General features: G+C 44.2%; 8 protein-coding genes and 1 non-coding gene across 16 annotated transcripts in view; 1 reads left to right on the top strand and 8 right to left on the bottom strand.

The window, feature by feature from the left end:
- Positions 1-2,770: 2,770 nt before the first annotated feature.
- Positions 2,771-33,815, bottom strand: Cpn1 (carboxypeptidase N subunit 1). 2 transcript variants are annotated; one of them, XM_085834228.1, is made up of 9 exons: positions 33,350-33,815; positions 28,022-28,236; positions 20,670-20,825; positions 16,805-16,987; positions 15,209-15,320; positions 12,876-13,015; positions 10,371-10,470; positions 6,633-6,751; positions 2,771-3,100 (listed from the first exon to the last, which is right to left on the bottom strand). In XM_085834228.1, the coding sequence occupies exons 1-9, from the start codon at positions 33,570-33,572 to the stop codon at positions 2,957-2,959; spliced, it is 1,392 nt and encodes a 463-aa protein (XP_085690354.1). In that variant the 5' UTR covers positions 33,573-33,815; the 3' UTR covers positions 2,771-2,956. The 2 variants fall into 2 exon arrangements, with proteins under 2 accessions (XP_085690354.1, XP_021007379.1); XM_021151720.3 differs by having other exon boundaries at positions 28,040-28,236; positions 33,350-33,814.
- A 19,038-nt stretch (positions 33,816-52,853) lies between these two features.
- LOC110285299 (cytochrome P450 2C44) lies at positions 52,854-75,021 on the bottom strand. The gene is made up of 9 exons (XM_021151363.3): positions 74,785-75,021; positions 67,982-68,144; positions 64,122-64,271; positions 63,050-63,210; positions 62,327-62,503; positions 61,027-61,168; positions 59,721-59,908; positions 54,178-54,319; positions 52,854-53,458 (listed from the first exon to the last, which is right to left on the bottom strand). The coding sequence occupies exons 1-9, from the start codon at positions 74,962-74,964 to the stop codon at positions 53,277-53,279; spliced, it is 1,485 nt and encodes a 494-aa protein (XP_021007022.1). The 5' UTR covers positions 74,965-75,021; the 3' UTR covers positions 52,854-53,276.
- A 3,975-nt stretch (positions 75,022-78,996) lies between these two features.
- Positions 78,997-115,242, bottom strand: Erlin1 (ER lipid raft associated 1). 2 transcript variants are annotated; one of them, XM_021152011.2, is made up of 12 exons: positions 115,167-115,242; positions 114,752-114,875; positions 113,081-113,162; positions 108,716-108,762; positions 107,529-107,590; positions 104,464-104,589; positions 101,421-101,494; positions 93,190-93,248; positions 91,578-91,669; positions 84,816-84,905; positions 83,217-83,296; positions 78,997-81,215 (listed from the first exon to the last, which is right to left on the bottom strand). In XM_021152011.2, the coding sequence occupies exons 2-12, from the start codon at positions 114,862-114,864 to the stop codon at positions 80,994-80,996; spliced, it is 1,047 nt and encodes a 348-aa protein (XP_021007670.1). In that variant the 5' UTR covers positions 114,865-114,875; positions 115,167-115,242; the 3' UTR covers positions 78,997-80,993. The 2 variants fall into 2 exon arrangements, with proteins under 2 accessions (XP_021007670.1, XP_021007671.1); XM_021152012.2 differs by having other exon boundaries at positions 115,065-115,238.
- Positions 115,243-118,743: 3,501 nt separating this feature from the next.
- Chuk (component of inhibitor of nuclear factor kappa B kinase complex) lies at positions 118,744-152,711 on the bottom strand. 2 transcript variants are annotated; one of them, XM_021151339.2, is made up of 21 exons: positions 152,527-152,711; positions 148,836-148,930; positions 147,175-147,289; positions 146,085-146,154; positions 144,527-144,615; positions 143,371-143,460; positions 143,132-143,256; positions 142,838-142,945; positions 142,157-142,292; positions 136,968-137,162; positions 134,811-134,913; positions 134,038-134,161; positions 133,006-133,157; positions 130,538-130,599; positions 128,660-128,769; positions 128,020-128,069; positions 124,767-124,863; positions 124,190-124,337; positions 123,131-123,264; positions 121,036-121,135; positions 118,744-119,942 (listed from the first exon to the last, which is right to left on the bottom strand). In XM_021151339.2, exons 1-21 carry the CDS (start codon positions 152,629-152,631, stop codon positions 119,913-119,915), a joined length of 2,238 nt encoding a protein of 745 aa, XP_021006998.1. In that variant the 5' UTR covers positions 152,632-152,711; the 3' UTR covers positions 118,744-119,912. The 2 variants fall into 2 exon arrangements, with proteins under 2 accessions (XP_021006998.1, XP_021006999.1); XM_021151340.2 differs by having other exon boundaries at positions 123,148-123,264.
- A 2,557-nt stretch (positions 152,712-155,268) lies between these two features.
- On the bottom strand, positions 155,269-180,711 carry Cwf19l1 (CWF19 like cell cycle control factor 1). 4 transcript variants are annotated; one of them, XM_021151341.2, is made up of 14 exons: positions 180,615-180,711; positions 178,185-178,269; positions 177,243-177,321; positions 176,489-176,590; positions 174,239-174,453; positions 172,410-172,528; positions 169,792-169,876; positions 168,080-168,220; positions 166,749-166,860; positions 165,750-165,829; positions 159,800-160,009; positions 158,954-159,073; positions 158,230-158,327; positions 155,269-155,901 (listed from the first exon to the last, which is right to left on the bottom strand). In XM_021151341.2, exons 1-14 carry the CDS (start codon positions 180,635-180,637, stop codon positions 155,757-155,759), a joined length of 1,614 nt encoding a protein of 537 aa, XP_021007000.1. In that variant the 5' UTR covers positions 180,638-180,711; the 3' UTR covers positions 155,269-155,756. The 4 variants fall into 4 exon arrangements, with proteins under 4 accessions (XP_021007000.1, XP_029328388.1, XP_021007001.1 ...); XM_029472528.2 differs by having other exon boundaries at positions 172,461-172,528; XM_021151342.3 differs by lacking the exon at positions 180,615-180,711 and having other exon boundaries at positions 177,243-177,305.
- LOC115030010 (small nucleolar RNA SNORA12) lies at positions 159,259-159,404 on the bottom strand. Its single transcript, XR_003835605.1, has one exon. It is a non-coding gene; the product is annotated as a small nucleolar RNA SNORA12 (small nucleolar RNA).
- A 3,630-nt stretch (positions 180,712-184,341) lies between the features above and the next one.
- Positions 184,342-191,372, bottom strand: Bloc1s2 (biogenesis of lysosomal organelles complex 1 subunit 2). 2 transcript variants are annotated; one of them, XM_021152086.2, is made up of 5 exons: positions 191,287-191,372; positions 190,869-190,985; positions 187,855-187,974; positions 186,949-187,053; positions 184,342-184,797 (listed from the first exon to the last, which is right to left on the bottom strand). In XM_021152086.2, the coding sequence occupies exons 1-5, from the start codon at positions 191,342-191,344 to the stop codon at positions 184,766-184,768; spliced, it is 432 nt and encodes a 143-aa protein (XP_021007745.1). In that variant the 5' UTR covers positions 191,345-191,372; the 3' UTR covers positions 184,342-184,765. The 2 variants fall into 2 exon arrangements, with proteins under 2 accessions (XP_021007745.1, XP_029328169.1); XM_029472309.2 differs by having other exon boundaries at positions 191,142-191,321.
- Positions 191,373-193,066: 1,694 nt separating this feature from the next.
- Pkd2l1 (polycystin 2 like 1, transient receptor potential cation channel) lies at positions 193,067-232,569 on the bottom strand. The gene is made up of 15 exons (XM_021151980.2): positions 232,335-232,569; positions 231,714-231,827; positions 202,103-202,230; positions 201,499-201,752; positions 200,290-200,514; positions 199,897-200,125; positions 198,830-199,000; positions 198,484-198,665; positions 198,079-198,199; positions 196,777-196,875; positions 196,446-196,567; positions 195,003-195,120; positions 194,315-194,433; positions 193,939-194,062; positions 193,067-193,332 (listed from the first exon to the last, which is right to left on the bottom strand). The coding sequence occupies exons 1-15, from the start codon at positions 232,567-232,569 to the stop codon at positions 193,291-193,293; spliced, it is 2,283 nt and encodes a 760-aa protein (XP_021007639.1). The 3' UTR covers positions 193,067-193,290.
- A 34,510-nt stretch (positions 232,570-267,079) lies between these two features.
- LOC110285787 (acyl-CoA desaturase 3) overlaps positions 267,080-287,099 on the top strand; it is a 21,385-nt gene continuing 1,365 nt past the window's right edge. The window contains exons 1-4 of the mRNA XM_085833865.1: positions 267,080-267,389; positions 280,625-280,755; positions 282,146-282,351; positions 284,947-285,179. Coding sequence (XP_085689991.1) covers positions 267,080-267,389; positions 280,625-280,755; positions 282,146-282,351; positions 284,947-285,179 — 880 coding nt within the window. The remainder of the gene's footprint in view (positions 267,390-280,624; positions 280,756-282,145; positions 282,352-284,946; positions 285,180-287,099) is intronic.

Below are 287,099 nucleotides of genomic sequence, written 5' to 3'. Positions count from 1 at the left end.
AAACTTAATTTTACACCAGACTTGTATAGCTGATAGCTGATATCTCGTGCGGGGGGCAGGAGGGGGGATGCCTCAGCATAGGTCCGCTAAGGTACCATCTCCCACTCATCATACCTCACCCCCTCCCACCACATCTTACCTCGTGGCACTGGGACGCTATCCAGTCTGAAAAGTGGGTGTCCTCCCACATCAAGTACGAAGAGGAGTCTCTTAGTCATAAAGCATTCAGATCAGGAGGGAAAGTGACACAAAGACCAAGAGATCCATTGAGGCTCTCTAGCACATGGGGTTGACAACTGTTTTAGAAGCAGGGTGGTCTCAGCGCAGCCTGTGAGGAAGCAGCCACTTCCAGGCTCACCAGCACACTCAAAAGTCCAGGCGCTTATGCTGATACAGTGCCTGGCATTTGGCCACCCCGAAGAGTGACAGTCCTCTGAGGAAGGACTGGCAGGGGTTGCTCTCCTTTCTTGACGTTTTATGAGACTCACCTTTAGTCTCCAAAGACTCTAGGCTAGGCAGATAACATGACCAGTGTTTTTTGTTGTGTTCTTGTTGTTTGGATGAGGAACTATGACTCGCAGAAGAAATGGTGGGGTTTTTTTTTTGGGGGGGGTTGTTTTTTTTTTTAACTTATGGGCACACAGAAAATAAAAAAACAGAGCTACAATTAAAACTCATTTCTGTCATGAAAGAGTTCAAAACCCATGCCATTCACTATGATGTCCTATAGTACCTGGCGGCAGTGGTGGCCATTCAGGCTGGCATCCTAGATAGATTTCCTCTCAGAGGATCTTCTTTCTTGTTGTGTCAACTCAGCCCAGCACTCCTACCCTAATGACTTCACATCAGCCTTCTCTGTCTCACGTTGTTGTTGTAGTAACACAATCCCTGGGGCCAGATAACCTATAAAGTAAAGAGGTTTGACCTAGGATTCCAGTGACTGGAGAGTCCCAACAACGTGGCCCCTGAATCCTGGCAAAGGCCTGATGTCTGTTCCTATCGTAGAGAAGTGGAAAGGAATAAGCAGATGTAGAAGGGGCTAGACCATAGGGTGGCTTTGCTTAGCAGTGGCTCACTCAAGGCTACTTACTCCAGGACACCAGCACGGAGTTATTTGGATGGCAAGGGCTCATGACCTAACTTTCTTGCATTAGGCCCTACCCCCTACGGTTTCCATTGCCCCAACGCCACCAGCTTCCAGTGCACGAACCTGCAGGGGAATACATTCGACTGTATACAAACCCATGCTTTCTTTCAGGATGCACGAGCCTGGGTATTCAGTTTAATCTCACTGCTTTGGACTCACTCAGTTAGGATGGGCCTTTTGGTTGGGGTGGAACCCCAATACTCTTAGTGTTTCTGCCTCAGGGTGGCAAGCAGAGGAGATCTAGAGAGGAGATGAAAGTCTCCAGGAAAGTGGCAAAGTCCCAAGGAGCTGCTGGCAACTGCTCTGAACTTGCATGTCTTTGCTACACCACCCCTCCAAGGTGGAGGCCACCTTCCCAGCTGGCTCCCTGTGACCTCCTGTCTGGCCAGTTCTTTGGCAGCAGCTATGACCAACAGCCAATCATGTTCTGCCCAGCCTTCGGTGGGCTCCCCAACCCTACCTCAGAATTCCGGGGTCACAGTAATTATGACAATGTATTGGCAGTATTCATGGGTCTTCCCTGTTACACGGCTGCACTGAGACCATGGGCCATGTTTCCTTCCTCTTTGTATTCTCTGCATTCTAGTGACCAGAGATGCAATAAAGATCCCTAGCACAAAAGAAGGGAAGTCTATAGCCCTGCCTGCAAGCACTCTGAGTCCCCATTTTGTAGACATCAGTTTGTCAAATGGCTTAGTACATGACAGTCACATAATCTAGAAATATGTGGCACACGTGAAAGGTGCAGGCATCATGTGTCACTGGACTGAGCTGTGCCCTCTCAAAGCTGCGTCACTTGAAGATGGGACCCAAGGAGTTCAACCTGGGAAACTGCAAAGAAAGCATTAACCTTTGAGCCTGAGGAGAGACAGCTCTTAGTGGGGGAAAGGATACATCTTTGATTCTTTTCCTTCTGGTCACAGAAACTCACCAAAGATCCCACATCCTCACAGATGCGGGTGTCTGTGAGGCTCTGTCCTGAGGCATGAGAGGGAATCTGCTCATCTGTAGGAAAAAAGCTGGGGCTCTTAGTGGAACAGCTGAGAAAACTCAGACTGATCCTTAACTGCCAGCACTGGGGACAGAGGACTTGGGACAGCAGCCTGATGATGCTGTATGCTCTAGGCACGAGACAGAAGAGGACACAGTGAATTCAGAAACATCTCATTTGCTCAAGGATGCCTTCAGAACCAGTGGTTTCAGCTGGGACTCTTGAGAGGTCCCGAACACTGTCCCACAGGACATGTTCCTAGTACATGCCAGGCTACGGGTGTGGGGGTGTGGGGGGGTGGCCGTGTCTCCTACATACCCAGAAAACATTTCGAAAGGTGTAAATTGTTGGCAGTGGTCACACGTGAGGGATGGGAAACTGGGCCCTGTGGGTCACATCCCCTCCTTACTAGAAACCACTGGCCCACTGTGGAAATGGTCCCAGGGAATTCTGGATGGCCTCAGCAGTCATTTTGACAGCCTCTTGCAGCACCACATGGTCACCAGCTCCATGCCAGACTCTGGAGACAGACAGACAACCAGCAGGAACCTGTCTCAGCCTGCAGTGACCCCAACCAGACTCCCAGAAAAAAGATGTCCTGAACCCTGCTGCAGGCATGCAAGTGGCACCAGTTTCTAGAAGGTTCGGACTCCTTTAATGCTGGCCTAAGGAAGGCTGGATCCCAGGGCAGACAGAGACACTGGGAACTGTTCTGTATGTGTCTGTGTCTAAATCTGTCCCAGATAATAAAAGAGAAGTGTCGCCAAGGGGTTTGAGAGCAGGGATGGCCTCGCTGTGTGTGGTCCTGAGTGCTGGCTTCATGCAGGGCCCCTATGCCGCTTCGTTGCTGGGTCTTTCTTTCTGGATGTCCGGGGCTGCTTTGCCCTGCCTCCCTGTCCTCGGCCGGGAGCTCTCTGCCCAGGGTACACTTGAGACGAGCTTCGCTTGAGTTGGAAGTCAACCTGCAAAGGCAAGGCAGAAGCTAAGCGTCTGTTCAGAGTTTCCCACATTGCCCCAGGTTCTAATGGTGCTGCAGACTTGGCTATTGTTCCCCAGAACAGTGGTACGGAGTTCATCACTGGTGACAAGAAGTGTGTGGCAGCTGGAGGGACTAAATATATGGTGTTGTGTTGGTTTTTTTTAACGTTTTAAAAACACAGTTATTGTATTATATAAGCACACTGTCTTCATGCATATCAGGAAAGACATCCGATCCCATTACAGATGGCTGTGAGCCACCATGTGGTTGCTGGGAATTAAACTCAGGACCTCAAAAGAGCAGCCATTGCTCTTAACCACTGAGCCATCTCTCCAGTCCCATGTATGTTTTAAAATAAATGTATTAGCATAAAATTCTATTTACATCTCCAATCGCACATCTACTTATACCCTGCTTAGGGCAAGAGTGCTGACTGAAAGTGTAAAGGAGACTTAATCTTTCCCCTCCTGCTGGCTCTGTGAGTCACCATACATGCCAATGAGCATCTCAACCTTCTGCCACACGGCATGGCAACAGAGGTGACAGAGACTGTCTGGTTCCATTTTTTCTTTTCTTTTTCTGAGACAGGGTCTCACTACATAGCTCTGGCTACTTTGAGGTTGCTTTGTAGATCAGGCTGGCCTTGGACTCACAGAGATCCACCTGCCTCGGTATCTAGAGTTTTAGGATTAAAGGTGTTGTGCCACCACATCCCCCTAGATTTCAGGAGCATCCGTGTGATCTTCCAAGGGCTGTGCACAACTGTCCTCTAGTCATGGAAGGCAAGTGGAAAGATGTTGTGAATTGGGCGTGGGACACTGGGTGTGGAGCCGTCATAAACAGCAAACGAGGAGGGAGTGACACCAAGTCCTAAGTACACTCCCCTGGGGCTTCCCTGGCAACCCCTCCCTGGAACCACAGAAGCTCTGGAGTTGAAAACACACCACTGAGTTTCCTGCCTCTTCCAGAAAAATCCAGAGCCAGATTTTCTGCTAGTTCTGTAAAGGGGAGGGGAGTCAGAGCCAGCTGTGGGAGACCACTTTCCACTTCCCAGTCAGTAACACCTAAGAGGAACCAAAGAGAAGAGATGAGCAAGAAGAGGGGCAAAGGGCAGAGGAGAGAGAAGGGCCTCAACCTCAGGAGGGAGGTGGGGACAGCAGAGAACGCTGGAAGACATTTTAATCCTCTTAACTGTAACAACAACAACATCAAAGGCCCTTTAGTGAACATCTTTTTTTTTCTTCCCTCAAGCAAGTAGCTAACTGCTCTAAAATTAAATAGAAGGGAAGTAGATGGTTGGTACTGCAATCAATAAACAGACTGGTAGCTGTTACTGTCTCCCAGAATACTACATCCAAATGACAGATTGTGCCTCTGGGTGGCACAATGAGTGGTTATGCTGGTTTATTTAAAGGACATGTGTGTGTATGTGGGGGGGGGGTTGAGCTACTTCAAAATAGGCATAACTCAGTAAGCTGTGGAGCTGTCTGCATTTGGCAGCGAATGGACTTGCCTACAGTACACTAGTTATGTATGTGGTGGCTGCTGAGCACTTGATTTTAGGGTGGGATAGGGAAGAAAGAGGATTGGCTGGCTGGGAAATAGGGTTCTGCGTAATGGAGGGCTCGGTCATACAAGTGTGAAGACCTGAGTCTGAAAACCCGAAACGCCTTAAAGCAATGCACCACAGGGTGTTTCTGGAATCCCAGTGACCCTCTGTGGAGACTGGAGGCAGAGGTGGAGAATCCCTGGCAGTGCCCAGGCCAGGTGGCCTAGAGCACACACAGGGTACAGAAGCAGACAACAAGGTGACACTGCCTCAAACTAGGTGACAGGCAAAGACTGACACCTGAAAATGCCCTTGGACCTCCATCATGGCATGCCCATGCCCCATTCTCCCACAACTCACGTTCACACATCTCAACACACACAGAGAGAGAGAGACAGACAGACAGAGAGGCAGAAGACAGAGAGAGAGAGAGAGAGACAGACAGACAGACAGACAGACAGAGAGAGGTAGGAGTGGGTGAGGCATCAGTGATCTCTAAGCTTCCAAGAAATTTTTTTTTTTTTTTTTTGGTTTTTCGAGACAGGGTTTCTCTGTGTAGCCCTGGCTGTCCTAGAACTCACTCTGTAGACCAGGCTGGCCTCGAACTCAGAAATCCACCTGCCTCTGCCTCCCGAGTGCTGGGATTAAAGGCGTGCGCCACCACGCCTGGCTCCCAAGAATTTTTTTTTTTTTTTTGGTTTTTCGAGACAGGGTTTCTCTGTGTAGCCCTGGCTGTCCTGGAACTCACTTTGTAGACCAGGCTGGCCTCGAACTCAGAAATCCGCCTGCCTCTGCCTCCCGAGTGCTGGGATTAAAGGCATGCGCCACCACGCCCGGCAAGAAATTTTTAAAAGACCGGAAGCTCTCTGTGCCGTTGGCTTTACAGGGTTCTGTGTACCGGCCAAGAGCACGGTGAGCATCCCTGCCACACATTAGGTGGTGAGTCCCACTCCCACCATCCACTCATCTGTGATACCTACAGGTGGTTGTGAAGGTTAAAATGAGTAATTCTGGAAAGCTCTCCTGCAGTATCCGATGCCCGGCAGCTACTCAAAGTGTGCTGAGATCTGCACGCCAAAAGACACCCTGTTTGAGCCCCTGTGGGGCTGATATCCATGTCCCGCTACACTCTGAGGTTTAACCTAATATGATCTAAAGTGGAAAGTTCCGGGCTGTAAATCAATGGTTCTCTGCTCTTTATCCTATCTATAAAGAAGAGTTGTGGAGAATTGAGGACTGGAGGTGGCTGGCTGGTCCTTGGTGCCAGCCATGGAAAGTGAGCCTGAGACAACAGGGCACAGTGGGTGTGCAGAGCGCCACCTAGTGGTAGTTCCTGTCTATGGCTTTGAATAACACAACCAGTGCTGTCTGGGGACTCTCCAAGGCTTACTAACTGGCCTGTGACACACCTCTATGGACCTGTGCTTTGTCTTTGCAATCCTTTAGGAGGAAGTGTGTACTGGCAGGCTTTGTGTGTCAACTTGACACACGTTAGAGTCATCAGAGAGGAAGGAGCCTCAGTTGAGGAAATGCCTCCATGAGATCCAGCTGTAAGGCATTTTCTCCATTAGTGATCAAGGGGGTGGACCTAGCCCATGGCACGTGGTGCCATCCCTGGGCTGGTGGTCCTGGGTTCTGTAAGAAAGCAGGCTGAGCAGGCCAGTAAGCAGCACCCCTTCATGGCCTCTGCATCTGCTCCTGCCTCCAGGATCCTGCCCTGTTGTGCTCTTGTCCTGACTTCCTTCAGTTCTGAACCTATTTCTCCCCCAACTTTCTTTATGATCATGGTGTTTCATCACAGCAATAGAAACCCTGACTAAAGACAAAGTGTTAGCACCAATTTACAGAGGGAAGAAGCAGGATTAGAAAGACATATAGTGTCACAGAGATGGACATGTCAAGAGGGAACAACCCAGTAACGGGCCATTTAAGACGAAGCTCGACAGTCAGGTTAAGGCTTACTTACCACTGTTGGTCCTGCAGGCCCCACCGTCACAGTCACTGTTTTGGGGTCGTACCCTGGTGCCTTCGCAGTGACAGAGTAAGTACCCGGGAGTAGCAGCCGGAAATAATCTCCGTATTCACCTAAACACCAGAAAGACGGAACTCAGTCAGCTGACTAACATCAGAAGGCTGTAACTCGGTCAGCTGACTTCAAGCACACGTCAGACAGAAACTGTCCGCAAAAGTCTGAGCTGACCACAAGCCTGGTGTTTGCTCGCAGTGTGACAGCTCAGGAGGAGTCACTCCTGGGAAGGCTTCACTGTGCTGTGCCTCACACTACACTCCGCTCTAGATCCCGAGTCTAGCACAGACTCACGTCCCGTAAAAAGTCACTAGGAAAGAGAAAAGGTGGAGGGAGGTGTCTGTTAATATTTTGCCTGATAAGGAAACAGTGAGCCCTCTGACATTCGAAAAGCCATTTTTCTTCTAAGAAAAGAATGTTTGAAGGAATAAAGATGAGTGCCCTAGTCTCAAGTTGTATTGAGGCAGATTTTGTTCGAGAGAAGCAGAAATTACTCTGATATACAGCTTTCGATGGAAGAAAACGAACAATTCTATAGATGAAGGAGAGTACTCAGAAGCTGACTCAAGACCCTGGGAAAGCTACCTGGCTGAGCAGTGTACAGTCTATACTAACAGCCCCCGGCATCCGGGTTGGACACCCACCATCCAAGTGTGTTATACATGAAGAGTCAGACCACATGATCACTAACCGTCTGGCTTGAAAATCTTACTTTTCTCACCCCACCCCCATCTTCCCTCTTTTGAGACAACAGGGTCTTGTGTGACCCAAGCTAGTGTCAAAGTCATTATGCAGGCTGGCCCCTCAAGTTCACGACCTTCCTACCTCAGCCTTCTGAGGGATTACAGGGTGGGCTATCATGCCAGCCAGAGAGTATTTTAATATATTTTTTTTAAGACAGGGTCTTTTATAGCCCCAAACTAGTTATTTTGCCTGAAGATGGCCTCAAATGTACCACTATTGGTATTGGTTAACCTCCCCAGTTTGGGGGATTATACTGATTACAAGTCTAATTTCTCTGGTGTTGGGACTGAGCCCGGGGCTCCCTAGGCACACCAGGCAAGCCCACTCTCAACAGTCACATTTCCAGCCCTTGTTGATTATAATTTCTTCCACCACCTTCAGAACAAAATTAAAGAGAAAATAAAACATGAAAAGAAGCCTATTATTTTAGGGCAGGGTTGTAGAATTTTGGCCAGTAAGCCTTAATCCCTCAAGAATCAATTGTGAGGGTGTCTGGAGAGATGGCTCAGCAATTAAGAGCACTGGCTGCCCTTGCAGAGGACCTGGGTTTGGTTTCCAGTGCTCACATGGTGGTTCACAACTGTAACTCCAGTTCTAGGGGTTCAGATGCCCCCTTCTGGCCTCCTTGGGTACTGCATGGGCACGGTGCAATTACATACATGCAGGTGAGCTACCCCATACACACAAGACCAAAATATAAATAAAATCTTTAAAAATAGGCACGTAAAAGCTGAGCGTGTTGGACCCATCAGGAGAATCAGGAGTTCAAGGACAGCCTCAGTCAGACCCTGCCTCAGAAAACAAACGAACAACAAAAGGCAGTCTGGTTGGCTCAGTGGATAAAGGCACTTACTTGCCACGAAAACTGAGGCTCTGAGCAGGATTCCTGGAATTCACACTCACTGTGGCACAGGTGTGCCCATCAGATCCAGGCCCCAAATAAATACGTTAATGAAGAAGTAATGAATACTAGAAATAAATAGGATTTGTTTATTTATTTCTAAGGAATAATAAGGAATGATACTGGCAACCAGGTGTGACAGTGCGTACCTTTGATGCCAATACTTCACTTCTGAGACTAAGGCTAGGATCTCTGTGAGGTCCAGGCCAGCCAGGACTACATGAAACAAAACAAAGAATGACAGAAGTCTTGAATGCTAGTCGTGAGGACATTTTTTCCCCCTGATATTACTAAATGTCTGAAATTTCTCTCTCACCTCCTTCCTTTCTTGTTCTTTCTTACTTTTTTTGGTTGATAGGATCTCATGTGTTCCCGTCGGGTCTCAACCTTACCATGTAGCCACTTGCCAGTCTTAGGAGTTTCAAGTTATGACCTTGAGGCTCTGGAATGCTAGGGTGATAGGTGTAAGCCACCACCCCTAGCTGATTCAGTGCTAGAATGGAGCTCAGAGCTTCCTGCACGTTAGGCAAGTGCTTACCAAGCTACACCCCCAGCCCTGTAATTTACTTTAAAATACTTTAACAATGCAGGGTGTAATTATGTACATATTGGGCAGTTTAGGTTATATCCAGAAACTGTTATTGTCTTAATTGGGGGCTCTCGATCAGGGGCAATTAGCAATTTCGTGACAAAAGCTCCATTTCTGGATGCTTCCTGAAAGAGGGCTTTGGCTGTCTCCACCTGTAACCAACACCAGGTGCTTCGCTAAGCAGCACAGCCTATGTCACTATCGTCTAATCCTTGTAATGGATCCTGAAAAAACGGAACCTAACTGTGGTATCCATTCTTAGTGGCTCTGACATTTCAGAGACCTTCCCCACCCTTGCTCAAATGAGGAAGAACCAAGACCAGCAGTCAGTGTTCTAAGAGATGGTGCTGAAGTTTGATCCCTCCACACTCCTGTGTGCAGCCTCAGGGCTGGAAGATTCCCCATTCTGCCAGACTGAGGTGACAGAATTCTTTTGGAACACTGCCTTTCCCAAGCCTGTCTCTGAAGGGCTCTGGGACCACCTCTAAGGACATGAAGAAGAGATTTCTTCCAGCCTGAACAGACAGCATGAGTTGTTAGATGGCTGCTTGGTAGCGAACAAGGTTGTTTTGGGAGGCGTGTAGCCACTGGCATCCACAAAAAATCAACACAGAGAAACTCCTAAGACTGGCAGGTGGTCAATTCGGCTGGGGCAGTCAGGAAGGAGACAGGCCAGGCTGGGACAGTCAGCAAGGAGACAGGCCAGGCATGCCTGTGAGGTGTCCTGACCGTGTTAGCTGAGGTGAGAGTGCCTACACATTGTTGGGTGACCACCCCCAGCTGGCATCCTGGTCTATGTAAGTGGAGAAAAGGCTCTGGGTCATAGCTCTGTCTCCTGACTATGATGTGAGTTCGCTAGAAGCTTCAAGCTCCTGCCACCCTGACCCCCAACTATGGACTAGACCCTGGAGCTAGGAGCCACATCTGGCCGTTTTTCCCCTAAGTTGCTTTTTTTTCCAGAGTACTTTATCATAGCAACAGCAGAAGAAACCCAGCCAGTGCCTGTCTGGCATGTTCTAGGTAGCTCCAAGATTACCTACCCTCCACTGCTAGCCTTGCCTCAGATCCAGCCTATAGGAGGAATCTATTAGCTTTGCCTGAATGGACACGCGGGAAATGCCTGAGCGGAGGGGAGAAAAACATGAGAGTCATAGTCCTTCTTGGCTGTTCCACTCCATTGTTATTAATGGTGTCTAGCCCAGAAGTCCTCCCAACCAGGCTGCCTCCACAGCCATCAGGGGCTCTGACCAGGGGCTCCATTCACTTCAAGGCTACTCGCTCCCTGCTCTCAGAGCCTGCTCCCTCTAGCCGGTGAAGAATCTCCTTATCCGAATCTTAGCTGCTTGATGCAGCGCGTCTTTTCTGCTCCCATACCCGGCACGCACCCTCCTCTCAGTGTCCTTGATGGCTGGTCTTTCTGGCTTACCAACTGGTCCCCTCCTACCTGAAGTGACATCGTGGTTGATGCCGGTGACGGAAATGACAGCCCCTGTGAGGTTGTTAGCGTTCTCATCCAACACCATTCCCTTGATGCCCTGGTGGACCTGCGGGAAAGAGTGGCCACCGAGAGTCAGAATCACACAGTGGGTGGACAGTGGGAAAGGCTTTGGCCTTTCTTTTTTCTCATGGGTCCTCTCAGTCCATGTTCATTAACACCATGACGGCACCCTGTAAACTAGCTCTTCACTGCTCCTCCAATCCCATAATCCCTCCTTAGTAGGCAGAGTGATCCTGTCACTCAGTCACAGTACACTGCCTTTCTTCTCAAAGCTCCTGTGTGGGCGCGCTTGTGAGGCCACAGTCCCCATTAGTAGCCCAGCCTCAAGTGTATGTGTGTTGAGTATTTTGCCTTCACATGTGTCTTTGTACCCTGTGCCTACCTGTTGCTGGGAGAGGCCAGCAGAGGGTCGCAGAGCTCCTGGGACTAATGTCACCAATGTTTGTGAGCCACCATGAGGATGCTGGAAACAAACTCAAGTCTGCTGAGATGAGCCAGTGCTCTCAATCAATCGCCAAGCCATCTCTCCAGCTCCTGCTGGTCTAACCTTGAATTTTGTTACAATTAAGAAACTTTAGGGGAGGGCTGGTGAGATGGATTAGCGAGTAAGAGCACTGACTGCTCTTCCAAAGGTCCTGAGTTCAAATCCCAGCAACCACGTGGTGGCTCACAACCATCTGTAGTGAGATCTGATGCCCTCTTCTGGAGTGTCTGAAGACAGCTACAGTGTACTTACATATAGTAATAAATAAAATCTTAAAAAAAAGAAAAGAAAAGAAAAGAAACTTAGAAGCTTTAGGGGCTGGAGAGCTAGCTCAGCAGTTAAGAGCACTGACTGCTCTGCCAGAGGTCCTGAGTTCAATTCCCAGCAACCACATAGAGGCTCACAACCATCTATAAGAAATCTGATGCCCTCTTCTGGTGTGTATGATGACAGAGACAGTATATTCACATTCATTAAATAAATAAATAAATAAATAAATAAAATCAATCTTTAAAAAAAAAAGAAAGAAAGAGAGAGAGAGAGAGAAAGAGAGAGAGAGACCTTAGATTGTGGTCTATTGAGATGGCTCAGTGGTTAAAGGCATTTGCTGCTAAGCCTGACTGAGTTTGAACTTGGTACCCAAATGCTGGAAGAAGAGAACAGACTCCCTTCCACAACTTGCTTTCTGATGTCCACACAAACATCATGGCATGAATACACACACACACACACACGAGAGAGACAGAGAGAGAGAGAGAGAGAGAGAGAGAGAGAGAGAGAGAGAGAGAGGAGAAAAAGATAATTTGAAATAAATTGTGGTAAAACATTCACTCTGTGAATTGTACAGCCCAGTTTATCACACACGTTTGTAATATGTGCCTAGCACAACAACTCACTTTTAGAACTCTCTTCATCTGCTGACACTGAAACTGCTCTCCTTAAGTTGAAAGTCTCCATCCCTCCCATTCTCTACCCAACCTCCTGCTCTTCCAGCCCCAGACACCATTCTGCATTCTGTCTGTGCGACTGTATGAACTCTATCTAAACAGAGTCACGGCTTATTGCCATACGACTGGCGTATTGCTTATTGCATAATATCCTCCAGATCCAGTCATGCTAAGGTGTGTATCAGAGCTTACCTGGTTTTGAAGGCCCTTTCTCTCTCTCTCTCTCTCTCTCTCTCTCTCTCTGCCTGTCTTCACTTCTTTGAGATTTAACCATGCTGAATAATATAACAATTTTATTCTAATTGTGGTTGCTTTTGTGGGTCTGGAAACACAATTTTGGGCCTCTCATGTGCTAAGCAAGAGCTTTACCACTGAGCTAAACTTCAGCCCGATTTCTAATTTTCCGGAAGCTCTGTCACACTGCTTGGCTTCGAAGCAACATCACTTTCTGCTCACAGTGCCTAAAAGAGTCCAGTTTCTCCCCCTCCTCCAAAGCCTTGTCATCTGTTTCTGACAGCAGCTGTTGCGGTGCTTTTGAGGCAGCAGCTTGCTGTGGTTGCTGCTGCCGGGCACCTTTCAGGTGTGGACTTGGCTTGTTTTAGTTGGACCTATTCTGGAGGGCCCACCCCTGTTCTAGATAACCTGGCTTGCCTGAGCCCCTCCAATCCTTAGGCTCCTCAGACTCTATTTGAGAGTGGCTTTCTCCGGGAGACTTTCTTCACAGCACTTCTCTTTTTAATGAGTCACAGAATTTACTTCCGTATTTTGTTTAATGTCTGTCCCAGTTAGAACATCAGTTCCATAGAGACAAGGATATAGGCTTGTTTACCCAGAGTCCCCAGCTTACAGTAAAGTTTTGGACAGACAGCTATGCTCCAGGACATTGAAAGAAAACCAGCCGCAGGAGTAGAGGGCTGGTTGAGTGGAGTCAGCTCTGGGGACAGCCTGAGCCTGTGGCAACCCCAGCTGCCATTGGAAGACCTCTCTTGCAACCAGAAGAGTCAAACAGCAGGATCTTACCTGTTCCAAGAACTGGATTAAGGCTTCCCGGTTACCCAGCCACTCCCTCTGCAGCTCCTCTTGCCGGGGAAACTTGTCACAACTCAGCTCGATCGTGATCTCAAAGCAGTTAGTGTGGAGATAATTGAAGTCCTGCATTCCTAGGGAAAGAGACAGCGGTGGATCTTTGTGTCGAGGGACCCACCATTGCCACCTTTCTCGTTAGTCACAATTTCTCCACCACATCTTTATCAGCTTCTCTTCTACCTCTTGACATCGACTAACTTACTCTCCATAGAGCTGTTCCTGAGTCTCAGGCTGAAGGTTAGCCTGGTCTACATAGCAAGTTCCAGGCCTGCCTGGGCTACATAGCGAGGCTTTGTCTCAAAATAGACACAGAGTCCAGCAACCATAACTAAACAACTGGTTACCTACCAGGTACTAAAGCCCCTAGAAGGTGAGCCATATAGCTTAACACAGATCACTGGGCCTTAACTCAGGGTTTAACTCAGGAGGCGCAGGGCACAGGGCGAGGGCCCCGAGTTTCTGTGTCGGACAGCTTCCCAGGATACTGTGGTCAGAGACCTCATTGCTGAGACAACCACTAGGATTGACCTAATGAACTATTGTTAATCTTGGGATTGTGTTGGTTTGGTTTATGGTGGAGATTCTCTGAGGAGGCACGGGCCATGCTTTCTGAGAGGATAGGGAGGGTGGGGAGGGAGAGAGGGAGAGAAAGAGAGAGAGAGAGAGAGAGAGAGAATGATTTGAAAAAGCGTAGTGGCACACGCCTTTAATCCCAGCACTCGGGAGGCAGAGGCAGGCGGATTTCTGAGTTCGAGGCCAGCCTGGTCTACAAAGTGAGTTTCAGGACAGCCAGGGCTATACAAAGAAACCCTGTCTGGGAAAAAAAAAAGAAAGAAAGAAAAAGCAATTATCTGGGGCTGGAGAGACGGCTCAGTGGTTAAGAGCACTGACTGCTCTGCCAGAGGTCCTGAATTCAATTCCCAGCAACCACATGGTGGCTCACAACCATCTGTAATGGGATCCCATGCCTTCTTCTAGTGTGTGTCTGAGGACAGCTGCAGTGTACTCATATAAATAAAAAATCAAGAAATCAAGAAAGAAAGAAAGAAAGGAAGAAAGGAAGAAAGGAAGAAAGGAAGAAAGGAAGAAAGGAAGAAAGAAGAAAAGAAAAGAAAAGAAAAGAAAAGAAAAGAAAAGAAAAGAAAAGAAAAGAAAAGAAAAAGCGTCTCTGATGCTTCCAATCTGGGGGGTGAGGAGGTTGGCTTCCTAGCACAAAGTTAGAGAAAGAAGAATCTACCAGAATCTCCTTGTGTGTTCAAGTAGGTTTGGTGCACAAGCCTAACTTCTGAGTACACATGACTCCCCGGCTTCTCGCCTCTCCACTCTCCCCAGGACCACACATCAACTCAGCCCTCATCGATACGGGTGGCTCTGATGCAAGAGTGTGAAAAAGGACAGACAAGAACAGCGCCTGAAAGAGCCGGGTTCCCTGCTCTAGTCCCTTCCGATGCTTACAGCAGGAGGTTCACAGCAGACGTGTGTCCTGAGCAAGACCCAGTGTGTGTGTGTGTGTGTGTGTGTGTGTGTGTGTGTGTGTGTGGTGTAGTCAGGGTACGGAGCCAGTCGGGACCTGCCCCTCTGCTCACCTGCAGTTGCCTGAAGCCCACCTCTGTGCTACTTTAGAAGACAGCATTTAGAAGCCAGATGTATCTAACTGCTTTACTTAAAGTATCAAAATTGAGGCCAGTGTGCTATCAGGCTTAGTTAGAGACAGGGAAACCAGAACATAGAGAGGCCATGCAATTAGCCTGAAGCCACACAGCTAGTACCCCAGTAAGATGAATCCCAAACCAACTTAATCTCAGAGACCACACCCTTCACTGGGCCTCATTATTTTTCTCCTATGCTCCAGCAGATTAGGGCATAAAACGCTAGTTTTATAAAACCACATACTATGCCCTCCCTGGTCTTTCGGGATGATGAACAGGATATTAAAAAGACAGCGTGGGGGCTGGTGAGATGGCTCAGTGGGTAAGAGCACCCGACTGCTCTTCCGAAGGTCCAGAGTTCAAATCCCAGCAACCACATGGTGGCTCACAACCATCCGTAACGAGATCTGGCGCCCTCTTCTGGAGTGTCTGAAGACAGCTACAGTGTACTTACATATAATAAATAAATAAATCTTTAAAAAAAAAAAAAAAAAAAAGACAGCGTGGAAGCTCTCTATTTCTCTAATCCCCACCCCAAGTGCAAAATTCTAGATATTCCCCATCGTGCCCCTGAGAAGCAGTCTCCCCCTCAGCCGGGCCATCCCCAGGACTGCTCACCCTTGCTGAGAGAATACCAGGACGCCCCGTTGGTGATGCCATCTGGAAAGTAGTCCCCACAGTTCCAACCTTGGTGCATCCATCCGTGGGCGTAGGAGTAGACCTTGGCCAGCTAGAGGAAAAGCAGAAAACGCCTGAGAGCAGTCCTGGCCCCCAGCAGGGGCTCAGGGGCCCAACCAGGGGAAACATAAGAGGCCACAATGGCACACACAGCACATTCTATGCTTCAATGCAAGGAAGTGTCAGAGATGGAGGAGGAGGAGGAGGAGAGGAGGTGACCTCGTCGTTGGTGGTATAGGTGGTGGTGGTGGTAGTAATGGTGTGTGTGTGTGTGTGTGTGTGTGTGTGTGTGTGTGTGCGTGCGTGTGTACATGAGTGCACATCCATGTCAGTGAGCATGATTCAGACTACAGGGGGACGTTCTGGATCATTCTTGAACTTCCCTCCCTCCCTCCCTCCCCCCTCCCTCCCTCCCTTCCTCTCTCCCTCTCTCCCTTGGCTATTTTGAGACAGGGTCTCAGTCTGTAGTCCAGGCTAGTTTTGAACTCAATCCTCCTGCCTCAGCTTTCCAGATGCTAAAGTTGTTCCTGGGAGCCCTGTATTCTGGTGTTTCCACTTTCTCGGGATAAATCTGTCATGGAGGGATGACAGCAGACTGTCACTCGGCGGGTCTCGTTCAGTTGGGCCATTTCCTAGCTGAGTTTAATAAACAAAATCAAAGATTGCATAAAGTCCAAAACGTGTGTGTTCTGGCAGACGGAAGGTGTGTGTTGGAAAGAGAGGCACATGCTTAGACTCTATAACTATAGCCCCTATTACTTTTTAATAATTTTTAAAGTTTTGTGTTTTTGTTTGTTTGTTTTGAGACATCTTGCCCTGGCTATCCGGAACTCACTCTGCAGACTGGGCTGGCCTTGAACTCACAGAGAACCACCTGCCTCTGCCTCCCAAGTGCTGAGATTAAAAGTGTGCATCACCACCACCTAGCTTTATATTCATCTTTTAAAATAGGATTTATATGTCTGTTTCTGTGTGTCTGTTGTGTGGGTATGTATATGTGGGTGCAGCTGTCAGATCCCCTGGAGCTGTCATTGTAGATGGTTTTGCACTGACAAACATGAGTGCTGGGGACAGAACTGGGGTCCTCAGCAAGAGCAGCAAGAACTCTTAGCTGCTGAGCCATCTCTCCAGCCCCTGCTCCACTGCTTGGTATTATTATCTAGATCTTAATTTGCCTGGTCTATTTCTCATTAAAATAGACATGCCATCATAAAACTGCAAATTAGATTCAAATTTCACATTCCCCTGCTCTGACTCACGGACAGCGTGATTAGCTTCCAGAGCTATCCTCATGTGTCACCAGCTTTAGAGTTCTCGTCCTCACAGCAATTATAATATGTTTTGATGTAATCATTCCTGGCTTTATGGCTCATCACCAGAAATAAAATGTAACTTGCTAGACAGCCCCTCCCAAGCAGACCCAGCCTTCTGTAACTGTCTGCGGACTTGTTGCTATGGGGTCCTGTGTGTCTCTGACATGAATTTCATCTCTGAGCCATGCCTCCCACCCCCGCTGGGGGGAGCCATTCTACCTACCGTCTGGAAGAGCTCGTCATCGGGTGTCGGGGAATTGGAGGTGCGATGGGGACCTCGAAACCTATGCTCAAGTGACTTGTCATATGGGTAATTGGCTACCACAGCCCCGCCATGCATATTGGCCGAGAGAACGAAGTTCAAGGAGCGAATCCACTGGATCACTGCCCGGGTCTCTGGTTCCACCTGTGAAGAGACAATGAAGAGAGGGTGGCAGCCAAGGTGTGGCTGAGCTGTCACATGGCCCCTTGGAGAATCCTGTCAGGAAGGGGCCTGTGGGGCCAGGGTATGCCAATAAAACAGTCTCCCAGACATGAGACCTGAACCAACTCTGACCTCTGTGATGATGATTTCAAAATTAAGTATATGGAACCCCCTTCCAAAGTGAAATACGTGGATTACAATGTACAGAACAGATATGAGACGCTTCAGTACCATCCGACAATAGTGGGCACTTCCAGCAGGTCTACCCACACCCGTAGATGCTATAACACCAAGAGCTCTCATGAGTGGAATTGTAGACTTTAAAGTTTGGGGTCAGGTCATGGTAGGCATATAGATTGTAATTAATGTAATGTTCTAGGGTACAGCATTGAAGGCGGGGTCCGTGTGGGAACAGGAAGTATGCAGGAACTCTTTCTATTTCAATTTTGGTGAGAAGGAGGGGGAGGGCAGAGGGGGGAGCCATAGGGGAAGGAGAGAGGGAGGGAGGAGACACACACACACAGAGACAGACAGACAAGTTTCCCAGATTACCCATTGTAGTGTGGCTAGGCTTCTAAGACAGCTCTGCACAAACTTAGGGTTCTAATAAAATGAACCACTTTCTGGACGTGGCAGTCCTCTCCCTCACTCATCTCCTGCACGATTTTAATGAGGCGCAGCTCATGTCTACGGTCCATAGATTAGACGCACTAATTTCTACTGACTATTACTGCCAGTGAGTGGCAGTTTTGTAAAGGAAACTTTGAACCCCCTGGACTTGAGCACAAATAATCCAGTTTCCAGGGCTTTCCACCTCCCATGGGGTCCTGTTTGGTGATCTCACTGTGGTCCATGAGCTAATTAATGGCTCTTCCTGGATCAAGGGTCAGTTTTAAAGGTCCTGTCTTTCCATCTCAAAGGGGACTTTCTGAAGACAGTTGGGGCCCACACAACCAGAATAGACACATTGTGTGTGAATGGGCCGGTTCTGAGAAATGTCTGGCAATTCTGTTGTAGTGCAGAGTCAGAGAGAGCACTGACTAAGCTGGCTGCATGAGGAGAAAATCAGTGCTGCACACGGAATGTATGTTGGAGAAACTGTCATCTCATGGCATGTGGCTGTAGGACCATGAGCTCAGGCCCTCTGAAACAAGCCCTTTTCTCCACATCCCAAAAGGCCAGCTTCTGCTCACCATCCCTTTCCCTGACGGAGTTTTCATCGTCATTTTTCCTCTTCCGGGTTAGGCAGAGGATTGAGTGGGAGGCTCAGTAATTTGCTTTACACAGGGAAACAAGTTTAACACTCAAACCATGGAGCTGGAGAGACGGCTCAGCAGTCAAGAGCACACACAGGACCCAAGTTTGGTTCTCAGCCTCCATGTCAGGTGACTCAAAACCACCGTAACTCCAGCTCCAGGGGATCTGACACCCTTTTCTGGACTGAGAGCACCCGCAATTAATGTCTACACACTCCACACAGACACACTAAGAGCCACCTTCCCCCCATAAAAAAACACAAATAGAATGAATCTTTTAAAATTTCAGAGCATGGCTCATGACTGTAATGTCAGCACGCTGGAGTAAGAGTTCAAGACCATTCTGAGCAAGTGAGTTTGAGGCCGGCCTAGGCGCCATGACACCTTGTGCCTCACGAAATGAAAAACAACTCATGACGTTCTTCTGGCTAGATACACCGAGTAGACCCACGATCTTGGTTTTGTTTTGTTATTAGCTTACTTAGTTGAGCTCAAAGGTCAGTGATAACCAGACATCCAACATGTCAACATGATTTTTACGTCATTTTCTAAAAAAGATTTTGTTTTATCTGTATTTGTGTGTGGGTATGTGCTATCTGCGTGGGGGTGTGTTCACAAAGAGGCAGGGCATTAGGTATTCCAGGAACTGGAGTTACTGGCAATTGTGAGCTGTCCAGTGTGGAGTCTCTATAAGAATGGTAGGCAGTCTATAAAGCACTGAGCCATCTCTCCAGCCCTGTTATTTTCAAGGGGACAATACTGAACCTACCCACATAAGAATGTCCACGGAAAGGCTTTCCCCTGCTTTAATGTCCACGGAAAAGCTTTCCTCTGCTTTGTGTTCCTCGCCCCAGCCTCTACTCTTAGATATTCACGAGGATCTCAAACCATCCCACAGGAGAAAAGCCAGGACTGCCAAGGGTGTTCTGAAGATGGCGGTAGTTACTCCCTCCCTGCAGCAGGTCCACAGCAGGATGGAGTCACTCAGATTACCCAGGGCTTCCCAAATGCTGCCTCCCATTGAGACAGCACAGGACACAAGGCAAGCTTTTTTTTTTTTTTTAAACGCAAAGGGTCACATGGAAGAAGAGAGGAGAAGCCAGGACTCAGACACCAGGAACCTCAGTGGGTAGCAAATATTGTTGAATATCTAGCTCATCACTAGTAGGACAAAACTTGTCTGTAAAATACTGGAGCTTTCTGCCAGCAGTCTACCGTAGTGGTTCTCAACCTGTGGGTTTCAACCCCTTCATGGCTGAACAGCCCTTTCACAATGGTCGCCTAAGAGCACCAAAACACACAAATATTTACATTATGACTCATAACAGCAATACATTAGATTTATGAAGTAGCAATGAAAATGAGTTTATGGTTGGAGGTCACCACGAGGAACTGTATTAAAGGGCCACAATATTAAGAAGGTTGAGAACCACTGATCTAGTATCAGCAGAAACAATTTTGGAATATGAGTCAGAAGGTCTATGTGTGTTCATGCACATGAGTGTGTACAAGCTGGTGTGTGCGTATTCACACACACACACACACACACACACACACACACACACCACCACCACCACCAACAACAACAACAACCTGCTACGAAGGTCAGAGGACAACTTGCAGGAGTTGGTTCTCTTCTTCCACCATGTGGATTCTGGGAATCGAACTCAGGTTTTCAGGCTTAGCAGCAAGCACCTTTACCCCCTGGGCCAGCTTGCTGGCCCTGCACCTAGCTTTTTGGCACGGGTCCTAGGGTTCAAGCTCAGGTCCCCGTGCTTATAGAATAAGGACTTTCCCAAATGAGCCATCTCCCAGTCCATGTCTGGGTTTAAATCTTAGCTATATGAGTCTAATTTGACCTGTGGATGTAGTAACTGTCAGACAGGGCTAACGTTGGCTTCTGTTGCTTGCCACATTCACAGCCCAGTACTACGGTGACAACAGAAACAGGTGTGGAAAGAGCTTTGTGAAATCGCCAATTATCTGCTCTCTCCTCCTTTGCCACCATGGCTACCAACTTAATGGTCATCGAGGACTTGCTGCTGGAGTTGAGGGTGGTGGCTCTATGCTGCCGAGATAGAATGCAGAGAAGCCATTTATTCCTCTAGGTAAATTAACAAGGAGTGCTGCGTGCTTAATTCTTTTTTTTTTTTTTTTTTGGTTTTTCGAGACAGGGCTTCTCTGTATAGCCTTGGCTGTCCTGGAACTCACTTTGTAGACCAGGCTGGCCTCGAACTCAGAAATCCACCTGCCTCTGCCTCCCGAGTGCTGGGATTAAAGGCGTGCGCCACCACGCCCGGCTGCGTGCTTAATTCTTGACGGTTCTGTGGATATGAAGAATGCTTAGCGTGCTGCAAGCAGCTCCAGATGACGATTTATCGGCTGCTGTTACCGTTTTCACTTCCTACCTGACTTTTCCAGTTGTCGGGGAGGGGCAGGTGGTGGTTGGGGCCGCCGTACTTGGAGTTGTAATAGAAGTAGGTGTTGAGATCCGGGAAGTTGCGGTTCAGGTCCACCCCATTTGCGTTGTTCCTACCAACCAGATACCCAGACGTGTTTGGGCCCTAGGAGAAACAGAGAAAGGAGAGATGAGTGTTTAAAACAGAGTCCTGTATTTCAAGAGCATGGTGTAACTTTTAAAAAATACTAGCTACGCTAGTTACTTTTCTATTTCTGTGATAAAATAGCATTACCAAAATCAGCTTAAGAAAAAATGGCTCCGAAGTGGGAGGGAGGGAAGGACAGACAGATGGACAGAGGAAAGAGTGAGTTTATAATGGCCCAGAAGGCAGGGCATGGTAACAGATGCAGGAGGCTAACTGATCACATTTAATACACACAGGAAGCAGTGAGAGAGAACAGAAAATAGAACGAGGCTGTACATGCTCAAGGCACACCCACAGCAATGCACTTCCTCCAGCAAGCTCCTAAAGAAGGCTCCATAACCTCCCCCCACCATCAACGGAGAGACCAAGTGTTCACAGACACGAGCCTACGGGGGAGATTTCTCATTCAAACCAACACACTAGCTTTTCTATGAAATGGTGAGGCATTATTGTCACCTTCCGGCTTCCAGTGTCCCAGTTTGCAGGGGGCGGGGATTCAAAGTTCTAGGGGCTCCCATGAGAAGCTCTAGCGGGAGCAACCCCTAGATTTGTAAAGAGAGCTGCACAGAATTGCTTGCTTAAAGAAGACAATTCAATGAGTTTTAGTGTGCCCATAGAGCGAGACCAACACCATCACCCTCACGATTATTCTGAAATCACAAAACTATAATTGTAGAGCCTCTCTGTCCCCCTAAAAATGAAGCCCATTCCCATTTGCTTATTTATTTTTATTTTTCATTTATTTACTTGTTTATTTTTTAGTTTTTCAAGACAGAGTTTCTCTCTATAGTTCTGGCTGTCCTGGAACTCACTCTGTAGACCACGCTGGTGTTGAACTCAGAAATTCGCCTGCCTCTGCCTCCCGAGTGCTGGGATTAAAGATGTGCACCACCACCGCCTGATTCACAGTTGCTTATTTTTACCCCGACGCTGTGACCATATTCTGTCTTCTCTGTGCGTGTTATGTGTAAGTGGGATCATACATCATGTGTTCTGCATGTGAGATTCACCCATGTAACATGTCCCGGTACCTCCCCTTTTCATTTCTGTGTGGTGAGGACACACCACCATCCATCCATCCACCAGCTGACAGTGTATGTCAGGTTCTTAGGGCTGCTGTAACTAGTTAGAAGCTAAGAGGCTGCATGATTTCTCTCTCACACCTGAAGAGTTAAACTTAAAACCCAGGCATCATGGTCATGCTCTCTGATGACTTTGTGGGTTTTAGTTTCTGGTGGTCCTAGGCAATCCTTGACATTATGTTTTATTTAGTATTGGGGGGGCATGCATGGCCCAGAGCACAGGTGGAGGTCAGAGGACAGCTTTGTGGAGTTGGTTCTTGCCTCCCACCTCATGCTGGCTCCAAGGTTTGAACTCAGGTCCCACTCTTTCAGGGCAAGTGGCTTTACCTGCTGAACCAATTTGCTGTCCCTGTCCATAGTTTTTAGATGCACAGTGTATACCGTGACGTTTTGTTTCCAGCTGTCTTAGGGTTTCATCACTACGAAGAGACATCATGACCAAGGTAACTCTTTGAAAGTCAAACATTTAATTGGGGTTGCCTTACAGTTTCAGAGGTTCAGTCAGTTATCAGGGTGGGAAGCAAGGCAGCGTGCCAGGTAGACATGGTGCTGGAGGAACCGAGAGTTCTACATCTTGATCCGAAGGCAGGCAGGAGGAGACTGGGTTTCACACTGGGTGTAGCTTGAGCATTTAGGACTTCAAAGCCCCGTCTCCACAGTGACACACTTCCTCTAAGAAGGCCACACCTCCTAACAGTACTACTCCCATGGTCACGAATTCAAACACAAGAATGCCCTGGGGCCATTCCTATTCAAACCACCACACCAGCTTTCCTGGCCTCCCTAATGTGCCTGTGTCTCTGTGTGTTTTTCTTCTCTTCTCTCTTCTCTCTGTGGCAGTCCCCCTAAGTCTCTGGTACTTGAATACTTGGTCCCTAGGTGGTGGCCCTTTGGGGGAGTTTGTGGAGATGTGGCCTTGAGGGAGAAAGTATGTCACTGGGGGTGGGGTCTCAGGTTTCAAAAGACTCATGCCATTCCCAGGGTGCTGTCTGCCTTCTGCTCTCAGACCAAGATGTGAGCTTGCAGCTACTCCTGCTACTATGTCTTTACTCTATCGCAGCGGGCTCTAAGGCTCTGAAACCATACACTCAAATGAAGGTTTCCTTCTGCATGTTGCCTTAGTCTTGGTGTTTGGTCACAGAAAAAGTGTTACTAACCACAACTAATATAGCTATCTCGCATCCTGCCTTCTCTCCCTCCCTCCCTCTCCCTCTCTCCCTACCTCCCTTCTTCCTTCCTTCTTTCCCTCCATCCCTTCCTCCCTTATGAGATAAGGTCTCCGATGACTATGAGCTTTTGATCCTCCTGCCTCTGCTTCCTAAATGTTGGGGTCACAGGTGTGCACTGCTATGCCTGGCTTTGTTCTTATAAGGACATCACTAACACTGGTTTTTGACTATGATTGTCTACAGATTCATGATTTGGTCGGCGAAGTGTCTTTTTACCGGGGGTAGCTATTACCACAGAAGCTCATGACTTCAAAGTGCTAAGAATGATGGACTGTTGACTGCTTAGCCTTTAGTAGGATAATTACGTCACCCTCTGAAGCTCCAGGGACACCTGGAAGGGAAGAAGGATGGGGGTGGAATGTAGGAGTGCTGTGGAGTCTCCAGGACACAGCAGGGCTGCTGAATTACTGAGCTCACAGCAGCTGTGGTTATCTGGGTAAGACCTGAACAAGGCTGGGCTCCTCAAAATTCCTTAGACCCCGCCCCTCTGGGAGGATTTACAGGAAGGTAATAGTTGCTAGGGAGGAGGGGCTTACAAGGCTTCACCCCTCCCTAAAGAGCTCTTGGCAGTTAACAGTTACGGGTGGAGAGGACTTTCTTCAGTGGTGTAGCCACAAGTAAACAGTCCATGCTCCGATAACTGTCCCTTCATCCACGCTCACGTAAGCAACCTTAGTCACACTCACTGGGTCACATACACACAAGCAAGAGGCACGAAAGTCGAGGGGTGGGTGACTAGATTCGAGAGGACAAGGACCAGCACGAGTTAGAGAGGACAATACTTTATATTCACATACAAAACTACATCAAGAAACCCTAATGTATAATTAACGTATGCTGATAAAACCAAATTACAAAACATTAGGAGCCTTATCTTCTGAGTACTCCATAACCTCTGGATGCCTTGCTCTTTGTGTTTATGATTCAGATTTTATCTCCTTTTGTTCAAGAATCCACTCACAGACTCGTTCACCCATCCAGTCAAAAACCACTCACTCAGCCGGGCGTGGTGGCGCACGCCTTTAATCCCAGCACTCGGGAGGCAGAGGCAGGTGGATTTCTGAGTTCGAGGCCAGCCTGGTCTGCAGAGTGAGTTCCAGGACAGCCAGGGCTATACAGAGAAACCCTGTCTCGAAAAACCAAAAACAAACAAACAAACAAACAAACAAAAAAACCACTCACTCACGCATTGTCTATCCAAAGCCCTCAGACACTGGGGAAAGAGTGAAATGAGATATTCCTCTAGCCCCATAGGAATTCATGGTACACACGGGGAGCTAGACACATCCAGGAATAAATACAAAATGTATTACAGATCTGTGAGGAGTCCCATTAGGGCAGGGGCTTAGCTCAGTTGTTAAAAGTCCTTGCCTGGCATGCACTGAGCCCTCTCTCGGTTCAGTCCGCAGCATGGCAGAAAACCAGCATGCTGGCATATGGTTCAGAAGTTCAAGGTCATGCTTTGCCACATAGCAAGTTCAAGACCAGCCTGGGCTACAAGAGATCCTGTTTCCGAGTGGAGTGTATGTTTGTGGGGAGGGGTCATTAGAATTACTTTGTGTGTCACTGGAGAAGGGGATAAGTGTCCCACTACAGTCCTATGGACTGAGTGGGTGCAGCTCAAATTGTTGGCTATTCCCGGAAGCAATGGAAATCAATCTCATTTCCTATTGGAAGGTCAGAGATGGACTGCCATCAGACTTTCCCTAAGAATCTTTCTCACTCTCAGTTTCCCTTTTCACACGGCATCCCACTCATTTTTTTCTCCTTAGATTGCACAGGGAACACGACATTTTAAAAAGTGCTCTTAAGTTACCTACATAGTTTCTGCTCCAGTGCAAGCATTTAGCGGACTTTTGTGTTGGGTGTGCCCCTCCATGGCAGGGCTTTCTCTAGGCTTCTCGTTCTTAGCAGTGTAGCTCTTAACTGTCAGTCTTTTTTGTTTGTTTGTTTGTTTGTTTGTTTTTTGAGACAGGGTTTCTCTGTATAGCCCTGGCCGGTCTTTTTTTTTTTTTTTTAATTCGATATTTTCTTTATTTACATTTCAAATGTTATCCCTTTTCTTAGTTTCCCCCCTCCCGGAAACCCTCTATCCCATCCTCCCTCCCCTGCTTCTATGAATGTTGGGCCCCATTTTGGCCCTGGTTTGCTCCTTGAGGACAAACCCTAGCCTGGTTAGAGCTTCTGCAGCCTTGTGGGAGAGCCTAAGCCTGGCTTGAGTTTTGAGACCTGTCTTGGTCACTTCCGTATCGGGGTGACTCAATAAGACCTGTTTGGCCCTGTCTCTTGCTGAGATAGAGCTTTGCCATTGGCCCTGTCAGTCACCCCATACCTTCTGTCACCCTTCTCCACCTCCTACGTCATCTTACCCCACCAAAAATCCCCCTCCCTATGTTCTGAACTTTTTTTTTTGTGGTTTTTCAAGACAGGATTTCTCTGTAGCCCTGGCTGTCCTGGAACTCACTTTGTAGACTGTGGCCTCTCTTCCCCCAGCCTGGAACCTGCTTGCTCAAGGGTGGAGCTACCGGCTCATTCGTCCTGTCACGCCTACCCACTGCTGGAACCTGCCTTTGCTGCCTGGAGGCACACACGTGTTCGTCCTGCTACTGGACCCTGAGTTACTTGGCGGGATATTGGGTTCCCTCCCCCTTCCTTTATAACTGAGTGTCTGGAATTAGTAAAATTGAGCCTTGATCAGAACTTGTTGTCTTGGCTCCATTGTTTCTTCCGCCCCGTCTAGATTCCTCTCTTTTCAGCCTGAACTGCCATTCTCAGTTGAACCGTTCGTGTTGTGGACTGCGGGCAGGCCGCAACAGTAGACCAGGCTGGCCTCGAATTCAGAAATCCGCCTGCCTCTGCTTCCCAAGTGCTGGGATTAAAGGCATGCGCCACCACTGCCCGGCTTGTTCTGAACTTATATAAGCGAGAGGCTGATGCCATAAAGTTGAATTCCTGCTTCGACAAGACTCACAGCTCGGTGTGTTTCTTTTGATCTGCCATCCCACTCAGTCCCAGAGAGACCCCTGTGTGACTGGGACCTCTCTTCTCTCGCCTGGACCTGCTGGCAAGGAGCCACATATGAGGGCGTTCCTCCGCTCACGCACCCACTCCCACCTCCCCGACCTCAATTCCCCTACACTGGGCATCTATCGAGGCTTCACAGGACCAAGGACCTCTCTTCCCATTGATGTGGGACAAGGCCATCCTGCTACATATGCAGCTGGAGCCACGTGTGCTCCTTGGTTGGTGGCTTAGTCCCTGGGAACTCTGGGAGGTCTGGTTGGTTGATATTATTGTTCTTCCTATAGGGTTGCAAACCCCTTCAACTCCTTCAGTCCTTTCTCTAACTCTTCTATTGGGGACCCCACACTCAGTCCAATGGTTGGCTGTGAGCATCCATCTCTGTATTTGTCAGGCTCTGGCAGGGCCTCTCAGGAGACAACCACCATATCAGGCTCCTGTCAGCACGCACTTCTTGGTATCCACAATAGTATCTGGGTTTGGTAGCTGTATATGGGATGAATCCCCAGGTGAGACAGTCTCTGGATGGCCTTTCCTTCAGTTTCTTCTCCACGATCTACTCTCCATTTAACTGTCAGTCTTAACGGCAACAGGCTTTACCCGTTGATTTTGTACACAGCTGACCGTTAGGCTGGTAAGGAAGGGCTCTCTGGGACAGGGGCTGTGGCTTGGGGTCACAGGGCTGGCTTAAAATGAGTGAGGCAGAGGAAGGAGAAGAAAAAGAAGGCGGAGCGGGGAGACAACAGGAGGAGAGAAGGAGAAAGAGGATGAAGAGGAGGGAGGGGAGGAGGGAGAGGATGAAGAGGGGAGAGGAGGAGGAGGGAGAGGAGGAGGAAGAACATCACTTAAACGAGTTCCCAGGTTCCCAGAAACAGAGCAAACGGTGTAACAGATCCCTACTGCTGCAGCAGCAAATGACCTCAAACTTGTCTGTTTAAAACAATGGCAGTTTTTTATCTGGAGTTTGGAGGACTGAGATGGGTGACACAGTGAGGTGGCAGCAAGACTTAGGGAGTCTTTCCCTGACTTCCGTGGCTTCTAGGAACCATCCACACTCCTAGGTTCACAATTCTTTCATGCTAGGCACAGTGGGCGCCGCTATGAACCCAGCCACCCGGAAGCGTGAGTCAGGAGGGCTCTAAGCTTAAGACCTGCTTCGTGAGTTCTAGACGAGGCACGGTCCTGTCTTAGAATAACAACAACAAAAAGAAGGCTGGGGAATAAAGGCCAGTGGTGGAGTACTGACTGGCATGTTTAAAGCTCAAAAGCACAGCCCCCCCAATCATCTAGAATTAATTCTTCACCCTAAAATTTGGGGAAAGTTTGTGCTCTTTGGAAACAAGTACAGGAAGGTGGGTATATTTCCCCATTTTCAAGGTGTTGTCAAGGAATTTCCACATCTGTTCTCATAACAAGATCTTGAGGTTAGCTGGACTGGTGTAGGAACCAGAGGTTCAAACTGTGCCTACTTACCGCTGCCTGCGCAATTACACCCTGCGGAGCTAGCGCACTTCAGGATTCTCCAGTCTTTTGTTTGTTTGTTTTTGTTTTTTGCTTTTTCGAGACAGGGTTTCTCTATATAGTCCTGGCTGTCCTGGAACTCACTCTGTAGATCAGGCTGGCCTCGAACTCAGAAATCTGCCTGTCTCTGCCTCCCGAGTGCTGGGATTACCAGTCTTAACCCTTTGCCTCTGCCCCTTCCTTCCTGCACACCAACTGTTTTACCTTCCCCTCCCCTCCAAACTGATATTTACAATGGAACATAGGACACACTGTATGCTGGCACTCATTTCATAAGATGGCCTTAGCTTTTTGCACAAACCTTCCTCGGACTGTGTACCTGGGCAGCAGCCACCTCGTAGCCGTCGGGGTTCATGGAAGGCAGGATGTGAATGCGCGTGTCCTGAATGAGGCGCAGGATACGCTGGTTTCGGTTCCGGAACTCCTCGCAGAGGAATTCCGACAGCTGCAGAAGCAGCTCGCGGCCCAGCACCTCGTTCCCGTGCATGTTCCCCACATACTTGACTTCTGGTTCCACTGGAAACAGAAACGGAAACCCTTTTGAAGGGGCAGGCAGGAGGATCATGGGTTCAAGGCTAGCTTTGTCTACATAGTGAGTCCCAGACTAACCTGGGACTCACAAGATCTTGTCTCACCCCATTCCACTCCCCCCACCCAGTCTCACCCCATTCCAACCCCCCCCCAGCCGCCTGCCCCCCATACTAACCCCTCCCCCTGTCCAACGATCCCTGATCCAAAAAGGAAAGAAAATCTCAGGCTTTTATTAGGTCTTTCCTAGCAATCCCCAAGCCCCTTCTTAATAAAGTGTAGTTGGAAAAAATCTATATAAATCCATGACTAGGATAACAATGACCACTATTTATTGAACCCCCAAGTGTACTAGCTGTTCAGATTCGTTATTGCTAATCTTTTTTGTTTGTTTGTTTTTTGTTTTGTTTTGTTTTTCGAGACAGGGTTTCTCTGTGTAGCCCTGGCTGTCCTGGAACTCACTTTGTAGACCAGGCTGGCCTCGAACTCAGAAATCCGCCTGCTTCTGCTTCCCGAGTGCTAGGATTAAAGGCGTGCGCCACCACGCCTGGCTCATTATTGATAATCTTAACAGGAAACGGGAGTAGGTCCCATAGCCTCCTAGTCAAGAGGCGAGGGGTGGATGCGAAGTAACTTGTCTGAGGCTGCCCGACAATGTATCTAACAGTGATCAAAGTCCAGAGAGCACTCAGTAGCATCCAGAAGAGCACACCCATAAAGACACACCCACCACACCAATCTTTCTGAACGATGGCTTTCCCCCAAAACCTCTCTCATAAAGTGCCCTTGGTCCTGGTAAAATCTTTCCAGCTGGAGATGTAAGTGGTTTGGCATCTGGGGGTCTGGCATCTCTCCTTCACGGTCTGACAGGCATTGTCTTGAGGCACAAGAGAGGAAGGAAGCTACTTCTGCTTGGGTCTTTACTCTCCCTTTGGCCACATTAAGTGTTAGTGGAAGTCAGAATGGGGCTCTGTAAAAGCCTAGAGGCTCAGTGGTTCTCAGCCTTTGTAACGCCTTAACCCTGTAATACAGTTCCTCAGTACCCACAACCATAAAATTATTTCATTGCTCCTACACAGCTGTAACTTTACTACTGTTATGAATTGTAATGCAGATATCTGATATGCAGAATGTCAGCTATGCAGGATGTCTGATATGCAGAATGTCTGATATGCAGGATGTATGATATGCAGATATCTGATCTGCAGAATGTCTGATATGTAGGATGTCTGATATGCAGGATGTCTGATATGCAGGATGTCTGATATGAAGAATGTCTGATATGCAGGATGTCTGATATGCGACCCCAAAGGGGTCCAGCCCACCAGAACTGCTGCTCTCACCGTGCAGTGGTGGCTCATGCCTTTAATCCCAGCACTTGGGAGGTAGAGTGCCTTTAATCCCAGCACTTGGGAGCCAGAGGCAGGTGGATTTCTGAGTTCGAGGCCAGCCTGATCTACAGAGCGAGTTCCAGGACAGCCAGGGCTACACAGAGAAACCCTGTCTTGAAAAACCAAAAAACCAACCAACCAAACAAACAAAAAAGAACTGCTGCTCTCCGGTCACTAAACATGAGACAGCTGTGCTCCTCTTTAACCTAAAGCTCTTCCAGTGCTGCCCTCTTTCCTACACAGCATACGTCTGCTTATCTGGTTGTTGATTCTCTTCCTCTTCATCTCCCTATTTCCTTGCTGTCCTCATGGGTCCAGTTCAAATGCTGGTAAGTCCCTGTCGCCAGCTTGAGTTCCTCTTGTTAGCAGTGAGTCCTGTGTAGCTTTCCTTTTGTGATCCTTACTGTTTTGGGCTCTCCCTAGGGATGCTCATGGCTTTCTTCCTCTACAGGACCTAGCAGTAGCCAAGTAGATGACCTTAGCATATCTTTATTTAAAAACCCATCTCATCGTGATTTATCTTAGTAGTCCCATAACAACCTCTCCAATGAATGCTTTCAGCCCGTGAGGGTCAGGTTTTAGAAAATATCATGCAGGCCTGGCATAGTGCACTTGCCTTTAATCTCAAAACTTGACTGTCAGATACGCAGTGAGTTTGAGGAGGCCAGCCTGGTCTACATAACAAGTTCTGGGCCAACCAGGGCTACATACAGAGACCTGCCTCAAAAAAAAAAAAAAAAAAAAAAAAAAAGGTATCATGTAGTACATATTTTATTTTTTGTTTTGCTTTGCTTGAGATAGGGTCTCTCTAAGTAGCCCCAGACTGTTCTGGAACGTGTACATATAGACCAGGGAGGCCTCACAGAGAGCCTTCTGCTTCTGCTTGCTGGGCACTGAGAATAAAGGCATGCAGCGCACCTTCAGACCATTTCTCAGCTTTCTTCTTAAGGAAATGTTGGTGATAGTAACTAGGTATTTGTCTTTGGTAAAATAAAATTTGGACTAAATCTGTTTAGTCCCCTCTATTCTCTTGTCTGTCCAATGTGATGGTGATGCTGTGAGACTCCGGCGTAGGCATTGCTGGTCTATTTCATCTGCCTTGCACTGTGTGTTCAATGAGCATTCACTAGCAACCCCTCTGCTTCGAAGGTCAGTAGAGACAGAAGACAGCTGTCTTGTAATAAGCATTGCTGGAGGTTCTTTTGGCTCAAGCTCCCACACCCTCACACCTACCTCTTTAAACACATCTCCCACGCAGGCTCCCTGCATCTGAGTGGATCATTAGCATCCATGTGCCCCAGTAGGGAGCTGGTAAAACTTTCCTGTAAAGAGCCTGGCATGGAATCTTTAGGCTTTGTGGACAGTGTTATATCTCTGCCCCAGCTCTTCAATTCTTTCAGTAGAAGCCAGCACAGATAATTCAAAAAGGAATGTGATAGTGGTTCCATAAAACTCCATTCACCAGAGCAGCTGGGTGGAGCTCTGTTGTTGTCCTGCATCCTGAGCATCCTTAAAACTTTCCAGAGGCCAGAGTCTCACTTTGCTCATAGTAAAGGTCAAGGTGGGTCCACCTGCTTGTAACTCCCCAAAGAGCTCCCAGTGCCTAGTGCTGGCTCTGATCTCATTGCCTCTGCTGGAACTGTATGCAACCGCCCTCTGCCTCCTAGGGAACTGCATTCCCCCTTTTCCTTAGCCTGTCATGCCCCACCCCCACCCCAGACCCTTCAGATCTCGGCTCAGCACCACCTCAGGCAGAGGATCCTTGGGGGGATACGAGTGGCCTCCTCTGCTTCCGTCTGGATTGCTGCACAGGATGTCCAGTCCTGTTTAAGCTCTTGCTATAGCGCTTGCTCCAGCTGACCTACTGCCCCACTTATTACTGGTCTCAGTCTGCGATAATTCAGCTCTATTAGGGCGAAGTTTGTATTATCCTTTGTTGCCCTCCCAAAGCCTATTGAGTGTCAGCACGTCTTGCCTGAAAATTCTTTCTTTATAAGGATCTTTTTCTCTCTTTCTCCCCTTCTGGTTTATTATTTAATTATAGGTACATGTGTCTGTGTGGTCCAGAGAGCCCTGAAGAGGGTAGCAGATCCACTTGAACTGGGCTTTCAGATGTCTGTGAGCTGCCGGGTGCTGGGAACCAAACTTGGGGCCTCTATAAGAACAGCCAGTGCTCTCTTAACTGCTGAGCCATCTCCACTGCCCCATCAAAAGTTCTAGTCGGCGATGGGTAAATATTTGAAGAATGAAGGAATGTAGGGAGCAAATGAAAGACCTGCTAACTCAGGGGAAAAGAGGAATCTGTGAGAGCCTGCCCTGTCTGCCACAGCCTCAAGGAAGACCCTGAGTGCTGGAAGTATACAGGGGCACCAAGAAGAGGTGTGGACTAAAGAGTCTAACCTCACAAAGTCCATCAACAGCCTTAAGCTTCCACAGAGCGCATGCAAGCCGAAAAAAAGCAGGTACTTGCGATGCAAGGCTCTATCTAACCCCAGGGGAACTACTACTCTTCTTGAGCCTTCTCTATTAAATTTGGAAGCTCTCATGGTCAAATCCCCATTGGACCTTTAAAGTAAGAGAGCAAGAAGACCATATTAGTAGCGAGAGAAATGATTTTGGCCTCTCCTGGGCAAGTTGGGACTAGATGGGTTTAGACAGTGGCAACTTTAGCATGGGAGCTTCAGTGCATTGATTTAAGGCAGAGTATAATGGGAAATGGAGTGGAGTTGGGATACGGGAGGGAAAGAGATTTGCTGTTGACCCTCTGAAGGAGAAACTGAAACAAGTCAAGTGACTTAACTGAGATGTCACTGCTGTAAACAAAACAACAAGAGTGTTAGTGTTCATCGAAATGTAAACAGCTAACGAAACCAAGGGACTAGCTAGCACACTACACAACCAAGAATGGTACCATCAAGCTGTGTTGACGACACAGATGAAGAACTGAGAAAAGCAGGGACATTTTCCCATTTTGTATTTGAGATGTAGGATTGCATCATGTGTCTGAGAAGAGAGATGCCAGTCTATGTAAATACTAGGTATCGGTGAGTGCTGGGGTCCCTCTTCGTTTTCTTAGTTTTGCCTCTTCTGGTTTCTAGTTTTTTTTTTTTTTTTCAGCTGGTGAGTTGTTTTGGCTTTTTTTGTTTTCTTTTTTAAAATGTTTCCAGGCTGGTCATGGACTAATTTTTGAAGCAAACACAGATTGCTTTGATAACAGAAGCAGACTAACAATAAAGCAGCAAGCTAATATCCCAACCCCCAAACTCTCTCTAGCACATCACGTTGGATCACTGTGGTTCCTGGAAAGGACCCACCTGATCTCTCAGGAGAGCCTAGGAGGACAACCATTTCTGCCCTGTTCCCAAGTCTTTGGATCTTGGTAAAAGGGAGTGAGAGAAAAAGACCAGGGTGGGAGGGAAAGGAGGGGAGGGGAGCGGGAACAGGTGAAAGACAGGCTTTACCCATGGAGTTCTGAGCAAACAGAACTCAGAAAAGAGGAATGTTTTGGAGCCTGAACTGGGGTCGCAGCTCCCCCGGGGGGCCTAGGGGAGCTTGAGAACCAAGTGGGGCCACCTGCCTTCTTCTTGGGTGGAGGAAGAGGTAAATACATTGTATATGGAGTTCTCCACTGGGGCAGTGACCACTCTATCTGGATTTGTAGAGGAAGGGAGTTCTTTGCCCAACACGCCCCAAAACCACTCAAGACTTACAGGGTTCATGGATCCCAGGGAAGTCGCTAAACTCCAGCACGTAGAGGTACCTCCCCTTCACACTGCGCCCGATGTTGTAGAGCCGCGTGATGTCCGGGCATTGGTTGTGCACCTTGTACAGCGTCCGCACGAGGTCGTCGTAGCGGTGGTGACGAAAGGTCACCGGGGTAACAAACTTGGAGAGGAGGAGGAGGGGCAGGAAGGCTGAGGGCAGGTCTGGCATCTCGCGGAGCTTCTAAGGGGCTCTGAAATGTGCCCTCCCGCTCTCTAAGCAATCCTTTGCCAGTCTGGATCCAGAGCACAGAGTAACCAGCCTTGCGCTCGCCACACCTGCAGGAGACTGGGGACCCGCCTCTGCTATGCTGGGAATTATTTCTGTGGCCCCAGGATAGCCACAATACCCTCCGGGCTCATTTCTCTTCCTCCTCCTAAATCTGGAAGCTCTTTTGGAAGGATTCTGCGCATCCCCACTTTGAGAGGCTCATTGATTCTGGCTTACTGATTAACTGGACGGTAAACAGGCCTCAAGAAACAGCTGCTTCTAACCCTTTGATTCCCAGGGGCTTTAAAGAGAGTTGGCATGTGCTTGTTACAACTTACAAAAGGATCTGCCCGCTCCCTTTAACCCGTCCCCCACCTCGTTCTGAAGCACTGAAGCACGGCTCTGTCTTGTCTTCCTGGCTCAAAGATCTTAATGGTAAAGCAAACAAATTGAGGAAATGAGGCACCTGCTTGGAGCAAACAATTAGAAATCACACAGTTGATAATGTATCTGTCAATGATAAATACTTTGTAACAAATGGTAGGAAGATGATCCTATTTCAGCACCGGCATAAGAAAATGGCTTTCTGAGTAGCACTCCGCTAGCTCAGGAAATTAGAATGAGATTCTGCAGTTGTGACTGTAAAAATGTTTTAGTTTCTGCAGAGCAGAGCCTACAGAGCTGGAGAAAATGCCTGCCAGATATGCATCCAATAGAGAATTAATACCCAGAATTTAAAGAGCTCGAAAAATTAAATCCCAGGTGGAATGCACTGGCACCCAATTATAATTCTAGCACAAAGAGGCTGGAGGATTGTTGTAAGTTTGAAGCCAGCCTGGTCTTCCAGGCCAGCCAGGGCTATCTGATTAGACCTTGTCTCAAAACACAAACAAACAAACAAACAAACAAAACTAAATAGGAGCTAGAGAGATGGTTTAGCAGTTAAAAGCAAAGGCTGCTTTCCAGAGGACCCAGTTCTACACTCACATGGCAGCTTCACAACTGCCTGTAACTCCAGTTCCAGGGGACCTGACAGCCTCCACAGGCACCAATCACACACACACGGTAAACAGGCAAACATGGGCCCAAAATACCTGTACACATTGCATTTAAACAACAGCAACAGCAAAACAAAGCAAAAGATTAAACAATCCAACCAACGAGTAAAGGAGCCGAATCGCTGCCTTTTAAATCCAGATGGATAACATCTTTAATAGACAGGAAAATAGAAATGAAAACAAGATTGGAAGTCAGTCTCACACCAGCCAGAATGACTAACGTCAGCAAATGCTGGTGATGACACAGAGAAATGTAAATTAATCCCCAGCCTTTATGGACGCAAGGACGTGTTGTTGCTGTTTTAATTAAAAATAGGACTGCCATATGACCCAGATATCACACTCTTAGATGTATGCCCAAAGAGTTTCAGCACAGCTCAGTGAAACCTTTATACCTATGTTTGTGGCTCTGTTCACCATAGGCATGTCCTGGAGTTAGCCTAGGCTCTCAGCAATGGGTGGGTGGATAAAATGGTGATAAACATACACACAGTGGAATATTATTCAGTCATAAAGAATAAAACACTGTTGCTTTTAAGAAAAGAATAGAACTGGAAAGGATGCAATGTTTAAGTGAGAAAGTCATATATAATATACATATATATATATATACACACTATATATATACACAAACACATACACACACATATGGAATCTTTTAAAAAGGCATTAAGTAGAAGGAGGTTATTAGAGGACAGGAAAGAAACTAGCTGGAGTTGGGAGGTAGGTGAGTGTGGCCAGTGGGCAGTTAAATACAATATTGTATGTATGAAAGTTTCATACAGCCCCCCCCATTGCTTCATACAATAATTACACACTAGTAAAAATAGTCAAAAATTCGGATTAGACATTTTACCAAGGTACAACTGTTCAGCTCTTCAAAATGCTCAGTATTAGTTATTAAAATCCATGTTAAGACCAAGTGAGATACCACTTCATCTGCCTTAGCATGACCACAACATAGAGGACCATTCAGGGAAACTGGCGGAGAGGGAAGAGCTGGGCTCTCACACAGTGCTCATGGGAAAATCAGAAAACAGTTCAACAGTCTCTTGTAGATTAAATATTCACTTTCCATTTAACCCAACAGTTCTACTCCTGGTTCTTTACCCAAGAGAAATGAGACCTTCGTGAAAGTAAAGAGCAGCCCTGCTCAGCAGAAACACGGCTCCTCCCTCCACACTAAAGGATGTTGTTGGACAACAGAAGGAACAAAGTGCTGGCACCTGGTGTGTGGTGGGTGCGCGTTAAATGCTGTGTCTCAGGAGAGAGACAGGAGGAGAAACTCTCCCTTTTGTGTGACTCCTTTCACCTGAGCTGTTTACAAAAGGCTAACATCAATGGAGAGAGATTGGTGGTCAATTGGAGATTGCCCATGGCTAGTCGTGGGAGGGAGGAACAATTGTAACTAGACACAAGGTTGTTTTTTAGGATCAAAAGAAGTTCTAAAACCAGGTATAGCAATGGTGGTAGTTGTACAACCAGAAATGTTATAATATACATCTTTAAACATGTAGATGTTCTCCCCAGCAATTGCTTCCTACTTGATCCAGAGGGACCTGGAGACCCCTAGTTGGAGGTCACTGGGTCATTCTGAAGTGTGGGGGGGTGTGGGGCCCAGGGGCTGTCGCTGCTGTGGGCAGTCCTTATCCTGGTAGATACAGCCTTAATGTCTGACATCCCAGGAAGCACAGATCCTGCACAAAGTGGGTATCAGAGCGATACTGTGAGGAGTAAGTAAGGAGCATAGGTTTACCAAAGGGAATGAGATAGCACATCACGTCTGCCTGTTACACTGATCTGAGTGCACCCTTAGAAAACTAAATGTACCACAGACCCAGGACAGTTATGGAACTTTGTGTGCTCTCTAGCAACTTTGTGTGAATTTTTATACAAGCACTGTTTTTTTTGTTTTGTTTTGTTTTGTTTTTTTAAGATTTATTTATTATATGTAAGTACACTGTAGCTGTCCTCAGACACTCCAGAAGAGGACGCCAGATCTTGTTGTGGATGGTTGTGAGCCACCATGTGGTTGCTGGGATTTGAACTCTGGACCTTCGGAAGAGCAGTCGGGTGCTCTTACCCACTGAGCCATCTCACCAGCCCCCAAGCACTGTTTTATATATTTGATAAAATATAAAAATAGAAAAAAAACCGTGTAGATGTAATTATCTATTTAGTAGGGGTCAGATGCTTGCGTGTCATGGCTCACATGAGGTCACAAGACAGCAGGAAAGGAGTCAGTTCTTTTCTTGCACCATTTAGATTTCAGCATCAAACTCAAATCACCAGTCTTGGCAGTGAGCATCCTCACCCACTGAGCCATCTCACTGACCCTGCCCCGACCCCACACTCACCCATGCACAGGCACACACAAGCACTCAGGCATGTACACACACCACACACACACACACACACACACACGAGATGAGGTCTCACTGTGTAGTCCTGGCTCCCCTCAAGTGCACAGACATCCCGCTGCCTCTCCACCTCCTGGAGGTTGGAATTAAAGTCAGGCAACTCCATGCCTGGTTGCGCTAATAATATTTTTGAATTAGCCACTTAAACCAGGTGAATTTTTTTGGCATGGAAATTATATCTAGTACAGCTACTTTTACAAAGAAAATATAAAAATAGTTAAGTAAACCCCCCTCCCCCATAGAAGTAGCTACAGCTTACTTACAAATCAGGGTATCTACTCAGGAGTGTAAAAACTTGCACTCAAGACTGTGTGTGCTAGAATTACTCATAATAACTCCAAAATGAAAACGACCCAAATGTCTATTAAGAGGAGAGTAGACATGTAAAGGGTTTGCTAGACATGGTGGCACACACTCTCAGCACTTAGGAAGCTAAGACAGGGGGATCTTAGAGTTCGAGGCCAGCCTGGGTCACATAGCAAGAACCCATCAGACAAGGGCTGGGGATGTGGGGAAGCATGACATGAAAGGAAGGGAAGAAAGAATAAAGAAGGAAAGGAAAGGAAAAGGAACAAGTGGGATAGAAGTGCAATTGAATTCTAGCCATGAATAAAAAGGAATAAAATCCTTGGTCCAGTGTGGCGGGACTCTGAAACTATGATGCAACAGGAGAAGTGTGCCTGCCACATTGTACTGTTTTACTTATATGAATCTTCTCGCAAAGCTGCCCTGGAGTAGAAATCTACAATGTTTACTAGAGGCTGGAGATGGGAATGGGGGATGGGCAGGAGATCCTACTGGAGCTATGGAGTGCCACAAAACAGGTTGACAGGCTTGGCTGCCAAACTTGTTAAATCTACTGAAGTTATTGATGTGCATCTTGAAATCCTCTTCTAGGGTCTCCCACCACAAAACTTCTTCCTTCCAAGCAGCCATCATAGCCTGAATGCTGCTTCCTCGCAGAGCTTAACCCCTGCTCCAGATTCCGCTGCATCGGTCTCCTACCCGCACTGCGCATGCCTGAGCCTGGTGTCCTCACTATGCAGCTGGGAGGTGTTAGGACCTAGCACAGGCTTGACTGGCCCAATGTTTCTGCCCGTGGCACTGTTTCCAGCTCCCCACAGGAGTCTGTTGTACACGTTAGTTGAGTGAATGCACAAATAGGTTCACTCACTGATTTGCCCTACATCCTGATACTCTGCTCTTAGCTAACACTCAAGAGCAGCATCCCTGGCTCTATCACCCGCCCATAAAGGTAACCCTTCCCTCTTAGATGGGTTGTGTGAACCGCACATAGCCTGACCAGTGTAGCTCAGAGATGACCCCCCAGGGTGGGCTCAAGGTGCACCACTGAATGTTGTCTTCCACCTGCTGATAAAATGTCACAATTTCCTGGTGTGATCTTGTCATCCTACATGGTAAAGGCAAGGATCTAGAGAGAAGGCTGAGAGGATCTCAGGGATCGCTAACCCTGTCATACACTAGCTCTTGCTATATGACAGTATCTACTGTCATCAGTGAGGGTGTGGCCTAGTGGCCCACTGATAACGCAAATTCTTCCTCTAGGAAGAATCTCATGTCCCTGGAAAATGTGTTGGTAGTTCTTTATGTAGACTTCACTTGTGTTAAGTAGATGATGCTCCTGTCTATAGGAGAGGGAGACCCCGACTTTCTGTCGGAAATATTCCTCGATACCGGATTATTAGGGTTGAAGTTGGGATACGTCCCACTGAATCTCACAGTATTAGAGTGTGTGTTTTGAAGCTTCTGGGCCCACAATATATATCGCAAATCCACTAGAAGAGAAACATGAACTTTGAGGGCCAAAGGTTAGATTTCAAATCTAACTTTAATTCCTTTCTCGGATCATTTGACCTTGGGTAAAACTCCGTCTCTAAATTTCAGTTTCCTTCTGCATGGCACAGGGAGATACAGCCCCTCCCTCCTGGATTGTTCTGTCAATCATAAGACGATGGGTGTAGTAAGGTTCTTTGCAGAGTCTGGTATGTACCAAGCGCTCAGTAAACAGCAAATGGCAGCCAGAGAGATGGCTGGCGACAGCAGCAACATCGTTAAGCATTTGATCTATTCTGGATCCCATACTAGGTGATGGAGTAGTTCACTATGCATGCCACAGCTGTACGTGGAGTCTGTACTGCTGAGCCAAAGGCTACGTGTGGTACCATTTTCCACTGAGAACATACCAACGGCGAGCCCTGCATGTGTGGTATTTATAAACCATAGATACAGGCACAGTCAAGTGTGGAAAAAGCAGTCTCTAGCTCCCCAGATGAATGAGAGGGTTCACATCATCCAGAGGTTTTTTTTTGGGGGGGGGGGGGGGGGCTTAAGGAAGGATTGCAGAAGGTGTGCAGGGGTTGTTATATTTAGAGTTCTATCCCTTTTGTAGAGGGCATAGGGCATAATAAAGGTGTCTATGACCTAATTCCTGACCTGTGAGCATGACAGGGTAATGAAGTTTGCAGAAAACAAGGTTGCTAATCAGTTAGCTAGAGATGAAGAAACTGTACTGGGTCAGCCGAATGAGGGCCTGTGTAATTGTAAGTGTCCTTAAAAGTAGGACAGAGGACCACTTTGTTTGTAGTTCTTTTAAAACCATAGCAATAGGAGATGACTATTTTCCCCCAAATACCATAAGCCTGAGCTAGAATTCAAGCTCTTAAAGAAGAGATTAGGTAGAGAGCTCAGTTATCTAACATCTTGGGACCTTGGCTCAAACCTCCGAAACAAGCTTTTAAAACCAAATAGCATTTTTCAGAGTTCTCCCTTCTCTTCACCCTAAGTCTAGACATATCCTGCTTTCCAGGTTCTGCATGTCCTCCAGTCTGTCCTTATCTAGATCACTGAATCTCCAGCCAACCTTAGACACACTTCACCCATTGCCATACAGGCTACTAAACCTTTCAGGTATATTCCTCACAATAGCCCAGCAAAGAAGACATTGCATTCTCCACTTCAGAGAAAGAACTTGCCCAGAGTTACATAGTAGCAAATGCTGGAGGCAGAGACCCCAGGCCCTCTAGCATAGTTAGAAGAATATCTCCTAACTCAGTTGATCCCACCAGCAGCTGTGTGAAACAATCAGCCGGCCTCCAGACCAAGCAAAGCAGGGGAGGATGTTCAAACTGCAGAAAGTAGAGGGAACACCAACCCTCAAGGGGAGAGGCCAGGGAGTTAGCTTCCTTGGTTAGCCTTCCTAGAGTCTAGGGAAGAGATGGGAGGTGGGGGAGGGAGCCGTCTAGGCAACTGTGTGAACCAGCTGTCCTAGTTTCTTTTCTGTTATGATAAATACCATGACCAAAAGCAACCTGGTCAAGGGGTGGTTTATTTAGCTTAGGGTTGACAGTCCGTCATCAAAGGAAGCCAAGGAAGGAACTGAAGGGACTCATCCTCCCCTGAGGGGCTGGCAGCGCTCTGAGTGTATGGATAACGCGAAGTAGACTTGTCTCCCTCTCCCCCTCCCCCTCTCTCCTCCCCCTCCCCCTTCCCTTCCCTTCTCCCCCCTCCCCCTCCCCCTCTCCCCTCCCTTCCCCTTCCCCTTCGTCCTCTTCCTTCTTCTTCTTCTTTTTTTTTTTTTTTTGGTTTTTCGAGACAGGGTTTCTCTGTGTAGCCCTGGCTGTCCTGGAACTCACTTTGTAGACCAGGCTGGCCTCGAACTCAGAAATCCGCCTGCCTCTGCCTCCCGAGTGCTGGGATTAAAGGCGTGCGCCACCACGCCCGGCTTTCCTTCTTCTTTTTGCGGGGGGCTGGGAGGGGGGAAGAGATAGTCATGGGGGAAGGGACCAGGCATGGGAAGACTGGGAGATGAGTTTAATCAGAGTGCATGATGTGGCCGGGCGTGGTGGCGCACGCCTTTAATCCCAGCACTCGGGAGGCAGAGGCAGGTGGATTTCTGAGTTCGAGGCCAGCCTGGTCTACAAAGTGAGCTCCAGGACAGCCAGGGCTATATAGAGAAACCCTGTCTCGAAAAACAAAAACAAACAAACAAACAGAGTGCATGATGTGAGAGTCCCAAATAAGCAAAAAAACAAAACAAAAGAATCCACAAAATAACCCCCAAACCCAAAACCCCCTATTCCACACTGGCACAACATACAGGCTGAATTATCGCATACCTTCTTGAGTACACGGAGTCATAAGAGCATTGGCTGCTGTGGTTAATAAAAGATTCTCCCCCTCCCAGGAGTTTCACTCTAGCTAATTCCTCATTCACTCTCTTGAGAAATATTTGGGGTTTGAGTGTGTGCGGTGAGAGTGCAGAGTCGAGGTCCCTGATCAGTCTTGGAGATGGATCAAACCCTTCCAAGTCACACCCTCTGAGACATCCATCTTTAACTGTATTTCCCGCTTCTGATGTTAATGCCATGGCCAGAGTGGGCTTCATCCTCTCTAAGAAAGCCTCCCCTAGATGTTTCTGTCAGCATTTGATATGTAGTCTGTAAATATCTAGCTCATCAGATTCCTTATTTACATGTCTGTTGGCTGTCTTTTCCAGGAGAAGATAAGTTTAATAAAGGACAGAACCAACTTATTAGTTTATTGGAGTTTATTATTTAGTCCTGGTACAATGTGCTAGATATATTTATAAACATGTGAAATGCAGCACAGATAGAATAAATAAAGTCATATGCTACTGGTACCGCAGGGGGATGGGTGGATGCTAACCAGACGGAAGAAATGGACATTGCGGTGGGCTTGTAAGTGGGAGGGGATTATTGGTTCTTCATTATCACCTTGACCTCTTGGAATCAGTCCTTGAACTCTCTCTCTCTCTCATAGTCTGGCAAGTGCTGATTTTTCTTGTTTACTTCTACTTCTCTGCACTCAGAGTTCCACTTCCAACTGCCTGCTCATCTCCACCAGGACTTGCAAATGGCGCCATGCCTAATTGACACTCTGACTCCGGTCCCCAGACACAAAGTGGAACCTTACGGCACAAGCTGTGCCAGCGCCTCTTAGGGGATCATTACAGCCCATTCCTCCCTGTGTGCGATGCTGCCTTAGCTTCAGTTGTCAGCTTGGCACGATCCAGAATCACCTGGAAAGAGTCTCCGTGAGAGATGCCTAGGTTAGCTTGGCCTGTGGATATGGCTGTGTGGGTCGTGGGGATGGGTAGGGAGTGTTGTCTTGATTATGTTAATTAATGTGAGAAGGTCCATCCCCAAACGGGATGGTACTGCTCCCTGCTTTTGAGCTCTGAGCTATATAAAAGCGAAAGTGAACTGAGCATGGTGAACAGTCCTGCGGTCTCACCTCTCTGCTCTTGACGGTGGCTGTGATGGCAGTTGCTGTCTGCAGTTCCTGCTGCCTTGGTTTCCCTGTTGTGACACACTGTAACTTGACATTGTAGTCCAACTATACCTTTCCCTCTCCAAGTTGTTTTTTGTTGAGGCATTTTACTACAGCAGTGTGTGTGTGTGTGTGTGTGTGTGTGTGTGTTTGTGTGTGTAGATCAGAAGACGTGTGAGTTGTTTCTCTCCTATCATGTGGGCTCCCAGGACTGAAGTCAGGTTATCAAGCTTGGTGGCAAGCGCTTTTACCCCATGAGTCCTCTCACTGGCCCCACCACTGAAGTTTAAATGACTTACCTAGATCATATGATTTTATTTGGCAAGTCTGGAAATCATTGGCTTTAGGACTCCAAGTCTGGGAACTTCCTATTGTTTTCCCAGGATACTAACTCAAACATCACACCCTGCCTATAAATAAATGTATAGAAGTATTACTTGTCAATGAGAGATTTATCTGCATGAAATCCATTCCCTCCTGGTGCCTCAAAGGCTGGCTTGCATTCTATGTAATGGTTTTATTTTTCTCTACTTTCTGGCTAAGCAATTCTGATTCAACCTCATCTCCTTTGGATGCTATTTGAACTCCTCTGTGTTGTCTGGGATAGTTTCTCTTGGGCTGTATGCTTCTCTGATAATCCCCACATGCACCCCCTTCTAGTTATTGCTCACATTTCAACACGCTGGGCTATTTGAAGACCGGGCATCGAGGATTAGGGAGAGTGAGAATGTATGGTGCCGACATCAGTTCACAGATATGTCAAACACGCCTCCATGAGCTGCTGCATCTTTTCTTGGTGCTCAGATGACAGTGTGGCTCAGGGTGACACAGTTTCCTCTCCACTCTGTATTGTAACCTGATGACCCCACAGTTCCTTCTCACCCAGCTCCACAAAGACAGCTCACTTAGAAAGATAAGGATGCTATCTGAGACAGGATGGATGACCCTAGAGTGTAGGCCTAGCCCACATCCACTCTGTCTCGTCCTCTGACAGCCTCTCCATTGCTTCTCTCTTCCTGAGTGGCTGTCTCTACATTCTTCGGTTCTGTAGAGATGTCACCAAAACCCACAACAACTGTATACCTTAGAGTTAGATTCAGTTGCGAGTGACAGGAGACTTGTGACCTTTGGAGCCTCTGTTGCCCTGGCTCCAGCTGTCTTACTGTTCCTCCAGGCTAAATGTGCATCTCCCTTCTTGCTCAAGACAGTTGGAGACCTGTCTTGTGTTCGCATAAGTCAAGTCTTATGTTCTGACACCACGAAGGCGGATGTGCTCTCTCTTTAAGAAGGAAATCCTTGCTCTTGCACAGTTAGTGCTTGGGAAGAAATGGAACAGAAGGTGTGGAGCGTAGTTCTGAGAACCCCTAAGACCTCACCACAGAACCATATCATAACCCATCAACTAGCTGTTCTCTTCCGCGGTATCTACCCAAGACTCATGGGGATGTGTTCACCCAAGGACTTGCACGTGAACAAATCAGAATTATTCAAATCACTACCCAAGTACAGTTAAGATAAATGTCCAGGGCTGGTGAGATGGCTCAGTGGGTAAGAACACCCGACTGCTCTTCTGAAGGTCCGAAGTTCAAATCCCAGCAACCACATGGTGGCTCACAACCACCTGTAATGAGATCTGATGCCCTCTTCTGGTGTGTCTGAAGACAGTTACAGTGTACTTACATATAATAAATAAATAAATAAAAATTAAAAAAAAAAGATAAATGTCCATCCACTAATGCATGAATAAATAGAATGTTTCCTATGCAAACTGAGTTTGTGTGTCAACTTGACACAAGCTAGTGTCATCAGAGAGGAGAGGAGCCTCAGTTGAGGAAATGTCTCCATGAGATCCAGCTGTAAGGCATTTACTCTATTAGTGATCGATGGGGGAGGGCCCAGCCCATGGTGTGTGGTGCCATCCCTGAGTTTTGGTGGTCCTGAGTTCTATAAGAAAGGCTGAGAAAACCATGAGAAGCAAGCCAGTAAGCAGCACCCACCATGGACTCAGCATCAGCTCCTGCCTCTAGGCTCTTGCCCTGTTTGAGTTCCTGTCCTGACTTCCTTCAGTGATGAACAGCAATATGGAGGGGTAAGCCAAGTAAACCCCTTAGTCCCCAACTTGCTCTTTGGTCATTGTGCTTTGTCACAACAATGGGAACCCCGGGTAAGACAATTAGTAACAACAAACATTAACTGTCAGCCACAACATGGGTGAACCTCAAAAACAGGGTGAGTGAAGGAGTCAGATAGAGGGGACAACTAGTGCATGGCTTTATTTACCAGAAGTGTTCAACATAAGCAAGTCTGTAAAGCCAGAATGCTGACGAGTGGTTATCTAGGACTTGTGGCATTGGGGGGCGGGGGGGGGGGCTGAAGTAAGACAGCTATGGGGTTCAGCACTTCTTCTGTAGGTAATAGAAATGGTCGAAGATTATGCTGATAGTTATTTAACATTGTGAATCTAATAAAAAGCATAATTTGTTTGTTTGGAGACATTCTCTGGGAACCTGTAATCCTCCTGCCTCATCTTCCCAAAGGCTAGGATTTTAGGCAGATGATACCACACCTGGGATGCCTCTCTCCAATCCTGCTTGTTTAAGTGGCTGAGTGGTATGGGGATTCTATTTCAATGAATTTTTTAAAAGAATAAACCTCACAGTTTGCACTGACATCCTGTGGGCTTGAGTTGGGTCCTATGGCCATGCCTACATGCAAGGGAAGCAGATAAATAAAGTCATGGTACCCTACGGTACAGGCAACCGAGTTCCCAGCTAAACGTGAGGGATTCTATCATGAGGGAGGGAGCAGATATTGTAGAACATTTGCTATCTCCTTCCATCCTTGGTCAGATCTGACACTATGTCCATATATACTCCCACCCACAAAGGACCACTCCATGAAATTGTCAGGAACGAGACACTTGATATTAGGGAAGATGACCAGTTCCCCAGCATCTTGGAGGAGTTGGCTCTGTACCCCCGTGTATTTGGGATCAAATCCACTTCATTTGGAAGTCATTTTCTTGTTTTTGTTTAATTACATGCTTTCTTTCTTTCTTTCTTTCTTTCTTTCTTTCTTTCTTTCTTTCTTTCTTCCTTCCTTCCTTCCTTCCTTTCTTCTTTCTTTTTTTGTTTTTTGTTTGTTTGTTTTGTTTTGTTTTGTTTGTTTTTTCGAGACAGGGTTTCTCTGTGTAGCTCTGGCTGTCCTGGAACTCACTTTGTAGACCAGGCTGGCCTCAAACTCAGAAATCCGCCTGCCTCTGCCTCCCGAGTGCTGGGATTAAAGGCATGCGCCACCACTGCCTGGCCACTTTTTTTGTTTTATAGAAGGCAGAAACTTTTTTTTTTTTTTGCTTCAATTTTCCTTTCAGTTGGTTTCAAGAACTGAAGGTGGATCTAAAATGCTTGTCACAGACTGACCTCTGCTGTCACCACTGGCTTGTTTGTGTTCCTCAGTTATGATAAGGGGCCTCGGGACTTACTTTCTGGATTCCTAGCTCCCAGCCTGAACCTGGCATGTTATAAATACATTGAAAGCAGTAAAAAACAAACAGACAAACAAACCAATGAACATACTAGATTATATATATGTGTGTGTATGTATGTATACATATACATACACACACATATGTATATGTGTATATATATATATATATATATATATATATATATATATATAAAATCCTTAACACGAATTCCCTAAGGTATTCTTAAACACCTTGTCCTCTAGATGCTCGGTGTTCACTAGTCCCAGTGTGTGACATCCTGAGTTTTTGTTTGGTTGTTTTTTTCATCCAGCTCAGACTCCATGCTGGGGTTTCCAAGGCTCTCTCTAAAGGGCTTGCTTCTCCCCGACACTCCGCCCCCACACCGCCTGTGTCAGCCCGTCTGTTCCCACAGTGGTTTTGTATAAACTGTGCAATGCTGTGTGTGTCGGTTCTGCGTCTTAATGTGGGGGCAAGATATTTCCTCTTTCACTCGTTCTTCCGGCGGGACATCAGTTGGGATCTGCTGAAATTTGAAGGTTCCATCTTTCCCTCTGTAGCTGCTCTTCCAGGAAAATGGCACCACCTGTTGCCAGTCAAGAACTCTGGCACCGTTCCAGTCCCTAAACCCTCTGTGGATTCTGTCTGGAAGTATTCGCTGGTGTCCCTTACCCTCCCCACCAAGACTATTGACTTGTTCTGATTCAGCCTTGCCTGGTGGATCGTGGTGACAACCTCCCACCTATTTTGTGTCCAGGGTTCGGTCCCACCCACTACACTGGGCTCCCTGAACATCTGTCTACTGTGCAGACCCCTAACTCTTCACTCTCCCGAGTCCAGAATCCGCTACCTGACTGAAGCCTTCCAGGACCTGAACTGTGCCGCCTTTCCACCATCAGACCTGACTCCCCCGCAATAGCCTACATCCTGAAAGCCTTTAAAATCCTTGTGTGAGTTTGGATTGCTCTCTTTCCACTTGGAAGCTGGCAGACACCTATATGTGTAAAACAAAATTAAACTCAAGTATTATTTTCTGAAAACTTGCCCTGTTGCTTCCCTGGTCACTGTCCCTGCCTGTCACATCCACCGCACTCTGCCTCCTTCACAGATCCCAGCCTCTTGCTGTTGCTGTTGGCTTGCTCGTCCCCCTCAACTATGATATAAGGCGCTACAAGACTTTGTTTCTGGGTTCCTAGCTCCCAGCTAGGCATGTTACGAATGCTCGTGTTGAAAAGCAATAGAAAGCAAAGGGTTTCTCCTGGCCTTTCTTTACAGCAGGATAGAAAATGACCACGTAGGATTTATAGAATCCGAGGTTGTTCCACGAACCCTCCTTCCGAGATTGTGATCATGGGTTTGGTGGCGTGTGGCCTCAGACTGCTCTCTAGCCAATAGAAGGCTTGTATGGTGTGGACTCTGAATCTGTCTGTGTACCCGGCTTGCCTAATCGGTAAATAGTCTGTATCGCAGTGATCTTCTCTACCAGGAGTAAAGTGCTTCTTTCTGACTTTGGGATAACGAGTGTGATATATGTTTGCTGAGTTGACTCAGGGACGTTCTCCGGGTATCAGGCCAAAGGTTAATTGGAAACCAGGCCCATGGCTCTAAAGGATCTGACCGTGCCAGACTTATTAACTAAAGCAGACAAACAGATCTCGTTAGTTCTAAGATGCCGTTCATCTGGGATTTTAATGTTTCTAGAGCAGAGATGTCTCTTTAAATCGTTGCCTCCCTGTGCTCAAAGAAATACAGTTTTCTAATAAGAAAGTATAAAACAGAGATCAAAATTGTTTACAAGCTTCCATGACTAAGGAATGGATTAAAGAGCCACATAGGTCATTGATATAGACCATTAGCAATTTCTAAAGAGTCCTGGCATCTAAGGCAGGGCGTCCTCCACAAGCCACATTGGATTTGGTTGATAAGCTTAGATTGAAAGTATTTGGATACCAAGGAAATAAAGGGTTCAGGAGCAGCTTGCTGCAGTGCCAAAGGAGAGCTGGAGGGGACATGTCCCTTCCATCTGACTGGACACAGCAGAGCCTGGTTCAGGCCTCATATTGATATTCAGACCTTTAAAATTAGAGAACTAATGTCAGCCAAATGTGGTGGCATGCATCTTTAATCCCAACACCCTGAAAGCTGAGGCAGGAGAATCACATATTTGGGATAAGTCTGGACTTTATGTTAACACACACACACACACACACACACACATACACTGAGGGGTGGGGCAGAGAGACCCACGTGACACTGTGTGACTCTGCCCCCGAGTTATTTTTGACTGGTAAATAAAGATACCGACAGCCAATAGCTGGGTGGATGATACATAGACAGGGTTTAGGGTTTCCAGTCTTGGGAGTTGGAAGAGAACCAGAAGGGAGGGAAAAGAAGGTGAAGGCGGAAGAAGAATCCACCATGGGGTAGGTGAGTCATGAAAATGTGGTCCTGAGGGCTGGCCAATTGGAGTAAAGAGCAGTCCAGATAAAATATAGTAAGTAATAATTTGGGATTATTGATAGGAAAGTAGATTCTAATAACATAGAGGGTAGATATCTGCCCAGCGGTAGTGCTGATTAAGGCTTATTGTAAATAGGAAGGGTGCGTATGTCTTTTATCTGGGAACAGAATGGTCAAGGTGGGGTAGAAACCCCGGATTTGGGATTAAAATTTTCTACAACAGAGAAGACCCATGTTTCCTGACTTGATTGAGAAGATCTGTGGAATGGATCTCTCATAGTTCATTCAGTGGATTAGGACCACAGTCCTCTTGGCTGTATGGATGAAATGGTTTTCTTTCTAGTGGGCTGGGTGGCAGAGTGGGAAGCCCACTTTCTTGTGGAGGTTGTCACAGAGGTTGGGTTTCTTGTCAGAGGTTGGGTTTAAGCCTGAGATCTGAGTAAATGGGATCAACTCCTTCTGCTTTGAGCATCAGGGTTTTCACCTGCTCTATCACACAGCGTTGGAGGTAAAGGAGGGAGACCGTGACCTGCTCAGCGAGTGGAAGATGCTATTTGTGACAGACCCACGCCTCCCTGTGGGAGATGCTTTCAGAATCTCTTGAAGATGTCATGCTGTGTCACAGGATGTTCTTTGGAACTGAGAGATGCTGTAAATTTATATAATAAAAGTAACTATATATAACTTCATAATTATCCCTGAGTCATAGTTAGAGAGCCCATTGTTTGAACTGTTTTGCCATTCCTTCTTCATTCTGCTGTGATGTTTTTCATGAGCAAGTAGGAGAGATAGAAACTAAGAAGCCAAAGCACCTGAACTAAAGGAGAAGAAAGAGAGGGGAAGGGAGAGAAGAAGAGAGTCAGCTTGGAAACGGGGGTGGGGTGAGAGGGAACGTGCTCAGGAGGGAATTCAAGTCAGAGAAAGAAGAGAGTTTGAGGCTGGAGGGAGACGAAGTTCTGGGCCGAGAGATGTCCACAGATAATTTTACAGTTTAGTTTTGCAAGACTGATGGTTGTTCTTCCCTTCCATACGCTTAAGGAATCTTCAGTGAAAGTCTCTACTATGTTCACACACCTACACACCCACACACCCACACACCCACACACCACACATGCTTGCCCAAGGAAGGCTAGAGGTCTCCCTTAGGTATATTTCTTGGGTGTTCAGAGATCTGCCTGCCTCTGCCTCCTGAGTGCTGGGATTAAAGGTCTGTGCCACCACCCCTGGATGAAACAGTATTTTGTTTGCCTACCAATGCTGAGGTCTAGTTAGAGCGAATGAAGGACTAGGTCGCAGGGAACTCAGTGGGCTTGTTCCAAATGTCCAAGTGCATGGGAAGAGAGGAACCTGCGTGAAAAGTGGCAAAATTCTCCGGAACTGCAACAAACAAATAAACAAACAAAGGAGGAGGGGAGGAGGAAGGTAAGGAATGTTTATGTCAGTTACAATAAAAGCCTGGCATGGTGCACTTGGGATAATTCCAAGTCCCACCATTCACAGGGGAGTAGGGTAGGGATGGTGGGGACAGGGGGGACAGGAGTTCAAGGTCACTGTTTGCCACTTCACTCACCATTTTGAAATCTAGCTGAGCTGTGTGAGATCTTATCACAACAAACACACAAAACAAATACATGCAAAGCCACAGCTCTAGAGAGAGCTGTTCCGAAATCCTCACCTCTAAAGCTAAAAGTGCCTCAGGTACACACTTCACACCTAAGGCAGCATTTACCTTCGTCACCACTGGGAAGCACCATTTCCGGGACATTTGTGGACGTTGGCATTATGGTGCATCTGTCATGTATCACATCCAGTTAGAACCTTTTTGTCCTCCTCAGTGAAACTTGATACCCAGTAAAGACCTGCTCCGTCTCCGCTTCCCACCTGGTAACCACTAGCCTAGTCTGTCTCCTGCCTTAAGTACCTCGTGTCAGTGTAATCATGATTGTCCTTTTGCAGCTGGCTTGTCCTTTGATGTCCTCGAGGTTCTTCTGTGCTGTAGTATATATCAGAATCTATGTCCTTTTAAAGACAAAGTAACCAATTACATGTACGTGATACATTGTATTTATCTGTGTATATCAGAATCTATTTCCTTTTAAAGACAGAAGGAACCAATTACATGTAATGTGATACATTGTATCTATCTGTGTTTCTGCTGATGAACCTTCCTGCTGCTTCCACCTTTTGCTACTGGGAATAAAGCTGCAGTGAGTGTGAGCATGTTAGTGTCTCTCTGCACCCTCAGGTTTAATTCCTTTGGTTATATGCCTACAGACTCAACTTTACTTTTAAAAATAAGCTGCAAGAGAGAGCCTAATATCTCTATCTTTTTACATAGTTGATTCCTATTTTAGATTTTATGCATACATATGAGTGCTTGCATGCATGTCTGTGTGCCACGTGTATACCCACTGCCCAAGGAGGCATGTGTCCATGCAGTGTGAGTTACAGGCAGCTTTGATTTGCCATGAGGGAACTGGGAACTGGGCGTGGATTCTCTGAAGGGCAGCAAGCGTTCTCAACCACTGGGCCATCTCATCAGCCCCAGATTTTGTTTTTTCACAGGGGGCTCTCAGGTTCACAGCAAACTTGAGCAGAAGGTACAGCAATTTTCTGTATTCTATACATGTTCCTGTACTATATTTCTGCTATACTATATTTCTGCTTCTATAAACACATAGTCTCTCACCCTGATACCCCCCCTCCAACATTACTCACAGAGCAGCACATTTGATGGTCCTTCACCGAAAAAAGGATAATCAATCGCCCAGAGCCTGTAGTTTTCATTAGGGCTCACTGTGGCTGTGGCACATCCCGTGGTTCTGGGTTGACCCCATCACTATGTACCACACAGAACATTCTCACTATCATAAAAGTTCCCTGTGTTCCCTCTATCCACAGCCATCTCCAAGGCATTGCTATTTCATTTCTTGTCCACACCAAATAGTATCCTGTTGCTGGGGTGTACCAAAGCTGACTCGTCCACTCCTGTGCTAAAGAGCAGCTTGCATGATTTTACGTTTTCACAGTGATAGAGTTGCTATAAGTCTACACATGTCAGTATTTACTCATTTATAATTATGTTGTATGTCTGTTGGGGGGGGGGGCCGCAAGTATGCCCACGGAAGCCTGAGAAGGCATCGGATTTCCTGCAGTTGGAGTTACAGCTATTGGGTGCTGGGAACAGAACTGAGGTTCTCTGCAAGAGCTTTGTGTGCCTGGTACACCAAGTCATCCTCTGGCCCTGCGGATGTGGTATAGGGTAAAGGCGAGGACAGCAGTTCTGGGTTGTATGAGGGAGATATGCTTAGAAGCAAGAGTTAAGCTGTCTCCCAGGGTGGCCGTATAATTCTGCATGCTAACCTGCAGGGTCCTGTTACCCCAGCTTTGTATCCCCCTTGCTGTGTGCTCCACATTTCTGCATTTCTAACCTTTTCTGCATTTCTAACCTCTGTGAGCTGGCACTCACCTCATCCTAGTTCCTGTTTCTTTGATGGGGAATACCTGTTTGGCCACTGTGTGTCTTTGGGGATGAGGCATCTGTTTGTTTGTTTTGGTTTTGCAAGACAGGATTTCTCTGTGTAGCCCTGGCTGTCCTGGAACTCACTTTGTAGACCAGGCTGACCTTGAACTCAGACATCCACCTGCCTCTGCCTCCCGAGTGCTGGGATTAAAGGTATGCGCCACCACTGCCCGGCTCCGTTTCAATTTCAAATCGAGTTTCTAGTGTTGAATATCTGAGGTGATCTTCCTTTCTGAGACGTGTCCTTGGAGAACATTTTCTCCAACCAGTGGCTTGTCTTTTCATTCTCCTGCCTCAGCTCTGTCTTTACAGTCCTCTCATTTCCAGTGCTGCCAGAGTGGTCAGGTCTTTGACCCAAAGTGTTGGCTTTTGACCCAGTTGGTGGCAGCTGCTGCTCACTGAACTCAGCTCAGACATTTCTAGGGCAGCTATCATTGCTGTTTTCCTGTGTAGCCACTGTTCCCTTGGCAAGGTGTAGGTGTTTTGTCTCCTGCCCTCTTGCTCTTTGCCCCTGGTTCCACCCCTGTGTCTGTCAGGAGGGCCCAGTCATGAATGTCTGTGCCTTAGTCCTAGATGTAGTTTCTCCTCCTCCTCCTCCTCCTCCTTCTTCTTCATTTATTTCATGTATATGAGTACACTATAGCTATCTTCAGACACACCAGAAGAGGGCATCAGCTACCATGTGGTGTGGTTGCTGGGAACTGAACTCAGGACCTCCAGATGAGCAGCCAGTGCTCTTAACCACTGAGCCACCTCTCCAGCCCCTGTAGTTTCACTTCTTAAGGATGTTCTTTGGGCCACATGCAAACCAATGGCTGCCAATAGATGGGGGAGCAGGGAGAGCTCTGGAAATTACCATTGTATTCTATTTATCTTCTTGTAGATTACAGGCCAAGGAAAGAGTCTGGTTTTTTTTTGCTTGTTTGTTTGTTTTGTTTGTTTGGGGTTTTTTTGAGACTTGAGATAAAATCAAACATACAAAGAAACTATTATTGGGGTGAGAATTTATTTCATGAAGGTGACACAAACCACATAAATGCTTTTACGTGAGAATAGGAAAATGTGTGTGGGCTGGTACATTAATTTCTCTATTGAAACAGTGACAGAATATGATTCTATTTCTGAAGCCACAGAAGAGCACGCAGCTGCTTGCAGGTGGCGTCTGATGAGGGCCTTGTGGATCTGGTGTCAGTTGTGCTTAGGGCCTAGTTTATTGACAGCTGAGGAACTGAGACACCCTGCCTGTGTGTCCTGGGAGCTTTCAGGACCCAGGTTTTTAGATGGAAACAAATGCCCACGTGCTGTTAGTGAGTGATGTTTCTGGCCAAGGTAGCACTTAGCATAATAGACTGTTTATAGAAAAAAAAAGGGAACAATAACTTTGATTCAAATGATTAAAAGGAGAAACTCTTATCTTGGAACAAGGCACAGCTTATAAGGCGGCGGCAAGTTGAAAAGCCCAGTAGTAATAGGCTTGGTATCAATGTCCCTTGGCTCCACCAGAGCCTTTAGGGAAAACTTTTGCAGGATAGTGGTGAAGAACAGGAACAGCTCCATGCGGGCCAAACCCTCGCCAACACAAGATCGCTTCCCTGGAAGGAGAAAACACCCCGTTAGCTCTCTTCATGGTCAAAGGAGACCTGAAAGCCACTGAAGATGCCCATCAGAACCCTCAGGAGGACAGTAACCGAGCACTTATCCCAATGCTCTAGGGGCCAGAGATGGCCCAGGGATTATGATCCCTGGTTGCTCTTCTAGAGGACCCAGGTTCCTGGCACCAACTTGGTGGCTCACAAACAGCTCTAACTTCAGTTAGAGTGGATCTGACACTCTCTTCTGGCCCCTGAAAGCTCACGTGCACCCATATACATCAAATGAAAAAATTAAAAACTTTTAGAAACAGGCCAAATTTGGAGAAGAAAGATGATGAAGGTTCTCTGATGGACTCTGGCTCTGAGAATCAGAAAATTAATATTAATAATTAATAACAGTTAAATGAAGACATATCTTGGAGTGTTTTGGAAAAGTTGATATTACAAAGGAAAATCAGCAGACAAAATTTGCAACAGTTTCTTCATTGCCAAGCAATAGGTGACATCTGAATTTAATGTTTGTTTTCTTTAAGAATGTGCAATTACCAGCCACACAATAGTTCCTGGATGACTAAGCTGATGTGACTGGTATAGAGACTTGAATGTCTCTAGCGAGACTTGGGACGTTAGAACAGTTCGATCAATTGACTTTGCATCAGTGGGTCACGGTAAAACGTGATTCAGTGACGCTAAGAGTTGCCCAAAACGTGTATATTTACCAAGGGAGAAAGGGACAAAGTAGTCTGTTTTCTTGAAGCAGCCATTTTTATCCAGAAAGTGTCCTGGATCAAACTTCTCTGGGTTGGGAAACTCCTTTTGATCCAACAAGATGGAAGACAGAAACGGGAACACAGCGGTGCCCTGGAACCAAGAGACGAGACCACTGAGGTGCTTGCCACAGTTAGCCTAGAGCTCCCAAGCCACTCAAATGCTCTGAGTAACAGTGGATTTAACAGGGAAATACTCACATATTCCCTGACTGTCTCGGGCTACTGCTGCTACACGCGCACCTACCGGCCTGGCAGTTCTTTGTGGTAAGAGTGACAGTAAGCATTCAAGAATTAGTTGCTGAAAATCTGAGGCTGCAGCTCACCGTGCCCACACACGCGCTTTTTTTGGAGCTTCAGCCTCAAGCTGAAAGACTTAACTTTGGCATGCTTACTTTTTTGTTATTTTTCCTCCTTTCTGGATTCTGATGTAAGTGGAAGGAAATGAGCCGCTGAGCCTCGGGTCTGTACAATGGAACCTCGTTCCCCCCACTTGTAAAATGGCGTAATAAAAAGATCCTCAACTGAGAAAACACAAGCCCGTATATAGGGCATTTTCTTGACTAAGGATTGATTGATGTGGGGGGCCCAGCCCTCTATGGAAGCTCCGCCCTCAGGCAGGTGGTCCTGGGGCAGGTAAGAAAGTCAACTGGATCAGCCAGGAGGAGCAAGCCAGTAGGCAACACTGCTTCGTGGCTTCCGTTTCTGCCTTGAGTTCCTGCCTTAGTTTCCCTCAGTGGACTGTGACCTGGGATATGTAAGCTAACTGTAAATAAACTCTTTCCTCCCAAATTGTTTTTGGTCACAGCGTTATCGAAGCAAGATAAAACAAGCTATCAGAGTGGGAACTGTATGCAAGCTAGCCACAGTAACACGTTTCTCAACACACAAGGACCAAAAATGTCATCCAAATTCAACATGTAAGGAATCGGGCATTTCCCACCGTCCTTACAGGGGTGACGTCCTGTGGCTTCACTGCCGTCTTATCCAGACACAGCGTGTGCCCTGTACTGAGCATGCTGTCAGACCACACAACTCCAGAGAACGTGGCCCGAAACAGCTCAGCTGAGATGCAAGACTACTGCATGCTCTGGACTGCAGTCTTCCTCCTCAGGTTTTCTGCGCTCATAGAAACAATGGTTTAACTATAGAAAGCAAAGACTTTCAGGCTTCCCGCTTCTGTCTTCCTTCAGCCTGCAAGTCTACAGTTAATGTGTCTTTAAATTGTGTTAGAAAGGATGCTTGGGGGCTGCAGAGGTAGCTCGGCAGTTAAGAGCACTGACTGCTCTTCCGGAGGTCCTGAGTTCAAATCCCAGCAACCACCTGGTTGCTCACAACCATCTGTAATGGGATTGGATGCCCTCTTCTGGTGTGTCTGAAGACAGCTATGGTGTGCTTACATATAATAAATAAATACATCTTTTAAAAAAAATCTAAAAAAAAAAAGGTTGGTTTTAAAACTTGCTGTTTGAGTCACCAACTTGAGTGCCATTATGAAATTGTTTAAAGCAGTTTTGGTAGGGTAGGGGTTTTTAATAACTTCTGAAATAGCAGTAAATCTCCTCCTGCTTTTTTGTGCTGAACATTTATGCAAAATGGTGCTCTCAGCATTGACAATTATAAAATCAAAATACCTGTTAACTCTGAAAAACACCAGAGACGCTCTTCCTACCTACAGGACCAAATATCAACTCATATTTCATCCTTCATATAAAACTGAAAACACACCGAGCTCATTAGGATGCAAATTTGGCTGTCTTTAATACAGTGTAAAATTATACGTGTAGCAAAAATTGTTTTAAGTACTTTTATGGATTTATCACCAGAAAATGTTTAATGTATATATATCTATTTGGTAGGCCTAGATGCAAAGGTCAGAGGTTCCCTGGTAGAGAAGGGCTGTGAGTGGGGAGTGATCAAGAAGCTGTAGTCCCGATGATGACATGCTAATGGCATGCTAACGGCATGCTAACAGCGGCCACTGTTTATACAGGAAGCCTTGCATCTGCCCGACCCTGTGAGGAGCTGTTTATAAACCTTGTTTAACTCTCATGCCAATGGAACACAGAGGATGCTTTTTTGGCTCACGTTATATAAACAGGGAAGCTGAGGATCAGAAAGGAGAAATGCTTGCTTGTGGCAAGCAGCACAACTGGAGCCTGGATCAAGCTCTATATGGTCTTGGAGCACCCAGCTTAGCCAAAAGTTTTTCTGCTTTTACTTCGGGTTTCTTTAAACGTTTGTGCAAGAATTGGAAATGACAGTGCGGTGCAAAACTGTACTGTGCAGAAGACGATAAAGCAAAAATGTTTCTCTCTTGTTCTCTTAAATTATTTTTGACATTTACTATAAAAATAACCTGTATTTGCATGATGTAATTGTCATCTCGGAGGCTTACTGCTGAATAAGCTCACCTTTTCTAGCTCTTTCTGAGCTTTGGCTGGCAGGTTCAATTCAACTGTCCTGGCTCAAACTCCTCTCCAAACTGACTGATTCAATTAGGCTTCTCTCAGCTTCTCACTGAATTACTCTGCACAGCTTCAAACTAACTCTGGTGGCAATTTGTTCTAATCTTCTGGCTCCTTCTTATTCTCTGGCTTCAACTGCCTCTGCTGACCTGCACTGAACGCACGAACTCAAGTCCACGACATTCACTACACTGACTCCACAGACCCTACTCCCACTCACTGACATTTGGACTGACCCCCCTTTATCCTCCCAGGGCTGACCTTAAATAGCCTTTCTTCTGAGAGTTGGGTGTATCCTACCTCTGACCCATTCTGTCAAATCTTTCTCTGATTGGTCACTTTGTCTGCCCCTTAATTAGACTCATATTCGGGGGCTGCAGGTGTGTTCTAAAGGCCTGTCTACATTCCAGCCAGATCCCAGACCTAGGTCTTTGGATGCAATCAGAGCAACCATGTTGCTGGATTAAAATTCCTCTACATTTTATCTGTTGGTTTATCCTCCTGCAGCGGTGTGCACGTGGAGGTCAGAGGGCAGTTCTTTCCTTCCACCACGTGGGTTCCAGGATTGAACTCAGGTCACTAATTGGCAGCAAGCACCTTTACCTGCTCAGCCATCCCACTGGCTCCTCCCTCCTTCTTCACAGGCTTCTAGCTTGATATAATCACTGTTACCAGATTATAATTGTCCCCTGGAAGATACTTTATGAAATGAAAACAAGACATGCACAGCCTGGCCCACTGTTTCCACATAGAACCTGTGGTATTAGGTAGCTTGCACAGTATTCTAGTTTATAGGAATAGCAGAATTTTAAATGTCCGTGACTAGTGAGCATCTTTTAAAACAGAACATTTCTAACCCTCAGATATAAATTACGTTCTTTTAGTTTGTGCTTTGAGTCAGAGTCTCAAACTCATTATGTAACTGAGGCTGGCCTTGAACTCCTAATTCTCTTGTCTCCATCTGCCAAAAACTGGGGTTATAAGTGCATGCTTCAACATCTAGCTTTTAAGTATATATGTGTGTGTGTGTGTGTATATATATATTATCTATTATATATAATATAATTATTAATAATTCATTCCATGTCAAAATTGGAATCTATTAGTTTGTTCCAGAAAATATAGTGTTATGTATTACTATCAATACATTTTATATATGTAATACAAACATGTTATTTTATTTGTAGATAAATTTTCCCAGCCTAATACAGAATAAGTCTTTTGATTTATTAAAAATTATAATATATAAGAAATTCTTATTTTGAGGAAAATCTGCACAAAATAAAAGTTCTTAGCAGTGGGGATGCTCTTCTGGAGCTGTGGATGTCTGCAGCTGTGGTCACACAGCCTCCTGCAGAGGTTACCTTTGGTGCTGCTACCAGCAAGAATGCCTGCCATCCCTCAGGCAGGGCTCTGCCAGCTCCACCACAATCTGGACTACACAGTGAGTTCTAGGCCAGCCAAGGCTACATGGTGAAACCCTGTCTTAAGAGTTCTCTTAAACATCCAGTCTATATAGTGTGATAAGTTAAAACATGAATCCTTATAATTTTTATTTTCAGTCTATTCCATTCTGTGGGTTTATTTTATATATTCACTAACCATTCATAACATTCATAAGAACTATACATAAAAATAAATAAAATGTATAACACATTTTTAAAAACCTGTGGATTTGTATTTTACTTACTTATTAGTTACTTATTGCTGAAACAGGGTTTCTCTGTGTAGCCTTGGCTATCCTGGAACTCACTCTGTAGACCAGGCTGGCCTCAAACTCAGAGATCCACCTGCCTCTGCCTCCTAAGTGCTGGGACTAAAGGCATGTGCCACCACTGCCCAGCTCCTATAATTTATTTTAAATATTTTAAAAATTCCATATCAAAATTGGAATCTGGTTCATTTGGTTCCAGAAAAAATATGGTTATTAATATTAATTTATATATTCATAGAAATACATCTTTTACCTATAATATAAACATGTAATTTTATTTGTAGATAACTTATTTTCCTAGCCTAAGACAGAACGTCTTTTGATTTAAAAATTGTATAAGTTAGCATTCTAAACTTGAAAATATCTTTAAAATCTTTCACACTTCCTGCTTACTCCTGAGTTCTTTTACCTTGTAATTTTTTTTTTAATTAATGAAAGGTTTTCTTAGCTGGAATACAGGTGGTGAACACACCTGTATTCTCAGCACACCAGGGATTAAGGTGAAAGAATTGAAAGATGGGGGTCAGTTGAGGCAGTGTAGTGAGGACTTGTTCTATTACAAAGAAAGGAAAGGCCCAGTGACCCTCCTGCCTTTGCACACCACAGTGCAGGGTTACGTGTGGCTTTATATACCCGTGCTGGGATCTGAACTCAGGTCCTTGCGCTTGCATACCAAGTGTTCTCCCTCACCCACCGAGCCCTTGGTTTTTTTTTCTTATGATGTATATCCTGGTTTTAGACGGCTGACCTCAAGGTCCAGTTCCATGTCAGCTGTGTAGACTCACACTTTAGCAGACTAGACAGGCAGGGTGGTTTGAGTTTGGCAGTGTTTATGGCCACATTTGGAATCTTTTCTACACCTTAGGAGCAATGGAACCCCTTAAATGTAAATGCTGAAGGCTCCCTGCAACCCTGGCATGCACAGATTGACTCTGAGGGCAGCAATAACCTAACTGAGTAACCGAACATTGGGATTAAAGGCAACATTTGGCTCAACATCAGAACTGCTGCACCTTCACAGTGAGGCCCTTTTTAAAACCCACCATGAAAAATCAGGTGGGCTTCTTCTAGATTGAAGGCACTGCTCATTTAGTGCATGTGACATGAGGGGTCTGGGAAACTTCAGGTCAGCGTGCCATGTTCTACAAAGTCGAAGACAAGGCCCAGAGGTAACATGAGGTCTGTGGCTCTGCGTTCTCTTGATGACTCTAACCTGTTTCTCTTCCAGCCCCAGAACTGAGAGCCATTGCCTAACCCCAGCAGGTACCATGGTAACCCCTCCCTTCCCAGTCATCTTTGCAAACACATCTAACCTTGGGGATGACGTAGTGTCTGAATTTTGTGTCCTGGACCACAGCATGGGGCAGACTAGAAGGAAGGAGAGTGATGTATCTTTGAATCTCATGCAGCACAGCATCTGTATAGGGCAGCTTCATCTTGTCCTTCATGCTGGGGGGTTGGTGGCGTCCAATCACACGATCAAGTTCTTCATGAACTTTGGCTGCAGAGACACAGTGAGGGTTCCTCACTCAGGCCTATATTCCCAGGAGACCTGGAAATACTTGCAAATAGTGATAGAAAGTGACCTAGAGAAGGCTTTGGTAGGGGGTGAGCGAGGCTGGGGGTGGATGGGTTCAAAGTCCCTTTTTGCTGCAAATCCCAAAGATGTGGCTGTTAGAAACAAAGGTTGGGGCAGGAATGTACAGGACTGCCATTGTGGTTAGGACAAGACCCAGGCAGGCCCAACTGATCATGTGATTCCCGGCAAATCAACCATAGAGGGAAAAATGTTAGATCCTTATTCTGCCGGGCGCATCTTTATCAGCTTCTAGCACTTTCCCATATCTCCCGTGAGAACTGCGTTTTGTTGAGCAGTAAATCCTGACTTCCTACAGCTTGTGCTCTGAGAAATGGCTCGAGATTATCCTTGGAATTTCCATTTAACTTCATGATTAAGACCCACTTGGTGATCCATAAGCAGTTAGTGGCTGCGGTAGGAGGAAGAATTGCCTTCAGTGGTGTAGCTTCTGGTAGGCCACCCATTCTCCTGTTAGAAACCCCTCACCTAGTTCCCTTCAGTAATCCTTCCCCTGTTCCCGGATCAACAGGAGTGGGAAGTGGGAGAAGTGGATAGGATCTATATACATGATATACTTGCATGTAAAATGAATAGGAGCTGTATACATTGTTTACATGCATGTAAAGGCATAACTAAATCCATCACTGTATGTAATTAGTATATGCTAAGAAAAAGAAAAATTCTGTCAGAGCTAAGAATCCCCCGGGAGGGGTTTGGTGCATTTTTAAGGCGTGAAAAAGAAGCCCACAAGATGAAAGAACTCATGTGCAGTCACCCAGCCCGGTGTTGGCAGGTCCTCGAGTGGTTTCAGTATGGAATCCGTTAACATCTTCTGCTCAGTGGCAGCTAAATTTTTGACTCTTTTTCTAACATATGAGGTTTGAGAGCCATACGTTCTACTTTTGAATCTAAATCACAGTCTTTTAGTTCCTAAATGCCTCTCTTCCTTAGCAGCACCACGGGACATAATTCTGTCCCTCAAAGACGAGGCCCTTCCCACAAAGCACAGCAGCCCCCACCTCCTTCTTCACTCAGGGTACCTTGCACCTCTGGATGCTTGACAAGGAGCAGAAGCCCGAATCTCAAGGTGGTGCTGGTTGTCTCCGTGCCTGCTGTAAACAAGTTAGACCCACAGATGGCCAAGTTCTCCAGATTAAAATCAGATTTCAGGTTGTGTTTCTCCTGCAGGTGGGAGAGTTATGGGCTCTGTGAGCTAAAGAGGAGGCAACCATCTCTTCAAATCCCACCATGGATGATCCACTCCTTCCAAGGTCCCTTTAGTGTCCTGTCCTATTGGAATAGAGCCATTAAGTCATGAAGCTGAATTGTCTGGGCTTGAATCTCAGGTTAGCCAGGACACAGAACGGGCAGGAAGCTCTCAGAGCAACACCCCACATACACAAACACTTGGCGAATGATAAGCTCTCGGGCAGTATTTAATGAAAGAGACGAGTTTGATAAGCTCTGTTTGAGCCCGGTGTAGGAAGGTCACTGCATGACTGGCCAGCTTCCTTTTTTTTTCTACCCAGCTGTGTGGCTCTTCTGTAACACCATTGTTAGTAGCCCTTGTTTGCTCTGTAGACCAGACTGGCCTCAAACTCAGATTTAACTGCCTTTCCCTTGTGAGTGCTGAGATTAAAGGTGTGTACCACCACACCTTGATAGTTTTCTTTTGCCCAGAGATTACAGTCCCCTGACATTCATCGGAATGACTAGGCCCTTGTGGTGGACCTCTTTGAAAGGCCTCATTAACTCAGAGAACTCGCTCGGGGCAGTGGCATGCACAGCATTCTCTTCTCAGACATCTCCTTAAGGGAACCTGGCTATACATGCCAGAGCTTATTATTGGGGAAATAATGTGCACTTAGGATAGGGTCAACTGGTGTTTTCTTCTCATTTATGTAGCTGGCTGGTGCACTCTTTTTGTTTTTGTTTTGGCATCCAGGTTTCTCTGTATAGTCTTAGCTGCCCTGGAACTCACAGTATAGGCCAGGCTTGGCCTCTAACTCAGAGATCCACCTGCTTCTGCCTCCCAAGTGCTGGGCTTAAAGGTGTGCACCACCACTGCTCGCTCGGCTTAGCTGGGGGACTCTAAACGTGCACAGTGCTAAGTTCCAGAGTTTGGAGCTCTGTTCAGTAGCGTTACAAGTACCAGTGCTGCGCACCAGCCATTACTGGTATGCCTAACGTTACTTACAGTTTATTTACAGTGTATGTGTGTCAGATCCTTTATCCAGCAATCCATACAGTACCAGGATTATAACAACTACCTTCATATGTGACCACTCTCCTGCATCTTCACGGGGCGGGCGGGGGGGGGGGGGGGGCTAAGTCCTGTACCTCCTCGATCTTGCTGAGGAAACAGTCGATGTAATCCCGAGGGTTGGCAGGGTCCAGAGACTCCTGGTGTTCCTTCACTTTTTCTAGGATGAAGTTTTTAACACCATTAAGCCTTTTTGAGAATTCTCTATGCTTTCCGGGTATGTACTTCATGATCGTCGGCCATAGGTTGTACATCTACAAATGAAAGCGAGCAAACACAGGAAGTGTGGGCAATGCCCTTGTGAGGAGTGGTGTGGCTGGCAGGGAGGGGAGGGGAAGCGGCATGCAAAGAGGGGTGTCCCTCCCATCTATGGTTTGTCCTACCACTGCTCAACCCCAGAGTCAGGGAGTGGAGATGTACTGAGTGGCTGTCAATGGAAGTGACTGGGAAAGCCCTTCTTGGGTCCCTCCCTCCCTTCCCCCTCCCTCCATCCCCCCTTCCTCCTCCCTCCCTCCGTCCCTCCTGTCTTTAGTTTGCAGTGCAGGGCATCAAATCCATGGCCTCACAAACATTAGGCAAGTCTCTATGACTGAGCCACATTCCCAACAGAGCAGTTGTTGGGCCAAGCAGAGGACAAACTTCCCCAGTCGCTGCGCTAAATGTTATTCATATACTCTGCACGCACAAAGGGAAGGATGCTAAGCTCATAGGTCAAGGGAACCCAGAGCCTTTTACTGTGCCCTAGGTTTCTAGGAGGCCAGTGAGGACCGTGCCATACACAGGAAGAACCCAGGTCTTACCTGGATCCATATAGAGTTCAGTTGGTAAAAATTTTTATTTAAAAGATCCATGAGGTTGAGGAATGTCTTGTCATTGTATGGGAATCGTTCGTTGAAAAGGATGGAGCAGATCACATTGCAGGGAGCACAGGCCAGGATGAAGGTGGGGTCGAAGGGCTGAGCTGGGGGTTTGGGGGGAAGAATTTCAACACTGAGATCTGTTGTCTGCAGTGCTAAGGATTGAACGCAGGGCCTTGCCCATGCCAGGCAAGTCTCTTTCACTGAGCTATAGTTTCAGCGCCTTAATGATGGACATTCTAGTCATCCTAAATTAGGATTTCAAGAACTGGCCTCTTTTCATATATATACATCTTGCTTATTCCTCCAAACTTCCTTTATTAGAATGTAAGCATCTTCTAGTCATCTTAATTAACACACATATATTAGCATATACAGTACATATCCTGTTAGTATATTCCATTAATCTTGTAATAGCATGAGGTGCTACTATATGGTCTATATAGAAGTATACTATAATTATAACCCATTCTTAATTGTATGTGTATTATAAGAATGGGAACAATCAATATTATGAGGCATTTATAATATATTGGATACCATACAAATGTTTTTCCTGTATTATTAAAATCTATCTATTGGTTTTGATTTGCAGCCTGTTTATTTATTTATTTATGTTTGTTTTTGCTTTTTTCGAGACAGGGTTTCTCTGTGTAGCCCTGGCTGTCCTGGAACTCACTCTGTAGACCAGGCTGGCCTCAAACTCAGAAATGTGCCTGCTTCTGCCTCCCAAGTGCTGGGATTAAAGGCGTGTGCCACCATGCCCGGCTCCTGATTGTTTTTTTTTTAAATAATGAAAATGCATCTTAGAAAAATGCAGTAATTTGTCCAGACATACATCTAGTCAAGTGCCATGGTTAGAACGCGAAGCCATCTGAGGCGCTGCGGAGCCCTAAGTAACAGCTTTGGGGCTGATGTTCCTGTTCTGCCTGATGTCTTCATAGACTGGGTAGACATTGGGCTAAGGGACCCCTCAGAGGAGGAGCAAGGATTAGGGACAGGCGGTAGGTTTCACCTTCTGTTTTATGTAACTCCTCCACGAGGCACCGGGCTTCCTCCTGCACCCTCTCCTCTAGGCTTCTCTTCCCCATTCCGAAGTTCTTCAGTGTCATGAGGGAGAAGCGTCGCAGGAGTTTCCACCTCTCTCCTTCACTGAAAACAATTCCTGGGCAAAGCGAGAGAACAGCAAGGGTCTTGTATCACAGAGGCCAACTTCCCTATGGCTCCTCTCTTGCCTGGCCTGACTGTGTCTGCCACTGAGGCTACACTGTTACCAATGGCCTCTCCAGGCCTCTCACAGTGCTAAGCATCAGCTGCTCTCCACGACCCCTCCCTCATCCCATTTCTCCTCCCCCTTGCTTCCAAGAGAGTGCCCCCCACCAAGGACTCCCCCTTCCCTGGTGCCTCTGAGTTCCCAGGCCAGGCAGTTCTCTTCTATATATGTGCTGAGGGCTTCAGAACAGCCTCTACATCACAGCTAATTTCTTAGCTCCAGTTAACCGGCATCAAATGTCCCAGGAGCACAAAGGTTTCACTTTAGAAGCTCTGGTACCTTGTCAATCACAGCTGATGCTCCAGCCCACTAATGGCATCTAATTCTGGTGAGCAAATGAATAAACTAAAGATTTGAACGATTGCCACTAACCATGATATACATGTTTAAAGATCAAAGAGGTAGGGAAAATATTGAGTTGATAACTACCAGGAAATATTTCAACAATTAGATTAGTTACATACACATCGTAGCCATCTGTAGCAGTCGTTGTTCACAGGCAACAGAAAGCCAGTTAGAATTTTAGCAGATATTCCATTGAACAAAAATATTATTCACTGAATTGCTACCCTCCGCAAAAATACTTTGGTAAGTTAACCCCCTGTATCAGTGAATGTGACCTGACTTGGACAGGGTCTTTACAGAGATAATCAAGTTAAAATGAGGTCATTGAGCCAGGTAGTAGTGGTGCATGCCTTTAATCCCAGCACTCGGAAGGCAGAGGCAGGCGGATTTCTGAGTTTGAGGCCAGCCTGGTCTACAGAGTGAGTTCCAGGACAGCCAGGGCTATACAGAGAAACCCTGTCTCAAAAAACAAACAAACAAACAAACAAACCAACAACAACAAAAATGAGGTCATTGGATAGTCCCTAACCCAATGTGATTATCCTTATAAAATGGGGACATTTGCATGAGCGCACGCGTGGAAGAAGATCTATTCAGCAAGAGTGAAATCATGCTTGCTACTAGAAAGCTATCCCACTCCTCAGGGCTAGAGAGATCATGGATGCTGGCAGAGAACCTACAACTGGCATTTTCCTCAGTCAACATCATCCCTAACAACAATGTAAACATTTGTGCTTATCCCACAGACAAGTGTAGTCCTCACCCTCATCAAGGAGACTTCTTTGCACCAGACAGAGACCATCCCAGAAAGCCACAACCGATGAAGTACAGAGTTGTGGAGCCCAGTCCCAACTGAGATGCCTACAACACACTCTGAACCTGAAGCTCAGCAATGATTTTGAAAGAGAGGGGGTGAGAGAGTTTTCCGTGAAATTTTTATCTCCAGGAATGTCAGAAAGTTACACCCACAAATTCAGCAACATGGCTAATAAACACAACCATGATGCTAACACGGATGGGGGGCGGGATAGGGGATGGGAGGGGGAGGGGGTATGGGGATCAGGAGGCATTGAGCCTACATAAAGAACTACAGGCAACTAAGGGATGAAAGAACAGAAGAGATATAGAGTCTTCCCCAAAGAAAAAACTCTGGGTTATCCGATATCAAATGGTCAGCCCGGAAAATATATATAAACAAGCAACATTATTCAGACTGAGCAGGTTGTATTTATATGTTTAGGCACACACACACATGCACACACATACACACACACACACATGCACAAACACACACCACAAATGAATGTAACAACAATTAATGAGAAAAGAGCCCATGAATTTGAAAGAGAGTAACGAGAAGTATATGGGAGGCTTTGGAGGGCCGAAGGGAAGGGAGAAATAATGTAATTATGTTATAGTCTCAAAGAAAATGAAAAGACGAATGAACAGAGCCAATGCAAACAACTTGCTTGTCCAAAGGGAGGCTTGGCTGCTGCTTCATTTGGACGAATGTCCTTTGATCTCGAGACAGGATGGATGTCCCAAGGCCCAGTCCCCTTGTACAACCAGCATCCTGTCTGTATTATAGATGTAGTTAGGGATCCGTAATACACTTGGAAAAGAATTTATCTGGGATTCAAAGTTTATAATTTTAAATGACTCGAGAGAGACTCTTAGCTTTTTTTTATTATATAACATTTGATACCTATAAAGCATTGTGTATGTGATGTGTAATACAATAAGATGAATTCTCTGTGACTCTGTACTCAGCTGAGAATGGGAATATGACTGGGATTGTCATGGCTACTCACAGGCTGCTCCCCTCATCCTCCCTTCTCCTTCACCGTCCAGGCTGTTGCTTAGCTCACGGTACCTGCCCATTGTTAGACCTTGTTAGCTGCCTCCACCACTCCCCGCCCAACCCCCACTGTGGGAAGCTACACTCCAAGTACTGCTGCTCTCTAGTCCCAGACCTCTGAGTAAGGGCTCCTGTTTTAAAAGCGTCTCATATTGGCTCTAGCTCAGTCATGTTCACAGAACGAATTAACTTAACCTGACTTGATGTTCGTTCGTCTCAAAGGTGCTGTACGATCTGTTTGTATGATAGAAATCATGTTCTGGTCTTCGTCCTTGTTTTTTGCTTTTTGGAGTTTCTAAATCCCATGGGTTTTCTACGTAGAAGAAGCCTTTCTTTTATTCTAAATATTCTAGATGATGCTCAAGTTTATACTAGTGAACTGATTCATAGTGAGTGAGCCCTGAATAATTCCAAGATGAGGGCTAGCTATGCTGGAAGATCAGTCAAGTAAGTTGAAAAGGTTGGATCACTTGATATTACCCTGAACTTCGGACCTCAAGATGCTGTAAGAGGCTCTGGTTAAGACACATGACCAAAGATTCATGAGCTGGAGCCAGCTCAGTTGGAAACTGCTTACCCCACAAACACATGCAAATACACACACACAAACATACACACACACACAAACACATGCAAACACACACACAAACACATGCAAACACACACACACAAACACATGCAAACACACACACACAAACATACACACACACAAACACATGCAAACACACACACAAACACATGCAAACACACACACACAAACACATGCAAACATACACACAAACACATGCAAACACACACACAAACACACACACAAACACCTGCAAACACATACACACACAAATTCATGCGCACACACACACACAAACACATGCAAACACACACACATATGCATGCGCACACAGCTCCATCAAGCATGCTCCTGTAATGAAATCTCAGGCTACACTTCTGGACATCAAGACTAAAGACTAACGTGAGCCTCCCAGATGTGCTTCACTCTGCATTTGGAATCCTCTAAGATCCTTTGGATATGTCTTCTCAGGATGAAACCCTGCCTAGCACCTTCCTCAATTCTATGAATTACTGTACAAATAATTGAACCTGAAGCAGACATGGGAGCCCCCTAAGTTTTAGCCAGTTGATAAGAGTGCTAGTGATCCGGCACCTCTCAGGGTCTGTTTGGCACTAGTAGTGAGGCCAGTCTTGTTGGGAACGATGCCTGTCACCTATGGCATCTGTAATGACTCTGGGTCACTTGCATTGGAATCCCAACATGGCATTGCAAGCATGTGGTTAGTTGCAATGTACAAACCAGGCATGCAATAAGTTAGTAATCAGATGTCTTTCCCTTAGATACCCAGGTGTCAAGGGAAGTTCACCTGCATTTTGGCTTGAAACATACCATGTCCCTTCTGGCTATCTTCGATGATAGGCAGAGGTCCTCTCCCAAGGAAATCATCACCTTGATTGAGTAGCGCTTCCTTCACCACATCATAGCCATGTAGGACCACGGTAGGCCAGGATCCAAAGTACAGAGTGTAAACAGGCCCATACTCTTTGGCCAGCTGGCAGGAGACAGAAGCAGTTGCGCAAATGATGTTGTGAAATCTCTTTATTGGAAGCTAGTAAGTGAGTTCTGCACAGGGGTTGGCCTTTGCTCCATGAGTCTCATTTTAGGAATTTAACCCTAGGTATCCAGTCTACTTTACTCCTTCATTTGTACATGCAACCTTAGTTAGCAAATTTTCACTAAGCATCTGGACTGCCGCAGACACCGCGGACCCTAGGAGCCATTGTAGAATTTAACATCTACTGTAAGGGAGAAGAAAGAAACAGCCACATTTGGGGCGGGCTATATCCAACATGCATTCTATCCATGGATGAAAATGTCCGTATGTAGCACAGTACATATAGACATGGTGACTGTACAATGACTATACATGGTTGAAAATTTAAAAAACAAAACAGCCAAATAAATATCATCCATCAGCCAAATGATGCACAGTTGGTTCTATGGCAGTGTTAAAGAATGTGGTACTGGGCGATAAAGAAGAGCTTAATAGGACAACACGGGGAAAGATCTAAAAGATAATACCACTTATATTAAATGAAAGATGTATATACACACAGGATGGATTTTTTTTCTCAGTTATAAAGAAGACTGGAGCTACATCATTGCAGGAAAACCAGTGCAACTGGAAATAATATAGTAAGTAAGTTAATTGAGTCAGGGGAAGTTGGGAACCACAACTGTGGCCCTGCCCTACATTTCTATCCCCCCCCAAATTTATAGAAAACTTGTGTGTGTTTATACACACACACACACACACACATATATAAAATATTATATATGTATGATGTGTGTACAAATCTGTGGGGGACCACATATTCCATAGCATATGTGTGGAGGTCAGAGGACAGTCTTGGGTGTCAGTCTTTTGCCTAATCCCTTGTTTGAAGCAGAGTCTCTTTGTTGTTTGCCCCAGTACTGTATCTGCCAGGTTATCTAAACCACAAACTTCTGGGGAGTGTCCTGTCTCCACCTTCCATCTTCTGTAGGAACATGGTAGTTACAGTACACATACCAACTCTGCTCAGCCTTAAATGGTTGCAAGGATCTGAATTCTGGTCCTCACCTTTGTTTGGCGAGAACTTTATCACTAAAACATTCCCTCAGCCCCAACAAACATATAAATGCAAATTTGTGTTTCAATACTTCGTTTAAAGCTTGAGCATGTTTTCTTTCATTGGTGGGTTCTGTATTTTATACAGATACACAAAATCATCTGTATACAGATGACACTAAAGTAAAAGTTAAAACTGTCCAGGGATACAAGGGGGATTAGTGGGTGTGGAGATGGGGGAGAAAGAGGATTGTGAAGTATGGGAGGAGAGTGTTCAAAGCATATTATATCCTTGCATAAACGTGGCCTTCTAGGACCCAGTATAATAAAATTTTTGTTTTATTTGTTTGTTTAGTTCGTTTGGTTTTTGTGGTGGCTTGAATGTGCTTGGCCCATGGGAAGTGGCACTATTAGGAGGTGTGGCCTTGTTGGAATAGGTGTGTCCTTATTGGAGGAAGTGTGTCCCTATGTAGTCAGGCTTTGAAGTCTCCTATGCTTAGGCTCTGTCCAATCCTGAAGCGCGCCCCCTCGTGGCTGCCTGTGGGAGACAGTCTCCTTCTGGCTGCCTTTGGGTTAAGATGGTCATGGTGCCGGAGGAGCACTCTTGGCTCCTCCGGCACCATGACTGCCTGCACGCTGCCATGCTTCTTGCTATGATGATAATAGACTGAACCTCTGAAACTGTAAGCCAGCCCCAATTCAATGTTCACCTTTATAAGAGCTGCCTTGGTCATGGTATCTCTTCAGAGCAATAAAACCCTAATAAGACAGTTTCATTGTTGTTTGTGGTTCTTGTTTCTAAGAGGCTCAAAGGAGTCCCAACTCCTTCACTGTTTTCCGCTGACTCCCTGGGGTTTCTCTTTCCTTCACTCACCACCCCCCCACCCCACCCCACCCCCCGGCTTCCTCTCAAATGGTGAACCATTCCGACATCTTCTATTAGTCCTTTGTATACCCAAAGATGAAATTTGCCCGACCTAGAGAGTACTTCTGTACTTTGGCATCCAGCCTGCCTGGCCTTCCTCTCCTAACCCCTCTTTGAGGTGATGACTCTTCTTTGTAGCTTCCAGAGATAATGGAAGGGATGGAAAGTCTTCATCTGCATTCACCACAGCAGCCCCTCACTCACTTGAACCTGCGCCTGTGTGCACAGCTTTCTGTTTCTGTAAATGACTCTTTATGCCGAGGGCGGGCAATTTCCCAATGTGTGCGCTGGGTTCTAATTTATTCGAGCTATGGTGCAAAGCACAGTCTCTCACGGCAAAGCTCTGAAACGTTGTCAAATCTGCTCTCTTTAGTTTCTTTCCCCCATTCCTTCCTGTAACCTCAACACAAACCCTTAACACTACCACGGGACTGAAAACTTCTTTCCTGAGGCTCCCTTGAATGTTTCACTTCACTGTCCCATTTTATTGGGTGAGCCACTGGTGTTGACATGGTTGAAGCAGTTCATCGAATGTATCCTTCCCTTGGGCTCCAGGACACCCCACTCCTTGGTGGTTACTCTTACCTCGTGGCTCCTCCTGCTCAGTTCTCCTTGAGACGTCTATCTGGCTGACCCCTTTATTGGGGGTGACCTTGAGATTATGCCTCAGTCTACCCATTCCCATATGATCTCATCCAGTTTCATGGCTGTTAGTACACTCCGTCTCCCGAATTTTCAAAATGTAAATCTGGGCTCAGCCCCCAACATTTAAGTTTCATATGTTACACTGCCTGCTCACATACTGACACCAAGCATCAGTAGGTCTTTGAAGCAGCAGCTCTAAGACCGAGCTTTTCGTACACCCTACCCTAATATCAAATAAACAAAAAAGCCTGATCCCATAGTCTCTCCCATCTTATTCTGTAGCAACTGCTCAGCTGGAACTTAGCAACCATTCTTAATTCTTCTTCTTGAACCTATCAACAAGCCTGTGAACAGACCCTGTGGACTCGGACTCCCAGATACAGTCAGATCTAACCACCCCTCCGAACCTCCTCTGTTTTTACACTAACCCAAGACACCACCATCTCCCCTGGATTATTGCTACATGAGTAGCCTGCCTCATTTTAAGCCTGCCTCAATTGACATTTACAATCTACCCCTAACTGCAAGTCCACTGAGCCAAGTGGTTAAAGCATAAGATGTATTATGCCAGACCATCTGAAATCTCTGCTGTCCTGTCTTTTGGAATAGAAGCCAACATTCTTCAGCCCTCAACATATCAGGAGACCCACTCTTCTGAACTTAGCACTTACTGCCCATTCTCTTATTTTATCTCCGCTCACCTCATTGATATGCCTTGACTCTGCTAAGCGCCCTTTGCTACCGAGTATTGGACTTTGTTCATTTTATGTAGAACACACTTTTCTCGTGTTAACTTTATGGCTGTAACTGTCATCTTATTTGGCAGCTTCTTACAAAACTAAGCATGTGACCCAGCAACCACGTGTCCTTGCTATCTCCAAAGAGCAGATAACTTAGGACTACACAAAAACCTACACATGGATGTTTATAGCCATTTCGTATAGTTGCCAAAGGTGAATGAATACACGGGGTGTAATGGTTCAGTCAGAAATGACTGCGAAGCCATGACAGACAAGGAGGGCTGCTTAGATGCTTATTATTAAGAAGAAAACAACGGGGAAAGGATTCGTGTGTGACTCATCTACATGACATTTTAGAAAATGTACAACTATGGGAGACAGTAGAAGAGCCGTGGTTGCCAAGGCAACACAGGGAGTTCTAGGACAGTGAAACTGTTCTGACATTTTAAGGGCAGATACATACCGTTATACATGTGTCCAAGTCCAGAGAATGCACTCGGGCAGCACTCTAATGTAAACTTTTTTTAAAATATTTTTTTATTAGATATTTTCTTTATATACATTTCAAATGGTATCCCGAAAGTCCCCTATACCCTCCCTCCACCCTGCTCCCCTACCCACCCACTCCCGCTTCTTGGCCCTGGCATTCCCCTGTACTGGGGCATATAAAGTTTGCAATACCAAGGGGCCTCTCTTCCCTGTGATGGCCGACTGGGCCATATTCTGCTACATATGCAGCTAGAGATATGAGCTCTGGAGGTACTGGCTAGTTCATATTGTTGTTCCACCTATAGGGTTGCAGACCCCTTCAGCTCCTGGGGTACTTTCTCTAGCTTCTCCATTGGGGGCCCTGTGTTCCATCTTATAGATGACTGTGAGCATCCACTTTTGTATTTGCCAGGTGTAGCCTCCCCCAGTCTGAAGTGGGCTGATGCAGAACTTGTTGCCACTGAGGTGGGGCTATCTGAGGTGCAGCTTTCCGACCTGGCTGCCTTCTTTTGAAGTGTCAACTGCCCTGAGATTCTGCTACCTGCCAAGAGGCTGAACCTGTCTTCCTGAATAAGCAACAGCCTGGCGACCAAGTGCTGACAGCATGGTGACAAAGCACCAAGGATGGACTGGTGGGGGGGATGGGCCTTCCCCCTTTTAAGCCCAGTCTCTTAGTAAACTCACAGGCCTTGATCAGAGAAAATTTTGTCTTGGCTTCATTCTTTTCTCGCTGTCTAGTCTCTCTCTCTCTCTTTCAGCCCCAGCCTGCCTTCCAAGAATACCCGGTTCATGTAGGCTGCAGGCCAGCTTACTACAACTACAGCCAGACACTGGCATAGCCTCATACTAGATAGCGATAACAGGGTCCCTTCAGCAAAATCTTTCTGGCATATGCAATAGTGTCTGGGTTTGGTGGCTGATTATGGGATGGATCCCCGGGTGGGGTAGTCTCTAGATAGTCTAGTCCATCCCTTCGTCTTAGCTCCAAACTCAAGTGTAAACTTTGAGCTCTGCATGATAATGATGCATTGATGCAGTTCCTCAATTATAAAACAACAACAACAACAACAAACAATGTTCCACTGGTGTGGGATGAAAGCAGGTGATTCTGTGCACGGGTAGGCGCAGGGGCAGTCTTTGTATCTAGGGCTCAGTCACACCATAAAACTCACTGATGGAGTAGGCCTAAGAGCATCTTCTACTGAGACGAGACATGGCAGTCCAATTAAGGCAAAGCAATCCAAAGGGCAGGTAACAGAGTCAGAAATAGGCCCTGCTCCTGCTGTTAGGGGTCCCACATGAAGAACAAGCTTTATGTCTGTTATATATGTGTAGGGGACCTAGGTCTGTCCCATGCAGTCTCAATGAGCCCCTAGGGGCCCTGGTTAATTGATTTTGTTAAGTTTTTGTTTTCTTTCTTTCTTTTTTTTTGTTTGTTTTTGTGGTGTTCTTGACCTCTCTGGCTCCTTCAATCCTTCCTCCCGCTCTTTCACAAGATTCTCCAAGCTCTACCTAACGTTTGGCTGTGGGTCTCTGCATGTGTTTCTGTCAGCTGCTGGGTGAAGCCCCTCAAGGTGACAGTTATGTTAGGCTCCTGTCTGCAAGCATAGCAGAATAGTGTTGACAGTGTCAGGGGTTGGCTCTCTCTTATGGTACAGGTCCTACCATAACTTGATATACCAAGGCAGCTTGATATGCCTGGGTGGCCTCCCCTTCTCTGAGGAGAAAGAGAAGAGAGGGTGGAGGGAGGGTAGGGAAGAGGGAGGGACTGGGAGAAGAGGAGGGAGGGAAAGTTGTCATTGGAATGTGAAGTAAAGTAATTAATTAATGAAAAAAATCATCTGCCAATCTCTGGGCGGGGGGTGGGGGGGTGGGGAAGTAAAGTTGGACCAATTTGATCACTCAGCAGGAAAAGGGACCTGACACCAAGTTTGATGACCTGTGTTAGATCCTTGGTGGAAAGAAAGTATCAATGCCTACTAGCTGCCACGTGTGTCTATGGCATGTACTCCCAAGCACATACACATATACATATGCCCACAGACTAAATACATGTAATAAAATAGAGTTTTAAAAGTAAAGTGTAGGGCTGGTGAGATGGCTCAGCAGGTAAGTGCACCCGACTGCTCTTCCAAAGGTCCTTAGTTCAAATCCCAGCAACCACATGGTGGCTCACAACCATCCGTAACGAAATCTGATGCCCTCTTCTGGAGTGTCTGAAGACAGCTACAGTGTACTTACATGTAATAAATAAATAAATCTTAAAAAAAAAAAAAAAAAAAAAGTAAAGTGTAGCTGGGCGGTGGTGGCTCACGCCTTTAAGCCCAACACTCGGGGAGGCAGAGGCAGGCAGATTTCTGAGTTCAAGGCCAGCCTGGTCTACAGAGTGAGTTCCAGGACAGCCAGGGCTATAAAGAGAAACCCTGCCTCGAAAAACAAAACAAAACAAAAAAACAAACAAAACAAAAAAACAAACAAACAAAAACCCAAACAATAACAACAACAACAAAAAACCTACAAACATTCTGATCCCAGAACCTTCTTATTTAGGAGCCAAACTAACATCCCCCGGTAGGCCGAGGCCTCTCACTATCTGCTCTGAAGTGATCCAGCTCTCAAAGGGTGAGAATTATTTACATTTCTGCAATTCCAAAAAGGGCCTACAATGTAAACAGATCTAAGCAGGCAGTGGGATAGCCAGCACCCTGTGTGGTCTGAGCAGGACCAAGAGATGAGTGTCTAACCTGGAAGCAACACCCCCACAAGGATGAGAGCCCCTTACCTTGGAAAGCGATGCAGGGATGTCCTTGAGATCCAATTGCAGTATATTCCCAATAATGGGAAGTGGAGTGGGGCCAGGGGGCAGTCTCCCCCCAGTGCGCATTTTTGTCCACACTGAAAGGAGGCTGAGGCATGTCACCAAAACCAGGAGAGCAAGTGTAGGGAGACCCAGCAGCTCCATGTCAGCCCCGGGATGTTAACTGAAGCTGCCTGTTGTGAGCAAAGCTTAAGCCCCAGTGAGCGGTAGGTGGGCGGTCCCTGCCTGGGCAAAGGCTGCTCAGAGTTTTGGACTTGGGGAAAAAAAACAAAACAGAATGGGGTTGAGTTTGTTTGCTGGAGCCTGAGATCAAGAAGGGCTGCTGCTTTTCCTTGTACTCAGAAAAACCCATAACTTTCTTCTTTTTTTCTGTATGTATATGATGTGTGTGCACACGCTCACAGACGCATGCGCACATTATTATGTAGGTCAAAGGACAATCTTGGATGTTGGTTCTCGCTCCCCACCTTGAGATACATTCTTTACTGTGTGCCTTTGTATTGCTAAGCGATCTGGCAGTCGAACTTGTGATTCTTCTGCCCCCCACCTCCCATCTTGCCACCCGAGCACCAGGATCACAGATGCACGCCGCCACACCCAGTTTTATATAGATGTAGGGATTCGAACTCAGGTCACGCTTGCGCAGGGAATGCTTCCGCCTTGAGTCATCTCCCTAGCTCTTGTATTCTCTCTCTACTGCACGACCTTCTCAGCACTGCGAGCTCACTTACGTACAAAGCTGCGCTTGGTATTTCATAGGTTTCTAAGGTCATTGAAATAATTACATTTACAGACTAGAAATAAGAAGCTAGGTTGCGTGCTCTGAGCTTTGGGAGAGTTTTCCTTGGAGAACCAGGTACCTCGTCAGTTCAATCTTTTGTGTCCATCAACAAGTAATTGAACGAAACATGGTATATAGCGTTCATCCTTAAGAAAGGATGGAATTCTGACATGCACTACAAGGTAGAGGAAGCATGAAAACTCTATGCCAAGTGAAAACTCTTGTGTGATTCCACTCGTATGGGGTATCTCGAATTGGCAAATTAATATGCTCAGGGAGTGGATAAGAGAGGTTACTATGGGTTGGGAGGAGGAGGGGAGGGGAGGCTATTGTATCATAGGTACAGAGTTTCTGTTTGAGAAATTGGAAAGCTTCTGAAAATGTTGATAACGTTAGTGGTCATACAGCACAGTGCGGTATCTAATGCCACTGAGTTAAACACGGCTGTTTGAACTTGCAGTGATTCTCCTGCCTTAGACTCCTGAACACTGAGACCACACACAGGTCCATGCCATCACACCAGGCTAAAATGGTAAAATTTATGCTCTGGTAAATTTTACAACACTATATGTTCTTGGGTGTCAATGGTTAAAAAGTTATCTTGTTTTTATTTGTATCTAAAATGATCAATCCCTGTTGAGGTCAGGTTGGCCTTGAAGTCACCCTCGATTGTAGGGTCTGGAGCATTGAGATTACAAGAATGTACCACCCTTATGGTAGTACAGTAGTAGGCTGCTTAAAATGACAATAGGAAATGATGGCAAGAAATTGGAATCCTTGTGCATTGCTGGCAGGTTGTGATTTGTTTTGGAATACTTTTTGACCGATCCTCAAAATGTTAAACAGTTATCATATGACCCAGTGATTCTGAAGAAGTATTAAAAAAGTATAGCAAAGTAAAAACAAAATTCGAGGCTTTTGGGCCCAGGCTTGGGAGTGTAGCCTTTGTGGCTTAGTGCTCCAGGTACTGGTCATAAAACAGATAGCGACATTCCTCCACCTACCCGCTTCCTGGGATCAATTCAAAGAATGGCACCCTGACCATTACTGGAACCTGCAATGCAAATGTGCTATCTTTAGGGGCTCTTAGATTGTTAGGGGCTCTTAGAAACTGTCTTGAGAGATAACCTGACACTTGTGACTTTATGCTTCCTTGTGACTCTTAACTGGTATTTTTGGTATTTTCCAACAACACCCTCCCCACCTCCATGAATTGTGGTTTCTTCCTTTAAATACCCCCTTACTCAGCTACTCGGGGCGCCATGGTCCTCTACCCCTGCATGGTGTATGACCATGGGCCCGAGAACGCTCTCGAATAAAAATCCTCTTGCAGTTGCAGCAAGATCGTTTCTTGTGGGTGATTTTGGGGTGTCGCCTCTCCTGAGTCAGAACGTGAGGGAGTCCTCACGTTGTGGGTCTTTCAATTCCACTTCCGAATATCTACCCAAGAACACTGAAGCATTCCCTACAAGCTGATGACTGGACAGACCATCGTCATGTCATGAAAAGGAATGGGGCCGTGACATGCTACAACATGGATGGACCTTGAAAGTCTGCTGAGTGACAGCAGATGCGGAAGGCAGGATACTGTTTCCTAGGCCCCGGGAAAGAGGACTTTTTCAGCCAACATAACTTTATTCTACTGGAGCAGGAAGGCTTCCTACCTGAGCACAGTATCCACAAGGACCATTTTTATGCTATTGAGTTCCATTTGGTTCATTTCATGGAAGAGTACTGTTTGTCCAGGCTCCAAAGGGCTCATGTTTCTGCAGTCAGCTGCTATTTTGACCAGCTCCTCTAGAGAGTACTTCCTAGGCCTACAGAGGGCAGAGAAAGCCAACCCACGAGTCACTACTTAACATAACCAATCAGTCATCCTTTTTCCTGGTCTTCATTTAGACTATACATCCCCTGGAATCTTTCTAAATTCAATGCCTTCAGTGTCCTACTTGCTTCTGTGAGCAAGGTTAAGGTTAAAGACCCTGGGTCTATGGTATAGCTCAAAGCTTTACTTTGCACCTTGTTATTTATTTGGTTTTTGGGTCACATGATCTTTCTAAACCCCAGCTATGACAGCAGAACCTCTTGTTGTGAGGATTCAAAAAGAGAATGCCTGCGGAATGCTTACATGTGCTAGTAAGCAGAAACAGTTATTAATAGGGGCTTGCAATGAGAAGGCTCATATGTCTCCTGGCACTGTGAGGGAATCCAGGAAATTGCATTTTCAGTGTAATGTGACTTTCCCATCACCTCAAACATATTGTATCATCATCATTTTCAGCTGGCTGCCTTCTGCTCATCCTTTGAAAGTTGTCTCAGGTCACATGTTACTTCCTAGAAACCACTAGATTCTGTTATTCACTGAACCTGCTGTGTGACTCACCATTATATGTGTACTTGTTTACTTAAACTGTGCCACCCCACCTCCAAGGATATATGCCTTTTTTGTTGCTTTAGCAACATACTGGGTAAATGGAAAACGCCAACTCTGAGCACAGCTCAGGGTAAACTCTCAGAAATGAAGAAGAATCCTTAGGAGTTGGCAAGGGAGAGCTGGTGCCACAAGAGAGGAAAAGTAGGCCAGGACAGACATCACAGAGGGAGGACAGACATCACAGAGGGGGACAGAGGGAAAGCACACTCACAGACTGTAGAGAACGGCTGCAAAGGACAGCAGAGTCAGACTATAAAGCTCCGGGGCCACACACTGCACTTCATCATCTTAAAGCAAGTAGGAGTCACAACTGCTAAATCACACTTGCTTACAGGAGTGGGCAGAACTCATCTCAATACCAAAGCCTATAGGATAACGAGTTCAAATTAGCCACAGCTTCCTGGTCTGTGGCAGCTACTGTGGGATAGTATGGTGGAGTCCACAAAGCCAAATAAAGGGACTCCCCACTACTATCCCCTGCTAGCCCACTATCACTGTTGCAACTGTCTCCCCAAGAGAGATGTTCCCCAGGTGAGAACCTAGGTCCAATCCTGACTCTGCTAACCTCTGAATTAATGAAATTAGTCATGCCACAACACTTACAATGTACACAAGCTGCCTCATGCCTTCTTGATGCATATCTGTTTTCTTCCCAAGAAGACTCTAAGGGGCACAATGCCCATCTTCCTTCTTCAATCCATTGCTCCTGATTTATCCCACAAACAATAACAAAATCTAAGAGTTAGGAAAAAGTGGAAGTGTTACTTTAAGAAATGTATAACTAGTAGTTGTTATTTTGGGGAAAGTACAAATCTCTACAGTTAAGTTCACTCAGCAAACACCCTGGCCCTCTAGTTGAAATGGGCAAGACAGCCTTAGAGCCCACTACAGACAGCCTTGGAACACGTTATAGCAACAGAAATGTATGAAGACATGGAGAAAACAGAACACACACAATCACTGATAGGAAAATAATTTTATTTAGGTTTTTTAAAAAAGTTAACTTTCACATATAAATTTAGACTTAAAGATTACAGTGTATATTTACCAAAAGGAACGTCCCTGAAGGATGGTCAGACTTAGTTCACTGAGTGGGCACAGGGAAGCTCACTCCATAAGGAGCTCAAGTGGAAGTGCTTTCTTTAATCTTTCACAATGGTGCTTCCCTGTTCCTCACCGGGGCCTATGACCGGTAAGAAATCCTACAACCATCACTTTGGGGCAACAGCATTTCACTAAATGGGAATGAGAAACATCTCTAGGAATGAAAGCACAGAGCTCAGTGATCCAGATATCCCACGACAATCATTATTTATCTGCGGCAACAATGTAACACGAGTATTTGTTATCCTTTAAAAATTCTTGTAAGAAGGGCCAAAGAACACAAAATCTGTTTAAAGGTAATTTCTATAATTAAATGAGAAAAATTATTTTCTCCATATTACAAATGCCTCTATACAATAAGGCCTAGGGAAAACCCCCATTCAACTCTGGGCTTTACTTTCTTAATAAAATGTTTGGCACAACCCTTTAGCTGCTGTGAGAGCAACAGCTGAGAGGTTTCAGAAGTGGCCCCATTACTTTTCTGTCTCGCTTCAACACAGTATACACAAGAGCTGTCAACAAGCTGGGCAGACTCAGGTCTACCTGTGCAGCACAATATTCCAGGAAAGTTAATGTGATGGGCAAAAAGGTCTGGATGACGTGATCTCCTAGAGCCACAGGCTAACTCTGCCATCTTCTCATGGAAAATGAATTCAATGGCTGCCCAGGAAGTCACAGGAATTTTCTGATCTCCTAGCGAAGGTGAAAGTTGGAAAAGCAACTTCCGTATCTGCATCCCAGGGAAGGAGACAAAGATGACCGAGGATGCTGTCTGGGTCACTTTGTTCCACACTTTGTGAATTACTTTAAGGAGAATCAGTGTGTTGGTGACCATGGCAGCCCTAGAACCTTGGCCTTTAGATAGAAGTGTTGGGGTGAATGTGCCCCAAATCCAGTTTTAAAAACAAAAAATGATTCCTGCAATTATGACATAATACTGTGCAGTGAATTAGGGATTGCACACTGCTCCTATGTCTGGTTAAAGCCCTGTCCCAGCTTTGGTCAGCCAAGAGGTGACATCTGAGCAGTTGTCTGTGGCTAAAACCGGGCACTTTAGTCACACATGGGCTGGGACAGTAAGGTTGATGCCATCACCGAACAGAGGAAACACAGGGACCCATAGCTTTGGTGCAGTGCAGGCTTTATCTCCCTTAAATTTCAGCTGCTTTCTCTATCTCCGAGTCTCCTAATGCAATAAGCTAGTGATTGGGAATATCTTCGAGGAACCTCTGGTTGGGTGGCAAAGTACGTGTCCCTGCAGGCCACCAACCTGACTAGAAAAACAGAAAGGTACAATTTGTATCAAGTAAATGGTTGTTCAACTGGAAGATAATTTCCTGGGAACCCAGAGGTCTGGCTGTTAATCCATGGAGGAATGCCGGGACTAGACTTTAAAGAGAGCCCGGGTCCCAAGTGTCTGATGACACTTGTCTTCTTTAACTTACCGTTTTCTGAAGGTCTTCTCTCTGGCCTCCTAGCTCTTGAATGTCTGAGCACACATGTCCTCAGGGACCAATGTAAACATTATTCAATAGCTTTTAAAAACCACAGCTTGTTATATAGTGTTCGACATTCCAGTGCAGGCAGTATCTTAGCATCAGACTTTCCCTCACTCATGAGTACCGGTTTACAAAGGAACACATACAGGATACTTGATAAAACTGTGGTTGCAGAGACCATTTGAGTGCCAGACAGCTGGGTCTATCCTGTAGTCAGCTGGCAAACCAGGACTATGACAAGAGAATCACAACAGAGCACAAATTCTCTGTAAATCTTAAGAGTCCACATAACCACTGTTCCCACTTAGCCCCTTGGGTCGCATCTTGATATGGGAGAACATTTCCACCTCTTGCATCAACCTGCGTTCTCCTTGTTTTGGATGGGGCTCTCTCCAGAGGGCTCAAGAGCCTCCTTAGGGGGAAGGGAGTCTTCTCTCCCAGTCCTACCATCAGAGTATTTCAGAGCACAAGAGGAGTCCACAAACATGCTAGGGATGTTGCTGCCAAAGTAGATCTTACTGTTCGAGGCAATGGCCTGGTATTTCTTGAGCTCCAGATATTCTGGGGTCAGTTTGTGCTGTGTGGGGGAAACAAGAGCAGAAGAGTTAGAACAGTTTGGTGCAGTAGTCATCTCTTTTCCTTGAAGACTATTTCTCCAGTTGCTCTCCTGAGTAACATGACTCGACTTAGAGTGTTTTCCAGTGACCCTATTTCATTTTGGAGTGTGGCTAGCCTATGAACAGCTAACCCTTTAACAAACTCCCGTCTTAATGTAGGATAAACCTTATCCTTTTAAAAATAGATTGGGGATCAAATAACACAGTATTTCTTTTATAGCTTATAGAGAGTTTTCATGCATTTTCTGTTTCATGTAGCTCAACTCAACCAGGAAATGACACAGAATTTCAGATTCTCTTGAGAGAGGTACACAATTCAACAGATGAGTGTTAGGGTTTCCAAGGAAAAGCCTAGGTTCACAACTGTTTAACCAGGTGTCTTAGTGACTCAACCTTTTCAACCAAATTTGAGAATTGGAGTATGTCTAGAAACTACCTAAGCTGGCATCTGCCTTACCCAGAAGTTGGCTCTTTCAATCATTTGGGGTAAGATGGATGTTTGCCAACCACCAGAACTGCTTCTACCAACAGTTAATGTTTGAAAAAGAACCTCACATATTTCAGGCTAGCCTCAAACTTGCTCTGAGGCATAGAATGACCTTGAACTTTTAATTCTCCTGTTTTTACCACAGATTACTGGGATCCTAGACACCTGTCACCACACCCAGATTTGTGTGGTATTAGAAACCACATTGAGGACCAGCCATGCTAGCTAAGCACTCTATCAACTGAGCTACATCATCTGCCTCACTACTAGTATTTTGTGTCGATATTTTCAACCAAACTTGCTTTTGGTTTAGAACCCATTTCTATTGTTTCTTAATTTCCTCAGATTACTCTAGCTGTCTTGAGTCTGTCCTGTCCTTTGCAGTGCTGATCAGTTCCTCTCTGTACTTCAGCATCTTTAGTCACTGCATCTCTACCCTCTCCAGCGGATTCTAATCATCTGCCAAAACAGTGCAGTTAAGTCTGATCAAACAGTCCAACTAAATGACTTTCTAAAGCCTTTAATACACACTGATATGAATAGCAGTTCTCAAGATGATATCAAATGACTACTCATGTCAGAATAAGTTTGATCTTCATAATAATGTCTTTTATTTTAAAAATGACACTTTATTTTTGTTTATATGTATGTTTGTGTGTGCACATGTGTACATGGCTGTGAAGGGGCGGAGATAGAATCTAACCCCTTAGAGTTGGAGTTGTGAGTCACCCAGTGTAGGAGTTAGATATTGAACTCTGTCCCCCTGAAAGTGCAACAAGCACCCTTAACCATCTCTTCAGTCCCAATGGTGAGATCCTGACGCTTCCACCTGGCCAGATCTCCAACCACCAGTTTGTACTGGCGGATGTGTAAAGTCCCCATCCTGCTTTCATCTGTCAACATTCCATTCTGTTTCATCTGAAGTCAAGTTTGTTTCTAAATTTACACTGTGGAAATGTATGTGAGAGAAGTGTTAAGACAAGTACTACAGGTGTGCAGCAGGAAGGGACAGGTACACGAATGTACCATAGCACATGGACAGCCTTCAGTGGTGGAAAACTGTCTCACCCCAGAAGCTGCAAGGATGTCCCTGAGAGCAGGCAGTACGTAAGTTCAGCTTTTATCCTGAAAAGCTAACTTATCTGGAAAGCTATTCTAACTTAGTTTCCCCCTTTTCTCTCATTTTCTCAAAAGACCTTCAACTTCTCAGAGCCCCTCCTTACAGGAGAGGTGGATGGTTTCATGGCATTTGACCTGTGCTCATGAATCCGCTGGTCTTTACTCCTTACGTTTAGAAAAACAGACAATGCTCCCTCCCTAACAATGGGTATCAATGTCTTGCTATGTATGTGGTCAATGATGGGTTGGCCACTGCCCTTTTCTGATACCGAATACAACTACTTCTACCACACTAGAGCCCATGAAACTGAATGCACACCAGAAGCAGTTACTAGGGAAGGGCATGAGCAGGCACCTTGTTTGAGGTGGCATATTTGTGTGCAGCGTAATACTCGGCATCGGCTTTCGCCTTCTCTCGGGCCAGGAACGCAGCGTCTAGCAAATAAAACAGTAACAGCATGTTTGCAATGAAGGAAAATTGCCACTCTATGCCCTCATCTGGGTAAGAGTATCTTCTTTACTGCTTAACATTTCAATTGTTTGCCTCACTGTAAGTTATAAATTTAACAATTTAAAGACTCTCAATCCTCAGAACAGCTCTTTTTTAAAGGGAATTAAAGTTCATCACTGTTAACCAACAGCTCCTTTCTAAGTTAACGCATTTTCTGTTCTAAGTAGTTCCCTTGTCCTCCACCTCCCATCACTTAGAACCTTACCCTCCACCCAGGAAAGGGCCAGGCAAAACAACTACAGGCAGAATCCAGAGCCAACACAGAGAGATAAGAAAAAGCTATATATAAGCATAGACTGTGGTCTAAGAACATCCACATTAGCTAGCATATGCAAGGCCCTGGGTTCAATAATGAACAGATCTATGTGATTACAGAGTTTTAGATTTCTCACTACAACTGGACTGTATCTTTTTCCCAGCTAATTTTTTTTTTTTTTTCAAGACAGGGTTTCTCTGTGTAGCCCTGGCTGTCCTGGAACTCACTGTGTAGACCAGGCTGGCCTTGAACTAAGAAATCTGCCTGCCTCTGCCTCCCAAGTGCTGGGATTAAAGGCGTGCGGCCCCAGCTAATTTGTTATTATTGCTGTTGACATGTGACAAACTGGTGGTGGTTCAGTTCATTATTTTGAACATCAAAAAATTATTTGTGTGTTTAATTTATGTGTTTAAATTATGTGTGTGTATGAGAGTAAAAGAAGAAAGACACACAGAGGGGGAGGGAGGGAGAGAAGGGGAGAGAGGGAGGGAGAGAGAGAGAGAGAGAGAGAGAGAGAGAGAGAGATTGATTGATTGATTGAGAGAGAGATTGTACCTAAGAGACCATCTGGAGCTGTAGTTAGAGGCAGCTGAGGACTGCCTAACCTAGGTTCTTAGAACTGAACTCAGATTCTCTCCGAGAGCAGTACGTGTTCTTAAGTACTGAGCTATCTCCCCTGCCCTTACTGAGCACATGCCTAAAAGCTTTTCATTTTGTTTCATTTTTTTTATGTATGTGGGTATTTTACCGGCCATGTATCTCTGAGCATGATATGTATACAAAAGGGTGTTAGATCCCCCGGGGACTGGAATTAAAGATAGTTATGAACTATCACATGGGTCTGCGGATTGAACCTGGTCCTCTGGAAGAGTAGCCAGTGTTTTTAACCACTGAGCCATCTCTCTAGACACTTATTTTAACAAAAGATTTTAAGGAATTCTTATACTTCATCAGAAAATATAGTAAGAGCTAAAAAAAGCCTCATTGTAGGAAAGGAAATGAAAGTCACAGACTAAAGTGAGAACTAAATTACATAGGTTTTGTTGTTGCTTCTCTAGAGCATTAGGGTAGCTACTTCCTCCAGACCAGCACGTCCTATGTTTTTCCCCCACAAGACAATCAAGAACTGGTCCTGAGGCAGAGAGGCAGTTCAGGACACTCAGAACTTCAGCCTTTCACTGTTGTACCTTCAATTTCAGAAATGCGTTTTTCAGTTTCTTTCTCCATCACTTTCTGTTGAAATCGAATTTTTGCTACTTGTGCAATCTTCTCTGCTTCTACAATAACACAACAAAGAGAAACACACTTAGAATCAGCAGTACAAGGTAACATTAATTACGTGTGGCTTTATGTCTAACTGCTTCCAAGGTTTTATCTGTTCTGAAACAACTTGACTGGGAGGAAGGGAATTCCCTTCTTTCTTTGCTCCTGTTCTTCTTTGTGGGAGGAAGGTTATAAAAGGTTAGCAGTTTCAGTCTTTCATGAGACTAGAAAACAACGGTTCACAGGCTAGAGGTAAAGACCGGTACAAAAGTGAAGCGGTACAAACTCATGGCGACAAAGGACAATGGCATATAGTGGCAAGGGAAAGACAGAATTAGGGTAATTAAACAAGAGGACATGTTGTAGGAAATAATGGACATGACCTGGTAGGGATATGCCACGAAGCATAAAAGAAATTACATAGGAATAAAGGAAAAAACAAAACAAAACCCTACATAGAGAGTATACAGCCAGACAACAAAAGAAGGCAACAGAAAGCCTGTGTTTTGAGTGACAGGACCACCAAGAAGATGACATAAGGAAAAGAAGGACGTGAGTTCCCAATGGAAACAGATGTTCACAGCGAGCACAGAAGCTGCCATATCCAAGTGCACACAGGGAAACTAACCACGGTTAGTGAACATCTGTCCTGACCAAAGCTCCCCAGACCAAACAGGAAAGGTTCTAATTACACCTGAAAGTCTAGCGACATAATTCTTAAAATAACATCTCAATTTTCCTTTTCAGATGAAGATTATGACAGCTATGGTCTTCTATGGTCACAGGTTTCTCATCTGAAGATTCAACCAAATACAGATGGAAAACACTCAGAAATTAAAAAAAAAAGTGTGTGCTGAACATAAAGATTTTTCTTGTCATCACTCCCTGAATGGTGCAGTATAACAACTGTTACAGGCATAAGTAAAGTATATGAGAGAATGCACCTAAGTCAGACGAAACACATTCCATTTTCTATAAGGGGCTAAAATACCTGACTATGGCCCCAAAAGATACTTTAGCATATCTTGTCTCTGGCTTCTGGGGGAAACATAAAATAAGAAAGAAATTTTCCAAATACTTTTATTTTTTTCCAGAAGACAGTACCCTTTATAAATTACCCCAGGACTTAATAGAGTGAAATTAATGTGTATTATTCTAGTTTAAAGATAAACTGTGATATACCACTCTCCATTTCATGGGAAGAAACCAATGAACAGCAAGATTTGGACTCCAGACAGGTAAGAGTAGACAAAGGAGAAAATTCCTTTCAGGTATACCCGAAACTGTCATGATAAACAATCGGTCTGCCTTAGAATGCACAGCAAGTTCATAGCAGGAACGAAACCCTCAAGGGCACAGAGAGAGAGCTGAGGATTGGTATGGTGGCAGCTACAGGGTGGCTATTTCACAAGAAAGAGCCGCATGTAAGCAATGCTCCAAACAGGACCAGAAAGGCCTTGTACATATGAACTGACTTCCAAATAAAACCAAGATCTCCAGAGGCTGCAACTCTAAGAGCCTGGACTAAAGAACTCTGCCTGCTAGCCTAGTGAGAGCTGGAGAACCACTAGATATTTTAAAAGCAGAAGAACGAGTACCCAAAAGAACAACCAGTGCAGTTGCACGCTTATAATCACACACAGGAGGCCAGACAACAATGTAAACTTAGTGTGGTGCAGAGCTGTGAGCTGAAGTACCATCTGAGGATGAAATGACAGCACTTTTGACCAAGGAAGACTGAACAAGCTTTGCCTATACTAGAAAAACAAAACAAGAAAACAACCAAATAGCAGAAAAAAGTCAACTGTCTGAAGCAGAGGGGTGATTACTTACCACCTAAATGAGAGCAAATGTTCACCACGGGAGTCCTTAGCAACGATGAGAGTAAGCAGAGGGAAGAGAAAGCAACATGGAGACAGGGACAGAGCAACCATGGCATGTGCGACTGGAGAAGACGGTGAGCGGCAAAGCATTTCAACAGTAGATTACTCAAGAAGAGGACAGAGAAAACGACTAACTTTAGATTTTACTGAGTCAGATACACACCAGTTTACAAGTAGTGACTAGTTGTGTATTCCAGACACAGAATGTAAAACTTCCAGTTAAGTAAAAGAAATAAAATGAATAGAGGCAATTCACAATGAAAAAAGAAGTAGAGAAAAAATATACATGGTAAATAGCACATAATTGAGTAATAACAGATCTAAATACAGTAGCAACTACAATAAATATAAAAAGACTAAAACTCACCAGTTAAAAGACAGATTCTCACATTGGATAAGATAACAAAATCCAGCTATATGCTGTTTATAAGAGACACACCTAAAACATAATGACATAGAAAAGTTGAAAGTAAAAGAATGAGAAGATACACCAAGCAAACAGCCAAGAGAGCATAGCTATGTTATGAGGCATAACCATATAGCTATCACTAGACAGCATTGATTCTCATGCCACAAAATATGTTTAGGGATAAAGAATGTTATAAACCAGTAACAAAGTGTTCTGAGGAATTAAGAATCCCAAATGTAAACGCCCTTCAGGATACAGGCTCAAAATAGAGAAAAAACTAAGTCAACAATGGGCATAGCAGAACGTTTTAACACAATGTTCTCAGTAAACTGACAGGACCAGAAGACAAAAATGAGAAGAACAGAGAAGATGCGGTCAATCAGCACAGAAACCTGCATCCAACACACGGAGGTGATATATACACATGGGGCATTTACAGACAAGGCTTACAGAACAAATTTCAACAAGCAACATACAGCAAATGTTATCTTCTGACTGTACCTGACACTAAAAATCAATAATAAAAAAGGTAGACTCTCAAAACTCACTCAACCAAAAACTAAAAAAATATATCTGTAACTCATGGGTTAATGATGAAATTATAATGGAAAAAAGAACACTGAACACATATAAGCAAAAGAAGAGCCACTAGACACATCCTGCAAGACCAAAGCAGTCCTCAGAAGAAAATGTATACTCCTACGTGCTTCACTACAAAACAAAGCAAAACAAAACAAAAGAACCTAAAACCGAAGAGAAAGAAAGAAAGAAAAAAGGAGACACTGGAAGCCAATGGTTAAAGCATCTAATTCTAGAATCTGTTTCTTAAAGAACCGATGAGCAAATTCACAGTGAAGAAGGAAAAAAACTCATAGAAATACCACGGGAAAGCAAGCAATCAATGAAGCAAGCAAAACCAAACACAGCTCTCCAAAAAATAATCAATAAGATCAAACCTGCTCCAACAGAAAGGGCAGGGAGGGGATGGTAGAGGCTTCAAAGCCACAGGGAAGGTTAGTTACAAGTCCATATCCCCACCCCATTTGAAGTAGTATATAAAATAGACAGTTTTCAACAAAAATAAAATGTCTAAACCTTAAAAAGAAATGAGTAATAGAGTAAACTTATATACAACAGAGAAATGAAATCAGGTTAGAGATTACCAAAGTACACGTAAACAAACCAGCACAAGCCATAGTAAAGCAGTGTTCTATGGGTCCCATGAATCCCACGAAAAGGAAACAGTACACACCATACACAGAATGTTCTGGGAAATAAATGCTCTTCAATTTATCCTGCACTTGGAAGAAACATGGCACACAACAAACAGCAAATCTCAACACCAAACAAAACACAAATACACACAACATGGTAAGAATCTGTAAGAAAACTGTAAGCAGGTCTCATAGGAAACAAAAGGAAAAATTCTCAAAATTCTTCGTAAGCCTCACAAGAGGTTGTTAGGGTGAACCTTCCCCACATGACCGAGTGGGTTTAATAGAGTAACAAAGAAAACCCAGTAATATAACATCTAACAATACAATCCACCGCATTATATTAGCAGCTTAAAAATCAACGCCACATATAGAAAAAATAACTTAGTTTCAGTAATTCTTAATAAGGGCCCTTGGCAAGCAAAGGACGAAAGAAACTTCATTAAATAGCAAATGTTAGGACAGCAATTGTTATTGGAACTGTAGCAGCAGAACGCCTGCTACTGCTCCTTTCGGAGGCCGAAGCTTAAAGCAGTGAGACAAGAAGAAATGGTAGTGGTGATGTTTCTCTGCAGAAGAAAGCAGACTTACTGATATCTCAAAACAATGCGATTGCTCACAGGAAACCAAGGATACCGTTATGGACACCAGCATCTTCAGCACTGTTGCTAATTAAAAACCAATCGATAGCTACACAAAAGCAATGATAGCCAGGAAAAGTTCCTCTGTAGAAGAGTGTACTTATTACAGAAACAAACAAACAAAGAAAATTAAAGGGTTACACAGGGATGGAATGCTTTCATTTTTTGCTGTTTTTCTGTACATTTGTCTGTTCTGGAACTTACTTTGTAGAGCAGGCTGGCCTTCCCACCCCAGTACAAGGACTAGAGATGTGCGTCCCCACACCAGGTACTAACGAAGTGAATTTCTAGCAAATATCAGGGACTTTACGAATACTATACTTTTTCCAGTTTTCATGTGCGTGTGAGCACACACATGTAGAACCCATGCATGTGGGTGCACAGCACGTGGACAATGAGGTTGATACCAGGAGTCACCTCTGACTCTTCCCTTTTATTTAAGGTGGGGTCTTCTCAATGAAACTAGAACTTATCTATAAAGTCTTGCTGCCAGTTTGCTCTGGGGAACCCTGATAAGGCTGAAATTACAGTGGGTCACCCAGTCCTCTCCATGTTTTTATGTGTTTCTGGTTTTCACAATTGCTTACACTTTACACCCTGAGTCATCTCCTTAATCTTTAATTTTGATACTCCTTAAAGTACATTTCTCATGAATAGTATCATAAATATTTCCATTCTCTCCAAATCAGTCTACATCCAATGTAGTTCCAACAAAACTCCTGACAGTATTTTACAGAAGTAAGCTGGTCCTTATAGTCTCCTGGCTGAATACAGGGCCTAGCTAGTCCAGGCTAATTTCAGAATAATTAAGAATAGTTAACAATTATAGCTAAGAGGAACAGCTAAGGTAAAACTCTAGTAGCAAGAAGTAACAGGGAAGACAGAGCAAAGAGTTAAAACAAAACAGAGATCTTTGACATATAATATCTTACTATACGACATGAATGACATTCAAAAAGAGGAAGTACTGAAGTGCTCAACAGCCTGCGGTAACTGGGTTAAAGCCAAATCTGTCACATTAACATTAACCCAAAGCCCTGGTGAATGGAGGCCCATACACAAGAAGCAAAACCTGAAACGTTCAGAATAAATGGGATTGGTGGAGGCAAAAAAACTCATAAACAAAATAAGACACAAACCACCAGATTTGAGATGAACTAGACTATGTGGAAATCGAATATCTGTATCTCAAAGATACCTCAATTCAAAGATAAGCCACTAATCAAGAAAAGATCATTTGCAAAGCATAAATCTGGAGAAGGGTCAGTACTCAACAAACATGAAGAACACCATAATCAGTTCAAAAAAGCCATCCGAGGACTGGCATAGAATACTCAAAGGCAGTAAACCTTAAAACGTTTATTTTAACCCTTAAGTCCAATAAAGAATTACTAAGTATCTGGGATATTAAAGTTGAAATTATGTGACCCTCTGTCCATCAATGAATTGGCATGCACATATGAAGTCTGGCCACCCCAAGGGGTAAGGAGCACACAGAGAAAGGAGAACTCAGCATAGCAGTACAGAACCCAGAATTCAAACTCTGCTCAGGACAGCTGAGTTGAAGAACCAGGGAGGGAGCAGTTTGGCAGCAAGAGGAACCTGAACGCCCCACACACTGGACTCAGCAATTGTGCCCTGAGAGATGTTTTTTACAACAGTGCTTCTCCACCACCTACCCCAAAGTACCTTTTCCTTAAATTTCAATCTATTAGAAACCAACAGATTACAAACTATAATAAAAATGAATTATTAGAACTGGACCACTCAGAGTCCTCAGGGACTAAGCCACCAACCAACCATACATGGGCTGGCCCATGGCTCCCTCTACATATATAGCAGAGGACTGCCTTATCTGGCCTCAGTGGTAGGGGATGTGCTTGGCCCCATGGAGACTTGATGCTTCAGAGAAATGGGATGCTAGAGAGGTGAGGTGGGAGTGGGTAGGTGGGTGGGTGAGCACCCTCTCAGAGGCAAAGGGGAGGGAAAAGGAGGTGCAGGGGGGATGGGCAGGAGGACAACATTTGAAAGGTAAATAAATAATTAATAAAAAAGTAAAACTCACAAAAAATTAACTGTGTGAAAATGCTTTAAGAATTTCTTAAATTCTCTCAGGAGTAGGACAGTTTCATTATGGCTTAGGAAAGAGTTGGCACAGGCCTGTCCCATAGCCTCTGCTGAGTCACACTGCTAAGAAGCTCCTGCGTGCACAGAGGCACTGAAAAGGCAGTCAGCACACAGCAGTGGTGCATAAAGAACACACTACAAAGTGTGAACTCTTCAGCAGGAGTTCCCGAATGGATTCCTGCTCACAGAGAGAAATTATACCGTAAACTGAAAACGAGCTAGGCGACTTTACTACCTACTGGCTTCACTTACTTTAAAGGTTTAAGGACATCTGAATGTACAATGAAGGTTGCAGAATTCTCCACTACACATAATGCTGTCTTATGTCCCCTCACTGTCCAACATGAAATTGATAAAGCACAGGACAAAGTCACAATACAGAGTCATTCATTTCACAAATAGATCCAAGTACCTATAACAGCCCTTTTCCTCTCCGTCTCAGCTTCTTTCTCCACCACCTTTTGTTTCTGTGCAGCTATGAGAAGTTTTGTCTTCTCTGCCTCCCTGTGAAGTAAAACATACAAATCAGAAAAGGCTCTGCCTTTCCCTTCTTCCCAGCACCTTGCCTCCTTTGTGGTCCTGGGGATACAGTACAGTAACATGCAGGTTTGAGAGTGTAACTCAAGCGTATCCTGCATATGACCCTTCTGAATAAGGAGAGAGAGGGGACGGGCAGCGAGAGATGGAGGGAGGAAGGAGAGAACCCATAGGATTCATCTATTAGCGGAAGCAATTGTATGTAAAGTTTAAGATACCTTCCTTATCCTTCAAAAATTATTTCTAATAGCAGCTCAGATTCATAATCTACCTCTCAGCTTGACACTTCATAACTCTACAATCAAACAGAGGAAATAAAACTGCACAACAAAAGATAGACTAGAAACAAAAAGGACTCAGGGTTATTACACTACAGAGCAGTATTAATTCCCTTGGACCCTGAATCAATACACTTGCTATATTCATTTCTCCCACCCCGTGTGTGTGTGTGTGTGTGTGTGTGTGTGTGTGTGTGTGTGTGTGAACTCAGCCCTGTGCATGTCAGGTAAGCACTCTGCCATGAGCCACATCCCCAGTCCTCATCTACTGTAGTCCTGATTTTTGTAGTTATTTTTCATTTAGCATCTCTTATTTTCCTCTCAACAGCCAAAAATTTTAAATGTATTTATTCTTTCATATGTAATCTATGAGAATATTACTATTTCAAATATTTTAAATATTATCATAAAGAGATCCTCTATAATACTTGGAAACTAACCCCACGTCAGGCAGATAACCTCTTTCTTCCCAGTTCTGTACACATTAAAAAGACAAAGAAGTCAACTCAAACTCAGGCAAAAACTCCCTACAACTATCCCAAAAGAATGAAAAAAACATCCCTAAGCTTTATACTAACTAAGTATCTACTCATTAAAAAAAGATCCCCCCCCCCCCAATATGTATGGGTGTTTTGCCTGCCTGCCTCTCTGTGCAGTGTGTGTGTGTGTGTGTGTGTGTGTGCAGTGGCATGGAGGCCAGCCTGTCTGTGCAGTGTGTGTGTGTGTGTGTGTGTGTGTGTGTGTGTGTGTGTGCAGTGGCATGGAGGCCAGCCTGTCTGTGCAGTGTGTGTGTGTGTGCAGTGGCATGGAGGCCAGCAGAAGGTACTGAATTCCCTGGGACTTATCTATTCTTATCATAATAATAAGGTAACAAAAGGGGCATTCTTTTCCACATTAACAGGCTTCTCTGCTTTATTAATATTTCATCCAAGGCTCTATTTATATATAGATTATAGCTCTTTGTATCTCCAACAATCATTTCCCAGCAAGCTGCATCTTTGAGTGCTGCTTTGAAAATGCCCATACATAAAGAGAAACCCAGTAAGACTTTACTGGGAATTAAGATACAGAAGGTAATATCACTAAAGTACAGAAAACAGCTATTTATCCAATCCCAAATTAAGCATTTTCTATCTTTTCCCTAGACTGTTATATTAATATACAAACAGTTTTAAATGGAAATATTAGGACCCCATGAGTGTTACTCACATTAATTCAAAATTTCTTCTTATGGCTTCTGGGATTTTGGGTTTTGTAACACGCACAGCCTAAAAAAAAAAGTGAAAAGCCAAAATATACATGAAAAATAAGTATTCAAACCAGTCATGGTAGCATACACATATATAATCTAATCCCATAGAAAATGACAGCAGAGGGTCAGATGGGAGTTCAAGGTCACTTTGGGCTACACAGACAGATCTAGGGAAGAAGGACAGAACTCCTAACAGAAGGCAGCAACAATGCAAGTCCTTTGACCAAGCCTTCTCCAGGCGAGCTCCTCCTACGGCTCTCATTTAAATAACAATTGTAACACAGTTCTCCACAAACTTACACAAGGATCCCACTAGCAAATCTACAAACTGTTGGCACAGAGTCAACGATGAACTACCAGTTTACTTCAAAGGTGCCAGACCTCAAGAGAAAACCGCCTTACTCCTGAAAGAAATTAAACTGGGAAGTTCCCCTTAGAAAATAATTTACAAACCTCTGTAGTAGTTGGAGAGTTTTATTTGCCATTTCAAATTTGCAAACCAAAGAAGAGAAGTCAGTCAATGGAACAAGGTTGAGAGGTAAATTATGTTAAAAGCAAATGAAAATTCCAGGCTGGTGTGTGCAACTAAATTCCGGTGTCCAGTTAGCCAAAGGTCACTTCCTAAAGTTACAATCCGTTGCTTGTATGTATAAAGCAGCCCAAAGCCTTAGGAAGTGGTTCTCAACCTATGGGTCACAACTACTTTGGGGGTCACCTATCAGATACCCTTGGGGTATCACAGGAGTCATATGTCAGACAGTTTTTTACATTATGATTCATAACATAGCAAAGTTACAGTTCTGATGTAGCAATGAAATAATTTTATGGTGGGTGTCACTACAGCATGAGGAACTGTATTCACATGTTAGGAAGGTTGAGAACCACTCACTGCTTTAGGAAACTAAACAACTCTGCTGGGCGTGGTGGCGCACACCTTTAGTCCCAGCATTCGGGAGACAGAGGCAGGTGGATTTCTGAGTTTGAGGCCAGCCTGGTCTACAGAGTTGAGTTCCAGGACAGCCATGGCTACACAGAGAAACCCTGTCTCGACCCCACCCCACCTCAAAAGGAAACTCGCACCTCAGAGCTTGCACTCTCCTTTCCTTTCCCTTCCCCTTTTTCCCTTTTCCTTCTTTCCTTCCTCTTCTTTCTTTCTTCCTTTCCTTTTCCTTTTCCTTTTCCTTTTCCTCTTTCTTTCTTTCTTTCTTTCTTTCTTTCTTTCTTTCTTTCTTTCTTTCTTTCTTTCTTTCTTTCTTTCTTTCTTTCTTTCTCCATTTAGAACCAGGCTAACCTGTATTTGCAGACATTCCTCACTGATACGTTGTTGTTGTTCTAATCACAGTGGACTTCGGCATAATTAGGGTATCAATTTGGAATCTTGCTTCTGCGGGCTGACTTGCCCACACTAAGGACTTATCTCCGGAAGCTTTTGCATTTGCTAACCAAACATCCTGCACCTACCACTGATACTGCACACACATAACTCATGATTTGATCTCTCTTTGAGAACTGGCTAAATGTTTAAGTAACAAAGCCTTTAAGCACATGAACCTTATTTTTTTTAACTTTCAAAACTTCCAATTTTTTAAAAGACATTTTTACACTTGTTTTTGTGTGTACATGTATGCAGAAGTCAGAGGAAAACTTGTACTGTACTAGGTGGGCTCCAGGCAATAGTGTGTTTCAACAATAAATAGTTGCCGAGCTATTTATTTCATCAGCCCATAATTTTCAACAATCCTTTCTTTCTCAGTTCACTCATGGTTAATTTTTTAACCCTGTATTTAGTGAAAATAATATCTCCATCAGTAGCTAAGCTGATAGTACAGATGTAAAGACTGTTTAATTTAAAAGACTAGAAAAAAATGCATATGCATTTGCTTAAGTTTTTCTAAAATGAAGGAATTCTCTAGCATTGTAGAAAAAAATCACAAGGGGATTTTAGACCCTAAGAATCAGCATCATGCGTTAGATTCCCAAGTATAAACACACAAGCAAGCATTTGTCAAGCTTCTGACGACCTAAGAATCTCAACCTCTGAGGGCTGGAGAAATGGTTCAATGGTTAAAGAGATTCAGAGAACCAGGGTGGATTCCTAGCACCACGTGATGGCTCAGAACTGTAACCAGTCCCAAGGTATCTGACGTCCTTCCTGGCACCAGGCATGCATGTGGTGTACAGACATACTTGAAGGCAAAACCCCCAAATACAGAAATGCTGCCTGCCATTGTACAATTCTAAAAAACCACTCACTTCCTCATTTACAAACAAAAGTCAAGACCAAACAAACAAACAAATAAACCCAAAAAACAAAAAGCCATCTCTGTTCTTTGCTTAATTTCTAGCCCTTACTGGAGAAATCACCTAGAAATGAACAGGATGAAGGTAAGCGGTTTCTTCAGGCTATCTGTGAAAATGGATACAAGTTCCCTACTACTACAGCTGGGAACGAGATCACCAATTTCTGAGGCATATTTCCAGACACTGGTAAAATATCCTCAAGTTTCCCCCAGGGAGGGGCCACTGCTTCAAGTTGGTGGTGGCTTTGAAAGCACAATCATAGAATACTTCGTAACCTGTAAGTTTCTAATTCAACATATAAAACCAGTGGTAAACATCCAAACTATTGGCTAGACAGAAGGCTGGTGAATTTATCCTCTCTAACCCAAAGACAGAGGTGGAGAAAATCAAGTATTTGACTGATCTTTCTTTGAGTTAAGCCATGTTTGCCTTGGTTGGGTTCCTGGGAGACAGAAATTATAAAGTAGCAAAGAAATAATTTTATGGCTGGGGGTCACCACAACATGAGGAACTGTATTAAAGGATCGCAGCATTAGAAAGGTTGAGAAGGTCTAAGGGCCTCCAAACTTTCTGCCTAAAAAGGGCAGCTTGGGAAAAAAAAAAGGGCAGCTTGTTCTTGGTTTTATTTTACCAGAGCGCACTCTCCTTATACAATGTACTTAAGAATAGGGAAATTTTCAATGACTTCATAATTGTCAAACACTTTACTAATAGCTCCTCAAAACTGCCCCTAGAGTCCAGTGCCCCTCAGAGCCCTCACAGGTCCTAGCAAATGAGCTTCTTGCCTAACTTCTACAGCGACTCACTTGCTGTAGAAAAACGTACACACCCAAAGAAGATGAGCAGTATGTATGACATAATGCTACTTGGATGACATTGTCCTTCTGAGAGTAAGAGCCTCAGATGCGACTATTCTGACTCATATTCATACAGGAAATAATGCATGGTGAACTACTCCCAAGTCTTCTCATTATCCGAACTGGCTTGACGCGCCTGAACAGCATGAACAGTGGAGGAGGACATCGTGTCTGGCTCATCTAGACAAGTCTCCATGGCCAGAAGGAACCAAACCATTTAATGTCTGTAGAATCAAAATGTTTTCCAGACCAGGCAAAGGTGGAGCCAGTCTCTGGATGCTAAAGCAGAGCTCATAAGCTTGACTGAGTCCATCATACAGATCCTGACAGAATGGCACTCACATCATGGTTAAAATCTCTCACATCACGGTTTAATCATGAGAAGATCTGATGCAGAGATGGGTAATGCTGTGTAATAGTTCCTTTCTTTTACAATAAAATAGCTTTCCAAAATATAGTTTCTCGAACTTTCCAGTGAGATAATTCTTCTACCTCTCACCTAAGGTCCACAGGCACATTAACCACTGTGATCTTATTCCTCTTTATGTAGGTCAGCTGCCCCGTGGCTTAGTGGAGATGAAGGTGGCATGCTAGGCCCCTCTTTAAATTGCCTGGGTCCTCTTGACCCTACAAGGGGTAGGTGTGGAGGGGAACAATCAACAGCAGAAGTTCTTTTTGAGGTACCCATTGGTCACCCAAACCCTTGGCAAATATGGCTGTGCCCAGTCTAGAGATTAACAAGGTACACAAACTAAGGTGGCTGAGATGCTGCCCTAATGCATCCTGGGAGGAGTTAATGGATTGGAGTACCTAGACCATAACACCCCACGACTCAGAGGGCCAAGCACAAGGATTTTAAGAGCAAGCATTCAAAACATCTTTAAGTGGACAAGATGCTTGTTTAGTATCAGGAGTCCTTGGGTTGGGGCCTCAGAACCACAAACAAAAACAAAACTTTTAAGCAGCACAGCATTTCCCATGTGAAAGAGAACAATCAAATCTGTAGGTAATACTGAGGGCTGTCATACAAGTCTGAGGATCACATGGGATAGAGTAAGGCTCTGTGGGACAACGTCAACCAGGTGAGGTCATAAAGACAATTCAGTGGCAAATTCAGAAGTCAAAAATTTAGAACCAGAATTTATGAGATAACAGGTTTCCCGGTGTGAACAGCAGACATGAGGGTGACTTCCACTCTGGATGGCTGTGATTCAGAGGAACACAGACAGGCTATATTTAAAGACTTGCCAACTATCTTTTCAGCCTTATAAAAAGAAGCATAAAATAAGAATACCTTGTGTGTGTGTGTGTGTATGCGCGCACGTGTGAAGTAATTGTACAAATAATTGGTTTCATTCTGAGACTTTCATAGTGGACCTTTTAAAGAATTTGATGTTTGAGGCAGAACATGCTACAAGCTTGCCAATCTTGGGAGACATCCTATTCAGTATAGCAGATACCATGAGTTGATTGAATCATGAGATATTTAAGGAAAACAAAAAGACAATGTTTCAAAAAACAAAGACTAACACATACACAAGGGTGCACATGTGTATGCATGCATGTACACACAGTGGCAGGAATGGTGAAGATGCTGATGAAGTGAGTTTACCTGATTTCAACTCAGTGTCGGCATATAACAACTTACTCTGTTAAGTAACACAGAAAACAAGTATAATCATTTTCACTATTCTCGTTGCCACCATAATTTTTCCAGAAGGAAAATGGGTGGAATGACAGGAAAGGAAACAAGGACAAGCTGTCACAGCCAGAGCTACTTGACAACAGAAATATTCAGCAGGCATTTACTCCGTACCAACGGCTCTTTTCTCTAGACACTGGATATATAGTGAACAACAAAGTGAGATTGCTCTCACGGAATTAAAATTTTTAAAGAGACAGGAAACAAACAAACAAAAAAAAGGAAATGAGGGTGCTCCCGTGGGGAAGGGAGACAACATTTGAAATATAAATAACCAATAAAAAAAGGAATGAATGAGAAATTTTCAAGTAATTATGAGTACTACAAAGAGAACTTAACTAGGATGACCTGAAGACCAGGAAATCACTAAGTCTAGAGGGAAAAAAAAAAATCAAGACTTTGACATAACTATATTAACTTAAAAAAATCTAATGCAAAACGTATTAGAGACAGTAAATTCCACAAGGTAGATATTTTAAGTTTCATTTGGGATATGAATTTCTCCCCTGCATCAAAAATTCTAAAAGAAACAAAAAATGGTGAGATCAAGTAAAACCGTAACTATATTAAACACCAATTTAGGTAACTGATAGTTTAAAAACATCAATAAAAATGGCAGAAATATTAAAGGCCATTATTTCTGCATACATAATTTACCTTACCAAATTTTAAAATTCAATAAAAAGCTAAGTGAGCACAACCAATAAACCTGAAGGTCTAAAGCTGCATTCCAACTCTTATAAGAAAAAAGTATTTTGATAAAAAGACAAAATTAATAAAAACAACATATTTCAAGGCTACAGTAATTTTTATATGATTTTTTTAAATAAAAAATAAATATAAATAAATTCAAAAGATCTTTGCTACTGGCAGAAGAGCAAGTAGAAAAGCGGGTAGGGACCCAAAAAAACAGAAGATCACTGTCACCAAGTTAGGATAGGGAGGAATCGAAGTCCCACCTCATAATTAATGCTAAAACAAATCACATGATTTCACATGAATCAAAGCCTTCCATCTTAAGAATATGAACGTAAAGTAATGGTTTCTTAATGTTATCTAAATTAGCCTTACACACTGTGAGAAGCCACTAAAATGATGAAAGCCTTATCTTTGCGGCAGGCAATTACAGAGAGCTACAGCTGGTCAAAGGGCAAAGAGAAACATCATGGGGTGTCCAGGGCCGATGGAGACATTCACAGAGTAATCCCTACACCTGAGGCTCAGGGAACATTGCAGAAGAGGGGGCAGAAAGACTGTAGGAGCCAGAGGACCACGAAGTCTGCTGAGAGAATACAACAGGGAATCCAACTTCTTCACTTTGGTAAGAGAAGAGACAGAAATAAATGGTATGCCACCAGGGATGGCAGCCACCCACATAGCAGCTAACATTCATCTAACTCCAGCCTCTGAGGGAACCAGGCACAGACAAGGTGTAGACACACATGCAGACAAAACACCCATACACATTAAAACAAAACAAGAAAAGCCAAGCACAGCAAATCAGCTGATCAGCAACTGGGCTAATGAACTGAGAGAGTTCTCGGACATCCACCCAACAAAAAAGAGAAAATATACCGAGACAAGGGGACCCACTCTCCGCCCGTACTCAGTATAGTGCTCCTAGTCACAACTGTGTTAGGACTCCTTTATTAATGTGTTATCATTAATAAACAGGTATCAACAAGAAAAGAAGTCAAATATTCTGCCTAAATTTGAAAGATTTTAAAGACTCTCAGAAACTCTTAGGCCGTATAAACATTTTAGCAAAGTAGCTGGATACAAAATTGATATACAAAAATCATTATGTTTTCTATATACCAATAATGAACTTCTCAAGAAAGAAATTTGGGGAGGAGCATAGAATAACATTCATTTATAACAGGATAAAACAAAAACAAACAAACAAACAAACAAACAAGCCAAAGTTAGGGACAGATCTAACAAGGAAGCGAAAACTTACGACACTAAAGAAAGTAACTAAAGAGCATTAGAAGGTGGAGAGACCACCCCTGCTCATGGACTGGGAGAATTAACATTGTGGAAATGGCTGTGGCACTAAATCAATCCACAGATTGAAATCAGTGCCTAAATTTCATATGGAAGAAATATCTCCCATCCTGCCACCAACAGTCAAAGGAATTAGTAGTAGAAACAACAATGTTCAGTCTGTGTATAAAAATAACATAACCAGAACTTATGTTGAACCACTACACATCAGTAGGTTGGAAAGAAATCTTCCAGAAAATGGGCAAAGGATACCATTTGTACAAAGCAACCACTAGTAAAAGATGAGCATTAAAAAATATCAAAAGACGTCTGTCTTCAATAATAACCAAAGAGATGCAGATCAAAGAGAAGACTCCGCATCGATCTCCACGGAGAAAGCGGCATATATTTCACTGAGTCAATGCTAGTGATGTCATAGCGGCATTGCTAATAAGTGTGCATGTGTGCAGTCTCTTTAAAAGACAATTTGTATATCAGGAGATTATGTCATGGTTCATAATACTAGTGATGATTAATAAATGGCTGGGAGCAGAGAAATGGTGAAGTAATATGAAGAAGGGAATTCTAAGTAGCTACTGAGATCTCAGCTAAATCTGATTAACATATGCTTGGCATGAAATACTTTTCTCCTTTTTTTCATAAAATTTAATGAAAATTTCCAAAATCTCAATTGGATCAGTCATTATGCATGCTCTCTTGAAATAGCCTCTCACTCTTACAACACTCTTAGAGCATTACTGCCCAATGGGTTTCCTGTGAACTAACACCCTGTGACACCTATTTTGTTTAGAACTGTTGTTTAATTCTTTTTTTTTTTAAGATTTATTTATTATTATATGTAAGTACACTGTAGCTGTCTTCAGACATACCAGAAGAGAGAATCAGATCTCGTTACGGATGGTTGTGAGCCACCATGTGGTTGCTGGGATTTGAACTCAGGACCTTCAGAAGAGCGGTCAGATGGCTCTTACTCACTGAGCCATCTCTCCAGCCATTGTTTAATTCTTATATCTAAACTCCTTTTTCACAATGTTATTGAAGGCTTGGTATACTTTTATATTGATTAATAACCATTACTGTTTAAAAATAACTCATAGTTGTTAGAAATATGAACTTAGTTCCTCTCCTCATAAGAGCCTTAAATTATCTTCCTAAAAATTTATAAGAAAATACCACTTAGCACGCTTCCCATTTCTGAAGGAGGTGAAGCCAAATTCCCACAGTGAAGTTAACCAGAGTTAAGCAACTGCATAACCAGTCACGGAAAAGCATTCAACTGGAAGCTCTGGAAGCTTCCCCAAAAGCTTAGGAAGTAGCTTACCTGGATAGTGAGACCTGGGGCCATGGTGTTCAAATCTTTTTGCAGGGCCTGCTTCAGGTTTTCATCTATTTGATCTGTTTTTGAAGCCAAGAACAACAAATCTCATGATATTTGGTTATTTTTAATTAACACCAAACCAAAACCAGTCAGGAGAGACCCTGATTCCACTCTTGCTCTGTCATAGAGCTTAAGCAACTTGATAAACAATGTTTATATCATGTTTAAATGAGATGAATACAAAGCATTTTTTGAGAAATTACATACTAAGAAAGATGACAAACAGCCATTCTAAGTCTACCCTGGAAATATTTACCTAGTGAGTTCAATTTAACTTTGGGTCAATGTTTATTGAATAACTTAACTAACACGTTTACTAGATTAGTAATGTCTGACTAAGGCAGTTTTTTGAATAAATGAAGGAGGTGAGTCTTTAGTTTCCTAATGCCTTATTCCTCTTACAGCTCAGATTGGTCTAAACTTACAATCGTCCTGCCTTAGCTTTCTAGGTGCTCGGATTATAGGTGTACCACCACATCTAGCCTATGTATTATTGATTTTCATAATTTTTTAAATTAATCTTTACACAAATAATTAGATGTCATTTCTGTTGGTTACCACCTTACTATCACTTTGAACTTAAAATCAGAATTTAAGTACAGGTAGTGTGGCACATGCCTTTAATCCCAGGTCTTGGAAGGCAGAGGCAGGTGGATCTCTGGGTTCAAGGCCAGCCTGGTCCACAGAGCAAGTGCCAGGTCAGCCAAGCCTAAAGAAAGAAACCCTGTCTCAAAAGACAAAAATACAAGCAAACGAGAGAGGCAAGTCTTTGAAGAACAGATCAATTAAACCATAAGAAGCGATTACTTTACTCGATCTCCCAATGGATGAATTTTTAATCACCTCAAGGGTGGTTTCACTATTACCAAAGAAAGCAACCAGTGGTGTGACAAGTCAGGCACTGCAGTAGCTGTCAGTCATCAAAAGCTAGCAACTGTTTTAATTACATTTTGTTTATTTGTGTGTTATTGGTTCTCCGTCCTCTGTGTGGAGTCCAGGGATTGAACTGTGGCCATCAGGCTTGCTGGCAAGCACCATTACTCCCAAAGCAATCTTACCAATCCCTTGCTGGGTAAACTTTAAATTGATTAACCATTCCTTTACCTCACTCTGAGAAATAAACTAAAACCCCAAGTAGAAATGAACACCAAAGGCAATAAACGTGATTCCTTGGTTAGAACTTACATAATCTCAACTGCAAACTTTTACAGAAGAAAAGCAACATAGCAGTCCCGGGACTGTGGCCCTTTGTACTTGCAAGTGTGGGTCTGGAGAGGACTCTCATTCTATGACAGAGCTGGTAAAGTGGTTTATACAAAGGAGTTTGTGCTGAACACTCTTTCCTTAGAGGCTTAGAAGTTTGTCATGTGGTTGGTAGAGGGCGTCTATACGATCAACCCCCCAGGGAAATTTCGAGGTGCTGAGTGGCTAAGGAGCTTGCCCAGCAGTCAGCATTTCACATGTGCTCACACGCTGTTACTAAGGAATCAGGCACAGCCTGTGACTCCACAATGACATGATTCCTAGAAGCCACATGCAGTTTCTTTTTTAATTCACACTATGCTGTTTACTTTTGCTGGTTTTTATCCTTATCTTTTGTGTAATAATCTTAGCTGTGACTACAACTTACATGCCAGGTCCTGGCTGTCTGAACAAATCCTGAATCCAAATTGCCTGGAAGTGGATCTTAAGGAACGCCTGTGTCTTAGTTTCTATTGCTGTGAGAAAACGCCATGACCGAAAGCCATGAGGAGGAAGGGGTTGTTTCATCTCACAGAATACAGTCCATCATGAAGGAAATCAAAGCAGGGCAAGTAATAGAAGCAGAAGCCACAGGGGCACACTGCTTAGGGCTTGCTCACCTTGCTTTTATATAGCATCCAGGACCACAGTTAGCTATGCCCTCCCACATCAATCATCAAGCAAGAAAAGACTCCATATGCTTGCTCATAGCCCAATCTGCTGGGGGGTATTTTAATTATTGAGGCTCTCTTTCCAAAATGACTTTAAACTATATAACTAGCCAGCATGCTCCCGAATATATCGTTAATAAGCTAGCACAGTAAAAATAGAATATAGCATGTGAATAGTCATCTTTCTTTTTGTTTCTTCCTTCCTTCCTCTCTCTCTCTCTCTCTCTCTCTCTCTCTCTCTCTCTCTCTCTCTCTCTCTCTTCTCTCCTTCCTTCCTTCTTTCCTTTCCTTTCCTTTCCTTTTCTTTTCTTTTCTTTTCTTTTCTTTTCTTTTCTTTTCTTTTCTTTTCTTTTCGGTTTTTTGAGACAGGGTTTCTTTGTCTGGAACTCACTCTGTAGACCAGGCTGGCCTCAAACTCAAGAAATCTGCCTGCCTCTGCCTCCCAAGTGCTGGGATTAAAGGCGTGCACCACCACTGCCTGGCAAATAGTCTTTTTCTAATTCCTACCAAACTATATAAGTATTGCTTTAGTGGGGGCATGGTGGTACATGTGTTTAATCCCAGCACTTGGGAGGTAGAAGCAGGCTGATCCCTGTAAGTTTGAGGTCTGTGCTATATAGCAAGATAGGAAGGAGGGGGGGGAGGGGGAGGGAGGGAGGGAGGGAAGGAGGGAGGGAGGGAGAGAGAGAGAGAGAGAGAGAGAGAGAGAGAGAGATACCTGATCTAGGTCTAGGTCTGGAGAGATGGCTCAGTGGTTAAGGGCACTGACTGCTCTTCCAGAGGTCCTAAGTTCAATTCCCAGCAACCACATGGTGACTCACAACCATCTATAATGCGATCTGATGCCCTCTTCGGATATCTCTGAAGATAGCTACAGTGTACTCACATACATAAAAAAAATAAACAAATCTTAAAAAACAAAACAAAACAAGAAAACCCTTGATCTATTAAAAATTCAGACAAAATGCCCAAATGGCCCAAGGCTTACTAACATTACAGCATCAATACTTACGTTAATAAGATTTCTAATTGCTAACTGGCTATTTATATATTTAAAACAAATTAATACTTACCAAACAATTCTATGTAAACTTCTTGAAGTGTGTGGGCACTGCAAAACTGGTTCAGCTCATGGTGGATTTTATTGAAGATTAAAGTCTTGTCGTAGTCTGCAGTATAGTTCCTCACAATGTCAAACACTGAAGGAGAATAAAATTCATGTTTGTTTCACCCAACAATGACCCAACTATCTTCAGGCTCAGCAATGAAAGACTGGTATATTATCCACGAGGAAAAGTCTCATGGGTACCATGGGTCAGATGTGTACTCATGCAGCAGTGTGAAGATGAACTGAGACATGGGAAAGCATAACAATTGAAAAGCCAAGCTCCAGTCAAGAGATAAAGACAACTGAACATCAAGAGTAAAGGGAAGCTGTTGCAAATACAGACATGTACAGCTTAATGTAAAAATATACATGTGCATAGTGAATTTTAAAAGGTGGTTTTTACTTGAACAGACATTATAGAGATCAGTGTGGAGACTTTGAACTATCACAGAACTCAGCCATGCCGCTCCTCAAGTATATTCCTGAAGGACTCTACTTCAACATCCATGCTTATTGATGTACCTTTCACAGCAGTCAGAAAATGGATCTAGCCTAGGTGTTCATCAACAGATATGTGGATTTTTTTTAAGTGTAGTAGATATACATAATGGAATTTTATGTAGCTGTAAATTAAAATGAAATCATGACATTTTCATGATGAATGGAGCTGGAAACATTGTGTTAAAAGAAATAAGCCAAATTCAGAAAGAAAAACACGACAATTTTTCTCTCATATAGAACCTAGATTAATATTGTGCATATGTGTGTGTGGATATCATGCAACTAGAAAGAGGCTCACGAAAGGCGAAGGAGAGGTTGAAGGAAGGAAGAAAGGTAAGAGCAATGAAATACACATGACATGAAAGCAGGGGGCATTATCTAGGAGGGAACCAGCTGGAGGAGACAGGACACAGGGGAGGAGATCCTCGGGGGATGGGAGTTGACGAAAATAAAGAATAATGACATGTATGAAAATGACATAATAAAATCCATTACTCTATATGCTAACTTAAAAATTCTTAAGCAGTTTTTAAAGGCTTATATTTTTAAAAGACTCTGGGAGCCGGGCGGTGGTGGCGCACGCCTTTAATCCCAGCACTTGGGAGGCAGAGGCAGGTGGATTTCTGAGTTCGAGGCCAGCCTGGTCTACAAAGTGAGTTCCAGGACAGCCAGAGCTATACAGAGAAACCCTGTCTCGAAAAACCAAAAAAAAAAAAAAAGACTCTGGGATAGCAGGGAAGGAGGTAACATTTACTAGGGTGGACTTTAGGCAATTTACATACATTGGTGTTTAATTACCCCTCCTCCTAATTTTCTATCTCAGGAAACTAAGAACCAGAAACTTTCAGAAATATCCCCAAAGGTAACATACCAGTCTGTGTTAGAACCTGTGTTCTTACTATAAAACATGCTTTCTACATTCCTTTTCATATCCAAACATTTGCTCCACTGGCCTTCCTACTTAGGATATTAGATACAACTGGACTCTAAGTCATAGTTGATGAAACATTTGTTGATAAATAACTGCTAAATATATGATCTCATCATCTTCCAAATAAGCCAGTGAGCTAAAACTCTCCTGCCTATCTCTAGGGAGATTCATCAGCTCTTCTCTTTGTCAGTTCTGAATCATATCCAGTCCAGTGGTTTGTGATCAGAGAACACAGTCAGTCGCTTGCTGCTCTCTGTGGGAGCACTGCTTCCAAGATCCTCTGGAGAGCCTGCAGCTTACAAAGGCCTAAGCCTCTTCTATTAAACTAAGTAGTATCTGCACATAAACTGTATATACTCCTGTATACTTTACCATGTCTAGGTGATTATACGGTATCTAATATAATTACCATGTGAATAGTTACTACACTGAACAGTTTGGGGAATAATGATGGGGGGGGGGAGTCCACATATGTTTAGTTAGAATCAGCTTTTCCCCTCAATGTTTGATATGTGCTCGGTTGGACCTGTGGAGGTACAATTCACAGATATGGAAGGCTGACTGTAGATGAGAAACCACGAGAAAAATAACAGTCAAAAATATCATTCAAAGCCACTTGCCAATAATATACTTGCAACTCTTAACTCTGAAATCTTTTTCCATCTGTGTCTGAACAAGTGATATGAACTTTAACATGACCCTGTATTTCAATGTATGTTTTCCCCTTTCTACCATGTCTTCTCAAGTACAATGAAAACACCCTGAAGGCGGAGGCTACCATCTTCACTTTTTCGACGCTCTTTCATCGCATGCCAATTTGTTGACAAGAATGAAGACCAGCTATCTTCAAAATTTGCAATTAAGTTCTTATATGTTCACATGCCACACACACACACACTTGAGGACCACAAATCAGTCTCAGGTGTCATCTGTAGGTCTCTCACTAGTTAGGGTAGAGTGGCTGGCCTCTGCACCTCAGGGATCTCCCTGACTCTGCCTCAGCACTGGGATATCAAGTGCACGCCAGTATACTAAGCTCATGGGCACTCAGGACTGAATTCTGGTCTTCAAGCTTACACAACAAATGTTTTACAGACTGAGCCATCTCTCTCCACAGCCAAACTTTTTTTTAAATAACATGTATCCACTTTATCTTAGGTGTTCATCTTTTATTAAGAAAATGCTTCCGTGCAGTACCAATTTTCAGACTGCTTTGCAAGTTATGGCAAATCACAACCAGAAAATGGCAAATGAATGTGACCCAAGAAAATTGATCAATTATAGGTCTTCAGGATACAAAGAAATTCTTCCCCAACAAGATGGATACAGTGCCATTTTCTTTTTCTAGAAACATTTACTTTCAGAAATAGTAAATTCAGGGAGGACTGGCTCACTGGTTCCTGAAAACTAATTCTGTCCAGAACTTGTGACCTGCTTGTACCTCTACTTCCTGCAAATGAAAATCCTCGCATGATCCTTCTTGTATAGTCATCAGTACTCACTGAGGGCGTAAAACTTTAAAAAGTGGCTCCCTCTCCTTCCTCAGTTGTAAACGCCCTGGTTATAATGATAGGAACACGGCAGATAGTTAACATTACCTGCATAAGGAGCCAACATATTCACCACTTCTATTCGGTCAATATAGATCATGACTCCACCACTAAAAACAAACAAAAATGGAAAGTGTGAGTCAGAGCCACAATAAAAATAATAAAGTACAATAAAGAAGTTACAGACAGACCTAGGGTGAACTTGACAGTCTAACTTAAAACCTAGGGAGAACTTGACAGAGTAGCTTAGAACATAAGAGAGCTTGGTCCCTTTTCAAATGCATCTGTCCTTCTATAGATGTCAAAGGTGCCTTAGTAGGTTTGTAAAAGCAATACTTTACATCATTTAAACTAGGTAATGAATTAAGGCCTGCCTCATCTCTCACAGTCCTCACTTGATACAATTAATACAGTAAGTATATTTTAGTGCTATACCAGCCTTGTTTCCTTTCTTGGCCTCAACCTTTTTAGGACAACAATTCTTAGAGGCCTCTAGACTGACAGTGTAATCAGGAACTTCATTAGAAACATAAATTCTATTAAAGACCTACTTATTGACTCAGAAACTCTCAGATGTCATTTAACATTATAAAGAGAAGAAGTGAAATGATTTTGTTTTAAGTAATCTTTTGTCGAACATCAATTCAGATCCAAGTTCTGGGCCATATACACAAATTCTAATCCTTACAATAATTCTAACATAGGTCTTATTCCCAGACTTAAGAGAATTAAGCGTAGAGAAGCTAACCAAGGTATCAGAGGAGGGCAAAGGCTATGTGGAACCTATACTCTCTGCTTCATTTTCCTGTCAATTAAAATAGCAACTCGGGTGTGATAATGCTAATATATAATTAGTCTGCTAGCTCTGAAACTCCATTTCAATAATACCTTCAGCTGGAATGCTCTCACTTGCAGCCTCATGAAAAGAACTCATGGCACAGAGGTTTCTGTTGCTGTCATGTCTATATAGTAGTGTCATAGTCAGGCATGGTGACATTTACCTATAAGTTTAGGGTTTCAGGAAGCAGAGGCAGTAGGGTTATTCCAAGTTTGAAGCTAGCCTAGTCTACAAACTAAGTCTTAGGCCAGCCAGGGCCACATAATAAGAGTCTGTGTGATTCAAAAACAAAACAAAACAAAATGCAAACCAAGGTTTCTCAAGTGACTCCAGCTCTAAAAACTTCCTCGGTACAGTAGAAAGAAAAGGGCGATGGGCCACAAAGGAGGGAGCTTACCTTGTTCCACAAGGCACATTTTTAACTTCATCTGTTTGTAGTGTTGTCTGGAAAAAAAAAATAGCTCATCAAAATTTATTTTTAAAAACAAAACAAAAAATAAAGCCTGTTGATCTGGCACCATGTTGAATGACCTTAATCCCAGCACCCTGGAGGGCAGACAGGTGGATCTCTGTGAATTTAAGGCGAGTCTGGTCTACACAGTGAGCTCCAAAACTACATAGAGAGACCTTGTCTCAAAAGCAAACAAAACAAATGAGCAAACAAACAAAACACACACACACACTGCTGTTCCCAGAGAATAATCTCAGGAGAGCTGGTGCCAGTAAGTACAAGAGAGTCCTGCCATGATTTTAGCCTCCAAAGATCAGCTACTAAGTTAGCCACTTCTCAGGCTGGAGAGATGGCTCAGAGGTTAAGAGCACTGACTGCTCTTCCGGAGGTCCTGAGCTCAATTGCCAGCAACCACATGGTGACTTACAATCACCTGAAATGGGTTCTGATGCCCTCTTCTGGTGTGTCTGAAGACAATGTTATTTTATAAAATAAACCTTTTTTTAAAAATAGTAGCCATTTCTCTATATATCTAGAAAGACTTGAGTACTACATGTCTTATAACTAAGGCTGGAAAGTTTTTCTTATGCATCTTATTTATTTAGAGCTGACTTGACCCGAGATCACAAGCTACACACCTCACTTTCAGCAGACACTGTGACCAAGTCTGTGCTCTGCACTTTGACTCCTGGCTGTTACTGTTTACAGTGATGATGAATGACTCCCTTCCCACTCAAGTTCTGGATGAACCAAAGCTACCCTTGAACTCAGCAGCACAGCTCATCGCTGTTTTGCTTCAGGACCTAGTGCACTCACAGGTTTGGTTCGTTTTGCCTTTAATATGAGTGCCAATGCCACCACTGCTTCTTCCTTCTCGTGAACCAATAATCTGGTTTTAAGTGCTTTGCCATATCTCACCCTTCTTTGTAACCTGAGGTTTCATATAGGTTAGTAGTGTATTCTGGGACACATTACACCTTGTTAGGACCAAATATATGGCCCCTATTATCTAAACATCACAATCTAGCACAAAATCTTTTTTTTTCCCCCAAAACCAGGGTTTCTCTGTGTAGCCTTGGCTGGCCTTGAACTCAGAAATCTGCCTGCCTCTGCCTCCTAAGTGCTGGGATTAAAGGCATGTGCCACCACTGCCTGGCTAGGAAATAAAATTCTTACAAAGAGACCTATCAGTAGGTACAAAAATAACAATATAAATTGAGCTCTTAGGTATTAAGCTACAAGAAATAAAGTACTAGTCTCAAAATCTCTTGATAGTTCATCAATTAAAAGTATTCAACATTCTTTCAAAGGCCTGAGTTTTGTTTTTAGGCCACAAATGGTGGCTCACAACTGCCTGTAACTCCCATTCCAGAGCACTCAGCTCCTCTTCTGGCCTCTGCAGACACCACAGCATGTAGTGCACATACAGCCAAGTAGGCACACACAAATACACAGATTAAGAACTAACAAATTTAGAATATCTCTGAAATTTAGTACTAACAGGCAGATCTAGAAGAGAGACATCTTAAGTTTAAGTAAATGTCCTAGGCAAATACACACAGCAAAGACAAAAGCACACACCCAACGCAGACTGGCTGGCCACTCAAAAGGCACTATTCTGATGAGTGGTCAGTTCTGGGAAAAGAACACAATGTTATTAGGCTGAGGGCCTTGAATATTTGCTGAGCAGTTTAAGCACTCTTTAATCCATGTTATGTACAATCATAAAATGAATCTTTCAAAAATATTGTCAGAGCTGGGAGTGGTCATGCAAGCCTATAATCCCAGCTATGCAAGAGGCTGAGGTAGGAGGAGTGCAAGGTCCAGACCAACCTGGGGAAAGAAAATACGAAAGATGTGGCCTCGGAGGTGGAGACTTGCTTAGAATGCTCAAAGCTCCGGGTTTAAGCCCTAGGGTTGATCTTTTAGTACTGGAAAGGAAAAGGTGTTTTCCTGAATTCCTCCTACCATGTGTTATTCAGCTTAGGAGTGAGGGTTAAGAAAACCAGCTAGGAAGCTAAAGAAGTAACTTGTCTAGGGTAACAAAAACTGGAAGACACCAGTCCTGGAAGGAGTGATCACTGGCTGAACGTACAATTCCAGCACAGAAAGAAGAAAATGTAATTCTTTGGTTGAGAGATTAGCATGATGGTAAGATTAGAGATAATTCTGGATAAAGTGACAGGAGAAAGCTAATAAACAAGTTCAGTATATTTTATTTCTTTTAAAACATTAAACTAAAGCAATTTTCATTATTCTGTATCAACTTTCAAATCAAAAACTAGGAATTAAACAATAACTTTTCAATTTAATATCCTATATACTGCTATACATCTAATTCTTTCCCAAATATGGAGAAATATTACATTGGCACACATGTGTAACCACAGCCTTACGGAGATGGCATTGTGAGTTTAACTTTAGCCTGAACGAGAGAACAAATGCTAGGATAGCCTTGGCTACACAGTGGGCCCTGCCTCAAAAACCACAAGAGAGAAACAGTCCACATTTACTTTGTAAATTTATAAAGACTGAAGGTTTTAATATAATTTCTCTAAGCAATGCTTTGTGGCATTTCACATTAATGAATATTAGTTCCTTCGAGTATTATGTGAAACCATTTGTTTAAATAGAGCCGCATCCTCTAATGTTCCCTAAATTCCAAAACGTAAATTTATGACTCTGTTCTTAGGAAGAGTTCCTTAGAAGGGTTTTGTTAATGTAATTTTTGCCTAGAATGCTGCCTTCTTTGTTTTTTGTAAAAAAAAAAAAAAGGACATTCCTATTTTGTAACACTGCCTCTAACATTTAATTTTTAAGTAATTAATAATTCAAACAGAAAATTATGATAGTTTATGTTGAAATCTTTTTATTAATTTCACTTATTTCTGATGATCACACAACATATTTGCTATATACAAATGGTTAAAAAACTATTTACTATTATTGCCTATATCTACTTCATGTTACTGCTGCACCATGCTGCTTAACAGTGGGTTTCAGGAAGGCAGACAGATTTGCCTGGCTCTGAACAAGATCTAAGAAGGAGCCCAGTTTCTTAGTCTGATGATGCCACTGGTAACTTTGGGACTATCAAGAACTACTGGTGCGCTGTGGTCAGAAGACAGAAACTGGGATGAGCCTAAAACAGGCCAGCAAGACACAGGCGGCACAGGAAGGAGGAAGGCATGGGGAATGAAGTAGACGTCAGCAACTGATGATCAGAAAATGGGTACAAAGTACCAGTTACTGGGCACATCTGTCACACCAAAACATTTAGAAAGAGTAATATAAAATAATTGTTCTAAGGGAAGAGGTTTTATAACCTAAAACATTTCTCTTTTTTCTTTTGTTTAAAAATATATCAATTCATTCTATTACAGTGATATTAAATGTTAATTGTATTGTTATACATAAGATACGGTTTTAAAAAAGAACCTTCAAAAGTGTGAGTCAAATATGGGAAGCCAATCTGGAAATCATTGTGACTAGAAAAAGAACCCGGGCCTCGCCACGTTCACCAGCTTCACCAGGCCTCACTTTAATAGGCGCAATCCTTCCCTAAGCCATTGAGAAGGGACAGGAAAGAAACCAAGGAGAACTCGCTATTTCCAGTTACTCTCACTTAACAGGAAACTGAAGGCTAACGTGAGAATATGAATAATACTGACTTCTCCCGTTTCCTGAAAACTCTGCAGCAGATCTGAAATAAAACTGAACTCAAACATTTATGATCCCACTGAGGTTACAAAATTAGTTAGAGCCCAATCCTGCTTTGCATTCCTGTTATATCAGAGTGGATTTATTAAGTACGGCCTAGGACCAGGATAGTTTTTGCAAGAACCAGATTTGTATTTCAAACATTCTGAAATACTGTCAAAGTACCACAGTCATTCAGGTTCCTCATAAATTTGCATTTAATTTACCAAGCAAAATTGTGAGGCTGAAAAGCTGTGTATAGAAATTGATTCCTCCATGTTAGCAGTAGGCTAGGAGCCTGCCGCTATAGAAACCAAACAGTTCTAAACCAAGGTATCACTAATTTGTATTCCTAATTGTGTTTTCAATTCTTCTTTTGTTTTGACTTCAGTAACAGAAAATCTGCTAATACCATTAGCCAGAAGGCAGAAGGCAGTCTTGGCAAGGCGGTTTGAAATCATGACTTGTGCTGGGACAGTTGTACTATGAACTTTCACTTCCCATCTGAGTAAATACCAACGTTTGCTTAAGCAATAAGGAACTCCATCTCCACCCACCAGTGTGGTAACTCCTGTCACACCTGTCTATCTGGAATCCCTAGGAGTCACTCACCTGCACAGATCTGAATGTTGTAATGAAAGGCAACATGATATGATAGCCTGGTCCACTGGGGCTCGTTAGCAAAGCTCCTCCCCTGCAAAAAGACGTTCCAGTTGACAAAACTGTTCAGATCTCTTTTCAACTTAAAATGCTATAACAAACATTTACTCTTATTCATGTTACTAACCTACTACCCTCACAACAGAGTGACTCAACAACTGCTACTTCCAACATCCATCACATTTAAAAGTGTGAAAATACATCCAAGCCCACTGCCAATATTGCACCCTGTTTCATAAGCTCCACCAACCACACCTCTGGGTCTCTAGCACTGCTCTTGGGTTCAAAAGATCCTCTCTGGTCTTTAGTTTTCCGATAAATACTTATGGAAAAAATTCTAATGACTCTCAATTAAGGTACCTTAATTGCACATAACAAGAGACAAGTCAAAACAATACATTTAATCGCTAAGTTTAAAAAAAGGAAGAAACCAAACTTTCAAGGAAGAAGAAACTTTCTGAGGCTAATGGTTCTTTCAATACATGAGTCCAATTCTAGGGACATGGTTTCTGTCTAAAGGTAACAAAACCTAGCATGGAAAGACAGACAGTAAAAGGGTTGAGATGACAGCTGAGAGAGGGGTTTGTTTATCAAACTCTGCAGTATGTGAACCGTGAAAACACCCCCTGCAAATTCGGGACAAATACAACACAAAGTCCTCCTTTACACAACGAATAGTAAATTCGCACAACATTCATCCTTGTCCTAAGTCATAACTGAAAAGATGAACCTTTACAGGTTCATTTGCCATTTTTTGGAGTGGTATCTCCGTATGTTCTCTTCGTGGTTTTCCTGTCAGAAGGACAGTGATAAATTGGATGGAAATGTGGTCCAGGCTGGTATTTCTTATGCTAGAACTCCATCTGTTAAGACATACCACCCAAAGTATGTATTTTCTAGGATTCTGGACTGATCTAAAAGTAGAAATACCAGTTTAGGGGGCATGATGGAAATATTCAAAAATCTGCTTGTTTCAGAATAAATAAACCACTATCCCAAGTTGTCTACAAACTGGCTTCTCTTACCACGAGGAGCTGGTGGTAAGTTATACTTGATTTATGCCAAATCAGGTGGATGGCAACTGAGCCCACACTCTTCCTCACCTTGACTTGGAAAAAAAAAAAGTGAGAAAAGTGGCCTGCAAATGTGGTTTTTGTCTCTTGGCCTTTAGGGATATATGACATTGCTATGGTCATGAAGACTTTGCGGGACATAACCAGACAATGGGAGATTTTTAATGAAGAAGAAAAAACCCAACTTAGTGTTGGGGAGAACTGTCTTAAGTAAGGCAGAGATCCGGAAAAAATCCACAGCGGCAAACCAAACACCTGTACAGTTGTGCGGACTATGAGAAGTCATTTCGGTTGCAGTGACTACTTCCGTCCCCCCTAAGGTGTCTTCACTTCTGCACAGAGCGAACTTGGCACTAAACTGCTCCGACACCAGAAAAGTGCCCCGCCAAAGGTTGACTCGCGGCAGCTGGGATGAAGCCACTTCCCAAGCAGGGCTGGAAGCACTCCCCTGATGCCGCGGAAAAGAGCAACTTCCCAGACTCCGCTGTGACCATTGGACCCTTCCACTGTGCTTCTAGAACCATCGCGGGCTGCACAGGGCGGCGCTCACCTGTAGTACACGGCCAGGTGTCCCTCCTCGATCTTGTGGATGGAGGCGTACAGGAGGATCGCCACCAACCCCACCACTGCAGCCACCAGAAGCCGGGCTTGAGTCATATTCATCCTTGTTCCTCCTGAGCATGGGGAGAAGAGGAACCTCAGTCCGTTGAGTGACAGGCCAGTCCCCACCCAGGGAAGAGCCCGCGTACGGTCGCGGGCGGCAGAGGCGGGAAGCCCCGCGCTCCGGCCCCGGGCTCTCTCTCTCTCTCAGCTAAGCGCTCCCCTCGCCAACCCCCTGCGCCGGTGCCCCCGGCTCGGCGTACGTCGTGACACCTCTTCCCCGACTCCCCAAGCGTTAGGTCCCGACTGAGGGCGGCCTTGATCGCAGGCACTCGGAGGACCGCGACCCCCGAGCCTCGCCTCACCGGTCAGTGACGCATCGCCCCCGCCCGCACGTGCAGCCGCCACCCGGCCCCGCCAACTGCTGCCAACAGCCGGCCCCGCCCACCTGCCCGGTACTGCGGCTGCGCGGGGACGCAGGCGACGCAGCCCCCGCCCGCGACTCGCGAGACGGTGCGCGGGCGGGACAAAATTGGCCCCGGGCGCGCGCACAGTGTAGTGATTCTAAGTCCCCAGACGAGGACCAAGTCTCCTGGGATGGGTCACTCGGACAGACGCTGGTTGGGGCATGCTAGTGCACAGGACCAGCCCGTCAGTGTAGGAGTTGTTCCTGCATCCTTTTGTGGTTCGTCCCTAGTCCAACTGGCAAGCACATTCTCCAGGTACACAACCTGCACTAGGGAAACTACCAGACCAGTCTCAAGGGGTTTGAGTTCAGAAGAGGAAGCTATTCAACCAGAATTAGCCATTCAGACTTGGCCTGAATATTTATTTTGTGCCAGCATGCTACACCAGAGTGCTTTCTGAAAGCCACCCAGAAACAGGATCAGAATGATATACACGTATGTTGAATGTGGAGGTCGGGATTGTTTTGTAGGCCAAAATGAATAGTGAACGTTTGATTTTTCATGATGCCGATAAGGTTGAAAGGAGTTGTATGGCAAGATAGGCTAGAACCAGATTTACAAAGTCTAGGATCCATTTTTCTGCTGATAGAGGAAATGTATGACAAGAAGACAGTGACTTCATTTATGGCTGTTAGGCCTGCATGCATGTCAGTCACTACCTGTGTGCCTGGTGCCCTCATCAGTCACAAGGAGGCATTGAATCCCGTGGAACCGGAGTTAAAGGCTGTTGTGAACTGCCACATCGGTGCTGGGAATCCACCTTTTTTAACATTCTATACCACGTGGACCTGGTGAGATAGCTCAGTGGGTAGAGGAGTTTGTGGACTCCTGAGGGCTTCATTTTCGCCCTAGACCTCACACAGAAGTGAAAAGCAGAGAACTGACTCCACAAGCTGTCCTCTGATCTCCACACATAAAGGCCCATGCCCCACACCACACACCAACACACACCATAATTAATAATCATAAAAGGTTTAGGGAATAAACCCACACCATGTACATGTATTACAAAACAAAAACTAAAAGGAAAGGGTAGAGTTAAGAGAAATAAGGGCATTCTGTTTCACTAAGGGCAGAGACAACTAGAAAAGGTTAACAAGGTTGGAAGGATCATCAAACTCCTGTGCAGGAAAATACCAGAAGGCAGTGCTTTAGGGGCATTGTATCTGTAACTGGCTGAGAGTGACGACAGACAGGAAACTGGGAAACAGATATACAACAGCAAATACAAGGTTATGTATGATGCTAGTAACAAAGAGAATGACAGGCAAGAGAATCAATTCAGGGCTTTGTAAGAGCAAATCTAGCCACACCCCTCCAATACATGCACTAACCTGTATCATGCATTTGATTTTTATTACCACGGAATGTATGGGACCTTGTTTGTTGCAGACCAATATTACAGTTTAGCTATTTTCATCTCCTCTGGTCCCCTTTGTTGGTATTCTGTCTAAACTCCACTCTTACAGTTCCTGGCAGTAGCCACATATGCTCCTCCCCAGTTACCTGGCAATAGCCAGGTAGGCGTGGCCCTATAGAAGGGGCTGCTTGGCCCCTCCTCTCACTCTTAAGCTCTTGCCTCTCTTACCTCTTGCCTCCATGCTTCCCATCCCCTTCCCCTGCACCCCTCCAGGTGGCCATGGCCTGTCCCTACTTCTCTCCTCTCTCCTTCTCTCTGCCTTTCTCTGCCTCTGCTACCCTCTTAACTCCCCTCCCCGTGCCCTAAATAAACTCTATTCTATACTATAATGGTGTGTGTCTGGTCCCTCAGGGGGAGGGGATGCCTTGGCAATGGGCCCACTGAGGCACCCCCTTCCCCAACACTGTGACAGAACATATTCTTATAGCTCTTTCTCTTTTTATGATCACAACACCCTTCCCCTGCCAAAAAAAGGCAGGTCGTGGAAGCACATGCCTGAAATCCCAGCTGGGAAGTGGAGGCAGGAAGAGTTTAGGCCAGCCTGTCTCAGAAACAAAACAAAAAGAGAAAAAGAAGCTGCAGATAGAGGTTAGCAGTAGAGCTCTCACCCAGTACCATGCTGGGCTTGATGGGAGAGTTGGGGGCACAAACTTGGTTTGGTCTAGTATCTGTGCTTTCCGAGTTTATTCTTCGTTCCTCGTAATGTTGCCTATAGAATAAAGTATATACAGTTGATAACTTATGATTTTAATTCTGAAAGTTGCTACTGAACAAAAAATAAGAGTGGTTTACTAATTCTTCAGAAGTAGGTTTGGGGTGATCTTATACCTGTCTAAATCATGTAGATTAGAAGGTCCTAACATCACTCGTGTCCCATCAAAATAGAACTCCAAATATGGCAAATCCTTGTGCCAATGATTGTGATAGTTAAAAAAAAAAAATGCATGATTTCTGGGGGAAAAAAATACTTACACATTAAGACTCCATTACTGATTTGCCAGTATTAACTTTCAAGTCAGCCGGGTGAGGTGGTGCATGTACTCCTGAGAGGGAGGCAGTGGAAGGAGTGTTAATAAAGTTTGAAGCTAGCCTGGTGTACATAGGGAGTTCTAGGCTGCCCAGTGAGATCCTGTTTTAAAACAACAGAAATAAAACCAGAAGTTCTTCTGACCTTTGCATATAGGTTAATATCTTCTGAGCAAGTAGCACCCAATAAATATTTCTTTATTATTAGGAGTCTCTAGACTCTAGAGCTAATGAACGGAGAGTTTGCCTACCATTCAGCTGACAGGGATGGAATTACCATCCGTAAAAAAACCTTGACACCTGATGATTTAAAAGACAGAAGATAGCCATGTACATAGATGTACAAGACAGCCATGTATGCTCCACACCCGTAGCTAAGACTTGGGAGATTAGAGATGGCAAGTGTGGACTGGACTTGGTTAATAGTGAGACCTTCTACAAACCAAACCCAAAGATAAGAGACAACTCAGCTTCAGAGGCAAGGAGAATGGCAGCCTAATAAGACTGGATGGGAGGACTGTATATCAGTGTAAATGGTGAGTCTGAGTGTTTTTAGACACATAGAGTAGTACTAGTACCTCCTAGGTAGAAACATTACAGTGAGGAAGTTCCTCAACACTTCCCAGTAAGTCTGCACGGCTGGGGACATGACTCGATCAGTAAAGTATATGATTTGTAGGCAGGAGGATCTGAGTCTGGTTCCCCAGAATGCATGTAAAATGCCAGGCATGGTGGAAGCCACCTGTAGTGGCAAAAGCGGGCAGGCAAAGAAAGAAGACCCTGTGACTCACAGTCCACCCAACCTACCTTAATTGATAAGCTACAGGCCACTGACAGACTCTCAAAAAGCAGGGCGATATTCCTGAATAGCCACAGTTGTCCTCTGGCTTCCATACATGTGCGCACACACACAAATAACAAAGGATAAAGAATCTATCCTGTCACTCGTGCTCCTAACCTATCACATGACCCTTTATATTTTCTCAAACCATATTAGCCTATGGTATTAAAATGAGTAGAGATTCAAAATAATTTTAAAATCATTTAATATGCAAAGTGAAAAACTAGAATATAAAAGCATTTCACATTTTTTCAAACAAAATAACATCTTCTAAGTTATTTAACATAAGGCAGAGATCCACAGTCTTTTATCTGAAACCCTTAAGTCTAGATGTTTCAGAATGAGAACTGTTCAGATTTTAGAAAGGTAATTCAGTGCATACGCCACACTACATCAACCTTCAGAGAGCCTGTGGCAGCACATCCCAATAATCAAACACATAAATCAATGAATATTCACACTAAATGGGATAAGCAGATCCAGTGTCAGATCAGAATAGATACCTTGGTTTCAGAACTTGGATTCTGAGACTGTAATTACAGATAAAGGAATGCAGACCCTTTGGAACTTGTATGACAAGACATAAAAGATTGTTTAAACAAGTAACCCATTTGTACAAATGCAAAAACAATACAACCTTCAAATACATTATAAATTAACAGGCATCTTCTCTTTGATATTATTAAATGTACACCTTAAATACATATACATATAGCACACAACACAATTCATTATGGTCAGCTGATATCAAAGGCACAAAAGTCCAACCCCTTACACAGGAGAAGGACTCTATTAAATGTGTGATTAAAGATGGGGTTCATCTAACTCCATGTGATGCCAAGAAGAGCACTTCCTGAGAGCAACACAAGGAGACCGGGCTTAGTCTTCAGGAAGAGCAATTTTACTTGTGAGCAGTCTCTTCCACAGAAAATCCATAGATAAAACTTTACTTCAAATGAACACTGGGTGAATTTTTCATTCCTGTATACTACTAATACCATGTTGGGCCTTCTGCCGAAAATTCAGGCCTTCAGAAGATTATCTTTTTCATCAGCTAAACTAGTTTTCCAATTTTATAAGATAAGCAGGTCACTAATGATCTCCCTCATTAGTTGCGGTGTTAAAAAGAATAATTAATTTCATTAATTTGCTATAAAATCCTATCTGTTCAGAGATCATAATTATTAAAAACAAACAAAACACCAAGCTGCTGTGCTTGTAAAGTCCCTCGTAGTTTCCGATCACAGCCATCTCCTCACAGACTGGTAAGTGAGGAATGGCTTCAGCAAGTAAAGATGACTTTGGAGTAAATGACAAAACAGCTTCGTCGGCTCCAGGACAGTGAACGAGTGTCGAGTCATTCTGCTAACCAACTCCAATCAAGACTCTAAAAGCAGGCATGCAAAGTCACAATTAGCAGTTATCCGAATGTAGAGTTCACTTTTTAAAATTTTTTTAATGTTTGGACATTTTATACTCAAAATTCAAAAAGTTAAAACTACAGAAGTTGGGCTGGTGAGATGGCTCAGTGGGTAAGAGCACCCGACTGCTCTTCTGAAGGTCCAGAGTTCAAATCCCAGCAACCACATGGTGGCTCACAACCATCCGCAACGAGATCTGGCGCCCTCTTCTGGAGTGTCTGAAGATAGCTACAGTGAACTTACATATAATAAATAAATAAATCTTAAAAAAAAAACAAAAAAACTACAGAAGTTAGAGTTTGAATTTAGCTTACTTTATCTTCTGGGAACTCAAAAAGTATTTTAAAGTTATAAAAATCCAAGTCAAATACTCTTAAGTGGAAAGACAAAGAGTTGTATCAAAACTAAATGCAGTGAATTTGCTAAGATTTTAGAGTAGCTTCTCCCAGTTTTAACAAATCAATAGTTCAAAGCAACTAAATCTTGATTTAACCTCTTTTATTATTAGCTTAATTGATCTTATATGCATCAAATACAGTAATTATAGAGCAAAACTATCATCTTACTGAAAAAATGTATTGCTGAAGCAAAGGGGTACACGCATTCACACTGCGAAGGAAGCTTAACCTGACTGTTGACGCTACTGGGGATGCTCACTATCGACACGATGCTACCACACAGGACAGTTAGTTTTGCAGAGTTGACATAACCTAGAATCACCTTGGAGGAGACTGCCAAGGACAGCTGGGATCAGCCTGATTTCCTTAAGTGATGTGCAAGCATCCAGCCTAAAAGTTGGCAGCACCAAGCCGAGGGCTGAGCCCTGTATTATACTATGAAAAGGCGAGCTGAGTACTGCCAGGAATGCAGACGCTCATTCCTCTACACTCCTGACTGACTGTAGCTGTTACATCTACCTACTTCAAGTTCCTGCCTTGACTTCCTCACAATGGTGGTCTGTAGTCTATAATTATAAGCAGAATAAACCTTTCTCCCCTACTTTGCTTTTTGTAAGGCTAATTGATCACAGTAGCAGAAGTTACTCCACACAAAACTTACCATCACACTACTGCTCTGGTCCTCATTTGCTTCACGAATAATAGTACTTAAATGGCCAAGACAGTTCAGATTTTCTTCTATCATTTGTGCTAACGTCTCTCTGATGGATGAAAGAACAAAACCATTTCAAGTTCAGCAAAGGAGCCCCTGGATGTTGCCTCCTTTCTGATCTTCTAAATCAGGATGACCACTTTCTGTGACCAAGCACCCCAGCAAAGCAGCTGCTGCTGTCTTCAGTTTCTTCATCCCTCCCACTCAAGAGACAGCACCCCACTTCACCTAAGCCCCTGCATCTGCCTACTCTGGGAAGTCCACTGTAACTCTAATCAGATTTTCTTTTGAAAGAGGTGGTACTGCTAGCAGCCTCCCACCCTCCCTGCTAACAAGTACCAGATTAGGGGAAGGTCCCTTGGTATTGACAAACGGAATACATTTTTGCTTGTTTGTTTCTGGATTGCTTTCTTTTTCTTTTACATACAGTAAAACACCAGCATGTTCACTTCACACACAACACAGGGGAAAGATTCAAAGTGCAGTCCAGTCTCCAGAGATCCAGGAAAGAAACACTGGTTCGAAACCACAGATAGTAGCAATGAAAACAAGCGAGCCGACCGATGAAAACAGCAGATGAAACCATGAACAAGTATCCCTGGTTTCTTGTATGTGAAGGTGGCCTTGACTCTAGCTTCTCCCTTCATGTTTCCTCTGCCATCATCCTTCACCAACCCTCAGTCCCTCCTTTATCACACTGTAAGCCACATATAACATCCACTGTTAGCTTAAAACTAAGTACTGATTCAGAAAACGTCCTGCTACCAACTTCCTAATCCTTGGTTATGAAGTACCAGAGGTACATTATTATTAAGATCAGCTTTCGTTTATCAGGAAATGTACCTTCTGATAAAGATGTGCTGTTGGAGACAACCACAGACTCAGACTGGAAGTTTCCTAGAGAGCTGAGGATTAGTGTGCACTAAACTTTACTTCCTTCAGTTCTAACAGAGAATCTTCTCAAGCCTGTAGAATCCCACTCTCCACTCTACTTGCTTACATGCTCATACTGGGCCACACAGTTAGTGAGCCCGAGACCTGCCCTGGAACTCGCTTTCTTTACAAGGAAATACCTGGGAGCGCTTGCCTTCCTGCCATGCGCTTGCTCTCTCATAAAGGCAGCAGAGAGCACGTCACTATGTGACCTCCCGAGCAGCCATGTAACATGAGAGCATGTCTGTAAAACTAATCATGGGCAGACCTGTGGGAAGTGCCTGGAGCTGTGGAGGTCTCCATGAGCCGAGAGAAAAGCGACAGTGCACAAGCTAGCAAAGAGCCTCCTGACCACGGCACACCTTACGCTGGGAAAATAACAAACGGACAGACATTCAGCTTTTAGCAGAAGAGGAGGAACTAGAGACAAAATGCAGGGCTGCAAATCTGAGTTCTTACTTGCAAATGATTTAAAGCACTGAAAAATTTTAATTTAAGAAATAGGCCTCACTACTGCATTAAAAGAGAACTTGAGTACCAAAAGTACAAACCACAAAAAGCCTAATTTCTTGTTGAGATAAGTGGTTAGGGAAGGAGTACAGTTTGGGTAAAGGAAATTGATATGTGGGGACAGAAACGGCTTAGAGCCTGGATCGAGCTAACATTTCTTAGGATCACTTACTGAAATTTATTTCCCAAGCATTTACATATATTGTTCAACTAAATTTTCACAGTAATTCTATAAGACATTCTCATTTTAAAGTGAAAATATATGAGCACTAAAAAGCAAAAACAAAAAATTACTCAACACTAAAGAGATAATGAAAACTGAGCCCTGAAGCTGGGCAGTGGTGGTGCACACCTTTAATCCCAGCACTTGGGAGGCAGAGGCAGGTGGATTTCTGAGTTCGAGGCCAGCCTGGTCTACAGAGTGAGTTCCAGGACAGCCAGAACTATACAGAAAAACCCTGTCTTGAAAAACCAAAAAAAAAAAAAAAAAAAAAAAAAACTGAGCCCTGGTCTGAAGGCACCATTAACCACCATGTTTACCACCTCTGTCCTACCCCTTTCCCCTGAAACACAACTGCCTATTGTTACAAAGTAAACCCACCCATCTTGAGGAGTTACCACACATGTCAGAGGATGTTCACGGTCTGCTAATGTAGGGGGCAGCCATGCCGATACTGGAGGGGTTACTGTGCCTTCTAGACTGGATCCTACAAGAGAGCGGGCAGAACTCTGTGTCTGAAGGAAAAAACACATGCACACACACAGTAAGTTGCGGCGTACACCTCTTGATCCACACCATTTAAAAAAAAAAGCTATACTCTTAAGATATATAATTCAATTATTATGTTATAAAAACTGGACTGTTTATGAACAAAACTATTCTCACCTCTATTAAATATACCGTATCTCTGGCCCCTTTTCTTCACTGACTAAAACTGAGTGTTTCTGTCTACACAGACTAAAGTAAAGCTAAATGAATCGAATACCTCTAATCCAGCTTTTGTTTGGGGGAAAGGGACAGCTGAACAAGGCTGACTTGTTAACAAGTCAGATGCATTTACTCCACGTTGGGTTGGGCAACCACAGTGATCCAGAGTAGGGAGGACTGTAAAACGGGGACTGAGCTCGGTATGGTGGCTCACACTTCTAATCGCAGCAACTGGAGGCAGGAAAATTGCTGTGAGGTAGTTTAGCTTCCAGTCTAGGCTAGAGAGAGCTTTTGCCTCAAAAGAAACAAACAAAACCACACATATACCAGCACCACCACCACCACCACCATGTCCACCGGCAGCAGCAGCAGCACTGGAAAGGAGAGTGATAATACAAACATCCTATCTCTGTAATTACTTGGATACTGATCAAGGAACGTGTGAACCCAACATAAAGTATAAATATACGCCGGGCAGTGGTGGCGCACGCCTTTAATCCCAGCACTTGGGAGGCAGAGGCAGGCAGATTTCTGAGTTTGAGGCCAGCCTGGTCTACAGAGTTAGTTCCAGGACAGCCAGAGCTACACAGAGAAACCCTGTCTCGAAAAACAAAAAAACCAACCAAACAAAAAAGTATAACTATTCAAAGGACATACCTTAAAGCAATAAAAAAAGCCTCTGTGGCAGAAAATAACAGTAACTCAGTATTACCTTCACTAATAATTACTTACACAGGCAATTTTAAGGAGGTGCCAAATTTCTTTCTGCCTCTTTCCCTGCATAAACATGACGGTATTGTCAGCTTCTTTGATGTTACTGAGGGCCACTTCCACCTTGGGGAGTAGATCAATAATCTTCTGCTTGCAGGCCAACAACTTGCTGGAAAGATTGAGTCAGTGTCAGGTACTTGTCACAGCTCTCTGTATACTGTCCACCACGCCCAACCCAGAGGAGACAAAGCACAACCAGCACACCAGTGAACGGATGGAGGAGCTAGACACACAGCTCAGAGGTTCAGAGTACTGGCTGCATTTCCAGAGGACCTGGGTTCAATTCCCAGCACCAGTCACATCCATCTGTAAGTCCAGTTCCACATCTTATGCCCCTTTCTGGCCTCACACACATGGGGCAAACATAATACCCATGCATATAAATAAAATAGAAAGTAATGCACATGTTCAGGGCTTACACATCACCATGTTTTATAAGATACTGACAATTATCTTATATTTACCAAAAAGGAGTATTATGATTTTTAAGAAACATAAATATAATGGCATTTAGGAGGAAATAAAGCAATTTTTCTACCTCAGGTGACCAAACAGCTCCTTGAGAACACGGTCCTGACTCTGCACGGTGTGCACAATGATCTTCACCATCTCTGTGCTGTCACTGTACGAGTGATCTAGAAACGACTTCAGTTAGTAGTTTATACAACCTCTCCTTTCCAGAACACATTAATTTCCAAACAGGACGTTCCTTAAAGACGCTCAAAAAGCTGCAAGTAGTCTACACAATTTCTCCTTTTGCTGAAGAACACTGTCCTTGAAGTGTGGCACTGCTGTTGTCTTAGCGAGCTCTCAGAAGCTGTGATTACATAGGTAAGGTGAGGTCCACTAACAGTCTGCCATGAAACAGAGAGGGGTGCAGGAGGCCTTACCCCTCTTCAAGAACCCAAGAGGTTCTCTTGCAGTGAGACAAGAAAGAGGAGAGATTTTCCTCAGAAATGTAGCTCCTGAAGCACCTCTAAGTAATCCTGATGAAATTCAGATTTGCCAAACACGACCAGGACAAAGTCATGACTTGTTTGTCACTGGTGTACTGTCTGGGGTAAATGGACTGCTCACATTGCCCCATGAAAAACTACAACACCATTTAAATTAACACATGGATTTAAAAAAAATTTAAATTAACTATAAATTCTAAGAAGTATAGTTCATTGACAGCTATACATCAAAAAGTAAAGTGACAAGGCTAGGAATAGTTGTCAAAAGCCTTTGCTGCTCTTCCAGAGGACCCAGATTTGTATCCCAGCACTCAAGTCAGGTGGCTCACAAGTGCCTATAATAACATCTCCAGGAGAATCTGATGCCCTCTTCTGGACTCTATGGGTACCCCTACACAAATGAAATACACCCACATGTACAGACATAAATATTTTCTAAAAAGTAAATTTATGCATGGTTGTATGTTTAATTCTTAAGAGACTTATGTTGCCTGTGTTTGAGAGAATAGTCTGGTGGATTTAACCCTTACTAACCCAAATTCCAACACAGATGCAGCCCTTGGCCAAGAGACTAGTTCTCTTAGATGATTAACACTGCTTACTTAGAACAGTGGGTGAGTCAGGCTTTCACTGCCCTAACAGGTTGCTGGGAACTTCATGCTAATCCATCTGTTTACAGCTCAGAAAACTTCCATCTGAAAAAGAGCTGACGTAAACCAAATGTGAAGTACTAATAAAAAGGATCAGTAGACACTGAAGTTCAGCTTTGAGTTTCAAAAGAGATTTGAGAAGGTTGTAGGACTGGAGCTCAGAGGAAGACCAGTGCCTGCCAGGCATACACAGGCTCTGGGTTGGATCCCCGCTACTGCAAGAGGCGGTGGGGGAGAGAAAAGAAAGAAAAACCTCCTCCACAGCTCAGCTTCATGCCCAGAATATCTCTCTCTCTACTCTCTCTCTTCACACACACACACACACACACACACACACACACACACACACACACACTGAACAGACATAAGGTTCAGAACACCCACATGGCCACCTGTAACTCCAGGTCCAGTTATCCAACACCCTCTTCTGGCCTCTGTGGGCACTGCACACATATGGTGCACTGATACACATACAGGTCAAACCACCCACACACAGAAAATAAAAATACAATGTCAATAAAACAAAACACCCAGTGCACGCATGCTGTTTTTTTTAAAAAATATATAAATATTATATAAAGTTGCTATATGTTGCTATATGTCTATAATTTTCAAATCTAAAACTTGAAAACTTTATATAAGTAATATAAAACTTTTAAAATAAAAAATATATTCCAAGCCGGGCAGTGGTGGCGCACGCCTTTAATCCCAGCACTTGGGAGGCAGAGGCAGGCAGATTTCTGAGTTCGAGGCCAGCCTGGTCTACAGAGTGAGTTCCAGGACAGCCAGAGCTACACAGAGAAACCCTGTCTTGAAAAAAAAAAATTAAAAAATATATTCCAGAGCACAGATATCCCTTATTACTTATGTAATTCTTCAAAATAAATACATTTAGTTAAAATAAAGGTGTTTTGCACACATACACACACACACACATATATCACCTTATTGTTTTCAAAGCATTTTCATAAACATGTTCTCAAAATACACTGCCAAAGTATAATGAGTTAGAAGGCTAGGTTCTTACTTGAGTTAGAAGGCTAGGTTTTTACTTGAGTTAGAAGGCTAGGTTCTTGAGTTAGAAGGCTAGGTTCTTACTTGAGTTAGAAGGCTAGGTTCTTACTTGAGTTAGAAGGCTAGGTTCTTACTTGAGTTAGAAGGCTAGGATCTTACTCGAGTTAGAAGGCTAGGTTCTTGAGTTAGAAGGCTAGGTTCTTACTTGAGTTAGAAGGCTAGGTTCTTACTTGAGTTAGAAGGCTAGGTTCTTACTTGTTTTGCACAAAAGGGGAATAGAAATATGGAGATGTACTGGAGATTAGTCAGTAAAATACCCAATTTAGAATTCAAGGCTTCTGGTTTCCAACCTACATTCCTCCCAACAACAGTGCTCTGTATTTGGCAGTGTGCAGTATGAATTGTTCCCTAAGGACATGAGCAGTGACCAGTACTGGTGAAGGCAAGGCTTTTCAGGACAAACTGCTTCTGGAATGGCTTCTCTTCCCATCCCACCCAGAACCCACTATGTTGACTTCTTTCCAAGCTCTCTAGGTTAAGCAGTATTTTTCCTCAACCGTTACACCCTTTTATTGCTCTGTGTGTGTGTGTGTGTGTGTGTGTTGGGGGTGGTGGTGGTGCTATTTCTTCCCTTTTGTTGGGGAGAGAGTACATGCAGAGGCTCAAGGTCACCGTCACGTATCATCCTTGACAGATCTCACCTCACTTGTTGATAGGGTATCTCTCTGAATCTTAAGCTTGCTGTTTCAGCTAGACTGGCTGGCCACTGAGTGCCAGGAACCTATCTGTCCTTGCTGTCCCAGTACTGCGGGGACGACAGGGGTGTGCTGCCATGCGTGTGCTTATGTGAGTGTTGGGAATCTAGACGCGGGTTTTCGTGTTATCGGAGCAAGCACTTTACTCATTGATCCAACGCTAAATTCCCTTTTTTTTTCTTCTCTACTTTCTTTTCACTTCACTTTTAAAACTTTTCTACTTCCATATCCTTATTACTTTCCTCTTCTAATCTTTTAAGTTTTTATAAATTTAAAGCTATTATGCCACAAATGTTGCAAAAAGAATACCAAAACAGGATCATACTATGAAGTTAAAAAACATTCAAATCTACCCACTTTGTTCAGTTAGGGTGTTTCCTAAACCACCTTTCAATACTGTGACTGAAGTGTCTTACCAGTAGGTCTGTGCTTTAGCTGCTTATAGAGATCAATGGCACGCTGTTCCCTACAAAAAAGAAAAACAAACACCTTTCAGTATGTGCAAATAACTTAATGATCAATAATCCACAACTTGAATAAAAAATCATGGCTTGTGATCAGAGAGAAAATCTGAAGTTTCTAATTAGACATTTAGGAAATTAGCCTCAACAGAGGAGTTAGGAGATTATACCTTAGACCAAAAGGGAAGAAAATGGGGAGATCATTTGTAATTTAAATATACATTAAACACAAACACAGAGGCGGTAACAATCCAGAGAGTTATTTCCCAAACTCCCTATGACTAAGAAATAGCTTCCTTTTAAGATATTCTAAGGGCTGGAGACACGGCTCAGAAGGTAAAAGTGCTTGAACCTGAGTTCAATTCCTGGGCCCACCATGGTAGGAGCGGAGACCCATCACCCCACCTTCTGTCCTTTGATCTCTACATGGACAATGTGACGTGTTGCATGTCACCTCTTCCCAACAAAATAAATGAATGTTTTTAAGAAAATCATATCATAGGGATATATTAGAGGTAAGAAAAACCCAGATATAAGTAGGAAGGACAAACAAAATATTATAAAATCAAGACCAACAGCACAGATACATTCTTACAGAGATTCCATCAGGTCTCCCTGGCGTCGTCCATAGGGGCTCTTCTGCAGCTCCATGATCTCAGTGTGCAAAGACATAATTTGATCCTCAAGGTAACCAATGACCCCAACCTAAAATATGACACCAACCAAGACAATGACAGGCTCACTACCACATACAACAAGGTAGCACATAAGCTGTTGTAGCAGTAAAACTGAATGTTTTACTACAACAAGGTAATTTTGTTAAAGCTAATTGTCTATTTAATGAGACAGCTGTATTACATAGCCTTGACTATTCTTGAACCTCTAATTCTCCTGTCTTGCTTTCCTGAGTGCTGGGATTACAGTATAAAGCACACTAGACTGGTCAAAGCTATTTAAATAATAATAATCATCAACTAAAATTTGGAGAAATTCATAGGCTCATATAATGTACTTTGATATTTACTCCCACTATTCCCCCTAACTCCTCTCAGATCTACTCCTCTAGCCTCCCTTGCACCTCTCCCAACTTCATGTCTTTTTTTTTTTAAATAATCCACAGGGTTCAATATGCGATGATCATATATAGACTAAAGAATGTGAGGCCATGCAGTGGTGGCGCACGCCTTTAATCCCAGCACTTGGGAGGCAGAGGCAGGCGGATTTCTGAGTTCGAGGCCAGCCTGGTCTACAGAGTGAGTTCCAGGAGAGCCAGGGCTACACAGAGAAACCCTGTCTCGAAAAACCAAAAAACAAAACAAAACAAAAAAAAGAATGTGAGGCCATACAACAGGACATAGTCAAACTACTAGGGACCACATCCTTAAAGAAAACTGACTCTCCTTCCCATAACTGCTAAGTGCTCCTCAGCCATGGCGGGGGTTTAATATGCTTTTGACAGTCTTTCTTATAAAAACGCCTTATGTAGGTGCAACAGTGACACCTTTAATCCCAGCACTCAGGAGGCATAGGCAAATGTATCTATCTCTGTGAGTCAAAGGTAGCTTGGTCTACATAGTGAGTTCCAGACAAGCTAGGGCTATTCAGTGAGACCTTGTCTCAAAACAAACAAACAAACAAACAAACACACTCCTTTTTCTCCCTTCTAACCATAGCCACCTACTACTAGCATTTGCTTTGGCCTCTGGAGAAGCAAAATAACTAAGTGCCATTCACAAGACAAACTAAGTGGCCACTGAAACCACTGCCATTTTGTGTGAGATCAGCTGCACAATACCAACTGGCCTACTCACATCCTCAGTGTAAGTATGAACTGGCACCGTGGGCAGCGACAGCACAAGGCCATGAACATACAGGAGAAGAAAGCAATGTGCCACCTAGAGAATCATCCCTTAGGAGGTATACGTTCTCTAAACCTATATAGTTTTCAGAATGAAACAGAGTTCTATTGATAATTATGAGAAGATATCAGGTATAAATAGAACTGTCCCATTTAAACTAGATGTGAAGCCATCTTACTTAAACCAGTAAGAAAATTACTAATGATACATCTCATTACTGATTTCCATACATCTCATTACTGATTTCCATAATGTTCACAAGCCTATTAGAAAAGACTGCACCCCTAATATATATATATATATATATATATATATATATATATATATATATATATATACACACACACACACACACACACACACATACATATACACACATATATGGATAGATAGATAGATAGAAAGATATAAAATAAAGGAAACTGGAGTTTAATGAAGCTACCAATGCCTTTGGTTTTATAGCCCATGATAACCTTCCACTCTCTTTTCAAAGCATATACAAGATATAAGTCTAAATTTCAGGAATGAAAAGATAAATACTTTTTATATGTCAAAATCAAAGATAATTTTTAATGGAGACATTAAATACACAGAATGAGTTCAATGATTTTTACCTCAGAATAGTGAATGGCCTTTTCTTCCATTTCTTTCCATGCTTTTAACATTTTTTCTGAAGCTAAAAAAAGAAAAAAGGTATCTTTAAATATTAGCCTGGTTGTATCTATCAACATCAAAGATACATAATGGGTTGAAAGTGTCTTACCCAAATAGGCACCCTATACTCCTAAACCCCAACACCTTAGAAGGTTACCTCACCGGAAATAGTCAATTTATAAAGTTAATCACCTATGTATGTGCGCACACTGGACTAGGCTAGGCCTTCCCATAGTGTGATTCTTTTCCAGTGTCCTTAAGAGAATAGTCTTGGGGAGGCGGGGTACACAGAAACACAAAGGAGAATGCAGATGACAACAAGTGGTAAGCCGAAGGAAGGACAGTAAGCACGGCTGGTCATCTGGGGAGCTAGGAAATCATCTGTTTTTGCAAGTTTCCAGAATCATGGCATGGCTAGCACCTTGATTTTTAGATTTTAGCCATGAAATTCTGAGCTTTTACATCTATACTGTTTTAAGCCACAGAGCTGTTATGGAAGTTCCAGGAGAATAATACATATGTTTCCCCTCCAAAACAACTTATCTTAAAGTAATACATAAACATGTTTCAGAAAAGTTAATTGTTGGCTAGGAATGTTGCTTAGTAGTAGAGGAGTTGCCTAATGTACATAAGGCTCTGAGTTTGGCTGCATGTGGTTTTATTCCAGATTGGGAGGCAGAAGCAGACAGGTCTCTGGGAGATCAAGGCCAGCCTGGTCTATGTAGTCAATTCCAGGCCACCCAAGACAACATAAATAAAGATCTTGTATCAAAAACAACACAAGGGTCTGGGTTCAATTCCCAGTACTGTAAAGTACGTAAAAAATATAAAAAGAAAGGTCTGTCCCCTTTACTCCAAGTGTTCTCACTAACGGGACTGTTACAAGATACAGTCTCTATTCTCTCACAAGACAATCTAATCTATGCATGCTTTCCCCACAACTGAATGATCACTGTGGTGGTTTCCTGAGAATGGCCCCCACAGGCTCATACACTTGAATATTTGGTTCCCAGGTGGTGAACTGTTTAGAAATAATTAGGAGGTTCGGCCTTGTTGGAAAATCTGTCAGTGGAAGTGGGCTTTGAGTTTCAGAAACCCATGCTAGGCCCAGTCTGCTCTCTCTGCCTCCTGCCTGTGGATCAGATGTAAGCACTCAGCTACTGATCTGGAGCCATGCCTGCCTGTCTGCCAGTCACCATGCTGGTCATGGGCCCACCCTGTGTAAACAACCCCCAACTAAATGCTTTCTTTTATAAGTTGCCTTGTTCACTACAAGAGAAAAGTAACAAGATAGTCACTGTCAAATATTCTACTGATATGTTAGTGTCAGCACAACTAGCTCTATTTCACCATGTTAACTAGTATTTCACTAGTTGTACAGTATGCCTATGACAAGTCAAAGATGCTTAATGAAATAATTATGTTTTGTCATTCACAAGAATGCCTATAATATGTAAACAAAGAAATAGCACTGGAAGGTAAACATATTCGATCACTAACTGGTTAGTGAACTGGACATTCTGAGATATGCATAACTTTGTCAGATACAAATATAAACAGAACCTACTTCCTTAAAAAAGACATGTTTCATGAAATCAGAAAACTCAGTTTATTTGAATTTTAACTCTTTATAAATCCGTAACACATCTGAGGGAAGATAAGGTTGAGTCAGAAGACTGTGTACTGTGTGGAGAAAACAGCAGCTTGAACCCCACAGCAGATGGTCAGAAAAAACCATGACCTTGGAAATCGTATGTATGTATGTATATTTTAAACAGAAAACCAGATTAATTTAAGATTCCCCTGGCTGTGTTAGTCCATTTGGGCTGCTACACTGCTAGAACAAAACTAGAAAACAAAGGCAAATATACTCTAGGTGGCAAATATCCATGGAAATTCATTGCTCAGTGTTGGAAAGTGAGAAGATTTGGCTCCTAGATGGCTGCCTTTTGTGTCCTCTCCTGGCAGAAAGGGCGCAGGAATCTCTCTCAGTCTTTTGTTAAAGGAAACAGTTCATCCATGAAGGTCCCTTTGTGACTTAATTATTTCCCAGAGTTCCTACCATTATCTTAAGGACCTTGGTTTCAGTACCCCAATTGGGGGAAGCACACATTTCAGTACAATATTTGCTAAGAAGTCATCTCAGTATAGACTCGGTGTGCCTTTCTAAAATAAGACTTAAATTTCATAGTCTTAAGTCTCTTATTCATCTTCTCTAGAGTTAAGTCATTTTATTACAATTATGAAATAAGTTGCTCAATTAAGGGATTAAATGAGCTAATCCTCAAAACAAGAACAGTTTGATGACTTAAGTTATCCTGTGTGTTGTTCTGTTGTGAATTTAAATAACTGGCTATGTGTCAACAAAGAGCAGATGGTTTTGAGAAACTAGACATTCCTTACAAATACATTACAGCCAGACACTTACATATCCCATAAGTCATCTGCTCACTATATCTCTCCAAGTCAAGCTGAATGCTTTTTCGAAAAAACTCCAATTTAGCTTTGAGTTGCTGTGATGCTGAGATCAAAGTATTCTTCATTTTTGTCAAGTTAGCATTATATCTAAGAAGACTTAACCTAAGCCATAGCAAAACAAAACAAAATTATCAACATTCAGAAACATTGAATAACAATTTGCAAACATACAGTATCCAAACCTAAATTTCTATTATCAATTCAGAGAACTGGCTGACCTATTTCCTGCCTGTGGTGTCTGTGATTAAACAACCTTCTTTAACTAAGATCACTCAGCAACTACTACTTCCAAGTCACTACAGCTGAGTGATTTTACACCATTAACAAGAAGCTAAGTCTGGCCGGGCGGTGGTGGCGCACGCCTTTAATCCCAGCACTTGGGAGGCAGAGGGAGGCAAATTTCTGAGTTCGAGGCCAGCCTGGTCTACAGAGTGAGTTTCAGGACAGCCAGGGATACACAGAAAAACCCTGTCTCGAAAACAAACAAACAAACAAACAAACACACAAAAAAAAAGAAAGGAAGAAATCTAAGTCTGGTTAGGATATTATCAGGGTGACAGCTCAGTGGGTAGAGTGCTTGCCTTGCACGCATGATTATCTCAGCTTAGTACATGACAGTGTGTGCTTGTACCCCCAGTGCTAAGAGGCTTGGGGGGACACAGATCCTACGAGCTCACTGGCTCGTCAGTTTAACTCAGTGAGCTCCAGGTTTAGTAATAGATCCTGCCTCAAAACTTAGGTGAGAAGACACTAAGGGAAAGATACCCAGCATCAACCTCTGGCTTCCACATGGACACCCACTCACATGTGCATCCACTCACATGTACACCCACTCACATGGACACAAACACATTGTGGCTTTAAAAAAAAATTAATGCTCAGTATTTTAGCTTTGTACACAGTCCTGCTAGTGAAACCTGGCAAGAATAATTCTTGGGTACATGATACACATGGCATTATGCTTCAAAAACAATCCACTTACATTGCTGCTCTTTGTCCCTGAAAGAGCCTGCTGTAGTCTTCCTTTAGCCCAGATATGTAGTGCACTGCTTCAGCCCATACTTTGCGCAGCTGTATAATTGGCAGTTGTATTTTGCTGTCTTGTACTGTAAGTAAGATGGTATTAAGGGAGGTAAGCTACATTATATTTCATTCTTTGTGAGTTCCTTTCCAAATATTAATCCCATAGATGCTAAAAAGAATTGACTACCTGACTAGCTGTAAGGGCTGTATGACTGACATAACTGCTTCCCTCAAGGAACTGGAGATTATTCCTGTACATCTTTATTTTAACCTTGCTTCTTTCCAGTCGAGAATACGCCTTCTCTCTCTACTAATCCAAATCCTATACTTCTTTCAAGCTTTAAAGCAAGTTCCATCTCCTCCATAGTCCACCAGTTTTTTCTGGTTCTGAGAAGTAGCTATTATCTCCTAAACCACCAGCTCAGCTTCATAGGATAAGCTGTGTGTAGAGATCTGAACACTATAGTAAAGGAACAGTTAGAGAGTAGGCTTGACTAATAGTGGCTTTCATTCTCCTCTCTGTAGAGCCCTAGCCTCGGGAAGGGAGGTCTTCTACATGAAGGAGCTATGGTGATTTAAATCTACCTTCACATCTCCCAAACTACATTAAATCCATGTCAACCACATATAGAAACCACAGATACTGATACTGAACAAAAACATTAAAAGATCATATCTACTAATCATGTAATTTCAAGATTAAAGTTCAGCTACTAACTGGACTCTACTTACCAATATAATTTACACAATCAGATAAACTTCTGGATGCAAATGGTCCTTCATATACAGTCTTACTTTTATCAAACAAATAAACCATGTAGCTATCACAGCCTCTCTAAAAAAGAAACAAACCAAAATTTGAAGATTCTTGAAAACTCAAGGTTTTATAAATCCTTAAGCACCAGATTTCCTTCTGAAATGCAATGAACAAAGTCAATGTGCATTCACATACTTTATAGACTTGGGGCCCAAGGTTTACTTTAGGGGAAAAGCAGATATATTGGCCAAAGTGAAAAATAATCACCAGACCCAAAAGAACAAATACAGAAGGTGTGGAAAGGGGGTAATGGAGTTTATGTGACGATGAAGCAGGAGGAGGAGTGTTTAGGGAGAGGAAGGCCAGCAAAAGAAGGGCAAGATGGATAAGGGAGGTATAAGAAAAATTATGATAAATAAATGTACATTAAAATGCTATAACAAACACCATCATTTTGTTTGCTAAAAGTTAAGAAAAACAGAAAATAAAAAAAGTTTTTTTCTAGTTTTAGCAATTAAGAGAAAAAAAAACCCAACAAAAAACAAATACAAAAGATATATATCCACAGAATAACATACTATGCAGTAATCAAAAAGAAAAGATCAGGAGTAGAGTAATCACAGCACAGGACAGGGTGAGGAGACCAGCCTGGGCTACATAGAAAGACCGTTTTTTCAAAAAGGCAAACAGGAATGGAACAAAATGCTTACACACACTGTACCACTGATAAAGCTTAATATATAATGCTAGTTGGGAAAACAGTTCCATCAGTAATGTTATATAAGCATGGAGACCAGAGTATGATTCCCCAGAACCTAAGGTCTAAAAAACAGTTGGGTATGGTGGTTCCACCAGCTTAGCCTTATCAGTAAGTTGCAACCAATTAGAGAACTTGATTGTTGTTGAGGAATGGCACCGAGGTTGACCTTGGTCCTCTACAGGACATATGTACATGTAGACTTCTCATAAACATATATACCCACACAAAGACATACCCACACACAAACAGGCATGCAAATCTACAGAGGCAGAAAGTAGACTAATGGGATGGGTAGAATGGAAATCTAAAAGGTAATGGACACGAGGAATAGAAATATTTTTATACTGACTTAAAGTTATTTTTATAAAGTCTATGAGTTACAACTGAGATAGGTATATATTATACATCTATAATATATATTATATTATTATAATATAATATTATGTATTATATATTATACATCTATAATATATGAAGAAACAAAATAAAAGTTACCAGAAAACTTTTTTGAGACACGGTCTCCCCATATAGCCCTGGCTAGCCTCAAACCTACTATATAGACCAGACTGTCTTGGACTCACAGGGCTCTACTTGCCAAATCAAATGTACCTGAGAATCAAACGTGTGTACCACAGCACCTTTAATGTGGGTGTATCACATTTTGTTTTTGTTTTTGTTTTCAAGACAGGGTTTCTCTGTGTAGCCCTGGCTGTCCTAGAACTCACTCTGTAGACCAGGCTGGCCTCGAACTCAGAAATCCACCTGCCTCTGCCTCCCAAGTGCTGGGATTAAAGGTGTGCACCACCACTGCCGGGCAATGTGCATCACATTTTTTTTTTTTTTTTTTTTTTTTTTTGGTTTTTCGAGACAGGGTTTCTCTGTAAAGCCCTGGCTGTCCTGGAACTCACTTTGTAGACCAGGCTGGCCTCGAACTCAGAAATCCACCTGCCTCTGCCTCCCGAGTGCTGGGATTAAAGGCATGCGCCACCACGCCCGGCTTGTGCATCACATTTTTATTCTCAGTTTCTACAGGACTTAAGGATAACTACAGTCTATATTTATATGTTAATGTAAGTAAAGGAAAGAAGTTTGCAAATTCCAAAGCGCAGAAATGGAATAGCCAAGGGAATGAATTGTTTCTCTTAGAGTTTAATCACTTCATAGTATGCACATGTATTGAATAACTATAGCATCATCCATAACTAAATACAAACACTAGTCAACTAAAAACAAAAAAAAAAGCCCTGGGCAGGTAGTTCAGGCCTGTGATTTCAGTTTCATGAGGCAGGAAGATTGAAAGTTAGAGGTCATTCTGGGCTATATAGCAAGACCCCGATCCCCAGCTTCCCCCAAGTCCCCACAAAGAACTTACAACTCCATCTAGAACACACTGAGAGGCTGGTTTCCGAGGATCCAGAGAAATTCCTGTCTCTGACAGAAGTTCCTGAGAACCTGTATTTATTCCTGTTTCACGCTCAATTCGAGACTGTAGTGAATGAAGACTTTCATCACATGGTAACAGAAAAGAAATGATTTTTGCAGAAGTCATATTTAGGATGTGCACTATCTGTATAAATAAAAAACAACAACAACATGTTTATTAACCATTTATCACATAAACAATTCCCTGAAAGATTACTGAAGGGGGGAATCTAAACACAGGAATTATTTCAATACTAGATAAAGCTCGCTCTTTCTCCAAAGCAGTAAACCTTCTGTACTTACAAAATGACACTTTATGAGAGCCAGGCTCAGATCTGTTTTTCTAAACAATATAAGGTTGTAGTTTTGGTGTTTTGTTTGTTTGTTTGACAAAACGTCCCTGTACTTAGAGCCTCTGATCCCCTTTTAGCAAAGGCTTCTCAACTACAGATGAGTGGTAGAGCTTGGATCTGAACTATAAACTACCTCATGTTGCCTCAAGAAACAATCATATAAGACAAGAGATGGGCTTCTATTTCAACAGGAAAAAGTATTATTATTCTCCTCATGCAACCAAATCCTGGGGTGGTAGTCTGCCCAAGGGCTCAAAGTTGGACAAGAAAACAGTCTCATGTTCACTTAAAGGCACAGTGAGAGAAAAAGATGAGAATTTTGGATTAATGGTACTAGAAAAAACCTATACATACACACACATACATACATACAGTTGAAGAGACTAAGACTGAAAAAGTATTTCAGCTAATGTCATCCCCATTGGATACTGGTAGCATACCCCTTTAATTCCAGCACCCAGAATGCAAAGGCAGACAGATGGCCTAGAACATGGTATGTAGACCAGCAGACTGACTTTGAACTCACAGAGATCTGTCTGCCTCTGCCTTCTGGAGTTACAGGTGGTTTGTCAGCTCTCTGATGTAGACGCTGAGAACAAATTTTGGGTCTGCTGTAAGAGTGACACACATTTTTTAACAGCCAAGCTCTATCTCCAGCACCTGAAGCATAAACTGTTTTAGACTCTCTAAAGTGTTTTCTTAAAGAAAACTATTTCAACAACTACTTTGCTGCTATGAAATCAGACAGCATATGCCTTCCTGGTACAGAATATCTAAAAACACCTTAGACAAGTGTCCAATAACATTAAACTGCTGTGTGGCTCATGCTTCTGTATTTCTGCTCATTGTATCCCCTGCCTATAAATCTCTCCTACTCTTCTGTCTCCCTATTAACACTAATTCTACAAAATTTAGTCCTAGTTCCAGCCTAGGAAGTATGCTTAAAGCCTCCAAATTCTATGAACGGAACTCCACAATTTCCTTACTTATCTTATGTACCCCGGCTGGTCTGGAACTTGCTATGTAGACCTGCAGAACAGACTGACTTCGAACTCACAGAGATCTGTCTGCCTCTCTCAGCCTCCTAAGGTTGATACTTTGAGAAAAGTTATCAATTTACTCAAAATAAAGAGAAGGTAAATATTTGCTAAGATTCACTGACAGGACAATACTGGTGCTATAAACTGGAAGCGTATGAACCACAAATAACATGAGACACCTTTTCCATACTCTACAGCAAAGACTCGCAGACTCCTTCAGAGAAGGGAAGGTGATGAGCATCGGGCACCATGCTGATGTTGCAAACATAGCAAAACACTCATAAATAAAATAAAATAAGTCAGGCAGCTGGGTGTGGTGGTGCACACCTTTAATTCCAGCAAGCAGGAGGTAGGCAGATCTCTGTGAGTTTGAGGCCAGCCTGCTCTACAAAGCAAGCCCAGGACAACCAGGGCTACAGAGAGAAACCCTCTCTCAAAAAACAAATAAAACAAAACAAAACTAGAAAACAAAGACAAAAAAATGTAAGTCTAAGAATAACTATTTTAAAAAGCAGGGGTGATGCTTTGACTCATGTAAGTTGGGTGGTGGGGAGGGATTAAAGACAACATAGAAATAAGAGGCTAAATAAGCTCTGTACCGCTTACACACCAAGGAGTGATTTTTCTTTGACACACTACAAGAGAACCTAGTTAAGAAGCCAGTATCAGCCGGGCGTGGTGGCGCACGCCTTTAATCCCAGCACTCGGGAGGCAGAGGCAGGCGGATTTCTGAGTTCGAGGCCAGCCTGGTCTACAAAGTGAGTGCCAGGACAGCCAGGGCTACACAGAGAAACCCTGTCTCGAAAAACCAAAAAAAAAAAAAAAAAGAAGCCAGTATCAGGCTCGGCATGGTGGTGCAGGCCTTTAATCACAGCACTAGGAAGGCAAAGGCAGGTGGATCTCTGAGTTCAAGCAATCCTGGTCTACTGTTAATTCCAGGACAGCCAGGGCCACATAGAGAAATGATCTAGAAAAACAAAAACAGAAGGCAGATCTTTTAGTAACAATATGCCCTCAAATTCCTACTTTGAGCTGATATCAAGATTGGACTTTACACATTTTTGAGTTCTCAATCCAATTTTAAAGTCTGACTATGGGTCTCAGCTCCTTAAACTGTGGGTCATGACCCCACGTATAGGAGCACAGAACTAAATGTCCAGGGCACAAAGAATGTGGCACAATAAATGTATGCTTCCGAATGCACAACAACTGTTAATACAAAATCGCTTCACAGCATTCGCAGCAGTGGCCATTAGTATCCCACTGTGTGATGTCACTGGAATATTTAAGCTGAGATCTTAGATGACTGCATGCTATGGACTGCAGCATGGACTTTTATTGTACATATAATCTTCTGTTCTTACAAAAGCATAATGGTTTAATTAGAGAAAACAAAGATTTTTGATATTTTCCTACCAATATTCCTCATCAAGGAAGTATCAGATTATTATGTTTAGATTGTATTTACTATAAACTTTTGATTTTTAAAATTTTTTTAAAGTATTAAATGAATTTTGGCTTGGGAGTAGAACAGAATTTCCAGTTTCTGCCATGTTCCTCAATATGCGTCTGCCCCTTTGTACTGAATACTTATGTGAAGAGGCATTTTCAGCAATGACCATAATAAAATCAAGGCATCAACCATCTCTACTCTCTTGTAGTATCAAATACTCAGCTAAGACTCTTTATATAAAAAGAAACACATCCATTTCATTAATATGTATATTTTCACATTAATAAAAGGTAAAATTATATATGCATATCAAAGAAACATTTTAAAATAAAATTTCTTATGAGTAAATGTCTGATCTCATATGTGTTATATACCTATATTTTCTAGCCAGGAAAAAATTTCTCAGACAAAATGTAAAAAAAGTCTAAGAAGTTCTGCTATATAGTCAGTAATAAATGATTGCAAACAAAGTATACTGAAAACTTGGTACATACCCTCTCAGTACTGAATGCCAGTATATATAGCTAGTAATAAAACAAATTAATCAGTAAATCATTATAAATATTTATTTATTGTATAAATATATAATTTATTTAAATATATATTTATATTTTGTTATAAATTTCCTATATACTATATAATGTATAATAAACACAATAATTTGTTCATGTAGGTATATAATATATATTTTATATATGTATATATATTTCTATATATAAATAAATATAATATATAATACAGAAATATAAAAATAAATATATGAATATATTATATAAATAATAAAACAAAAATCCATAAAATAGAACTGAGGGAGAAAATCTAAGTAAAAAGTTACAAATAAAAGTTGAGAAATGGGGCTGTGCTCTTCCAAAGAGTTCAATTCCCAGCAACCACATGGTGGCTCACAACCATCTGTAATGCGATCTGATGCCCTCTTCTGGAGTGTCTGAAGATAGCTACAGTGTACTTAAATATAAATAAATAAATCTTTAAAAAACTCAGAGACCACAGAAAATCTTAAGTGACTAACTGTGACAGAGCCCACCTAAGGGAAAGTAACTGAAGATACACTAATCAGCACAGGTGAAACGTGCTAAGTACAGACAGATCATCCCGGGCAGAAGGAGCGCAGTGACAAGGCACAACTGTAGACACAGGATTTGATGACATGAGCAGCGGTGGGTGACAAGATGGTCCTGACTGAGGAGGGAGAAACCAAGAGATGCAGGGACGAGTCATGTGCTGGTTGCAAACAGATCAGTTTAAATATAACTTGCCAAGCAAAAGGAAAATGTGTTAGTTTCTTGGACACAGAAGTAAAAAGGCTTTCTCAGAAGAGGCAGTCCATGTTGCACGGGTTGTACCACAAGATACATATGTGAGCCAAGTGGGAGTCTTCCTCACCAAGCCAAACCCAGTACAATTAAATCTAAGAAAATGAAGTTGTAATGGCACCAATCAATGTCATAAGGGGAATCCAGGAAGTTTAATCCAGCAGCATTGCTGCTCTGGCCAGGGATCACATCCAAAGACCTGCAAGACAGCAATCACAAGTCTCTGTGATCCGGCTGGAATACAGACATGCTCTGGATTTCAGTGTGATCTGACTGCAGATCTGACTGAATACAGACATGCCCTTAGTACACACACCTTTAATCCCTAAAGACGTAGGTAAAGTTAGTTTGTAGATAGAAGCAGTCATCTTGGAAAGTGACATCTAATAGAGTAGCAGACAAAGTGGTGAATCAGAGAAAGATTTGACAGAATGAGTCAGAGATAGGGTATGTCCAAGTCTCCCGGAAACAGACAGAAAAGAGAGGGAGAGAGAGAGAGCAAGAGGAGGCAGTTTTACCTGGGCAGTTCTACAAAGACAGGTTGCAGGTAAAAACAGAGTGAGCCAGAGAATAAGAAGCCAGATTAGAAAAGATTGTCAGAGCTAGTTTGAGGTCAAGCAGAGCAATTTAGTCAGAAGCAGAAAGAAGCCAGTTTGAATCAGTCAACTTGGAGAAGCGTTTGGGCCAGAACAGTTAAGTTCAACCAGCAAGCCAGAGTTCAGAAATAGCTAAAAAGGGTGAGTTTTTCAGCAGTAAGCCTCCAAGACAACAATTATACCTGGCGCATAAAAGTTACTTTTACACACCTGAAAAACCTGGCTATAGAAATAAATTATCCACTTTAAGGATACAATATTCATTTTTAAATTGACACCAAGATAGCTAAAATAAATTTATGCTCATTTTCAACTTGTTAAAGTCAATGCAGGTATTCTAAAATGCAGCCCATTAAAACTGACCTTTAAATTGAGAATGTGATCCATTAATGCAAAACATCTTGGCTGCTTCAAAGTCAGATCAATAGGTCCCCCTCTCTGCTGTGGGTCCCAATTCAGCATCAATTGGAGCCAGCTTTCCATTGGCTCTACTATTAAACTGAAAAATTAATAAAAAAAACAAACAAACAAACATGTGAATCGCTTTATGTTCCAATTAAATGGACAACTTTACAGGTTGTCGATTGTCTTGCCATGACTTATCAGTTTCAGTTTATATCTTAACCTTCAAATAATTCGTGTAATGACAAGAAACAAAATTCCTTCCATAAAAAAACAGCCACAACCCCTCCATCCCTTTGTGACTGGCAAATCCCAAAATGAGCCCAACATTTAATCTTCAGGGAAGCCATTTAATTCCTTGTTCCTTGAGTTTTCTTAGCTTCTAAGGTAATCGTTGATTAGCAATAGTCTCAGTTCCACATCTGTGTTATCCAATAGGATAATCACTAATCGCAGTGCTCTTTACATTTACTACTTACTTAAACTGCAGTTCCTCAGCCACACTAACCAGCCCCTTCACCAGCGCAGGCATGTACCTCATGTGACAGACAGACGAGGTGTTCACCCTCATGATAAGGTCTACTGGACAATGCTACATGAAACAGACAACCACTCGCAAGACTTGTCTCATCTTCCACTTACCTACAAAGGCTGTTTGGCTGAGGTAAATGGCTACTAAACCGAACTTCTCCGGTCATCTCTTCACATGCAAATATACACTTTGGATCTTTCTTCTTAATCTTCTCATGCCTATAAAAACAAGATACATTAGTTGACAACCTGATTCTCACAAATACTCTCAAGGTTTCTCACCATGTAATCCCATTCAATTCTGAGTTAAAATATAATTTTACCATTATAGAAAGAAATAGAAAAATAAACAACTGAAATTTTTCCACTACCATTAACTATGCCAAAGTTCTCATCTTTTCTTACCAGGTAAATGGCTGCAGATGATGCAAAAAAGGCCTATATCCAGCAATACATTCAAACACCATGGTCCCAAAGCTCCAATAATCCACAGTGGCTGTGTACGGCTTATTTTCAAAGAGCTCTGGTGCCTTAAAATAGAAATTGCTTTAAGTGTCAACATTGTAATAAAAGAGCTATTATTGTTTTGAAGTAAAGAAATAACAAGAATTTTAAATAATCAAATTAAAGAAATATTGTCTCACCAAATACTGCAATGTTCCCACAAAAGATGTACAGAGACTTCCTTGATCAACATCTTTGGCATAACCCAAATCAATTATTTTATGTATTGTCTGTGAATAATAAGACATACTATGTATTAAATTGTTGAAATATCTGTAAAGGAAGGTAGGTTGGGGACGTAGTTTAGTGACAGATTGCTCCCATTGCATGTATAAGGGTCTAAGCACAGCAAAAAATAAAAAGGTGAACCACTGAGAGGGCTCGGCTGATAGAGGTGCCTGATACCAAGTCTGATGACCTGAGTTTGAACCCCAGGTACCATATGAGAGGAGGAGAACTAACTCCTGCAGGTTGTCCTGTTACCTGCATGCACACAAAATAACATAATTTAAAAAAAAAAAAAAGGTACCAATGTTTTTACAAACTGGAGAGATGATGGTAAAGAAGCTGGGCTCTGAGACAACACAAGTGCTAAGTCTGACAGTCTGACCACTGTTTAGATGTTAATCTTTCTGCTAATTTTTGAGACAGGGTCTCACTCTGTAACACAAGTTGGCATCAAACTTACATCAACCCTCCTGCCTCAACCTCCCAAAAGTTGTTATCACAAATGTCAGGTAATATGCCTGGCTAACCATATAACCTTGATCAAGTTATTTAATCTCTGGCAGTTTCCTACACAATTAGGTCAACATTCCTAGTCCAGAGATGAGCAAGACAGATGCTTCTCTAAGGAGCCACTGTTCCATAGAGAAGAAAAACTGTAACCACAAAGCTACAGTTCAGGGGCTGGACAGTTGGCCAAGCAGTTACGAGCACCTGTTGCTCTTATAGAGAACTCGAGTTCAATTCCAATCACTCACTAATGGCTCACAGCCACCTGTAATTCTAGACCCACGGACTCTGATGCCCTCTTCGTGTGTCCTCCACAAGCACCATATGTGGCACACATACACACAAAATAACAACAACAGCAGCAACAACAATAAATCTAGAACAACAACAATAATAAATCCAGAATTAAAAAAACTCTACAGTTTAAGTCAGTTAAGACTGCAATAGAGAAATTATAAAGTACTATGTTATATAATTAATAAGGGCACTAAAGTCTCTAAGGACTTAATATATCCGGGAGACTATAACAACAAGCATGAACATTCTCCAGGGTTCACCTACCTTCCCACCAACATCTTGAAGAACTATATTTTCAGGTTTTAGATCTCGATGTATAATTTTGTTTTCATGCAAATATCGGATCCCAGATCCTAAATAAAATTTTAAGTGTATTGTGAAGTAACAGAAAATACTGTTTAAAAAATCACATCACATTTTGTTTTTATTGCTGGTGTTTTGAGACCAAGTCCCATGTGCTGTCTGGCATGGAATCCCTATGTAGCAGAGGATTCCTTCCAATTCTTTATCCTCTTGTTCTATCTCCCAAGTGCTGGGATTGTAGGCATGTCCCACATACTCAGCTTTCTTTTAGACAGGGTCTCACTGTATAGCCCTGACCGGCCTGCTGGTCTTGATCTCACAGAGAACTTCTACCTCTGTCTCCCAATGTTAGAATAAAAGGTATGTCTAGCTACAGTCAGTTTTTAGCTCACATTTTCTATAGATCTATATGGATGCAAAAATTATGCCCAGAGTCATGGAGATGGCTCAGTGGATCAAAGCGAGTGCTGTGAAAGCCTGAGGACCTGAGTTAAAACCCCTGCCACTCACATAAAATAGTCAAGTATGACTTTGTGTAACAATAACCCGAGCAGGGTTAAAAGTGGGGAGAGGCAAACCTCAGGAGCTGGCTGGTCAGCCAGCCTAGTCGGAACATGGGGCTTCCAGGTCAGTCAGAGACCCTGTCTCAAAACAATCAAGTTAAGAAAACAAGAACACTTGCCATCCTGCCCTTGCCTCCAGATGCATGCTCCTGTGAGTGTGCACCAACAATCACTCCCATGTGCCACACACGTACCTCAAGACCCCATGCACCACACATACCACAACACACCACATCCTCCCACATTCACACGATCTATCACAGCTGCATCATCATTAGAGTGGTTCAGATTTTCTTCACCAGAAGTTCAGTAACATCAAATAAACACTAAAAAGTTATAATATATACTCCTTCATTGGAATCAACATTAAAAGCAAATGGAATGACCAATTTTCGAGGAAATACCTGTAACCCCTAAATCACAGTCTTAACTAGACTTTACTGCCCATGACCCAGGAAAAGAAGCAACACCAAAACACATAGGGAAATAATTCTTGGTTTGTGAGGTTTCATTAAAGGTCTAGATCATGGTTATTTTGGGGATTTTTTTCAGTAGTAATTCAGCTCAAGGTAACTTGAGGACCTATCCTCCTAAAGATGTAATTCCTCTATAAACAAAACTACGACTACGTCAGTGCTGGGGGAAGGTGGGAGAGGGGATGAAATGAATGCTGTTTTATACCACTATTGTTATCACTGGAACATCTATTAGACAGCGGTACACAGCCAAAACCAAACAACAAACAAAACCCCCTCATATAGAAACAAATGCCAGAATGCACTAGTTTTCACTAGCATCATAAGAAATGGATATTTCTAATTTTTTAGAGATGATAAAAATCCTTATGCTTTGTAGAGTATATAAAGAGTTCTCCTTCGCTTCTAAGCAGCACACAGAAGTTTCTGTGTACCAAAGGGGCATTAAATCGCAATGATAGTTTAATATTAGTTACATACCTATGTCACTCAGTAAAGAAAGTATCTGGCTTTCTTTAAGTCCACAACAATTTTCTGGTTTGTTGAGTAGCTAAAGGAAAAAGGAAAAAACAAGTCTACTGTTGCCAAGTAAAGACAAGGGCAATAGCACTTGAAATTGAAAATGCTGACAAAGAGATACATTTAAAATCAAATATTAAGAATGATTATAATATAAAAGATAACTTTTTAATAAGTCCCACAAATGTTGATACTTTTATTTAAAATGACCAGCATGAAAACAACAATTAAAAAAAAGCATGTTCTAGGCCAAGCAAGGTGGCACATGCCTTTAATTCCAGCACTCAGGCAGAAGCAGACAGATCTCAAGGCCAGCCTGGTCTACAAAGTAAGTAGTAGGCCAACCAGGGGGGGGGGGGGTGGTGGTGGGGGTCCATAATGAAACCCTGCTCAAAAACAAAAACCAAAAAAATCATACACAAACTTAGAATGTATATAGTGATTAGCTTTAAGAAACCTCATTTGAGGCAATGCCTGCATCAGCCTGACCAGTAGACAAGTCTGTGGGACATTTTCTTGATAAGCAGTTGATGTAGCAGGGCCCAGCCCACTGTGGGAAATGCCACCCCTAGACAGGTTGCAGTCCTGGATTGTACAAGCAAGCGGGCGGAACAAGCCATGAAGCACAAGCCAATAAGCAGTGCTCCTTCATGGTTGCCACTTCAGTTCCTGCCCTGCTTTTCCTCAGTGATGGACTGTGACCAGAACACATATCAACTTTTATTTTCCCAGGTTGCTTTGGCTTGTGGTCTTTAGCACAGCAATAGAAATCATTAAGACAATGATTAACAAATATTTTCTGTCAAGAGTCAAATACTAAGTGCTTCAAGCTATGACAGTCATATAATCTCTGCTCCACTACTCAAATCTAGAGTTGTTCATAAGCAGCCATAAACATGCACAGCGCTGTGTTCCAATAAAAGTGTAATTACAGAATGGGTGGCAGGACTCTAGTTGTCTATCCTTATTCTTGATGACCGTATCACATATGACTCAGAAACGGCTAATGTTTGTGATGTACTATCTCAGTATCTCAGAGCATCCACACTACCTTCCGGAGGTCCCCTCCAGAACAGTACTCCATTGCCAGAAGAGGCACATCGTTAATTAAAAAGTTCAATTCCTCAGGGACATCACAGGCCTTTACGACATTCGCATGGTCCAACCTAACAAGAAAAACACATTACAATAAAAAAATATGTTTTCCAATGAAGAGGGATTGGATTTGATAACTAGTGAAATAAGATTGGTTTTATTTATAAAACTCTAAATTCTGATTGTACTGCAGTTAATCTTAGCTAAAAGGCTATTAATTTCTGAATTGTCTGATTAAAACCAACAAATTTATAAAACAAACAAATTTATAAGAAAAATACCATCGCTGTTATGATCACATTTCTGTGTGCTAAGCAGTTTTTTACATATATCAACTAATTTATCTGTCACAATAATCTTAATACAAGTATATTTGTTAATGGTATCATTCATGAGAAAACTGAAGCACTAACTGGTTAGGTAACATAAGATCATGTGGCAAGTAGGCTGACAATGAAGATTTAAATCTGACCCTGAGGAATACTAAAAATCTAAACAGATTTCCTTCCAGTTTAAAATTTAAATACAAGTAAGTTTGTTTCAATAATTATAAATCATATTATTTACTGACTTCAACAGCTCTCATTTTTTTTTCATGTTAGAAAAGGTCACTGGATCACCTGGAAACTGAGTTACAGACAGTTATATATTAGCTACCATGTGGGAACTAGAAACTAAAAATCAACCTGAGTCTTCTACAAGAGGAATAAGTGCTCTTAACTGTTTATCTCTTTCTTCAGACCCATTTCTTCTTGTTTGTTTGGTTAGTTTTTAACAAAACAATCTTAATCTCTGCACTCATCATCACAATGTAATACAGCCCTAAAACAGTACAGAGTCTCTCCTGTCCCAGGAACTAAAGAAACGAGTGCTGACTACAGGATCTGAGAATTAACATTATTGAGTTTCCTGTTGACTCTGCCACTTTGTCAAGCTTGAAAGTCAAAATAAAGTGAGTTGACACAAAACTCAAGTCAGAAAATGCTCATTTCAACTCCAGTACCAGCCGTGTGACTGTTTTTCTTCCTTCTTATCTACAAAACAGAGCAATAGCCCAAGCAGAGGTGTGCTGACAACTACAAGAATGATCCCTAAAGCGTATTCCTGATGGGAGCACGCTATGAAAGTTAAAATATATCCCCTGTCCCTTCAGAAGCTCAGTTCTCCTCCCTTTACGCACATGCCCTCCTCAAAGTGACTCTTTTCTAACAGAACGCAGTGAGAGATGAATCCCAACTTGTAAGGCAGCAAACTACAGATACTAAATAGTCAGAGTTTTGAGCTACGAAATTTTTGGGATCACTATCTATAAAACAATGGGTGAGCTATTTAATAAAAGTTAACTACAAAAAGAAATTTTTATATACTAGTCACAAAGTTGCCCAATATTCAAAAGAAACATTTAAAGAGTCAGGTTGAGAGTGTGGTCTAGCTAATGTAAACTATAACTTCCTTAGCCAGAATGTGACAGACTGTCTAAAATAGAACACACATATTTAATGACAAAATCACATTCCCAAAAAGGTCTTGAGAAAAGAGGCCCCCGACCTCATTCCCTGTTACTGACAACTGTCTGGGCCGTAGAACTGAAGAACCTAAGTCCTAGCACGCACTTACTTTTTCATGATCTGGATTTCATGGCACCATCGCTCTCTGTTTTTGGAACTTAGCTCTAGACGACAAGACTTAATTGCTATTTTGAGATCAAGTTCCTGTCAAAATAGAAAATATAAATAAATTACGTTCTTCTATAGGGTTACTTACAATAAAAAAAAATGTCAACCCAGGGAAATAACATTCTTTTTAGCTTAACTAATTAAACATACTGTCCACAGCTCTCTTTAGCCAACGTTAATTACATTAACCATAATACTATTATACCAAGGATTTGAAACTGACTGTCATATACCCCATAGAACACAAGCAAAAACTGACTGGGCAGATCCTACAATAGACTTCTTCAGAAGATTAGATATACTACTTAATACTTTAGAATACTGTCTCCAACATACTATGAGAAATATATCAAGATCCCATTTCCCTAACAAATCCTTTCTCAAGCTTAGTCAGAACAACAAACAAGGGCCCTAAACTTCAGTACAAACAGAATGAAGAAGATAATTCAGGGCTCCCTATTAAATAAAAGAAAAATACTTTTCATATGACCAGATCTACTGTATAACAAAACCAAACAAAACCCTCCAAAACTAGATCCCAACCTTTACATTTCAAACGGCACGGAAAGTCATCCGAAGAATGGTACATCAGTTCACACATCTATAATGCAAACCGAAGACCTCTTGCCTGGGATTAGTAATGTCACTGATTATAACTGAAAGTTATGCACATCAGAGGAAACAGCCAGATATATCCTGGCAGCACCAACAATGCAGTCAGAACCAAAAAAGGCTATATATACTATGTTAAAAACTCCAAAGAGTGGAGATCTCTAATGTAACATCTCTAATGCAAGCCAAAGGTGTGGTAAAAGCTATGTGATTAGTGAGAACAGTACCCAGAGGCCAAAAGAGGAAGGGGGAAGCGGGGAGCGCAAGACTTGGATGGACTAGTCTAACTAGGAACCAGGAGGAGGAAGAAAGGTAAAAGGTCAGTCTGGGGCTAAGAGAGACTACAAGCTAGCTGTAGCACCGGGCTGACTCCTTTCACTTTTGTTCTAAACAGACAGGTATCTGATAATAGTTACATCCTATATAAAGTGTTATCACAACAAAGCCAATAAGCCCTAAATTCTGATATGAATGAGGCAGAAAATTATCTATTTGATATAGGTCATTAATCACAAAAGATCCTTCAACTCCTTAGTTTATATTTCACCTGAGGCAGGATTTTCCCTGTCCAATTACATTAAAATATTAGTGCAGCAAGGGGCCTGTGACTGGGCAGGGAAAAGGGAGACAGAGCTAAGAGTTGCAGAAACAGAGAGTATCTCAGGAAGAGAGGAAAGCCCAAATGGAGGTGGAGGGACAGGAAGAAGATTCTGATCCCGTGTGGTTTTAAATAGCCACAGGTAGTTATGGGATAATCTGTCTAGCCTAGGTGGGCAGCTTTTATCAGTATCAACTGGTTTTGAAATTATTATATTAGCATGTTGTGAATTGAGAATTTATTGATATATAAACCTGATTTGTTAATTATAAACTTCTAGAGTTTTGTTTCTACTGGGTTGCTGGGTATTGTGGCGGCTGACAGTGGGGTGGACTGTTGCTCTGTGGGGTTGGCGTAGCAGCAAAGGGAACTTAGGAGCTGCAGCCCCACTGGAGAGTTGGCGGGCAGAGAGTAGCTGGATGGAACTCGGAGAGGTGGAGGGTCTTTTTAAATATTTACCACAACATTCACCTACCCCGAGAAACTCAATCTTTTCAAAAAGAATATTCTCTTGGGAACTTTATAGTTGCCAAACAACAACAAAAGATGGGCTTCTTGTTGTTGTTGTTTTTTAGATGAGACTAAGTTGGGTGTGATGACCCCCACAGACTCATGTGTTTCAATAGTAGGCCATAGAGAGTGGCACCATTAGGTATTGTTGGAGGAAGTGTGTCACTGTAGGTGCAAGCTTTAAGGTCTCCTAAGCACAAGGTACACCCACAGTGAGACACAGCCTCTCCTTGCTGTCTTTGGGTCAAGGATATAGAATTCACAGCTACTTCTTCAGTGCCTTGTCTGACTGCGTGCCACCATGTCCCACCAAGTGAGAACTGACTAAACCTCTGAAACCAGTCCCAACTAAATGTTTTGCTTTATAATAGCTGCCTTGGTCATGGTATCTCTTCACAGCAATAAAACCCTAAGACATCTTTCAGTGCCTAGGGTAGCAAGCTGTACTTAATGTTGATTTCTGAGACAGGATCTTCTTATGTAGCTGACACCGGCCTTGAGCACTATATGAAAGCCACCCAGTCAGGCCTCAAACTCCAAATCCTCCTGCCCCAGAACCCTTGGTACTAGGATTACAAGCGGATGCCACCATGCCCACCTAAACGGAAAGCTCCTTCGGAGTAGAAAATATTATTCTTGTTGATTTGGGTACCATCAGCGCCTGATATAGCAATCAACTAAATCATTTCATGTCCTTTCTCCTGATATATGAAACACTTCTACCAGTGAGTAAACTTAAGACATTACTAAGATGTCTGTATTTGGCTTACTGTTTTTCTAATTAAAACGTATTCCTCATATATGATGTTCCAGAACACCATTTTTATCTTACTGCTCCTTTTGTAAAAGTCCAAGTAATGAGGGTTGCCATAACATGACAGTGGAGAGCTATCAGCGGAATTACAGTACCCTACCTTGTACTTCCTAACGTCTCTGTTAGCATCTGACTCAACTCTCAAGCAGGCCCAGAATGTATGTATATTCTTCTAAATATTTTACAGTCAACAAATCCTATACTACAATGATTGGTGTTCAAGATCTATTCCTAACATCCTTCAGGAAAGCAAAACCCTCATTAATAATGCACTGGCTTGTATTGATATGATTTTTTTTTTCCGGAGAAAAGATGCGTAAGTTTTACTGACTTTTCAAAAGACCCACAACTCAAACATGATTAACTAGGGCTGAGGATGTAACCCAATGGTAGACCATTTGCCTAGCATGTGTAAGGTCCTGTGTTCCACCCCCAACATTAACAACAACACATTAAAGTAAGAAAAGTGACTGTTAGTTTGAAAACCTTTTAAGGACAGGAGTAACTGCTGTTGCAACGTTACATGTTCTTCAATAAATCAAAACAAACTTCCTGAGCCTGAACTTAGCTGACTTCTGCAGAACAAACCCCTCTATTTTCTTTCCTCCGAAGCAAGGATCGATTTCATCATCTTACCCTCACCCTGGTTTTTACCTGAAACGCTCCAATTCCAAAGCCTATCAATGTTTCCCAAGGGTCAACTCTGGTCACACCCGTAAGGTTTCTCGTCTAGTCCAGTCTCCAGTGGATCACACCGCTCGTTCCCGAGGGAGTGTGAGCAGGCACACGGAGACACACGCAACACACATACACAAAACACACAACACGCATCGGCACTCGACATCGTACAGGCTCCTCATCACCACACACAGCTGCAACAGCTGCCTGTCACTCACTGCCCGGGGACCTCAGCCACACCTGGACCGCGGCCACCCAGGCTCACAAGCGCAGGCTGCTCGATCGCTCGCCCTCGCGCACTGCCCCAGCCCCCAGCCCCGCCCAGGGTCGCGACCACCACCCCTCCCACCTTGACTGACAGCTCGGGTCCCAGGGACGCCCAGACAGAGCCGGCGCCACGGCTCCCGCCCCCCGCCTCACCCGGTGCTGGTACAGACTGACGTTCCCGAAACCGCCGGTGCCAAGCCGTTCCCGCATCTCCCAGGGGCCGCCCGCGCCCGGCCGCAGCCCCGGGGGCCGCTCCATGGGGCGGGAGCGCCAGCCGCCTCAGGCAACGCCGCCTGTCCAAGGCCGGTTCCGGGCCGCCGAGGCTTGCGGAGTCCTCCGTCTCGCGAGACTGCGTCACTTCCGCTAGCTTCTGCATGCAGAGTCCCGCCCCTAGCTCCTGGAGTCACCCTGGGATTGGTGCTGCGGGAAACTGGGCACCAGCGGCTTGCCCTGGGCAACTTCCAAGCTGGGAGGACCATCGTGCGTGCGGTTCCTATTTATTTTATTTTTGTTTGTATAGATATTTTTAAATTAGTTCTTTGAAGGTTTCATACAACGTGTTTTTATTTAAAATAGATCTCTCGCCAAACTCTAAACTCCACATTGTCCCTATCTCGTTCACATTTCATCCTTTTGAGAGCCCTGCCCTCTGCCCCTCGATTCCTACTACACTCGCCGGTCGGCACCGGTTAAGGCCACCATAAATATGAAAGAAAACTGCGCTAAGCGCCCTGTTGATTCATTAGCCTTGTAAGTCAGAATCTCTCCCATAATCCCAAACCAACCAAGGATGTGACTTACTCCCGAGTGAAAACTCTTCTTCGGGACTTCGTGAGTCTCCCTACCGACCTTACTGTTTATCAGCCTTGTTCTCTCCGACTTGAGTTGGAATTGTTTCTGAAGTGCACCACAGGGCTATAAAGACAAGCCTGGAGGAGCTCTCGGTCCAGTGAGGCATACTTCTGAGTGGTGGGCTGCACAGGGAAAGCTAACCCGCCTAGCCATTTGAGTGGGTTATCCGCTTCATGGACTCTAGGTGTCCTGTTCTGAGACAGGATCTCAATACAGTCCAGCCTGGGCTAGAACGTAATCCTCCATCTTTCCAAGACTGGGATTACAAACTTGTAGTACTCCACCGGGCTGAAGCTAGCGATGCTAATAACTCAAAAGTGTAAGAGTCAGCATAAAATCAAATTCTCAACGTCAGCATGCAATTCGATGTTGTGGGTCACTAATAGTGAGTGATATTCGATAAACTGGTTTCTATTATTTCCATATCTTTCATGGAATTGGAATATTAAACTTGAAGGTAATAGAAATGAGCCTCCGAGAGAGCATCTTTAGAGCAGAGGAGACAGTCATGTAACAGGATGAAACCTCATTTGCTGTGTATGGTAGAGCCAGAAGTGACAGGTGGGATGCAGTTTCATAATTTGTACTCGAGGGATGCTGAAAACTCCAGCCAAGATAATGCTGTCTAAATTACTCAAACTGGTTTCTACTGTGAGTTTGCTTTTTAAATATTCTATAATTAAAATGCAACTCAAGGTTTATTGATATAACCCTGTTTGACTTGGAACTCATTATGTAGACCAGGCTGGCCTTAACCTCACTGGTCTGCCTGCAGAATGCAAAGATTAAAGACCTGGCCTTTTAATTTTTTTTAACTGTAAAATGGTTCGTGTCAGGCTCCACAATCTTCAGGTTTCCAAGACTGTTTTAGTTTTTTTGTTGTTCAGAAACAAAATGGAGGTCAGGAGATTTTTATGAGAACAAAGTGAAACTGTTCGTGATCTATACAGGAACAATGACCAATTCCTGTCTTCTGGCTTCCAGCTTGCAGCGTCCTCCTGTGCTCACACTGCTGTTTCTCCCTGTGCTGCTCCTTAAATCATAGTCATATTTAAGGTGGAACTGACTGTGTTTGCATAGAATCTCTTGTGCAGTGTATGGCAGAATCACCTGTCAATAAAAAAACCCTATGGCCAGTGAGCTGAGGCAGGACTAGGAGGTGGGACATCCAGCAGAGAGGGAAAAGGGTGCTGGGGGCAGGGGGAGAAGGGGAGGTATGAATCAAAGAATTCTGGAAAATAGTCAGGGGGTAAAGATTGGCCCTGAAGCTGAAGGAGAGGGAGCCAGCCACTTGGCAGGCCTTAGGATAAACTGGTGATTAAGTTATGAGCTAGCTGGGGAACCAGCCAAAGCTTTTGGCCTCGGAATTTATTCATGAAATATTAAGAAGTCTCAGAGGCCCTACTTTGGGGAACAAAGAGGCCAGGTGGAAAAGCTCTAGGTTATAGCGTTTGCCCTTTTTATTTTGTAAGTTCACTCTGGTCCATACCCTGGTAGTTCCCGAAGCCCAATCACCAACCTAGATCTGCATGAGTTTGTGAATTATCTGCCTGCACTCTGGACTCAGCTGTGAGATAACTCAGGTGTCTTACACACATGAAACATTGAAAATGCACTCAAAGCCCTAGCACCAATCCTGTTCTGCATGAGTCTTAGAAGAAGCATCTAATGGCATTCTGGACACGTGTACTGGGAACTCTGGTATTTTAAACATCTAACACAACACATTCAACTCATCTTATGCCCTTAATCTGCCACTTCGTTTTGAAATTAGACTCTAAACTCTGTACCAATGGTAGCACACTGGGGCACTCACTAGCTACACTCCTGGATCTCAGAGTATGTCCTAGCACAGCAGAGTTAAATATCCAAAAGACAGAGTGGACTCTTTCATGTGAGGGAGATGCTGTAGGAGTAGCAGAGGCGGGGCTTGGTTCCCTTCCCCAGACCGAAAAGAGCCGGGGATAGAACTCTGATCTCTACCGCATACACAATCTCATTTCAGTGGCCATAAGCAACATAAGATATCTGTCAGGCTTAGAAAAGTGTTCCCTTTTTTATTATTTACAAGATTTGGGGGGCATTATTTTTGCATTTTTGGGGGGTTGAGGGCAAGGATGGAGAGGTGAGATGGGTCTCACGTCATAGCCCAGACTGTCCTGAAACTCACTATGTAGTCCAGAGTAGCCTTGAATTCACAGCAATCTTCCAGCCATAACCCCTCAGTCTCTGAGAAAGGAGGCATGAGCTACCATACCCAATCCGAAAGGTTTAAAAGCTTGTGAGGATGAGGAGAAACAGAGCTGTTCTTAGAAATACATAGTAGATGTTCTTTTAACGTATCATTGCATCTCAGAATGACTTCTTTTTAAAAAGTCAATCAGAGGCCTCCTGCTGCAGGCAGGTCCATGGGAATATATTGAAAAGAGTCAGGGAGGCAGCTCCCATGAGAGACGGTAATTTCATTTTAAGAACAGGTTGGAACAATCTGCTGTGCCAATCGGTGACCTGTGGTGTGCCCTTCCCTTTGGCTAGTCATCCAGAGTGAAGTCAAAGGGTTCAAAGTCTTTCCGGAAGCGGCGGGCCAGGGCCTCCTCCTCGTCCTTACTGGTTTGACACTGCCTCCAGTCAGCCTTCTCAGGAATGTTGAGAATAGCTTCGCTGGCCAGGACCTCCCTGCAGAGAGGACAAAGAAGAGAAAATGAGAGTAGTAACTGAAAGCCACCCTTCTGTGTTCCTCTCCAGCCACCAGCTCTCCTCAGTGTCATCTAAAGAGTGTGTGGACTGCTTACAGCTCACACTGGTCGCCTGCCCTGACTACATCTCTGCCATCCTAGCTACTGAAATCACTGCCATCTTAAGTGTCCTCTCCCACCTCTTTTATTTCTCCTTTCCTGGAACAACTTGGAAGCACCATATTAATACTTAGGGAAGGAACCCCAGGTACAGACTAGAGGACAGCCCCAGGTACAGACTAGAGGACAGCCCCAGGTACAGACTAGAGGACAGCCCCAGGTACAGACTAGAGGACAGCCCCAGGTGTCAGGAAGTCAGAGACAGAGCTCCAGTCCACGTGCTGGTACTTCATGTCTATGACTTGATTCCCTCACTTACAAGACCACCTTCCTTACAGGACGTCGTACAGAAGCTGTATAATCAGAGCACATGCCCAGCTGCGATTCTATTTTGCCTTAAGCTATAGTTTTCACATACCCAGTAGACTTGAGTTTGCTGAGGGCTTGGTTCAGAGTCACACGTTATACCCACGCTGACTTAAAGTTCTTCTACCTGTCCTAGTCCCCTCATTTGTATGAGTAAATCAGAGAAGTTCAATGTGAAAAAAAAAAAAAAGCAACTTATAGAGACACATATACAAGCAGCTTCTAAGTTCTCTATTTTTACTTTTATATATTTTTACTTTTAACTTACTTTAATATGTTAGAAGCAATCCTACTGGGCTCATTTCAACTCTGAAGGTATAGTTAAGTAGAAAAGGCAGAAATGAATCACAGTAATCCCCTGAAAGTCAAAGGACCTAGACTCAAACTTGGGTTTGCCCAGCAAACCACGAGCATTGTTTCTTCATATGTAAAATGAAGATACAACCATTTTCCCTATTAAGTATAAAATGTATCAATTGTACATTAGTATTCTGAAAATTTTCAGTGTTGAAACATAAACAACTACCATGATCACAAAAAGATGTGGGCTGTACATGGCTGTGTATACTGGCATTGCTTGCCTATGTCCCCACTGTGCATATCCACATCTGTTGCTAAGGCAGTAAGATTAAGAAAAGATTGGGGCTGGAGAGATGGCTCAGTGGTTAAGAGCACCAACTGCTCTGCCAGAGGTCCTGAGTTCAATTCCCAGCAACCCCATGGTGACTCACAGCCATCTATAATGGGATCCGATGCCCTCTTCTGGTGTGTCTGAAGAGAGCTACGGTGAACTCACATACATTAAGAAAAGACAGTGAGAGGAGCAGATGCTTGTTCCCAGCTGCGTTTGGCGGCTCTACTCCCACGTTAGTGTAGGACAGGCTGGAGGCCATTCACAGCCTGGTGTGAACACTTGAGTGCTCAGAGGACAGCTGCCAATCAGAGATCAGCAGCAGACAACTGCTGTGTGCATTTCTGCTTCCCTCCACATGGGCTCTCAGAATGATGCAGAATAACAAGGTTAAAGACCTCCATCTTGGTTCACACTAAGGTTTGAACCTTCAACTGTGAGACCATGGGCCTGCTACTTAACTTACCTTAAGGTACAATATGCAGTAGTGTAGCCACTAGCCAGGTGTGGCTATTTAAATTTAAGCTCACTTCCATTTTCCCTTTAACTTTTTTTACTCTATGTATTTATTTGTATGTGGGTTCACACATGCCATAGAACCCGGGGTCAGAGCATGCATGGTTGGGCATCTGTTATCCCCTACCATGTAGATCCTAAGGATCAAACTACATCAATAGGAGTGGCAGCAAGCTGTCTCCCTCACAGCCCCTCAGTCTCACTTTGAAGGACCTGACAGCAGTTTAGCTCGGGGTTATTGGATTAGTGCAGCTTTCCAGTGCATTTCATGTCTGTATGGAGGCCTGCTGGGATGACACGATATAAACACTACTGGAAGGTTGAATGCAACAGTGCCCAGCAAGATCTTGCCTGTGTCTGACCCAGCACATGCTCAGTGGCCACCCTGTACTCCACCAGGAGCTCCCATGGTGTCTTTCCCACTACAGTTTCCCATATATTCACTCTCAGCCTTCCGTGGAGCCTCGCATGTGGCAGAAATGAGCTCTTCCTTCTCTAAGTTTCTAAGTACACTGTTCCTTGTTCATGGTACTTCCAATTCTCCAGACAAGGCTGTAGCACTGCTCTGCTCCAAGACTCTAAGCTTCTCGCGGCTGGACCACTCCCTAGTTGGTTTTCATAACCGTCCACGCAGCCTGTCACCACGTTCATAACACATCAAATGAAGTACACTAAATACAGTGAAAACATACAAACCTTCCAAATTGCAAAGGAAAATTCTTTTTAATTCTGTGGAAAAGCTTTTCTCCTGTGTCGAGTTCAACATAAAAATATGCTGCTCCTGGCTGTGCAATCTGAAGTAAACAGAAATGTATAAGGACAAATAAGAATTTTTAAAAGGTGCAACACACCACAGGAGCTAGTGTTTAAAATGCCAATACATTCCCAGTGATACCCATCCTTCTAAGATCCCATCTTAGGAGGTGTCTAATCTCCTTGTTTAATTCATATGTGTTCATATATGTGTACTTGTTCCCATGTGTGAGATTACATGTACAGGTGTGTCCATGGCCTGTGGTGGCCAGATGATGACACTGGGTGACTCTTTCAGTTCTTGTCACCTCATGTTTGAGGCAGGGTCTCTCCCACTGAGCCTGCAGCTTATCGATTTAGGCCGAGATGCTATTGTCTCTCCCTCCTCAGCACGTGGATCACAGGCACATGCCCCAGCTCGTGACCTTTACACGGCTGCTGGAGTTCACACTCAAGTCCTCAGAGCCATCTTCCCAGCTCCAGGAAAAGTCTAATTCTTTACTCTTCTAGGAAAGCACTGAGACTTCCCTACAATGACGTCTTCACCTCTAGTCTTATTATCCTGTATTCTAGTACCAAATGGTCCGCTACTTAGCACCACTGGCTCAACATGTCGAGAACCAAGTCTTAACTCCTCCCTGAACACTACCACCCCTCCCTGACTCACCTGTTTGATGTCTGAGTGTTCCGGAATCTCCAGCAGCTCTATCTGCTGCTCCTGTGCCTGGGTAATGAAGGCATCTTTAATGTCATCTGTAGCACAGCAGCTGAGGGGCACAGGAATGACCTGGGTTGGTGTGGGAGGAATAGAAGAAACTCTTTGTATTGGTTCCAAAGAAGATGAGTCTTTGAAGTCTTGAGGAAGTAGCAAAGCCATCACTGGGGTGGAGAAACACCCCTCAGCAGAGATTCTCCTCAGGCCAAACAGCCTCCATTGGACTGCTTGTAGGACTTAAACTTATGAGGACTGTCACATATGGGAGCCAATCTGTTATTAGGAAACACTCAAGAGAGACTTCTTTGTCCCTAAGCCTTTGCCAGCTCCTGCATAATGTATGTGGCAGAGTCAGGCCCATTTGAACACTTAACAAATGCGCCAGGAAGACACTACCACCCAAGAGACAAATCTCTCAAATTCCAAAGTACTAGCCCCATGCTAGCTGGAAACTATTTCCTACCTCTAAGTCTTCATTCATGCTGGGCTTCCACAGGAACTAGCCACATCTTACCCAGCAAAGTCCAGGTACACCTCCCTTGGAGCCTTTCTTAACAATCTACTGTTTCTACCCCCGGCACGCACCGTCCTGCTGTTCAGTTACCTGCAGCGTGGACGTCTCTGGGATTATCAGCAGATGTCCCCAGCCCTCTAAATGACCACCATGAAAATATTATCATAAAAACAAGATTAAATGCTCTAGGTATTAAAGTTAAATACTAAAGTCATCATTATTTAAATTTATCAATCTCAAGGTCCCCACAGTGATTTCTAAGTTCCTGGGCAGAAAACACACACCTGAAGCTGGAGGTGATGGCTCCTATAATTTCTTTCAAATAGAACACAACGCTTCCCCCGACTCTTAAAGAAGCGTTGCAGAGTAGCCTTATATTTCTCCACTTCTTCCACCACCTCTGCCGAGAGCTCCACAACTGACTGGTAGTGTCCAATGGGCAGGATGAGGACATGGTCATCAGATAGGCCTCCTTTGGCCAGGGCAAGGTAGCACTGAAGAATCACAGAAGCAAGACAGCAAGCCTATATGTATGATCATCCAGAGAGAAAACCCTACACACACAGTGAGCCTGAGGTACAGTAGAAAATGCTCAAGATGTTGCCCCCTTCCACCCAGGACAGGATGGCAGGGTCATGCTATGTTGTACAGGGCAGCCTCAAATTCAATCCTCTCAGCTCAGCATCCAAGCTCTGGGGCTATAGCCCTGGACTAATACACCCAGTCCAAGATAGTCTTTTGTTTGCTTGTTCTGTTGTTGTTTTAGTTTGTTTGCTTGCTTGTTTTTTATTTTTTGTTTGTTTGTTTGTTTTGAGATAGGGTTTCTCTGTATAACAACTCTGGCTTCCTGGAACCCATGCTATAGACTAGGCTAGCCTTGAACTCACAGAGATCTATCTGCCTGTCTCTGCCTCCTGAGTGTTGGGATTAGAGATATGACCCAGCATGCCTGACCCAAGATATTCTTAATAGAAATTATATTTTAAAAGATTTGATTTTAAAGTTAGAACAGGAGCTGGAGAGATGGCTCAGTAGCTAAAAGCACTGGCTGTTCTTCCAAAGGACCTAGATTCAACTCCTGTAATGCCAGTTTCAGGGAATCCAATGCCCTATCTGGTCTCTACAGGCAACAGGCATACCCATATACTTAACACATACATACATACATACATACATACATACATACATACATACATGATTTTAAATGCTAAAACAACATTTTTAAAAAACATTCATTTATTACTATATCTAAGTATAGTATGTGGGTGCTGGGATTTGAACTCAGGACCTCTGGAAGAGCAGTTGGTGCTTTAACTGCTGAGCCATCTCTCCAGCCCCTAGAACAGCATTTTTAAATATCTTCTAAAGAATGGGGTCAGTTTTAACAAATTTCCATGAAAATAGCAAATGAACTAGAGGCATACAAGAAGGGTTTGGGTTTTAAATGCTAGAGTTCAAAAAGACTATTCGGGTTATCCCTCCCAGGATCAAAACTTTAAAGCAATTTTCAGTTACTATCACTTTCTCTTCAACCACAAAAAGTTAGTACTTCTTATTTCAAAATGACTCCTACCTTCTTCCCCAAGCATATCCAACCCTGCATCTCTATCTCCAATATACTTCTGGGCTCACAGAAAAGGCTAAGGTAACATGGTAGCATGAGTCTTCCTGCAGCTATGAGGTGCTGACTAAATTCCACAAAGTGAAAGGAATAATATGGAAATTGTATGAAAAGAAAAACCTCAAACTCAGACATATACAAAGAGACAGAGAACTCTGTTTTCTAACAATGACTGTTTTCTAACAATGTCAGTCAGTCTTTAAGAGCAACACACATATAAGCACGCACACAAAATAAATCCTAAAAACAAAACAAAAGCCAACCTGTAAGTCAGGTGAGGAGGCTCACACCCTCACCCCAGCACTCAGTCAGGTGAGGAGGCTCGTGCCCTCACCCCAGCACTCAGTCAGGTGAGGAGGTTCACACCCTAATCCCGCACTCAGTCAGGTGAGGAGGCTCGTGCCCTCACCCCAGCACTCAGTCAGGTGAGGAGGCTCGTGCCCTCACCCCAGCACTCAGTCAGGTGAGGAGGCTCGTGCCCTCACCCCAGCACTCAGTAGGTAGAGAATCAGAGTTCAGCCTCAGCCCTGGCCAAACAGTAACAATAACACAGAAACAAAGCCATCCAAATGAGCAGTGCTGCTCTAACAGTCACTGTGTGACAGGAAGATGCTCTGAGTGAGCAGGAAAAGGCCAAGGACTATCAGTATAGGCAAATACACAGGGACTTATAAAAACTATGCCATTAGTGTGGTGGTCCCAAAGCTGAAGCTAAGTAAGAAAGGACGGTGACAACATATATGCTTGCTACAAACCAAAGCATGACCCCTTGATGTACTGACGGGGAACTAAACACATCTTCAGCTGATTTCCCATGGGACTTAAGTTCACCAGAACCTCAAGGAGCAGGACACGGTGACACACACTTATAGTTCTACCTACTCTGGAGGCTAAAACAGGGGGCCCTCAAATTTAAGGCTAGCTGAGGTAACAGCGGAAGAGCCTCACCAGTAACCAAACAACACCCTGAGAGGCACTCAGAGTTTTTACAAATATCCATTTTTACTGAATTTGTTTGAAAAGGTTACTCTAGAAACTCTTGTTTCCTAGCCTTTCCTTTGTCACAGGCCACTGCCAGAGCATCAGCTTTATCCTGTGATGTGCATTCTATAGCGATGTAAAGGCTACACTAAGCAGCTGCCCACACCTCTAATGCACGTCCAGATCTCCTGCACCGGTTCTCACTTTCCCAATTTGCCCCACCCTTTCAAGCTCTTCTAACCTATTTCACACTTGAGTGGTCTCTAACCATGTACATGGATAAAAGCCTAAAGGAAAGTTCCCTGTGTAGAATACATGGCTGTGCAGCCATCATCCTGGACTCAGCAGACTCTCCCCTTTCCACACCACTGGCCTACTTTATGTACCTTCCTGAAGGAAGGAAAGCAGAGCAATAGCAGAGAAAGCCTGAGGGAAATGTAATAAGGGAAAAGCAAGAGCAATGGCCGCAAGTACTACTGCAAGCCCCTTGCTAAAGACTCAGAAGCCCAGAAAAGGGCAGTGCAGAGCAGCGTAGATTTGACTACCAGGTAGGCCCTGGTCTAGGAGAAAATGCTCAAATACTTTGCACTTGGGAGCCTGGTCAAACGCATGCCTGAAGACACGTTTTGCTGGCTTCAGACACACAGGAACAGTTTCCTTCATCATCCCCAGGCCCATTTCCTGGGGAATGCACTGTGGGAGCAAAGAAAGAACATTTCTCCCCAAGGTCGAGAGGAGCAAGAGGCCAAGCCACCGCTCCAGCCCCTCCTCCTCTCCCATGGGCTCTGGGACCTCTTATGCTTCCCAAACAAAAGGCAGCTCACAGCCTGCCTCACTACAGGCTGTGTGTGAGAGAAGACTGGCTAAAGGTAATCCAGTGAGGGGGGCCCAAAGCTGACCTAAAAAGAACACACCCACAAAGTAAAAGCCTGCCAGCTTGCTCTCAGAGTTCATCCAAGGTCTTACAAGCCAACTGTGTGTGTCGCAGGCCTTTACTCCAGAACACCTCCCTGGACAGGGTGCTAATAATTAAGATGTAAAACATAAATAGGTAAGTCCAGACCTCTCCAGTTGGAAAGGAAGTGAAAATCAAAGTGAGACTCTGGCTGGTCTACAGGAAGCCACAAAAAAAGGAACTCTCAGATTGTTAGATGAAGAGGACAGTCACCTTTAGAAACCAAAATTAGAAGAAATCAATGAAAACCAGATGAGCAACACCAGTCTGCAGAAGTGTTACACAGTAAGCTGGCCTTAGAGAACATCCAGTGTAGTCATGGGGGGCTAGAGTGTAACTGTAACCCTGGTGATTAGCAGTTTCACTGAAGTCAAAGAAAAAGACGTGTCTTTACAGAGCCTGAACTGAGTTCTGAGGAGAAGTATGAAGCTGAACGACTTCCCTGAGACACAGTGTTCATCAGGGATTCATCGGCCTGGCCACCATACTAAGGATCATCAGTCCATAGACTGATTCAAGGCCTGCCAACCATGTGACTACAGTCATTTTCCTAGATACATCAAGTGTGGTATATAGTTGCAAAGCTACATACTTGTGATAGCTTGGTTGCCATTTGCCAACTGAAATGAACTAAAACCCCCAAATGAGGACACACCTGTGAGGAATTTTTGATTAATCTGAAGTGGAACAATCTATATCTACCATTTGAGTTGGGAAAAACCCACCTGTAATGTGTGCCATGCCTTCTGCTTAAAGCCTATGTGAGGACACGGAAGAAGGAAGCTTTTGTTCCTTGTCTGTTTGCTTTCACACTGACAACAAGTCTATTCCTTCACTAGCATTAAAGTCTACTCTCAGGGATTCCAATGTTATACTGAAGGCCAGCTATGATATCCAGCCTCATGGACTGAATGACAACTGGATTCTATGACCTACCATAGGTAGGCGATTATTGTTGGACTAGATGAACCACAGCCTGTAAGTAATTCTAATAAATCACCATTCAATATGTAGAGAAACTTATTCTATAGTGTTACTCCAGAGAACCCTCACTAGTACAATCCTTGACTGGCAAACTGAATTTATCATTTTAATCTTTCTTATGCTTAATGAACTTCAGTTCCAAGGGATATTTTTGGCTTGTTTTTATTTGTTTGTTTGTTTGTTTGTTTGTTTTTAAAGAAAAAGCCTTACTCTGAAGCCCAGCCTAGCCTAGAATTCTTTAGGTAGTACACGCTGACCTTGAATTTGTGACAATCCTCCTGCCTCAGCTTCCTGAGTGCTGAAATTACAGGCATAAGTCACAAGACCATGCACGCTAACAATATCAACATTTTAAACCTAGTATGCATATATAAACACATGATCCCCTTCTCTTTTCACTATTTAAAACAGAGAAAACTGAGGAATATTTAAAACAGTGAGAAATTAAAAGAATCAACTCAATACCTCATGAAACATAGATGAGTCTAAGACATATGCAGAAGATTAATCCTATGGAGGGAGACAGAGAAGGAGTGCTCAGGAAACAGATTCCATAACACTATAGTGCCTATAACCAGAAAGGCAGACAACAGGCTAAGGATGTATCTCAATGGCAGAGTTCTTATTCATCATGCTCAAGACCCTGGCTTCAGTCTCCAACATTCTCAAGAAGAGAAAAAAAGACTTTAAGCAATATTGGCGTGAATGTGCAAAGGTCAATCTCTCATAATGTTGCTGATGGGAACATAAAACAATGTAGTAATTTTGGAAATCAGTTTGACAAATTCCTAAAAAGTTAAAACCAAGCTAGATAGAGAGCTAAGCAGTCAAGAGCACAGGTTGTGCTCAGAGGACCTGAGTTCAGTTCCCAACACCCATGTCAGGAGGTTCACAACTTCCTATAGTTCCAGCCCCAGGGATCCTCAGGCTCAGGCGCACGCACACGCACACACACACACACACACAAAATGCACTACATGATTTCAGTTAAATGTCTAAAACCCCACAAACCTAAAGATACAAAGTATGCAAGTGGTGGCCAAGGCTGAGAATGGATATTGAAATTAATATAAATATGTCTAGGAAATTATACTGGGCTGATGGAAATACTTTAAACCCCCATTTCATATTTTCTTTTTTTGAGACAAAGGTCTCTCTGTGTGGTGCTGGCTGTCCTGGAAGTTGCTATGTAGACAGATTTGCCTTGAGCTCAAGACATCACCTACCTCTGCCTCCTGAGGACTGGGATTAAAAGCATGCAGCATCACATCGGGCATCTAAACCGCTGGTAGGTGATGGTTTCATAATTCAATAAGTTTATTGAGTATCAATGAACTGTACACTTAAAATGTGAAAATTGTCTAGGAGTGTTGTTTCACACCTTTATTCCCAGCAATTGCCAGAGACAGAGACAGAGACAGGAGGATCTCTGTGAGTTGGAGGCCAGCTTAGTCTAGTGAGTTCCAGGACAGCTAGAGCTATGTAGAAAGACCCTGACTCACAAAGAAAGAAAAAAGGTAGGTGGGGTAAATTTGATACACAGATCATATGCTATGTAATGTTAGTAAAAACCAAGTGCCAGCTTTTCCTTCTCTGCCAGCCTTTCCTGCTCTGCCGGCCTTTCCTTCTCTGCTGGCCTTTCCTTCTCTGCCGGCCTTTCCTGCTCTGCTGCCCAGCTATGGGGGTGACTCACGTGTGTGCCAATGTTGACCACCAGGTGCTTTTCCACTTCAGGGCTGGCGAGGCAAAACCAACAAGGGCCTGGAGGCTGAGCTGCACAGGAAAGAAAGGCAAGCGTTGTTATGGTCCAACCACAACAGACATACTCACCCTCCACAAGCTTCCTCGTGGCCGGAGAGATGGCTCAGCAGGTAAGGGTGCTTGCCACACAGGCCTGACAATGTGAGAGTTCCATACCCAAACCCACAGTGAAGGAGAACCCACTCCAGACAGCTGTCCTCTCACTCCCACGGCATGCATGCACGCACGCACACACACCAACAACAGTACTAACAAACACTTTCAACAGAGAATTCGTTGCTATTATTCACTGCTGTCTCATCTGTCAGACCACAAAGACTGCCACAATGGGTGGGACTTGTGTTTCTCACTATGACTGCCACTGCCTGGCACCTCTGTCAATGAAACTAAACCTCCCTTTGAAGCCCTCTGAGTTGATAATCGATCCACAGGTAGGTGGCCCACAATAGATCATCTCGTAACTAAAGCAGCATACAAACTGGCAATAGGCCACAATGAGAGAACACTCATCTAGGTGGGGGATGGTCAGGCACCCCAATTCTAGTCCTAGCTCTGACGTCAGCTAGCCACACAGCCATGGGTCTACCTTCCTAGCTAGGTTCAGGTTCTCCTCTTTAAAACAACAGGGTGAAAAAAGACATTCTCAGTGAGGCAGCCTGGCAGTCCTTCTCCTCAGCTTCCGTCTGCTATTACTGCATGAGCTCACGTCAGCTTTCTACTTACCATGTTTTATACAGGCAGAAAGAGCTTTTCTCTCATCCTACAGGAAGGGTCTCAGCCTAGAGTCAGGCCATTTGTTGATGATTCTATTTTCACTTTGCTCCTAGTGGCTCTGTAAAGTTTCTCTTTGCCTGAAGATGCTCTTAGCAATGCAACTTTCCAAACACTCCCCCAACGAGTTACTGCTCTCAAGGGAGAGCAGGGTACTTACGAGGCTTGCGAGGCTGCTTAGCATGGGGAGGCTTGTTATCCCTGCCTGTGGACGGCCGCTTCCTTCCCTGCTTCTCACTCAAATCGAAGAAGAACTGACAGGCTGACTCTTCCTGCAAGGGTGGATGGGGAGGATGTTACTCAGGGACAAGTGACAGAGCAGCAAGCAGAGGGAAGTCCCTTGCCACTCACATCTGCTGCCTCTCAGTTCTTCCTTCCTAGTCTAGGGAAGATGCACACACCCCAACCCTGACGCCTGGGGGACTCTCAGGCCCACATCTCAGCAAACTTATCCATACCATTACCAAATCTATCTCTTCTGAAAAATAAGTTAAACACAAGCTCTAGAGCAATTTTCCTCTAGGCCAGAGCAGTATGAACCCAAGTCCACTTATCTCTTTTCTCTCCCAATAACGGCGAGAACAGCCCTGAAATTTCAGAACAAAGCAAGTCTGATCCAACTTCAACTGAAGGGGAGAGAGGATGAGCCACTTGGGGCAAAGGCAAAAAGAGGAGGCAGAGAAGATTTTGGAGTGGACAGAAAAGTCCAAGAAAACAGACCATGAACCCTAACAAGGAGATGTGATCAATCAGCCTTGCTTTAGTGGGGAGAAAATTAATTACTAAAGTCAGCTATTAACAAATGTCTTCAGTGCCAGGGCCAGGAAGCGGGAGTGGGTGGGTTGGGGAGCAGGGGGAGGGGGAGGGGATAGGGAATTTTTGAAGGGGAAACTAGGAAAGGGGATAGCATTTGAAATGTAAATGAAGAAAATATCTAATAAAATATATTTTAAAAAAGCAAAACAAAAAAAAAACTCAAATGTCTTCAAAGTAAATCTCGACAAGAAATTATCACAAAATCATAAATCTCTGCCACCAACAGATCCTTGCCTCAAAAACTGAGAATAATCAACTTCAGACAAGGAAAAACAGTATGAATCACCTTAGACAAAGACTCAGCATAGAGCCGTTAGCCCCAAATACACTGTAAAAATGAGCTTGATTTCCAATGCCGACGCTGCCTCTTTTTTTTTTTTTTTGGTTTTTCGAGACCTGGTTTCTCTGTGTAGCCGTGGCTATTCTGAAACTCACTCTATAAATCCTGCTAGCTGAGAAGTCAGAGATCCTCCTGGCTCTGCAACTGCCTCTGCTGGAGCTAAAGGTGTGCACACCTACCACTGGGCAGGATTTTCTAAATATTACCATGATTTGCCAAGAGGAAAACCATTAAGAGTCAAAAACTGAAGTTGTTCGATGTATGAAACTATAAGCAAGAAAGGCACGCCCACAGAGCGCAGCCAGCCTGAATCCCAGCCCACAGCTGGATCCTACCTGAGGGGCAGGAATTTGTTTCCCTCCGGCTGCCTGCTTCCCAGAGTCTCGGTAAGGGTTCTCGGTGACATCTGGAGGCTGCTTTACCAGTTCGGCTACAGCCATCAGCTTCATGGGAACAATACTGAAGGCATAAAGATACTTGAGGGGAAAAAAAGAGAGAGTGTAATGTCAGGGAAAAGGCTTGTGTCTCACTGTGACCAATCATGTTATGATGACAACTTCTCTGAAAGTCTCGACTGTCGTGGTGCTACAGCAGTGTAGCAAATGCTGACCCGATGGCCTCTGCAATGGCCACAGAGGCTCACACAGTAATGAGTAACAGGTCAAAGCTCCAGCCCTTAGACTAGGTTCCTCACTTGGAGACGGGTACAGTGACAACCCTTACTGCAAGGGGACTTGTTCTACAAGCCTTGAAGACAAACTGTTCCTGTCACTGCATCTTTTGCTCGGTTGACTTTTGCCAATAGAACCATGGACTCCAATTCCATCTTCTTAGTGAACATTCCAACTGGAAAGGTAGGCCTACACCTCTGACACAATTCTCTCAGAGCCTGATACCTTCCCTTAGGGACTAGCAGCAAACGAGAAAACAATACATATATATTTTATAAATCTTGGGCTAATAGCGTAAGATCAAAAAACTTTAGGCATAAATATATGTTTTGCCTCAACAAAATAATGGACCTTGAAGTCATAGGACAGATTTTACCTTCTGTTTAACTGGGGTGGGGGGATCGATATTTGATAGACTCAGAGTATAGAAAAGGGGAAAAGAGAAACATTCACTGCTGGGAAGGCTGTGGCCTGGAACACAGTTTTGAGACGAATGGTGCCTGTCAAGTTAACACGACTACGATGAGCTGCCTTATGCATCTCTGGGACTGAGTAAGAGACCAAACCACAGAACTCTGCTCAGCGGGAAAGGTCAGCTAAAAGTCTAGCCCTACTAAGAATGGGCTTCAAAGCTTAAACTACAGCAAAGGGCAGGAGTTTATCTTCTGAGCACTGCCTCCGACGTGCTACGCGGAGCAATCGGCCACAGAGGAGGACCACTGCCTGTCCCTTGTTTCACTGATCACTCACTCTGTCTTAGCTGTCTCACTCTGCAGTTCGACTTTTAGCAAGAGCAAAGCATCCCCAGGGAAGTGAGAAATACAACCTACTTTTCTGGTTTATTTTCTTTCACCATCTGCACTATTTTCTGGATTTCAGGTATAACTACTAATTCAAAAAACCAAGGAGGTAATATACATACATACATGCAAACATGTTTTGTTTTGATTGTTGTTATTGTTACAGGGTCTTATATAACCTTGGATGGCCTGGAACTCACAGAGATCTGCCTGTCACTACCTCCTGAGCGCTGGGATTACAGGTGTGCACCATTATGCCTAGTTTGGAAAATACTCCCCACAGGAATTTATTATTCCAGCTCACTAAGGCTGCTGGAAGGAGGTATGCACATCTCCTGAAGCAAGCTCCTGTGTAGCAACAGAGGCAAGCACATGGATGTGGAAAGGAGGAAGGCCTCTCCTGCACTGGCTTATCCCAGGGAGCCACGCCTTTCTCTAAGACTGCCTACAAACCACTCAAGGAAACCTAGCCTTTACAAGGAGCCACTGAATTTGCTGGGACTCGGGGACCACGGAAGACTCTCGAGGCCAGAAGCTCTGAAGGCCAAGTAACCCACCAACCACTCAAATCTTTACCTTCTTCTTTTCTGGATTTCCAACATTTGCCAGCGCTATGAAGCGAGTGGCATGCTGCGCGCTTTCTTGTAGAACAACATGGTTTCTGAAAGGTATGGGAAAGGGAACAGATCTCCATCACTTTACAAAACAATAGGTCTCATTATGGTGTGTTCAGACAGGAATCTATACTTGGCTGTAATCTCTCCCCCTCCCAGTGCCACCTGCCCCAGGTTATCTTCCTTCTTTCACGTCATCCTAATGGGACTAGAGACGGTGCTGAGGGATGGGAAAAAGGACGTTTAAATGCTGCTGGTGGGACTGTGAAGCTGAGCAGCATTACGGGGCATCTCACATACCACAATCAGAGCCACCCAGCACATGACCTGCGGTGCCACTAGGCTTATGCTCAAACACCTCGTCCTGCTTACTGCTATACTCTTCACTTGGAACAGTGGAGTGGCCCAAATAGCCGATCCATGAATGGGGTTTTAAATGGAGCACATACACAATGGGATAAATAAAAACAAAAGCATGCCATCTGCAGGAAAAGGACTGAACCAGAAATCGTTATATAAAGAGACACAAACTTAGAAGGACAAATACTACACATTTTCTATAAAACCTAAGATTTAAAAGTGTGCCTGCATGTGCATGTGTGCGCTTATGTGAAACCAGACAGTGAGAGGAAGGGGGATGGACAGAAGCAGGGTCATGGACTATCATTTTACTTTTAATTCGTAACTGTGAGGTAGGTAAGATTCCATCGGGTCATGATAAGAGCAAAAGTCTTGTATTCACCACAGGTCATGTGACCTTGGTGGGACTTAAGTATCCCTAACCTTATAGGGCCAATGTAACAAAGAAATGAGATGACACCTTTGAAAAGAACTACAACTCCTACTTTTGCTCTTTAAAACGTTGTAAAGTGAACAAATGATTTCTGGAGCCAGATGATGGAGGTGTGAGGGCTCTCAGATGCTGATGGAGGTGAGGACTCTCAGATGCTGATGGAGGTGTGAGGGCTCTCAGATGCTGGTGGAGGTGTGAGGGCTCTCAGATGCTGGTGGAGGTGTGAGGGCTCTCAGATGCTGATGGAGGTGTGAGGGCTCTCAGATGCTGATGGAGGTATGAGGGCTCTCAGATGCTGATGGAGGTATGAGGGCTCTCAGATGCTGATGGAGGTGTGAGGGCTCTCAGATGCTGATGGAGGTATGAGGGCTCTCAGATGCTGATGGAGGTATGAGGGCTCTCAGATGCTGATGGAGGTGTGAGGGCTCTCAGATGCTGATGGAGGTGAGGACTCTCAGATGCTGATGGAGGTGTGAGGGCTCTCAGATGATGGTGGAGGTGTGAGGGCGCTCAGATGATGGTGGAGGTGTGAGGGCTCTCAGATGATGGTGGAGGTGTGAGGACTCATTTTGCTACTCTCTTATGTAAGAACACATGAAAACAGTGAGACTAAGTATGTTCTAAGCTGAGCAGATATGCATCAAACACTAATACATAGTATACTTTGATTTTTTAAAAATAGTTGACATGTCATAGAGACATGGTAAAACAGTTTTGTTTTGTTTAGTTTTTCTATGTTTAAAAGTATGCTGCACTAATCAACATTTATAACTGAAGTAAAACAAATGTGAGTAAAAGAAATTTCTGAAGTGTTGGAGGGTGAGTCTCAGTACAAATTCTTGGTGGGCAGAGATAAATGAATGCCTCAGTCTATAGCCCAGGCTGGCCCTGAGCTCACTGAAGTCCTCCTACTTCAGCCTGTAAGTGTAAGGGGTCACAGGCAAGCAGCCCATCTAGCTCAATGGAAGTTCCTGATTCACACAGTGAAACCCCTAACGCCACAGCGACTGTGCTGACCGCTGAGTACTCCAGACTAAATAAACACTGTATGCTGGTTGGACCTGGGGAAAGCAGGACCTAACTAGGTGCGGTAGCACATGCCTTTATCCCAGCACTCTGGAGACAGAGGCAAGTGGATCTCTGTGAGTTCAAGGATAGCCTGGTCTGCAAAGTAAGTTCTAAAATAAGCAGGGCTACATAGAGAGGCCCTGTCTCAAAAAAAAAAAAAAAAAAAGAAACAAACAAAAAAACAAAAACCAGGACCTAATACTCTATAATGACCACCCAGCACTGTAATAGTAAACCCTAAACTTTAGAATCTTATAGTCTAACTCCTTTATCTCAAGTTAGGAAACTTATGAGTGTGGCACCTCAATAGGAAATGACCTCCAGAGGGTCACGTGGTTTTGAACACTTGGTCTCCAGCTGGTGGTACTATTTGGGGCAGTTTCTGTAACTCCCTGGGAGGTGGAGCTTAGTTGGAGGAAATATGTCACTGGGGATGGGCTTTGAAGGTCTATAGCCTTGGCCCACTTCCTGCATTATCACAGGGAAAGTGTGATCAGTCAGCTCCCTGCCTCCTGCTGCTACGCTATGCCTTCCCCCAGGACGGATTCCCCTGGACTTATAAACTAAAACAAACCCTGTCTTCGGTGGGTTGATATTTTACTACAGCAACAAAAATGAAACTAACATAGTGCCCGCCGTAGACTCAAAGGAACCAAGATACACGGCTAAAAGCGAACAAGAGCTGGGAGTTTATAGAGGCCCCTGGAGATGCTGCTCACCGGTACGGAAGCCTCTCATAATACGACTTTTCCAAAGCAGCAAAATGATACCTCGGTTTCAAGCTCATGGCAAGGCTGGAGATCAAAGCAGAGCCGCAGTTTTTGGTGTCCACTTCTCCCTAGTGAATGGGAACTTGGTTATTGACACAGGTTCAGGAATTATAAAGAAATGTAAAGAACAAAAAACACCTTTGATATATCTTTCAAATTTATACATAGATGTGAATTTGCAGTGAACTGCATACCTAGGGCAATCAAACATGTAAGAACACTGGAATATTATAATTACAGAAATGGCACAATTGTTGGAAACCAGAGGGTACAAGGTAAGGCAATCCCTTCATAGTAACCTCTAAAACAAACTTTAAGACTTCTTTTGAAAAGAGGTCTCTCCCTGCACTCTATAAACTACATCTGCATAATACGATTTATAGTGCACGTGTATCAGACAGAGTAAGCTGTGGTCAATGCAGAAAGTAAACACTAACACTTAGAGCACCCAGTCCAGGGCCTCAGAACCACACAAGCTGTTCTGCTGTTCAGACGAGGAAACGGCACAGCCACACCAATGCTGGAGAGCTTAGCGGTGCTTTAACCCAGCACCTGGGAGGCTGGAGGCCGACGCAGGCAGATCTTTATAAATTCAAGGACACCCTGGTCTATATGGCAAGTTCCAGGACAGCCAGGGCTATATAGAGACCGTGTCTCAAACAAAACAAAACAAACAGAAGCTTGCCAGTGAAATATTTTGTCATGGTAGATTTGTTCACAGAACACTCCTAGCTCTCCCCTTACTTCAAGCTTTTGCTAAAGAAAGGTGACCGACCTTGAACTTAGTTGTAGTATCACAAAGATAGCTACGTATATTGCTTCCTTCCTCATAAAAATCTTATATGGCTGTTTACAAACTTTGACCAAAGTCTCCGCCCCTACTGCCCTGTGCTGGCTTTTGCTCTCCCAAAATGAGGGGCACCCTTTCTAGAAGGGAAGGAACCACAGGCTGGTAAGGAAACTAGGCTCTTTGTTGTCAAACACTCTCCCTGATGACACTGGCATCCTACTGACTTTTATAATCACAGACACTTAGTACTGAGTCAGGAAGGACGGGTCTACACACAGGTCGCTCTGGGACAGCACTGAACTCGGAATCCAGTTGCGAGGGTTTAATTATTCCCAGATTCAATCTTACATTTCCCTCCACTGAGGCTCAGCTGATGCTTTCTACCATTACACAACCTTCCCAAGGTCTTCTTAGGCCTTGTTATGTCATCGTTTACAGTAACTGCCCCTTCTCAGGACTATTAATAAAAATGCAGGGGTGGCCTCCAGGGCATTCCAGATTTGTGTCCATAACAGAAATTCAGGCTCAGCACCTTGTTCCCTATCTGTAAATATTTACACTATTGGACTCAATTTCACAATGACCCAATTTTGAAATACACAGTGATAGCCAAACCCAATATTCTGGAATGGAAGGGGAAATAAATGCAACTGGAGGAATGCCAATAGCTATAGATCTCTCCACTGGGAATTAATAAACTTACAAAATATATAAAGAAGGCTAAGGGAGAATACTGGTAGAGAACATAATTCCAGGAACCATTTGCTTATAATTAAGATTCCACAATCTTATCTGCAAATTATATTTTTATGAGATCAACTGTTTTTGTCAGTAGATGTACATTACAGAATCTTGAATTTTTTTCACAAAATGTTTCTAGTAAAAGGTACTAAGAGTTAACATATTCAAAATAGAGAGAAAAACTTTAAACCCCAACTTAAGCCAGTATAATTTGCTTTAAAATTGCAACTGAACAAGCACTACTCACAGAGGAATTCCCAAAGCTCCCCACGTACTTGGGCCACGGGGACGTGAGTAAGATATCAACACCTTTAAACTGGGAAGCCGAGCACAGCATTGTTCTCAGAGAAGACACATCCTTGGGACTAAAGCTGTAGGCTGGGACTGGTTCATCTAAGGACTCTGTCCCACTGAGGTATACAATCTGCAGCCCCGAGCTTCCAGTGAAGATGCCTTTCCGACCTGGATTCAAAGAGAAATGAATGAGTTTTAGACAAAGCTGCAGGAGGAAATGTGACACTTCCTCTTTCCCAAGGCTCCATCTCCTGGCTCTCTGCCTTTCCACTCATCTGAGTAAGTGTGACTGCTGGAGCTACACTCTGGCTGCCAGGATCCAGGCTGGCTGTTGTGAGAACAATACTCCTGTTCCCTAAGTTTGAAGAGCTCTTCTGTGGTGGCTGCTGGTCACTGACTGGAGTGCAGTGGCCTCTTACCCTGCACTCAGATTCTATGAACCTGGTGTCTACGCCCTAGAGCGCCTGTTTCCCCTGCTCCCCATCCATGCCAGCCTGTCACCACAGTACTGTCACCTCCTGGCTTCCCCTCACTCTACCCCCTTGACAGCTTGATTCTCTTCTCAGCTTTATTTTTCATGGTTGTAGATGTTACCAACTCCCCAGGTTCTATAGTAGCCGATCTACTCTAGAAAGAACAATCAAATTCTATTCAGCTGCAGTACCTCAGGCTATCACAGGTCCAACAGGACCACTTCCTGAAAGAAGGAACTGAGTGGAATTCACCAAATAACATGACTGACAAATACAGTAGTGTTCTTAACACACACTGAAAAAACACACTGAGGATTGTGACAAGTCGGACCCATGTTCAGATTTCAAAATGTCTGTCTCACAACTGTAGCTAAAAATAAATAGGCAGAGGGCAGAGAGAAGGCCCAGGCATTAAGAGAGGGCACTGGCTGCTCCTTCAGAGGATCTGGGTGCAGAACCAACATGGCACCTCACAAAAGTCTGCAATTCCAGTTCCAGGAGATCTCTAAGAGTACCAGGAACACATGTGTACCAATGCACCCTTATACAGAAAATAATAATAAATCATTGTTAAAAGCAGGGCTGGTAAGATGGAGCAAGGAAAGGTGCTTGCTTTGCAATCTAGAACCTGGGTTCAATCTTTAGAACCCACATAAGGTGAAAGAAGAGAACTAACTCACCAGGTTGTCCCCTGAGCTTCACACTCACACTGTGGCAAGTGCACAGAGACACACACGGACACACACATAACAGTAAAGCACGGAGACGAGAGATACAGTTCAGTGGCAGAAGACATATTTGCAAATGTGTGAAGCCCTGGGTTTGATCGCCAGTGACATAACTAACAACATAATAATAAATCTTAAACCATATTATAAAAGTTTTCCTCAACATCCATCCTGCCTAAAGAAGTCTCAGGAGTGGAGAAAGCTAAAACTGTTTCTGTGAGGGCCACAACTGCACAGAGGATCGGAGGCACTGACAGACTATGGTGGGAATGGTGAAGAAGGCATTTCTAACAAGGAAATACAGGGGCTTTCTGAGATCTGTGACCACAGACACTGTGAAGGGGCTGTTTTAGAGCATAATGAGCTGAGTAACGATCATGTCATGTACACAGCAGACTAAGTCAGACAATGGGGAGGGAACAACTGCAACGCTTGACAACTGTCTTTGTCCTGAAACTGAAGAAATGTAGAGGGCTATGAGCAGTTTTGAGCGGGAATTAGAGTGTCCCTTAAAACGGAAAAAAAGACAAAAGGGATGAAAAACACCAGGGGTGAACACTAGAGACCTGAGCCACCAGAGCCTAGACTGAGCCTAGAGTAAAGTCAGTTAGAGGCCACATGATCAAGTAAGGCATAAGCATCCAGCAAGGTCAGTGTAAGGAGGAGTTTCTTCTATTTGAATGTAACGTATACCCTAAGTGCTTAAGGGACTGGTCACTCTGGTTGGCTGAAAAGGTGGTTGGTCCAGGGCTCGGGAACACAGGGAGATTGAGGAGAAACAGAGAAACAGTGAGGAATAAATATCACCATCCAAAGGGCTCTACACACAGACTGTGAGGGAAAATATTCCCCAGAGGGAAAAACAAAATGAAATGCTTATTCTCTCTCTCAAGCAGTAATGGCAGAAGAAGCCAGTCAAAACTTTTCCTGAGAGATTAATCTCTAATTTTTTTTTTTTTTTTTTTTTTTACTAAATTCATTACAAAATTTTTTTTGACTTACCCAGGTAAGTGATGTTTTCGGCCAATTCACAGCCATCAGCATCCTGGAAATAGTTTGCTGTCTCCTGGTTATTGGCACCAAGCACATATGTCTGAATAGGAGCTAATGGGAGACAGACATGCCACCATATGGTTACTGGATCTGCTCTGAACACTGAGAGACCTTTCCTCATAGGGAAAATAGTCATGGCAAAAGTCAAGAGCCTGTGCCTTCCTTCCACAGCCTAAACGTGGGACACACTCATTACCAAGGATTCCTATCCAACCCCACAGCTTCATGGCTAAGTGATGTCACCAGACCAAAGGATTGCCATCTCAAATGCTCAATATACATACATACATGTATATACATATACATACATACATACATACATACATATATATACACATATATATGTATGTATGTATATGTATGTGTGTATGTATGTATGTGTATATATATATATATATATATATATGCATTCTTTTCTGCTCAATGCAGAGTTTAAGAGGGACATAACTCCCTTCATTATTTTATTTTAACCACGTATCCCAGGCTGGCCGGTCACAGATCTAGGATACTCCTATCTTAGCCTTTCAAGTATTAGCATAATGAGCATGTGCTACCAAGACCAAGAGAGAAACTCCCCAAAAGCAGCTATGCCAGCCAAGAGAGAAATTCTTCTGCAACTAATATGTGAGAAATGGCCCAACAGCAACCACAGCCCCTGAGATTTTGTTAGAAGTCATGCATTAAACAACAGCAATTTCTCTACCTTTCTTGTTGCCAGTCTTATACTCCTCCCACTCAGCATCCTGGGCAGAGCCAAAAAAGTTTCCTACACACAACAGCAGCTAAAATGAGTTTTTTAAAGATATATGAGATTAAAACAACAACAACAAAAAAATTAAACATTACATTGACTGTAATATTCAGCTAATTACTCTATTGAATAGTCTCAAACCAAGTATTTCTTCATTAATTTAATTAACGATAATTCTATGAATTATTCAACTTCGATGCACTGTCTGTCAATCACTCCAAATTGAGGGTGGGGGGAAAGTGAAGGAAACGAGCTTCCAGAAGACAGAATTTATGTGCTTTCCAAAGGTTCCCAAGGCCTCTCTATCCTCCTTCTTTGGAATACAAAGCAGTGTTGAAACAGGTGCATAAGGAATCTGTCCGTGAAATACAAAACTACAGTATTAGACTTCAGAAATACGGGGCATAAGACCACCACATTTGCTGCTGTTTTTACTTATCCCTCAACCCAACGAACAAATCCTCCCTAACCCTCCAATCCTCTCCTGTGTCCTAGGGACTCATAGTCTACGTGGCAAGCACACACAACATTCATTTCTCATTCTTTCTTTGGTAAAGACTTGCACATCTGTTATCTGATTTGATCCACAGCGCACACTCATGAAGCAGATCTGGGCTTATCAATCCAGGTGTCAGACTGGCAGCTCTGCTCAATGTGTTTCTCTGCTTGTTTTTGGTTCAGTAAGAAAGTAACAAGACTTCAATCCCAACAGTGTAAAGAAGTGAACAGCACAGACCGCCTCCCTCCTCCCACCAATCCACAGCTACTTAGTGTAATTAAGGACAAAAACCACAACCTAACAAAAAATGGGAAAGTCACTCATAAAATTAACAAAGAATCAGTACTTTAATGTTTGACTACAGTGTAAAATTTCAGTAAAAATGATCGTCTTACATCAAAGTTTCCACTTTTCTTCTGAATTGTCCGAACTCTATTGAATAAAACATCAAACTTTCCTTCAACATCTCCACAAGCCAAGCTGCAAACAAGAGATAAACATGATAGCAATTCAGGAAACACAAATGGATCTGCTAGGCTCGGTATAAATGTACTTGTTTTTTAGATTAGCGATATGATCCAGTCCCAGCAGGCATCTTCTGACCTATGGTCAATATCAACTACTCTGAGCTACCAGGCAGACTTTTCTGAATACCAATACCTCTAACTCACCATATCTAAAAACTAGCTTTTCGTGTCTTCAAAATTGAGCCAGCCTCTTCCGATTCTTAAATTTTATGGATGGGTTTATCACCAACTTGGTCACTAAGAGTCAGCTAATTCCTTATTTAATCTAAGTCCAAGTGAGTCTCCAACCATGTTTCACACCCATTCTGTTCTCCTCACCTCCACGGCCTGTGCCTTGCTACACGGCTTCAGTCATCGTTCAGCAAACACCAACTGGACAACTACACTATGCAAAGCTCAATGGGCCACATACTATCCTAAGAACACGTTAGAATTACAGAAGCACTTAGACTCATGTAAAGCCTCAGAGAGTTTACAATAAGGGATGGGAGGCTCCAATCACAAGCATATATGGAAAAGGCTATGATGTGAGGCAAGCATAACATGTTACAGGGCAGGGAGGAGAAAATGACAAGCATGAAGGTTGACGAGGGGGACTGTCCCAATCGGTGAAGTGACTTGCTCTAACATCTAAGTTCTGACTTGTACAATTCTGACTTACATCGTTTGTTTGTTTTCACTTTAGGGGAGGTATTGTATTGGGAGGGCATGCATGTGTCAGTGTTCGTGTGAAGGTCAGAGAACCACCAAAGAGAGTTCCCTCTCTCCACCACGTGTGTCATCAGGGACTGTACTCAGGACACCAGGCATGGCAGGAAGTGCCACTACTCACTGGGCCATTTCACCAGCCCTTACTTACTTTTTTAACATCTTTTAACTCAAGATACTATAGATTCTATTGTTTTGTCGTGGTTTGGGAGGCAGGGTAGACTTTATGGACCCCATAGTGCTTTCTCTGCTTCCGTTTAATGTTCCTTCCTAAAAACATCACACAGTGCCTCGTTTCCTGTAGAAAGAGTTTTCCTCCGGTCCTGGCCTGTCTTCCCAGTACTTTCTCTAAGTTTTCCTAACTGAACTCTCCCAAACTGCAGACAGATCACTCTGCCTCTGCTAGGCTCGAGGGAAGTTCTCTTTCCTAAGAGCCCCACTGTGCTCAACCTCAAAGCTTTTCCTATCCATCAAGGCCGAGTCTCTGTAGCTTCCTGGTGGGCTGAGAAAGCCACTTTCTCAAAATCTCAGAAATCCATATACCATTTCAGAACAAATTTTGTCCTAACTATCATGCAGTCTAATTTATCCTCTGAGAGCCTCTAACATCTTTCTGTTCCCTGTTGATTATCAATCCCTGACAGTTACAATCCATATTCAGTATCTGATCTGGACCCCTTTTCAGCATTTTCTGATCCCAATGACTGAAGACAGAAATCTATGACCTTACAGTGGAGGTTTCTCACAATCAAAACATCACCAAGCCCTGTGAGTCCACCTGCTTAACAGACTATCCATTCCTGAACTTTCGCTCTGCCATTACTTTACCTAATGCTTGTTGCCTTCTACTTTGGCTCTTATTTGTTTCCCAACTTTTAAGCAGGATCACTTTCCATAAGGAAAACTAGATCACACTAAGGAGTTTTTAAACGTTTCAATGTCTTCTCTGAGTTAAATACAATAATATTTGCCAGAGTTAAATCCTCACTTTCTCAGGAAAGCCTTAAGTCCTTATATTAAGCCAAATATCGTTATTATACACCCTCCAGAACCATCAACCCTTTCTCTACATTTCCCGCATTCGTTAACACTTGTTATTCTAGTCTAGACTATCAGCTATCAAGGCGGGAACTGGTTTGTGCGACGCTTGTCCGCTGCTCAATACACTAGTCTTTCTAAATGAAGTCATGTCTTCGCTAACCGACCACGCAAACAAAAGTACGCGAGGACAGGACAATGCTCATCTTGTCTGACAAAACCCATGCGTGCACCCCGTGTCTGCAAGTATTTGGCTAATCAATACGTGCGACTCCGGGAGAAACGACAAGGAGATGGTGTGTCGCAGGCAGAATAGGCCTAAGGAAAAGGAAGTCCGGCTCAGCAAGTTTTTAGTTCTGCCAAAGACACTCTGAAGACACCAGGGCGAAATGAACTGGGACGCGAGAACAGGAAGCCTCCACTCCAGCTCCCAGCAGCCCTGCGACCTCCCCTCCGTCTTCCCCTTCCGGTGTGGAGAAAGACCCCCGCTCCTCCTCCTGCCTCTCTCCCTTTCTCCTATGTGCCTGAGTCTACCGATGCAAGGTCACTCACAGACGCAGCGGCTTCTGAGCCATCGGTAATGACAACCAAGGATGGGACGGCCACCAAAGGCTAGAAACACGAACGCGCGCTCAAGGTTGGAAAGCCGGAGCGCAGAAAGATGACGTCACACCACTCAGCCAATAGAAATCACCTAGCTATGGGGCGTGTAGAGGGGTAAAAATCTCTCCGCGTTTTTTTTTTTTTTTTTTTTAAAGGAAAGTAACTCTGGAAAAAGTGAAAAGGATGAAGGAATTAAAATAGAAAAAAAATGTCTTATTTTGTTTGTTTTAGAACATTTGGAATTACTGAACTGTGCGCCTGCGTGTTTGTAGTCGTGTGTGTGTGTGTGTGTGTGTGTGTGTGTGCATGCGCGCGCATGTTGGACTCAAAAGAGGATGCTGAGGGGCTGGAGAGATGGCTCAGAGGTTAAGAGCACTGACTGCTCTTCTGAAGGTCCTGAGTTCAATTCCCAGCAACCACATGGTGGCTTACAACCATTCATAATGAGATCTCACTCCCTCTTCTGGTGTGTCTAAAGACAGTTACAGTGTACCTACATATACATATAATAAATAAATAAATCTTTAAAAAGATGCTGATCCTTCGAAGCTAGAGTTACAGAGTTTGTAAGGACTCTGATAAGGATTCCGGGATCCAAACAATGGATCCCATGACAGCAAGCGCTCTTAAGACCCGAGTCATCTTTCCAACACTGGCTGGGTTTTTTTGTTTGTGTTTGGGGGGAGGGGGACATGCTTGTGTGCATGCAGGTTCCTGTGGAAGGAATTGCTCCCAACCTTATTGAGTGAGATAGGGTATCATTTGAACCCAGAGTTCATTGGAGTAGACTAGTCTAGGAAGCCATATTGCCCAAAAGATCCCCTAATTTTGCTTCCTGAACGCTGGGATTCCCCGTGGGCCCTGAAACTTACCTGTCTAGACTTACATGGGTACTAGGGATGCGAACTCGAGTCTTCATGATTTGTGATATGGGTGACTGAGACATCTCCCTAACCCCTAAATTTTTTTTTAACACATTGAAAGAATAGCTTCTATTCAGTGTATCGGCATGTCGCTACATTTACTCTCTTGCTCACTTCTCCCCAGGTACCCAAGCCCTGTCCTTCTCACTGAGTTATCCGAAAGCGAAGTGCAGACCTCAGTGTGCGCCTCATAAACACATAAAAATACCCTCCCTTAAGTTACCTTAATATTAGCACACTGAAAAAGAATTAAGTTAATTCAGAAACAAGACCTAATGTACACAATGTTTAGTTTTCTGTAATTGATTGTATACATGGGGACTATTTTCATTCAGGGATTAAACAAATTTCACATTTTCATCCGGTCCTATCTCTAGTCTCTTTTTGCTTTGCTTTCGGTAAGTCGATTTTTCTGAAGGGGCCAGGCCAACCAGCAACAGCCTGCTAAGGACCTGGAAAGGACTGTCCTGACGAAGGAAAGGCACCCAAGTTACCAGAAATCAAGTTGTTAAGAAAAAATCTCAAATCTCCGATTTTCTCACAATTTCTGCAATGCTTTTGAGGGGGTTATTAAATCCTTTACCTCATACATATTAATACCCCTGCTTTGTTGGTAACTTAAACCTTTTTCTTACTTTTTGGATGATACAGCACTCCAGGAGTGGCTTACAAGACTGAATCTTGAAGACAGATTTGCTAATATGAACAGCTATATGATTTCAGAGATGAGAAAACAACAGTAAAATATGAAAATTTGTCTGTGAAATTTGCCTGTATTATTGTTGCAACTTTCCTGTAGGTTCAAATCAATTCTAAAAATAAAAATTTATCCATAGAGATGGCTTACTACACTGTAAGTGTAGGAATAACAAGATTATATATATATATATATATATATATATATATATATATATATACATATACACACACACACATATACATGTGTATATATATATATACACACACACACATATACACATACACACACACACACACACACATATATATATATATATATACCAGCCTCTTCTTTTTTTAAGATTTATTTATTTCATGTGTGTACACTGTTGCTGTCTTCAGACACTCCAGAAAAGGGTGTCAGATCCCATTACAGATGGTTGTGAGCTACCATATGATTGCTGGGAATTCAACTCAGGACCTCTGGAAGAGCAGTCAGTGCTCTAACCGCTGAACCATCTCACCAGCCTAAGATATATATATCTTTAAGTAGGGGCCTTGTATACATTTAAGAATTCTAGTCTTGGGGGCTGGAGAGATGTCTCCTCCATGGCTAAGAGCACTTCTGCTCTTCCAAAGGATCAGGGTTTCATTCCTAGGACCCACATGGTGGTTCAGTAATTCTAGTTCCAGGGATGCCACACCCTCTTCTGACCTCCATAGACACCAGGCACACACAAAGGCACACATATACATGCAGACAAAGCATGCACATATATCATATTTAAATAAAAGGCCCGTTACAGACCGAAGAAGTAAGGATGAATGATTACAGTCTGTAACAGCCAGGAGAGGCAGAAGGAGAAGCAACCTCTCTTGGTGTCACTGTTCTAATGCTGGGAAGAGACACCATCACTGAGGCAACTCTCATAAAGAAGGCCTTGAACTTGGGCCTACTTTCAGAGGTTCAGTCCATTATCATCATGGCAGGAAGCATGGCAGTCTGTAGGCAGACATGGTGCTGGTTTAGATGAGAACTACTTCCTGATCCATTGGGAATCACTGGACTTGGCATGGACTTTTGAAAGCTTAAAACCCACCTCCAAGTGACACACTTTCTCCATGGCCACACCCTCTAACCCTTCTAATCCTTTCAAATAGTGCTACTCTCTCTGAGGGCTCAAATCGATGAGGCTATATGGGCCATTCTTATTCAAACTACCATACTTGGGAATGGCATGCAGAACATTAGGCACCTTGCTAGGTGACAGCATGCTGCTGTAGATAAGGTTAGGATGCTTCCCAATCCAACCAACTTTATATTAATCCGGTCTTTAGTTCTCCGAAATTCCTCTCACCCCATACATACAAATAGGAAATATGTCACAAAATGCTTTATGTATGACTGTTGCTCCCTGCCTTCCCACCTAACACACAGGCGCACATACACATTGTGTTTGCCACATTTCCAGAACAGAACAGATGTAAACGTGTCATCTCACCCCCACACATCTGCCTCAAGTAGAAAGAAACAAGAAACTGAGCCTGCAGGTCAATGAGCTCAGCTTTTAAGGAGGCTGAAGCAGGAAGGTTGCCAATTTGAAGCCTACTGAACTCCTTAAAGCAGTGCTCCTTAGCCTTCCTGACATTCAGACCTTTAACACAGTTAGCTCCTCAGGTAGTAACCCCCAACCATGCAGTTATTACATTGCTACTTTATAACTGTAATTTTGCTGCTGTTATGAATCATAATCTGTTATGCAGGAGGATATTGATCGACAGGTAGAGGGCCACTGCCTTGAAGCCCTAGGTTCAGAATAAAAAGTGAAAGGGCTGGGGAAAGAGTTCCCTGGTGGAGTGCTTGTCCAGCACATTCAAGGCCGAGGTTCAGTCCCTGATTAGAGGAAGGCTCGGGTTACGAAGTTATTGAAATACTTCTTTCACTTCTGCTCAGCCTTTAAGCGCTGGCTTAGAATTGTTTCATGACTTTCTGTTATTGGCAGTTATGGAAAGGCAAATTATCACCACACAGATAGTAATAAGTTGCAAAAAAAAAAAAAAACAACACATTTGTTTTCCTTTTTAATTTGAATCTTGTCAACAATTCACTGTATCATCAGTAGAAAACAAAACAAACAAAACAAAGCAGCCATTTTAGACGATAACGTGCTAAATGCCCAATACCAGGGAAAACAGGTCCCCTCACTGGACTCTACTGGCAAACCCAGGTATGCCCTGAACTCTACAGTCTCCATCTTGGATGGATGATGAAGCATTCAAGTAAACGGTGAGGAGTCCCAGGTGTGAGTGTCTGAGAGGTACCGCCTCAGAGGAGACTCCGGAGCAGCCACGGCCCTCCAGTTCATCCAGTATTGCGTGGCCTTGGGCTTAACCAGCCATTTTCTTCTGAGGAGCTCTGATGATGTGTCAGCCTCAGGACTTAGTGGTTATAAAACATCTTCCATATTAACAAACACTTGAGCCACATGAACAGGATTCTCATCGCTTCTCCAACTTCTTGTACTTGGCTTCTATTTGGGGAAGAACAGGAATTGTATCTTTTAACCCCAGCATTCACAAAGATACCGTTTAGTTAGATTTTTCAAGCAAGTTCAAATATACCCATTATATTCTCAAGGCAGCAGCTTCAGTCTCGTCATTTGCACAAATAAGGAGATCTCGGGTCCGCACAACTTCAAGGAGTCAAACACAAACACTGACTGTGAGCCCAGACCACACACACTAAATGCTAACTGTATCAATAACACACGCTCAGATAGCTCAGACAGAATGAAGCAGGACCCACTGGCACTGGCCCTACTGGCAGCCTTACTACATTTTAGAAACTAACCTTCCAGGAACAATCCCAGGTAGCCTCTGGAGCCAGCCCAGAACACCTCTCTACTTCTTACCCCTACCCGGCATCCATGCAGCCTACACAGCTCTCACAAACCCCAGGCTGGCTTCGAACTCACGATGCAGCCATGGACGACCTTGGCCTTCTAACTGTCCTTCCTCCACATCCTCAGTGCTGGAACTACAGACATGTATGACCATCCCTGTTTGTCCAGCACTGGATAGGTACCCAGAACTGGGCATTGTTAGTATAGGTACCCAGGACTGGGCATTGTTAGTGTCCCGGGGATGAGGACTTGGTGTTCTTAATCCTAGGACATCATGAATACAATTGGGCTTCATTCCTAGTCATTTTATATTCTTATTTATTTATTTATTTATTTATTTATTTATTTAATTTATTGAATGTGAGAACACTGTCGCTCTCTTCAGACACACCAGAAGAGGGCATCAAATCCCATTAAAAATGGTTACGAGCACCATGTGGTTGCTGGGAACTCAGGACCTCTGGAAGAACAGTCAGTGCTTTTAACTGCTGAGCCATCTCTCCAGCCCCTTATGTTCTCACTGTTATCTTTCACTTCAGAAAAGCAATTTGGAAAGATACAAAGGCCTGAATAGATTTAAAACGTCATCAAATAAGCCTAGTGCTGTGATTTTTTTTTTCTTGTAACAAATTTTCTAACAGCCTGGGTAGCTAGTCTTGAACTCCCGATCTTCCTGCCTCACCTCCCAAGGCATTACAGGCATATGCCACCACACCCAAGCCTTTTTTGGCTTTTAAAATCTCAAAACCCCTTGGTGTTCTGCCTTCTATATGGTGAGGTTCACAGCAAAGATTTACTAAATGTAACGGTAAATAGTGAAACTGACTGTTGATCACTCCTCTGCTAAATGGTGACTTACAAACCACTCTCTCGAAGCAGTTAACCAGAAGCAATAGCAAAAAATAAAAGAACCCATAAAAGCTATCTAGGAAAGAGTACGTTCATTAAGCTTTACCAGGTAGCTAACAGCCAAAGCAGGCAAGCAATACTGAGAGCTCTTTAGAGAAAAGTGATGCTTCGCCATTCAGCATAGCGAACCTCAGCAGAGAGCTCGGCCCTGGAACAGGCAGCTGGCTCACAAAAGTGGGAATTTTTAACAAAAACTGTTAAAAGCTGCCTCGCATATCGATGAATGCCTTTGTGTTCCCAGTGCTCGGGGAGACAGAGCCAGGTGGATCTCTGGGAATTTGTGACCAGCCTGGTCTACATAGTCAGTTCCAGGATAGTCAGGGATACACAGAGAAACCATGTCTCACAAAACCAAAACCAAAGACAAAAAAAAAAATCACCTTGTAGTGAACAAAGTATACAATACATGCAAATCCTTCTGAACAGAACTTTTAAAGCAGTAACCACAGAAAATGCTACTTAACTACATATTTAAATTCCTCAAGTTTGATTTATTTGTTTTTGGTTTTTTGAGATATGCTCATTGTATAGCCTGACCTGAATACAAATTTACAATCCTCCTGCATCAGCTTCGGGAGTACTGGGCTTACAGATGTTGTATCACCATGCTAAATACTCTTTATCAAATCGAAGGGGCTGGAGAGGTTGCTCAGTAACGGTTAGGAGCACTTGCCATTCTTCCAGAGGACCCAGGTTCAATTCCCACCGCTGACATGACAGCTCAGGACCACTTGTAACTCCAATTCCAGGGGGTCCGATGCCCCCTGCTGACTTCTGCAAGCATCGCACACTCATGCGGTTCACAAACAGAGCAGCGGAATATTTATAAAACAAAGCGTAAATGATCGAGACAGAAGTAAAAATGATTACCCAGTTTTTTTGAATAAGCATCGAGCTTGTAGGCTGCCTGCTCGAGAGCTGCCACCTGCTCCTCAATCACGTTGATCTGGTCCAGATATGGCTGTAGTTCAGCATCTTGAGAAACAAACCGCATGTCCAAATATGGTCAGCAAGAATAGAGAACGGAGAGGAAGTTAGGAAGCTGGAGTTTCTTCTGCTAAGCCTAACAAAGACCTGGGCAGATGGCAGGCGCTCGCCCTGGGAAGACACAGACACTTACTGGGTCCATAAGTGACCCAGCCAAAACATTCCACTTCCAGTTTTCCTTCCCAGTAGAGTTCTTACTCCTTCAGCAATCCTGCTGCTACTGAGTCTGCATCTTGGCCATGCCCACATCAAGGAGTCCTTGTATCAAGGGCATTTTTCAGAGCACTCTAAATTAAATTAGTATTTTCTTTCCTTCTTTTTTTTTTTTTTTTTTTTTTTTTTTTGGTTTCTCAAGACCAGGTTTCTCTGTGTAGCCCTGGCTGTTCTGGAACTCATTCTGTAGACCAGGCCAGCCTCAAACTCACAGAGACCCACCTGCCTCTGTCTCCCAAGGGCTGAGATTAAAGGCCTCCGCTGCGACATCCGGTCTTAAATTTTCAATGCATAGATTTTGGGCTTATAAAATAGTTCTTTGTGGATTTCACTGTTAAATCAAATTCACTAGACTCTCGTCTGTCCACTCTCCTTCTGGGAATATACTATCTAAAAGCAAGGTGCAGCAGAAATGGCCCACCTTCGGGATGGAAGAAATTCCCCTTGCTCGATCATGCTTTCTGCAACATGAGCTAGCTGGAGGCAGCGATCCTTGTGCCCTGCCCTTGGGCTCTGAGCACTAAGGAGCATGAAATACAAACAGTGCCTGTTCGAGGGATGCACCCGAGTACTCACATTTCTGGTTTAAGTCCTTCAGGTTTCTGCTGATGTTGATAGCAATATCTTTCATTTCAAGGTACTTCAAGCTTGTTAGCTTATTCATATTTTCCAGGAGTTTGTAGTCTTCACTGGTGGCTTTAAGATAAACAGAAGACAGGAGGCCTTTGATTTGTCTGCAGTTACTAGAATACAGAACTTCAGGTCAAAGGGGTTTAGGAAGGAAGTGCAGAGGCTCAAGGGAGAATCCCAGGGAATGTCAAAAGAGCGGGCTGCTTTCCATCAATGACATTTATACTTTTAGCCTCTACCCTGGAGGTCTGAGTAGAAACCGAGGCAGCAGTCAGCAAACTCAGCTAAGCGAGGTCTAGAAGAGTTAGTGTCATAGTTAGAAAAGGTAAACTCAGGTCTCAGAAAAGAGAGGTGAAATCATCTTGGGATCTCTGAAGTATAAAAAAAAAAATAAGCCAAGTAATGATGGCACACAACTTAATTCCCAACACTTGAGAGGCAGAAGCAAGTGGATCTTGGTGAGTTCGAGGCCGGCCTGGTCTACAGCGTGAGTTCCTTGACAGCCAGGGCTACACAGAGAAACCCTGTCTCAAAAAAAAATTAAATTATAATATGTGTGTGTGTGTATCTGTGTGTCTGTGTGTGTGTGTGTCTGTGTGTGAGTGTGTGAGTATGAGTGTGTGTTTCTGTGTGTGTGTCTGTGTGTGTGTGTGAGTGTGTGTGTGTGTGTGTGTGTGTGTGTAATTTGGAGGATCTCATCATAATATATCAGCATCAACTAGAGATATAAACCTTCTATGTAGATATGTATGCATGTATATATATCAACTCTGTGTGTGTGTGAGTGTGTGTGTGTGTGTGACATGTAGATGTGTGCAGGCTAGAGGTCAATGGGTCTTTCTCAACTGCTATCTACTTTAATTTTTTCGGACAAGATTTCTCATTGAAAGTGGACCTTACCAATTTATCTAGATGGGCCAACACATTCCAGGAAGCCTCCTCCCTCTACCTGCCCAGAATTCAGGTCTCATCTTGCTTGTGCACAATCAAGCCCCAGCACCCACAGGGTGAAAGAACTGACTCCCACAGCTGTCCTCCAGCCTCTATGCATGAGCTGCATAATGCACGCATGCCCAGTGAGTAAATTACAGTTTTTCCTCTGCAAAAAGCATGTGTACAAGTAAGCATGGCAGCCATGGAGAGAGAATACTGGTTTAACTGTTTGATAATCACTTAGAAACTTTACAATTTTAAGTAATTATCTTAAAAAAAAAAAGAAAGAAAGAAAAAATCTACTTAAGGCTGCAAATGTAGCTCACTGGATAAAGCCATCGCTTTGCCTATGCAAAGTCCAGGGTTCAGTCCCCAGCAATCCCACACAAACTGCTCCATTTCCTGAGAAGTCAATCTAGGGCCAGAAGAGGTCCACCGATCAGCTCTTCCTTAGCAATCTTTCTGTGTTGTCTCCACCCCTGCCACCTCGCAGGTGGCTCCTCTGCAAAGATCACTCTCAGTTCTGCACTGCCACCGTTCCAGTGACAGCTGCAAACAGCTCAGCCAGAACTGCGTTTCCCACAGAAACGCGGTTCCTCTTGTCAGCTTCCCCATTTTGGTTGTTGGTCCTACCCACACGAACAACTGCCTTAGCCTGCTCAGTACCGGATAAAGTCTACATCGGCATTGAGCTCACGCCCAAACTCTCCATTCTTCTTATCTTCACTCGGCCTCAGATTCCCACTACTTTCTGGACAACTGCTCCTCTGTTTCTGGTCTTCTCTCCTCCACAGTTGTTCTCGAGGCTATCAAATCATAATCTCTCTAAAACAAGGGCCACACACTTGGAAGCCAGCAGAGGAATGTGTATGGGCGGAGTGAAACAAGTGTTTATATAATAAACACACATGGAGACCATCATTCCTTCTTCAGAGGAGGGTGCGCCCTCTCAGCCCAGCACTCCCTACTAGTTCTGAGGCACTGGGTCAGAAAACTCCATCTCTAAACTACAGCAAATGGAAAAAAACAAAACAAAACAAAACAAAACAAAAAAACAAGAGAACAAGAACAGTGCTAACCGGCAAAGGCCACAAGGTCACACTAAAGGACCAGCCAGTGGTGAAAGCAAACCAGATCATGTAGTCTTAAAAGGCTGCAAAACCCTGGTCAAGTAGAGCCCTACTAAGTAAGTTACGATAGCCAAACTTCAGAATTTGCGGGGAGAACCCACAAATCTAGATTTTGTTACTTGGTCTCTCTTGCTCAAAAATAAGTGAACGATCAGGCAAAGAAAATCGGAGACTTACAACCCCCCAACTTCTCTGCTAAGCCTTTCCTCATAGATCCTGGTTCACAAATTGGGCTCACAGAAAAATTTCTTCGGGTGGGGCCTGTGAGAGGGCCCTTGCTACCAAGCCTGAAGATCAGAGTGTGGTCCTCGTGACCTACGTGGTCTAAGAAGAGGACCAACTCTCACAAGCCGTTCTAAGACACACACACACACACACACACACACACACACGTAATTTTTTCACAGAGCAGTGAAACAGTATAAGTTCTTATGTCACCCCATAAGGTCCAGCCTCTGCTTTCTGACTCTGCCACAGACACAGACACACACACACAGACGCAGGGACACTGAACTAAAATCTAACCGTGTCCCACGGGTGGGTCAGCTAACCTTCAGGTCTCATCAAATGCTTGCTTACTCCAGCTCTTTTACTAACTGGACTGTTTCCCCCTTTTCCATTTCCTTCACAACTGTGCTTAAAATACACTTCTCCCCCGGCAGGGCACTTCTTGACTAACAGTGTGGAATCCTTGTTGTTGGCCTTTATGACAAGAGGCCTGCAGATTTGTGTTTCAAAAGTGGCTGCTGTGCTTCCCTGGGGAAAGACAGGGGAGAGGGGCTCCTTTCTTCCCATTCAACCATGGACGGACCAGAGGCTGCTAAAGCACCTCTCAGATTTCCGTGACGCCAAATGCAATTACACAGCCGGGATCAGCCAGAAGGGACTGCGTCTCACCTGTCAGTTCCCCAGTCAAATATGTGGCCATTTTGGAGAACATGTCCCGGCAGAGCTCATTGATGTCAGCTTCGGCAGGCTCCTTTGCTTCCTCGGCTGTCTCCACCGCAGGATCATCTGGCAAGGCGGGGGTGGGAGGTGAGGCGTAAACGTCCTATCCCCAGACCTAATCCAGCCGAAGCGGACGGTTCCTATGTCCCTCCCGACTTGTGCTCCCGCCGCCTTCGTTCTCCTCCTGCCACCATCCCGTCCCTTCCCCTCGCACCCGCCCACCTCAAACGCCAACTCCGTTCCCATGCTCAGGAGCTAGGCTTTCGTCTCAGTGCCCTGACTGCGGTAGACAGGTCCACCGGCTCCTGCATCCGGACCTAGCCTCCCCACCACCAGCCGCCGCATCTCCATCCACGCAGGGTAGTACCTCGAGGCGGCTGCTCCTCCCGTCGCGTCGCCGGGACGCCCTCCGCAGCCGCCGCCATGCCCGACCCAAGGCTGCTTCCGGTTCTAAGGGCGTCTGCGCGTGCGCCCCGCGGGTGTCCCGCCCCGCCGCTTGCTCACAGCTTCCTTGCTTTGATCGGCTTGCCCCAGTCACACCTCAAATAAGGACCTTTTATCAAAGTCCAAGCATGAAGCTGAAACTGAAGCTAAGGCTATTGCGAATTAGCCCGTTGCTGAGATCTCAGTACCTGGTGTTGGCAATGCGTTCGTCCCTGCAGCCACACTCTAGACCGGTCCCTTGTGCCAGCCACGGCCTGTCTTGGGTTGTGGACCCATAACATGTCAGCTGAAGTTATTGGAGAGAGGTGGCCTTCTCCCCAAACACCAGCACCCTGACATGTTTTGTTCATCAAAGAATTGTTCAGGGATTCCACGCTTTTGCAAGGTGTCTCCCACAAGATTTCGGCCTTGATTCTTGATGGAATCTCCCTTACCTTTCCCGTAGACCTTGGACTAGTATCAACTCTCTGACTCAAATCTCTTGAAGTGCAAGCTAGCCCCTAATGTTTAGTTAAAAGGACCTCTCTTGAAGGAAGCTTCCGACGTCGCTGACACATAGGTTATCTTGATTGTATTTAGTTGTTGCACGCGTCTCGCGGGTTTACGGAATGCTTCGGGGAGGGGGGTGGTGAGAACAGGTGGGGGTGACAGGGATGAATGAGAAAAATGTACTGAGGAGCAATAGAAGGCACAGTGTGAGGTAATGAGAGTCACTGGAGAGGGGGAAAGAGGTGTGTAAGGGTTTTCAGGATGCAGGCTCCTGAGCATCCAAAATCTTAAGTGTAGAGTTTTTGACTAAGTTTAACTTAGTCTTGGTTATCCTCCAATCTCCTCTAGACTGATTCTCCTTCTCTCCACTCCTTTCTATAGGATAATCAAAGTACCCACCGTTTCAAACATTCCTATGAGCCAAGGCTTCTTATTTCAAGATTGCTGGGAGAAGCAGCCTCCCTGAGATTGACATGGCCCCCAGTACATTCCAGAGAGTGTACAAGAATGTTTTACATTCTTATCCTTCTCTCTTCTTTCAATAGCCCCAGAAGGAAATGCAAAGACCTGGTTTTCTAAAGAATTTTATTGCTATTCACCTTGGAACCTCACATTATCCTATGACGAAGAGAGCCAGAGACCACCACATATTAGTCCAAAAGATCAATGAGTCCTGATATCCTTCCTTTCTGGCTTGATTCCTTCAGGTTTTGTTTGATTCCAGGTTTGAAGTCCCCTCAGATCCAGCTAGTCACTGGGACATAAGAATCAGAAGGCAGGCTCCTCCAGAATTCACTGACTTCACCTTTGGAGGGGGGTCACTCTTAACTCCTCTGTTGGAATCTCACCACACAGAAATCTTCTTTCCACTACAGCTTCCTTTTCTCTTTTACATGGAAACTCCATGAGAAAGGGAAGGCCTCCTACACACAACCATGCCTGCCAGTGGCAGATATCGTGATGTACACGAAGGGTAAGAGTTACTGGAACGTAGGAAGACATCCATCGCCCACTCTTTAGACTTCTACCTGTTAACTAATCGTGGTTGTCTGAGGTCTTCCGGAGAGTCATTCCCATCTGCTCCTTTTTCTTGTTTCTTGTTGATGTCAATCAACTATGGCAGAAGTAAGTGCCCAGGAAGAGAGGGGCCTGGTAGGAAATGCTACTTCACAGAGCTGTGCAACTCCATACAGAAACACCAAGGGACAAGTCTAAGCATGCTGCCCAGCTACACACAAAAACATCGGCTCAAAAGGCCAGATACAGGGGGAACGTCATAGCAGCCATCATGAGACATGCTGCCCTAGAAAGGGTGAGGATAGAGGTGGAGATGAGGCTTGTGGGGGAGGCATAGAGAGAAGAACTTGCTGTCTGTTGCTTTAGGACCCCTTTTCCATCCTCCTGTCCACCCTGAACTCCCAGGGAGCTGGAGTGACACCTAGGATGGATTATACGGGTTCTCCCAAACAGCTGGTTCCCCCTGTTGGAAGAAAAAGGAATAGCTCATTTGAAGGAGAGTTTATTTTTCTCTGCAACTTATTAACAAAGAACTTAGATTGCTATAGACTGATGTTTGGGTCTCCCCAAAGTTTTTTGCTGACATCCAAATCCCCAATGTGACAGTACTAGGAAGTGAGGCCTTGGGGGGGGGTGAGATCGGGAGTGTGGAGTCCTTATAAGGGGAATTAGTGTCCCTCTTTCCTCCCACCACATGAGAACATGTAAGTTGAGTAGTCCATGAAGCAAGAAGCTGGCTTTCACTAGATCCTAAATCTGCTGGTCACTTGATCTTGGGCCTCCCAGTCTCCCAAACTGAAAAATATACTTCGGTAGTTTATAAGCAGTCTATTCTTTCATAGTTTCATAGTTGACTGTAACAACTCGAAGACCCTCCTAAAAGGTCAAGGTAATCTATAGGCTGACAGCAACTTCTGGACCTGTCCTCCACCCCACCTCCACAGAGAAGTAACCACTGTGAGTATTACTTCCCTCGTCTTTCTAGAATGCCCCTCACTCCTAACTGTCTAGAAAATAAGATGGATTCCAGCTGTAAAGAACTCAGCGGACCCAACTGGAGGGCACTCACCATTCCTGGGGAGGGAGTCAGCTCCCCTTTCCTCTCCAGCATCTTCAGCTTTGAGTCTATAGCATCAATCTGGGACACAACTCCTTCCAGAACACACTGCAGCTGCAGAACTCTCCTTGTGAGTCTGAGTAGGATTTGAGAGAGACCAAGGAAGCAGAAATGGTGTCTGGGTGTGCACTGGAGTATTGTATTAGAGACAATACTATGGTGTTTGTCTAGATGGGAGGGAGGAAGGCAAGGCTCAAGCTTACAGGGAGGAGGGAGGGTCGCAGGGGACCAGAAACACCCACTGGACCAGCAAAGGGAATTGGGAATTGTGGAGAGAGTCTCAAAAGATGTCACAGCCATCCATCCCTGGGCCCTGGCCTCCACATACATGTCGAATTCTTCTCCAGAAACCCAGCTTTGTCCTCTGGCAGCCTCTGCGCCCAATTCGCCTGGGGGGCTGTGTCCAACAGACCGGCCCAGGTTCTCAATCTCAGCACTGAGGGTCACCTGCTCAGGAAATCGGGTGTCAGAGGGAGGTTGATGAGTCTGGACTGTCACCTTCTTTTGATCCAGCTTCTACTGTGAATTACAACCCCAGCCTTAGCCTTCTGGTCTCTGTTCGTCCTCCCTATGTCTAGTGACACTGCCCTTGAATTTTCTGACCTCCACTTAATAAGGATGGAACAGGCACAGTGGGATCAATTTCAAAATTCCAAGAAAACAATTCCTCATGGAGGATCATCAAGGATTATAATCCTGCAAAAGCAATGGTTCTGAACCTTGGCTGTATGCTGGAATCATCTAGGAAATTTTAGAACGTTCTAATGTTATAATTAGCCCTACCACGCAGAGCCTTCTGAGGTGATTGATCTAGGACATGGGGACAGAGAGTGGGGGTGTCCAAAGGCTCTCCTGGATATTTAATACGTAGCAGTTTGAGAACCGTTATTCTAGAGAGTTCTTTCTCGCTCATTTGTGGGAGGACATTCAGCTTGGATTTGGCTTAGGTGTGGTGGGGAGGGAGGACAAGCAAGGGATGTGTATATACTTCTTGCCCACCAAATGGTCCTGCTCACCCTCTCCTCTTCCAGCCCCTGTCGCATCTGTTCCTGCTCCTCCTCATCCAGTTTGTGGTCCCCATCCTGATCAAACCTGGCGAAGGCAGCGGTGATCTCGTGCTCCTCATGCCCCAGTCTAAGAAGAACAAGGGGTTGAAGCAACTGTAACCACTCAAACCACTCCCAGCCCCTTCACCAGACTCTTGTCTTGATCTCTGAGTATTGCTCTCTAAAAAAAGAAGAGGACCATATAGAAAAAGCCAGGCTCTTCGGGGTCTTCTGATTCTACCTGCAACAAGTTCTTTCGTTTCTCCTTCACGTTCTGACTCTTACTGGCTATGTTAGGACCTCAGGATCTTATACAGAGATTATTCCATTTCTTTGCCCCTGAATAACCAGATGCCACCACCACAGCTCCAGGTTCCCTTTTCACCCCCTGCTCCTGAAATTCATCCTCCATAAAGAGAATAATCAATATTTTGAATTAATGAGACCTGAGAAGGGTGGAAGATGTCTATGATTCTTAGGTATTTGAGGAGCTGAGGGTAGAGGAAGAATCAAATCAAGTTCAAGGTGAACCTCGGTACTAAAGTGAGACCCGGCTCAAAACTAATAAAAGTACACATCCAAGATTGCCTGCTTTAAAGCCCAACTAAGCATCCTATTCCTTGGATCCAGTGGTGATGTTCAAGGCCTTTCCCAGCATGGACCTCGACCATGGCCTCAATCCCTCCTAAACCTCACCATTCACTTGATAGCTTAACAATGCTCAACTATGCCGGGCATGGTGGCGCACACCTTTAATCCCAGCACTTGAGAGGCAGAGGCAGGTGGTTTTCTGAGTTTGAGGCCAGCCTGGTCTACAGAGTGAGTGCCAGGACAGCCAAGGCTACACAGAGAAACCCTGTCTCAAAAAACAAATAAACAAACAAACAAACAAAAACAATGCTCAACTATTACACTGGCCTTCCTCTCTTGTCCACATGTAAGCTAGTCATTCTCTAAGCCCCTTTCCAGTCAACACCTCTTCCTGGAAGCCTTCCTATAATCTTACAAAGGGCTGATAACTCTCCTTGGTCCATGCCTCCCTCTCTTCAACTCACTTCTGTTCTTGAACTTAGTCTTTGTCTTGGCTTATTTGCATACATGCCTTTGGGCTCCTAGGACAAAAGATTTTTAATTATGTCACTCCCTACTCATGCCTGGTCCACAGATGGTTCTCATAATATATTTATCCAATATTTTGGGTTGGAGGATATATAATAATAGGATAATTATATTGTTTGTAAGAGTCTTTGAACAAAGCCCAGAATTTGTATAGACTATGATCAGAGATCTGTAAAACAAGGTCATAATCCCTAAGTCAAGACCGCAGGTCCATAGACCAAGGCTGATCAGCAAATTTGAGGATCACAAACTTTTAGACCAATTTCAAAGAAGACTGGATTTCCATTTGCTCACTCCCTCAAGGTGTTGGTGAAATCTTCAAACTGGATCTCTGGTTCCCCACCCTTCAGGACCTTCTGCACATCAGAAACCCGCTCTTTCCTCAGGCGCAGCCTTAGTAGGGTCTTGTTGTAGCTCTGAAAGGCAGAGGAAGCAAGCAGGCGTGCTGACAGGGTTCTCAGCACCTTTGGCTCCCACCTCCAACTGAAGATCTCAAGCCCCCAGGTACAAGTCAAAGGCATTCAAGAGCACAGGCGCCTGCACCAATCAAGAACAGTCCACCATGGCACAGCACCTTAGAACCACACCCCAGTGCAGAGATGCTATGTAGAGCCTGCGTAGTCACCTGTTTCAGGAAGTCAGAAAGCTGCAACTGATCCTTCTGGCCAGCCAGCTCCTCCTTGACCTCGGAGTATGTGTCGTTGATGATGGCCAGGAACATGTTCTAAAGGATAAAATAGAGACATGGCTGCTTTTGTATTTTGACACAGGATCTTTCTATATATCCTTGACTCTCCTATCTTGCTATGCAGACTAATCTGGCCTCAGACTCATAGAGATCTACCTGCCTCTGTCTTCCCTGTTGGGAGGGTGCACTGCCATGCCCTGCGTGTGACCTAGGTTTTCACCTCCAAACCCACTAAAAGCACTGAGCCTCTTACCCCAAGTCCCACACATAAGCTTTCAACCTCAGTACTCAAGTCCACCCATACCTGCCTCTCAAGAGCCTGAAAGTCCTCCATTGGGCACATATTTGTTAAGGATAGACCACATTCGCCCTTTGACCTGAGGTTTCTCATTCTCAGATACTACAGTGACCATTCTAAACATCAAGCTATCCCAGCATGTGGCATGGACCTCCCCTATAAAAGGGCCCAGCAATCACTGAAGTCATCAGCTTTTCAATGTGAAGGTACAGATGTGCTCTCGTCTTCACCATCGACCCCAATTCCATGCCTGCGTCTCCTTCAGTTAATCAAATAAGGACACCTTCTGTTAACATGAATAAAAATTCAGACTCAGGGCCTTGGAGAGGTAACTTGGCACTTAAGAGCACTTGTTGCTCTTGCAGAGGACCAGAGTTCAGTTCCCAGTGCCCACACCATAGCTCACAACCATCTGTCACTCCAGATCTGGGATCCAACTCCTTTTTCTGATCTCTACAGGCACTAGGTACACATGTGGTACATGGGTATACATGCCAGCAAAACACATAAAATAACTCCTTGAAAATTAAAAAGAAATAAATCTCAGATATTTGAGTTGGCAAGAAGAGCACTTGGAATTACCACCAAACGTTGGCAGTACAGGCCACCAGGAACTCCCCAGAGGAAAGGATCTCTTAGAAAACAGGTACAGAAGCGTCCAGAAGTCTCACCTTCTCCTCATAAGGCGCCCCTCCCCTTCCTATCCTTGGAAGATGAGGAGTTCGTTTTCCTGGAAGACTCTGAAATTTCCTGTATACACACCACCAGGGCATCTAGCATGATTGCTACACTAACCAGCTCTCAGAAAACCCAAAAGACCACACATAAGTTCTTTCCCCTATGCTGTGAGAAACCAGTTATAATCCTAAGTGGGAGACATGTGGGGTCAAAACCGCACTTTGAAGGCCCTCTACATCACCAGCCCACAGAGGGACCCTCACCAGGAGCACGAAGAAGACGAAGAAGACATAGGTGACAAAGTACACAGGGCCCAGGATTCTGTTGGCATTGTCGATGGCGTTGTAGTCAAAATCCCCAAGGATTATCCGGAACTGAGTGAAACTGAGAAACCAGACCTGGGCTTCAGGGGAAGCCTAGCCAACAAGTGACCCAATCCATACCCCACCCCACTTTCCTAACCATAAACAGACCCCTCATTGCACCTTATACAATACACCCAACATTGCAGACACAGCAGGTGGAGAAATTACTCGAGAGCACACCGAAGCTGCATTCAGATACCTTTAAGCATTGACATGCCCCTACACCTTCCCTTCTTCCCCAAGGTCACACACACCCTGGGAGCTGGAGGGTGAGGGACCTAAGGGTGGGGGCAGGGCACACACATGCACTTGACGAAAGTGCTAAAGTTTTCCACTTGGGTCCCAAAAAGCAGGTAGCCAAGCTGGGCGTAAGCGAAGAAGACAATGAAGAACATGATGGCGAAGCCCAGGATGTCCTTGGCACAGCGAGCCAGGGTGGAGGAGAGCTGCGTCATGGTCTTGTTGAAGCTGATATACTTGAATATCTGCAAGGGTCATGGCGAAACAAGTGAAGGAGAGAAGGTGAAAAGCATAACTACTCCAGGAACGGACAGACAGACGGAGGCCACGGATGGTAACAAATGAGGTGAGAAAAAGGAGATCCACCCAGGGGGCGGGGAAGAGAGCTTTGCGGGCAAGTCCCGGGTACCTTGATCCAAGCAAAGAAAAGGTTGACCGCGTTCATGTTATTGTACTGAGTCTGCCAGAAGGCCAGGAACTCAAAGTCTGCATACGTGTCTGGCTGTTGCAGAAGCTTTCCCATCAGTCGGTTCACTTCCAGGGTTCGGAATATGTGGAAACCCACCGCCACGATGGAGAGCTGCCAGAGGAGTCATGGGGAGTGTCTGAGAAGTCAAGGGGATCTTAAGGGATGTTCAAAGAGGAGCTCCCAGAGGGGAGCTAAGGCAGGGGACATTTTCTGTTCGATATTCACTAGCTGAGGTCCAGCTAGAACAGAACAGATGACCAGGGAGCAGCTGTAGTGTTCAACAGCCCAAGAGAGGGTTTTGGAGCCATTGGCAATATGAAGGTTGTAAAGAACTATGGGGAAGTGCTACCTCGGAACATGATATCCCCCAACCATAGCACTCCTAAGCCTTCGTCAAAAGTAATACATGTGTGGGCTGGCAAGATGGCTCAGCGGGTAAAGATCCGTTTTGCCAAGCCTGGCCACCTGGGTTTGTTTGATCTCTCTCTCTCTCTCTCTCTCTCTCTCTCTCTCTCTCTCTCTCTCTCTCTCTTGGACCCACATGGTGGAAAGAGAGCACCAACTCCCATAGGTGTCCCCTGACCTCCGCAAGTACACTGTTGCATGTGCACATGTGCACAAGGGCACACACACATACATTCACGCAAATAAATGTAAAAATAAAACAAAATGAGTGTGTCGTGTTTGTTAGTAGAAGGAGATAACAGTGAAAGGAACAGGGTATTCAAACAGAGAAGAAAATAGCAAGGTTCTCAAGAGGTCAGGTCATAAGACAAAAGGCAGAAGAGATTCAGAAGAGATTCAGATCTATTCTGATACAAAAAGGGAAAAGGAGAGCCCATTCACAGATGAGAGAGAAAGATGTGTAAGGCAAGATTTCCCAAGGTCTGAGCCAGGAGGCTTCAACCTTCCTCTCTGGGAGACTTGAGCCTCCAAAAGGAAGAACTCAGATGCCCCCACATCAAAGCAGAGTCTCTCTGCCCTCCAGTATGTCCCACGTCCCTCACCAAGATGACCACCAGGTCCAGGATGTTCCAGACGCTGCTGAAGTAGCGAAGCCGATGCAGGTGGATTTCCAGGATTTCCTCCACCACATAGTAGAAGATGAAGACACAGAAGACGACTTCACAGCCCACAATGAAGAAGTCCCAGTTATTCACATAGCGGATCAGCTTAACTGTGCGGATCTGCCAGGATGGGATGGTCCCTCCTGTGGCTGGGAACTCTACCACCAGTCTGTGAGGAAGATGAGAAGGTTGGTGGGGACCCGGCTGAGGCAGCTCCTCCTACTTTACAGGCTCCCCACACCCAGCATAGGGGACCTGGTAGGGAAAGGTCTCAAGCACGTCAGATGAGCCAGGACCCATGGGCAGAGAGTGCGGTGTGGAAGGGGTGCTTACCTCAGAATACAGAAAAGATTAATGTTGGCATTGTAGACAGAGAAGTCGATAAAGACCACCCGAGTGCCCCTGTCCAGCCACAGTCCCTCTTGGAGTCCTTGGAGGGCCTCTGCACTGGCTTGTCGGGATCCTGGAAGATCCAAGTAATAGCCACCCCCGCTGTAGCTTGTGAGCCTGCCCCAGTGGGAGGAGCCATCCAGCTCATTCTGGGAATGGTATGTCCACCTGCCAGAAGAAAAAAAGGCCATTTGAGCAAAGAGGTCAGAACCAGGCTAAACCCTCGCCCTGTAAGGCAATTATGAATTGCCTGGTTTCACAGTTGCACATACATTGAGCATCTATAGATATTTACTGTACTATATGCATGTATATGTGCATATATTATATGTGGTTCATACATAATTTTGTGAGAAACATATCTTATATGCCCTATAGGTGATATCACATATAGTGCACGTAATATCACATATAGTACATGCTTTACATGTGTCATTTTTTTCTTACTAAAACTTGTTTGGGAAGAGAGGGAAACCACTGCCCAGATTTTACAGCAAAGGAAATGAACACTGGGGAGTTCCAAGACAGTAGGCTATTTGGTCATAGTCCTGAAACTCAAACCTAAGTTTCTTTTTCACTGGGTGAATGCACTCTTGGAGCCAGGCTGTGTAGTTACCTGAAGGAAACACTTGGGCCATAAACGCAGACGCGATCTTTCTAGTTCCTGTGGTTCCACCCCAGGATTCTCTGTTCTAGCGCCCCCATCATTCCTCTCCCTTCCCTTCCCAATTTCTTTCCTGCCTACACCTTCTCCTTCCCTATCCTCTCTACCCTCTTCCTCTCCTCTCTTCGTTCTTCATCTTTCTTCCATCCCTTGCTGCTTCCTGCATCAAGTCCCAGGAGTCAAGTACTCCAACCATGGACTTCTCTCATGGACCACACTGCCCAAGACACTCTGACTTCAAGAAAGAATGTCACCTTGTGCGGGGGAACAAGGCTGTGTCTTTTCTGCTAATCTGCCTCCTCTACACCTGAATGGCACACACCAAAGTGTGTTAATGAGTCCTTGTTGAGGCTTAGGGAGAGGTCCCCAAGTCTCCTGAGATACCCACCCTTAAGGTTTTTTAAGTTTAGTAGAAGTGTTTTCCACACCCTGGAGTGACGGACAAGCTCAAAGGGGTGGCCCTACGCTTTTGGCAGGGGCTCACTCACGCTGTGCCGTTCAGAGGTCCAAAGGGGAGCTGATCTTCTTTGTCGGGCGAGTAGACATCATAACAGTTCAAAATGTCCTCCCGGAAGTCTTCATGAACCACACAGGAGTCATTGCGCACGCGCAGCTGCCGCAACCTCGGGGCTCCCAGGAGCAGGTTCTCATAGTAGATGAAGGAGTGGGAGCCACGCCCCAGGCTCTGGTTGTTGTACCACTTTGTCCAGTACAAACTGTCCAGGAGTGGGCCCTGAGCAAACTGGACCAGAAACTGGGTTGGGCCTGGTCCAGCCTCCTGCTTACATGATCTTTGCATGATCTTTGCCTTCATTCCCCGAGCCCTCAACTTGCCTCTAGCCTCTACTGTTTGGACTCCCACAGTTGACTGTGCTAACTCTGGCTCCTGCTGGTCAACCCCCAGATGGATACCCTCATCTCTCTCCAGCCTCCACCTTCACCCTAGCCCAATCTGTTAATTTGGTTTTATCCTTTAATTTGCCCTGGTTCCAGACTGACCTCTCTGCTTTGTGTCTCAGACCATTAAGAAGGAGGGCCTAGGGGCGAGGGTGGGGGTGGGGGTGGGGTGAAAGCAGCGCCATCTGTACTCACATCCCAGAAGTCTGACATGCTGCTGATGGTCTGAAAGGAGACTCCCGAGTCTGATGGGGTGTGTAGGAACAGCTCAGACATCACTTTGGTGTAGTAATAGGCACTAGAACTTGTCATTCCGTAGGTCACTAGAACACAACCCAAGGGGCATGTCCTCAAGGTCCGCCTTCCCAGAGGAGTCAGGAAAGCCCACTGCCCTGGGATCAGGTGGAATAGGAGGAGCCCATCAGACTTCTCCCAGAGGTCTGGGGAGGGTGATGGTACCACTAGGGGTTCCAGGGGGAATGTTTTAGGGAAAGGTGTGGCAGCAAGAATAGCTTCGCCCCACTTGGTAATTCAGTTGGCATCGTCATTCTGAAATCTCACTTTTCTCCCTAGACTCAGCTTAACTGCCTAGTTCTTCTGTGCCAGAGCTCGAAGATGTCTGCACTGGGCAAAGCTTCCCTTTATTTATTCTTGGTTTTTGCTTCTGAATTCTAGAGTAAGACTCAGGTTAAATGTCTTGCAATGAAGAGGAAACCTCATGACTTCTAGTGTCACTGATCCTAAAGCCATCGGAGTGACGGGTAGGCATTGTGGGCACCGTAGTGGGTGCCAGCATCTCCTGGGAACTGGGTTCATTGCATTGCAGATCAAAAAAAAAAAAAAAATCTGACCTCTGTTCTGAATAATGGCACCTTGTTCAACTGCTCTAATGCCCCAGCCCCAGCCCCAGCCCTGTGTGGTGAAAATAGAGAAGCTCTAAGTTTCTGTGCTTAGCGGCGGGGGTTTAAAATGTATACACCACTTTTTCATAGGTTGTCCCTCACTCTGGGCTAGGCTGATGTTTCCTCGTGACTACATTCAGGTGATGGGTTTGAAGGGAATGGCCTCATGAGTGATGTTGTGTTCATCGTAGTGCGTCATACAGAAAATACAGGTTGTCTGTTGGCGCCTTACTACTAAAGTTAATTCTGATCCCTTATTAAGATGGTGTTTGTGTACTGGCTATTTTTGTGTCAACTTGACACAGCTGGAGTTATCACAGAGAAAGGAGCTTCAGTTGAGGAAATGCCTCCATGAGATCCAACTGGAAGGCATTTTCTCAATTAGTGATCAAGGGGGAAAGGCCCCTTGTGGGTGGGACCATCCCTGGGCTGGTAGTCTTGGGTTCTATAAGAGAGTAGGCTGAGCAAGCCAGGGGAGGCAAGCCAATAAAGAACATCCCTCCATGGCCTCTGCATCAGCTCCTGCTTTCTGACCTGCTAGAGTTCCAGTCCTGACTTCCTTTGGTGATGAACAGCAATATGGAAGTGTAAGCTGAATAAACCCTTTCCTCCCCAACTTGCTTCTTGGTCATGATGTTTGTGCAGGAATAGAAACCCTGACTAAGACAAATTGGTACCAGCAGAGTGGGGTTTTCCTGTGACAACCTGACCATGTTTTGGGGAGGACTGTGGAAGGACTTTGGAACTTTGGGCCAGAAGACCCATTCGGTGTTAAGAGCTCTGTCGAATTCTGTGTAGGAGCTTGGAAGATAATGTTGAGAACAGTGCAGAGGATGGAGGCCTGGGTTGTGAAATTTCAGAGGGAAAATTAAAGACTCTCTTCAGGGCCATTGCTGTTTTTATTGTGAAGATTTTGTAGTTCTGGTTAGCTGGGGCTGAAGAATCAGCTGTGATTAACAAGATACCAGAACTACTAAAGCAAAAACTTTGCATTACTGGGACTATTGATGCTGGTTAGCTGGAGCTAAGAAATTAGCGGTGATTAAGAAGAGACCAGCATCGTTGAGGTGACATCTTCTGGGAAGTGTTTTCTGAAAGCACAAAGAGGCTGTGTTCCAGAGATAGGCAAGGTTGTACTCCTTCTGCAGTGGGACTTGGTAATGTGTAAGGGTCACCCAGGTGGTACTGGTTTTGAAGGCATGAAGGGGTCACACAGCAGCTCAGGCTCGGCACTGTGAGAGGCCATGGAAGGCCATTGGTGAAGGTGCAGCCCCAGTTGTAATTGAAGGCCCAGGACTGAAGGGGTCACGCAGTGTTTTGGAGATGCCAGTACCACGAGATGACCACCAAGAGCAGCAGCAGCAGTGGAGTACAGGCATCTGGAGCCCAGAGGACGACGTGTGTGCTACAAAGGGCATGGTTGGAGAAGTGACCCAAGCCCTTGGAGGAGCCCAGAAGATCGTGAGTTGGATCCCAGACGTTGGACGGTTGGAGATTGATTTTTGCTTTGATTGTGACTGTGCCCTGATATTTTCCCTCTTGAAGGAAGAAACTGTTTTAGTGGAGCCCACAGTTAAGAGACTTTTAATTGTAAAAAGACTTTGGATTTTAAAAGAGATGGATATTTTTAAGAGATTGAAATTTTAAGAATATGTAAAGACTGTGGGGCTTTTAAAGTTATTTAGATCTTGGGGATGAATAAGAATGTAAGGGTTGAGGCTTACTAGTGATGTGTTTGTGTGTCAAGTTGACAAGGGGTCAATTGTACTGGCTATTTTTGTGTCAACTTGACACAGCTGGAGTTATCACAGAGAAAGGAGCTTCAGTTGAGGAAATGCCTCCATGAGATCCAACTGGAAGGCATTTTCTCAATTAGTGATCAAGGGGGAAAGGCCCCTTGTGGGTGGGACCATCCCTGGGCTGGTAGTCTTGGGTTCTATAAGAGAGTAGGCTGAGCAAGCCAGGGGAAGCAAGCCAGTAAGGAACATCCCTCCATGGCCTCTGCATCAGCTCCTGCTTTCTGACCTGCTAGAGTTCCAGTCCTGACTTCCTTTGGTGATGAACAGCAATATGGAAGTGTAAGCTGAATAAACCCTTTCCTCCCCAACTTGCTTCTTGGTCATGATGTTTGTGCAGGAATAGAAACCCTGACTAAGACAGGGTCATATCTATCCCAACTACCACACTTGAACTAATCTAAAACGAGCCATTCCTCTCCCTTGAGTACCACGCCAGGAATGGTATGGATGAGCACGCGGTTTCCTAGGGTCAGGTTGTCTGTTGGCGCCTTACTACTAAAGTTAATTCTGATCCCTTATTAAGATGGTGTTTGCTAGGCTGCAGTGCCGCATGCCTTTAATCTCAGCGATCGGGAGGCAGAGGCAGGCAGATCTCTGAGTTGGAGGCCAGCCTGGTTTACAAAGTGAGTTTCAGGACAGGCAGAGCCATTACACAGAGAAACCCTGTCTCAAAAAACACAACAAACAAACAAACAAACAAACAAACAAAGATGGCGCCTACTATGTTTCTTCAATGTAAAATTATAATTTTCTTTTTTAGAATTAATATACATTTTGGGATGTAGAGTCTCACATTCTATAAATATCTCATTCATCTTTCACCAATGAGGTGCCAAGTATTTATTGATGAATTTTGTCTAATTATTACCAAGATGATCATCAAATGGTGAGTTTGTTTTCCATCAATTATTTCTTTTACATTAGCTAATTGTGGTTGTTTAAATAATAACAGCCGCCAGGGACTCATATATTTGAAGGCTTAGTCACCAGGGAGTGGAATCCTTTGAGAAGGATTTCAAGGGTTAAGTGGTGTGGCATTGTTGGAGGAAGTGTATCACTGAAGGTGGGCTTTGCCAGTTCCAGCCTCTCCCCTCCCCCTTCCCCCTCCCCCCTCCCCCTCCCCCTCTCCCCTCTCCCCTCTCCCCCTCCCCCTCCCTCTCCCTCTTACTCTTTCCCTCCCACCCTGACTACATATCAGGATGTAGCTCTCAGCTGCTGCTCCAGTGCCATGCATGCCACCATGCTCTCTGCTATGATGATGATGGGCTAACGCTCTGAAACTGTAAGTCAGCTCCCAGTTAACTGCTTTCCTTTATAAGAGTTGCCTGGGTCATGGTGTCTCTTCACAGCACTAGGACAGTGACTAAGTCATCTGTGGTCTTTTCAGTTTTTCCCCATATGGGTTCTAATTTGTTATTATTATTTATCCTGTTACTCAATGGACTTGTTTGTTTGCTTGTTTGTTTGCTTGTTTGGTTTTGTTTTTGAGACAGAGTCTCTCTATGTAGTCCTGGCTGCCACTGAACTTGCTATGTAGATCAAGCTAACTATAAACTCACAGAGCTCTGCCTGCCTCCAACTCCTGAGTGTTGGGCCAAAACACATGGGCCATCATACCGGATGGGTTTTTTATTTTTAACAAGGTAAAAACCTAAAATCAATATGTAATATGAGCTTCGGAGATGGGTCCTGGGTTACACTCTCTCTTGTGTTAGAACAGCTATTGGTAAAGTAATTGGTGGAATTGTAATAAGGGTTGTTCATTAAATGGCAGTACTAGATCAATGACAATATACTAATTTTGACAATAGACTATTCCTCCATCTTAAAAATTAAGGTATTTGGGGATAACGAGGCTTTACGTCATTATGTCTTTAAATTTACTTTCAAAAGATAGTGGGGGGAGGGTAGGACTAAGGAGTATCTTCATATTTAAGAATTTAAGTGAATCTATTAATTCTTTATATCTTTATTATAATTCCCTGTATGTGTATAATCCTGTTAGAATTTTAAAATAGGATTTCTCAGCCTCTTGTAAGCAATTCCTTTAATTTTTTTTTTCTCCAGTGGAACTCAGATACTAATATCTGAGTCAACTTTAAACCAGAATTAATCAGAAGAGATAATAAAGTTTACTTCCTATTGACTAAGGAAATAGTTCATTAAGAGGCTATAACAATTCTAAACACACATGCAGCAAGCACTGTTGCATTCAATTTCACGAAACAAACACCACTGAATGTAAAAGCATAGATTGGCCTCAATGCAATAAAAGTGTGTGATAAGATGCATCAATGTCTGAAGAAACAGCCCATAGCACAGGAGGAGCCTTTACTAGGGGCTCATCTAACTGAGTGCTAACACCAGGAATATATAAAGAGTTTTTAAAATCAAATAATAAAGCGGTCTAATCAATACATGTGCAAGTGATATGAGCAGTTTTTGAAAGATGAAGTACAAGTAGTTAATTATATGAAGCTATCCTACATGTTTAGCATCAGAGAAATGCCAATCAAAAGCATGCTGAGATTCTTCCACACTCTAGCCTGATTGGCCATGATTAAGGAAATAACAACAATAAATTCTGACAGGGATGGAAGTGGAAGGAACCCTCATATTCTGTAAATAGGAACCTAAATGCGACCATCCACTGTAGAAATCGGTGTGGAGGCGCCTCACAAAATCGCAACTAGAACTACAGTGTGCTCTTCCCAGGTCTGCAGATGCCTGGGAATGTCTGTAAAGGACAGGCTAGCCTAACAGTCACCTGCAGGCCCATGCTCACTCGAGCAGTGTTCACAGCCAAGTTATGCAATCAGCCTGCGTGTCTGTCCACAGGTGAAAGAAAATACGGCATATGTACTATAAAGTCAGTGGCAAAGGGGCATGAAATTGTATCATCTGTAGGGAAAGAGATGGAATTGGATCGTTATATTAAGCAATTAGACCCAGAAAGAAAAATACCAAATATTTTCTCTCACATGTGGATCCAAGCTTGATTTTACACACACACACACACACATACACACACACACACACACACACACACCACATACAAGCACGCACACAGGGGTGTGCATATAGAAGGGAGGTACAAGAAGAAGAGGAGGAGGAGGAGAAAGAAGAAGAAGAAAGGGGTAAAGGGGGAGGTTATTATTAAGGAGTGAGTCTAATCAAAGTTTTTGATATACTTGAATGAAGGTATCTTTATGAGGGATGGAAACCTGATGTCAGGAATTTAGTTCTCATCACCCATGGAGTAGATGGAGAGGACTCCCACAAGCTGTCCTCTGACTTCCACATACATGCTAATGGCATGTGTATGTATGCATATACAAAGTAAATTAAATAAACAAGTATACCACGATGTATAGAAATACACACGAATAAAAACACTAACTTTATTTTTAGGATCTTGGGACACACTTTTCCTTCACATCCAATTTAGGAAAAGAAACATTTGTGGACTGGAGCGTGTTTAGAGAGATCCCTGGTTACAGCTACAGACATCATACTTCACCATGGAAGGGCATTAGCAAAGACAGAATCATTGTTCCTCGAATTATCACATTCCACTCTAATAACAATGTCCAAGACATGGCCTTAGTTCTAACTCGTGTCTGAGATTATCTGTCCACAGTATCTAGAGAGAGAGACAGCTGCTGAGATTGTTATACTGCTGAGTGGCCACTAGGTGGTACTCTTAGCACCCGGGTTTTTCTAGTCCAGTTTAAATTAAAGCTTAGAACTATTGTAGCCCTGAATTGCTGTCAACTACTTATGGGAGCTTAGTAGCTTCAGTCTTTTGTCTGTTTGCTTGCCTGCCTGCCTGCCTGCCTGCCTGCCTGCCTGCCTGCCTGCCTGCCTGCCTGCCTGCCTGCCTGCCTGCCTGCCTGCCTGCCTGCCTGCCTGCCTGCTTGTTCTGATACAGAATTTCATGTAGCCCTGGCTGGCATTGAACTTCTGTGTAGATAAGGCTGATCTAGAACTCCCGAACCTCCCTACTTCCCAGGCACTGTGATTATAGCTGCCCTTGCATCTGGTTTTGCTTTTGTTATTTTTCCAGTGCTGAGAAGTGAACACAAGGTTTTGAGTATGCTGGACAATTATTTCCCATTGAGCTATAGGCCTGACCCTCATAATCTCTGATTATTTTCTGAGACAGTAAAACTTATGTTTTCTAAGACAAATGCCATCAGCAGGTAAAATGCTTATTAACACACAGAAATCCAGTATTCATTCCCCTAAACGACTCTTTAATTAAAGGTTGTATGTGTAAAAACGCCAAGATGGAACCTTAAGATCCTTTTAGGTTAAAGTCTAAGCTTGGTTTCTCCATTCAAATACTCTCAATTCCTGGGAACAGAAAAGATGGCTCACACTTTAGTGCCACACCACCTCCAGTAGGATCTGTGTGACAAGTTCCACAGACTGAGGCGACTGACCTCAAAAGGGGGAGGCCTCTTGGAATTGGTTGTGGAACTCTTCGCCGGAGAAAAAATATTGAGCCGTAGTTCTCATGGCAATCTATCTGTTTTGTTTTCTTTTATTCCTTTTCTTATTTACATGTTCCTGGTAGCCTAGGCCAAGATCTTAAGTGAGAATGGGTAAGAAACCATCCCTAGAGATGGGGCCACTAACATGACCTTATCCCCGGGGAAACCAACGCTTTACTTTTAAAATAATTTACAAAACTATTGTGATAGGTAAAAACTTTCCCAACAATAAAATTTCATATGGCTACATGTGTGTCATTGGAGGTGGATTTTGGTATATGGTAAAGAATGCCTTAATTAGAAAGAATTAAAATAGTTTAAATTTACATATTGAAGATTTATTAAAAAATCAGGCATTCGATGTTAAATAATAATTGACCATGGGGCTAGAGAGTTAGCTCAGTGGTTAAGAGCACTGACCATTAAAGACTTATTAACCTGCTCCTGGAAATATGCCACTAATCTTGGACAACAGCCCCCATTGAATATATAGTTTTAGAACTGTTATATTTTGATGATTTATAATGATGTTACTTGTTCTGTTTGTGATTCTCTGAATACATAGTTTAGAGTTGTAATGCTTGGGTGATTTTTGTGCTTTACTGTGCCATATGATTTTTGTTGGTATTTGTGATTGTTTCACTGGATACAGTTTCTAAGAGATGTAATGTTTAGTTTTTTTTTTTTTAATGTATAAAATCCCCTGCTTGAGAGCTGCAAAATACACTCAGATTCAAACTGCCTCTGTGTTTGTTTCTATTTGTCACCATCGAATCCTTATCCACCTAGCTTCAAAGACCTTCGTTCCAGGGACCCCCATACCCGACTGGGGTGGTCCGTGGCACTTTAGAACATTTATTTCTGTATCAAGGCTCAGCATTCACATGGGGCCTCTTGAATTCAGCTCCGGGAGGATCTGATGCTCTTTTTGACCTCTGAGGGCACCGGGCATGCACATGATACACAAACACACATACAGCCGAAACACTTATAAGGAAATGATCAGTGTTCCTTGTACATTTTTATTTATGAACATTGAGTACTTTGTTCAAAAATGTACTTTAAGGTAGTAATAACAAAACATTATATCTCAGTTACTCTCAAATATTAATGTGTGTTTGTGTAGGGGGGAGAAAGAAAAGGAGAAAGAGAATAATAAAATGAATAAGAGATGTTTTTTGTCACCACTTAGCCAAACTGTTTCAAATACCATTGATTTTCTTTTGATGTAGAGTGTACTACCAACTCAGAATATTATAAAGATGCTTTCTAGATTAATTATACAGACACTATTTAAAGCCTAACCTTGTGCAAAATACTTTGCTAAGTGCCATGATGTCAAACCTCAGAAAAGTTCTACTGGAGAAGATGTTCCAGAGTGACACCTTTTATCGTGTAATAGAATATGAAAGCAACATATTTGGGGTACATGGGGTGTAACAGGAGCTCACTAAGTAACTAAGCCGCTCCACTCACCCTGGCTGTATGTCCCCGGGATCGTAACTAAGCCGCTCCACTCACCCTGGCTGTATGTCCCCGGGATCAGGGCTTAATTTTGTTCATTTTACGTAGTACTTGGGTTAAGTTTTGTGTGTGTGCATGTGTACGTGTGTGTGTGTGTGTGTGTGAGAGAGAGAGAGAGAGAGAGAGAGAGAGAGAGAGGTGTGGGTGTCACTATGTAGCCCTAGTTGGCCTGACAGTCACTGTTTAGACTATGCTGGCCTTGAACTCACAGCCTCTGCCTCCCAAGTGCTGAGTTTAAAGGCGTTGCCCTTGTTGGGGTTTTATAGCTATGAAGAGACACCATGACCAAGGCAACTCTTATAAAAGAGTTAACTGGGGCTGGCTTACAGTTTCAGAGTTTCAGTCCATTATCGTCATGTCAAGAAGCATGCCACAACCTGCTGGCAGATGTGGTGCTGGGGAAGGAGCTGAGAATTCGACATCTTAAATCTGAAGGCAGCCAGGAGGAGACTGATCCCACACTGGGCGGAGCTTGAGGACTGGGAAACCTCAAAGCCCGCCCCACACTGGGCGGAGCTTGAGCACTGGGAAACCTCAAAGCCCGCCCCACACTGGGCGGAGCTTGAGCACTGGGAAACCTCAAAGCCCGCCCCACGTGATGCACTTCTTCCGACAAGGCCACACCTCCTAATAGTACCACTCCCAAGCATCCAAACACATGAGTCTATGGGGACCAAACCTATTCAAACACCACCATGCTCAGTTAATATTCAGTGTTTAATGGGTTCTCAGTCACTATTTGTTGTGCTGGACAAATAGTAGAAGAGGGTTTACTTTATTTTATTATTTTTAAATATGTATATGTGTGTCTGATGTGGGAGATATGCATATGTCCACGGAGCCAGAGGAGTTGGGTCCCCTGAATTGGAGCCACTTGATGCAGGTGCTGGGAATTGAACTCAGGTCCTTCAGAAGAGCACTGCACGCTCATAATCACCGAGCCGTCTCTCCAGGCTCCCGTGGAAAAGTTAAAAAAACAAACAAACAAACCAAAACACTAAAATACAGAGTAAAATGAAGCAAATCATATTCAAACTGTATTTGACCCATGAACAGTGTCATCAAAATAGCTGAAGATTGCTTGTGTTTAGTAGATTGGAAAAGAATCTGGCTCGTTCCTTCGTTCAAAAGAGAACAGTAATTTATTGATGACTTGAATAAGCTCAGTCAAGCCAGACCTGGGCTCACCTATCAGGAATTTCAGTAGACTAGGAACTTCTCACAGTGTGAAGTCAGTCTGCCTCATGGTCATTCAGGAAGTTGAATGGAGGCTTGGGCTACTGCTGGATGGTAGCACACCAGCCCGTGTTCAATGCCTAGCTTCTGTGAGGACTTGCAAAGAAAATACAGTTTTAAAAGCAAGCTGATCAAATTTGGAAGCTGCTGTGGTCTGAATCCAAATAAAGATCAGAGAATGCTGAGGGTTGCTTCTTGGGACGGTGATTTTCCTGCCTGTCACCTTTGTTCCTCTTTATCCTACCCATAAGCAAGCAGCAGCATGTGACATCTGGAAAGCTTGTTAAAGGTCATATTGCTGTAGCCCTGGGTGGGGCTCAACATGCGTGCTTCTAATAAGTCCCCCCTGCACTACCAATGTGGAGCACCGCTGCTGTGTCCTGTGCAGTCGGATGGTCAGCTCTGCCTGTCCTCCATGGAGACGTTGAGAGGCCGTGGGTCTCCCCATCTATTTCAGTGATTCTTAAGGTTGGGGTGGAAAGGAATCAATTGCACCTCTCCTGGAGCTCTTACAACCTCCCTGGAATTTGAAGGGCATGACCTCCCCATCGCAGAGGAGAATCCGAGTTCCATGCCCACCTGAACTGCTAGGTGTTATAGCAGGGCATCATGTCCTCAGGTCCACTGGGGAGGGAGAAGATTGGAAACCGTGTGTTGGTTTTCCCTAGTGTCTCTCCACTGCCTCCCATTAGTTTCTATTCAGGTAATAAGAATTCCAAGTTGACTTTATTGAGAAGAAGTAGCTTGTCGTACTGGAATACCTGGCTCAGAGATTTCTGAAAAGGACTCAACAGCACCATCTCATCATCATCCTTTTCCTGTACCATGAAAAGAAAGGACCAGAGGGTCCACTTCTGTGTCTGGACACCGATTCTGGGCCCTGTGCTGGGCACTGGCACACTTCCTCATTTAGTCCCACAAGGAACTCTATGGTGACTGCTTCGAGGATCCCCACTTTCCAGCCTCAAGTAGGGTGTCTCTTGCTCCAGGTTAAGAAAGGAATAAAGTCAAGATTCAAATGCAAATAGGAGGCTGAGTGTGTACTGCTCCAAAGAGAGCAGAACTGCATTCAAGAGTGAATTTATGGGGCAAAAACATTGGTTCTGTAAAAAGACAGAACTTCTAATCCACTGCTGTTTTCTGCTATGAAATGGCCAACATCTCAAGCGCTCCTTTTACGTGTGTGACAATCCATTAGCGGTAGTCTGCGGCTCCACCTGCTTTGGGTAAAGCAGCCCTTCCTGCTCCTTCAAGATGTGGTAAAGGAGTATGTTGTAGGGTTTCATTGCTGTGAAGAGACACCATGACCAAGGCAACTCTTTTAAAGGCAAACTCTTTTAATTGGGGCTGACTTACAATTTCAGAGGTTCAGTCCATGATCATCATGGTGGGAAGCATGGCAGCCTATAGGCAGACTTGGCGCTGGAGGAACCAGGCATTCTACATCTTGATCCCTAGGCAGCAGAAGGGGGCTCTCTCTTTCATACTGGGCAGAGCTTGAGCATAGAGATCCCAAAGCCCAACCCCACAGTGACCCATGCCCTCTAACAAGGCCACATTAGCAGGGCCTCATAGGGCCACTTCCCAATGGCCAGGCATATTCGAACCACTGGGGAGTGCATTGTTCTCTTATCTTTCAAATGGTGGCAACGGGTCAAGGAATGGAAGCCAGCAGAATTAGAGTCAGAATGCTGAATGCTAGTATGTCCCTTTTCCTTCTAGGGCATAATTCCGTGCAGACTTTAGAGACGAGATAATGACTTCATGAGATGCTGTGGAGGAGAGTCAGTGACCAGAAGGATTTATGGTCCAACACCAAGAGTAGATGGCATCTTCCTCCCCGCACCTGCTTTTCCTCCCCTCTTCTTGGCAGAGATGAAATCCTCTGCTAAGCCATATTCTATACTCATGACCTCTTGGGTCCACGTCACAGTTGCACAGCATAGTAATGATTCCACGATTGATAACTTGGTGTGCCTCGGGCTTAGTGTACATTATCTACCACAGCGCTTACAAAAACCTGGGAAAGTAGGAACTACCATCTCCATTTTATGCAGGTAAACTGAGGTCAAGAATGTTGTTCATAGTGAGTTCCAGGACAGCCAGAGCTACAGAGAGAGACCCTGTCACAGGGTCATATATGTATGTCACAGATACATACATACATACATACATACATATCAGTTCTTCAAAAATCAGGCACTCAGACTCCCATCTCTCTTACCACAGAGACCAGAGATTATATTTTTGCTACCATACTGGATGTACTACATGAAAGGACCACTAACCACACTAGATCCTTCTGACAGAATACTCTGACTTATAAAAATTAATCTTTAGGCAGGGGATGGATCAGGGAGGAGTTGGAGGAGGCAGTAAAAGTGGTCAAACCTCAATACATGAAATTCCCAAAAATTTCATTAAAAGAATTCATCCAAACACCCAAGATTATGCAAGATTATGTTTTAAAGGTTCCTCATGAGCAAACTCCAGAGTTTAGTGTCTGAGTCAGACAATGAGTTGCAATGAGACTTGGTAAACTCCACACTTCACTACCTTAAAAGGAATGCCAGATTCAATCAAGACATTTTTAAGTTTACTAATGGGACCCTCTGACCAAACAAACTGTTGGTAACATTTAACGTGCATGCCTGCTATTCATTCTGAGCACTCCCAAGCTGTCTTATAGGTAAAGCCATATGTGCCACATATATAAATATAAATATATTTACTTTATGAGTATTAAACATGGATTATGAGAGGCAATTTATAAAAGTAGCTTTAATTTTTAACATTTAAAAATCAATTTTATAGCCCATGTACTGAATATAAACATAAACAACACCAATGCTCCTGAAGTTTATTTCCATCTTGTTATTAATCAATGTGCTTTTTAAAAATTTTTCCATACTCAACATTGGACACTATGCAAATTACTTGTATTTTCTTCCTTACTTTGACTGCCCAGGAACCTCGGGCATTGTTCTCCTTAAGAGTATTTATTGTGGGCTGGAGAGATGGCTCAGTGGTTAAGAGCACCGACTGCTCTTCCAAAGGTCCTGAGTTCAAATCCCAGCAACCACATGGTGGCTCACAACCATCCGTAATGAGATCTGATGCCCTCTTCTGGTGCATCTGAAGACAACTACAGTGTACTTAGATATAATAATAATAAATAAATCTTTTAAAAAAAGAGTATTTATTGTAAGTTTTCTGGTACAATTTATCTTTCTCTCTTTTTCTAGCTCTTGTGCTATGTCTTCTATTATAGTTCTAGTGGGTGATATTTTATTAGAGCTGTGCTTTTTTTTTTTTTTTTAATGTTCTTCTGCATGCCCTACCTATGTTCCCTTCAGACATGGGCAGGACATAAGTACGTTGTTATTAAAGAAGTCTGAATGTTGTAACTGTTATTAACATTGTCATCATCATGACCTTGAGTAACAACATGGTTTCATCCTTTCCTGGGCTTGGAGTCCACTCCTCCCTTTTGAACTGATGGGAGAGGAGCCCAGCTCAGAGTGACAAGCAGTCAGCACAGTGCTGTGAGCTGTACTTTCCCAGGAACCGCAACCCACATCACCTAGTGCCGCAGAGCGCCTTCCTGCCCCCAGTTACCACCTAACACAACTGTGCTTTGCCAGCCAGCCTCTCCTTGGGCAAGATCAGGATCCATTTCCCGCACGAGCTGGCAAGACCTCTGAAGAGCTGGGTCATCTAGAAGGCAAATGTCTAAGTCCTTTTTGGACCTGCTCCATTCTTATGTCAGAAACTGGTTGTTTCCCGCTGGTAAGACAGCTTGGTGGGTTAAAGCACTTGGTTGTAAAAGACTGGTGGTGAGAGTCCAGTCCCCTGAAGCCAGGTAGAAGGAGAGAACTGACTCCCGATAGCTGTCTTTTGCCCTTCACATGTACAGTTGGCACTTGCATACCTGCATACAACACACACACACACACACACACACACACACACACACACACCCCATAGTAACAGTAAATAAAAAAAAATTTTTTTTTTAAAGAAAGTGAATGGGTTTTTTTTTTTTTCTGAAAAAAAAAAAAAAAAAGACCCGTTGTGGTTATGAACCTTTTTTATTTAAAATATGTTTTTATTATTTTTAGCTATGTGTATGGATGTGTTGCAGAGGGAAGAGGTGGGTATGGGCGCATGTGTGTGTTTTGCCAGTGGAAGCCAGAGGTATGGAATCACCCTGAAGCTGGAGATACAAGGCCTGTGAGCCACTTAATGTGGGTGTTGGGAATCAAACTCAGGTCTTCTGGGAGAGCAATAAATGTTCTTCATTGCTGAGTCATCACTCTGGTCCCAGGGGGAAAAAAACTTTTAAAAGAGACCACCAACAGCCAAGAAACTAACCCGAAATCTTAACAGACGGAGATTACATGAAAACAAATGGTTTCTGTATAGCAAAGGAAGTAACTGGGGAGTTCACAGACAGCCGAGGGTGAGGACACCTTTAATACTTCAGACAAAGGGTTAATAATACCCAGAAGTCCCAAAGAATCGCAGAAATGAAATTGCAAGGAAATCAAATGTTTTCACATTTCGAGATCCAGAGCCCTTTGTCCTTTCCTAAGTCAGGACGAATGTTCAGATCACAGGTTCTCGGGCTGTCTGGGGTCTCTTCCACCCCGACACAGACAGCCACCCTGCATATACAGCCTTCACTCACTCTTCTACTGGTCTCTACAGCAGTGGTTCTCAACCCGTGGGTTGTGACCTCTTTCAGGGGTTGAATGACTCTTTCACAGGGGTCACCTAAGACCAACTGCATATAAGGTATTTACATTATAATTCATAACAGTAGCAAAATTACAGTTATGAGCAGCAGTGAAATAATTTTATGGTTGGGGGGGGTCACCACAACAATGAAGAACTGTATTTTTTTGGGTCGCAGCATTAGGAAGGTTGAGAACAGCTGGACTAGTGGCCAAAGAGTTGACATTTCTATATATTCCATAGCACCCCTCAATGTATCTCCTTGAGCCCCCTCTCGGTACTTGGTTTATTGAGCAGTTCTCAGAAAAGATCACCTATCTCTCGGCAAATTGGACTCAATGTAATTTTTATCAAATACATAATTAGGGTTGGGCTGAGAGGAGGGTAACTATTTCAAGTTTCTCTTCCTTGGAATACTGTCTACTGTCAAGAGTTACCTTTCCTTAGGCTTTCCCTATTCCCTCCTTCCACAGTTCCTGTCAGAGTAGGAAAACAAAGTTTTTATCTATCGTCCCCAGTGACTGCTATCTTAGCAGGTTTATTTCGGGCAGTACTCTGATTTGCCACTGCTTCTTCCCAGTGTCAGGATACAGACAATATTTCTTTTCATTTTATTTGGCAGAGACAGATCGTTACTTCTGAGAGGCCAAATCTTTTAAGTTCAGACTCCATTTTAGATCACCTGACCTAAGTTTGAACTCAGATAAACTAACAGGCTGGTACCTAGCATTAGTTTCCAAGTTGCCCCACCCCCACCCCCAACAAAACCTGAGCCTAGCTCCAGTCTCTAGGATAATCCCCAACAAGACCAGCGTTTCCAGGTTACACCCTCAACAAGACCAGTGTCTCTTGGTTATTCCCCCAACAAACCTGCACCCCCAGGTTACAAGCCCACCCCCTGCCTAACCACCACCAATGCAGACGGAAGCAGATATTAAATTTATGATATGACTCCTAGCACCAGCCAATATGTTAAAGGCCATGGTAGCTTTCCAATTAGATGCTTGCACACATACTCCCTGTTTGCTGCTTACAATACACCCTTGCCCTGACAGACATTTGGGGCTCCACCACCACCAAAACATCCTGTGTGATGGCAGTGCATTGTGGGGGTCCTGAGCTAGGGCAAATAGAATAAAGACCCTGCTGTGAGTTGCATCAGCTTGGTTCCTGTCTGTTTTTTTGCGGGGAGGGGGGTCTGGCACTACACTTCCAAATGCCTTCCCCACTGTTCTTCATCATAATATAATTTTATGTGGGGCCCTTTTCTGTCCAATCAAAATGGCACATTACAAAGCTCTCATTGTATCTAAGTATGATAAACATTTAACTAAGTTCTAGGAACCAGGATGGGAGTGGAGAGTCAGACTTCCACTTACAACTTCTGTTTATGTCATGGAGGTATAGAGGTATGCCTCCCTCTGTAATTTCCTACTTCCTATAAGCTGCAATATATGGCAAAGGCCTTGCATATCCATAGCCTGCAGCTTTAGTGGTTAGTATGTCATCCTCCAACAGGTAGTATATCTAGCCAAAGAGCCCACTCTGTTAGAACAAACAAGCAAGAGATGTCAGGGACATTGGGCCTCCCTGACAATGCTTCCTAAGACTTAAATGGATACTGTCCCCTGGGACCTGAAAGATTTCCTGGGTCTCCCCTGGTTACTTTGTCCCCCACATCTTGACATGGTTCTGGAGCAGTCTTCCATTGCTGCACCCATCACAACTGTAGTACTTTGAATACATTTGGCCCCCCATAGTGCTTGGCCATAGGGAATGGCACCATTAGGAGTGTGGCCTTGTTGGAGGTTACTATGTGGGGTGGCACAAGTGTGTTACTATGGGGGTGGGCTTTGAGGTTTCCTAATACTCCTCTCAATGTGGAATCAGAGTCTCTTCCTGGTTGCCTTCAAATCAAGATGCAGAACTCTTGGCTCTTCCAGCACCACCTTTGCCTGGATGCTGCCATGCTTTCTGCCATGATGATAATGGACTAAGCCTCTTAAACACAATGAAATGTTATCCTTTATAAGAGTTGCCTTGGTCAGGGTGTCTCTTCACAGAAATGGGAATCTTAACTAAGATAGAAGTTGGTACCAGTGACTGGAGTATCAGGCCTGACCATGCTTTTGTTTGGAGGAGTATAAATTATGGAACTTTGGAAAGCAGTGGAAGGCTTTAAAGGGGCTAAATGGGCCATACTAGTAGGAGCATGGAAGACTGAGGGTGATTTGAACTATGGGGGCCTAGCTCAAGAGGTTTCAGAAGAAAAGGATTTTAGTGTGTGGCCTAAAGACTGTGTTTGTGATGTTTGGGTGAAGAATGCAGCTGCTTTTTGCCCCTGTTGACAGAGTCTGCCTGAGGCTAAAGGGATTTACATTTAGATTAGTTGCACTGACAAAGAAAATCTCAAAACAGCCTAGCACAGACTATGTCTTGTGGTTCATTCTTATGAAAAGCTTTTTGATCAGACACAGCAGACTGAGAAACGAAAATTATAAAATGTATGGCTCAAAGATTTAAAAGGCACCAGGAAGTGGAATGGAGCTAAATTCTGTGACATTAAATGGAATTAAGGGAGTGGTGAGCTGGGAGTAAGATCCCACCCAGCTAAGCTTATTGTTTGTGCATTTGCAGATGAACAAGTGATAGTTCTATCATAGTAGGCATTATTATGACCTGGTTGTTGTTTTTATTCGGACATAAGGAGATATGATGTATGTCAAGTTGACAAGGGATTGATTCTGATGGCTATCTTCAGTTGTCAACTTGACTCTATCTGGAATGAACCACAGTTCAGAAATGGAGGGCACATCAGTGATCCAGATCTTGAGGCTGTGACACAGGCTTTCTATCCAGATCTTGACATTGCATGACAGAAGCTTTTGATCTGGATCTTGAGGTATAGTGGCCATGCTTATAAACATCTTGTGAAAAGGAATTTTTGAAAAGCTTAGGTCCAGGTGTGGTGTTAAATGCTGTTAATCCCAGCACTCAGGAGACTGGGATATGCAGATCTATGAGTAAGATGTAATAGAACAGGGGAGGCTAGGTTCTGGGGGGCAGCAGAACTTGGCAGCTTTAGCTATGTGGCTCTGGCTTTAGAGTCAAGATAGAAGGGATTACTAGGACAATTGATGCTGGTTAGATGGAGCTAAGAAATTCATGGTGATTAAGAAGAGACCAGCATCACTGAGGTAAAAATCTTCTGGGAAGTGTTTTCTGAGGGCACAAAGAATCTATGTTCCAGAGATAGACCTTGCGCTCACAGCCAGACTTGGTTATGTGTAAAAGTCACCCAGGTGGTGCTGCTTTTGAAGGCATGAAGAGGTCATGAAAAGCAGCTGAGGCTTGATACTGTAAGAGACCAGGAAAGGCCACTGGTAAAGGTGCAACCTTAGTGGCAATGGAAGGCCCAGGACAAGGGGGTCATGCAAAGAAGTTAAGGCTTGGCACCAGGAAGAGAACCTATGAGAGGCTATTGATGAAAGTCCAGCCTAGCTGCAGTGGAAGACCTCAGTATATTAGAAATGCCAGTACCATGGGATGACCACCAAGAACAGCAGCAGCAGTGGAGTAGAGTCAGCCAGAGCCTAGCATGCTAGAGAGGGCAGAGCTGGAGAAGTGACCCAAGTCCTTTGGAAGAGTCCAGATCATGTGTGGATTACTGGAACAAGAAGCTGTGGAGTTGAAGTTGCTATGGAGACTCCAAGATGTTAGAGAGGGCAGAGCCATGAGATACCTGCCATGGAAAGGTGCTAACCAGCCCAAGACAAACAACTGTGTTGCAGTCAAGATAGGTGAACCGAGTTGGACATCAGACATAGAGATGCACAATTTGGAGTTTGCTCAGCTGTTTTGTTTTGTTGTGTTTTGATCTGGATTTGGTCCAGTATTTCTTCACAATGATGTTTTGAATATGTATATCTTGTGATATGGGAATTAAGTGATAAGCTTTTTATTTTGGTTTCATTGGGGATTGCAGTTAAGAGATTGCATGAATCTCAAAAAAGAGACCTTGAACTTTGGACTTTAAAACATTGTTGAGATTGTGATAGCCTAAGAGGACTTTTGAAGTTGGATTAAATACATTCTCCATTATGTTATGGCTACAAGCCTATGGGGGGGGGGCAGGATGTGGACTGTGGTGCTTTAAATAGGCTTGGCCCTCATAGATTTGTGTATATGATGAATGCTTGGCCATAGCGAGTGGCATTATTAGGAGCTGTGGCCCTGTTGGAGGAAATGTGTCACTGTTGAAGTGGGCTTTGAAGTCTCCTATTGCTCAAGCTCCACCCAGTATGGAATCAGAGTCTCCTCCTGGCTGCCTTCAAATCAAGATGTAGAATTCTTGGCTCCTCCAGCACCTTGTGTGCCTGGATGCTACCATGCTTCCTGCCATAATGTGATGGTAATGGACCAAACCTCTGAAACTGTAAGCCAGTCCCAATTAAATGTTGTCCTTTATAAGAGTTGCCTTGGTCATGGTATCTGTTCACAACAATAGAAACCCCAGGTAAGACAACAACCGATGTCACTGTTGATTCCATGTCAGAGTCCCTTGTTCCTTAAAGGCAGATTTGTCTGGTATATTTCACAGTCCTTAGTAGTCACCCTAGGGTCTAGCACATAATAAAACTTCCTGAATGCTTGAGTGAATGAGTGTGTGAATGGCCAGGATCTCATTCATGTCTCACTTGCTTTTCCCTCCAGACTGTCAGGTAATCTCACTTGACGGTCTGAGGATGTAGCTTGATGGCAAAGCATATGCTAAGTAAGGGTTAGGTCCTGGGTTCAATCCCTAGCCTAGCCTTAAAAAAAAAAAAAAAAAAAAAAAAAAAAAAAAAAAAGATATCTGGGCTGGAGAAATGGCTCAGTGGTTAAGAGCACTGACTGCTCTTCCAGAGATTCTGAGTTCAATTCCCAGCAACCCCAGGGTGGCTCATAACCATCTGCAGTGGGATCCAATGCCTTCTTCTGGTGTGTCTGAAGATAGATATATAATAAATAAGTAAATACATAAATAAATCATTTAAAAAAGATGTTAACCAACAATTCATGTATACATAAATAACATTTGCATTTAAAACCACTGCATTCTCTAAAGAGAAAAAACAATTTTTAAAAACTGAATTTGCCTGTCCCACAGTATTCAGATTAGTAGGAGATCGCTCAGTTCTCACATTGGTTTCTGCAGGCAATGTGTTGCAATCTGTTCCTTTAGCTGAGAAAGGAGAGAATGGAACCTTACACAATTAGGCCATTGAATAAGAGAGGCCCTTACAACATCCCTGAAAAGGTCATAAGAAGCCCCAGGCTCTGCCCAGCACACCTTGGAGAACCATTGCCCTATCCCTTATTTCTGGGACTCGAACCTCTACCCAGGCCTGAGGCATCACCATAAACTGTCACCTACAACCGCCACCCAGAGCACAGACTGTGTTATTAGTGTCCTAAGAGCCCATCCCCGTCTACCTTATTTCATAGTCTCCAAGATTCTTCTACAGACTAACTCCAAACAGCCTGCCGGACATGCCTGATGATTTCGTCTTACCTAGGATCCAGCCAACACAACTGCTCAGACCAGGATGCCTACAGCAGCCTTCCTCCCCCCTACTCCCAACCCCACCCACCACCATTCCAGCTCCCTGCAAGGTTCCAGTGAAGAGCCTGCTTCTTTCTGGAGTGAGGTTGCCAGGCTCCCAATGCCAAAGGGCCACCAGTGGCTACCTGTCCTTGTCAGGGTTGCTGTTGCTGTGATAAAACACAATGACCAAGCACAGCTTGGGGAGGAAAAGGTTTATTCCATTCTACAGCTTGTAATCCATCATCCGGGGAAGTCAGGGCAGAAACTCAAGGCAGAGATCGAGGTAGGAACATATGTAAAGGCCATGGAGGGATCCAGCTTGCTGCTAAATATCTCTTATATTCCTATTGATAGTGGTCCTTCCGGAGGCTTGCTGCCTCCGTCTGCTAACATAGGCCTAGTCCTGGAAGCTTCTAGCCTCTGTACAAACTTATCTAAGCCTAGAAGGTTTCCAGCCTCTGAGACTTGCTGCTGAATAGGCTCACCCTTTCTAGCTCTTTCTGAGCTCTGGCTGGCTGGTTCAACTCAGCTGTTCTGGCTCAAACTCCTCTCTAAGCTTATTAATTCAATTTGGCTTTTCTCAGTTTCTCCTGATTTACTCTGTTTGACCTCAAACTATCTCTAGAAATCTGTTCTAATCTTCTGGCTCATTCTCATTCTCTGGCTCGTTCTATCTTTAACTGTGTCTAGCTTGTCCTCTCTTAAACCTGTCTGTAACAGCCCCCTGGCAAAACTGCCTCCTCTCTTTGTCTTCTCTTTGCACTGCCTCTTAAGTAGCTTCCCCTTCCCCTCTCCTCTTGTGAGAGTTGAGCATATCCTACTTTGTCAAATTTTTCACTTTCAAACACGTGTGCTTCCTTCTACAAACTAACGCTATATCTTCATTGTTTGGGATTAAAGGTTTGTGCTAAGGGCATGCCTGTATTCTAGCCAAAGGGATTAAAAGTGTGTGCTAATGGCTGAGCCACACCACAACAAGAAACAGGTATTTTCAGTAAATAACACAACCTTGGGCTTCCCAGTGTGATCAAATATCCTGTACTGGCTTACTAGCTTGCTTTTCATGGCTTGCTTAGCCTGCTTTATTGTAGCACCCAGGACCACCAACCCAGGGGTTGTACCACTCACAGTGAGCTAGCTGGGGTTTCCTCCATCAATTGATCAATTCAAATTATGCACCACAGGCTTTCCCACCGGCCAATCTAGCTGGGGCATTTCTCAGTTGTGGTTCCTGCTTCCCAAATGCTGTTAGATTGGGTCAAGTTGACATGAAATAGCCTTACCACCTTACCACCTTACCAATGCTACCACGTCGTCTTCCTGTTGCTTTCGGAGACAACCTAACTGATGACTCCTTTGAGATCTCTAAAAAGCTATCCCTACTCTGTCTCATGGGGCTGAATTCATCAGAGTCCTTGCCATGCTATCTATTTATGGTGCTGAGGTCTAAACTCTCTTCAGAGTCTCCACCATGCAGCTGTCTGTCTGTCTGTCTGTCTGTCTGTCTGTCTGTCTGTTCGCCCATAGTGTTAATAAATCTTCTAATAAACCTCTCTGTTTTTTTTAATTTCTTGAGATTTTATTTATTTTTATTTTATATGTATGGATGTTTTGTCTGCATGTATGCATTCAGTGCCCACAGAGGCAAGAAGAGGGTGTCAGATCTTCTGAGACTGGAGTTAAAGATGGTCGTGAGCTGCTACATAAATTCTAGGAATTAAACCTGGGTCCTCTGGAAGAGCAGCCAGTGCTCTTAACCTCTGAACCACCTCTCCAACACTACTAAACTTTTTTTTTTACTCCAAAATATAATCTGCCTCAGTGTCCCTCATGAACCTTATACTCCGGACCTTTGGACTCATAAGCAAAGTTCTCTGTGAGTTGCATAGCTCAGTTTCTGTGCTTTTCTCAGGGTCACTCAGCAGGGTAGAGATGGAGCAAGCATTCAAATTAGTGCCATATGATATCAGCCACCTCCTTTCTTTCCCTGGCCACTTATGCCAGCGGGACCAGAGCCCGATCGCACCTACAGCCAGCCAGAGTCTGGGAATTTCAGTACCTACCTTCCTTACATGCACTTTGATGTGGAATGACATCAGTTGAGGGCCTAATCCAGGCAGAGTACCCTCTTTGCTTCTACCAACATCAGATAGGCAGACATCAGCTTCTCTTGAGGAAGAGATCAAGGCTCAAAGAAGTATTCCAACCTCTATGGCTAATGACTGGTAGCACCATTCCTTGAGGCAGGTGGCCTTACTCTGACCGTACTTCCTCCAGTCACTGATGGCATGGCCCCATGTGACCAGTTAACTTATACTATCATAACAGTCACGCAGGGGCTCACCTACAGACCCTCGTTGAAGCTCCCATAAACATTCTGCTTCTTTCCTTGTCAATTCTAGAAATGTGCAGTTAACAAAGGCAATTTCTCCTAGTCCCCTGATGAGGTAAAAACTCTACCTGAACCTTGAATCCCACTGAAAGAGAGCGACTATTAATTTGGGGAGATGGCTTGGTGGGTAGAGGCACTTGCTGCAGAGCCTCACTACCTGAGCTTGGTTCCCTAAGAAACCACATGATGGAAAGAGGGAACTGACTCTAGCAAGTCGGCCTCTTATCTTCATGGGTACCCCAAATATATATCTAAAACAAAACAAAACAAAACAAGACAGAGTAAGGGGAGGCAGATACAATTCTCCAGAGCCAGCAATGACAAGGTGCTATCAATCTGCATTTATTGATGGCTAAACAGGAGTCATAAAAGGCTGAGGGTCGCTATACTCCTTCCCAACTCCATAGTAACCAGACCCAGCCTAGGTCATGGCTCAGAGCCTCTTTATATAGGGAGAGTCCCAGGTGCACCTTTGAGATAACAAAAATGTTTCCTAAAACAAACAGCCATTGTTTATGCACAAAGACGCCAGTGTTTCTCCCATCAACAAAAGGCCACAGCCATCCCTCCAAAAAGACAAAGGGATGGAAGCTCTTTCATAAGTATGGTGGTGGGGGCAGGGAGGTGGAGGGAGGGGCACGGCCATCATTCACTCCCCTGCACTTCTCTGCTGGACAATGGTGGAGACTGGATGGACCCCACTAATGTGGGCCTTTCTGAACGGGGGATGATTCCTGTGCTATTCATAAAGACAAGGATGGCATTTTCCTCATCTTTGGCATGGAAATAATGCTATCTGTCCCTTACAGAAATGCAGTCATGGTCAAGTGAGGTCCTAGGTGTGAATGCTCTTTGTGGGGATCCAGGGCTGCATTATGACATTGTGAGGAGATTGATGGCTCCCCCTTATTGCCTGACTAAAGAAGATAGCTCCGTGTTAGCCAAATGAGTCACCAGATAGCCATTGCCCTCTCTTGCTTTTGTTAAATTTGTTCCCAATTTGCTAGAGCAAAACATAAGGGAGAGGGCAATTTGGTCAGCATGGCTGTCTGCAACAGTTCGTTCTCTGGGCTCATCCCAGGCCCACTTGCTATGCAGGTGATATCTTGCTTTGTAGACTATTTTTCCCACTCCCAGGGTTCCCAGTTTCCAAAATGAAGATCCTCATTGGTAGTTCCTGCTGTGGTCTAACAATTCTCCATTCCTAAAATCTCCCTCTCCCCCTCACGATGTCTGTCTTGTGCAATTTATACAAAATGGGTATAAATAACAAAGAAGGGATAAGAAACTGTCTATCCCTACTATGAATCAAAACAAAAAAAAATTAAAGGCAGATTGTTATATCATTTTATACCTACTTAATATTAATACTTATGAATGAGAATAGCCAATCTTCATAGAGTCTTACACTGCTGTGGTCTTATAGGCATAGCACTGGAATTAATACATGTAATGCTTTAACTGAGGCAAATGGCCACACACAGCACTAAGAGGTTCTTCTCGTCTTCGGGCTTACTCTCTTTAGACGTACCCTGGGAACAAATTTAACAAAAGCAAGAGAAGGCAACAGGTCTGGACATACTTACCCATAATAAATACTTAAGGAGTAAGATACAATTTTAATTAATGAATTTTAATTTTAATTTAATATAGCTGGCGATTATCAAATTAAAATACACCAACTACTCAGAAACATAAGAGAATACGGTTGATGTAATTACATGTGAAAAGGTAGAATGTGTATACATATGGATACATGTTGGTAATATAAAAAAATTAGATGTCTTTAAACAGGGTGGGGGTTAATTATAAATGAAAATGTTCTTTAGCCTGGTGGTGACACAGGCTTATTATTCCCAGCACTCAGGAAGCAGAGAGTTCAAGGCCAGGCTGGTCTACAAAGTGAATTCCAGGACAGCTAAGGCTACACAGAGAAACCCAGTCTCAAAACCAAACCAAACCAAAAGTTTTTGTGATTTAAATTCAGGAATAGAAGAAAGAATGTAGGTAGCAGCATAGCAGCATTCTCTTAAGATTCTACTATTTGGGTAGGGGAGGGAGTTGTCAAGTAGATGAGGATGGTAACAGGTGTTGGGGATGTGGACGAAGATGGGATACTCATGAGGTTGAAGATGAGATGCTGATGAGGATGAGGGTGGGATGCTGATGGGGATGAGGGTGGGATGCTGATGGAGAGGAGGGTGGGATGCTGATGGGGATGAGGGTGGGATGCTGATGGGGAGAAGGGTGAGATGCTGATGGGGATGAGGGTGGGATGCTCATGAGGATGAGGAGGGATGCTGATGAGGATGAGGGTGGGATGCTGATGGGGAGGAGGGTGGGATGCTGACAGGGATGAGGGTGGGATGCTGATGGGGATGAGGGTGGGATGCTGATGGGGATGAGGGTGGGATGCTGATGACAAACAGCACTTTCTCCATATCACTGAGCTACAATGTGCTGCGTGACAATAAGGTAATGTTTGCATGCAGGACCCACTGTGCTCACTCAAACCCTCAACCTTGAAAGTGGGCAATGGTTACTCAATTGGTTTCCTGCTTCTTCTTCTCCTCATTTCCTGTCCCCAGGGAGGGTCTTTGTCACCCTGGAGTTTTTCCTTATTTGTGAAATGGAGTACAAACTAAACTAGTTTTGCAGAAACCTTGAGAGCAGTTGGTGACACAGTTGCTTCTGAAATGGGTCAGTGAGGCCCTGCTGTGTCTACTCTCACTGACAGAGATGCTAATCTGAGGCCTTCTGCAGAAACGGCTAACCTAAAGGGCTGGAGTCTCTAGAAGAATCCCCTAATGATACTGTCTCTCTAGGTAGAACTAAATACAATTTTTCAAGGCATTTTCATGCGTATTATCTCTTTGTTTTTATTTTATGGAAGTGCTTTGCCTCCAAGTATGTAAGTATGCATAGCGTAGCTTTGGAGTCCTGTAAAGGAAATCAGATTCCCCTGATTGGGGTTACAGGTATCTGTGAGCTGCTCAGTGGGTGCTGGGACTTGAACCTGATCCTCTGCAAGAACAACCAGGTTCTTAACCCCTGAGCCATCTCTCCAGCCCCCTCCTTTGCTTTTAACACTGACAGATAATTCTTGCGTGACTAGATGGGGCAATGTGATGTTTCCTTACTTATCTCTGCCATTATACCCAATACTTGTCATGAGTGCGTGTGTGTGTGTGTGTCTGTGTGTCTGTGTGTCATGTGTGTACTTCTCTTCCTCAGTGGTTAAGAGCGCCGACTGCTCTTCCAAAGGTCCAGAGTTCAAATCCCAGCAACCACATGGTGGCTCACAACCATCCATAATGAAATCTGATGCCCTATTCTGGAGTGTCTGAAGACAGCTACAGTGTACTTACATATAATAAATAAATTAATTAATTAAAAAATTATAGTTCTTTTAAATTAACTTTACAGTTATTTTTGTTGTATGAGTTTGTTTGTTTGTTTGTTTGTTTGTTTGTTTGAAGAGGTTTCACTATGTAGCTCTGGCTGACCTGGAACTGATTGCGTAGTCCAGGCTACCCTCCAATTCAAGTATTCTGCCTGGCTCTGCCTCTTGAATGCAGGACTAAAAGATGTGGGCCAGTTCTCCTGTCTTAATGAAGGTTATGTTTGATACATTTTAAAAAGTAAAGGCCATCAGAATAGACCAGCAATGGGGAATTTGCCCAGCATGTATGAGGTCCTCCTGAGCTCTGGAATCAGTAAGTAGAGCAGCAACACAAAAACCGGAGCATAGCGGCTCAGGCAGAACTCAGAGAGTGCTCAGAAGAGAAAGGCGGTTTCTGGCTAACCTGGGCTGCCTGTCTCCACAAACAAAGAACAACAAACTGACTGAATAAAGATAGACTTTTGTTTTGTTTTTTGTTTGTTTGTTTGTTTGTTTGTTTTGAGATCTCTCTATAGTCCTGGCTGTTCTGGAATTCCCTGTGTAGACCAGGCTGACAAACTCAGAGAGATTCTCTTGCCTCTGCCTCCCTAGGGTTGGGATTGAAGGTGAGTACTACCATGCCCAGCCTGTTTGTTTGTTGTTGTTGTTGTTGTTTGTCTGTCTGTTTGTTTGTTTTGTTTGTTTTTTAACAGCGGTTTTTGGTTCACTGTGAAGTTGAATCAAAGGCTCAGAGATTTCCCATACTCCTCTGGCCTCATGTAAACATCCATTTTCTGTATGAAAATCCCAACCAGGAAGATACACTGGTTGTAAAATAAACCTGACACTGTGTAACTGGCACATGGAGATGCCCAGGGTACTTATAAGATTCTTTTCATCTGTTTCTCTCTCTCTCTCTCTCTCTCTCTCTCTCTCTCTCTCTCTCTCTCTCTCTCTCTCTCTCTCTCTCTCTCTCTCTCTCTCTCTCCTAAAAGACTTCTTTCCTAAAAGATTTTTGTTTTTATTTATTTTTAAAACTAGGCTAGGAAGGGTTGTGATTCCACTAACGAATAAGAATACAAAGAGAATTATTTTCAGAGACTGTGTGATGTTCCTCCTGTGTGACATCCCCAGAAGTAATTTTGTTATAATGTATAGAAATGTTGTAGGTCTGTAGAGAGGAAGTTGAGCTGTATCGCCATTCAGATAAACTTTGTCAGCAGACTTACAGAGGCAGGAGAAGTGGGAGAGCAAGGGCTCAGGTCTAATGAAGCACTTCACGAGGAAAAAGAAATGTACCACAGCCATGGGGGTGGGGAAGCACAAAGGGAGAAGCAGGAGAGTCAGACCCTTCAGGTTAGAGAAAGCTAATAGGTTTTCATGGAAGTGCAGGTATAAGTTCATTACCATGTGGCCTCTGTGAGGATAAGAGTTTATGACTCAAGGTTGCCGTAGGGGTGGGCCAGAGGGAGCAGGGCGAATTGGTAAACGCATAGAGGAGGGAGAGAATTCAGTCAGATCTGTGAGTGCTACTAAGTCGTAACATGCCTGCTTACAACAGAAGTAATGATGTCACAGGGCACTGTGCCAGTCAGATGCCCCTTGATATACTTCTTCCAGTAAAAGGCATAAAACTGATCAGGGCTGAGATAGGCAACTGTGTGGCAAGTACTCTGAAACTGTTGTCACAGCATGTCAGGCTGAGCAAATGACCCATATAATGGCCACATAGCCCTGTTGGATCAGGTAGGTACAGAATGAGAAAACTGACATTCAAAGAAGTTATGAAAAAAAAGTACAAGGTCCCCCAGGTGGAAAATGACAGGGTGAAGTGTTTGAACCTAAATCTGCAAACTCAGAGTCCAGACTTCAGTCTCTACATAAGCCACCCTTGGTCACTATGTGGCAGTGACCCCTTTCAAGAGACAAAAAAGAAATTCCCGAGGTTGGAGAGCAGGGTGCCTAAGAGCAAAGTTGACCACTGCACATTCATTCATTCCAGCACTTGGAGGCTTTGATTTTGGAGAGTGACACAGACATATATAGCACAAAAGAAGAAAGGTCTGGAAGCGATGTTAACTCTTGGAGCAGAAAGCCGCATACGTGCCTCCTATCCAGTGTCCGGCCAAGATGGGGCCTCCACACATGGGAGAAAGTAGGGCTCCCACAGCGAAATTGGCTTCCTGTGAGACAACAAAATCCTTCTGGGTATCCCCAGGGCTGGGCTTGTGGGATAGCAGACCAAACCCCATGGAAGGTGCCATGATGAAGTGACTCTGAATCATCTATATCCTTGATCTGCACCACCATCTATCTAAATCATCCTCTAGGAGTCTCTGATAGTCAGTGATCATGGACCAGGATGCAAACTCAAGCCAGTCCCAGCCCTGATCAGAGCAGTGAGCCTGCAAGAATTACAAACACCAGGCAGCCAAGGCTCAAGCTTCCACACACTCTCCCCATACCAGGAGTCCAGGATGGGCAACAGTGACCAACTCTGGAGAGTTGGAAAACTGCTAACTCTGCTCCAAAGCTTAGGTAGCTGAATGGCAGCTACTTGCACAGAAAGGCTTTGTTTCTGAGCTTTGGCTGTTGTGACAGGGTTGGAGGAGTGTTCTGCCCTGACAGCTGGTGACCACAAAAAAATAGACAAACCAGTCTCTCTGGTAGTCATGTGCTCCAAGAGCATGAACGGGGCCCACAGCCTTTGTCCGATCACCTCTGCCTCAGGTTTCACTGCTCACTTTAGGAGGGAAAGACTCCAAGAAGCACAGGCTAGGCCCAACAAGTGCACCTAACCAGCACCAGAGGAATGCACAGCTATGGAAGCTTCCAGTCATACCTCTCTTATCAGACCTTCACCCTCACTTGCCAATGATTTGCACATCCTAAGAAGCCGAAAGTCAGCAGGGCCGCGGTGGCGCACGCCTTTAATCCCAGCACTTGGGAGGCAGAGGCAGGTGGATTTCTTAGTTCGAGGCCAGCCTTGTCTACAAAGTGAGTTCCAGAACAGCCAGGGCTATACAGAGAAACCCTGTCTTGAAAAACAAAACAAAACAAAAAAACAAAACAAAACAAAACAAAAAAAAAGAAGCAGAAAGCCTGGGAAGACAGGATGCTGCGGTGGGGGGGGTGCAAGCTTCAACTTTGGTCAGAAACACCAGTTACTCTATAACTCTTAGCTGAATACGCACAGCATATTCCCCTCACCTAGAGGCCAAGTAGCATCCGTGTGCTCCAGCTTGCTCACAGCCTACACTGTGGTATTGCTACATCTCTGAACCTGGACACCAAAGCTCCCCAGATAGTGTCCCAAACCCTCTTCTCAGAAACTCTCCGAAGCCTGAATCGTTTTCTTTCTGGCCCTAAGAAACATGGATCATGTGTTATACAGTAACCAATCACACAAAACCCACTAAATAAAAGAGGGGACCCTCTGCCCTTTACAAAGGGTTCAACATTTCCACCGGTCAACACAATATGGTGGCTGCTGGCTCAGTAGTAGGCACTTGGGTGTGAAAATCAGGTTACCTCATAATCTGAGAGGAATCTCCTTTTATTAACAATATTTCCACCCACTGGAATTCCTCCACTGAACTCAGTGTGAGAACCCATAGGAGTTGCTTATTGGTGTTTACACAAAATTCCCAGGATCCGCTTGTCTCACACAGATGAATACTGCCTGGGAGGTACAAACGTTTCACATTTTGTGCCTCTCACAGGCAGATGCTCACAGGCAGCGGCTACTCACACAGACAGACGTCCACGAGGAACACGATGTATACCACAAGCTCCCTCAGGGTGGTCTTGACATAAAGCTCTCTGTTCTCGGCTGTGTTCTCAGTCAGCCTTGTCCCCCACAGTCCTACGGGCATAGAAAGAAGCTCTGAGTCCCCAACAGCACATCATTTTAGTTATCCAGCCCTCCCTGTCCCTACCCCATTTCCACTGGTCCTTCTTCACCCATCCTGTAACCTCCGGGACCTGACACCCACACCCCTCTGCCTGCCTGCCTGCCTGCCCTCCTACAAAGTCTCTGTGAGAGACAGGGTGAGGCTACTGGGTCAGAGTGAGACTGTGAACGGGGTGGGCATCTGTTTCAGGTGGGGTGGTCTAGAGCCTCCTTACTTCAGTGTTCCATGCACCAACCACGCTCTCCCACAACTCCTGGATTCCCAGGTAATGACTGTGCTAAGTGAGCTTTCTGGCAGACCAGGAGCCAGGCGTCTGTCCTGGGGCAAGCACTCCTAACACCAGCTAATCAAAGACACCAACGTTTCTTCTTTGGGTCACTTTTGTCCCCCTCTCAAACCTAAGGTCGTCCCTTCTCTGACTCTAACTCTCCAGGAAAACCTCTCCTTGTGCCCCGTACCTCTGATGCTCCGACAGATATGGAGACAGCAGCTGGACACCAGGGTTCTCTGTGTCTTCTCCTGGCGTCTGACTTCTGGCTTTTTAGGTTGAGTCTCAGGGAGAGCCACACTGGAGACAGTGCAGATCCTCAGAGTCCTGTTCGGGGAAGGAGGGTCGCTGTAGGCAGGATTGTCCCAGGCTCTGTTCCCCAAGATTTCTAGTTCCTGATTCTTGGGGCTTTCCATAATATTCATGGGGACAGGAGGTGGAAACCTGCCACCACAGGTGCCCACTCTCACAGGATACACAGAGACAAAGACCCAGACGGACACTGGCAGCAGAGAGCCCAGGCAGTGTTGTCTAAGAGCAGCTGATCCTTTCAACCTCGGCCTCCTGTCTGGGTGGGGGAGCTGAGCTCACATAGGAGAGGGAGCAGGAAGGACACAGATGGTCATCAATCCTTCAATGCTCTCTCTCTCTCTCTCTCTCTCTCTCTCTCTCTCTCTCTCTCTCTCTCTCTCTCTCGGACACAAAAGGAATGGTACTATAAGGGGAACTGGAATTGAGAAAAGAAAGGGGTGTGAGGATGTTATGCAGACAGACTAGAAGGATGGGAAAGAGGAGCAGGGGGTGTGCTAGGGCCTGATAGAACCCAGAATAGGATGTTCAAATCTCCAACTGTTGAGTTGGTCAAAGGGCGGGGACCACGGGGGAGGAGGGAGGGAGCAGTAGAGAAGCTAGGAGAAGAAAGGGCTGCAGAGCTCTGTGGTGGGTGTGAGCTGATACCACTTTTAATAAAAAAAGGCTTAAAAGGACTACCATGGATTAGGGTGAGGACCAAGCCCAGGGATGGGCAGAGTGGGAGGTGTTCCTTGACAGCTCTATCAGTCGTCTCCCAGGCCCTTCAGTGTGCCTCCTTCAGCTGTCCCCTGGTGACTAGAGAAGGAGGCTCCCAGGGTGCCCTTCCCTTAGAGGTCAGTGAAAGACACAGGTGAAGGCAATCGTGCTGTCAGATCTTAAGAGATAGGGTCTCTGCTGGTGACGGTGACAAGAAAAGGAATGCGGAGTTCCAGGCTGGCTTTCTTTCCCTGACCTTTGGCTTCATGGCTTAATGATGACACACACCCTTAGGTGACACACAGCCTTAGAGATGGACCTCTTGAGCATATGGGGCTGGGTAGGGAGGGCGTAACTTGGGGCCTAGGGCAAGGGTGAGGTGACATCTGTCTGTACCAGATGATCTGGTCAATCTTTTCCTGGGACTTGACTTCGCACTAGAATTAGAACTGTAAGCTTCAGCACAAGTTGAGTCTGAGAGCTCTTGGGACTGGCTGCATCCCGTCTTGCTCGCTTTCCCGAATGGAGACTTGGCGTGGACCTCTGATCATAGTATTGCTTGTGCCCAGCTCTGACCTTTGCTCATTTGCCCAGGTTTCCCTTATAAGCGAGAGCTGTGGCCCAGAATAGTGCTCCTGCTGAAATGTTGGTAGTTCATCCAAGGTGCTGCAGGGGACTCTTCGAACCAAGGATCTTTGCCTACAGTTGCTTTAGCCACATTGGCTTCAAGTCTGCCTTCAAGTTCAGCAAAGCATAGCAGGCTGGAGTTGATCTCCGGCCTTAATGGAGTTGATCTCCGGCCTCAATGGAGTTGATCTCCAACCTCAATGGAGTTGATCTCCAACCTCAATGGAGTTGATCTCCAGCCTCAATGGAGTTGATCTCCAGCCTCAATGGAGTTGATCTCCAACCTCAATGGAGTTGATCTCCAACCTCAATGGAGTTGATCTCCAGCCTCAATGGAGTTGATCTCCAGCCTCAATGGAGTTGATCTCTGGCCTCAGTGGAGTTGACCTCTGGCCTCCAGCCTCCCAGAGGAAGAACCTAATCTGGTTTAAGCTCCACCCCCTGACTAAACCCTGTTTCCTGAATCCTAAGACAGGGAAGAAAGGTCATGACCCCTGAACCTGTGACATGAATTTCTTGGCCAAGACCAGGACACTGGAAAGGATTGACTCTCTCCATGGTCTGACCCTCCCATCTCTCCGCTGTTCCAGACAGGGAGATCCACTGCGGTGCCAGCTTTCCTTGGAGAGAAGGGTGAGAAGCTGGGCCGGGCGGGGGGGGGGGGGGGGGAGCATCTTGCATTGGATCAGCTGAGCGGGGAGGGGGGAGGGAGCCAAGAGCCTTTTAGGCAATTGCACAAGGACTCCAGACTTCTAACTTTGGACCCTGGGGTGGAGTCGGGAACGGGGTGACAACAGTGTGGTCCCTGATAAAGCAGAGGGAGGAGCATTCGATGGCTTCTCAGTCCCTTGGGCAATCCTGAATTCTGGAGGAAGCCTGAGGTCAGCTGAGAGAGGTCTGAGTGGACCTGAGGACACTCAAGTCTCCTCATATGACAGAGCTCCAGACCACATCGTCACTCTCCTGGAACCCATCCAGTCCCTTTTCCTGCTCATGACTGAGCCCTTTTCCTCATGTGTGGATCAGACTATACCGCCCTATGGGGCAGGCTATGCTGCGCAGGTTGAGAAATCTCAGAAGAAAAAGAAGTCACAAACCAAATAAAAATTTCATGATGATTTTTGTTTGATATTTCTTCAAGTTCTCAAGCCCCATGGTGTGGGAAGCCACATGTGCCGTTGCAAAGTGGCACAGGCTTCTGCTGGCCACCACTCATACATAGGCAGGAAAGTTTTTTGCCAAGATGAGGTTTTGAGAATTGACCAAAATTGACCAATCAGAAGAGAGAGAAATTGACCAATCAGAAGAGAGAGAAATTGACCAATCAGAAGAGAGAGAAAGTAACCAATCAGATAAGAGAGAAAGTAACCAATCAGATAAGAGAGAAAGTAACCAATCAGATGTAGGAATGCAAATGAGGTTGTAAGCATCAACCAAACACAACACAATCCGGGTGTGAGACACGCCTCTCCTAGGCCTATATAAAGCAGCACCAGGGCTGGGCTGAGGGTCTTTTCGCCTCTGCAATCAAGCTCTCCCAATAAACGCGTGCAGAAGGATCCTGTTGCAGCGTCGTTCTTGCTGGTCGAGTCGGACGCGTGCAAGAAATGGTGCCGAGAACCCAGGACGAAACATCTTCAGGCATGAGCGAAGACCCCCTGCTACAGGGAGGATTCAGAACTGCATCGCGCGGGGAAGGAGCGGTTAATAAAGGTTCCCGTAAAACAGGCTGCTGAGAAGGATCCGGCGTGGATTCAGAACTCTTCAGCTGGGGAGCGGTGTTAATAAAGTGTTCCTGCAAAACAGGCGGCTGAGAAGGATTCGACCGCACGGATTCAGAACTCTTCAGCTGAGGAACAGTGGTACCGGTAAGTATAAAGAAATTGATATGAGTCTCTGAGAGGTATGCTTTCCTATGGAATAGATCCGATAATTGTAGCTGGGGTTATGCTGCTCGCTTTTTTTCTTGCCTTGATAGTTTGCCTTTGCCTTAACTGTCACCGCCCAGGGCACGAGTGTATCTGCTGGGAATAATTTCACGCAGATAACGCTTTAGTCCAGGACGATCATGGGTACTGGCCAGTCTATTCCTTTAGTGGGGCCGGTGCAAGCCTTGCTTAAAGAAAGAGGTTTAAAGATTTCAGAAAGTACAGTGAGTGGGTTTTTAAAAGAGATAGACAGACTCGCTCCTTGGTTTGCCCCCACTGGGTCGCTGACGCTACCTAGTTGGGAAAAATTAGGGAGAGATATAGCAAGAGAGGAAGCAGAAGGGAAAGTGAAGGCAGGGACAAGGCCGTTATGGAAATTAATTAAGGCTTGTATTCAGGATAAGAAATGTGAGCTAGCTGTTAAGGAAGGGCAGCGACTTTTACAGGAGCAACAGGAAAGTATGTCAGAAACAGAGAGGTATGAAAAAGAAGGCGCGCGCAGAAAGATAAGTAAAGGGAAAGAAATAAAAGGAGAAAAGGAAAAGAAACCAAAAAGTAAAGATATAAAAGATAGTATAAAAAATAAAGAACAGAAAATTAAGTCAATTTACCCTCCTCTTGAGGACTTTGAGTCATTAGAATTATCTTGCTCAGAGGACTCGGAATTGTCAGCAGGGGAGGAGGAAGATTTGGAGGAGGCTGCTGCAGAGTATGAGGTGGAAAGATATGGTCCAATAGGGAGGAGTTTTGGTGCTCCCCCACCACCTCCACCTTATACAGATAAGAAAGCAATTGGCAATGGGCACTCTTTTTGCACTCCTAGAGGGTTGCGAAAAATATGTCAGGCTTTTCCTGTTTTTCAGGATCAAGCTCAACAGCGGTATTATGAGCCAATATCGCATAAACAATTGAAAGAGTTAGTAGAGTCAGTAAGGACCTACGGAGTTAATGCCTCATTTACTCAGTCCCAGATTGAAAGACTGGCTCACAATGCCATGACTCCCTCGGATTGGATGAGTGTGGTAAAGGCATGTCTTACGATGGGACAGTATCTAGATTGGAAGTCTATATGGCATGATCTGTGTTTGAGTCAGGCCCGTGCTAATGCTACTGCAGGGCAACCAGCATGGAGCTTTGAAATGCTTACAGGTCAGGGTATGTGGACAAACAATCAATTAGGATACCCAGTGCAGGTCTATGATCAAATCAATCAGGCAGCAGTGAAAGCTTGGAAAGCATTGCCTAATCGAGGAGAGGTATCTGGTAATTTGACAAAAATTATTCAGGGAATTAATGAGCCATTCTCTGAATTTGTGGCTCGCAGGATGGAAGCAGCAGGGCGCATATTTGGTGATTCTGAGACCGCATTGCCGCTAATTGAACAATTAGTTTATGAGCAATGTACCAAAGAATGCAGAAATGCTATCACACCTTGGAAAGGGAAAGGACTACAGGCGTGGATGAAAGCATGTAGAGAAATAGGAGGACCACTTTCAAATGCAGGGCTGGCTGCCGCAGTTTTAATGGCAAAAACAAAAGAAATAACCTGCTATAATTGTGGACAAACAGGTCATATGCAAAAGCAGTGTACAAAGGGTAGGAAGAGTAGGTTTGAAAAGACAGGACCAGGTATCTGCCCAAAATGTGGGAAAGGAAAACATTGGGCAAATGAATGTAGATCAGTCAGAGATATAAAAGGAAGGCCAATACCTCAGTTTAAAGTACAACAGCCAAAAAACGGAGTAAGGGGCCCCCGTCCCCAGGGCCCCCAAATGTATGGGGCACTCCAGACCACAGTGTCTATGAGGCTACCCAGAGACCGAGGAGAGCCACTCCGGGTTCAGCAGGATTGGACATCTGTGCCACCTCCAGAGTAATTCTTACACCTCAAATGGGATGCCAACCTATTTCATCAGATTTTAGAGGTCCCTTACCAAAGGATACAGTGGGCCTACTGTTGGGTAGGTCCTCTTCTGCTTTGAAAGGATTAATGATACACCCTGGAGTTATAGATTCAGATTATGAGGGACAAGTTAAGATTATGTGTTCTGCACCCCGAGGTATCGTAGCCATTTCTCCTGGAGATCGCATTGCTCAATTGCTCATTCTTCCTAGTTTGCATAACATGTTCCCTAGTAGCCAGGATTCCCGAGGAGATAAGGGACTTGGTTCTACAGGAACTAATGTGGCATACATATCTTTAGATTTGGATAATCGTCCCACTTTACCATTACAAATAGAAGGAAAAACCTTTCAAGGTATAATGGATACAGGAGCAGATAAAAGCATTATATCTAGTAATTGGTGGCCTGCTTCTTGGCCTGTTAATCAATCATCACATAGCTTACAAGGATTAGGATATGAGGCTACCCCAACTATAAGTGCAAAATCCTTACAATGGAAAGATAAAGAAGGAAGGACAGGGCTTTTTCAACCTTATGTACTCCCTTTACCTGTAAACTTATGGGGAAGAGATGTGATGTCAGCCATGAACTTTATACTGACTAATGAATATTCTCAGAAAAGCAAGGAAATGATGAAAGGAATGGGATATATACCTGGACTAGGTCTAGGAAAAAGTTTACAAGGTAGAATTTCACCAGTTAAAGCCACAGTAAAAGCAGATAAGAAAGGGCTGGGTTTTTTCTAGGGGCCGCTGAGGAGCCTTTGCCCATTCCGTGGTGTACAGAGGACACGGTGTGGGTGCCTCAGTGGTCTTTATCCTCTGAGAAATTAAAAGCAGCTAAAGAATTAGTACAAGAACAATTAGACTTGGGACATGTAGAACCCACACAATCACCCTGGAACACCCCTATTTTTGTTGTAAAGAAAAAGTCAGGTAAATGGAGATTGTTACATGACCTCAGAGCCATTAATGCACAAATGCAAGTTATGGGTCCTGTACAAAGAGGACTCCCCCTACTTTCAGCTCTACCTAAGGATTGGAAAATTATAGTAGTAGATATTAAGGATTGTTTCTTTTCCATTCCGTTAAACGAGAAAGATAAACCTAGATTTGCATTTACCCTACCTTCTGTTAATCATATGGAGCCTGATAAAAGGTATCAATGGCGAGTGTTACCCCAAGGAATGGCAAATAGCCCTACCATATGTCAATTATATGTAGGAAAAGCTTTACAACCAGTTAGAGATGGTTTCCCCTCCTTAAAAATTTGTCATTATATGGACGACATTGTGATTTGTGGACCTGAAGAAGAAAGTATACAGCGAGCTTATGGCTTTCTTAATGAAACTTTAAAAAATAATGGCTTGATTATTGCACCAGAAAAGGTGCAGCAGTCTAATGTTAGTCAATTTTTAGGAGCCACTATTACTTTACAGTGTGTTACCCCACAAAAGATTAGTATAAGAAAAGATCATCTAAAGACATTAAATGATTTTCAAAACTTATTAGGAGATATAAATTGGATTCGACCTTATTTAAGGATCCCTACTTCGGAATTAAAACCTCTATTTCAAATTTTAGAAGGTGAATCACATATTACCTCATTGAGACAATTAACACCTGAGGCTTCTGATGTTCTTAGGAAGGTAGAAGAAGCAATCCAAACAGCACAGCTAAATCGTATAAATGAGCAAAAACCTTTTTGCCTATGCATATTACGAACCATAAATTTGCCAACTGCTGTATTATGGCAAGATGGTCCTCTAGTATGGATACATCCACATATATCCCCTAATAAGACTATAGAGCATTATCCCACCATGGTGGCAAATATGGCCCATAAAGGCATAAAAAGTTCAATTACTCACTTTGGAAAAATGCCGGATAGCATAATTGTCCCCTATACTGCTGCACAAATGCAAACATTGTGTGCGACTATAGATGAATGGGCTATTCTTAGATGCAGTTATTCTGGTTTAATTGATAATCATTATCCTAAACATCCTTTATTACATTTTCTGTTATTACATCCAGTTATATTTCCAAAGGTAACGGCTAACACTCCTATAAAGGGAGCCATTGATATTTATACAGATGGATCCAAAACAGGAATTGGAAGTTATGTGATTAATGAAAAGGCTGTAAGGTTGCAATTTACACCAGGAGCCCCTCAATTGGTAGAATGTTTGGTGGTTTTAGAAGTCTTTAAAAGATTTCTTATGCCCATAAATATTATCTCTGATTCTGTTTATGTGGTTAATGCTGTACTAATGTTAGAGACTGCTGGAAATTTTAAGCAGTCTAGTCCAGTAACTGAAACTTTGATGAAAATACAAAATTGTATTTTGATGCGTGAGCATCCCTTTTATATTCAACATATTAGAGCACATACATCATTACCTGGACCTATGGTTAAGGGTAATGCAATTGCTGATTCAGCCACCAGAGATACGGTTTTTCTATCACAAAATTCTATAGAAAGTGCAAAAAATTTTCATCAACTTTATCATGTCCCTGCTTCTACATTACGACAAAAGTTTAAGCTCACACGAACAGAAGCTCGAGATATTGTCCTCCAGTGTGGTAGGTGTGTAGAATTCATTAATGCACCTTCTGTGGGCGTTAATCCTCGCGGAGTGCGACCCCTAGATGTTTGGCAAATGGACGTCACGCATATCCCAGCTTTTGGGAAATTACAATATGTACATGTGTCCATCGATACCAGTTCTGGTGTCCTACATGCCTCTCCCTTGTCAGGGGAAAAAGCAGTTCATGTCATATCTCACTGCTTAGAGGCTTGGGCTGCATGGGGTAAGCCCCTAGTGCTAAAGACAGATAATGGTCCTGCATATACTTCTTCTAAATTTAGCCAATTTTGCAAACAAATGCAAGTGAAACATATTACTGGACTGCCCTATAATCCACAGGGCCAAGGCATCATTGAGAGAGCTCATCGTACTTTGAAACAATATTTGCAAAAACAGAAAGGGGGAATAGAGGTTATGACGCCAAAGATGGCTCTATCCCTTACAATATTTACTCTTAATTTTTTAAAATTGGATGATGCTGGAAGATCACCAGCCGAAAGGCACGGACAATGGCCTCAATCGCCCAATGAAATGGTCAAATGGAAAAATGTCCTTGATAAATAAATGGTATCCTATCTTAATCAGATCCCGGGGAGCTATTTGTGTTTTTCCACAGGGTGAAGAAAATCCACTTTGGGTCCCGACGCAACTGACAAGGACCGTGAAAGAGCAAGATGAATCCCAAGATGATCCTGCTATTCCTGCTCCTTATGATTGAGACCGGGATAAGTATACCTTTGTGGGCCATAGTAAGATCATGGCCAGTACCTTTACCGGTACATTCCAATTCTTCCACCTTGCCTTTGTTTTATGCAACAGAATGTTTTCTGGATGCGCCTTGTGCACGACAAACTCCTCAAGAGCCACGGGTGTATAATAGTACGAGTTTTCATTTAAATTATACACTATGCTTTGTGCATGATGTGGATAGACCTTTTACACCCTGTATATTTTTAAAGAAAAAGGTTATCTCTAATTGGGCAGACCCCATTATCCAAAATAAAGTGAGCTCTGAAGTGTTACTTAATGCTTTAACGCAAGTCGTCCAAGGAGAGCAATTAGGCTCAGGTGATGTTGGAAATAATATAACTTCACCTATAAACATCACCACTATTATGATAAAGGGAAAGGTGACTATTCCCAAAAGATCACGATGGCCTGTTGGCAATGCTACTGCTAAACGCAGCGTGCCCTGGTGTCATCCGGACCTCACATTTCCTATAGTTTTTTTACCTTGTCAATCAAAAATTTTTCCTCGAAAAGAAATAGCAAAGGGTTTTGCTTTGTCACCTCCTTTAGAATTTTCTGTAATGAATGATAAGGAAGATGCTACAGGAAAAGAAAATATTTGGCCATATTACCAATGGATTTTAAGTAATGAGGCAGGTGCTAGTACCAGTCTGTCAGCCTTTGCACTGCTGACTGGCACCTTTCATGAGATACTGAATGTTTCTGCCACACTTTCCAATACCTCTGCTCATTTAGATAATGTGACAACTAATAGAGTTATCAGAAATATGACTACCTCTCCAGTAGAAGTTTGTGTTAGTCCTCCATTTTTCTTTATATTGGCTGAATTTCAAAATGATACAGAATGGTTAGATTGTACAAATATCACTTGTTTTTTGATGCAATGCTGGAATGGAACCAAATCCTTAGCCTTAGTGGTACAGCTACCAATCTTGGTCCCTGTACCTGTTGAGGCAGATCCAGAGAAGTTCCCAATAATGAGTCTAATTAGGCAGAAGAGAGATTTTGGAATCACAGCTGCCATTGTCACTGCCATTGTAGTGTCTGCAGCATCAGCGGTTACCGCAGGAATTGCTATGGCCAATCAAGTTAATAGTGCTGATACCATAAGTCAGATAGCAGAAAAAACGTCTGAGGCATTGCTCACTCTGCAAAGGGTGGATTCTCATCTCGCCTCAGGATTAATGTTAGTGAATCAGAGAGTGGATATTTTACAGCATAACATGGAACAGATGATGGATGTCATTCAAATGAGTTGTGTGGCATCCACTCCGCATGTATGCATTACTCCCAATAGGTATATTAATAATTCTTTTATTAAAAGTACAGACCTATCGAATTATCTGAAGGGAAACTGGTCGCAGGAGCTGGACAGGCTGCAGAAGAGGCTGCAGATACAGATCCTGAACCTTAATGGAACCAGAGTGGAACCTGTGACCTTTGGAGACTTTACCTCTTGGCTTTCCTCTGCTTTCTCTTACTTTAAGGAATGGGTGGGAGTGATTTTGTTTGGTGCTGCCATATGCTGTGGACTGGCGCTCATGCTCTGGTTGGTATGCAAATTTAGAACACAACAAAAACGTGACAAGGTGATTATAACTCAGGCACTATTGGCTATTGAAAACGGCGCCTCCCCCAAAGTTTGGTTATCTATGCTCAAGAATTAGTCGGCATCTGAGTTCTCTGCTCTTGTGCATGAGAAAGACTCAACAATCATTGATCAGCCCTTGCACATTGATGCATACGACAGGGTGATCATGATTTCCCCACTAATTCATTTTTTGGCTGGCCTCTTTTGCAGAGTTCGCCCTAGGTCATTTAGCAGTTACTGTCACACAGCACTGGGGTATCCAGAGACGGGCAACTTTCCTCATGCACAGGCCAACCTAAGGCATGGGGCCCGGTGGCGATAGGGTTACCCTATGACGGGAAAAGACTGTGACATTGGAGGAACGACCTAAAACAGGAGCCACAGCAGATGGACATAATTGCACAGGCCTAGTCCAGCCTCATTTTATTAAAACAGAAAGGGGGAGATGTGGGAAGCCACATGTGCCGTTGCAAAGTGGCACAGGCTTCTGCTGGCCACCACGCATACATAGGCAGGAAAGTTTTTTGCCAAGATGAGGTTTTGAGAATTGACCAATCAGAAGAGAGAGAAAGTAACCAATCAGATAAGAGAGAAAGTAACCAATCAGATGTAGGAATGCAAATGAGGTTGTAAGCATCAACCAAACACAACACAATCCGGGTGTGAGACACGCCTCTCCTAGGCCTATATAAAGCAGCACCAGGGCTGGGCTGAGGGTCTTTTCGCCTCTGCAATCAAGCTCTCCCAATAAACGCGTGCAGAAGGATCCTGTTGCAGCGTCGTTCTTGCTGGTCGAGTAGGACGCGTGCAAGACCATGGCTTCTTGACTCTTCCTGTTTAAAAAAAAAGGGGGGGGGGAGTCAAACAGTATGGATGGGGGAAGCTCAGATTCTCAAAAGTGAATTTGAGCAAAACTCCTGGTTCTAACGCTGCCTCTCTAACTCACCAGTGGTATGCCACAGAACGAGAAGCTAGCAGGGTGTTAAAGAAAATAGCTCCCCTGGAGGGATAAACTACCAAACTTTATAAGGTTTTCTAAGCTGTGTTCTTAAAGCACAGAGCAAACTTCACATCTGGTAGCATCCAGCCCTGAGCAGCCCACTCACACAGCTCATTGTAAGGTGGACACTTTCAGGAAGCACTGTGTTGATATCATCTCTGAGTGACATGGAGATCAGGATGTACCCAAACAGCTACATGGGGTGATAGCTGTGGGCTGGAGGGACTTGAAAATTGTGGAATGACAGAGCTCTTAACTAAAGACAGGCCATGTGGCCCATCAGTACCCAGAGCACACTTGGTCCAGAAGCCCATTAATCCTCTCAGTAGGTTGGTCTCCTTTCTCCATTGGTGTGAGAATTGGGTCTGGCGCTCTGCTGGTGTGGAGCGGGAGGATGGCCACCCCCGTTTTCCACCAGTGTGTTCCGTTTCTTGACATGGTCACCTCGAAAAACTTCTTCAGAGCTTTCTGGGTTTACCAGACTCTGTCATGCTGGGGTATGCTGTGTGTGACAAGCCACAGCCACATTGAGTGGGATGGCAGGTCCCAGGGCTGCTTCAGAGAAAGCGGGGTGAATGGAATGTGTCGTGGCATATTATCTCAGCTAACTCGCATGGTGTAAGTTTTTGTTGCTAGATAAAGATTACCTGGAGATCATAAAGAGAACCTCTTTCCGAATTAGGCTTCAGGGAATTTATTCAGGGACCCAATGAATTAAGTCCTTCAGCAGAAGGCACTACATAAGTGCTTTGTCCTCTGTGACCACCAGGTGGCGGCAGGATGGGGGCGCAGTTCCAGCTCGGTACAGATGGAAAGCAGTCTACTCAGCAGGTCCAGGTGCCTTCCCCTTCCCCCTATCCATTCCTTTTTTCCTTTTTATTTGCCTATGGGGAAAACTCTCGTCTGGATCTGTCAATATGAATCTTAATCCCCAGGGATTGGTCATTACAGAAGCTGCCTCACCATCTCTATGGCCCTAGTTCCTCAGAGAAACAGGCCAGAGTGCAAGGCTTTTAGTGAGGCTATCCCTGTGAGAAAGCAGGAGGTGGCTGAGTTCACCGTGCGTGCGTGCGTGCGTGCGTGCGTGTGTGAGTGTGCGTGCATGTGTATCAGTCCTGATACTCATGTCTGTTCCTGAGTGAGGGAGACAGGGGGACAGAAGGTTAGTGAATGGCTGTGGTGTAACCTAAAACAGGGTAGGTTAGGGCCTTCGGGGAATCAAAACAGAACATCAGGGGTGCTGGGTTCAGTGCTTGAGTGCACTGGTTGCTCTTCCAGAGCACCCATGTTTAATTCACAACACCCACTTGGTAGCTCACGACCATCTCTAACTCCAGTTCCAAAGCCCTCTTTTGCTCTCTGGCGGCACCAGGCATGCACTGGGTGCACAGACATACATGCAGGCAAAACACCCAATACACAAACAACAAAAATAAATCTTTAAAAAGAAACAGACCACCAAACAACCCCCTGTCTCCCCGAGGACTGGGCTTGCTCCCCTCCCTGATTGGCCTCTCTCTGCTTCTGCGAAATTAAGGAGGATGCTGCCCCAGGCAAACAATCTTGCTCAGTGGCTCTCCCTGTCCCTGTAGTTGAACGGTGAACAACATCAGGTCAATGCCCTTTCTGGAGACCCAGTTTCTCAGGTTACTCTACCCTGAGTCAACAATGAGGTCACCACTCCGGTGTGCTGGCTAGTTTTATGTCAACCTGACACAAGCTAGAATCATTTGGGAGATAAGACACTCAGTTGAGAAAGTGCCTTCATAACCTGTGGCCACAGGCAAACGTGGAGAGCATTTTCTTAGTTAGGAGTTGATGGGGGAGGGCCCAGCCTGTTGTTGATTGGGCTATCCCTGCTGGTAGTCCTGGGTTCTATAAGAAAGCAGGCTGAGCAAGCCATGTGAACCAAGCCGGTAAGCGGTACCCCTCCACGGACTCCAAATCAGCCCCCGCCTCCAGGTTCATGCCTTGTTTGAGTTTTTGCCTTGGCTTCCTTCAGTGATATGGAAGCACAAGCCAAATAAACTGTTTCTTCCCAAGTCGCTCTAGTCATGGTGTTTCATCACAGCAATGATAACCCTAACTGGGACATCTAAGCAAGGCCAAGTAGGTGACAAATCAGCCACAGCTTTGCCAGGTGGCCCAGAGGGTCTGGAGGCTGATGTCACATATCAGTAATATGTAGTGCTAATATTTGTCTGTGGAAAATATCAATTTGTAAGCAGAGTGCTGGGGGATGAGACAGTAGCTGCCTGCCTTGTCCTAGGGTGGCCACAGTTAGGGTCCCAAGCTCACTCTGGGCTTCTGTGAGTGCTCCTGAAGGCTGAAGTTCTGTGGTGGCATCGGGGGCCCACTGAGCATGGGTCCTGGGCTTAGCTCTTCTCAACTGCTGGTCCTCAGCTTAAAAGGGGATAAATGAAACCAACTCTCTGCTGCTTTAACAGAGGACATGGAGAAGCCAGGACCCCATGATCACATCTGGACCAGAGAGTATTGCAAATCTAGAGTTAGTTAACCATGAGCTTTGAAGGGGAATTTCCCAGACCTAGCAAGGAAGCTGTGAAGCCTGGAAACACACCAGGTTACAGTCATGTGTGCTTTGGATGCCAAAGGCAAAGCTGAGGGCTGTGGGTTTTCCTTTCTCCTCATGGGCAGGAAAGATAAGAAGGCGAACAAGGTCAGAGAGGGGGTAGAAGACCTCCGCAGTTAGCCTAAGGGGAACTTCAAACTGTCTCTCGCTGAAAGGTCAGAACCACAGTTTCCAGGGTGTCTGCATCCTGGAGTGGGTCGGTGAGACAAGGGTGGGTGGTGGGACTGAGAGAAACAAGTGCTAACGAATACACTTCAAACTTTCTGGTTAGCAATAGCTACATGTCCAGCTCTGGAACCTTCTCTGGCATTCCCAACGCTGGGAATTTATCTGATATTTGCAAACAGCTAACGTGTAGCCAGCCATGTGTAGACTCTAGACCTCCCAGCCCAGAGCACACAAGAAGAAATTTTAAAATGCTGCTCTGTTACCTCACCGCAAGCCTGTTCCCTAGTCCAGTCTGATTCTGGGAGTTGCTGTACTGAGATGGCCCCTCTCCCACTTCCCCATTTAATACACTATGGTTGTGTTCTGTGCCATTGCATGCTGGCATGTACAGTTTGCTTGGGGGTTTTGTCCACTTTGTCTTAGAAATTTGTGTGCCCAGGCTGGGTGTGGTGCCATGTGCCTGCAATATCAGCACTTAAGAAGTGGAAACAGGAGAATTGGGAGTTCAAGACCAGCCTCGGGTACATAGAGAGTTCAAATCCAGTCTGGGATACATGAGACCCTGTCCACAAAAAAAAAAAAAAAAAAAAAAAAAAAGCCAGACATGGCAGACCCATGGTAATCCCATTAGGAGGCAGAGGCAGGCAGATCTCTGAGCTTGAGGCCAGCCTGGTCTACAAAGTGAGTTCCAGGACAGCCAGAACAGCTTGCCTCAAAAAACAAAGAAAGCAAAGAAGCAATAAAAATCTGCAAGCTCCCAGGGGTGGCAGTGAACTTGGCTTAGTGGCCTCACATGAAGAAAAGCCTTGGCTTTCTGCTGGGCACATGGGATCCCAATCCACAGGCAGGCAACCACCCTGGTGTAGGAGTGTGGGATGGAGAAGCAGAAACTCCCAGCTGGGAAAATGCACCTGAGCACATACACAAAAGGAGGGAGAGGGAGGGTCAGGTCAGGTCAGGTCACAGCCAGCTACTCTCTGTGGCCTTCTTTGAGTCAGTGCAAAGCAAGAATGGCATCAGAATAATGAGGATCCTACAGGGTCAGGGAAGGTGGGGACAATGGGCTGACTGCCCCTGCTCCTGTGGCATCTCAGTACATGGGAAGAAAGCAGGGAGGAGGAGAGATTGAGGAGGGGGCAAGATTGGACCCTTAAGGGAGAGCAGTGACCAGAATCTGTCTCTTGCACCCAAAGGAGAAAGGGAGAGACTGCTTCAGGACTCCATGACCATCTTATACCTCCTTTTGGGCTCTTGGAACCACTATAGGAAGCCAATAAGAGAAGGTCACTGGAGACCCAGGGGCCGTGTCAGCTGTATCCATAAACACGGAGAGTTTACCCACAATACAGGCTGGTTTTACAAGCTGGGGGAAATCTCCTGCAGGTCCACACAGGAAGGAAGCAGTATCCTGGTCCCTGGGAAGAGGGATCAGGTCACCATTAGCCCTATCCTGAGACCTTTGTTCCCTGGTTTCAGATGTGCAGACTGTCAGCTCTTGACCATATACCCTGTCCCTGAGACACTGGACATCTGAGTCTCCAGAGCTGGACCAGAGCTCAGAGACAAATGGTCACAGCCCAGCACAGACCATTCCCCAGCCCCACTCTTATCTGCCACACCCCTGAATGAACTGGGAAGAAGTAGGGAGAGACAGATGGGAGAGAGATTGTGGACCACTCTGTGCATGATGTGGATGGACAAATGTCTCATAATTCATGATCTCTTAGCCATCAGGGCTTTTAGCTTGGGCCTGAGGAGAGCCATAATACCACACCACGAACTCTTCCATATCTCTTCCCCTCTGCTTGGCACCAATTTCTACTCCTCTCCACACTTAATACCAGTGACTTCTTAGGATTTCCTGCTACCCGGTCATCTAGACTGCCTTCTTGCTTTTCCCTTGCTGGTCTGGCTTCTTCCTTTCTCCTGGAGTTGATGACATCTGGGCTAAGCTCCCTCAGCTGAAGATATAGAGGTTTCCTCCAAACAAGGCCTGTGACAAGTTCCTGGGAGGCCCATTCTTACCCCTGTGCCTGGGATCCCACGATGTCCCATGCTTAATCACAGAATTCTATATACTCCCGGTGCAAAGAGACCACTGCCTATTATCCAACAGCAGGCTTAAGCCAGAGCCCCAACTCTGTGAGTTATAACACGTCAGCTTTGCCCACTCACCCCAAGAAAACAAACTTAATGATGAAAAGTTATTTTAATTCAAGTAGTCAATTTGGGATGACAGAAATTAAGCATTTCAGCCCCTCTTTGGGGTACTGATGTTGACATTAGGCTTAAATAGAGGAGGAATTGAGGTGGGGGAGGGAGAGGCAAGCGTGCATATAGCTGGTTAAACCATGGTTCCATACATCAGTTCTAGTTCTGAAAGATAGTCATGGATAAGTCCCTGTTTCCCTGAGAGGACACCCTAGCTTCCAGGAGGTGACCGTTTCTACTTGGGGTTAGTCTCGGCATGGGGTGATCTAGACACATCTCTGCTGTTCCTGAGATCCAAGATGGCTGTAGGTTTAGGACACCAGCTGGAGCCTTTGGTTCTCTTACGCCTGTGCCTTCGGCCTTGTTATGGTTGCGTTATAGAGACTCGATGAAGGACGAACATAACTCGTGCAGGTGTCTGACTCAGATGGACGGATTCAAAAGGGAACCCGTTTATACTGCTTTCTGGTTTTGCTTGTTTTAATCTTCTTCTGAGCTCTTGAGCAGAAATGTTTCGACATGTTTGTTAAAGGCTGGCAAGATGGCTCGGGGCGGGGGGGGGGGGGGAAGACACTTGCTGCTAATCTAAATGACTGAAGTTTGATCCCTAGAACCCATGTGGTAGAAAGAGAAAATCAAATCCTGACTGTTGTCCTCTAACCTTCACTTGGGCTCTGTGGCTTCCAAATCCTCATTCTCGATCCCCAATGTTAGTGCAACACACACACATACACACACACACACACACACACCTGAATAAAGTATAATGAATTTAAAGCACCTGTTAGCATGCGTCTCTTAGCCATCCTTGTAGCCTGAAGCACCTCCACCTTTCTTCTAAGTTTCCATAGCAACTTCTTAGCTAATTTCTGTAACTTTAGTTTTTTTCAAACCTATTTATTTATTTATTTATTCATTCATTCATTCATTCATTCATCTATTTATTTATTTGTTTATTTATTTATTTATTTATTTATTTATTTATTTATGTGTGCAGGGTTCTGCCTGCCTGTACACCTGCATGCCACAAGAGGGCACCAGATCTCATTATAGAGAGCTGTGAGCCACCATGTGGTTGCCAGGAATTGAACTCAGGACCTCAGGAAGAGCAGCTGGTGCTCTTAACCGCTGAGTCATCTTTCCAGCCCCCTCAAGCCTTATTTTTAATAAGTGTTCTTAAATGCTTTAACCTCCTGTGTAGCCCACCACCTACCAGAGGTAGTAGAAAAGAAAGGATACAGGGGAAGTGCACATGTCAAGAAAGGTTCTTTGAAGCAACTCCCAACTGTGTTGTCTGGAAATCAGCAGTTGAGTTCACAGGTTAGCAGGCAGCAGCAGCTCGATCTACTCGAAAAGACCTCACAGATACACCAGCAGTCCAGTTCAGGAGAGTGGGGTTAGCAGCAGCAGCAGCAGCCTCAGCCTCAGTCTCGGCACAAGTCCGCAAGAGGAACCAGGAGGAACTCCAGGAATTCTCAGTTGTGCCTCTCTCAGCGAAGCAAAGATCATCAAAGACATGAGACCCACAAGCATTGCACAGTTAGTTGTACCAGCAAGTCAAGCTTTGCCTCCATCGCTGTCCAATCGAGTCCTATTTATGCCCTCCAGACATCACATGTCCTCCGTGGGCCTTGCCTCAGCCCATGCATCCAGTCTGCCCGAGTCTGCAGAATCCCGACAAATGCAGCTCAATTACTCGATGTAAGGCAGACCAATACGTGCGTGCGGTCTTAGCAAAGAATCCTTCATCACATGTCCTTTCACATGCTTGCTTTAGCAGAACATCCTCTCTCTCTCCTGTGTCTGCTTCAGTGAAACACTCCTTCATGTGTTTGCCCCAGCAAGACACCTTCCAACACAACTGACTTTCAAAGAACCCTTAAGTTTCCATTTCAAATTTCTGTCTCTGTAAAGCTGACTTTCTGAGCATTTCCTACAAACACCATTGTGCAGTATGCGCCTCTCTGTGACTGGCTTCCTTCCCCCACCATTCGACTCTCAGGGCTCACTTATGTTTTAACATAAGTTCCACTTTGTGGCCAAATATATTCCTTATTATTTATTACTATCCTTTACTCAGTGGATTAAGGTTTGTGTTGCTTCTATTTTTGATGCTTTGAAATTCATTGAGGTATGTGTGTGTGTGCATGTACATCTATTTCCATTTCTACAGAGTATATACCTATGAGTAAAATTTGCAGAGTATGAACAATAGTCTTATAGAAGGAGCAGAGTGGAAGACAGTTGGTATGGTGGTTTGAATGAAAATGGACGTAGGGGGTGGGGCTATTTGAAAGGATTAGGACAGATGGACTTGTTGCAGGAAGTGTGTCACTGGGGGTGGGCTTTCGGGTTTCCGGAAACTCATGCTGGGCCCACTGGTTCTCCTTCTCTACCCCACCCCCACCCCTAGACTCCCTCTATCTGCTGCATGCAAGTTCAGATGCAGAATTCTCAGCTACTCTCCAGTCATGTTTGACTGTATGCCACCACACTTCCCACTCTGACAGTGGACTAAACGACTAAACCTCCGAACTGTAAGCCAGCCCCAATTACACACTTTCCTTTATAAGGTTTATCGTGGCTGTAGTGTCTCTTCCCAGCAATAGAGCACTGACTAATACAGGAGGGAAGATAGGGAGTGGCTTAGAAATCAGGAGTCCTGACAGGTCTCTCCCCCCTTGGCTAAGATTAAGGGTAGAGACTGGTGAGAAAGCTGGGTGTGGAGGAGCTACACACCTCTAATCATGGGGCTGGAGAAGCTGAATTAGGAAGACAGTGCATCAAAGGCCATCCCTGGGCTTGGATTGGGTGATAAGACCATCTCCCAGAAACAAAGTAAGCAAACCAGCAGACAGAACGAGACAGAAATGGGGGAAGAAGAGGGAAGGAATGGAAAAAAGAAAAGAGAAAATAAAAGGAAAAGGAACTGGTAGGAGCAGAGAGCTTCATGACCTAGATTCTGCTAAGCAGAAAGGGGATTTAAGTCTGAGAAAGACATTCCAGGTAAGATCATGGGGTCCTAAAGTTCTAAGAAAAGGAGTCTGCGTGTAAGTGTAATAAGAATTGCCGTTCACTATGCAGTTGTACCAACCTGGGACATAGTCAGGACAAACCTTACAAAGCACAGTATCACTCCCATCACAGAAGTTGTGCAACTGAAGCACACAGTAAATTGCCCACAGTGAAGCTGCTACCTCATCTCAGCAAGTTTCAAAAGCAGAAGCTCAGCCTGGTTTTTCTCTTTTCTGTTTTCCCTTCTATATAATTGTGTGACGCTGTTGAGATCACGTAAATACGTAAGACTGAGTCCCATTGGGCTAGAAAGATGGCTCAGCATCTTTAAAGCATTGGTTGCTCCCACAGAAGAGCAGCGTTTCAGTTCCCAGCAGGCAGCTCACATCCATCTTTATCCAGTTCCAGGGGGTTTGCTGCTTTCTTCTGACCTCCTCAGGCACCAAGCTCACATACGGTGCACATGCATGTATTCAGGCAAAACACTCACACACATAAAATAAAATAAACAAATTTAAATTTTTTTAAAAGATTATATCCAACTTGTGAATACCACTATAGCATGAACAAGAGGTCTAGAGCATTGATCTAGACTGCAGCTTCCAGAACTTTAATACACTTCTGTGTCTAGTCAGCTTCACCACAAGTGTCTGGCGCAGCCACAAGTAAGCTTTCTGACCTCTCCACTTCTCACTTTTCTCCTCTAGACAATGGACCCAGGGAGTACCCACCTTCCAGGGCCCCAGTATGGCTCAGCAAACTGTCTCTTGCGAATTGGCTTGCATGAACCATTCTATACCTGCTCTCTGTCTTATTTCTATGCTGCACACACTGGTCCTTTAGACTATTTTGGGTTAAAAATGCCTGTCTATACTTCCTGCCCAAATTCCAACTGAGGCCTGGGGGTGGGGTGGGGCTCAGTGGTAGACTTGTCAGTTTGACCTGTACAACACCCAGGGTTCAAGCCCCAACACCATCAAAGCCAACTTCCAACTCAACAGGCAGGAGAAGCTCACTAGCATGTTCCGGGAGTGTGGGCACAGGAATGGGCTTGCTGGATGGCTCCTGGGGGAGGTGGTCCCCCACAGAGCATCCCCCAGTGGTCAAATGGGGGGCTCATATACAAACACAATGTTGCTACAGCTCCTAGCCCTGGAGTTGGCAGACAGTGAAGACTGTTGGATCACTGACATGTGACTTCTAGACAGCAGTAGGTAAGAGGAGAGGCAGGTTCCACCCACACCTTTGGCTTATGGCCTGGGGTTGAAGCCCCTTCCCAAAGGCTGAGGGGAATGGGAAGGCGAGATGGAATCATGAGTGATGGGCAGCACCTTGGTTTCCTGTTCCCACTTGTGCTGTGGGAATCTCAGTGTTTATGGTGTGTGTAGAATCACCCTAGGCTTGGACCCAAATCTATTTGACTAAAAGCTCTCCCTTTTCCGGTAAAGAATCCCTGACGTGCCCTTGAAGTCATGGGGTGACACTGAGTGGAGGTCAAGAAGCTAATAAAAATAAGAAGGGGAAGGAAGATCAAGAATATGACACACGAGGGACCAGACGATTATATTTCAACCAATGGCAGCAGCCAGTTGGGGTGGCACCAAATTCTCTTTGACTAAGGATGAGGTCAGAGTTGACAAAGCATCATTGGCATTTTGTCCTGGTAAAGACCAGCCCTGGGGCCACTGAGATAATGGTATCTGAGGCATCCCATCACTCTGGCTTAGTCTCCATTTGACCATCTTGCCTCCTGGCCTCCCCTTCACTCGACTAAACCCAGGGCTGGACCTAGGCCAACCACCTTTGCACACCTTGTCCCATACTGGCGGCAGATAAAAGGCACATGAGGAAATAGAAGCCAGTCACTCCATGTCAGCCAGAGCCTTTAAATATGCTTGGGGTGAGGACTCACACACACACGCGTGTGCATGCGCGCACACACACACACCAAGGGTGAACTTGGATAACCACCCTGGGTGGAAGGCACACGGGAGGGGTTTGTGCCAACGCCTCGCTTGTTTTGCAGAAACAGGATCTGCGGCAGAAGCCTCCTCTGCTCTGCAGCCCCGAACGCCACAACTTTAAGTCCTTGGAAGATCTTCCCGGCCTCCAAGAACCAGCATGCCAGGGCACCTGCTGCGAGAAGAGGTAAGCTTCCATGCAGTGTGTGCAAGCCCAGACTGGGCCTCTAGTAAATTACCTGGTGTGGAAGATTTGAGAGTTCCTTTTAAAAAGCTGTGCCGCCTTCCACTGTTTGAGGAGGTGGGACTCTAACCTGCAGATTTTTCTTCTTCCCCCACTTTTAGTCTTCTTTTTCCTTTGTCATGTGTATTTGTACTGTGCATGTGTGTGCATGTGTGTCTGCATGCTTAGAGGCATATTGTGTGGGGGTGTAACTGCTTGTAAGTGGATATGAGTGTAGAGACCCACAGTTGATGTTGGGAGTCATCGTTGATCATTCTTGAGGTTTATTTTCATTTTTACGCATATGGATGGTTTTTCTTCACGTGTGTCTGAGTATCCAGATAGGCCAGAATAGGGAATCAGGTGGTGGATGGTTGTTAGCCTCCACGTGGGTGCTGGGAACTGAACCTGGTTGCTCTGCAAAAACAATGTTTTTAACTGTCCCATCCCAGTGATTCCTCTGATTCACGGAGACAAATCCTCACAGTTAAGCCAGAACCCTCTGATATGGCTAGCTTTGCTAGCCAGTTTTACCATCCACCAGACCTACAGGCCAGCTTCCATGCCCAACATAACTTACATGAGTTCTGGAGAGCTGAACTCTGGTCCACATGCTTGTGTGGCAAGCATTTTAACCCCTGAGTAGTGTCTGCAACCCCCCAACCTGTGTTTCTTAAGCTTATCAAAAAGAAAACCTACAACAAACTTACAGATCTAATTGGGAAGCACTGTGTTCTTCAAAAAAAAAAAATGGTAAAGGTATTTGAGCAACTGAAAAACCTATTGAGCAATTGAAAAACCCTGGCTTTGGCAAGAAAGAAGCAGATAAAATGAAAAGGGCAACCTTACAAATGCACTTGACACATTGCTGCAGCCTGGTCTTGAGGTTCGTCTCTGAAGGAAAGCTATTCATGCTAGACCTTTGTGGTTAGCCTATCAAGATGGCCACTCTCTAAGAAAGCCCTGATTAGAAGGAGATTTAAGTTTATATGTGTTCCTCAGCTGGGTCACAAGAAACCCAAATGGATGCAGAATTTTAAAAAAGGAAAAAGAAGACCTAGGTAATGGTGACACATGCCTTAAACCCCAACTGCCAGGAGGCAGGGCCAGTTGGATTTCTATGAGTTTGAGGCCAGCCGACTCTACAGAGTGAGTTCCAGGACAGCCTGAGCTAGAGAAACCTTATCTTGAAAAACAGAAAGAAAGAAAGAAAGAAAGAAAGAGAGAGAGAGAGAGAGAGAGAGAGAGAGAGAGAGAGAGAGAGAGAGAGAGAGAGAGAGAAGGAGGGAGAAGGAGAGAAAGGGAGGGGGGAAGTAAGAAGTCATAAAATATAAAGAATTTTATGAAGGAGCAAACAGTTGAGCCTACAAATAATTCAGAAGCCTGTTTGAACTAATCAATTAGATGCCAAAAAGACTTATCTTGAAGAATTGATTTTTTCCAATTTAGCTGTTTCATAAGTCTCTTCTCTCTCTCTCTCTCTCTCTCTCTCTCTCTCTCTCTCTCTCTCTCTGTGTGTGTGTGTGTGTGTGTGTGTGTGTGTGTGTGTGTGTGTGTGTGTAGGTCAGAGAAAACCCTCAGGTGTTGGGCCTTACCTTCTGCTGTTTCCATTTTGTGTGCCAGGCTAGCTGACTGGCTTCTGGGAATCTCCTGTCTCTACCTCCCTTTTCTGTACAAGTGCAGGGATTCCAGATACTTCTGCCACTGTTGCTGGCTTTTTAAAGTGGTTTCTATGGATTTGAACTCAGGTCCTCACACTCCCTCAGTAGGCACTTTTCCCCACTGAACCTTCTCTGCAGCCCTGGAAAGGATCATTAAGAAGAGGCAGAAGAACTTCTGTTTAGCATTGTTCCAGAAACTTCTGAACATTGACATGCACCCTGGCTGACCCAATTTGAGTCTTTCTTCCTCAGGGCTGCAAATGAACCCATGTCCTGGCCTACATTAAGCCACTTTTGTTGGTATTTACAGGTTCCAGTGTCTGAAATTGAGATATATACAAGGGTAGCTGGTGAGTGGAAAGCTCATCTCTTTAGAAATGAAAAGATTCCCTTTTTTTTGCGGTGAATCTTGGGTCTCTCAGAGCTAAGACCCTAAGGAGGAAACACCTTGGAATTTTGGTCTTGTCAGACTTTCACAGTATTCTTTCCTTTCTTGCAAGGGTGTTTTCTCAAGGCATGTTCAGTTCCACGTATCTTCTGCCTGAAGAATTCATTTTAGTTAACACATGTCTTAAATGCTCTTACACATTCAAAACAAGTCAACTGGTCAACCTGTGATTTAGTTCTGAGATCTCCTTGACATACTTAGCCAGCAACTCCTTCCTACCTAAGTACAGGATATGTCTAAGAGGTAATTGCAGGGACACAACATCTGCAACACGGAGAACTTGCCTACAACCCAGCACCAGGGGAAAAAACCTAAAAGCTGCAGCTCACATCCGCACAGTATAGCAGCCAAGGCCTCTTCAGTTCCCTGATGGCAACTGCGATCTGAAAATGTCAAATAAAAACATCCAAAGTTGCACATTTATACATTTTGAGACAGGCCCTTTATATGACCCTAAGATTGGCCTGAAGCCATGATCCTCCTGCACCAGGGATAGGGCTGGGGTGAGTGTGGTGTCCTACCTAGAGTACCTTGCAGCTAACAGGGGACCATGGAGAGAATGAATCTGGTATTTGTCTCTTCTTAATAATCTATCCTAGCTCAGGCATGGTGGCACATTTCTTTAATCCCAACATTAGAGAAGAAGAGGCAGGCAGATGTCTGTGAGTTTGAGGTCAGCCTGATCTACAGAGCGAGTTCCAGGACAGCTAGGGCAATGTAGAGAGATCAAGTCTCAGAAAACAATAACAAAACAAATTCTTTTTTTAGAAAAATATTTTATTTATGTTATGTATATGAGTACACTGTAGCTGTCCTCAGACACACCAAAAGAGGGCATTGGATCCCATCACAGATGGTTGTGAGCCACCGTGTGGTTGCTGGGATTTGACTCAGGACCTCTGGAAGAGCAGCTGGTGCTCTTAACCACTGAGCCATCTCTCCAGCCCCCCACAAAACAAATTCTTCATCCTTCTTGTTCGGTGTTATTACCCATTAATTTCTCCAGAGACAAACTCTAAGACTATACAGGTGGCAAAAAACTAATCTTCATTCTTCCTCTTTTAATATGCTTTGTTGTGCATGTGAGCATGTGTGCGTGTGTACATGTGTTCCTGAATGAGAACACTCATGTGGATATCCTGAAGGAATCCATTCGCCCTCCCACTGTGTACACCTTGGAGAAGGAACTCAGGCCCTCAGCCTTGGCAGCATGTGCCTTTACCTGCTAAGCCACCTTATTAGTGTAGCTGTAAATAGTTAAGGGTCTGCTCTATGTTCCCAGTGGGTGCAGTTGTGGTTCTACACTCACCTAAGAGCTCTGGATTCATGAATGAAAGACACAGACTCACAGCATTATTTTTAATATGCCTTACTAGCTCAATGGCTGGGCACTTCCAAATCTCCCCATGGCTAGCACGCGCTCCCCTCTGGTATTTCCGAGTTAACACTTTCTAAATCTATATTTTATCTTTACTGCTCTGTTTCCTTCTGGGCTGCCCTCCCATGAAGCCACTTTCCCTTTCTACCTACATTTTGGCTCTCTCATCCCCCTGCTCCTTCACGGCATGGTCCGTCCTTGGTTTGTCCTATGCCCCTCTCACGACAGAATCCCTTCTTCCTTCTCTGTTTTTCTTGCCCAGGAATTCTAAGACTTCTGCCTTTGTCACCTTGCCTAGCCTGACCACTGGCTCTTTCTTGATCAATCAAAACCCACCTGGGGACAGGGACCCTCAGCATCTGGACCTGTGGATTCCCATATGATTTTGGGGAGCCAAAATAAGACAAAGCGTTAGAACCAACCCCCAACATATTAGCCCTTTGCTTTCTCTTTATTAGCATACATTCATTTATAGATAATGTACTTTGTTGAAATTAAGTTCTGGTTCTGCCTCCCAGCCCCAGGATCCCAGAAAAAGTCTCAGATTCAGATTATAATTATAAATACCTTGGCCACATAACTAGGCTCTACTCTGACTAGAGCGTAACTGACTAGAGCGTTACTTTAACCTACATTTGTCACATGGCTGGTTGTCTGGGCTCAGGTTCTGTGCTTCAGTGCGTCTGTCTCCTCACCTCTTTCTGGGCTCCTCTCCCCACCTCCTTCTCTCCCAGATTTTTTTTTTTCTCCTCCCAATGTCAGACTCCTGCCAAATAGATTTCCTGCCAAAGCTATAGGCCACAGGGTTTTTAATTGACGGGTAAGACATCCGTACAATACAAAAGATGATCTCTCTACAGTACTTCATTGACACTGATATACATGTATAGAATATATGTTGATAACATCCCCATTGCCCTATCTTTTTACCCACAGCGCTATTGCCTTATTCTTCCTATCCAGTCCCCCTTCTAATTTCATCACTTCGTGTGTGTGTGTGTGTGTGTGTGTGTGTGTGTGTGTGTCTGTTTCTGTCTCTGTCTCTGTCTCTCTCTCTCTCTCTCTGTGGATGTGGTGTATTCATGCACTCGTGTGATTAGTGTAATTAGGGCTGCTTATATAAGCATGGGTTGGGTGAGGGGTCATTTACAAGAATATGGGCAATTACCATTGGCCTACACCAGTGAAGACAACTGCTCAATAGTCATTAACTGCTAACAGTTCCTTGGGGAGGGGCATGGCCTTATGAGCTTCTCACCCACAGCAACCATTGATAAATCCTGTAAATACACTTCCCCCTCTCCATCCCTTTTAATTTACATTGTTAAGGCTAGTAAAGGCTCCCTAGGGACTTGGAAGGAACTTTGTAGCTCCTTTAGATTTTTTAGATTGGGTCATGTGTTGAGATGTGGTCGTGTCTTGCTGGCCCTGTATCAGGTGTGGCTTGCCTTAGAAGTTCTGAGGGCATTTCCCTCTGCAATGACTCTCCTCTGCAGAATGTACACCACCTTTGTCTTTGATCAAGAGAATGGGTAACTTACTTGAAGTATAGGATCCTTTCAGAGGTGTCTCATCACCCTACAGAAACTCGATGACCTGGAACAGAGGTCAAAACATTGGCTATCTGCTTACCTTCTTTATTTTCATGGGTTCCTAAGGAAGGTTGTGAACCACTCAGATGGATAGTCACAGTAGTCTTCAAAAAAAAGTTTAGGGAATTTTATATATTATGTATGTGTCTGTATGTGGGTTATGTGCTGGTGAAGGCCAGAAGAGGGCACCAGATGCCCTGGAGGTGGATACCCCAGGCAGCTGTGAGCCCCCTGAGTGCTTGGAACCCATAGTCCTTTGCAAGAGTAGCAAGCACTCTATCTTGGAGTTTCTACTGCTGTGATAAAAGATAGCATCGTTAGTTGGCTTAACATGTTGTGTAACATGACCTGATCCTGCCATGAATTTAAGTCAGTCATAGCAGGAAGACAAAAGTCAACAGGGCCTTTGTTTTAAGTTGCCAGGTTTTAGATCTTAAAATAGAAAGGTGAGGAAGAAGCTGTTCATATTGGACATTTGCTACCTTTTATTACCTAGCCTTGGCCCCTCTCCCTATCTGCCTGTCTATTAGGGTGTCTATCTAAATCCTAGTCTCTCTCTGAGGAATAATTACCTAACTAGGTAACTAACAGGGCATTAAGATTGCCTCTTATAGAAAGGGACAGTTTGGAAAGCCTTGGGCTAGATAATCTCAAAATACGATTTAGCTAGATATAGTGGCACATGCCTTTAATCCCAGCATTTTGGAGACAGGGGCAGGCAGATTTCTGTAAACTGGAGGTTATCCTGGTCTAGTAGAGGCTACCCTGGAACATAGTGAAATCCAGGGCAGCCAGGCCAGGGCTATAGAGAGACTCTGCCTCCAGGAAAAAACAAACAACACCGCCCCCCCCAAAAAAAAAACCAAAAAAACCCAAAAAACTAAGTGTTTGACATGTAAGAATGTGTCTTATTACGGGGCGCTCACCACTCAGACACAGCTTATAGCAAATTGAAATTCTTTATTCCAGCTAGCTGAGACTACACTCAGGTATTCAGGCCTGAAGTGTAACATCAAATGTCCGGAGCACAGCGGGGTTTGAAGGCAGAAACCAAAGACTAACATCTTGTTCCTTCTCAGAAGCAAAGAGTTTAACAGAAGCTAAGAGAAGCAGTTAGCTCGAGGGAATTCCCAACAAGCAGGCAGTCTAACAGAGACTAAGACAAGCCAGCTGGGACATCTTGGCCTGCGGGTTCCTAGAATAGAGTTGAGTAATTTGCTATAGAATTCCCCATCGAGGAGATTCAGTTCTAGACAAACCTGAAATGGCTTCAGCAAGAATACAAGATGGAGGAACTTCGGCCCTGTCTTACCTCATCTCGGTCCTACCAGGCAGTTCGCCATGTCACCTCTCCACCTAGGGCCAGAGGTAGGACTCAGAACCCGATATTTGATTTAGTTGGTTTTGGTCTGAGCCAGGAATCAGAATCCTGAAACTTTAGCCCATGGTTTTACAAGCTCTTTTAAAGAAGGGTCCAAGCACGAGACCTACATTACTGCCACTTAAATAGCTTCCCCGTACTACCTAGGTGGGCTCATTTCTCATACCAGAATCCTAGGGAAAAGTCTCAGCTCTAGGGGTCCCACTATATAATAACCCTGGAGGGAAGAGAGCTATTCTAAATGCACAATAGAATCCTTCCCTTTGCTACATACCCCAAAGAGTTAAAAGCATTCCTTCCCAGGAATCCCATGCTGAGGGGAGGGAAAGGTTGTCTTCTAGGAAGAGATTTCACAGTGTTGAGAGCAGCGAGGGAAGTGCCAAGGAAGATCACAGCTGACTGGGGCTTTTTAATTCTATGTAATTCTTTCCTTCTATTCAAATATAATCCTTGTGTCAATACTCACAAAGATGAGCTGGCATGGCTGGGCAATGTGTGACTGGATTTAGGGTCACAAACTGTGCCCTAACAAGCCAGGCTCAGCTACCTATTGTCAAGAAGCTAATTAAAAGAGTCAAATTAATGATGAAAAGCAGAAGTTGGCATGTACTCAATGTGGCCTCAATGGGACAAGGCTCAGGAAATCCAGTGACCAGTAAGCCCGTTGTGAGAGTCCTGGTATGAGGCTGAGCTTTAAAGAGAAGACGAGAGGTACATGTGATTGATAGTTCTGGTCCCCGTGTGGTCCTGCCTGTCCCTGACCCAGCACTATCCTGATTCTGGTCTTTTCTGAGGGGCCTGGGAAGTTTGGCACTGTTGGAAATCCCCTGTCTTTGAGAAAAGATTGAGAGAGGAAGCCAGAGACGCCTTACTTTTCCATTTGGCTAACACTGGCTGCTTCTTACCACTGTTCTGCTCGCCTTCAGGACCAGGATCCCCTTCTCTTCTCAGTGAGAAGTTTTTCTAGGCTGTTCGGCTTCATTCTGAGCTAACTTGAACTCCCAGGAATTTGTTTGATGGGAAGACTGGATTACTTGTTTGGCGGGCTCTTCTCAGCCATTAGGGTTCTGTTGAACCACCTGGGTGACTGTCATTTGTGTGGTAAGCCTAGTCTTTGTAAACTTAAATCCTACTGAACTATGGAGGGCATCTTCTTGGAAGGAGATTTGAGCTGTGTTGGTAACTAACCACGAAGGGATCTAAGGGCAGAGAAGAGCACTACTGTAATTTGTGCAGCTGTGAAAAATGTCAGGTCTGGATTATCTTGGTTCAGTGTCTTTCGTAGTCAGTGGTAAAAGAAAATGAGATTTTATTAAAAAGTGCTTTACGTTAGTCAAAAATACCTTTAAATAGTATACATTAAATTATGTTTTTGTGATGGTCTTACTATGTACCCTGAATGACCTGGAACTTGCTATGGAGACCAGGCTGGTCTCAAACCCACAGAGATCTGTCTGTCTCTGCCTCTCAAATGCTAGGACTGACGGTGAGGAGCACTATTGCTGGCTTAAGATTTTAAATTAAATTTCTGATATAAGTTTCTTTTCCAAGAATATTCATATATGCAGTGTATAAAGATGAGATATCTATTAAGCCTGTAATTCACATAAGATGATATTATTGATATAAAATCACAACTGATTTCTCCAAGGGGATGGGAGGGAGTTTATTCTGGAGCCAAATATGATTGACCATGGCCTGAGAACACTGATTTAGGGCACCCCAATTTCAATGTCCCAATATAAACGTAGTTTTATGAAGGTTTTTACAATAACAGGACGAAGAAAGTCATAAATCAAGCTTTCTAAGTACATTGAGGAAACACCGAAGAGTCAGGTTTTGGCAAAGCAGGGAACTCTGGGATAGACCTCAGATGCAGTCTCATGACCCTCTAGGTCTTGGTCAGCTTTCATCTGAAAGCTGCCTGACAATCACTCGGTTGTTAGAACATACCCAGAGGTGGAAAAGCTATAGCTAATCATGGGATAAAGATACCCTTGTAGGATGTGAGGACGTAATTGGGCCATATCCATTACTGTGGGCTCAAGCACCCAGGAGATGGGTCCCAATTAATTTCCAATTATATTTGCTCTCATTCTAAGCAAGTTCTGTCACACATGTATGTGGATAGTCCACATGACAGATTAAATCCTGAATAAATCTCAGGGCTGTAATCTACTCTGAAAAATTAAAGGGAGCCCATTTGGGACTCTGGGTAGTTAGAGAAATGGCCCCCCAAAAACAGGCACAGGAGGGTGTGGCCGAGCCATTGGGTAAAGCAGCACAAATCCAGGAGCCATCTGATTCACCAGCATGGATCCCGTTGCCACTATAGCTGCTGAGCTATTTGGGACAGGTTGTTTAAAAAGAGAAATTACTGGCTAGCATCTAAAGGGCCAGGACTTTCCCCTTGGCTACTTGCCTCTTGTGCCCCCTTTCAGCCACAGCTGGCCACCATCTCATGCACAGCTGCCAGACTCTGCGGTCAGCTACTACACTGGCAGCTGGCTCAGACAGAAAGGCTGCTGGGATGGGCCATCTCAGCCAGCCAGCCCTGACCTGTGGCTCTCCTCCCTGTTACAGCCCAAGGTGTCACTGTGACTATCTTCCTCTCTTAGAAAGCTCTCTCTACTTCCCCCCCACCCCGACCTCTTCATAATTCCTGTGGACAGTCCAAACAAAATACATAAATCTAAATATTCAAATTGAACACCAGAAAAAAAAAAAAAGAAAGAAAACAGATAAGCTCAATCAGAATGGTTGTTTCCAGGCTCCTCCATTTACCTGCAAATTTTGTAATTCCATTATTCATAACAGCTGAACAATATTCCACTGTATAAATGGACTACATTTCCTTCTTCACTCATCTGCTGACTGGCAGGTAGGCTGTTTCAATTTTCAAGCTGTCACAAGCAGAGCAGCCATGAGCCTGATTAATGATCAACTGTCTCTGTAGTAGGATGCATAGTCTTTCGGGTGTATGGATCATGCGTCATATCTGTTTCTAGCTTTTTATAAAAGCTTACTTGTTTATTTTATGTATCTGAGTACACTGTAGGTAGCTGTCTTCAGACACATTAGAAGAAGGCGTCGAAGCCCATTACAGATGGTTGTGAGCCACCATGTGGTTGCTGGGAATTGAACTCAGGACCTCTGGAAGAACAGTCAGTGCTCTTGACCGCTGAGCCATCTCTCCAGCCCATTTCTAGCTTTGTGAGGAACTTCCATACTGATTTCCATGGTGGCCGCACCAGTTCACACTCCCATCAGCTCTGAACATGTGTTCCCCTTTCTCCACAACCATGCCAGGATTGGTCATCATTTCTTGCTGGTCTGTTTGTTTTTATCTTAGCCATTCTGATTGAAATCTCAAAGCATGTCTCTGGTGGCTGAGAATGTTGAACGTTTTAAAATTTATTTTTAAGGATTTATTATTTTTTTATTTCATGTATGCTGTCTGTAACATAGGCACCAAATGCATGCCTGGTGTCCACAGAGGTCAGAAGAGGGCATTGCATCCCCTGGAAGTGGAGTTACAAATGGTTATGAGATACTATGTGGGTGCTGAGCGCTGAATAAGGTCCCCTGCAAAAGCAACAATTAGTCTCAATTGCTGAGCCATCTCCCCAGTCCCTGTTAACGTTAAAATTCTCAGCCATTTGTATTTTACTTTGAAAGCGTTATACTTCATTCCATGTCCCACTTTTACATCTGATTTGTTTCTCTTTTTTTCTTCATTTATTATTTTTTAATAACTAAAGGTCTATGTGACCCTGGCTCTCCTGGAACTCAGTATGTGGGCTAGGCTGGCCTTGTAGTTAAAGAGTCCCCCTGCCTCTCCTCCCAAGTGCTGAGATTAAAGAAAAATTTTGAAATGCTTAGCTCTTGAGTTCTTTGTATATTCTAGAGACTATCCCTCTGTCAGATGTGTAGCTGGTAATAATTTTTTCCCAGACTCTGGACTGCCTATTTTCTCGAAGACGGTGTCCATTGATGTTTCAGTCTCACGATGTCCCATTTCCTATGTCTGCACTACTGAGGGCTCGCCCAGACAGTCTTTTCCTGTGCCAAGTTCAAGTGTGTTCCAAGTTTCCTCATCTCTGTCAGTTTCAGGATATCAGTTCATAGGTTGTAGTCCATGATCCATTCAGAGTTGAGTTTTATGCAGGGTGAGAGATAAGCATTTTGTTTCATTTATTTTTCTCCATGTAGCTATCCAGTTTGACCAAGCACCATTCGTTGACAATGGCGTCTTTTCTCAAATGTATATTGTTGACCTCTTTGTCAAAAGTTAATGGATTTAGGGTTTTGGACTCATATGTAGATGCTCAAATTTATTCCATTAGTCAGTGTGTCTATTTTCACTCCAGTGTCCTGTTCTTCTTCCTACTATAGCTCTGTAGTCTAGCTTGAAATCTGGGAGGAGGAAGTTTAATCAGAAAGGTTCTAATAAAGCCCTCTTTTGAGTTGTTGGTCAGAGTCGCTCAAAAGACTCTTACAACATTATAGACTATTGCTACTGCCCTTGAATGCCTCCCAAGGGTGGAAGACAAGTCTACTACTAAAGACACCATGCACTTCAGACACAGGGCTGAGACCTCTGAGTTGGAACTGACCCGAAAGCCTCTTCCCTGAGGACTGAGGTGATTCCTCCAGCAGATTTTGTTTTGTTTATGTTCTGTTGTCATATAGGACTCTTCCTCCTCCTCCTCTTCTTCCTCTTCCTCCTCCTCCTCCTCTTCCTCCTCCTCATCCTCCTCCTTTCTCTGTTTCCATATAAATTTAAGATCACTTTTCTGGTTTCTGTGAAGAATTGCTTTGGAATTTTGATGGAGATTGCATGGAATTCATAGATTGCTCTTGGTTGGATGGCCATTTTCACAGTATTAATCTTACCAATCCATGAGCACGGGGGGGGGGGGGGTGTCTTTACATCTTGATATCTCTGATATCATCTCTAATTTCTTTTTTCAATGATTTAAAATGTTCATTGCACTTGTCTTTCACTCGCTCTTGAGAGGTTGTTGTGGACGGTATTGTTTGTCTGATTCCTTTCTCGGGATACTTGACATTTGTGTATAGGAGGACTAGTGATCGTGGTCTAAAACAAAACTCTGAAACATTTAATCAAAAAGGTTCTAATAAAGTCCTCTTTTGAGCTGTTGGTCAGAGTTGCTCAAAAGACTCTTACAACGTTATAGACTATTGCTACTGCCCTTGAATGCCTCCCAAGGGTGGAAGACAAGTCTACTACTAAAGACACCATGCACTTCAGGGCTGAGACCTCTGCGTTGGAACTGACCCGAAAACCTCTTCCCTGAGGACTAGCTTCCATGGTACTAAATGTTGCCATGGAAGCTTCCAAAGGATGGAAATAACCAATGGCCCTGTCCAACCATGACACCTATGAACCACAATGACCAGCATAGCATGATAACCCTAAGAATACAGTAGTGGTGCACATACCTTGGTAGTAGCCAACAGCTCAATAAGAGGAAAATAATGTCTGCTACTGACAACTCAGATGACTATACCCAGGACCAGTGAAGTCGTGAGTCTTGGAGAAGAACCTACAACTAGCACTCTACTAAACAAATATACTTCCTAACTACATTCTATACATATCAGCCTCTGTAACCAGATATAAGCGTAGTCCTCACTGTCAGCCCCCATCAAGGAAATTTCTTTTTGCTACAGATAGAGTCCATTACAGAAAACTACAACCAGTCAAAATACAGGGTTAAAGAGCCTAGTCCCCAAGAATACATCTCTTAATGCGATATAAGACACTTCCGCCTCTCAGAAGTCCTTTTCAAGCACGGCTGCTTACAGAAATTCTTCAATGCAACATTGTTACATTTTCCCGTTTTTTCTGAGTTCTATCTCAAAAAGAGTAACTTTGTTTCTTTCTTTCTCTTTTTTTGGTTAGTAATCAAGACCGTAAAGTTTTCCCAGACAGTTTAGGCTTTTCCTTTGTCTTCTGTAGCACTCAACACCACTGCCTCCCTCCAGGCAGGCTTGCCAACCTTATTGCTGAACATGCCTGTATTCTTGGACCCTAACTCAGGGCCTTCTCTCCCATCATCTCCATCTTCCTTCTCCTAGTAGATGCCGAGATTTATAGCCTGCCTGCTTTGCTGGTTTTCTTTCAAAATCTAATAATAAGTTGGTCCTTAAGTTTCCTTTTAAGGCTACTTTTAAGTTCTTTCATTAGCCATACTAAACCCCAAAAAGGGAATGTCAATTTCCATAGTAACAATATGGCCACATGAAATAAATCTCTGTCTCATGCTCTTCACTATGGTCTCTTTCACTGGGATGCTGGGGACAGATGACGGATGACCTAGCCCAGCTTGCTGGAGGCTGCTAAAGCATTGGGTTTGACCCTAACAATTCTGGACCAACTTTGGATTGGTCTGCTCTGTTGGCAACAAGTACAGGAATTCAGTCCAAAATGATTTTCCCTTTAGGGCACTGGAATCTCGAGTTGATGCTCCCAGGACCTGTAGGTGTCCTGTAGGTGAGGGAGAGACCGCTGACAACTCCTGGATCACTATTTCTAACTTGTACTGTCATCAATTGGTAGAGATATGGGTGGCATTTTGGACACTTGAATTCCAAATTTTTGTTTCACAAGCTTTAGAGAATAACCTGGTTCTGTCTGTACCTTTATGTGTACATGTGAGGCTTTCTTTGGCTTGCAGTAATGTACGGGGTTCACCCCTTCACCTCAAGGTTTGACAACCAGTCTCTACAGTTTCTGCTCACTTCCTCTTCCACCAAGCCTTAATTAAGCCAGACCCTGGAGAAGGGATTGGATCTCTAATGTACCCTAGTGCTGTATGCCAGAGAAGAGTGTCTTCTTCTGGAGTCTGCTCTCCTAAGTCTCCTTCCTTGTCGTCATAGATGACGCCTTCGTACACGACCACCACCACCATCACTGCGCCTCCCTCTGGAAGCCTGCAGAATGGACGAGAGAAGGTGAAGACGGTGCCCCTCTACCTGGAAGAAGACATCCGTCCTGAAATGAAAGAAGATATACACGACCCCACCTATCAGGATGAGGAGGGACCCCCGCCCAAGCTGGAGTACGTCTGGAGGAACATCATTCTCATGGCCCTGCTGCACTTGGGAGCCCTGTACGGGATCACACTGGTTCCCTCCTGCAAGGCCTACACCTGCCTCTTCGGTGAGTACCTTTCATTGTTCTGGGTCAGTGAGTGTCTCCAGTTTCTCCCCACTCTTTTGTTTGTTTGTTTGTTTGTTTGTTTGTTTTTGGTTTTTCGAGACAGGGTTTCTCTGATAGCCCTGGCTGTCCTGGAACTCACTTTGTAGACCAGGCTGGCCTCGAACTCAGAAATCCACCTGCCTCTGCCTCCCGAGTGCTGGGATTAAAGGTGTGCGCCACCACGCCCGGCCTTCTCCCCACTCTTTAATGAAGGACATTCTTGCAATGGGCAGTGGCGCCTCTGTATCCAGGTTTCCCTAACCTTTTCTTGATGAACTAACTGAACACAGCCCGGTTGGATTGGGTAGCAAGAGTGTCTTGTTCTCTCTCTCTCTCTCTCTCTCTCTCTCTCTCTCTCTCTCTCTCTCTCTCTCTCTCTCCTGTCTCTCTCTCTCTCCCTGTCTCTGTCTCTCTGTCTCTCTGTCTCTCTGTCTCTTTCTCTCATGAGACAGGTCCTCATGTGGCCCTGGCTGGCCTGGAGCTCTCTCTAGCAGAGAATGCCTTTAAGTCTCTGATTTTCTGGGCCCACTTCCCAAGTGCAGGCATTATAGTGTCCATCACCACAACTGGTTTGTTTTGTTTGATTGATTTCCCAGAATCTCATTGTGTTACCTAGACTGTCCTGGAGCTCTCTATGCAGTCTAGGTTCGCCTCGAACCTGGTAATCCTCCTGCTTCAGCCTGCTGGGATTACATCCTGAGCTGACCTCTCTGGCAAAAGCAGCCTGGGGTGTTTTGCTGTTTGTTTGTTAAACCCATGACCTTGGGCATACTAGCCAGGTATTCTCCCACTGTGTCATATCCTTAATTATTGAAAGTACTTTAACATGGGTGCTGGGGACCAAGCTCTGAAACCATGTGCAGGGCTCACTGCGGGGTAGCAATGCAGCACCTAGGTAACCAACAGCCTGGCACACATTTTTATATCACTTATTTGGCAGCCTGTCCCAGCCCTTCCTGCCTGCCATGAGAGAACCAGGCCCTACCTAGGGGACATGGGAATAAGGTACCATAACAAGAGCATGAGCTCCATGCTGAGTGAGCCCAGACAGGGAACAAGTCAGGGTATACTGCAAAGGAGAAGAAGCCATGGAAAAGGAAAAAGTACAAAAACAGAGTTGGTTATCCTTACAACCATTCAGACCTTAGTCTCCGGCCAGACCAGGCTGGTTTGGCCTGGATAAGGGTGAGGCAGGCTCCTCTAACACTCAGTATGCAGGCCTGTGGCTCTGCTACTCCAGGTAGGTTGTCAGGGTGTGGCCCATGCCAGTCAGCAAGATGCTTTTCCAATATTTACATTACAGGCTGCTTCCCGTCCTGCTCTGTGTCCAGCCTGCAGCTGTCCCTTTTTCCTGAAGCCATAGCATGCCATGAACCTAGCACCCTCTAACTCCAGTTGTCTCTGCCCTCTACCCATCTTTTCTTGGCATAGACAGGCATGTCAGAGGATAAAGCCTTGAAGAAGGCTTCTGGTCCACACCAGCCCTGACTCTAAGGAGCTCTGCAGCCCAGGGGCTATGAGGGCTGGTGAGCCCTCCATACTTTCCTAGATACTCCTGGAAGGTTTGAGGGGTGGGGGAACAGTGTCGGATGTGAGGAACTCTTTGACAACTCTCTCTCAGAATGTATTGGTGTAGAAAGACTGGTGTTATTCTGTTGGCCCCAGACCTCTTCCATCTTGAAGTTGGTGAGATTTGGGTCCTTAAGCATTGTCTCAGAAAATCCACCCAATGGGCTGGAGAGATGGCTCAGTGGTTAAGAGCACCAACCGCTCTTCCGAAGGTCCTGAGTTCAAATCCCAGCAACCACATGGTGGCTCACAACCATCTGTAATGAGATCTGACTCCCTCTTCTGGTGTGTCTGAAGACAGGTACAGTGTACTTAGATATAATAAAATAAATCTTAAAAAGAAGAAGAAGAAGAAGAAGAAGAAGAAGAAGAAGAAGAAGAAGAAGAAGAAGAAGAAGAAGAAGAAGAAGAAGAAGAAGAAAATTAGAAAATTCACTCAGTGTCCTAAGAAGATATACCATAGGAGATTCCCTTTCATAGGATCTTGGGTTTTTTAGTTACCTGTCGAGGCAATGATATTTCAGAAGCAGAAAGACCGGGCATGAAGGGATTCCCTGCAAGCTCCCTCTCCAGCCTGCGTCTTTCTTACATGCCCCATTCAGTGCTCAGTGTTTGACCAAATCTCCTGTGCTTGGGTGACATCAGTTGCTACTACAAGAAAAGGTTTGCCATCCAAACACAGGACTGTGGTCCCTGGCTTCAATGCCCTGCCTGTTAGTGTGTGCTATGATTTTGTAAAGAAATTTGGCACCCAGAAGCTGGCATGGGAAATGACTTCCCTCTTGCCCCTGCACTCTCGTGGGTAGATGAGGTAGCTCTCAGAATGATTGTTGTAAAATGTGGGTTACAAAATTCTGCCTTCAGCATCTTGGTCTCAGATGGAGTTCTCTCCTACCTTTCTGTTTTAGAGGCTTTTCTGGTTTTATCCCAGAGGAATAAAGGTGCATAATTAGCACCTGGCTGTACGTGCTCCATTTTCCTGACTTGGGGATTTTGAAAAGCTTTTCTCTCATTTGAGAACCACTCAGTAGAGCCCTCTGGATTAAGACCTCTCTGACAAGACTGAGGGCCAAAGAACAAACCTTCCCAACCCTCACCTGAGGGGAAAGCTCTTTTACCATCAGTGTGGACACATATAATCCTTCCCTGGGGACAGGGAAAGGACCTTCGTGACCAAAGCAATTGGCAGAATAAGATCATGACTCAATGTCACGAGGACTGTCACTCCAGCACCCCTGTTAAGATAACATTGTTTGTATTCTGGAGCCAATGCGCCTTGGTGATCCAATCTTCGGTGTGGAGCAGATTCGGACACCTTTCTTGGTACTCTGGCTCTGCTTTAAGCCTTCCTTCCCTTTCCTCCTGTGACTTCAGGGTTTGCCCTCCACTGGCTTCTCTGTCCAGGTACAGTTAGATCCTCTTCATGGGAAGACCCCAGTCACCACGGAGTCAGAGGCTGCAAACCATCTGAGGCCTCATCCCAGTTCAGAAGGTTACAGTCAGCCCTTCCCTAGGACAGACACCATCTCTATGGTTGTCCTGAGGTCCTATAGAAGGACCAGATGACACACAGAAGGCAGAAGAGAAGAGGAAAGAGACCACTTAGAAAACCATTAACTCTTGAGACCGAGGGACACATAGCAGTTTGTACAATATTTGGTGTCTCCAATCTCAGCTAAGTTCTGCAGCCCCAGAGGTTCTATGGTTTCCAGATGGCCTGTAGGTACTAACAAGGCCTCAGTCCCACCTCCTAGTTCTACCAATCTGAGCAACAGACGGGTACACCCAGTGTCCACTCCGCATTAGAGACACTGATCTTGTAGGCTTTGAGTTGGAGTGCTGCATTCCTATGAAATGTATGATACAGCTGAGACTGGATCAGTGCTCGGACCCTGCATGAACACTTTGCTTTTAACTTCATCAACGTACTTACCAGGATAGTAAATAGCTAGAGACTGTTGGTGTTCAGACATCGTCACACAAACGGCGTGAACACTGATCTCAGTTAACTACTCAGAATAGTTATTGACTGCACCTTAATACTGGTCAGATCAGGAACAGAGCCCAGAACTATCTGAACTATGACAACAGATATCTTTTTCTGTCAGCTCACAAAGGAGAAAACCACAAAAGCCACAGTGAGTTCACACACAGGAAGTACTGCGGGTGGTCAGCTCTGACTCAAGTGATTTCAGACATAAGAGTTCAAATTGTCCTTTGATTTGATTGGTCCTACACAAAGCTTTGTGGAATTCTTAAGATTAGCAAAACCCATACCGCACATTCAGAACATACAGAACAAAACAGTAATGTGGTCAGTATGTCCTTGAGCCAAGTCACTTCTCTATGTCAATGACTGGCAGGCATGTTACAGCAACAATATGAAATAGCTGACAGGCATGGTACAAAATGGCTACAGCTATGCTTGAAGGGAGAGGTGTCAAACCATAGCATTCCCCCCTTTTTTGAGCTGTCCCAATGAGTCAAATCATTAACTCAAAAATTTTCTTTTCTGATACTGGGTGTGGTGGCGCATGCCTTTAATCCCAGTACTTGGGAGGCAGAAGCAGGCAAATTTCTGAGTTTGAGGTCAGCCTGGTCTACAGAGTGAGTTCTAGGACAGTCAGGGCTACACAGAGAAACCTTGTCTCAGAAAAAAAAATTCTTTTCTGAGGTCAGGAGGACAAACTTTTTTTTTGGTTTTTTCGAGACAGGGTTTCTCTGTATAGCCCTGGCTGTCCTGGCTGTCCTGGAACTCACTTTGTAGACCAGGCTGGCCTCGAACTCAGAAATCCGCCTGCCTCTGCCTCCCGAGTGCTGGGATTAAAGGCGTGCGCCACCACGCCCGGCTGAGGACAAACTTTTATATCAGTCTTTGTTGGGTTTTTGTTGGCTTAAATGTTTGACATTTTGATCTCCCTTCATAAGTGTTGCTTCTCTCAGGCTGGTAGGCCTTGCTATGCTCATGCTTATTAGGAAAAGCATTATTAGTGTTGGCACTGCCCTGGCCATCTGGGAATGGCGTAGAGGTGCCAGGTGTCCCTCACCTCCTTCTCCAGGATAATACTATACCAGAGGCTACCGATGTACAAGTATGCAAAAGTCAGAAGTTTCAGTGATGCTAAAGGAACTGATACAGGGGGTCAGTGCCAAGGCACAAGCAAACCAAGTGCCTTTTAGAGGTACTAAAGAGTAAGGGGAAACTCCTGCCTTAGCACCTGTACATTATTACAGTGTTGTAGGTACTGAGACCGATATCTTATATAAGCAGAGAGACCTTGTCCTTTCTAGGACAGGGAGAGAGTTTAACATGCTCTTGGAACCACTGATGTCTAAGACCCTGTTCCTAGTGACCTGGAATCTCTGGATGGTGAATATCATCCCAGGGTCATTACCAGATGCATAAAGGAGGAGCCCCCAAATCTACCCTGTATCTCATAAATTATTTGTATCATTTTTATCTTAATTTGAGTGAGGTTGGTTTTCCCACGTTTTCTAGACTGACTCTCAGCCTTCTGTGGCTGAATATCCTTATCCATATCAGTTACCCAGGAGGCTAATGGTTTATCACCCCACATAGCACAAAAGCACACATCATGTCCCCTGCAAGTCAGGGTCCTCAACTGAGGGACAGGCATATACCTGAAGGGCGGCCACACTATTTTCCATATTCTGGATCCTATATCCAAAGACCTAGAGAAAGAGGGAACATATATGTTTGTGGCCTTTGGGCACCTGTTCCATTTTGGCCCAAACAATTTACATATGTCAAACGTGAGGGCAGGGAAACCATAAGCCATGTTATTTAGGCTTCCGTCCATAGTTCTAATTGATGTTCATGTGTGTTGTACTGGAGCGTGTCCCTCAGCAGCCCAAGGCAACATAAAATAGAAAGCAAACCTCTGGAATTTTTTATCTGATTTTTAATGGGTTCTGTGGGTGTTGTCTAACAACCCATTGCTGGTCTGGATCCAGATGTTTTGGGGAAGGGGGGTGGTGAACTTCAGAAGAGAGTGATGAATCCAGGATTGGATCCCATCTATTTTCGTGGCCATGGGGTGGTCAGGATGACAAAGTGGAGTCCTTTTCTGAGTGGGCCTGGGGGAGTTCCTGTTTGACTCAGCATTTCAGCCAATAAGGTGGGATAATGGACAGATGTCATATCTTCCTTCTGTAACTGCTTACTGTTGACATTAGGACCTTGTCCAAGGGGCCCAGGAAGGCTAGGCAATGGGGCGTTTCTTAGAAGCATTTACTTAGCGAATCCAGATGAAAGACGGGGAGCCATCACATCCGTTGGACTGGTTAACATCAGCTTTTTTTTTTTTTTTTTTTTTTTTTTTTTTGGTTTTTCGAGACAGGGTTTCTCTGTATAGCTCTGGCTGTCCTGGAACTCACTTTGTAGACCAGGCTGGCCTCGAACTCAGAAATCCGCCTGCCTCTGCCTCCCGAGTGCTGGGATTAAAGGCGTGCGCCCACCACGCCCGGCTAACATCAGCTTTTAGCAAGTCCAGAGTTCAGCAGCTTCACAGGTGATCCCTGGATGGAGTCTGTCAGCCAGGTGAAAAATCTGCTGACACAAATATGGAGTGGGAACAGAAATCAGAATCCTCTAGTAATTGGGAGAGGTGTAAGGAATTCCAAGACCAAGGAAAAAGACCATTTTCAAGAACAGGTAGGTACACTTATCTGGAGTCCATTTGATCTGTGGCAGGTGGGTCCAAGTCTTAGCATTTTTGATTCCCTGAAGCTTATATGAACTTTAGTTTACAAAAGAATGTACATTAGTATTTACCATTGTACTGAAATCCATATTTTAGGGGGAAAAAGTAGTGTCTGTTAGATAACTGGAATAGACGGATGCCTTTGAGACCTTGTAATAGCTGTAGGTTTGGGTTAGAGGGCACAGACCATTCTCTCCTCCGTCCAAAGGGCCCAGTGTGCAGGTTGGACAGAGATGTTTTTAGCATGATGGGAAGCATCTTTAAGATGTTTTTAGCATGATGGGAAGCATCTTTAAGATGTTTTTAGCATGATGGGAAGCATCTTTAAGATGTTTTTAGCATGATGGGAAGCATCTTTAAGATGTTTTTAGCATGATGGGAAGCATCTTTAAGCATATACTCAGAAGACAACCAAAGGGGAATTAAAATCGTGAGCTCGCGATGGAATTGGAAACTGCTGATGTTCCATCAGCTCATCGGAACTCCATCGATCAATAGCAAAATTTTGAACATTGAAATAACAATAGCACGGGGGAGAATTTTAAACATTTCCCATTTTTATTTTAAATTATTTTTATACCTTTATAACTTCCATTTATATGTCTTAAAATAACCTTCCTAGATTCTCAAATATTAAACATCTTTTAGACTCTCCCAGTTTTAATTTGTATTTATCAACCTTCAACATCTTTTTAAATCATTTTTCTATCATCTCCCAAGTTTTTTTTTAATATCCTCTAACCTTTGTCATCTGTATTATCAATCTCAATCATTTTTTAGACCTATAAACACTTTTTTCAGATCTTAAGTAAGTTTTAGATTTTATATTTTTTCATCCAATAACTTATGAGACACAGACAGTTGATTATTAAGAGTGTCATTTAATATGAAGCCTGTTGGCAAGGCAAACCTGTTTGCCATTTTTAATAACATAGCGGTGGATTACCTGGAGGTGAGGAGATAGCTGCCTGTTGGTTTTTTCTTTGTTTTTTTTTTCTTTTAGCTGTTAAGCTGTCAATGTGATCAGAGGTCTGAAGAAGGATGTATTGGAACCCAGATGGACCTATGTATCAATCAAAATGACAGAGACTAGTCCATATTTTAATTACCTAGACAGTTAACAACCCGGGCTCCCAGGTCTCCATGGCACCCAGGGCAGAGGCAGTCTGTGGTCATGGGGCCCAGAAGATGAAGAGGAGGAACATGGGAGGAACATGGGAGGAACATGGGAGGAACATGGGAGAGATTGACCTTACCTTGAACTTAAGCAGTGTATGGCAGTCAATTCTCCAGTTGTCCTCTGTTTATCCACAGTTCAGGCTAGGCTCTGGCAGCAGGCAAGGCATTGGGGCAATTATGCCCAGTGGTTATCATACCCTAATCCCAATGGAGTCCTTTGTCATTGTGCCCACGTCTTCTTGGAGACCTTATGGGGTCACTGTTATGATTTGGGAGTTTCTGTCTGTCATAGTAAGTTTAAACCTATTAAATGCCATATTTAGCAGATTTCTGACTTCTTTGAGGGCTAGTACCTACATAGCATATCTGAGTTAAACAATCTTTTGTCTGTTCTTGGGGTTTTTTTTTGTTGTTGTTGTTGTTCTTGTTGTTTTTTTTCTGCTCTAAATTGTACCTTACAAAAATTTCTGAACACATTAAAGGATTTGATCATTTTCAAGGTTACTGACATCAATCTCTGTTAGGTTTGAACCTTAAAAATTACAGCTTTGGCCGGGGCCTAGCAAACACAGAAGTGGATGCTCACAGTCAGCTATTGGATGGATCACAGGGCCCCCAATGGAGGAGCTAGAGAAAGTACCCAAGGAGCTAAAGGGAACTGCAACCTCATAGGTGGATCATTATTATGAACTAACCAGTACCCCAGAGCTCTTGTCTCTAGCTGCATTTGTATCAAAAGATGGCCTAGTCGGCCATCACTGGAAAGAGAGGCCCATTGGACTTGCCAACTTTATATGCCCCAGTACAGGGGAATGCCAGGGCCAAGGGGTGGGGGTGGGTGGGTGGGGGACTGGGGGGGGGAGTGTATTGGGGACTTTTTGGATAGCATTGAAAATGTAATTGAGGAAATTACCTAATTAAAAAAAAATTACAGCTTTGAATTGAAACTCCTCTAGTACCAAAATAAAACCTTTTTAACCCCAAATCATATTCCATAAAGAGGCTAAAAAGTTTTTTTGACCTTTATCTGGTAGAATATAGCAGCATGACTGTTTCCCATAGGATTTAGTTTAAGCTGAAGCCAGTGTCAGAACAGGAAACGGTTAACAAGTTGGAAAAATGGCAAAGCCCTTGGCTAATAGGACTCTTCTCAGCTTGGCTCAACTCCTTTGGCTGAAAAGAGGTGACTGCTGGAGCCTTGCCAAAGCTCAGGCAAACTGAAAGGAATTGGAAATAAATTTCATGGCCAGTGATTCTTAACCTTTTTGATCTTGTAAACCTCTAAAAAGGATTTTGAATGAATAAATTCCTTAATTTTTATTCCTGACATCCTTACCATAATTCACAGAGGAAATACCTGATGTAATGAAAAGAAAAAGACAAAAACCACAACATATAAAAAGGCCTCAGGAATATATATATATATATATATATATATATATATATATATATATCTTATATCTGACACCTTATTCATTAATCAATAGCTATTTTTTTTTTCAAACTGTGGCTATGACAGTCCTGAACCAGAAGCGTTTCCTGTTTAAGCTGCAGTAACTCTCCTGACCGTGGATCATGGCTCCTTCTCTGGTAGACTTTTACGGTTCCTTTAATGCATTCATGACGACTGTCTGCAAGGAACCTGCAGCTTTCCTGACATCTTCTCATTCTTCCTCCTGTTAAGAACTGTAGCCCACTTCTGTTTTATTTTAAAACTCTCTGCTATGGTATCCGGCATCCGACCACCCCACCATCATAGGGGCTGTGTCTTAGGGTTTCTATTCCTGCACAAACATCATGACCAAGAAGCAAGTTGGGGAGGAAAGGGTTTATTCGGCTTACACTTCCATGCTGCTGTTCATCACCCAAGGAAGTCAGGACTGGAACTCAAACAGGTCAGGAAGCAGAAGCTGATGCAGAGGCCATGGAGGGATGTTCTTTACTGGCTTGCTCAGCCTGCTCTCTTATAGAACCCAAGACTACCAGCCCAGGGATGGTCCCACCCACAAGGGGCCTTTCCCCCTTGATCACTAATTGAGAAAATGCCTTACAGTTGGATCTCATGGAGGCATTTCCTCAACTGAAGCTCCTTTCTCTGTGATAACTCCAGCTGTGTCAAGTTGACACACAAAACCAGCCAGTACGGGCTGCCTGAGCTTTTTCTTTTTTCTCCATAATTGTCCCCTCTTCGTGTGTCCCTAGTTTGATTGCTGTGGTTCACTATAAGTTCTAAAGTTATTATCGTTACCATTATAGCTATTTTCACAAAAATTTCCTCCTTCATTGTAACCAACATACATTAACAAAGACATTCCAATAAAACATTCAACATAATTTAAAATGTCCCATAGCTTTATATATTTAACTATAAGTTTTTAAAGTTCCTTTTGCAATATCAAAATGAAGCATCTTTGTTTTTTAAAGAATGAGGTCACACAGAATAATCATAATTTTTGGAAGACAAAGCAAAGTTCTAACAATGTAACCATAAGTTTAAAGACAAAACCATTTTTTAACAGATTAAACAAAATCCAGTGTTTTTAAAATAAATATCAAATACTTTATTTTGTTGTTAGGAAGTCTGGCTATCAGCAAGAAAAGTTCTTGTGCCAGGCAGTGGTGGCGCATGCCTTTAATCCCAGCACTTGGGAGGCAGAGGCAGGCCTATTTCTGAGTTCGAGGCCAGCCTGGTCTACAGAGTGAGTTCCAGGACAGCCAGGGTTATACAGAGAAACCCTGTCTGGGAAAAAGAAAAAGGAAAAGAAAAAGAGGAGAGGAGAGGAGAGGAGAGGAGAGGAGAGGAGAGGAGAGGAGAGGAGAGGAGAGGAGAGGAGAGGAGAGGAGAGGAGAGGAGAGGAGAGAAGAGAAGAGAAGAGAAGAGAAGAGAAGAGAAGAGAAGAGAAGAGAAGAGAAGAGAAGAGAAGAGAAGAGAAGAAGAGAAAAGTTCTTGCATACCAATGCATGAAAGTACAGTTTTAGTGCCTCATTAAAGAAACATTGTTTTAAGCCGGGCGTGGTGGTGCACGCCTTTAATCCCAGCACTCGGGAGGCAGAGGCAGGCGGATTTCTGAGTTTGAGGCCAACCTGGTCTACAAAGTGAGTTCCAGGACAGCCAAGGCTACACAGAGAAACCCTGTCTCGAAAAACCAAAAAAAAAAAAAAAAAAAAAAAAAGAAACATTGTTTTAAATCCTATCTTTTATAAGTCTGATATCTAGGACAGGAATTGCATAAAATATTATCCTAATTTAACAGTATCTTTAGAGACCTGTTTCCCTGCGTTGGCTCATGCTATGCGCAGTTGCCCACCTTCGGGTCTCCAACACCAGAAGCAAAACCAAAACAAGAAAGAAAAAAAAAAAAAGAACTGTGCAGGTACAGGAAACAAACTTACCTCCTAGGAGAGAGAGCTGCTTGGTGGCATTTCCTAACAATGACTGAGGAGTGTCCAAGGGTGTTCCTGGCCAATGCACCAAATGTTGGGGTTCAGGAATCAACACACAAACCACATGAACACTGATCTCAGTTAAGCAAGAATAGGTTATTGAACACACAGTGCACCCTGATACTGGTTGGACCAGGGACATAGCTCAGAATTATCTGAACTATGACAATGGCTGTCTTTCTCTGTCAGCTCACAAAGGATAAAACCACAATGAGCTCATATGCAGGTACACGAAGTACTGCCCTGTGGTCAGCTCTGACCCAAGATATTGCAGGCATAACAGTTCATATTGTCCTTTGATTTGATGGGCCCTATGTAAAGCTTTGTGGAGTTTCTTAAGATTAGCAAACCTCATACAGAACATTCAGAACCAACAGAACAAACAGGACGTGTGGTCAGCATGTCCTTGCTCTGATCCAAGTCACTTCCCTGTGTCAATGACTGGCAGGCATGGCACAGCAACAATATGAAATAGCTAGCAGGCATGGTACAAAATGGTCACAGCTATGTCAGACCACAATAGAGACAAGCAACAGTTTCCTATTCATATATGCTGAGGTGGTTGGATGGTCTTCAAAAATATCTGTAGAATATGGCATTTAAAGATGTTTTATTAAGACATGTCAGCTCCTGGCAGTACCCCATTCTATTTCAAAGAAGATGATGAGCATTGAAGACTCTCCTTATGGAGTTTGCTTCAAATGTGGCAAGCTGCCACTGGGCAAGAAACTGCCCTTGCCTCAATTGCTGACAGCATGCTGTCCAAACTGTGGACAAGTAGGACACAAAGAATGGCAACTGCTGAATTCTGCCAGTACAAGACAGAGAAGCCCTTCGTAACTTCTCCTTCACACAAAAATTTGTCAGACTATTATTATTCTGGGCCAGTAGGCTGAAGAGACGGTTGCCCCAACACTGCGGAGAAATCTTGGTGACTGCTCAGGCGGCCAGCTGTCTCTGTCATTTCTATAGTTTTAGAAGGTGCTTGCTCTGTATTTTCTGTTTATTCAGGTAATATTTATCCTTCTCGGGTCTCTGATGGGGTTGAAGACTAGATAGTTATGGTCTCACAGGTAAGCTTAAGTTGTTTAAGATTTAAGAAAAACCTTTTAAGGTCTACAAAGATGTTTTTAGGTTAGTAAATGCAAGTTAGGATAGAAAGTGATTCAGGTACAGAACTTGGGGCTCACCAACACAGGATAGTAGAGTACTTTCTCCAAGGCTGCCAAGTACAAAAGGACTGGACATTATGAATGTAATTCTTACCAGATAGTCTATAGTTTATTGATGTTAGAGAAGGGGTCTTTTATTTAGATAAAAAGGGGGAAAGTTACAGGATATTTGATCACATTGTGTACCCCAAGATTGTGAACTGGAAAAACCAAACAGAGTCAGTGATGGGTCAAGAGGTGGACCAAGCAACCATTTGACAGGGAGTGAACATAATAAAGCCCAAGACAGAGAAAGGCGGGTCTCTGAGGTGAACCGTATTTGACAGTGTGGGGAAAGAGAGAGAGCCTTTTTCTTCTAGGATGTGGGTGAAGTAAGAAGGTCAGCTGGGTGCTTTCTCCACCTTTTGACCTATCATTGACCTTCTTTAATCCTGTTTACAGAAATCTCTTTGGATTAAAGATGTATGTGCGAGGGCTGAGCCATATCATAACAAGGTTTTTCCAGTTCACAGCCTTGGGGTTCACAATGGGATCGACTCTGCTGCAACATAGGATAATGTTAAGGATCAGTGAAGCTTGAGGCTCTGTGTAAATGTGACTGTGCAGGGCTGACTCGCCCTGAGACCTGCTCGAGTCCATGCTCAAGCGCTCTGCTACAGGGCTGAAATGCTGCAGTAGCAACAGGTTAACAGTCACGGCCCCATGGTCCATGAATCTTCCCTTCAATTGAGGTTGAACTCTGATTGCTATTTTATAAACACTCTTGGTTATGAGTATTTAGTTCTGGAATAGTTGATGACCTTGAACCCCCTGGGGAAAATGATCTGAAGGTCAAAGGGCGTAGAATCCTTTGCATTGCGGTGGTCTGACAACAGAAGCAGAATAATGCTGTGGGCAATGCCGACAACCTGTCTTCTTTCCTGCTTTTCCGCCCACCTTGTGCCTGGGTTATCCTAACTCACATCCATTCCTAGGTGGAGTGGTTGGAGGTGATTTTTTTGTGAGGTTGAATGCTATGATGTCTCAAAGAGTAACCCATAGACTCCTTCAAATCCTAAGTAGCAAACTCTGGTACCGGGAGGGTGTTCTTGGACACTTAGCAGTTAGCTGACTCTTCTGTTCTCCGTCCCAACAGCATTTGTCTACTATGTGATCAGTATTGAGGGCATTGGAGCCGGAGTCCATCGCCTGTGGAGCCACAGAACGTACAAGGCACGCCTGCCCCTGCGGATCTTCCTCATCATTGCCAACACCATGGCGTTCCAGGTAAGGCGCTGATGCTGTTCTTTCTTGTGTCTCTGCTCTATGCATGATCCAGGGCAGAGTGGTGGACATCAGAACACAGAAAGGTGGTCTTGAGATCCCCACAACATGGGACATCTCAAGGTCACTGGGAAGGGAAACAGGAGATTGGTGGAACAGGCTCTCCAGGCATAACTTTCTTTGAACCCTAAGTTCCCTGGGTTATAATGTAATATGGCAGTGTAGTCCTTTTGGCTTAAAAAACCATAGAATATCATCAAGACACTGTGGTTCTTTAAACACTCAGTCACCAATAAATCATGCATTGCCGTGATTGTCTTTGAACTCTACTGTAATAGGAAGTGGCATGTGTCCCAGACTCAAGAATTCCCTTGTTTCAGGTAATAAGAGCAAACATGTCTATAGCTCCATGTGCTGGACGCTGGACCAGCATTTGACATGGAGTCACTCCTAAGTCCTCACAACCAGGATGCCAGGAAGTAGGCCTTATTGTCCCACCCACGGAACAGATGAGGAAACCAAGCAACTGAGACTTTAAATAAGCTGATCTTGTCCTATCAAGGGCTACCATGATGGATAACTCAAGCACTGAGGACAGCGCTTGCAACAAGCTTATAATGGATAGACTATAGGAAGTTAGGAGGGGGACACTCACCTAGCCATAGGCTGCTTACAGAATAGGATTTAGCTTGGAAGATGAGGGGGAAAAATACTAGAAAACTAATTACTTTGCCTTGACAATATCTGAGGCTCTTATCATGTGTGTGATCACCTCGCTCTGACAATGTGTATGGTGGAGGCTTCCAGTCTCTATGTTTAGAGGACAAAAAGAATGACACATTAGCACATGCTTGAAGAAATGGATAAAGTTCAGAAAAGCTCAGAGGTCATTCAGCAATGTGCCCATGCTCCTATCTCAGACGTCGGTCCTCTTGGGTTACGTGTGTGACAACCCTCTTGTGATGGCAAAGACATAGAGTTTTTGCAGCCTTGCAACAAAGCAGAATCTTGGGGTCCCAGGCCTTCTGTTTCATAATCTCTCTGCCCCCATCAGATACCTTGAAAGGAACCCTGTCTCATGTTGCTTGCATAAGGAGACACCATGTTCTCTACTGGTGAAACTCTCGGAACATTAAGACCCACCTTCTACCCACCACACAACCTTGGGAAGCAACAGTGTTCTTGTGTTTGGGGTCTTCAAATTGCTTTTTCACATACGTTTCACGGGCATGTGTGCATGAGAGGGTATTGCCAAGGCCTCCTTGGAGACAGAGTCCCTAAGACTCTGAGAGTTGCGCTAAAAGTCCCAAGCCCTTGCAGACATCTAGGTCCTAGCAGACTCCTTGGAGGGCCTCTCTTCTCAATACTGGGCTCCTCTTTCCTGTGCTTCCAGAATGACGTGTATGAATGGGCCCGAGATCACCGCGCCCACCACAAGTTCTCAGAAACACACGCCGACCCTCACAATTCCCGCCGTGGCTTCTTCTTCTCTCACGTGGGTTGGCTGCTTGTGCGCAAACACCCGGCTGTCAAAGAGAAGGGTGGAAAACTGGACATGTCTGACCTGAAGGCTGAGAAGCTGGTGATGTTCCAGAGGAGGTGAGTGGGGGCTGAGGGATGGAGCTTGAGAGATGAGGTTTCAAGATCTCATTTCTCTTAGTCCTTAAAATAGCTGAATACATTTCCAGGTTTATCTGTCCAATAGCATCATTTCAGCCAAGTGTGCCTGTAACCCCAGCACTGGGGAGACAAACGCAGATAGACTTCTGTGAAGTCCAGGCCAGCCAGAGCTACATAGGGATACTCTATGGACTGAAGAGATGGCACAGCAGTTAAAAGCACTTTCTCTTCTTCCAGAGGACCCTAGTTCAGATCCCAGCACTGACTTCCTGGGTGACTTACTCCCACAATTCCTACTCCAAAGGATCTGACACCCCATTCTGGCCTTCAGAGGCACAGGAACACACGGGGCATTTACTCACACAGACATACACACATCTACATCAATAAAAAAAAAACAATTTTAAAGAGTACATTGGCCAGGTGTGGTGGCACATGTATCTTTAGTCCCGGGATTTGAAAGGCAAAGGCAGGTGGATCTCTGTGGGTCTGAGGCTAGCCTGGTCTACAGAGTGAGGTGCAGGACAGCCAGGGCTATAAAGTATTATGCTGTTTCAATAAAACAAAAACAGCCGGGCGTGGTGGCGCACACCTTTAATCCCAGCACTCGGGAGGCAGAGGCAGGCGGATTTCTGAGTTCGAGGCCAGCCTGGTCTACAAAGTGAGTGCCAGGACAGCCAGGGCTACACAGAGAAACCCTGTCTCGAAAAAAAAAAAAAACAAAAACAAAAAACAAGGGGCTGCTGAGATGGTTCAGTGGGTAAGAGCACCCGACTGCTCTTCTGAAGGTCCGAAGTTCAAATCCTAGCAACCACATGGTGGCTCACAACCACCCGTAATGAGATCTGATGCCCTCTTCTGGTGCGTCTGACAGCTACAGTGTACTTACATTAAATAAATAAATAAATAAATAAATAAATCTTTTAAAAATATATTAAAAAAATAAAACAAAAACAAACAGATCATTTTAAACCCTAGTTTTTAATTGCTTGGATGTCCAAAGTCATGGAGTGTTGCTCTTTCCTCTCTCTCTGAACTGATTTCATTAAACCAATTAAATGGAGCAAATATTCACTGACTGGGGATATTCATAGACACGATTAATTCAACTAAGTCCATAACCTCTGGGAGATTTTAGCATAATACTGAAGATACCATGAGGGAAAGCAAAATACTGTCTGTACTGTGAGAGGCAGAAAGGGCCAGAGATCACTCAGGGAGAACAAGAAAGGCTAATGAAAACGCAGCATCAGAAACAATGGAAAGATCTGTGTGCAGACCAAAAATAGGAAAGTGGATTAAAGCTTCATGCAGGATCCAGAAGCAGTCTGTTCCCTTGACCTACAAAAGAAATGAGAGGAAAAGAAGGTAACATAGACTGATGTCACCGGCAGTGCCTGAGCTACAGATAGAATCAAAGTGGTTGACAAGGAAGAGTTTATTTCTCCAACAACGGGTGGTACCAAAACAGAGCCCTGTGTTCAAAAGGCCAATGTCAGGTCAGGCGAAGAAAGTATGCAGCCTGAGAGGTAAGGAAGAACACAAGTTAACAAGTGGAGAATGTTGTGTTTTATAAAAAGATAAAGAGAGAAGGAATATGTTCTGGTGGAGGGGTAGTCAGGTATGGGGGGAAGGAGGTGCCTCTATGGGCCCATGCTGAGGCATCCCTTCCCCCTGAGCGACCAGCCACAAGTTTATTCAGGGGAGAGGGGAGAGGGGACAGGGGAGAGGGAAAGAGGAAGAAGGCCGGCCATGATCACGTGGAGAGAGAGGGGGGAAAGGGAATGGAGAGGTGGGGAGAAGGGGCGAGGAGACAGAGCCAGGAGCAAGAAGAGCAAAATAGAGCGGAAGGGGCAAGCAGCCCCTTTTATAGTGAGTCAGGCGCTCCTGGCTGTTGCCAGGTAACTGTGGGGCGGAGCTTAGACAAAATGCTACCAGAAAGGACTCCCATTAGGAAGAGAGCATGAGAATGAGAACGCTGAATGCAGGTCATGCCAGTGACTGGAAAGTTCAAGATATTACTGCTGAAGGGACACCAATCGGTTCTCTCGGAATTAGCGGTTTGTTCTGTGTGGAGGTGAGATTAGGAAGGAGTGAAACAGCGCCTCAGCACAGAACCGCTGAGAATGGGGTTTGGTCCTGATTTGTTGAGTAGCCGACCTCATCCCTCTATGAGTAAGAACAATGGAGCTCTTGCTTGGTTAACTGGTGGAATTAATTTAGGACAATCTCTGCTCAGCACAGACTTATGTGCTGACTTATTAAAGACGTGGTGGCGCACGCCTTTAATCCCAGCACTCGGGAGGCGGAGGCAGGCAGATTTCTGAGTTCAAGGACAGCCTGGTCTACTGAGTGAGTTCCAGGACAACCAGGGCTATAGAGAGAAACCCTGTCTCAAAAAAACCAATAAATAAATAAATAAATAAATAAATATTTAAAAAATGATAACACTCTGTACTGAAATTTTCTACCTCGTTCTACCTCATTCTCTCCCACTGTAAGAGGAAGTTAGCAGCCCCTCCCACTGAGAATAGCCAATTTTCTCCAGACTCAGCGTGTGATCTCTCCACACAGGTACTACAAGCCTGGCATTCTGCTGATGTGCTTCATCCTGCCCACGCTGGTGCCCTGGTACTGCTGGGGCGAGACTTTTCTACACAGTTTTTATGTTGCCACTTTACTGAGATACGCTGTGGTGCTCAACGCCACTTGGCTGGTGAACAGTGCCGCCCACCTCTACGGGTATCGCCCCTACGACAAGAACATCGATCCCCGGGAGAATGCCCTGGTTTCCTTGGGAAGTATGGGTAAGTTAGTCGGCAGTCTACGATGGGCATTTTAACATTCCGTGGTCTTTTTATTCCGTGAGCGTTGAGAAAGACGTGAGTCACCTGTTCTTAAGGGCGCTTAGTGTCTCATGTCTTCCATTGTAAAACTTGAGGTTGTGGCATTGGGGAAAACATGAGAGTCAAGCATCACTCTTTTTTGGGGGGGTGGGGGGGTTCGAGACAGGGTTTCTCTGTGTAACCCTGGCTGTCCTGGAACTCACTTTGTAGACTAGGCTGACCTCGAACTCAGAAATCCATCTGCCTCTGCCTCCCAAGTGCTGGGATTAAAGGGGTGCGCCACCACGCCCGGCTAAGCATCACTATGTAAGAGGGGAAAGGATTAAAAAAAATCCTGCCTTTGATTGAAGGTAAAAAAAAAAAAAAAAAGCTTTCCAAATGACCAAATGAACCTTTCTCAATGCATCTCTGATCTCTGATTCAGTTCTTGGGACTGGGCTAGTCCTGCTTAGATCAGGTGATTCATACATAGAACAGTAAGATCAACGGAGAATACAATAAGCCTAGTCATGCCATATGAGGGAAAGAGGAAACAAGCGAAGCTTTGTTTAGTTGACTTAAAAGTGAACCATTCTCAGAGTACTGGCTCCTCTCCCTGGTGTGGTTTCATGAACTTGCACCCCCAACCAAGATATTCAGGGACCACCACCATCACCATCACCACCACTACCAGCACCACCACCATCACCACCACCGCCATCACCAGCAGCAGCAGCAGCAGCAGCAGCAGCAGCAGCAGCAGCAGCAGGTCCACTATGTGTGCTCTTCCATTCACCAATGTTTAAGTAAATCAGCTATGGACTGTGAGATGTACTTTGTGAATGAAGCTACTGTGAACGCTCTCAGCTCCAGTCTCTTTTGACTTCTCTGTCCTAGGTAGCGGCCTGCACTTTGCTTTGTCCCTATTGACACTCCTCTGCTCCTTCTCATTCCTCTCTGACTTCATCTGCTTCTCTCCTGATTCCTGCCATTCACATCTTCAATTTCTTCTCTCCTCTCCCTTCAGCTTTTCTCTCTCCTCTGCCCTCTCTTCCCTTTTGCCTTCATCCCACTCCTCCTAAAGAACGGAGGGTGAAACTTACAGCCTTGTGCAAGTGCTCTGAGCTGAACGACATCCCTGAGCCCTCAATACGGTTTTCTACATTGTGAGAGAGGAACTCACTAAGTCGTCTAGGCTGGCCCTGCATTTACTCTGTAGCTCAGGCTGTCCTTGAAATCTACCAATAAGCTATTTGTCTAGCTCTTTGATCTTTACCTTAGAAATACAGTCTTTCTAATTTGTCCTGGCAAGACTTGAACTTTCTTGTCCTCCCGGTTCAGCCTCCATGGAGCTAGGATTACAGGCAGTGCCACTTAAAAATATTATAAATCCAGACTTCAGAGTTTGCCTGTCTTGTTATAACTCAAGAGGGGAGGTGAGAGACAGGGTTTCTCTATTTCTCCCTGGCTGTCCTGGAACTCACTCTGTAAACCAGGCTGTCCTCAAACTTGACTGCCTCTGCCTCCCAAGTGCTGGGATTAAAGGCATGCACCACTAATGTCCGGCAATTTTTATTCTTCTTGAAGTCACAGTTTATATTTCCTGCAATATATTGATGTAAATATTCAGCTAAATATTCAAATTAGAAATTTCAGAAAAATGTTTTGAGTATCGCATTACACAAGGAATATTTATGTGTGTGTGTTGTGTGAGTGTGTGTGTGAATGTGTGTATGAGTGTGTGTGTGTGTGTGTGTGTTTATTAGTCAGGGTTCTTTAGAATAAAAGAACTTAGAAAATGAATAGATATATGTTATATGTACATAATATATAATATATGTTAGAATGACTTAGAAGCTGTAGTTCAGCTACTCTGACAATGACTGCCTATGAACAGAAGGG

This window comes from Mus caroli, unplaced genomic scaffold, assembly GCF_978045245.1.
Source record: "Mus caroli unplaced genomic scaffold, Mus_caroli_1 scaffold_20, whole genome shotgun sequence".
Lineage (NCBI taxonomy): Eukaryota > Metazoa > Chordata > Mammalia > Rodentia > Muridae > Mus > Mus caroli.
This window is presented reverse-complemented; position numbering and strand designations above follow the sequence as displayed.

What these genes read in the sequence shown, in the direction of transcription:
- Cpn1 (XM_085834228.1), bottom strand. Translation starts at nt 33,572, where the DNA reads ATGCCAGACCTGCCCTCAGCCTTCCTGCCCCTCCTCCTCCTCTCCAAG. An exon ending in TAATCCAGTTCTTGGAACAG is followed by an intron (nt 10,471 to 12,875) that starts GTAAGATCCTGC and finishes TCTTTCCCGCAG; the next exon opens with GTCCACCAGGGCATCAAGGG. An exon ending in CAACCACGATGTCACTTCAG is followed by an intron (nt 6,752 to 10,370) that starts GTAGGAGGGGAC and finishes TCTGGTGTTTAG; the next exon opens with GTGAATACGGAGATTATTTC.
- LOC110285299 (XM_021151363.3), bottom strand. Translation starts at nt 74,964, where the DNA reads ATGGAGCTGCTGGGTCTCCCTACACTTGCTCTCCTGGTTTTGGTGACA. An exon ending in TGAACTCTATATGGATCCAG is followed by an intron (nt 62,504 to 63,049) that starts GTAAGACCTGGG and finishes TTTCATTTGTAG; the next exon opens with ATGTACAACCTATGGCCGAC. An exon ending in TCCTCAGCAAGATCGAGGAG is followed by an intron (nt 61,169 to 62,326) that starts GTACAGGACTTA and finishes TCCCACCTGCAG; the next exon opens with GAGAAACACAACCTGAAATC.
- Erlin1 (XM_021152011.2), bottom strand. Translation starts at nt 114,864, where the DNA reads ATGAATATGACTCAAGCCCGGCTTCTGGTGGCTGCAGTGGTGGGGTTG. An exon ending in CACCTGGCCGTGTACTACAG is followed by an intron (nt 113,163 to 114,751) that starts GTGAGCGCCGCC and finishes GTCTTTTTGCAG; the next exon opens with GGGAGGAGCTTTGCTAACGA. An exon ending in ACGCATTTCTGAAATTGAAG is followed by an intron (nt 83,297 to 84,815) that starts GTACAACAGTGA and finishes TTTATTTGCTAG; the next exon opens with ACGCTGCGTTCCTGGCCCGA.
- Chuk (XM_021151339.2), bottom strand. Translation starts at nt 152,631, where the DNA reads ATGGAGCGGCCCCCGGGGCTGCGGCCGGGCGCGGGCGGCCCCTGGGAG. An exon ending in AGGCCATTCACTATTCTGAG is followed by an intron (nt 128,770 to 130,537) that starts GTAAAAATCATT and finishes GTCATATTTTAG; the next exon opens with GTTGGGGTCATTGGTTACCT. An exon ending in ACCAGAGCAGTAGTGTGATG is followed by an intron (nt 119,943 to 121,035) that starts GTAAGTTTTGTG and finishes GCCTGCTTTTAG; the next exon opens with AGTCTTGATTGGAGTTGGTT.
- Cwf19l1 (XM_021151341.2), bottom strand. Translation starts at nt 180,637, where the DNA reads ATGGCTCAGAAGCCGCTGCGTCT. An exon ending in TATGAGAGGCTTCCGTACCG is followed by an intron (nt 169,877 to 172,409) that starts GTGAGCAGCATC and finishes CATACCTTTCAG; the next exon opens with AAACCATGTTGTTCTACAAG. An exon ending in TGGTCAACATTGGCACACAC is followed by an intron (nt 160,010 to 165,749) that starts GTGAGTCACCCC and finishes GTGATTCTTCAG; the next exon opens with TGCTACCTTGCCCTGGCCAA.
- Bloc1s2 (XM_021152086.2), bottom strand. Translation starts at nt 191,344, where the DNA reads ATGGCGGCGGCTGCGGAGGGCGTCCCGGCGACGCGACGGGAGGAGCAG. An exon ending in TTTGACTGGGGAACTGACAG is followed by an intron (nt 187,975 to 190,868) that starts GTGAGACGCAGT and finishes TTTATCTTAAAG; the next exon opens with CCACCAGTGAAGACTACAAA. An exon ending in TGCTTATTCAAAAAAACTGG is followed by an intron (nt 184,798 to 186,948) that starts GTAATCATTTTT and finishes TTCCCCAAATAG; the next exon opens with AAGCCAAGTACAAGAAGTTG.
- Pkd2l1 (XM_021151980.2), bottom strand. Translation starts at nt 232,569, where the DNA reads ATGAATATTATGGAAAGCCCCAAGAATCAGGAACTAGAAATCTTGGGG. An exon ending in TTTCTGACTTCCTGAAACAG is followed by an intron (nt 196,568 to 196,776) that starts GTGACTACGCAG and finishes TCTGCCTTTCAG; the next exon opens with AGCTACAACAAGACCCTACT. An exon ending in AGGGGCTGGAAGAGGAGAGG is followed by an intron (nt 194,434 to 195,002) that starts GTGAGCAGGACC and finishes TTTCCTGAGCAG; the next exon opens with GTGACCCTCAGTGCTGAGAT.